At 39.8% G+C, this 234,386-nt stretch overlaps 1 protein-coding gene and 1 non-coding gene across 8 annotated transcripts; both read left to right on the top strand.

Annotated features, from left to right (window-relative positions):
- The first annotated feature begins 25,263 nt into the window (after positions 1-25,263).
- On the top strand, positions 25,264-210,186 carry Mrtfb (myocardin related transcription factor B). 7 transcript variants are annotated; one of them, XM_047532982.1, is made up of 17 exons: positions 25,264-25,347; positions 32,632-32,690; positions 86,109-86,324; positions 160,121-160,186; positions 162,154-162,209; positions 163,285-163,360; positions 165,170-165,331; positions 166,605-166,783; positions 186,888-187,025; positions 190,330-190,577; positions 194,506-194,629; positions 195,111-196,139; positions 198,085-198,240; positions 200,845-201,003; positions 201,361-201,459; positions 202,816-202,876; positions 204,922-210,186. In XM_047532982.1, exons 3-17 carry the CDS (start codon positions 86,171-86,173, stop codon positions 205,455-205,457), a joined length of 3,243 nt encoding a protein of 1,080 aa, XP_047388938.1. In that variant the 5' UTR covers positions 25,264-25,347; positions 32,632-32,690; positions 86,109-86,170; the 3' UTR covers positions 205,458-210,186. The 7 variants fall into 7 exon arrangements, with proteins under 7 accessions (XP_047388938.1, XP_047388932.1, XP_047388933.1 ...); XM_047532976.1 differs by having other exon boundaries at positions 201,322-201,459; XM_047532977.1 differs by lacking the exon at positions 25,264-25,347 and adding an exon at positions 25,350-25,390 and having other exon boundaries at positions 201,322-201,459.
- Positions 210,187-230,377: 20,191 nt separating this feature from the next.
- Positions 230,378-230,449, top strand: Trnat-cgu (transfer RNA threonine (anticodon CGU)). The gene has a single exon. It is a non-coding gene; the product is annotated as a tRNA-Thr (tRNA).
- Positions 230,450-234,386: the final 3,937 nt, after the last annotated feature.

The following is a 234,386-nucleotide window of genomic DNA, read 5'->3' as shown; positions in this document are numbered from 1 at the left end:
AAAAAAAAAAAAAAACATATCAGGGATGTGAGTGGTTTAGAAAAAAGAAAAACCACTTGTGGGGGACCAACAATGGGGGGCAAAGAGGAAGGTACCCCATTTCCCACCTCCCTGTCCTGTGACTCTGAATAGGTGGTCCTCTCAATCCTCTTAGCCTTGACCCACCTGGGGCCTGGGGCAGACAGAGCCCAGGCCCACGGCCTTAATGCTGGTTTTCAGTCCTTGGGCCTGTGCTATTTTGCAAATACACAAATGCTGTAACAAAGTACAGCTGGGTGACTTCAACAACAGAAATTTATCGTATCACCTTCTGGGAAGCCAGAATCTGAAAATCAATATGTTGGCCGGATTGGTTCCTTCGGAGGACTGTGAGGGAGCGTGTTCCATGCCTCTCTCCCAGCTTCTGGTAGCCTCACGTGTCTCTTGGCTTCTCCCCGGGTCTTCACAAGGTCCCCCTTCATGTATGTCTGTCTCTGTAGCCACACTTCCCCTTGTCCTAGGGACACCAGGCCCACTGGATTAGGACTCACTCAGGTCAAGTGTGGCTCCATCTTAACTTGATCATCTGCAAAGCTTCTATTTCACAGTCACAGGTACTAGGAGTTGGGACTTCAACATCTTTTGGGAGATGCAATCCAACCCCTAGCAGACCTGATTCTGCAAGCAGGAAGAGGGCCTTTCTCTGAGGGGTTAATCCCACCTTTGGTTCGTGTCTTTCTCTAAGCTAAGGCAGAAATACAGTTCTGAAGTACTTGACCTTGGGCAATTTCGCTCTGGGTTGGCTTAACTCCAAAATGTTCTCCAATCCCTGTAGTGATTGAAGTCCCATTATCCTGACAACAGCAGATCAGACCTACAGAGAGTGAGTGCATTTGAGTGTCATCTCCCCAAGTCCATGTGATGGTCCCCTTCCCATCAAGCAGGGCGCAGAGGTGCAAAAGAGTTGTGTGACTACCAGGGGACAAAATCGGCAGGTGGCAGATTAGTCAGGTAGAATCTTCCGCTCCCAAATCTGCTTTCATTCCAACTGGTCTGCACCAAGCTCCCTTTGTGCATTTTCTCTTGGATATTGATGAATAGGCAATTTATATGGCCTTAGTGCCAAATGGAGAGCTGTATCTTGCCTTTCTATAGTGGTAGAGTATTAGTAAACCTACTACCATTATAATAAAACTCAAATTATGCTTACTAAGGTGTGCCAAATACTTTCCAAATGGGGTAGGTAACACCATTTCCCTACTTTCCTGATGGCCCATGGTGACTTGCTCAAAGCCATGCTATGAATAAGAGGCAGGGCTGGGCCTCAGAGTCCGTGTTCTCTACTGACCATGCCACTCACTCTCCCATGTAAGAGTGTTTGCTGGACAGAGGGGCCTACATGTATTTGACCATCATCCGATCTTCTGTTCTGACTATGCTGCAATGAATTTCCTCGCCTGTGTGCCAGTCCTGCATGCATGCCCCTTTATCTTTGGATAGTGTCTCAGAATGGAATTGCTGGGTCAAAGGGTATATGCATGTACTATGATTTGAAAATTTTTCCCCTCCAAAACTCCCACTAAAATTTAATTGTCATGATAATAGTATTAAGGGTTAGGATCTTTAAGAGGTGATTGGGTTATAACAGCTTAATGCCATTATAAAAGGGTGATTTTGTCCCCTTTGGTGGAAATAGTTTTCAAGGCACCTAGAATCAGAATCCCCAAAGCTATCAGTGTCTTGATATTGGACTTTCCAGTCTCTAGAAATTTATAATTTCCATTTATAAATTACCCATTTCATGGTATTCTATTCTCACAGCAGGAAGTGAACTAAGACGATATGTGTTATGATTTTATTTTTTCCATGATTTTTTGCTTCTCCTATTAGTAAGTGGAAAAGAAACCAGGCTATGAACTAGCCATGCCTGACCAATTCCTATTCAATGTGACTTAACAAACATGTCTTGGACTGCTCCTGGGAAGCCAAATAAACGAGTGAGCCCTGAATGCTATCCTCACAATCGGTACCCTAAGGAATTATCTAGGCACCAGGAAGCTGGTAACTGTGCCACCTAAGCCCATAAGCATCCAGGGTTCACAGGCCTTGAGTTTCAGCATCTGAGCTGGGAAAATCTCCTGACTCTACCATATGTTCTTTTGATCCATTATGAGTGTACAGTAAATGTTAGCCATTACTGCTGTTTGAATATGTTCCCAAAGTTCATGTGTTGGAAATTTAACCCCCACCAACACTAGCAGGGGGATTAGGTTCTGAGGGCTCTGCCCTCGTGGATGGATATGGGGAGTGGCTTAGTGATCTAGGCAGTGAGATCCTAATGAAAGAATGAGTTTGGTCTCCTTCCCTCTCCCTGCCACACACACTCTTTTGCCCTTCTGCCCTTCGCCATGAGATGATGCAACAAGAAGGTCTTTGCAAGAAGTGATCCCTCCATCTTGGACATCCTCGCTTCCAGAACTGTAAGCCAAATAAATTTCTGTTCCTTATAAGTTACCCTGTCTCAAGTATTCTGATATAGTAGCATAAAACAGACTAGGACAATTACCATCATCTGGCACCCTGACCCAGCCCCTGGCATATCCCAAAACACTACCTAGAATTCAGGAGCAACTGCCCCCTTTTATTATTCCTACTGAGTCCTGAGATGCTAATTGTCTTGTAAGGTTACACTGCTAGGTCATCTCTCTCTCTCTCTCTCTCTCTCTCTCTCTCTCTCTCTCTCTCTCTCTCTCTCTCTTTGTCTCTCTCTCTCTCTCTAATCTCTCTTTTTCCTGGAGACTCCAGAAACCTGGCTTTTTATGGGAAGTATTCTTACTTTTTAATGTTAGCAACTAATTAGGATTTTTTAAAAAGCAACAGAAAAAAAAATCCCACTATTGAGACCAAACAAAACCCATCTGCAGAACAGATGTAGCTAGTGGGCTACCAATTTGCCTTGGAGTCAAACACACTTGGATTTGTGTCCCAGCTCTGCCACTTACAAGATTGGTGACCATGACATGGTTAGAAACCTCGGTGTCCTCATGTACAGAGGGACAATGATAATCCCCACTTTATGTGACTGAATTTGATTGATTGGTGATTCATGCAGAGCACCTAGCATACTGCTGGCACTTCATGGGTGGTAAATTATGGTTGTTATTATTATGGCAATGACATTCAACGAAATCAGGACTCTGGTAGGCAGCGATGTTTGAGGGAAACTGATTATTTTGAGCTTGTTAAGTTTTAAGTGTTGAGCAGACACCCAGATGGAGATGTCCAGAGGCAGTTGGACATGTGGGTGGGGACTGGAGATTTTCATATGGGGGAGTGATGTCTTACATGGAGAGTCTTTTTACATAGAAGTGACACTTTTTCTTCATTCACTTTTCGTGTACCTTTGTGAGTTCTGAAAGTTCATGGGTTCCAGGCCACCACTTTCCATGTTGGATGCTTGTCATTGCTTCCTGGAAAATAGTACAATTCCACAAACTGGTTGCTGTTCTGTTGGGAGATAATCCAGAAAGAAAAAGTCAAATGAGGGCTGGTTCTTGAGAAACTAGCATGTGAGACAGAAGAGACAGTGGAGGCTGCAGGCAAAGGCCATTTTTGCCATCAAGAATAGGAACAAGGAGCTCAATTGACTCTGACCAGTGTTTCCTGAGACATCTTCTCCACCTTCGGGGCCTTGGGCTCACATAGTGGAGGAACCACCCTTGAGGCAGGAAATAAAGGCTCTCTGTGCTTCTGCTTTCTGTTTTCTCTCTATCTGTAGCTGAGTCACTTCTACCTTTGGACCACAGGTCATTATGTGTAAAGCAAGTACGTTGGATTGTACGTTCATTGTCTAGGGCTGTCATAATGAAGGACTAAAGACTGGGTGGCTTAAACAGGGAAATTTGTTTCCTCACTGTTCTGAAAACCAAAAGTCCAAGGCCAACGGATCAGCAGTGTTGGTTTCTCCTGAGGCCTCCCTCCTTGACTTACAGATGGTGTAAGCATCTGCCCTGACTTCACATGGTTTTCCCCTTGAGTATACCTGTGTACTAATCTTTTCTTATACAGATACCATTCCTATCGGAGTAAGGCCCACCCTGACGACCTCATTTCACTTTAATTATCTCTTTAAAGACCCTATCTCCAAATTCTGAGATACTGGGGTCATGACTTCAACATCTGAATGTTGAGGGGACACAATTCAGACCATAACAGACCAGGTCAGCATTTCCCAAAATACAGGCTCCTGCTCCTGGTGAGGTTGACTTCATGTCAAATCAGAAATAGGACTTGAAGAACAATCCACCTTTCTGAGTACTTGAAGAAGGAAGTATTCCATTTTGTACTAATGGGTCTTCAACATCTTTTTGACACCTGCTAATACAAATGGAAAGCAGGCCTCAGGCACTGAGCCTTAGAAGGCAACCAGATATGTAATAGTTACCTATTGCTGTGTAACAAATCACCCTCAAACTCTAAGACTTAAAAAATACACCTGGGGCTGGGGTTGAGGCTCAATGGCAGAGCACTTTTATCTTGCATGCACGAGGCACTGGGTTCAATCCTCAGCACCACATAAAAATAAGTGAATCAAAAACAAAGGTATTGTATCCATCTACGACTGAAAAAAAATATTTCAAAAGAATACACCTATATTACACCACAGTTTCTACAGGTCAGGAACTCAAGAGAGACGTAGATGAGTGTTTCTGGTTCTGGATCTCTCATGAGATTGCAGTCATCTGAAGGCTTGACTAGGACATAGGGATCCACCTCTAAGGTGGCTCAAGGTGATGCTGGCAGTTGACCTGAATATCTTTACAACATGGTGGTGGGCTTCCTCCAGAAAGCAATGGGGAAAACCAGGGAGCAAGGAGGAAGTACCATTTCTTTTATGTTTAGCCTTGGGAGCCACTTTCATAGAACCCTATTAGAACACCATGGAATGAACAGGACACAGCTGAGCCCCGTTCAGTGTAGAAGGATCTGTACAAAGGCTTATGTACCAGGGATCACTGGGGACCATCTCCAGACTGGTATACTAGAAATTCATACTTTTTTTTCTGATTAACTATTTTGCTTGTTGCCTCATTTATACTTCTATATACAGAAAATATTTATTAGCATTTTGTGCTTTTTTAATTTGAGTGTTGTGCTATCTGCCTTATCATATTGCTTTCTTTTTCACTCAAGAATGTTTTTGAGATCAGTGTTGGTATAGATCTGATTCATTACCTTAAATGGTAAGTATATGCCATTTTTCTTAATCCATTCCCTAGTAACTGCCCTTTAGATTGTTTTCAACTTTTGCTCTTATAATAATGAAAATCTTTGTACATGCCTTAGGATAAATAATGAGAAGAGAAATTGCTGGGTTATAGAATCTGTGTATCTTATGTTTTGATAGATGGGACCAATTGCCCCTTAGAATAGTCACATTGATTACACTGCCACCCACAGAGTAGGAACATCCCGTTTCTCCTCAATATAACCAACTCTCCCTGTTGCCAGGCATTTCAATTTTTGCTAATCTGACAGATAAACAAATGTTTTCCTTATTTTTAATGGTGGTAAAAACCACATAAAATTTCCCAACGTAGCCATTTTTAAAGTGACCACTTCAGTGTTGTTAACTATATTTACATTGTTGTGTAACAGATCTCTAGAACTTCTTCCTCTTGTAAAGGTGAAACCTACATCCATTCGACAGCTCTCCATTTGGCTTCTCCCCCAGTTCCTGGCTACTACAGTCCTTTCCATTGTAGGAGTTTGGCTACTTGAGATCATAAAGATGTCTATATAGCACATATTTGTATTTTTGCATTGGGCTTTATTCTCTCTGAATAATAACCTACGTGTACATCCATATTGTGGTCTGTGATAGGATTTCCTTATTTTTTGAGTTTGCATAACATTTCATTGTATGTATATACCACATTTTCATTACTTATTTATCTACGGATGGAAATTTGGGTTGTTTCCGTACCACGACTATTGTGGAAAATGATGCTATAAACACAGGTGTACAATCATCTTTCCATTCTTCCTAACATATATCCAGAAGTGAGATCACTGGATAATATGGCAGTTCTATTTTTAATTCCTGGATGACCCGACATGCTCTTTTCAAGTGCACTCCACCTTTCTACATTCCCCCCAACAGGGGACAAAAGTTCCAGTTTCTCCACATCCTCACCAGTACTTGTCATTGTTGTGCTGACAGCAACCACACCACATTTTAATTTTATACCTCACGGACCACCAGTAGGGTTGGGCATCTGCACACAATCCCTCTTGAACAATGGGAAAGGACACTTCTGGGAAGTTAAATCACTTGTCCCAGGAGTACAGGGCTCATCAGTGATAGAGCTAAAGTGAAAGTCAGGATGGTGGTCCTAAAAGCCATATGGACCAACATGTCACCCTGCCCTCAAATTTGCAGTGATTCTTTAAGAAAAGAAAGGAGGAGGAAAGAGCTGTTCCATGCTTCTGAATTCCTGGGTTTTGCACTCCAGACGAGTTGAGGAATCTACAGAGTATTGTTGTTCTTGGACACACAGGCTAAGTGGCCTTTGCCTCCACCTAGAAGGAAGCAGCGTCCAAGCTGATACCCCGGACGGGAAATGTGTGCCCAGAAGATTAGCTCCATTGTGTGGGACTGGACGCTTTCCACTGGCTTTGTTTATGGGACAGATTGTTTTTGCAAAGTTATTTGCTCCGGTAAGTCTCCAAGCTCTTGAGGCCCCCTTGCCATGGAGAGGGTCAGATTTACGGGTAGCTGGGAGTGTGGGCAGGAAAGGTCCACAAAAGAACAGATCCCCTGGGAGCCTTCTGGAGCTCCCTTGAAAAGCAAGACTGTGGCCCCATTTTATTTTAGTTTTGAAACTGGATGTGCCACGTGAACTTTTCTTCCCTCTTGGTGTGGGTGTCGATATTTTTGTGTTACCGTCTCCATTCAGTGTCAGCTCACCTCTGCACACTCCCATATGTGTTGCTGGGGTGTTGAGCCGTTTTCTTGGTTTTGTTTTCCTGGCTCTTCCTGCCAGAAATGTCACGCACCTAACAGCACAAGCATTCATGTGCTCATTTGTTCTGAATCAACCAGCAGCTGGTTCCTGCAGTGCCCAAGGTGAACACTCCCCACTCAGAGACCATGAGGCCTTTCTCCTCGGGTGGTCTCCGTGCTGTGGTTCTGTGGCGGAGAAGGCATTGTGTCTGGCATGCAGCATGGATGCCAGCTGCTAACATGTGCTGTCTCTTCATTGTTCTCTCTTCCTATCCACCCACCCAGCCAGACAGACAGACTGCCCCATCACCAGGAGTTTCATACTGATCCCAAACCTCAAGAATTAGGCCAGGCTGTCTGGTAAAGAGGGATGCAGAAAGCAGGAAGAAACATCAGGCTTCTTACCTTCTCCAAGCCTCGGTTTTCTTACCTGCACAATGGCATGATAATGTCACCCTGGCACCTGGCATCCAGGTGGTCAAGCATCATGGTAGCTAGAGCATTAGCACAGCACCTGGTACCTGGGAAACACTCCATAAATGGTTCCTATTATTTCCTTGGTCCAGACCCAGTGCTAGGAATGCAGGAAGATTAAATGAGATGTAATCTTGTCTCTAAGAACTCAAGGTCAAGTGAGAGCCACAATGGACAGACTAGTATATAGGCAGCGGGCAATAGAGAAGAGCACAGAGCAGCACTTAAGCCTGCCAGGGGTAACAGGGAAGCCCTCCTGTAGAAGGTGACATCCAAACTGAGACTGAAATATGACTCCCTTTGCTACTTAGGTGATCCTATCAAAAGCATGTCGAAGCCTCACTTGATGCAATTCATGTCCATGACCAAGGTCTTAATCATTCATCCATTCAATCAATCAACTAAGTATCCACCAACTCCTCCTGGCAACATGATGAGCCATGAGCATTAAAATGAGGCTTGTCTGTCTCTTTCCAGTCACTGAGCCACCACCCTGGTCCCAGCTGGTTCCAGGTACGACTGTGACAGTGTCCATGGGAAGCCAGCGGGATGGAAGGGAAGGTGAGCATGGAGTTCCCCTGTCTAGCATGTGACCTTCTCCAGCCTCCTTCATGGCTCTGCCCCTCATCCATCCTGTAACAGTGGGAGGTGACCTTTGTTCCCATTGGAAAAGTGAGGATACCGAGGCTCAGGGACAGTGTGCATTTCCATGGCGCCTTCCACTTCGCCTGTCAGGGAGATCTGGAGGAAGGCAGTGTCTGCCATGGCAGGACCCACCGTGAGCAGCTCTCCCTGCAGCTCAGGTGTGTGGGGCCACACTGCTTCTGGAGGTTCTGTGACTCCCTCAGTCTTCCTCCCAGGCTCAACGCTCTGTTGAGAGCAACTAGAACTTCCTGCGAACGACAGCTCAAGTCTCACATCCCCTTGGTTCGAGAGGTCTTTTCACCAAGACTCCATTGTTTCAGAGTTCCTTCCCCTCGGTGTCACCAAGGTGGAGTGGGGTTGTGGAGGGGAATCCATTGCCTCAAGACACTGCTCTGTGAGCCCTTGCCAGCCTCTGGGACTGTGGGGTCCTTGCCCTCAGTCACAGCCCCAGCAGGCTGCTAGATTCCTGGACAGCTGGCAGTCAGCTCGGTCCACTCCAGGCACTTCCCAGTTGACCAGCCCTACCTTTCTGGTGCTGAATTTTCTGCTGGGAAGCTTGTTGCCCCACCCATTTTGCTCCTGGTCCTCTTTGGTCAGCTCCTAGCTCAATCTCAGTGCCACTTCACCCTGCCCACAGCACTCCCTTTGTTCTCACTACTATAATCAGTTCCTTTTTGTATCCCTCTGCAGACACATGGAACCTTCTAGAACCTTCTGGATGCAAAATCCAAATCCTCCTTCTGCCTAATCATATTGTATGCTGATTTTATTTTGACATTGTCCCTACCCAGAATCTCACGTAGGCAAAGATGCCAAATCTCCTCTGTTTCTGACTTTTCCACACCTTATCTGCAATCTTCTGCTAGGAGTTCTGCCAAGATGGACATCTAAAGACTGACCACTTCCCTACCTCTCTCTCCTTCTTCCACCCTCTGCATGCCACTGGACTGGAAAGGGGCTAGCCTTAGAAGTGGGCAGCGAGGTGATCTGAGGGAAGAAGCCAGCAGATCAGATGACATATGGTGGCAGATATCTGAAAACTTTACCTATTACCTTGCCCTTCGAGGTTCTTCAGAGGACTAAATGGCAGAATGCATATATGTGCTATCCATGAAGATGGGGATAGACCAAAAGAACAGAAAGAGGAAGGCCTTGGAATCAGATTGCTTGGATTCACATCTGACCTCCACCAGCAGGAAGCTGCACGATCTTTGACATTTCGTTTAAACTCTCCAAACCTCAGTTTGCTCAGCTGTAAAATGTGGATAATATTAACTCCCACCTCACTGACTCCTGAGATGAAATAATGCCTCTGAGTCCACTGCACATGTGTTTGGATGCTAGTGATAAAGTTTGAGTGCTGGTTTTGGAGGGATATGTGTTCTTTGGTGCCACCCTGAATAAAAGTGAAATTTTTTGCTAGTAAGGAAGAAGGAAATAGATGTGAGGTAGGTTCCTAGCAAGTGGCCATGACCATGGTTGCTAAAGAGGTTTCAGCATAGTGCCTCGTACAGAGTAAGTCTGGAAATATTAGTTGGTGGTAGTAATATTGATCATGAACTGAGTCCCATGGGATCTGAAATTTTGGATTAGCATCTATTCAGTGGCAAGCAACTATGAAAGAAAGACTTCAGAGTCTGTGGGAATCCCCCAATTTTAATCATCTCTATCAAGCAATCATTGTTTCCCTGCCAGATCCCTGTCCACACTGCACACAGTAGGCACTTAATAAATATTCTGTTGAGTGAATGAACATATACATCTCTTGGGTTCAGGTGGGCTTCAACCTCCCCTGGTGCATGTTGAATTTCGGTCCCTTCATTTGACCCCCCCAGTGGCTTTCTACGGACACTGTTCACAGAGTTCATTTCTAACCTTCCCACGGTGCACAACAGCAAAATCACATATTGGATTTCATTCCCAGCCTTTCTTGGCCTGGGCCATATGCACCCTGTCCTTTTGTATGCAATGTCTCTCCCTCCTCCACCTCCTGAAGGTGCTAATCCAGCAGCTCACAGTAAACAGTGTGAATTTCTTCTGTGTGGTCATGTTTCTTAATCAATAGCCTGACTTGTCAGCACCAAGTAAACACAGCTTTGATTTGAAGAGAAGGAGGGAGCCAAGGACATGGCCACAAAAGGAAGCAGAGAAAGAGCCCTTTCTTCCATACATAAATTAGTTCATTAAATCAACAAATAATAGCAATTCTTTGAGCAATGATTACGTGCTATATGCATATTAACTCATTTAATCCTCACAGTATTTCAAGGTGCTGTGATGGTTCTTATCTTGTACGTGAAGGAACTAGAGAACACATAGGTCGGTAGCTGTGGAATTCTATCCTGGGTCAGCTCTGTGTCTGGGGCCAAAGATACAGCAGTGGATAAGTAAGACAGGCCTTCCTAGTCCTGCCTAGGGGTGGGATCTGGGCAAAAGACAGACAACTGGGGGCAACTGGTTAATGGGTACAGGCATGCAGGTGGATATTAGCAGTCACTTCTAATGTTTTATGACACGGTAGGGTAACTATGCTTCAAAACATTCAATTCTATATTTCAAAATAGCCACTAGAGAGGATCTTCAATGCTCCCAACACAAAGAAATGATAAATGTGTGAGGGGATGGGTATGCCAATTGCCCTGAGCTGATCATCATGCATTGCACACCTGTATCGAAATGTCCCATTGGACCCCAAAAATATATACAATTATATGCCAATTAAAATTCATGTACACACGTTTATTAAATACATACACATGTATTAGAGCAAGCCATAAAATTGACAGTAATTTTAAACAGTATTTCAGATAGGCATGCTTTTGGAGGCAAGTACCAGATAAGCTGATTACTGTGGCTCAAACCCTAGGCCCTTGATTTTCTCCCTGGAACAGAAGGTAGGTTAGGATGCTGGTGCTGGCTGGGTGTGCTCAAGGGTTTGACATTTGCATCCTCCCTGTGGTCCTGGAATGGTCCCTTCCTGTCCTCATCCCTGTAGTTCAGCAGGAGGTAAAGAGGCAGAGATAGTATCTGTATCAGACAGAACCAGCAGATTTCTGCATCTCTCATGGGACAAATCTGGGTCAGATGGCCACCTCTGCCCAGCAGTCCACTAAGGGGAAGGGCAAAGACAGTGGAGGTTAGGTCCACTGGCCAACAGTGCCTGCTGCAGAAAGTACTTCAGAAGAAATTACTCCAGTAAAGAAGGTGGTCAGGGGCAGTGACATTTGGACAGAGACCTGGTGACAAGGAGCCAGCCCTGCAAATGCCTGGGACAGTTTTCCACACAGAGAGATCTTAGGAGAGAGAAGCTCAGTGTGGCTGCAAACCGAGACCAATAGGGAACAAACAAAAATTTTTAAAAAAAAATTTTTTTTAGTTGTTGATGGACCTTTTAGTTTTTTTAATCTTTTATTTATATGAGGTGCTGAGAATTGAACCCAGTGCCTCACACATGCTAGGCAAGTGCTCTATCACTGAGCCACAACCCCAGCCTACAAACAAAATTAAGGTCAAGGGGAGATAGGAGCTAGATGGTGCAGGTCCTACAAGGAGTCTGAATGTGAGAATTGGTTCTAAGTGTGGTGGGAAGAAAGGTACTGGAGGCTTCCGATCAGAGGAATGGCAAGATCTGATTCATGTTTTAAAAAGAATTACTGGGGCAGAAGAGCCGTTTTGAGAGTCATGAGGCTTAATCGGAGACCAAATCCCAGGGTATGGTATAGTTTTTCACAGCTCCTTCCTCTTGGTTTATTTTCTCTGCCTCTTGCTTATTTCAGGGCAGCTCCTGAAGAACTAGACTGTGTCCCTGCCCCTCTGTCTCTCCAGGGCTTCCCAAAGGGCCAGACATGTGGCAGAGCTGGGTCAACAGGGCTTGAGAACTGGACAGAAGTGAGTGCTTTTCTCCAAGATCGGCGAGTGCTGCCCCTTCCCCTCCACTCACAGCTCCTGGCTAGATCAGTGGCTCTCAGTTGGGTGAGTACGCCTCCAAGGGGGTGTTTGGCAATATCTGCAGGCACATTTGACTGTTGTGACTAGAGAGAGTGGCGGATGCTACTGGCATCTAGTAGGTAAGGCCAGGGAGGCTGAGGAATACGCTATGTTGTAAAGGACACCATGCAACACAGAATTCTGTGGCCTCAAATGCTAATAGTGCTGAGGCTGAGAATTGTAGGCTGATTTACATGTCTGCTTTTTTATTTCTCTAATATTTTCCTTTAAATTAATTTACTTTAAAAATGAAATTTATAAAAAGATACCATACATTACTCCTCTAAATAAGAAACCAATGCCTCTTGCTATGAATAGAAGATAATTGGAAGATAAAAACTCAGAAAACTAAAACCTATTGCATTCTAGCTGGTTATTATTACTAGCCCAAGACTCCAAACCTGAAGCTTGCTTTCTCGTTGTTAAAAACAGCGTGTGATCAATGTCCTAAGGACTAAGAAAGACTGAGGAACCATTTCAGGTTAAACGAAAGTTACACGTAGTAGGATTCTGAATTGATTGTGGATCAGAAAAAAATAAAATTATTGAAATGACTTCATTGGGACAAGCAGCAGACTTTGAATATAGATTGTATATTGGATAATGACATGGTCTCAATATTACATTTCCTGAAGTTGGTAACCATATTGTGGTTACGCAAAGGAAACTTGGTCTGAGGAAATACATGAAATATTTAGAACTAAAAGATCATGATTTTGGAAACTCAAATGCTTTTTTTTAAAAGTATGCATGTGCATAAACACATATAAAAACACAGAGAAAGAGAGGCATGAACACACAAGAGCTAATAGAAATACAAGTTGTCAAATGTAGTGAACAAAAGATTATTGTACTGTTCTTGTAATTCCTCCGTAGCCTTGAATTTTTCCCCAAATAAAAATTAAACAAGCAAATAAAAACTCTCTCGAATTTACCTCTCACATCACAAGTCTCAAAAACTTCTTAGGAGCTCAGGAAGGCTTCGGATGTTAAATGGTTTCTAATGAATTAAATGCTTTATATTTTATTCCCAAAATGATTAACAAAATTTAAATGTCTCCTAAATGGGGGGAAAAAATAGTATCTCCCATGTCATTGTGTTCATGTAGATAAGACAGTCAAGTTATCTAAGAATCCAACCAGACTTGTTCTTTTGTGGGGGGGCGGTTGTGGATTGTAACATCACATGTCTGCAGAGCTGTCATTGTGCACATTCATGGGAGAATATGTTCTGTTTGTAGCCTGACGTTGTGATGCTCCACCAGGTGTTGACTGATAATAACGAGACACCCCAGCCGTGAGAGAGAGGGGTTAAGGACGGACTACCCCACAAGAGCCCTTCCCATTGGAAGGACTGAAAATAAACAGAGCGGTGATTTTCCTCACGGCAATTCACTGTGCTCAGTTCACCCAGAGGCCTCTGCTGGCTCAGCAGCTGGCTGCTTCTCTTCAGTCTCATGAAAGAAAGCGCTGGCTATGAGACTCAGTTTCCCCAGTTGCAAAATGGAGATAACACAGTGTAAGCTGACTTGGGGGGAAGGTCTTCCTGTCCTCAGGTCTCTCGACACTACAGACTTGAAACTCCACCCCCACCAGCATTCCAAGTGCCAGGGAAATTCCAAGGTCTGTGCAAAGATGTCATTGAATTCCTAAGACCTTACATTCTCATGACACCTAGGGCTCAGTTTCCTCCTGTCTAGGTTGACTTCTCGTTCGTCCTCTGAGTCTTGTGGCTTTTCATGTGTCTTTGCTGTCACAAGAAATCAGTCCTTTGCTGGGATTTCCAACACACACACACACACACACACACACACACACACACACACAAACATACACACACACAGAAGACATACAGGCTCAGACACACACACAGAATCACTCCTATAGATGGACCCAAACACATAGAGATGAAGACACACAGATGCACACAGACACAGACTGCCTCACAGACACACAGAAACATATAGAAATATACAGACTCAAATACACATACACTCAGACGTGCATGCACACATTCAGACTGATAGACATACAGAGACACATGGACACACACCAGGCCTATGTGTGTAGCAGACTTTACAAGGGTCTGGGGATCTGGAAGGAGTTTTCAATGCAAACAACTTAGAGCTGAATGTTAGCAACCTTCCTTCCAAGCTCCCTGAACATCCATTCCCTCCCACCTTTTATATTCCTTTCCTCACCCCAATATTCTCCTCCACTTTTTTCCTCATCAGAACTATTCATTTCTTTCCAGCTCTCTAATTTCAAACACTGTTCTAGACTCCCCTTTGCATGCCTCTCCTCTGATGATCATGCTCTGCTGAGAAACACCCTCTCAGCTAGTCTCTTGCCCTCACATCAGGTTTTGCAAGGAAAAAGGAGCAGCAGAGCAACTGATTTCCCCACTGCTGTGAAGTATGTTTCATGCCCTCACACAGACCTAAAATGCTGGTGTGGGGCTCCCCACTTGGTCACTACCATTAACCAAGGGCTATGTCTTGGTGCTGTTGGAATTTTCCTTCCCCCTCTACAGGTGGGCTTGTTGGGAGGACAACCTGAAAAGTGGCAGAAGCAGTAGTTGTGGGTAGGTATGTGGATTTAGGATTCTATCCTAAGTCTAGTTAGTGCCTAGTGTTCATGGTGATTGGTGCCACATCGCCTTGAAACACACTGCTATGGTTTCGATGGGGTTTGAGTGCGTCCCCCAATGTTCACATCCTGGGAGCTTGGTCTACAGTGTGGCAGTGTTGAGACAGAAAACTTTAAGAGGTAGGGTCTAGTGGGAGACTTAGTCTTTCAGAAAAAAATGCAAAACCACAGATTATTCCCATAGACACTTCACCCAGTTTCCTCTACTATTGACACTTAAAGAAAAAAACAAACAAACAAAAACTATAGGCTGGGCACAGTGGTTCATGCCTGTAATGCCAGCGATTTAGGAGGCTGAGACAGGAGGATCACAAACTTGAGGCCAGTCTCAGAAAGTAAGCAAGGATCTAAGCAGATTAGCAAGAAACTATCTCAAAATAAATAAATAAATAAATAAAAAGGGCTGGGGATGTAGCTCAGTGGGAAAGTGCCCCTGGATTCAATCCCCTATATGAATACATAAATAAATAAGTATAGTATAATGATCAAAACAAAGACATTCACATGGGTACAAAACTATCAACTAACCTATAGACTTTATTTGAATTTCATCAGTTTTCCTCTACGTATCTCACATTGCATCGAGTCATAATGACTCCTTGATCTCTTCTAATCTGTGATAATGCCTCAGTCTCTCCTTGTCTTTTATGACCTTGACACTTTTGAAAGATGCTGGTCAGATGTTTTGTACAATGTCTCTCCTCTTAGGTTTGGTGTTTGCTTATTATTGGGTTGGGGTTTTTTTGGGGGGTGTGGTATCATCCAGGTGAAGGGTCCTTATGGGATTATTTGCAGGGGAGGGGAATTCTTCAACTGGACTTGTTAGGAGTGATGTTTATTTCAATCACTTGATGAATGTGGTGCCTCTTGGACTTCTTCACTGGATTCAATTCCCAGTACTGGGGAAAAAAAAAACTTTGTTTTTGTTCACTTAAAGTTTGGCCTCCATTCATAGATCTTACCCACAGCAATTATTACTATGGACTTCTAATGGTGATTTTGTTTTTATTCCCCTCATTCTTTCTTAGTTTATTAATTGTAATTCTCCTTAAGGAAACAAACTCTTCCTCTATTCCTTCCTTCTTTTCTTTTTCTTCTTACTCATATGGACTCATGGGTATCTATTTAGTTCTGTGACGTATAATCCAATACCATCATCATTTAGTTGCTCAAACTGTTTCAACTTTGTCTGTTGGGAACTCTTTCAATAAACCCCTATCAAATTGACCAAGTTATGTTACATACATTATAAATATATCACAATGAATTGTCCTAATATATGTAATTATAATGTACCAATTAAAAAATTTTTAACTGTCCCATCCCTTTTTAAGCAACTCCCAATTTTCTGGCACCACAAGGTGTTCCAAAGTTATTTTACATTCTCCCTGTCCCAGTTCTGGGAGCAACCATTTCTCCAAGGAGCCCTGGTCTCTTTTATTGGAGAATAGTATTTAGAAGCCAAGATCTGGGTGGAGATCTGTCCTGCTCATTGCTATGGAACAAGGGTTCTAAGCGCTCTTAATGTTCAGAATTCGGAACTAGATTATGTATATAAATACACATACCATACATCTTTTTTCTTCCTTTCTTTTCATTTTTCTTTCATCAAGATCCTTAATTCATAATGATACTACTGATTTCAATTCATCATTGCAGCGTTCAACCTTACATCTTTCTTTCTTTCTTTCTTTCTTTTTCTTTTCTGTTACTGGGGATTGAACTCAGGGGCACTCTACAACTGAGAAACATCCCCAGTCCTTTTACTAGTTTTGATTTTGAGACAGGGTCTCACTCAATTGCTGAGGCTGGCCTCAAACTTGTGATCCTCCTGCTCAGCCTCCTGAGTAGCTGGAATCACAGGCGTGGGCCGCCACACGGCTGATGACCTCTTCCTTACTTAGAACTGTGGTATTCTTTCTTCCTTTTCTTTTGGTTTTAACTGAAGGGCTGCTGCTTAAATCTTGTTAGATTGTGATTCCTCTATCGTACTTCCCAGACTTTTTTTTCCCCTAGAAATGGCTGACAGGAGAACCCAATATTGGATGCTAGACGTTGTTGTTCTACACAAAAGAGAACCCGGCTGATTTCATGGCCCTTCTTCATGCAGAAAGCACTAATCACCCTGTTCATGCTTTATCGGCAGTGGGGTGCAGGAGGGTCAGCCCAGGCTGTGGAATGCAAGCTCATTGTTCCAGCCAAATGAGTCAGATGAGATGGGAATGAAAATTTATTTAAGCAGTTGTGTGTCAACATGGTTCTGGAAAAAAAAAAAAAAAAAAAAAAAAAGACTATTTTCCGCTCCAGCCCTCTGGGGAAAACTCCCTCTCCGTGGCCATCTCACTTTGGCCACTGGCCTCCCTGGAGGCAACTTGCCTCTTGGGCCACCTCTTTATCTCTTCATTGATGTCTGTTCCCTCCTCGTCCCAACCATCCCAACCTACCTGCTGCTCCCTTTCCGTTTTCACAGTCCTGTGAATGTTCGTCTCGGTGTGGGTCTTAGCAAACACGGCTCAACGCCTGGGTCTTCCGAATCTTTTCAATCAGAAAAGCCAAGCTTACGTTTTTCTTCACTGTGTGGCCTGAGTTTTGGTTTCCCTCTTAGGTTCCCTGTTCTTATGACACTTGGGGTGTGGGGAAGGGATCTGTTTTACTATCCTTTCATAACAGCCCAGACTTGTTCAGCAAGCAGCCTCAAGGAATGCCTCACCAAAACCCAAACTGTGCCTACTGCGCTCCAGATATGTGAAGAATAAGGAGGGAGGGGGGACAAGGTTTGCTCACTCTGATGGCCTGGGGAGCAATATGATTTCAAACTCAAATCCCCATTCTTTAAGTTCCTCCTGGGAAGAAAGAAAATAAGCTTATTGCAGGTATTATTCCCTTTTGCGTTATCAATGATTCCAAAAGCCATTCTGACCTTCCCATAGGGAGAGGTGGGGGCCACCTTCACAGTGGCCTGGGCTGATCATAAATGAACCAGAAATATTCATAGCAGGGAGAATGTCAGTGAAAGTGGGAGACAAGGAGAACCTTAGCCATATCCAGAAAACCTAAATGGAATTGTCTGGCAGACACAGACTTCCCGAGGAGCCACTAGGCAGCTTCCTGGGTACAGGGGTGATAATTCATGATTAGGACACCAAACCATTACAAGACAGTGAAGAACTCATTTTGAGGATTCTGAGAATACTAAGCATTCAGGAAGGAATATTTAGCAAAGTCCTTAGTGTTTTGGTGAGCTTTTTTGCTGCTGCGCCTGAAAGACCCAACCAGAACAATTACAGAAGAGAAGAGGTTTATTTGGGAGCTCACGGTTTCAGAGGTCTTAGTCCAAAGAAGGCCAGCTCCATTGCTCGGGGCTCCAGGTGAGGCAGGACATCATGGTGGAAGATGTGGCAGAGGGAAGCAGCTCACATGATGATCAGAAAGCAGAGAGAGACTCCACTTGCCAGATACAAATATATAACCAAAGCCACGCCCCCAATTCCCACATCCTCCAGCCACACCCTCCACTTAGTTACCACTCAGTTAATCCCTATCAGGGGATTAATTCACTGATTGGGTTAAGACTCTTAAAACCCAAACATTTCTCCTCTGAACCCTCTTGAATTGTCTCACACGTGAGCTTTTGGGGGACACCTCACCTCCAAACCGTAACACTTAGACTTGGTGGGACGTATGAACAATAACATCAATGACGACATCTATGGGGGCATGCTGAGTAGGGACAATAGCAGCAGTTGTAACGAGAAGACACTCATAACAATGAGGTGGTTGGAATTTAATTCATTTCTCCTTATGAACCAGGCAGTGCACTTAAGTTTACATCTTAATGAATTCTCACAACTGTGCGGTAGGTGCTCTCATGAGTCCCATTTTACATCTGAGACACTGAGATTCACAGAGGTGGAGAATTGTACAGAGGTCACAAAATTATAAGACGACAAAGGCCTTTCATAGAAATAGTTTGCCGTGTGGTCTTATTGGAAGGATCTGGTTTTGCTGAGTTAAGTGTACATGCGGCCATGGCTGGTGCTTTAGCACAGTGTCCCCAGTGCTAGTCACATGACTCAGAGAAATGAAGCCCAGACCCCACTCTGTATGTGATGGGGGCCCTCAGTAAGCAAGTGAAGGACTGTGCTAGGGCAGGGGACCAGAGGTAGGTGTGTGCAGCAGTCAGAACACCAGGGACCGGTCCTGGCCAGGGTTTGGAAACAAGGTGGTGAGGATGGAGGGAAGGCAAGCCAGACAGGCACAGGAGCAGGAGCCAAAGTTATGAAGTGTGAGATAGCATGGGCTGGGCCTGCAGTGACAGGCAATTTGATGTGGCTAGGAGACAGAGTTCAAGGTAAAGGGGAAGACAAGAGAGAAAGCTGGAGAGAGAAGCAAGGGCCTTTTGTGAACCAGTGAAGGCCTTGGGTTCCAGATAGAGAAAAACCTGTATCTGGATTCCAATTCAGCCATGTGCTAGCTATTTTGACCCTGGGTTATATCTTTAGAGCTTTTCTAAGCTTTATTTTTCATACCTGGAAAACAGAGTGGCAGATGATATAGTCTATATATTAAGCTGACAGTTTGGGTACCTGGTCTTGGGTCACAGAGTTGACAAGTGGATTTGCCAAGAAGCATATCTACTTTATATTACATGTAAAGCTTTATCATTCATAAAATGCCCATATATTCTCACTTACTTTTCATATTTCAGATCACTTACCCATTAGTATTGTAATTTTTCTGGCTCTGAGCGTGTCCTCCCAGTCTAGGTAGCCCTCCAGGGTAGACACCATAGTACACTCTACCATCATGAGATGTAGCCAGGCAGGAATCTCAGGCTTGCCGGAGCATCAGAATCACTTGGGAGCATCAGACAACTGCAGAGGTCTGAGCTCCATCCCTGAGGTATTAAACTAAGACCTTCAGGACTGCAACTTGAGCCTTAAGTCTTATCCGGCTGGGCAGAAAAATGTTTGAATCAATGAGTAAACGATCATACTGTATGTACAGTTGTCCCTTGATATCCTTGAGGGATTGGTTCCAGGACCTCTTCTGGACTCCAAAACCCATGGACACATAGTATTTGCATAACCCTATACATATTTTTCTGTATATTTTCAATCATCTCTAAATTATTTATAAACCTAGTACAACATAAATACTATAAAAATAGTTGCTGTACTGTATTGTTTAGGGAATAATGACAAGAAAAATGTCTCCACGTGTTCAGTATAGATGCAGGTTTTTTAAAATTTCTTTTTATTTTTGTAGTTGTAGATGGACAGTATGTCTTTATTTTTTTTATTTTTCAAACCCAGTGCCTCACACATGCTAGGCAAGCGCTCTGCCACTGAGCTACAACCCCAGCCCTAGTTGCAGTTTTTTTTAAAAGAAGTTTTGATCCTTAGCTGGTTGAACCTGTGGATATGGAGGGCCAGCTGAATCAGTCAAGATAGGATAGAATATGAGATGACAGTCATTAACCCCCAAACCCAAATGACTTCAAACCAAAAAGATCTGTGTTTTGCTCATATTATGTGACTGTGATAGATTGATTGGAGGCTCCGATCAATGGAGAAACTACCCTCATGAGCATTGTGGTTTGTCTTGCCAGAAAGACAGATCTCTCACTAGCATTAAATGCTTTGGCCCAGAAATGGCACAAACTTCTTTCGTGCACACTCTTTGGTCAGGACTAGTCACATGACCAGGAAGTGCAATCCTGCATGTGCCCAGAAGGTGGAGAGCCAGAAATCACTGGTGAGCAGTGCAAATGACTACCAGACACTACAAAGTTGGCATTATAAACTTCATTTCACAGCAATACTTACGAGGTGTGTTCAAGGACAGATAGCAAATATGGAGCTGGATTTGAATTTTTTTTTTTTTTTTTTTTTTTTTTTTGGTCTGGCTCAGGGCCATACTTTTTTTTTTTTAACTTAGCAAGGCTGGATGATACATGGCATTAAACTTAGTGGTTAGAAGCCTGGAATCTGGATGGCCTCCAGACCTTCAGCTCTGCCACTTCTCAGATGTGTGAGCTGGGCAAGTAAAAGACCACTTTATACCCATCAAAGATATAATTAAAGGATGTGAGGGGCCAAGGAAGGAGGTGCTTTCTCAAGTGCAGTGGTTGGAACCAGATAGGGCTTATCTGAGTAGGATTGATGGGCAGAGAGGGCTAGATTGGGAGGTTGCACAGGAATTGGGGTTGCTCCAGGTACAGGCAGGGAGGATGCATGTTTATTCCCCATAAATTGCTGCCTTCCTGCCTATCCCAGAGTGAATGTTTGGGCTGTAAGGAACAGAGAAGCCAAGTGGAGTTGGTTTAACCACATGCATTAGCTCAGGAAAGGGGAAGTCCAGGGCCCTGTGGGTCTGAAGTCAGTCCAGCAACACAGTGATGTCACCAAGGACCCAGAATCTTTTAGTTTCTCTGCTCTGTTCTCCACCATGCAAGCCTGTCTTAAGGCCAGTTCCCATGGACAAAGCCATTGATAACAATGGAAGTTCTGTGTAAGTTAGGAAAGTATGCTGGCTTCCTGCAGTTCCTTCCTTTCTCTCTCTCTCTCTTTCATTTTTCTGTACTGGGATTGACCAGGGTCTTGCACATGCTAGGCAAGCACTCTACCACTTAGCTACATCTCCAGATCTCCAGCCCAGCCCTTTTTAAAAAATTTTATTTGTGAAGTGGTCTCACTGAGTGGTATAGGCCGGCTTCAAACTTGCCATCCTCCTGCCCCAGCCTTCTAAGCAGCTGGGAATACTGGCATGTGCCACTACATCTGCCTGGGGTTCTTTCTTAAAGCAGATAAAGTTTCCCTTTCCACTGTTTCTAGTAAACTTCCCCCAAGTATCCTGGGCTCTAATGGGCTTTGGTTTATGAGAGGTCAGTGTTCTTGGGTAGAAATACTAGCTGCCTTAAGTAGAAAGGGTAGTGCTCTAGAGGATGTTAGGCATGCCACAGAATCATTGGGAGGGCTGAAGGAAAGAACTTGAGGCTAAACTTCTAGGAAAAATGCCCCAAACCACACTGCAGGTTTGGCCAGATGAACTAACCACTGCTCCGCCCTTGCTGCCCTGAAGCGCCAGGTGCCAGGAGCCTGCCCTTGCTTTTAACCGCTGCTGCCACAGGCCCAATTCTGCTTCTCCTTCAGGATCTCGAGCCTGCAAATACCATCCTCAAAACTGGCCGTCTTTGCTACCAACATTTATTATTTCCTGCGGATCATGCCGTCCTCGACGCTAGAATGCGGTCCTTTCTCCCCCATGCCTAGTTTGCTCCTCTGCATCCTCCAGAACTCATTTCAGTCAGTTTTTTCTACTCTTTCATGCTGGCTTTCTTGTGGGGAGGGCAGTTATTAGTGCTTTTTTTTTTCCATCCTATTTATCACATTGTATTTCAACAGCTTTTGGTTCAGTTATTTCACTACTACCTCTCTCTCCCTCTAGGTCATACACGTGATGAGACCATGAACTACGGTTGCCTTGTTCACAGCCACTAACACTGTAACCAGCACTTAAGTGCTTAACATGTTTTATTAAACGAATGAGCATTAAGCAAACCCCATTAGAGGCATTTATAAAATCTCTCTTGGATCAAACGATGTGTTAATACCTTATACCTTTAAACTATACCACATACCATGTAGTATACCTACAGGGGTGTGCAGATTACAATCACCCATAATGTCCCTGTGGAACTTCCTATGCCCACTACTTCCCTGTGAGGATCTGTCCCACTAGAAGATTTTGCCATTGACAGGAGCATGTGGCATGCTTTGGGTCAGGATAGAAACCTGAATCTGGAGTACCAATGCCAGAGAGTGGTGGCAGGATTGTTCCTTTAAAAACCTTCCCTCTAATCATGATGTCACTGTGGTATTCATCCCCAACCTTGCCAAAATTCTCTTAAAAACATTCATTTTAGGTTTTTTTTTTTTTTTTTTTTGGCCTATGGAGTTATTTCTTCTAGAGTCAGATCTTTAAAAATATTTGGGTGGTTTTTCTTATACAAGGGGAGCTCTTTATAAAACAGGCTGCCACTCTCCCAGGAAACTGGGAAGAGAGAGCCATGGAGGATTGGTCTCCTTCCATGATTAGGAGGAAGTACTGGGGTCACTTGGTCCATTTATCATTGTTTTCAGTGTACTAGAAACTACTTTCATCCCTACACCTAAGCATATCCACCAATGTGATTTGGAGTTTATATTGGAAGATGAGGAATAAATAAAACATTACAGAAGACTCACCTGTGGTCATAGTAGCTATAATTTACTGAACATATACTTTGCATATATTAACTCAGTTAATCTTCCCAACTTCTGTTGATATTCTTATTTTAGACGAGAGTACTGAAACACAATCTTTCTTACAGAGAATACACAGTAAGTAGCTCAGGGTAGAGTTTTGACTTGAGATGATTTTCAGGCATTCCATTTCATAAAACTATATGCTTTCCTGGTAGGGAAGAACCTGTTGGTCACTAAGGACAAAGTTTGTAGGTTTGGGGCCAGACTGACACGGATTTATTCCAACTCTACCTCTTACCCACTGTGGGCCCTTAGGCAAGTCCTCTTACCTTTAAGTTCTTGGTTTCTTCATCTATAAAATGGGGACCATGATAACTTCCATATGTGATGGTTAATTTTAGATGTCAACTTGACTGGGCTAAGGGATACCCAGATAGCTGGTAACACATTATTTATGGGTATACCTGTGACGGTGTTTCTAAGAAAGACTGCAGTTTGAATTAGTGGTCTTCACCTCAATTGGTTAAAGGCCTAAATAAAACAGAAAAGCAGAAAGGCTCACTTCTGGAGCCAGGACACCAATCTTATTCTGCCCTTTGACATCAGAACTCCAGATACTCTGGTCTTCAGGTCTTGGGTCTTGTACCTTCAGGCCTTGAGTCTTGGACTAAGAGTTACATCAGCTCCCCTGGTTCTAAGGTCTTTATACTGGGACCGAGCTATGTCACAGACTTCCCTGGTTCTCCAGCTTGCAGACAGCATCTTTCAGAACTTCCTAGCTTCCATAATAAATCCCCTCTTACAGATCTACATCTATATCCTATTGGTTCTGTTTCTCTGGGGGGCACTGATTGATACAGGATTGTCAGGCTAAATGAGTTAGGGAGTGGACAGCATTTGGAGCAGAGCTGGGCACCTTGTAGTTGCCCCTTTGATGTGATTTTGCCTCCTTACCCACTCCTCCAGCTGGTGGATTAGGTCATGCTGACACATAAGAGGGGCACCCATGTGCTCTGGCTTATGTAGCAGAATTATTTCCTGGGAGAGTGGACAATCTTGGAGGGTGAGTGGACCTACATTTGCTAACAGATATAACTATCAGGTAGGCTGGGTTAGCCCAGGAAGACCCTGACAAAAGGATAAACTGAAACTTCAAGGCTCATGATTTTATATGAGCTGGCCCAGAAGAGGTAGCTTATGCTGTCCTGTGGAACAGGACCAAACTCAGACTCAGGCTCAAATTCTGACTCACTATGAACACTTAGCCTAGCTTTTTCATCTCCAGGATTGGAAGAAAATGAGTAGCCACCTCTATATGTCTTCAATAAAGATTAACCCCTCTTCTTTAGAAACAATTATTATATTAAGATTTCTCCTGGGAAGAAGTTCCATGTGTCTTCTCCCTAACGTCATGTATGTTCTGATTCTATGCCCTGTGTACCATTCCATTGTACTTTGTATCAGCGAAATGTCACCCATCTAAGGAGCTACAGAATTCATTACAGATACAGTCACATCGCTTTCTAGCCCTACCCAATAAACAGAACAGGGAGGCCTTAGGAAATTCTTGCAATGAAGCTGAAACATTTTATTGATAACAATTTCATATTGTTATTTGTATTGTTGCAAATGAACTCCTAAGCTTGTCTCTTTTAACCTTGGTGAACATTGGGGGCAGGATGGGGTGGGGAGTGGAGACTGGGGCTGAGAGGCAGCACCCTTGGTGCAAGGAGGGACAGGGCCTGGGGGTTGTCATGGAGGGCACTGGTTTCGGCACCAGACGACCCCGGATTCCAGCGTGTGCTCTTGCCACTTCCTAGCTGTGTGACTTGGAGCCCATGACTTAACCTTGATAAGCCTCCAATTTTTCCTCTCTGGAACAGGAAGGATGGTAATACCCACTTCTTGAGGCAGTTGTGAGAACCCAAGGGGAGTTGGTAAAGTTCTCGGTTCGGGGAAGGCGGAGCACCCAATAAGCGGCCGCTATGATTACTGTGGTCCCTATGGTCCAAGCCCGGGCTGAGTGAGGTTCTCGGGTCCTGGGCTTGGACACGCGCATGCGCACGCGCACCCGGTCGGCCAGGTGAGACGGAGGCGGCGGCCTCGCACCTGGGTTTTAACCCTTCGGGATCGCAGGGGTGGGCGGAGTGGATTCAGGGGCGGGGATGCAGATAGAAGGTCGCGAGAACGGCCAGGCCTGACCCCGGGGCGCGGTGGGCGGCGTAAAGGGAGCGCGCCGAGCTGGTTGCAGACCGGGGTCCGCGCGCGCCGCGGGGAGGGCGGGGGAGTGCGGAGGGGAGCGAAGTCTCGCGAGATCTCACGGCGGCGGCGGTAGCGGCGGCGGCGGCGGCCCGAGAGGTGAGCAGCGGGCGGCGGCGGCGGCCGTTGGGGGCTGAGGCGGGTGAGAGCGGCAGAGACGGAGGCCTGGGAGACGGGAGCGGGGCGGGCGGGCGGCCCGGGTCCTCGGAGGCCGCCCAGCACGCCCCGCGGCTGCAGCGGCGCCGCCCGGTCCGCGCCGTCCCGGGACCCGCGCGGGGCGGGGCGGCCGGGGCCGCGGGCCGCCTGGCCAGTGCCCCCGGCTAGTCAGTCCTCGCGCTCGGGTGCGACCCCGGAGCCCGCCTCAGTTTCCCAAGGCGGCGGGGTTGGCGCTGCTGGCCGTGGCAGCTCCACTTTGCTGTGTGCCAAGCACTTAACTTGTGCGCTTCCACGCTCGGGCTGCACAGAGAGGTGCAGCGCCCTGCCCAAAGTCACACTGCTGAGACGTGGTGGGATGGGGCTTCCAACACCCGCGCAGGCCTGCGCCCCTTCCTTGCCTCCGGTTCTTCTCCCCAGCGGTGCCCGCAGCTGATTCCCTGGGGTCCTGGTGGGGCTGCAGAGGGTGTGTCTGGGACCCCCTCTGAGATTGGATGCAGCGTGGTATGTGAGTTTCTTGGAAGAGGCTTTTTCCACGCCTTTTGTCCGATTCCCGGAAGGTCTCCGACCCCCAAACTGTCGTTTGGCCCAGTGTGAGAGAGAGCAGAGGTGGGCTGAGAGAGACCCGTGTACGCCAGGGGTGGGGTGTCTAGCCCAATAAAAGTGAAATATTGGAACCGAGGGCTTGCCTTAGGCTAGGGAAAGTTTGATTCCCGTAGAAGCACGTGATTCCACTCTGGAACAGTGGTTGTCAACTACAGAATCAAGGTCCCGCTCCTTGCTGGCGAACAGTTGTAAAGCCCACTTCACTACTGTGCAGTGAAGTTCCTAAATGATAGAGCCTACCTACACACGTAATGATGATGCTTTCACTTAAATATAAAGGAGAAATAAAGGGAGAACAGTATATGACATCTGTTGCTGTATCACTTATAAGCAGAACTTTGAACCGTGCTGGAGGACAGCATGCTCTAGAGTGCTTGCACCTGCTTCCAATGAAGAAGTTTGAATTGGTAAAACGAATCAGGATCTATTTTAAAAAAGAAAAATCAAAGAGCGAGATGAAGATGGAAACTGGGGGGAAAAACACTTAGTGTTGGGATAACCTTATTTATGCTAATAAAAAAGGCTTGATTGAGATGCCAAGGTCAATTACAGACTGCCTCAGTCAACCCACAGATCATATTATGACCTTTCCATGGATGTCTTCTTTTCACATCATGTCCTAGCACATCTTCGTGTCCTATGCTTTGAGGTACTGCTACTTGAAGGAACAGTAATGAATTCCTTCTGTTGCTAGTAATAACAAGTAAAATATTAACAAGATTGAAATTTTGGATTCATTAGGGTGAAATATATGTACCATCTCATACTGTTAGCATATATATACACTAGTCTGTGTATGCTCACTATTATTGAAATTTATGTTGAGTTAATGTGTAGTGTGAGGAAATGAGCACTAATTTTTAGGCAGTTTCCTTATTCTCCCGAAGCTTCCCTTACTACTTTCTCCTACATCATTAGAGACAAGGGATGTGTGTGGATTTTCCTGTAAAAACTTCTCAATATTGTGTCCTAAAGTATTGCTAATTTATAGTGGCTTTAATTTTACCATTTTAAGATCAAAATTCTTGTGACCAGGATGAATCTTGATGATACAGATCCATCCCACCCAAGCACTGTGTGAAGCCTAGATCCTGGTCCCTAAACAGGGGTGTCCCCCAATCTCTTTGATAACTAAAAGTATCCCTTAAGGACAGTTCTGCCCCTTTGAGAAATACTATAAAGAACATTCTCCATTATCTACTCAATTATAAAAGGAAAGGGGGCAGATTTTAACAAACTTTTTTTTTTTCTGGGAAAATTATTCTTTCTGAAGCGTCTGACATAAAAAAAGACAGTCTTGGTTAGCATCTTGGGAGGCAAGGTTAATACCTGTCAGAAAATTTGTCTGTGTTTAATGGGAATTCACATTGGAAATGTTGACAACTAAACACTAGAATTATTTTAGCAGTTTGATGTGAGAACAGTTGGGAAGTGACAGCAGTATGTGCAACAGTGGGTCTGAGTTAAGTAAAACACATGTTGGTATAATCACTTTGGGACAGGTACTTACTAGGGATTGAACCCAGAGGTGCTCCAGCCTTTTCTCCCCTTCTCAAAACAGGGTCTTCTGAAATTGCTGAAGCAGCCTCAAACTTGGGATCCTCTTGCCTCAGCCTCCCAGGTTGCTGGGATTACAAGCGTGCACCACCACGCCTAGCTGTGATCACTTTTAAAATAACCTTTTCTACTTATTGGTGTTCATGTTCGCAAATTTGGAAAATGCGGACATACATATACCAGTCCTCATGGTATGACTTTTTAAAAGTTGTCTTTTCATTTGAAACACTGCTCGTTTGGGTAGAGAAAAATTAAAATCAAGAGAGTTTAGCTCAGATCATTTTATAGCTACAGTGTGACAGAAAATTTCTTCAACTTGTCTAAAAATGTTTATTTTGATTTTTAAAAACTCTTGTAAGGTGTTTGTTTATTACTATTGAAAGGTACTGTGGAAACAAACGTAATTACTTGTTAGAAGAGGATATATGTTAAATTGTGTAGAGATACATTGAGTCCTTTTGAGCTGAAAAGTCATCCAAATTAAAATAATAAAATAATTTTTATTATTTTGAGCACATAATATGTTCCAGGGTAAAAGAGGTAATGCTGTTTTTAAAAAAAAAAAAAATTTTCATATTACATGTTCTTAAGTAAATCAAATAACGAATTACAAAGACATTGAAAATGTTCCACTTTCTAAGCACGGGGGATATGTTGTCAAATGGACAAAACATGCATGTCTTTACGGAGTTTTACGTTTGAGAGACATAAGAGTTAGTTAGAATGAAAACAAATAATTTATCATATACTGCTGTGGTTTATAATTAAGGCATTTCATTGATTTTTAAGATGAACATCTGAGATGGATGGAATCTTAAAATTGGCATGTTATAACCACATGGTAATTTTTCTTCTTTCTGAGTGGTACCAAGAATAAGAAGGTTCTAAGAATTTCTTAAAGATGGTGGCATCCCAGAGACTCTGAAATAGGAAATACATAAAAATGTCAGCACATTTGTTAATTTTTAGCACCAAAAACTTTATTCAAAAGTGACTTTCAAAATAAAGATACACATTTCTAGATCCTTCTATCTAAACTAGAATTCTTTACTCGGAAGATTCCTGTAGAGATCTTTCTCCCCATGTAAAACAAATGGAAGATTAGTGTTCATAAACATGAGGACCGTTTTTTTGAAAAGGGTTTGAGGGAAACAGACTTCTTGGTGCTTTTTCATGGAGAGCACATGGGGGGTTAATGCATTTGAGGTTAAGTTATTTAGACAGCATGAGCAGAATTTGTGAGATACGGATTATTTTTGTTCTATTTCTGAAGGTTCATAGGTCCACTTACAGTTTTTTCCAATGAGATATCCTTAAGTTGAATTTCCATGATTCCTAGTTGTTATTTTTTTTATAAGAAGGTATTTGAAAACATTTACTCTGGTGTACACAGTTTATATGGGAAACTAGGTCCATGTTAGATCTTGGCCAGGAAACCTGTGTAAGGGCTTTACCATCTGATATTGAGGACAGGTTTCATAGGAAACTCAGCCGTATGAAGGCTACATACCTTTTTCCCCAGAAGGACTTCATCTTTGCTTACCAGGTGTGGTCCTAGACCAGTGGCGTATCTGAAGCATCCTGGAGCTTGTTTGAAACACACACTGGTGGTGCATGTGAACCTGTGGAAGCACCAGACAAGATGCGTGACTCAGACTGGAGGGTGTATTACCAGGATTGCTGGACTAGGACTTAAAAGTTTCTGATTTCGTAGTCTGGGTGGAAGCCTGAGAATTTTAATTTTAACAAGTTATCACATGATGTTGATGCTGCTGATTCAGGGACCATACTTGAGAACCATTAGACTAGAGTATCCTACTCATTGTACATTTCTATCCTCTCTTCTAATTCCTTACCCCTTCAAATAGCTTTTTAAAAACATAGATGATCGAAGGGGGGAAAAGTATGTTTTTTGTGATGACCACACTAAGATTGCTTTTCAGCATCTAATTTTAGAAAGCTTGATTTTAAGTCTGATTTATAGGTAGCTCTCTTTTATTTCTGTGAGTATTCTTTTAAGGTTTAAAAATTCTTTTAATATAATATGTTCTTATGGGTCAGAAATTTAAATGACACAGGCATGCTTGGGAAAGTCTGATTTCTAACTGCTTTGACCCCCCTCCACTCCCTTTCTTAGATAACCTCCTTAAATTGGTTTCCTATAGATGCCCATTGTTTCTTTTTATATTATGAGAAATATCCTATACTATATGCATTCTTTTTATATAAAATGTACCACACTATGTAACTAATTCTGCCCCTTGGCTTTTTTTTTTTTTAATATGCTCTTGAGAGCTTTTCCTATTAGTATTTATTTAGAAAGAATGTAGTATTTGTTTATAGAAAACACTTTTTTTCCCCCACAGCTTCAGAATATCTATTAAGTGCCATGTTTATTTAACCAGCCCCCTGGTGGATATTTGGGTTGTCTCTAGGTTTATCACAGACTACACAGTGGTGAAACAGCTTGCATACATATCATTTTATACATGTGCAGGTATATCTGTGGGATGGCTGCCATGGGTAGTGCATAATTTTGTTAGATACTTCCCTTCTTTGAACTCCTACAAGTATAGTTGCTCCTCATTATCCATGGAGGATTGGTTTGAGGACACCTTTGTGGATACTGAAATTCAGGGATGCTTGACTTTCTTATATAAAATGGCATAATAGTATTTACACATAACCTTTGCACATCCTTCATACACTTTAAATCTTTAGATTGCTTATAAGACCTAATACAATATAAATGCCTTGTAAATAGTTGTTAAACTGTATTGTTTAGAGACTAATAACAAGGAAAAAGTTGATATGTGTTCAGTACAGTTTTTAAAAAAATATTTTCAACTTATGGTTGTTGAATCCAGTCTGAACACCACAGATATGAGGGCTGATTAGAATGTATGAGAGTACCTGTTTTTCTGGGGCCTTTCCAACATACTGGGTTTACAACCTTTGAATTTGTAACAGTTTGATAGACAAGAATTGCCAATATAGTGTAGTTTTAATGTGCATGACTTTCATTATTAATGAGCCTGAGCATCTTTTCATATAGCTTAAAGGCTAATTCTATCTTTTATTTCCTGTGAATTCTGTTTATGTCTTTTGTACATTTTCCTTTTGGATTGCTTTTTTTCCTTTATCAATTTTTTTTCTTCTACTAATTTTATTCTGGTCATCCTAATATGAGTACAGTGGTGCATCACTGAGTTCAACATCTATTTCCTAATGTTTAACATTGTGGAACATCTTTCTAGTGCTTATTTGCCCTCTGTACTTTTTGTTCACATCTCTTGCCCATTCCCCTATCAATTTCCAGAAATTTATAAATTGGAGAGATTAGAACTGTGATATAAACTGCATTTTCCCCAGTTTGTCACTTATTTTTCATTTACCTTCACATATTTTTATATACAGAAATCTTACATTTTTTTCTTTGAATTTTATAGTTTATATTACTCATTTATGGTATCTGGATTTGAAGTCACTGAAAGGCCTCCAAAGTTTTTAGACTTTTCCTCCAAAGTTTTTAGTACCTTTGTGGTATCGCTTTTACATTCAAATCTTTAATCTAGAGGTTATTCTGGTGTTCAGAGTGACGTGTAGATTCGACTTTATCTTTTTCTGTGTGGCTGTTACTTTCACGTGTTGGTTTTAGAGCCCTCGTTGTATTGTTACCTTTTGGAGGTATTGGGGTGTCTCTGGAGTTTGTATTCTATTAGTCTTTTTCTTGTATACCAATATCACATTGTTGGTTTTAGAAAAAGTTTTAATATCTTTTAGAACTAGTTTCCCCTTGTTGTTTTTCATATTCCTGGCAATTCTTGCTTATTTATTTTTCCATGAGTACTTTAGAACTGTTTTTTCTAGTTCCAGAAAAACAAAAACCTTAAAAAAAAATCATATTAAATATATACATTTAAAATCTGTTTGACTTCTTCAAGCCTCAGTTTCCTAATCTGTGGAAGGAACAATATTGTCTTTGTAAGGATGTTGGGAAAATTAGAGGAGAAAATGTGTGGAACTCTTCCACCACCACCATATGTGGGGGGAGGGGGTTCTTTTTCCTACTCGTACTTCTCTCCCTTTTAAACAGAAAGAAAGAAAAGAAAAACGATAAAAAGATATTAGAGTTGAAATTAAAGCTAAAATCTTCCTCAGTTTTCAGTGGAGGATAATCAGTGCATTTCAGAACAGGGAGCAAACAGCCTGCCTTCAGCCCTCCTGCCTGTTCCTCTCTGGGGTGCACCCTAATAACAGTGCTACTCAGCATTCCCAAAGGCCCCATGTGTCCTGTGACGCCATCCCTTCCATCCAGTGTTCCACACCTAATTCTGCCACTTAAGGTAGGTTCTGCCCCCAACCCAGTAAAAACCAGTGTCTGTCACTTGAAGCAGCTTTCTTGTGTTGTGGTGTGAGCCTTGGCAGTCAGAAGCTCTGTGAGGGGAGAAACCAGGTCTGTCCTGTACAGTAAAGAATGCCCAGAATCCAGCCAAAATCCCTGAGCAAGTTCACACTGAGATGTTTGTTAAACAAGTGAATTAAGCATTTCCTTTGGACTTTCACCTTATATGTCTGGGTAGCCCATTACACATTAGCCTCTAGAATGCAAAGACTATGCCCCTTTTCACTAATAGTATTAAGTATAATAAGTAATAGGGGTGGAGGTGGTGAGAGGCTAAAACAATGAAAACACTGAACATTCATTATGTTCTAAGAGCAAGAGCCTCTGATGTGGCTTATCCCTCGTATTCCTCAGCATCTTATTAGTTGGGCACTGTTACACATACGGGGAGCAGGCCCACAGAGTGGGGCGCCGCGACTGTGCCCTGGCTCCAGGTGCTGGTGCTCCGCCTGCTGCGCGCCCCGACGTGCACTGAGTGCACTCGTTTGTATGGGTTAAGCTTTTCCTTCCCGTAGTCCCGTTTGGGTAACTTCTGTTTTGTTCTGATTTATCTCAGACGTTCACATCCTCCAGGAGTCTTTCTCTGATCACCTTTACTGCTGGCATGTAAGTTTTCAATGAAAAATAATCTTTACTTTGCTGTTCTTGTTTTTTTTTTTCAGGTTCATAATAAAGGTGCTAAGAAAGAATGTAAGACAGGAAAATAAATATTTTTACTGAGGTAAGTCTTTTATGATTTAATATTTTAAAAATTCTTTATTATTCTTTTAGTCTGCTTCCTTAAGGTGTAAAAGGGATATTGTTTTAGGGGTGTTTGAGTTCATGGAACCTATGGGTGGTAAGGTGGATGCCAGGAATGTGCACTGTTTGAATACAGTCATTTGTCTTTCCCTACCTCTTCGAATCTTTTAATTTCCATTATCTCATCATTTTAAAGTGTGGTACTGAGAAGGAGATCCTGTATTACATCTACTTGCAACATTCAGTGAATTCTTTCCTCTTAAAAGAGGAAGTTGAAAAGATTTGAAGCCATTTTGGTTTTTTATCTTCAATAAAAGTTTGTTGTGACTTTTTATTATAATAATTAGAAAAATTCCCATCCATATAAAACAACATAATGACAGAAGTAAGCCCTCAACTCCTGCACAAAGAAATGGCCACCATTAACACACTTTTGGAAACTTATTGATGGGTATGAAAGTATATCTAAGACCTTAAATAAACAGCAGTCTCTGAATATTTATGAAGCTGTGTGGTCTTTTTAAATGTATATTTTGCATATCTCTGTTTTTGAGTTGAAACTGATGTGCATAATCATGGGTGATCATTTTACTGACTAATATTCCATCATGTAGCAGCATCATTATTTAGCCACTCCTTTGATAACTATTTAGATTGTTATTTTTCTTTCTGGTGGATAATGGTATGTTGATTATAGTATAATCATTCATTTATTCTCTTAAAGGTATAACTGTTGAAAAATATGGCTAACCTGTTATCTGTAAAAACTATCCCCACTCAATGTCCACGAGAGTTCTATTTTCAAAACCCTTGCCCACACCAAGTTTTGTTAATCTTTTTAATTTTAATTTTTGTTAATTTTAATTTTTAATTTTTGTTAATCCAGTAGAAAAAAAGAGCACCTTTTTGAGATAATGTGTTTTTTATTGGTACTGGGGAATGACCCCAGGGGTGCTTTACCACTGAGTTAGATATCCAGCACTTTTTATTTTTTTGTTTTGAGACAGGATCTCACTAAGTTGCTTAGGGCCTTGCTAAGTTGCTGAGACTGTTTTTGAACTTGCAATCCTCCTGCCTCAGTCTCCTGAGTTGCTGGGATTACAGGTGTGTGCCACTATACCCAACTATTGAAGGAAACCTTATATTTTCAAAGACTTCTTTCATTTGGTCTTATTGACATAAAGAATTCATTGAGGGGCTGGGGAGGTAGCTCAGTTGGTAGAGCGCTTGCCTTGCAAGCACGAAGTCCTGGGTTCAATCCCCAGCACCGCAAAAAAAAAAAAAGAATTCATTGAGAACATACCTGTGATCCTTATGTGTGAGATACTCTTAAGCATTAAATGTAATGAAAATATTTAAATATATTTTGTTTTTAGGTCTTGTGTCTTGATTTTAACTCATTAATATTTGAAAACTATTGATCAGCCGCTATAATTGTTTTGAATACAGAACGTTCTCCTCTAAAGAGCAGTACTTTTGTGTTTTATTCACATGTAGGGAAGCCTAAAGAAGCTTTAAAAATAAATTTCTTAACATTTTTCAAACGTGGATACTAATTGCTGAATAGCATACAGAATATGATTTCTAAACTTAGGCATATGATACAGTGTTTTTGAGTTATGTAAATTATGTGATTGTGTGTTCATGTGTAAACCTCTGTCTCTTCTGTCCAAAAGATTTTATCACTTCCTGATGTAAATGTGATTTTTAATTTTATGTTTGCTTTAGATTTTATTTCAGTCAAGTAAGACTTACATAAGGATGATCTCACATGAAGCAGATACCAACTTTGTCATTAAACTACCATTTGTTCTTTGGCTTAATAAAAAAACAAAATTAAACTTTTTTCTATATATAAAATGCATCTTGTATAATATAGATTGCCTTTCCTGAGAGTACTTTTCTTTTCACTTCAATTAACATTGTTCACGAATACTCCTTGACAGGGACCATATGGTCCAACTGGTGTTTTCTTTACCAGTTTTCCTTCAGCACTGAAACCAACCTACCTGGTAGGCACCTGTAGACCCCCAAATCATTTTATATTTATTTTAGTTTTTGGTACTGGGGATTGAATCTAGGGCACTTTACCACTGAGCCACGTCCCCAGCCCTTTTATTTGTTTATTTATTTTGGAGACAGTGTCTTGCTAAGTTTCTTAGGGCCTCACTAAGTTGCTGAGGCTGGCCTTGAACTTGTGATCCTCCTGCCTTAGCCTCCCAATGGCTGATGTGTATTGTCATTATTAGGTTGAAGATGCAAAAGAGAAGGGCCATATATTTTAATTTGGAGAAGACTAGCATGTGGTTTCATTTAAATCTAGACATGTATAACTTTATGGCACTTGCTGCCATAACATTTGTTTGGAATTTTGATTTGAACTATATTCCATTTAATTTTAGTTTCCCATAGGCCCCATTTTTTTTTTTTTTTTTTTTGCAGTGCTGGGAATTGAACCCAGGGCCTTGTGCTTGCAAGGCAAGCACTCTACCAACTGAGCTATATCCCCAAACCCCCATATTTTAAACCTCTTTTTAAAACGTCTTTTTTTCCCCCTTTCTTTCCTTCCTTCCTTCCTTGCCTTCTTCCCTCCCTCCCTTCCCTTCCTTCCTTCCTCCCTTCCTCCCTCCCTTCATTCCTTCCTCCCTTCCTTTCTCATAAAAGGCAGACTAAGTATCTAAACTAGGTAGAGTGCTAGATCTTGTTTAGGAATTTTATTTATGTTTCCCAGTACAGACATGGCAACATTTGTCACAATTCTTTTGTTTGAAAATAAGGATAAAGCAAATGTCCCCCAGAATAAAGTAGATATAATTGTATGGTTCACATTTTTTAAAATGAAAGTAGAGAATTAGATTGCCAAACCCTGAATAGAGTGAATCAATTTTTGTCTGGTACCTGCCTATGAATCTTTTCTGACTCCTAAACCAGTTTTTCACAGCCAAAGTAAACAGAGATGGAACAATTAATTATCTAATAGATTTAAGCAGTGTTTCAGTCTCTATTTAATACCCATTGTTTCCATTAGAATATGGGATTCTAAAAAAATGTACTAGTTTTAATTAGTATTTTTGCAACAGTTATTTGCATGTGAAATTTTAGAAATAGATTAATCCTTTAGCAATTTTTATTTGTACTTTAATTTGCCTAGCAACCCTTTCTTAATACATAGTCCAAAATTAAATCAAGGCACACTTGAAAGAAAATTACTGAGTCTTCATTTTCAGGCCAAATTAATGAGGTTTTCCTGGACTTTTCCTTCTAGTGTCTTATTGTGGCTAATGGTGTAATCTTATTTGTTTTCTAAAATATTGAAGTTCTGGGTTTTTGAATCTCTTTTCAGCAGAGTAAAGGAATTTGTTTATACCGTACCTTTCACTTACCTGATGAGTTAATTTCTTTAATTGTGTGCCCTAAAATTTACTAAAAGTATTCCTGGAAAATGAGGAATTAAACAGAAGTCATAATTAAAATGAAGGCTTTATCTTTTATTTCTCCTGTTAGCTGCATTTTTTTTTTTTTTTTTTTTGTGGTGCTCGGTATTGAACCCAGGGCATTGTGCTTGCAAGGCAAGCACTCTACCAACTGAACTATATCCCCAGCCCCCAAAATTTTATATTATGTTTAAACAGATATTAAGACTTTATTACAGGGACTGGGGTTGTGGCTCACTGGGTTCGATTCTCAGCACCACATAAAAAATATAAAATAAACAAATGTTTAAAAAAAACCTGATATAACCTCTAAAAAGACTTTATTACATATTTAATGGGTTGGATTTTGTGCATTTGAAACAGTTTCTTCCTATATTAGCATAAAGCTTAGCTTAGACTGGCAGAGTAAGTGATCACTTGATTGGAAAGTTGAGTGGAGGAGAGAAGTTCAGTATTCCACTACAGAATTTTTGACTTTGGATTCTGCAGATGAAACTACTTGCATTCCGGTGGTAGTACTGAACTGCAGTGGGGGTATGTGGCGTGTGGTGTGCGGTGTAGAGGAAGGATGCTCAGGGCTTCCTTCTGCGAACTCTGCCACTAACTGTGTCTCCCCCAGGGGCACTGTTAACTCAAAGTCTTGTGGGTGGAGTTTTAGAACAGTAGCTTTGGGACACAAGGTCCTTAATGAGCTCAGAGCTTAGAGAAACTCCTCAGGGATATCATGAAGTTCTGAACGTCCCATCCCCCGGAGAAGTTTCCTCCCTTCCTAACCCTGGAAGTGTGTTTGACCAGTGTGTGGCATGATGAAAATTTGTGTGGAGCTAGGCAGAGAGAGTCTGTTACTGCAGAGTGTAAATGCTGTCTTCAATAGACATCGAGCAAGGGAAGATGGCTGAAAACCGCTGCCCGCCCCACACCACCTTATCATAGCAGTGCAATTGGAATTTCACACAAACTTTTCCTTCTTTGGTTTGTTTGGAGAGGACACCTAGGTGAAGGTTAAGTGTGTGTGTATGTTAAACCTGGTGTGTTTTGTTTTAGATGTATTTCAGTCTATTCCAACGTAACAAAGTTTTTCAGTCTGAACATTCTAGCAGCCATCACTCAAATATTAATTGCTGTCAGTGGGAAAGGATATCCTCCCACATCTTTTCTTAGGTGCTTGAAACCATCCCACTTCCTTTTTCTTTTACCTTAAGAACCGATTACTGACACTTGGGAATTATAATCAGATTGCATCAATCTTTATGGAAAGGTTACCAATTATTGCACTGCAAAATATGCATTTCTAATAGTGAGTGTTTCTCTCCATGTCTCTCTCTCTCAGTTCAGTGCTTTTAAATAACCTCTTGGGTGAATGAATGCTTTGTGTCATACCCTGATTAATACATTTAAGAGAGACTTTATTGATGGCTTTTTTTTAACCACCTATGTGGTAGGGGAATGAAGGAGGAAGATTATTCATTCAGTATGAAATCTTTGCAGATCTTTTGGATGTCCACGAGGTAGAAGGATGGCTGATGTTAATTACCCCTACTCTGATATAAGTTCTGAAATGAGTCTTTGCTGTGAAGAGTTGTGAGCTGTGAGGATTTTTGTGGTGGGGATTTAGATTGAGCATTGCACTGTGCTCTTTATGTGCATTACTTCATTTTGTTCTCACAACTAACATTGGCTCAGTAAAATTGTGAAATTTGTCTTTGGGCGTATAGCTAGCAGGCTTAAAAAACAAAAACAAACTACCATTTGAATCCAGATCTCTCTAGCTTCAAGGTCCAGTGTTTTTTTATGTATACAGAGAAGGGTGTGGGTAGACTCTTAGACAGTTGTGTGCACTGAGGCTAGTGCAAGGCCAGCCTCCGCCACTTAGTGAGACCCTGTATGAAAGTGAAAAGGTCTGGGGATGTAGCTCAGTGGTAGAGCACCCCGGGTGGTTCAATCCCCAGTTCTGCAAAAAGAGAAAGAAAGAAAGACAGTTGTTAGAATGTTTCCATCGTTGTATTGTAGATAATGAAAATTTTGAAAAGACTGACAATAAAGCTATTTTGTCACCACCACTGCCCTCATTCACACTATCCTCTTTATTTCTAATGTTCTTCAGCATCAACTGATGAAGCCTAGGAGCATCCCAGAGTGTCTGGCTCATTGTGTTCAATACAACATAGGCTTGTTTAATTTAGCAGCACTCTGAAATGAAAGGTTCATGCTGCCAAGTACAAACAGACCTTCTGCGGGATGTTAATTTGGTTATAGGAGAGAATGCTTGTTTTTCCTTGCTATGTGCTAATAAAGAAGCTGGCAGATTTTCTTAGGAGTGTAAAGGATTTTGACTTGTTTAAATCTGTGTAATCGAAGTGGGCAGTCCTGATAAACATGTTTCTTTTTGTAGTCTTTGGTTAGTTTCATTCTGTAACCTGCCAGCTAATTGCGAATTGCATGCTCTTTTGTTCTTTGCTCTTTTTACTTTGGATTTGGTTTTATGGTTGGTTGCAATTGGGATTTATTGGTAGGAATAAAGTTATTTCCCCATTTGAACAGATTGTGTGTTTTTATGACAGATTATCCTGTCACAGGCAGAGTGATTCAACCAGACCCTTGTGTAGGGGTGTTACTATATGACTTTGTGCAGCTATTTTCAAAAATAATAGCTTTATTAATATATAATTCACTTTGCCATCAAGGTCACTCCTGAAAGTGTGCAGTTCACTTGTTTTTAGCATATTCATGCAGTTGCATGCCTGTCCTGGTGTCTAATTCTGAAACACTTTCGTCGTCTCCAAAGAAGACCCGTGCCCTTTAGCAGTCACTCTTGCACCCTCCCTTGCTCCACGTAACTGCGAACCTCCTTTCTCTTTGTGAATTTACCTGTTCTGGACTTGTCATGTAAATGCAATCATTCAGTATATGGCCCTTTGTGTCTGGCTTATTTTGTGTCTAGCATGTTTTTGAAGTTCATCTTTATTGTAGCACATATCAAAACTTTATTCCTTTTTATTGCTGAGTAGTGTTCTATTGTATGGATACACTGCAGTTTGTTTATCCATTTATCAACTGGTGGATATTTGAGTAGCTTGCACTTTGTGGTTCTTGTGATCATGCTGCTGTGAATGTTTGTGTACAAGTTTTTGAGTTGACTTACGTTTTCTTTTGGGTATATACCTAGGAGTGAAATTTATGGGACATAAGTAACTCTGTGTTTAACTTTTTATAAAGTTGCCAGACTGTTATATAAAGTGACTCTGCCATTTTACACTCCCATCAGCAGTGTTTGAAGGTTCCATTTCTCCACATCCTTGCCAACACTTTGCCGTGTTATTTTTCCACAGTAGTCATGCTAATGGGTATGAAGTGGCATCTCACTGTGGTTTTGTTTTGCATTTCCCTGATAACTAATGATACTGAATATCTTCATGTACTTGTTAGCCACTGTATATCTGTTAGACAAATGCCTATTCAAATTCTTTGCCCATTTTAAAATTGAGCTGTCCTTTTATTGTTGAGTTGTAATAGTCCTTATATATTCTGAATACACACAAATACACCCTTAACAGTATGAAGTATAAAATTTTTCATCCATTCTATAGATTGTCGTTTCACTTTCTTATGAAGCAGTTTTTAATTTTGTTGTAGTCCAATTTACCAGTTTTTTGATTGCTTATGCAGTTTTCTGTGTTTGAAATTTTCTTCTATAAGTTAAAAAAAGATCTTATTTCTCAACATCTCCCATTCAAAAAATTTCTACAGAAACAAATGATCAGTTGGTTAACCACACAATGGGTTAGAGGTATTAAAAAATCTTTCGTGTTTTCAAATATTTTCACCACATTTAATGGGAGAAGACCAGTCTTCCTAACCTGACATCCAGTGCAGTTTTTTTTTTTTTTTTTTTTTTTTTTTTTAATTCAGAAAGCTCTCTCTCAGCGTTCGCCTAGCTCAGAATGCACACGTTGTTCTGTAAACATTTAAGTGTCTAATGTATACTGAGGATTTGATGGCTTGGAGATCCAGGGGTATTTGGAACATGGGTCTGTCCTTAAGGAACGAGGTCGTGTGCCAGGCTGCAGACTTCCACAGAGGGTAGTGGAGGGCACCAGGGGAGGAGGAGGGGCACTGTCTGGGTGAGAAAGCCTCATAGGGAGTCACTGCTGCTGCTGCGTCTGCAGAGACGCGTGGGTGGTCAGAACCTTTTGTTATAGGCTGTGATTCTTCCTTCAGACACTCGCTGCTGTGTGTTGTGTACACTGGCACCAGTTACCTATAACAGTGATATTTAGGGATATCGATGTAATGAAATGTAGACATCCATGCGATTGATGACTTTGAGGCCTAGAAGCAAGCCTAAAGAAAACCACTTTTCTTTGATTTCTTCAGGATTTCAAAGTTTTCGGGAAAGGAAACATCCTACTTACTAATTAATTCAGTGTGGTGGGTGTGTGTATCTGAGCCTCAGCCCAAACCCAAGCAGTTCTGGGTAGTCAGAGCATAAAATATGAGTCAAGGAGGAACAGCTGTTTGGCTGGAGATGAAGCTTGTGTATAGAGAATTGGGTGAGTCCTGTTAAGGAATTTAGATTTTTTCTTAGTAAGGGGAGCCACTGATGAGTTTGGGTGTGTGGGGGGAACATGGTCCCTCCTGTTACTGTACCACAGATGCTGGGCATGAGGGCTAGAGACAGGAGACTTGTAGACATGAGAGCCGATGAGGACCTGAGCTAGGGCATTGATGGTAGAGGTGGAGAAGACACAGACTGGAAATGTTTAGGAGGTGCAAGTCAGGAGGCTTGGCTGTGATCAAACCATTGTAAATTAAAAGGAGGATTACTTGGAAGATTTCTGAAGTTTGCAAAGGAATGAAATGCCACAGAAGCCAGGATGACTTCAGGCACCTTCGGGGATAAAAGTGACAGGGCAGGGGCCATCCTCAGACTTTCGCACAAGAGGGAGGAAAGAGGGTCTCCTCCCAGCTGTGCTTTTTAAAATCTCAAGAGCACTCTTCTTTTAAATATATATATTTATATTTTTTTAGTTGTTGGTGGACCTTTATTTATATGTGGTGTTGAGAATTGAACCCAGTGCCTCACACATGCTAGGCAAGTGCTCTACCACTGAGCCACCAAGCCCAACCCCCAAGAGCACCGTTGTCCTTGGGTTTTGTGCCCCCTACTCAGGCAGAAGCTTTGCTGGGAGCTCCCTGCCACCATCACTTGCATTCCCAGAAGTGGGGAAGGATTGTGGAAAAGAGCCATCTGTTCCTCTTTGGTAATTCAAGCTGGTCTGGGCAGTTGTTAAGGCCTGAAGAGGAAGGTTGAAAATGCCTCACACGTTTGTGGCCTGGGTAGCCCATGATGACATTTCTGTGCAAGAACAAGGTTCACAAGTCAGCAGAGTAGAATGCAGGAGAGTTCACTTTTAGACCAGCTTAGTTTGGGATGTGATTGTCCAGATGTTACAATTCTGCGGCTATTTGATTCATTTGGCTTCCTTCACTAAGCTCCTCTAGGATAGGGACTGGTTATTTTCTTTGCTGTGACCCTCCAGAGCCTAGCATTACTGTACTTGGCACATCTGTGAATGAATGCATACAGGTGACCATGCACAGCAAGCACTGGATGGATCATTTGATTAGGAAATACAGACTTAGGAGCCACATGAAGGGCTTCATGGTTGACAAGTCTTGAGATTTATTCTTATTGGCTAAGAGACTTTTATAAAAGTTCAGATAGGGGCTGGGGCTGTATGTAGCTCAGTGGTAGAACGTTTGCTTCACATGTGTGAGGCACTGGGTTCAATCCTCAGCACCACATAAAATTAAATGAAGATATTGTGTCCACATAAAACTAAAAAAATTAAAAAAAATAAAGTTCAGATATTGTGTGGACCTGTAGTTTTCATGTCTAAGTAATGACATTGTACCTGTTTTCTTTTTTCCTCTACTTCAAATTTAATACCAGTAATTATCTGATGATAACCTTGCCTGTGATTTTGTGTGTGTGAGAGACAGAATCAGACTTGTGATAGATAGGGAAACGAAGGTGATAAAGACAGAGAAACTCTATTTCCTTTTAAGAATAACTGACTCATAGGATGAAACCTTGGAAGTGATTTCAGATCACTCCTGTAAACTCTCACAAGAGATGTTTATAAAACACTTGGAACAATACAGATTGTACTAAGAAAATGTGCTTTGATCAACTCTAGAGATACAAAACAGGGAACTTAATAAATCAGGTCTTATTTGTGAATGGAAAGGACTGAAATTTCACCTTAAAAGAATTCAGTTGAGATCAAGATTTCATATTCAAGGATTTTGTATTCTGAATAGCAGAAGTTAATATAGTTCCATTTTTTATTCAAAAATAAAATGATTGCAGATTTCAGATCTTGTCATCTTGAAATTTGACTCCTGATTCCTATCTCTTAATAACTATTGGAATACCAGTCTAGAATGGAATTTGACTTTGGTTTTTTACCCTTTAATTTTGAGATGACTGTGCTTCCAACTTTGTCTTTGCTCCATATTCAGTAAAGCCAAACAAACTATTGGTAGCTTGGATATGCCATAATTTTTATCATCAAGTTTTAGAAAAACATAATTGTGTTTATATAAAGTAGTAGTATTACTCTTTTACTTGGGGGAGCTGTTTGTGTTTTTAAAAATTTTAAGGCATAAATACAATTATGTTAATTTATAGGCTAAATATTTTTGTCCTACCCCTTGCTGTATAACACAGTATCATAGTAAGTTGCATACTCATTTGTCCCTTGGTATGCCTACATGGGAAATTGACTTCAGAACACCCTGTAGACACCAAAATCTGCAAATGCTAAACTCCCTTATATAAAATGATGTAATATTTGCATATAACTTATGCCCATTGTCCCAAATACCTTGAATCATCTCTAGATTACTTATAATAACTAATATAGTGTAAATACTGTGTAAATAATTATTACATTTTATTATTTAGGGAATAATGATCCTCCAAAAGGTCTGTATGTATTCAGAGCAAAAGCACGTTTTTTTCCAAATATTTTCTACCTGCAGTTGTTCGAATCCATGGATGTAGAACCCATGGACATGGAAGACCAATTGTATTTTTAACATTTATATTTATTGTCTAGAATCCCCTCCCCCACCTCCTGCAGTAGAGATGTGAGCCTTTTAAAAATTTTTACTTAAATTTTTTTTTTTTGGCCTAAGAACTTTCAAATGTAGTAGTGTCTTTAGCAAGTTGTAATAGACATTTCTAAGAATTCAAATTGTTATAGCATCTCAGCTTTTTAAATTACTGTGAGATATATTGCTATAACTGATTATTTAAAAATAACCAGATTAATTTGAATTGTAGATTAATGTAGATTATTCTTTCAGATAGAGTTTGAATAAATATCAAATAGACACTAAGACTGTGTGATCTAAATTTTAACAAAGCTACTCAGTCTGGGAAACAGTACATTTCAAATTTTAATGATGAGATCAAAATCATGAGTTTGAATCCTATTTATATGTCAGTTAAGTAATTACATGGAAATTTTCTGTACCAAGGTCCTAGACCCCTACAAATTTTATCACTTTTAAAATCTGTTACAGAGCTGAAATTAGAGAGTATTGATTTCCGGAGGTACCCTTATGAACTTCTAGAAAAAGTAAATGCATTTTATATGGTGTAGCTTATTATGTTTTCTGATTTTTTTTTTTTTTTTGTACCAGGGATTGAGCCCAAGGGTGCTCAACCACTGAGCCACATCCCCAACACCCCCGCCCCCGCCCTTTTGTTGTTGTTGAGACAGGATTTCACTAAGTTCTTTAGAGCCTCACTAAATAGCTCTGAGACTGGGTTCGAACTTGCAATCCTCCTACTGTAACCTCTTGAGCCACTGGGATTATAGGCATGTGCCACCAGCCCAGCTGAATAATCTTTTTTAATGGACAAAGAACAGTAATGCTGTTTGACTGGTTCTTGCTCCTATGTTAGTGAAGTCTTAATTTAAGTTTTACTGTGCATCTCAGAGAGAGCAAAATAGTGTGTAGCAGTTCTAAAAGGGTGGAAGTTATGTGGTTTCTGTAAACTTCTTTTCTGGATGTTATCCAGTTTTGGTCAGAGGTCAGTGGAAGTCTGGACTGGCACTGCTCTGTACTCCAAGAGCATCATTCAAAAACCAGCATTCTGGGTGGGGGATGTGGCTTACCTCGCTTGTGTGAGGCCCTGGGTTTGATTCCCAGTGCCACAAACAAACCACTACTTTGGTTTTCATTAATGAAATATAAAATCGTTTTTGGAGGAATGAAGGATAAATTATTTATATATCTTATTTGTTATAACTTCACACGAATTATTTGCTTATGTGATAAACACTGCTACATTTAAGAACAGAATTGTTTTGAATATTTCAAGTCACTTTAAACATGGTCAGGGTTAATAATACACTGCTAGTAAAGCCACTCCATAGATGTATTTTACTAAAGAGATCTTGATCTTACCTGACTATGCAAGATTATAATAAAGGCTAGCTAAAAGCCAGAGCTTGGAAGGTAAATTGTTGCTCATGCCCAGCCCTGCCACTGAATTATTTCTCTCCCATGCTGAGGCAAATGGTCAGATTAAGGTAGATTAGAGAAAAATAACCATACTGAGGTGGTGAGACAAATCCACATTCTCAGGCAGGTCCCACTTGGGACCTCCTTGCTAAGAGGTTCAAGATATCCTCTGTGCTGTTAGTAACGGGAAGTAGCTCTGTGACCTTGGACAAGTTATTCAAGGTCAGTAACACTCCACCTGTCTGTAATATTCTCCATCATAGCATTGTTGTGAGGATGAGCAGGACTGCTGCGTGTAAAGTGGTAAGCACAGTACTAAGCACATTATAAATCACCGGTAGCTCTTAGGCCATGAAACAGTGTTTTTCTTCAAAGTAAAATGCAACAGGAAGGCAGTAATTGACAGTGAAGGGTCATGAAGAACCGTAAATTGGTTCTGAACTTCAATGGGACTCAAGCTGAAGCAGTTGTTATTTCATAATTTTAATTAAAGTCAGTATTGGAGGTGAGATGTAAAGTTTCATACCTTTAACTATTAGCTGTTAAATGTCTGCTTTTGGGATTTTTTTTTCACCAATTTACCTAAAGCAGATCATTTTTTTTAAATATATAATTTTTTAGTTGTAGGTGAACACAGTATCTTTATTCTTTTTATTTTTATGTAGTGCTGAGGATCAAACCCAGTGCCTCACCAGGCTAACAGTCTACCTCTGAGCCCCAACTTCAGCCCCCTTTTCATTTTTAAAAAATCCAAAAAATCAATAAATGGATGATGCAGTAACCGAATACTGTGGTTGGTTTCATCTTTTTTTTTTAGTGGATTTTGCTTCTCAATGAGAATGAGAATATTTGGAGATTGTGCTTACAGAACCCGTGGTCTGGATTCCATGGTTACTGAACACTCAGGATTAGTGGTGTTTAATGTAGATACGAATTTGGGTATGGTGTGTTTGGAACATGTGACAAGGAATCATTATGTCAGTCAAAATTCACTAAAAGCTTATTGTTTAGCAAAATTGTACCTTTGAGAACACAAAACATGACAGTTCTGAGCAACCTGAAAAAATTTAGAAGAAGAATAACTATTTCTAAGGGAATCTAAAGCTCATGTCATCCACAGTTATCTCTAACAAGGGATTTTTACTGATTTTGTGTGCCTGGCATGAGTTCATTGGATTCTTTTAGAGAAACAACCTTTTTCCTTTGTACTATCTTTGCAAGGGAAAAAGATAGAAGGTTTTCGAATGGATGCCCTTGCTAAGCTATAAAATATCTTATATATTGTGGCAGAGATACAGATGAATTTGTGATGAGTAATTAAGCTTACATCCTCTATAAGATTTAGTCATTTCCAAACTTGGTCTAGTTAGCTTAGAATTCTCCAAAATCAGTAATAAAGAATATGTTGTTACAGAATGTTATCTTTGATACCAACCCTTAGAGAATTTACTCAAAACTTCCTATTTGTTATTGTTACTTTTTTAAAAAAAATCATTTTGGGTCTGTCTTTTTATATTCTTTTATATTTCCAAGCCAGAAGGACCTCTTGGAGCCTACAGACTCTATTCTTGCTGTGTGTGGAAGTAATTTTTAATCTTTGTTCTGAGTTCACTTAAGCTTTGAGAGGCACTTCTCGTTTTGGAATTCTAAGCTGTCAGGATATAGTTCTTTAGTCATCTTACCATGGACATTCTTTTAACCTTGAATTAGAAGAGTCACTGTTCTAAGTTGTCTGCAGCCTGTTTTCATTGTTATTCTTTCATCATGTGATTTAAGTGTTGCTAAAACCTTACAAATTATTCCAAAAGAAGACCTGGAATAACTTTGTAATTTAGTACTGTTCATTCTGCATGAAATCCAACACTTAAAACAATGCCATATACAGAGCACATGTGCAGTAAATGTTTATTCGAATTAATGAAGTGCTTTAGGGCAGCTTGCGGAAGTAATGTTTTCAGTATTCAATGACTAAGCCTTCAGTACTGGTTCTGCTAAACATTAAGACTTCATTTGAAGCCAGTAAACAGACCACTGTGCAATCCAGGGAGACCAGTTTGTTCACTTTTCCATCCAATAGTAATTTACTTTTACGGTTTTGTTTATATAGAGTAAAGGTCAAAGGAAAAGGTGTATTTGAAGCACTTACATCAGTAAGTTTGCTAGAGTGAAAGATTTTCAGTATGCTGATGGAAAAAGTACAATTTAAAATAGATACTATAAAATCCAGGTAGTTCTTTTTAAAGACAGTTTTATTGAGGTATTGACATCCAATAAACTGCATGTTTAAAGTGTATGGTTTAATCAGTTCTAACACATGTGTACACTCATGAACCATCACTACAGTAAAGAGAATGAACAGATCCATCACAACCTTAAATTTCTTTGTACTCCTATCCTCTGTCCTCTGTCCCTATCTCCAGGCAACCACTGATCTACTGATCTGCTTTCTGACGCTGTAGGTTAGCTTGCTTATTCTAGGGTTTTATGTAAATGGAATTATATCACATGTACTTTTTTTTTTTCTTTTTTGGTTTCTTTCACTCAGTGTAATTATTTTGAGAATTCGCTCTGTTTCTGATTACATCAGTACTTTATTCCTTTTGAGTGCTGAAAGTACTCCATTGTATGGATGTGCTGCAATCCTTCTGTCTGTTCAGGGCTGATAGCCATTTGGGCAGTTCTTGCTTTTGGCTCTTACAAGTAAAACCAATCTGAACACCTATATATAGGCCTTTGTATGGACTTATGCTCTCTTTTCTCTTTGGCAAATACCCACAAGTGAGATGGGTAGATCATATGGTACGTATATTTTTAATTTTTAAAACTGCCAAACTGTTTTTCAAGTTGTCATTTCCTTTTACATTCCTACCAGTAATGAATGAGAATTCAATTGCTCCAAGTCTCTTATCAGTACTTAGTATGGCAGTCTTTTAAAATTTTAGTTCTTCTAATAGGTACATAGTATTACCTCATTGTGATTTTAATTTGCATTTTCCTAGTGGCTGATAGTGTTGAGCATATTTTCATGTGCTTATTTGCCATTTCTTGGTAAAGTATCAAATCCCGTATGTTATTTATTAAGTTGTTTGTTTGCTTATTTATTAAGTTTTAAGAGTTCTTTATATATTCTGGATACAGAATCTTTATCAGATTTATGATTTGTAATATTTTGTCCCAGTATGTGATTTGTTTTACATTCCCCTAACAGTGTCAAGAACAGATGTTCTTAATTTTGATGAAATTCAATTTATCGAGTTGTTCTTCTATATATTATACTTTTGGTGTCATATCTAAGAACTCTTTGCCTAACCCCAGGTCACAGAGGTTAGTTCATGTTTCCTTGTCAGAGTTTTATTGTTTTAGGTTTTACACTTAGGTATATGACCCATTTTGAGTTAATTTCTGCATGTGGTACAAGGTAGGGGTCAAAGTTCAGATTTTTTGCATATGGCTACTTAGTTCCAGCACCATTTGTTAAAAATGAAAAATCTCTCTTTGCTGAATTGCCTTTGCACATTGTCAAAATCAGTTTTCCATACACATTGGTCTTTTTTGGCCACTATTTTGTACCATTGATCTATTTGGTTTAGACCAGTACCACACTGTCTGAATTACTATACCTTTGTAATAGGTTTGCCTTCCAGCTTTTTTCTCTTGCCAAATTCTTTGGACTCTTCTGGGTCCTTTGCACATCCATTAGAAGTTTATAATCAGCTTATCCATTTATATAAAACATCCTACGGGGATTCTGAAATATTGAATCTATGGATCAATTTGAGAGAATTGACTTCTTAACAACATTGAGTCTTCCAACCGATGAACATGTTATTTCTCATTTGTTTAGATTTTTTTAAATTTCAGCATTCTTTTAGAGAGCTTGCACATCTCTTCCAAATTTGTCCTAAATATTTGACATTTTTGGTGATTTTATAGTATTTTTTAAAATTTCAATATAGAATTGTTCATTACTAGCATAGAACTACAGTTCATTTTGGTGTCTAGCTCTTATATTATGCAGCTTTGCCATACTCACCTTCTAGCTGTAGCTTTTTGGGGTAGATTTCATTAGATTTTCTAAATAATCACATCACATTTTAAGATAAAGACATTTGAACTCTTCTAACTTGAATGTCACTTTTTTTCTTGCTTTATTAAACTAAGCAGAACCTCTGATATATTGGTGGATAGAAATGATGGGAGTGGACATTCTTGTCTTGTTCCTTATATTAAAGGAAAAAATTCAGTCTTATTATTAGATGTGGTGTTAACGTAGGGGTTTTTTGTGGATTCCTTTTATCAGCATGATAATGTTCTGTTCCTAAGAGGCTTTTTGTTTGTTTGTTTTTGTTTTTTAACTAAGAATGGGTATTGGATTATTAGAGATTTTTATAAATCTATAAATCTATTGATGGTTTAATTTTTGTTTGCTAATATAGTGATATACATTGTGTTTTGAATGGCAATCCAGCTTTTTGCAGTCTTAGCATAAATCTAATTTAGACATGAGGTGTTATTCTTTTTAGATATTGTATTTAATTTGTTAAAATTTTGTTTAGGAGCTGGATGTGGTGGCACATGCTTGTAATCCCAGCTACTCTGAGGCAGGAGGATCACAAGTTCACAGCTAGGCTGGGTAACTTAGTGAGACCCTGTCTCAAAATAAAAAATAAAAAAAAAAGGGCTGAGGATGTGGCCTTAGCCTCAGCACATTAGAGCCTTAGCCTAGTATGTGTGAAGCGCTGGGCTACCTCCCACCCTTCCCCACTGCACAGTTTTGTATAGGATTTTTCATTTGTGTTCATGATGTCCATCACACCCTCTTGTAGTGTCTTTGTCTGGCTTTGATAGCAGGTTAATGCTGCCCTCAGAATAACTTGGGAAGTATTTTCTCCTCATCAGTTTTCTGATAGAATTAGTATTTTTTTTCCTACACGTTTGTTTTTTTTTCCTACATGTTTGTTAGAATTTAGCAGCGAAACTCTCTGGATCTAAAAATTTTTTTTAAGGGAAGATTTTTCAAACTACAAATTCGATTTAAAAAATAAACCTGTGACTGTTCAATTTAGGTTTTCTTTGTGAGTAAGTTTGGTGGTGTATTTTTAGAAATTTGTCCTTTTCGTTTAGGTTGATGAGTTTATTGGCATAAAGTTTTTCATAATATTCCCTTATTATGCTTTTCATATCTCTAGAAACTATGATGATATCACCTTTTCTTTCCTGATATTGGTAATATGTGTCTTCTCTGTTTTTTCTTTCATCAGTCCAACCGGAGGTTTATCACTTTTATTTATCTCCTCAAAGAACCAGTGTTTTTCTTTTTCTTTTGGTGCTGGGGATCAGGCCAGGGCCTTACACATGTTAAGCATATACTCTATCACTGAGCTGTACCCCCAGCCCAAGAATCAACTTTTAATTAATTAATTTTTCTCTATTTTTACCTGTTTTCTATTTATTGATCTTTCTGCTCTTTCTTCATTACTTTCTTTTCTCATTTACTCTCTGCATGTGATTTTAATAATTTCCTTTGCCATATTTCTTTAATTTTATACATAAAGTGTGGTTCTTTAAACAGTTTCCTCCCTAAGACATATAAAGATATTGAGGCACAGAGAGGTTAAGATAAACAGTTAAGATGCATAGCCTGTGTTCTTTTTCTTCCAGTATAGTAAATGCAGTAGAGGAAATAGAGGTCATTGGGAATACACAGAGCCAGTGCTTAGCTTGTGAGGAGTGGGATAAGAGGGCCTAGGAGAAACTGATGTCTGACATACCTTACTTTGTTGAAGTCTGTGGAAAAATCTTTTTGAGAGCAAATCCTAAGTGTTCTTTTTTGCAGTGCCAGGGATTGAACCCAGGGTTGCTCTGCCACTGAGCTACATCCCCAGCCCTTTTTATTTTTTATTTTGAGGCAGGGTATCAGTTGCTGAAGTTGGCCTTGAACTTATGATCCTCCTGCCTCTGCCTCCTGAGCAGCTGGAATTATAGTCATGCACCTGTGTACCCAGCTTGTGGTTGTTTGTCCTTTTTATTTTTAATTAAAAAAATTTTTTTTTAGTTGTAGATGGACACAATATCTTTATTTTTATGTGGTGCTGAGGATGGAACACAGTGCCTCACACATGCTAGGCAAGTGCTCTACCACTGAACCCCAGCCCCAGGTGTTAGTTCTTAAAGTTCATTGTTTTGTTTTGTTTGTTTTTTACATTGGTTGCAGATACCTCTCTCCATTGCTGTCTTGTGAAAAATGAACTAGAATAAACCAGGAGTAATTCTGCAAACAGCTAATGTTTCCTTGGGTTTAATGAGCAAATACATCTACTTTTTATTTCTATTAACAAATTACTTTTTATTTCTGTCTGTGGTGGTTATGGTGACTATAACTGTAACAGTATTGGCAGGTGTCTTGACATGATATTGAATAGGAGGAAAATCATGGGGGTGGAAAAGGGAAGATCTACAAAGATTTATATCAGTATGTCACTGAAAACAGTCTCAGTAATAGGTATGTATCTAATAAGCAATACCTTGTTTAGCACAGATTATAAGTTTGAAAAAAGTATTATCATTAACAAGGCTTAATTCTGACTATTTTATAGATGAAGTGTAACCAGAATAATGTAATAGCATAAATGTCCATATTAGACAGTTGATTTCCTCTCCAATTTAAATCAAGGTACTATATTTAGGGATTTAAAAAAATATGTAACAGTTGTTGCTGAGAGGCACTACTGTGGCCAGTGGTCAATTTTAGGCAAGAAACTAAAGGAAAAATAAAGGAATTATTTTCTCTGGCCATTAAGGCAGTGAGTTGTTTATTATGTTATTTTTTCTTTAAAAAAAATGTGGTTGAAACAACAAGCTAGTCCTTTGAAAGCTTGATCCTCAATATTAAAAAAAATCTAATTCCTTAATTTTGAAGAGGAAAAAAGAACAATGTGGGGTGGCAAGCAGCTAGTTTGTGGTCAGGGCAGCTGGGACCCAAACTCTGGAGTTAGGAAACTGATTCTAACAACCTGCCTCAACCATGGGTTTACCCTTATATCTTTCATCTATGAGAGGTGGTGGTACTGGTACTTTTCTTCTGGTTGTAGGTTAGAGAGAAACTATGAGTTATTATTCAATATATGTTTAAAAATATTTTGGGTAGGAAGTCATTTTCTCCATTTCAAGGACTTAAGGAAATAATTAAGGGTCAAATGCAGATAAGAAGCTACTTAGAGTTTTTGCATTTTCTAAAGAGAATCTAACTTACCCACTCCATCTGCTTTGAGAATTACAAATAATTTTTTTCTCATTAGACAAATTCAAGTGAATTTCCATGTATTCATAATTCTTTTAAAGCTGTTAGCTCTTCAGTGTTAAAGATTGGCTCTTCAGTTTTGTTTGGTCTTAAACTTTCTAATGATGTGTTCAGTAAACAATATATGCTAGAATAAATATTACTATCTCTTGTTAAATACCTTGAAATTTTTAGCGTTTGCATGGTGTGTGTGCACACTACTCCCTGTTATGACAGGTTCCTTGGAATGTGCCGTTTCCTCTTGGTGGAGGCTTCGTGTTGCTTTAGCTTTAAGGTTACAGGGGGATAGTGAGGTAGAGAATGTTGAGTGGTACAAAGTTCTGGAGTAGAGACCACTGGCATATCAGCTTCCTCCTCCTGGAGTACCCTCTCTTCTCACCAGCCTCTCCATCCATTATCTACCTTATTCATTAGGACTTTGCTCCAGCACTTATGTCCTCCGGAATCCAGCACCGTTGTCCTCATCCAGTTTAACATCCATATCCTACACCCCTTGCTTTCACAACATTTTGCTCTCCTGATATGCTTTATATGCTATGTTGTGGTTGTCATGTCTTTTCTGTCTTCCTGACAAATTGTAGAGTGAGGAAATGTGTCCTTCTCATCGCCATATCCAGCCCCCAGCAAAACTCCCAGTTGAAGGTGCTCAGGGAAATTGTATTGGATAGGAAGGCTTGAATTCAATGCATTAAGTTCAGAGAATGATACTATATGGTTTATCCTAACAGATATTTTTCTTCCATATTCCAGTCTCTTCCAGGGTTGGTTAGTTGGTTTTGTTTTTTTTTTCTTTTGTGTGTATGTGTGTGTGTGTGTGAATGTGTGTGTGTTTCCACTAAAGGAACATTTTGAAGCACAAGAATGAGTTCAGGGGTTTCTTAGCGCTCTTGACACCCTTTGCAGCATTGCTTGGTGCTAGACTTAGGTCCAGAACTTTTGTGGAATCCTGGAATACACCATAGATTCCCATTTCTACTGCCAACATCAGGAGAAATAAAAACTTACACTTTTGTGTTAGTGGCTAAGTGGCCAAATGGCTACACAGAGTTCACTGAGCCAATCCAGCAAAACTGCAATAAATTAGACATTAAAGTTGGAATAGCAGTTTTTCAAAATTAAAAGAGTAGCATTTTTAAAGGGGTGACTGACTCCTTCCCTTATCTTTACTATAGAACAGCATGGAGAATTTAGGCTCTGCTGCCATGTCTTGGGCAGCTATGTGACTTCCTGCTTTCTAGCTACTGTATTTGGACACCATGAGTTAGTATTGGCTCATATTGAGGGGAGAAATAATGAAATCACATGAGGAGACATACATATCAAAGTATAATCTACCTGATAAATAGATAACATTTTCTTTTCAAGGAGTACTCTTATCTGATCAATAGATGACAATTTCTTTTCAAGGAGTACTCTTGAACCAGAATGTAAAAACTTACAGAAGACAAATCACAAATGTATATCGGTGTTGAGTAGAGAGTGCATTTAGGTGTGGGACTCAGAGCTGAAGCTTAGCTATAAAGACCAGATGCTGTGCATTTATTTATTTAGGAAAGACCTACAAAGGTCTGGATTATTTGAATGTCTGGACTGGGCATGTTTGCTCATTCTCCCTGTCCTCATTTCTTAGTCTCTGATAGAGCCATCAGAAAGCAAGATGACATAGCCCATTTCCTCATCGATTGCTGAAATTCAAGTGCATCAGATGCTGCTGCTCCAAAACAGCAGAAGTGCTGATGAGTAAACTTGACAATGGAAACTCCTGGAGTAGGTTGATGTTTGCAGTTGGGCAGGATTACAGTGAAGATGTGTTCCTCTATTCGTCTAGCTGAATCTCAGCTTTAAAATATATTGTCTGGTTTTTTAACCCTCTTTATCCAAATTGCTACGTTTCTACCTTGGAAGCCAAAAGATGTCCCATTTGTCACAAAGAATCAAATCTTTTTCACTGCTGTACACAATGTAGAATCATACCATTTGTACAATCATACAAGTACCTAGGGTAATGATGTCCATCTCATTCCACTATCTTTTCTACCCACCCCAAGCCTCCATGCCCCTCATTCCCCTCTGCCCAATCCAAAGTTCCTCCATTTTTCCGTCCCCCCCTCATTATGGATGACCAGAACAGTTTTAGAGAAGGAAAAGTTTATCTGTGGGCTCATGGTTTCAGAGGTCTCAGTTCATAGGCAGCTGGCTCCATTTCTTGGGGCTCAAGGTAAGGCCGAACATCATGATGGAAGAGTGTGGCAGAGGGAAGCAACTCACATGATAATCAGAAAACAGAGAGAGAGTTCACTCACCAAATGCAAAATATATACCCCAAAGGCACGCCCCCAATGACCCACCTCCTCCAATCACACTCTACCTGCCTTCAGTTACCACTTAGTTAATCCAAGGGGATTAATTCGCTGTTTGAGTTAAGGCTCTCATAACCCAATCATTTCTCCTGTAAACTTTCTTGCATTGTCTGGCACATGTGCTTTTGGGGAACACCTCACATCCAAACTATAACATCTCCTTTGTTGTAAGAACTTGGGGCCTTAGATGCCATTAGGGTCCTTTTAGGGCTGACAATTAGGGGTGGAAGGAGTGGATGGAAGGAAAGAGGCTGTTTCATTTTTTTTTTTTCCCTAAAGTGAACTTATGTCCAGTGATAGAAAATTTAATAATGGAAATCAGTAAGCATTCATAAAGTGAATGGTCTAATTAAGAATGAAAACTTGAACCCTGTTTTCTTTTCCTTTGTGTTAAAATTACTGAACTGTGACATTGACCAAATTATATTATATTGTGTTCATATGCAAATATGTAACAACAGATTCCATCATGTACTACTAATATACCAATAAAAATATGGAAAGAAAAAAAATAATTTTTAAAAATTACTGACTTGGTTGAGGTCTTGGGGAGTTGTCTCATTTCATACCACCATCCCATCTTGTATAATTTGCTTCAAATTAACCCAGAGAAATTTCTCCTTAGATCTTTTCCTTACAGAATTGCTGATGACATATTTTATAAAAGATTACTTGTCAAAAAGGAATGATGTTTGCTTTAAAAATAAAGTGTCACAATTTGTATCTTTTGGTCTTATAGGGTCTAAAATATAGCTGTGGCTCACTTAGATGTAGTCTCATAGATATTTTTGATTTGTGAAGTAATAAGATACTATGTTAGTGGAAATTCTAGTTTAATTATATTTGAAAATATAAGTTTTATTATTATTAATAGTGTCTTAGAGAGGTAGAAAAAGTTAAATGCTGTCATTCTGTCTCTTCTCACTAAGAACAAAAGCAAATGATTGTGAAGGAGTTCAGTGGGTTGAACCTTAAGGTAGAGCTTACCTTCCCCAGTATTATAAAGAACATTTTGCCTAGTTGCTATGGAAACACATTTAAATCATTGAAAGTTATGGTGTAGATCTGGATACTGATCTGTGAAAGATATTACAAACTGAGAACCCTTTTTTATTTATATATATATATATATATATATATATATATATTTATTTATTTATTTCTTAGTTGTAGGTGGACACAGTGCCTTTATTTTTATGTGGTGCTGAGAATCAAACCCAGGGCCTCATGCATGCTAGGTGGGCATTGTACCACTGAGCCACAACCCCAGCCCCCCTTTTAATTTTTTGAGACAGCGTCTTACTAAGTTCTGTGAGTTTCACAATTGCTGAGGCTGTCCTCGAACTTGTGGTCCTTCTACCTCAGCTTCCAAAGTTGCTGGGCTTATAGCTGTGCACCACCATCTGGGCCAAGCTGATAATCTACTCCAACTGCTTCAAGGACAGATGCTTCCTGTGCTTTTGCTCTGCAGTAGATACTGTGCTGAGACTTGAGTACACAGGTGCAAAACAAGGAGCATGGGTTCTCTTGCGGCGGGGGGTACCCAGCAAACACAGGGACTCGGCACGACAGTGGTGAAGTGGCAGTGTGTTGCCAACCACAGGGCGATATTGGAGAAGAGAGTCAGGGAACATGTTGGGTAACTTCAAGGGTGTGTAGCAATTGCTAGGCAGGCAGGGAGATGGATGAAGTTGTTGTTTCCACAAAAGTAAGTGCCTGGGTATGGGCTAAGGTGAAGAGTTAATTTTAATCAGTTCTTTTAAATCTCTGTACTTCTTAGCCATACTGCTAGGAAGTATTTGGGGGAATCAATTTTTTAATTCCTGGAATGGTTGAATGTAAATTCTAAAATCAGCCTGCCAGCTGCTGCACCTGACTGTAACTGTGAGTGGTTTTACCTCTGCTTGCTCTGCAGATTAGAGACTACCCGTAAAGGGCGTGGCTCAAGGTTTTGTTTATACTATCATTGTTCATTCTAGCTTTCTGGTAATTTTGATTGCTTTTGTGGGAGTAAGTATGTTTGTTTTGAGGGTACTGTGTTTTTAAAACATTTCCCATGCTTGCTATATTACAAATCCTTCTGAATGCCTATCATATGCTTAACATGGCACTAGGACTCAGGATGGGGAAGTATATGCGGCCCTTATCCTTGTGCATCTTCCTTCTGAGTTGAGAATGTAAAAGGATAAACACAAAATAAAGTAAAATAGTATGTCAGACTATATTAGATGACTGTGAATTCAAGTGTTCAACATGTTAATTAAAGTCATATAATTGTGGCCCATTGACCGTTTTCAGGGAGGTGTAGGCCTAGTTTACCAGAGAATAGAACACAGATGGCAGTTAGACTCGGGGGGAAAAAGGTTGAAAGCTCGTTGGACCTGCCAGCCATAGCGGGGAGTAATCATGCCTGTGGTGTGGTTCTGGGGCTGCTGCTGGAACCTCTTATCTAGGTCATTGAAATTCCCTCACTTTACAGTACCACTGAGAAAAGTCAACCACATATCTAACATCTTCCTTTTAGAATAAAACGGTTTAGCGCATCCTTTCCTATCAGTAGTTTTGGATCAGACATAAGGGAGGAGAGCACAGTCGGAGCAGGAGTTGAGAACTTACTGGAAGGTAGACTTCATGTTGGTCTCCAGCAGAGTTCAAGAACCAATACTGAGTGACTGCCTCCTGCCAATTGCTGTGCTGGAACTGGGAAGAGACACAGGCGAAAAGATGACTTCTTCCACTTCAGTGGGCTGAGAATTCTGTGGGCAGAGGGAAGGTAAAGATGAACAGGTAAGTGTTGTACACATTGGGTGGAGTTGCTGGAGAGGAGGCTGCAGATAGGGGTTGAGTGCGAGGTACATTGGGGACAGTGTTGTCAAGAACGCCAGAAGACATGCTTACCTTTAGTCTAACAGCGCTGTTGTCTTCTGAAGTATCTGGTCCCAAGGAGGAATAGGAGTCTCAGAGTTCTTTCTAGGTACTGCCAGCACCGCCTCTGATCCTGCCATTGCCTCTCCTCCAAGGATCCCTTTGTTTCTGTTGGCCTGAGGACTATGGTTGTCCTGGGGCTGGAACTTAGTGAGTTGAGCTGCCTTCTACCTGGCCTCATTTTAGACTTCTCAGAGCTCTGACTTTGAACCCACTGCTGGGCTTGATGCTGGGTACCATGAAGGAATAAGAACAGGCTGGGCTAAAAACATCCTGGAGGCTTAGCATTATTTATAATTTTTGCATGTCTAAATCGTTCTTTCCTGAATGAAACAAGGCATGGTGTTCTCCACCACATGTGAATCTTGTGTATTTGAATAAAATGGAACTTGTAGCACAGGAAATAATACTTGAGAACTCAAGGTTGAATTTCATTATAAGCCTAAGTTCATTTAACAACCCTTGATAGAAAATTTCTAAGAGATAGTGGTAACTGAATTATGCAGGGAGAGAATTTAGAGCCAGTAGACAACATGGTCATCTTTCTGACTGGGTATTTGCTAGCTGAGAGAGGCGTGGAAGCAGACTGTAGGGAACTTGGCCACTGTGTAGGAGTGTGGGGGGACATTTACACCTTGAACCCCAAGGAGGTCATTTCTCTTTCCACTCAGATTCAAGATTCTGTATGCATTTCATATCATTTTTAAAGAGAATTTTTGAGAAACAGTTGAATTTTATGACTCTAAAAAGCTGTTTATAATAATGAATTTGGTATATGTATGTGTTTATGTCTTAACCAAAACAGTTTCATGGTGACAATAAAAGCAACTATATCAACAAAGAAAATCTTTCCCCTTGCAGTAGCTTGGTATTTGGGGCTTTTTTTTTTTTTTTTTTTTTTTTTAAATAAGAAAGGCAACACATCATGGGACTTTTAAAGTCACAAGTGTTAATGACTCTCATTTTCTACAAGAAAATATGAACCTCTTTATAATAATCTGAAAATTGTATGATCCATTTTAAGTTTCGTCCCACTTTTCTATTTTATTAGTCTGTTTTTCTATTCCTGGCTTGATTTAAATATCAAAATTTTTGAAGAACTTGTTTGCTATTTAAAGAATTCGAAGCTTAATTGTTTAAAGGCTTACATATCATTTCTTTGTTGTTTCTTAGCAATCCCTATAAACATACAATATTTGTCATACAGGAAGCTGGAAAAGCAGCTTGTTCTAAAGGAAATTGTTGTGTAGTTCCTTCCTTTCTAAACTCTAAGCCAAATGCTTTCCTCACCCTCAAGTTCAAGGGCTTAGTTTACATGCATGAAAATAAACTGAACAACACCTGCCACTTAGTCACAAAGAGAATATCTTGAGACTGCTGAGCAAACAGATGTACTCAGTTTAAGTTTTTGAAATGCTCAAAGCATGTAGTAAAAAAAGTAATCTTCAAAATGAATAGTATGAGGAAATAGATAAGAGGAAAATATAAATGAAAGGATCAAATTTCGTACCTGAACTGAGGTATGAAATGAGGGACATTTTAAGTGCAGTATTGTCATCACTGTAGGGACTAGTACTTTGAAAATTTGTTCTTGAAAGCACAGAAGTGTCAATATTTTCTCAAAGAAGCATTTTTGCATATTTTATAGGCTGAGCAGAACCCACATTAAAGGGCAAGTTAGGCTTTTCTTCTGGAAGGTCTTGGGGTAGAGCCAGGCCAGCAGTTTCAAAGCCCTGATGGCCAAGCGCTAACTCTTCTGGACTGGATATTTGCAGAGGCCAAGTATGCAAGGTGGCTGGTCCCACGGAGTCATATTTGTCAGTGGAGGAATGGTACCTGAGGGCCCCGGTGGGCAGTGGGGAAGTGGCCATCAGTGCAGTGGAAGGAGTGTGGAGAGCAGTCAGGAGGCCGCGGCTCATCCCAGCTCTGCCAGCGGCTAGTTTTGCAATGTGGAACAGTTCCCTCCTCTGGTCTGAGTCCCAGCCCCTCTCTGCCTCAAAAGCACTGTGACTCCAAGAACAATGCAGCGCAATGCCTTCACCTAGCAGTTGTGGAATGTAAAACTCACCCATGGTATGTTGCCAGTCACCAGATTCTGTTGTTTTCCTCTTCGAAATGTCTTTTGTCTTTTCCTTTCTTTCCTCTCACTATCCCGCATCTGACCAGACTCACATCTTTGTCAGGGTGATCACCCTATCCCCTTGCCTTCACCCTTCACTGCCCCAGGCCTTGTCCACCCATTCCCAGCTTGAAGCCCTCCAGTCCCTTCCTATCATCCTCCTTATGCCTTCAGCCCCGCCCCCCCCATGCTGAGTTTCATGTCCCTTGAACACTGCCTTGCATGGACATGGTCACCCTGCTCCCTGGGGTTCTCAAGGACAATCTTGTGCCACCCTGTTCATTCTCAGTCACCTTCCACACACTGCAGAGTAACAAGATCAGTCTCTTCACTATTTGCTTTCCATGGTTTTTTTTTTTTTTTCCCCTATTTCTGTAACTTGTTTCATCTTTCACCTAAAATGCCTTTTTTCCTTGAAGCCTATAAAGTAAAGAAGTCAAGAGGCAGGAGGGATAGGAAAACTGAATAAAACTTTGCAGATTGATGGTGGGAGTGGTAGAAGGAGAGGGAGATTTACCTTAGAAGAACATTTGGAAGCTAGGAGGGAAAGACAGGTAAATGTTAACCATATGGGATTTGAGTCATAGAAAAGAAGTTTTAAGAAGCTCACTCACATCAAGTGGTTTTTGTCTTTAGTAAAGTAGAAACCAAGTTCACATACTCAGAAGGGTGATGTGTGGTGCTTGGGATGGTCACGGGGCAGGATCAACCAGAAGTGAAGAAAGGATTTATGAGAAGCATCAAGAACTAAGTTGAAATTAATTGACATGGATTTGTGATTGACTCATTTTAAGTTTTCTAGATTCATTCAGCAGTTTAGGGATGTGGATTGGGAAAGCCAGAGTTGGGTATTGGTATTGCCCAGCCACTTCTGCCAGGGTCTAGACTGAGTAATGAGGCAAGTGAGTGTGGGAACGGGCTGTTTAACTTGAGCAGGGAGGTGCTGAAGCCTCAGAGAGGTTCCACCTGCATTCGGTCTTCACTTTTTCTTCTTCCTTTCTCTGTTTTCTAGCATTTCTGTTCTCATCTTATACCCACTTGATAACTCCACTTCTGTACACTTTGAACATAAAAGCTACTAGAAGAGATCATCTGTGAGCTTCTGCCCACACCCCCACCTATCCAGAAGTGTGCCTGTGTACGCAGCTCTCCCCTTGCTGGTGTAAATGACTGTGTGGCTGCTGTCTCCTTTCCTCCTCAAGAGCATTGCTCCACCAACTTGTGTCCTTCCTTCCATCAGTTTTTACCTGTTCAGGTTGGGAGTGGAGCCTGGTGGAGAGTGATTCTGTCAGCAGTGAGGTTCTGCAAATCGGGTTCAGAGAGGCAATGGAGATTAAATGAGTGACCATGAAGCGAAGGAGAGACAAAGTGAAGGGAGGAAGGAACATAGAAAGGTGCAGGATCAGTGGCACGGGCACCCCAGTACAGTTATAGAGTTGTTGGTGTCAAAATTTGAGAGAAGGGGAGCTGGAAGGCTAGTCTGCGTGGTTGGAGGGCAGGTATGTGGAATTAGGGAGATGAAGAGTGGTCTTGTTGAGGGGCTGACTGGGTGGAGTAGCTGGGGCAGGGGAAAGGGCTGTTGGAGACCTGCCACAGGGAGGAGGGGAAGGCTGTCACCTGATGATGATTTTAGGAGGGAGAGAATGTTGGGAAACAATGATAAAGAGGTTCATGCCTGTTCCACGTCTAAGCCCAGCAGGGTGAGGGATGTGAAAGGAAAATCACCACCACCCAGAAGGGCTGCCAGGTCTTCCTGCCTCTGCTGTTATTCTGCTACCATGGTCTGTTCTTAACTTACAGCCAGAGTGGTTGCTTTGCAGAGAAGTCCAGTGTCTTCCTTCTTGTCTCGGCTCAAAAGCCTGTAGGGTCCAGCCTTGCTGCGTGCCTGCTGCTCTCATTTCCTTCACCGCTTTTGCTCTGGGCACTTGACTTTTTGGTGTGCCTGGAATGCACCAGGAGTGTTCCTGCCATGGGACTTGTGCAGTCGCTGTTGCCTCAGCCTGGAATTCTGTTCTTCTAGATATCTGTCGAGCTTGTGCCCTCTCCTCACTCACATCTTCACTCAAGTGCCTCTTTGGACCCAAGTGTCAGCGCTTCTTTGGCCACCCTGTATGAAACGGCACTCATTTGCCAAACATTCACAGCCACCTTTTCTGCCTTATTTTTCTCCTTAGAACTTGTCTTTATTTGACAGTACATATTTTACCTGTTATTGGTGCATAGCATGAGGGGAGAAGTTTCTGAGTTATGATCTTTATTTTTTAATAGTGCATTTCCCTGTATCTAGAATTTGGCAAATACTGGGTGTGTATAAATATTAGTTGACTGTAGCGTAAATGAATGACCAACAGAATGAATGGAAGAAGGGATGGTTGGATCAGCAAACAGATACAGAAGGTGTAAAGGAGGAAAGGATGTATTCACATTAGAAGTTTCAAAACTCAGGATCCAGGCGGGGCATAGGATGTGACTATTATTGTGGGAGGTTGAAGTGCAGAGAATGAGAAGGTTCCTGTTGTTGAGGAAGTCGAGTTACTGGGGCACTGGATAATGAGAAGGAATTCCCACTTTGGTAGCCAAAGCCACTGAATAATGTAGGAGGAGTCTGGGTGGCACATAGATGACGCTGACAAAAATCAGGGGAGGGGATGGTTTTTAAGAAAAGCATGTTTACCAAGAAACAAAGTAGCAGTTGTGAGGTGCTGCCCTCCCCCACATCAAACTTATTCCCCTCCCAAAGTACACTTAGTTCAATGTGAGCTCTTTTGGCCTACTAGGTCTCTTGATTTTTATTAGAATAAGAAATATTACAGATCTGGGGACATAGCTCAGTTGGTAGAATGCTGGCCTTGCATGCACAAGGCCCTGGGTTCAATCCCCAGCACAAAAAAAAAAAAAAAAAAAAAAATCACACATACAGAACTAAAATGTGTTAAAACACCAGTTTTTAGAAGTGTGTTGCTCTATCATGGGATGTCAAGAATCTGTCAGTAAAAATAGTTGGTAAGAGTTGCTAGTTCCTTTGGATCTTTAGGGTAGAGTACTAGCATTTGCTTTTTAAACTGTCACAAGTTCAAAATGCAAAGTATGATTTATACTGATTTGTTTGTGGTTGGAAACCTTCATGTTGCCAAAGTCTTCCCAATTGACATCTGAATGTCTCAAATAATGCTTCTGGTAAACATACTATTTTAAAGTGCCCTGCCAGACCATAGTACTTTACAGAGTTGGCAGAATACTGCTCACAATCTAATTTATTATTCACACTCATTGTAAGTGTTCTAAATGTTTCAATATACAGCATTCACTATACCCACTGGAAGTTCATTTTAGGTACATTTTATTACATGGAGGAATTATTTTACCCTAACCCAAATAAGCAAAGCATAAAGCATTCAAAATTCCAGTTCCTATATTTATTCTATTTTTTAGGTATGAAGTGCCTTCCAGAATACCAGAAGGAGTAGTCCATTTTTAAATAGGATTTCTTCTGGACTGTAGCTCTTTTCCTGCCTACTCGAAGTCTACACTCTACCATGCTTGGACTGGCTCTGAGCTTCAGAGGTGTCCTCCCACCCCACCCCCATATGTTTTTCATTGGTGATTGTAATTATACATAATAGTGGGCTTTGTCGTTATGTATTTGTGTGTGCACATGATGTAACAATGTAACTTGGCCAGTATCATTCCTCAGTATTTTCCCTTTTCTTTCCCTCTCCCTAGTTTCTTCAGTTTTCGTGAAGAAAAGCTTTCTTTTCCTTTTTCTTTTTTAACTTCCACATATGAGAGAGAACATATGACCCTTGGCCTTCTGAGTTTGGCTTATTTTGCTTAACATAATGCTCTCAGGTTCCATCCATTTTGCTGTAAATGGCATAATTTCATTCTTCTTTTGGCAGAATAAAGCTTCATTGTATACATATACCTCATTTTCTTTATCCATTCACTTGTTGGACACCTAGGTTGGTTCTGTAGTTTGGCTATTGTGAATTGTGTTGCTGTAAACATGAGTATACTTATATGACTATAGTATGTTGACTTTAATTCTTTAAGATAAATACCAAGGAGCAGAATATCAGGGTCATATAGTGGTTTCATTCCTGTCTTTTGAGAAACGTCCACACTAATTTCCATAGTGTTGGTTCTAATTTACAGTCTCACCAACAGTGTAAAAGTGCTCCTTTTCTCAGTGTCCTCTCCAGCATTTATTGTAGTTTGCATTCTTGATGACTATCATCCTAACTGGAGAGAGATGAAATTTCAGTGTAGATTTGATTTGCATTTGCTAAAGCTATTGAACATTTTTTCATATGTTGGCCATTTGTATTTCTTCTTTTGAGAAATGTCTTGTTAGCCAGGTGTGGTATTGTTTCCTGAGTTTTAGGAGTTCTATTGAGCAAGTCATTACCTGTGCATGCCTGTTAATCCCAGCAACTCAGGAGGCTGAGGCAGAAGGATTGCAAGTTTGAGGCCAGCCTCAGCAATTTAACAAGACCCTATTTCAAAATAAAAAGGGCCAGGGATGTAGCTCAGTAGCAGAGCAACCCTGGGTACAAAAAAAAAAAAAAAAATGCTTAATTCAATTGCCCATTTATTAATTGGGATTATTTGTGTGTGTGTGTGTGTGTGTGTGTGTGTGTGTGTTGGTGTTTTTTTGAGTTCTTTATATATTCTGGATATTAATATAACCGTCAGAAGAGCTAACAAAGATATTCTCTCATTCTGTAGGTTCTCTTTTTACATTCTTAGTTGTTTCCTTTGTTGTGCAGAAGCTTTTTAATTTGATCCCATCCTGTTTATTAATTTTTGGTATTTTTTACTGAGCTTTAAGAGTCCTGTTGAGGAAGTTGTTGCCTATCTCTGTATGTCGTGTAAGTGGTAACCCTATGTTTTCTTCTAGAGTTGCAGAGTTTCTGGTCTGATTCCTATTTGATCTATTTTGAATTGATTTTTGTGCAGGGCAAGAGCTTCACTGAGTTTTGCCTGAGCTTTCAGCCATTATTCCCTTCTATTTAGTTTTTTTCCAGTTTCTTCTTTTCTTTCTAGTCCACATGGACTAATAAATTCTAAGTACACTTTGTATCTCAGTATAAATATCGCCTTCTTAGGGAGGTTGTATGGATTCTCCCCTTCTGTTGCATTGGGTCCCTCTACTGTGGACTGTGTTCATTATGCTTTCTCATCATAATTTATTACACTCTATTGTGACTATATGTTTTATATGTTTGCATCCCTTCAAAATCCATAACCTCCAAGGAAATATTTTGTTTTCTTGTTAATCACTGCATTTTCAGCACCTAGAATAAATAGTGCCTGGCACATGGAAAGCCCTTCACAGGAGCTTTTTGAATGAGTGAGTGAAGTCCTAGGTTCTTCCTCCTCACTGTACAGTCATGGCTGGTGACCACTGTTATGTACAGCACCTCTTGATAGGAGTGTTTGTAATACTTGACACAAGTACAGAAAGGATCAGTTCTCTACTGAGGAAGAGTCAAGTCACTGTGCTCGAGGCTGTACTAACAGCGATTGGGAGGGTGACCTCAAACCTCTTTCAGCTCCCAGCTGGCTTTCCTTGCAGTTACTCTGAGAGGAAGATCTGGTACTTGTTGCTGATTTACCAAATCGACCTTCTGTGTAGCCGCCTGAAGAGGAAGAATTATGAAGTAAATAGGTAAATTTCCGTGAAAGTGAAAAAGGTTTTTTTTGTTTGTTTTTTTGTTTGTTTTAGTTCTTCCCCAAATTGCTAATACTGTAAGTCTGCTGGGATCACATTGCCAAATTTCTAAGATGTTAAGGCAAAGAGCCATAAATTTACTCATGTGGTGTCTGAAAGTTTCATACTATTGTAAGGGTAGTAATATATATAAACATTTTGAACAAATAATCAGTAACTTATTTTCCCAATTTAATTGATTTAACAAAAGTTTATTTTTCATATTGTGTAGAACCATTATCCCTTTTCTTAAACCTGAGACCCAACTGCATACTTAGAATATAGACCTTTTTGAATTTTAAAGATATAATATGCTACCCACTGTGGTGTGATTGGGGCAATTTCCCATAGTCAAACATGAAATAAAATAAATACCATGAATAGCCTCAAGTCAGTTCAGGTTCTCATTTTGCTGCCACGTAATTCTGACCAGGTTAGGCCGCAGATGAATTAGGAAAAACTTTTAGGTTTTGGAGTTTGGGAGTTTGGGGATTGATGTGCAGGTGAAGCACACACTTGGGTGTGATGATTCTACTGTCTCAGGATCCCTTGAGTGCTCCTGACCCTCCTCAGTGCCACCGTGAGCTCATGCCAGCACTCAGTCACCTGGTCATGGGCACCACTGCCCGCTCCTCCTCAGTCTCCTTGCCTCCTGTTCTTTAGCAATCCGTTCTCCACGGGGATTGTTCTAACTCAGGTTTTGTTCACATCTGGTCTCTGTATCCATCCTTTCAGTAGCCTCTTGTTGTCCTGAAGATGAAGGCCATGCTTCTTATTTCTTACTCTCTCATGCAATTCTCATTATGATTTAGGCCCCCCCCAGTTTACCTCTCAAGCCCTTCAGCCGCCACTCCCCCTTGGCCTTCATAAAACACATTTCTTCTGTATCATAGCTCTGCTCGCCTGCTCGCTTCACCTTCTGTCTGGGATAGCCCCTTAGCCCTGCCTCCACCCTCACCTCACTTTGCTAACTCATTCATCTTGTCTCAAATTAGACATCACTTCTAAGGACATTTTTCTACCCCTAGTTCTAGATGAGGTACCTTTCCTTTATATTTGGGCAACATCTTATACTGTTGTTGCTTTGTGAGGTAATTATTGCTGATTCTTCAACCAGACCTTTCCGTCTCAGCTTTGTTATTGTTTTAACATGCTCATTTTATTATGGGGTGTGTAATCCTCTTAGGTGGCTGACACTTGACCTGCTGGGCCCCTTACTCTTGCTCGCTGTGTTTGCCTCGCTTTGGCAGTCAGTTTCTAGAGGTGGTTCTAAATAACCTACACAGGCTTCTCCCCTTGGCACCATTGACATTTTGAGCCTAGTGAATATTTGTTGTAGAGAGCTGTCATTGTAAGATCATTGTAGGATGTTCAGCTGCTCAGTACATGCTGTCCCCCTTCCCTATTTGTGACAAGCAAAACTGGCTTCAAGCATTGTCACTTATGTCCTGGAGGCACAGCTATCCCCATTGAGGTCTGTTATTCTAAAAGGAAATCTCTCTGAGGCAGGAACTAAGCTTCTGTGTGTCTTTATATCCCTACCTTAGCACATATAGTTCCCCTAAAGTGACTTGTACTAGGTTAATGAATAAGGTGGGGAGGAGAATACCAGGCAAGGAAGGGGACAGATGGAAAAATAGGTGGAGATGCTGGCTGTGCTCTCTCACAGCCTGGCAAGTGGTTTTCAGGGGATCGACGTACCGCACACCATGGGCTGATAGTTTTGCCTATTTGGCCATCACCACAAGGAATTCTTCCCAGCTCTAGAGTCACAGGCCACAGATCTCCCTGAGTTGCTCAGAGGCTGCCTTAGAATCAACCAGAAAACATTTGTTAATGCACTGTGTATATAATGTTAAAAACAGTTCCTCACAATTTCACCTTTATATTTCTTTTTTATATTTATGTAATGTTTCTGTTCCCTAAGACTGGAAGAAGACAAAGTATCTGTTTTGTTCATTTATGTTTCTCTAGCAGCTGGCACAATAACTGGCCCATGTGGGTCTTCAATACACAATTTACATAAAAATGAGAATGCTTGTGTTAGTTCCTCTAAGAGCCCAAGTTCCTGCAGAAGAGAGAGTGCTGATGGCAATGTCATGTTCTGTACCAGAAGGGCAAGGAAGTACAGTGATGGGTTTAGATGTAAGGATGTTCAGAATAATCTGGATTAGAAGCATCTGGAATGACTTTATGAAAAAAAGTTAAAGGTACAGAAGACCATAAAGGAGAAAATAAAAGCTATTAATAGGCTTAATATCAGGAGACATCATTTTGGCCTCTTCTCTCTCTTTTTCTTAAAATACAAGTTACTTCATACTTTGAAATATTTCATGAATGCAGAAAAAATTTAGAGAATTCTATAATCTCTTCCCAGTTTAGTCAAATGTAAACATTAAAAGATGATACAAAATGTAACACATAACGTGTACGTGCACATGTAGTTGGTACCCCTATGGACCCCTCCAGCTGCCATGTCCCCATCTTCCTTCTGCAGAAGAGCCATTGTCCTGAAGTGGCTGCTTATTGTCCCCGTGCATGGCCTTGTACTTATGCTGCATGTACCCGCTGCTATGAGCAAATATATTTAGGTTATGGATCTTGAAGTTTGTATAGCATCATACTGTGTACATATTCCTGACTTTTTTTTTTTTCATTACGTGTAAAATGTATCTATGTAGATGTATAGCAATGTACTTTATTTTTGCTATATGGTATCCTAGGATTATATCACAATTTATTCATTTTGTCAATGGAAATTGCTTTGTGATTGAACAGTATTGCTATGAATATGTAAAGGTAGTATACCTCCTTGTGAATATCTTTGATAGTTTCTCCAGGGTTTGTCTGTTTGTTTACCTGGTTTTGTGGTGCTGAGGATGGAACGTGGGGCCTCGTGCATGCTAGACAAGTGTTCTGCCACTGGAGCTACCCCTCTAGCCCTTCTGGGGTTTGTACCTACATGTAGAATTGCTGATGCATATAAGGTTTGCATGTCCTCAGCTTAACTAGATACTAAGAGATCACAGTAGCTGTTGAAATTTCAACCCCTAACAGCACTTTCTGAGAATCCTATTGCTTCATATTCTAGCCAAGCATTGGTATTGTCAGACTTCTGAATTTTTGCCAAATTTGAAATAATGTATTTCCTTGATTTCTAGTGAGTTTGAGCGTCATTTCTTATGTTTATTTAACTGTTTGTTTCCTCTTTTGTGATGTCTGTTTTCTTGTTTTTTTTTCTTACATAGTTTTAGATTTTTATGTATCATAGATTCATCTTTTGTTGATATTTTGCATTTCAGATGTGTTTCCCATATTTCAGATATGTTCTCCATGGTTGCTTATTGTTCTGCTTTGCTGTATGCTTTGCTGTATAGCAGTTTTACCTTTTTAAAAAATATATTTTTTTAGTTGTTTAAGGACTTTTATTTTATTTATTTATATGCAATGCTGAGGATCGAACTCAGTGCTCACACTTGCTGGGCAAGCACTCTATCACTGAGCCCCAGCCTCAACCACACAATTTTACCTTTTAATTGAGTCATATCAGTGTCTTTATTTGTTATGGGTGCTTTTTTGCATGATATTTAGTGCCTCTGAGTTCTAAATATTTTAGGCTCATAAAGAGATCCTATTGTGTTTTTCCTCTAAAAGCTTCTTCTGTTTTTTTTTTAGTGTAATTCTAATCCAGATGGAATTTATTTATGTGGATATGAAATACGGAATCACTTTCCATATAGATAAACTGGTTGCACAAGCCACTGTCACTGATTGTGTGGTTCATCTTTGCCCCCACTGATTTGTAATGCCACCTTGCCATGTATCTGGATTGATGAGTATACATGGGTTCTGTCTCATTGCGTTGTGATAAATTTTTGGTCCCTTCTGTGCTCTCTTAATTGTGGTGGCTTTATATATTATGCAAGGCCCTGCTGTAAAAGTCTTAAGCAGATGGTTATGATTGGAACTCAGGGTCTGGGGATTCAACAGTAAGCGGTTACACTAGGAAAGTAGGTGAACCTGATATTGTTGGAAGGCTTTGAAGACTAGGGCACATACTAAATCGGCCTGTGGGACCCAGTGGGTTACTGGGTGCTGGTGAATATAGCAGTAGGATCTGGGGCTGTGATCTTTTGGCAAGTCAGCAGTATTTTCAGAGAGAACTAAGAGTCTTAAGATGTTGTTTTTTGTTCATTCCCCACAAACTTGCATGTATTTTTTCCCCCTTAGAGATCTTTCAGTTAAATCTTTTTTAAAAGGTTGCCCTCCTAAAACCTCACCAGATGCCTCAAACTTGTATTACATCAGAAGCCTTAGAACTGGTTATTATGAACATTCTTTGCTTTGGTGTTTTGGTCTTCCTTTGAAAAGTGGTTCTTAGCCTTGTCATTTTCTTTTTTCGTTTACGTGACTTTTTCTCTCCCCCTTAAGCTTTAGGCTTACTTTTCCCACCTCTACTTTATACTGAATTGAATAAGAAAAAATTGAATGCTATTTTTAAATGCCATTATTCCTTTGAAGAAAAGCTTCAATTTAAAATGTTTGTCTAAACTGCAAGAGGTTTCTATCACCTGCTCCTGCTTCTACTAAGAATGAGTAACATGACCTTTTTCAGATGTCAGAGAACAAGAGCAGTGTCATGGTGCTCCATATATATGTTGTTGGATTTTTTATTTTGTAGCATTTGAACTCTTCTCTTCTTGAGTAGAACTGAGTAAGAATCAAAAAACTCAGAGAAAATTGGCTAGTATACAGTTTATTAAGGCCTGTGAAACCTCTGGTGCTTCTATGGTGTTTGAAAAAAGAAGTATTAAAAGAGATACAGAATGAGAAAAGAAAAATCCGAAACCATTTTTTTTTTTTCAGATTGGAAATGTCTTTATTATGTTTGCAGACTCTGAAAGTACTGCACACTCATTATAAAAATTCTGTGCAATACCAAAGAATATAGAATAGCCCTACCCACAAGATTGTTATGCAGTGAAGGAAATGTTCTAGACTGTGCTCTATGGTAGTCATTAATCACTTGTGGCTGTTGAGCACTTGAAGTGTGAGTCGTGTGACTGTGGAACTGAATTTTAAATTTTATTTAAATTAATTTATACTTGAATAAACACATGTGGCAAATAGCTACTGTATGGGAACACCTGAGATAGCCAGGTTGTGCCTGCATTTCCATGTCTGTCTGTCTCCTGCCTTACCGTGTTTCTCCCCCTTTTTTTTTTTTTTTTTTTTTTAAGATATTCACCCTGCTGCACACTCTCCCTGCCTGCCCACCTCCTCTCTCCCTGCCTGCCCCGTTCTTTTGCTCTCTCTGTGTTATATTTGTACATGGTACATTCTATTCAGTGACCAGGTTTTTCTTCTTAATTATCATGGACATTTTGCCTTTTCAGTACGTATAGATCCATCTCATTTTTGTCAATTATAGCATAACTTCAGTGGAATGAATGTACCCACATTTATTTAACCTACTGATGTGCAATAGGTTGTTTTTAGTTTTTCTCTGTTAATATAGTTTTTAACAACTACATTCTCCCTGTTACATTTTTTCTTGTGTGTTGAGTACCTCATAGCTGTGTAGTGGGTTGGGTTGTTCAGAACTATGAAATCTGCCTTTTCATTTGTACTTTGGAATCTATAGGAATTTCCTAAGAGCTTCAGATAAAGACTCCACGAGAATCTGCCTGAAACCTTTTCTCATGCAGTGACATGGTTCTGACTGCTTGTCCAGCGTGCACAGGAGCGAGAGACGGGAATGCTGTGCTAACATCAATATTAGCCTTCTACAGGCTGTTTCAGAGAGGTGGGCCAGATGCATCTGCCTCTACATTTCATGAGGCGATCATGACAAGGGTGTATGTAATGGCAGCACCAGGAGTACCTGCTGCCCAGCGCTTCCAGAATGCCATCCCTTTTCATAGTCAGGGTTCCAGTGGGAGTAAATATGTTGGTCTTCAGGTCTCCTCTAGACTTGAAAGGAAATTGAATTCTAGCCCACGGCTTAACCCATTCTGTTCCATCATCCCAGGTGTAGAACATCTAAAAAGCTTGAATTTAATATGGACTACAGAATATAATTATGTAATAGTTATATAATAATATAGCGACTATAATTAAAATTAATTAAATTCCAGATTATGATTTTCAACCTATTTTAATGCACCAGTGTCAATTTTGTTAAAATATTTGCAGAATGGAAAACTTGGGACTTAACAGGTTAATGGAAATCTTGGCCTAGTAGAGTATGGTCATGCCAGAGAAAGAGGGCACCCTCAGTTGTTAAGGGCACCAGTAGCAATGAGTGAGGGTAAGCAGATTTCTCCAGTCAACACCTCAGTTTTGTCCAGTTTTTCTTTTTTTTTAAACAATATCTTCCAGAAATTTTCTGGAAGTACTCTGTTGCACTCATGGTAAAAACCCTTTTTGGAATAACTCGTTAATGAAATTCTTTGTAATAGTTGCTTTTCATATTTGACAAGAAGGTTTTCATGCCTAAAGTCTGTTTTAGAAAGTTAATAATATGCTAAGGTCACTTTCCAGTGATAATTAAAGATTTTTAATCTTATCTGAAAATATTTTTCTTAAGGATAGTTATGTGTATAGAAAATAGTGAAAATAATGCTTGAAAAGCAAAGTCTTTGCAAAATACAAAAATCAAAACTGCATTCCCTTTCATGAGTTCAGTCATTTTTAGCACAGAAATTACAACCCTCAATAATTGCTTTCAAGGACTAAATTCAAGATCCTGAGCTTCTCTAGCTACTTTAAGGAAAAATCAAATGTAATAAGGAATTAAAAAGTACATGGAAATATTTTGTTTTGCTGACTGAACTTAAAAAATAAACTTTCGGAAACTTTTATAATCCTCTGAGATTAGTTGGGGTTCCTGGTTTTACGAGGTAACTTTAGGAGCCGTACGTGGTAGCACATGCCTGTAATCCCAACTGCTCAGGAGGCTGAGGCAGGAGGATTGTGTAGCACCTCAGCAACAGGGAGGTGCTAAGCAACTCAGTGAGACCCTGTCTCTAAATAAAATACAAAATTGGGCTGGGGATGTGGCTCAGGGGTCAGGTGCCCCTGAGTTCAATTCCTGGTACCAAAAAAAAAAAAAGAGATAACTTTAGGAACAATACCTTTTCTTTAAAATCTACAAGTTGTTTTTCTTTTTTTTTTATTGTCTAAAAAAATCTTAGTTTATATATATAGCCATGTAATGTAGCCAAATATCTCAAAATTCAAATGCCTTTTAAATCCTAAATATTGGAAAAAACAGTGCAAAGTATAAATATTAATTTCAACCTCGATTACTTTTAGAACTAACCTATATTATGCTTGTACTAGGAAATTTAAAAATCCTATTATCGTTATTCGTCAGAATATTTTTGTGTATGTGTCAGAACAGTTGGTAGGAATAAACTTTTCCATTTGGAAGTTTGAAGTATAATTAGAAAGTCAAGACAAGCTAGAAACGAAGTTTGATGTGCAGTTGGAAATTATATAAAATGATTATTCTTTTTGTTATTCCATATAATAGATTCAGGAAACCAAGAATGTAGTAGGCAAAATAATAACACTAATTGCTCACGTCATTGACATTTACTGAGTTGTTCACATCTCTGCTCTGTACTTCATGTGTTTCTCCAGTTCTCCCATCAGTCCCATGAATTGAGTACCTTTGCTGCCCTTGTCTTTAACTAAAAATCCTGTGACTTTGAAGGTGTAAGTGGCTGTCCACCAACTGGAAGATTTCAGGGCTGAAATTTGAATCCAGGATGGCTGGAAGCCCTCACCTACACAGCTCTAACGTGCCAAGGTCTGTCACGAAACAGGGCTGCACCCTGCCATAACAGTGAGGTGAACACATCAGCCAGAAAGGGCCTGGCCACATGAAGCCAGGAGCACTTGCTAGATGCTTCTCAGTGCCGAGCATTTTTTGAGCATTTAGCATGTGTCTTCTCACTTAATTTGCAAGGAACGTATTATTTACACCCATTTTACAAAGAGGTGTAGGGAGGTTAACTAACTTGCCCACAGCCATGCTTCTTCTAACTTGTGAAGTTGAAATAGTGTGGAGTGGTGGATTAACATCAGTTTAAGAAATTAGTTTATTGCAAGAATTTCCCTAGTTCCATTCAGTTCAGTATTGTAATCGAGGACTAAGACACACACACACCCACACACCACACACCCACACACACACACACACACACACACACACACCCATTGAACCCAGGGATACTTTACTGCTAAGCTACATCCTCTGCCCTTTTCTCTTTTGAATTCTTCAAAATGTTAAAATATAATGTTTTACTTTGCATTCAATCATAAAGATTTTATGATTCTTTGTTACATTAATTTTTAAGTATTTTGTTTGTTCTTTTTGTTTAATGGGATTTCCCTCCCCCACCGCCTAGCATCTTCTACTAATGGTTATTAAGAAGATCAGAAGCAAATGGAGCAAGGACTGTACATAACAAATCTAATTTATTAGAGACAAATGTGAGGCCCTGATCTTAGATTAAAACAAACAAAAATGGTTTCAACAGGAAGAGAATGAGAAGCATTTAATTAGAGAAGCCACTATAATACAGCTACTTATATGCTTAAAGATAGTTTTTATAGTAATCCCTTGATGTTAGGTATTATGATCCCAATTTATATATGAGAGATTAAGCTTTATTGAGGTTATGTGTCTTACTCAAGTTCATTCAGCTTATTAGTGATAATGCAGACTTCTGCCTCCATAGCCAACTAATTCCAGAACTTCAGCTCTGAACTAATACCTTCTACTATACCATTTTTCTTGCAGAAAAGGATTTTGTACAAATTTAATATAAATTCAAATCAAATGAATAAAAGCCTCACCAGTGGGTAAGACAGTCTTCCTGAACTTCTCAACTGTTTACATATACCCCAATTAGAGTACTGGATTCAGTTTTTTAGATTTCATAATTAAGAAAATTTAGATAAACTCTTTTTAACTAATTCAGGGTGGCATAACCAGAATGGTAAAAAAAAAAAAAAAAAAAAAAAGTTTTAAAATAAATTGTTAAATGAATTTGTAATACTCACAGAAGACTGAGAATCAACTATATCTATTTACTTTCAGTATGAGAAAATTCAATTCTTTATGATCCCAAGGCTTCAAGTTACATAGTGAGAATGTTCCATTTGCTATTGTTGTATAACATATCCCCCCAAAATTTAGTGTCCGAAACTGACAATTATTTTATTATCTTCTATGATTTCTGTAGGATTTGGGAAGGGCTTCTCTGGGTAGTTTTGACATAGTTACAGTCAGACAGTGGATGGAACTACAAGAGCAAAGGGAAGGTGAGCTGAAGAAACTGCGGTTGGCTGGGCATCTGTTTCTCTCTCTTCATGTCATCTCAAGACCTCCCCACGTGGTCCCTCCATGGGCTAATTTTGGCTTCCTCATGGTGTGGCAGCCTCAAGGCAATCAGATAACCGTATGGCATCTCAGCAGCTCCAAAGACGAGTGTTCTAAAGAGAACCAAGCACACCTATTATGACGGAGTCCTGAAAGGCATGTGTAGTGTCCTTTTCCTGCAGAACAGACTAGCTCAGATTCAAGCAAAGCAAGCTTACACTTCATCTTTTAATGGGAAGAAAGTTCTAGTCACACTGTAGGAATAATATGTGGGATGAGAGATGATGTCATGTTCTTCTTTGGAAAATAAAATCTGCCACAGTGATTGTTTCCTTCCAGTAATGGAAGGAGCCTTCTGGTGGAACTCTCTGAGAGGCAAAGGACAGCCTCTAGAAGGATGAGGAATTTTCACATTAGGTTCACTCAGAAGAACGTTAGCTAGCCAGAGGGTACATGGTTCTAATATCTGAAGTGATTTTGGTCTCCTTGCACTCCAGCATGGTTCAGAAAACATTTTGGCTTAACTAATTTAAACATAATAATAATTGATTTTTAAAATTTATGAATACCACATAAGAAATAATATGAATAACATATTCAAATGTAATATCACTTTGTGAAAATTTTGGCACTTTATCCAGTGATCTCAAATCCATAATCTAACCTCTGACCTTAAAAAAAAAAAAAACCAAACTAAACCCAAGACAAATGGAATAGAGGAAATAATAAAGATTAGAGTAGAAATAAACAATATCGAAAATAGAAAAATAATAGTGTAAATTGGTGAAACCAAAGGTTGGTGGTTTGAATAGATCAACAAAATGGGCAAACCATTAGCTGGATTGACTAAGAAAAAGAGAAGACTAAAATTACCACAATCAGGAATGAATATGGAAAGAGAACTCCTGACCTATTCAGCATCATACAAAATGTCTAGCCAGAGAGATTAGGCAGAAAATGAAATAAAAGGCATCCAGATTGGAAAGGAAGAATGAAACTATTTGCAGATAGCACTATCTTATATATAGGAAATCCTTGAAGAATCTAGGAAAAATGAAGTAGTTAAGCAGGGTTGCAGGATACAAGATTAATATACAAAATGAGTTATATTTCTGTATACTAGCAAAGAAAAATTCAAAAAGAAATTAAGACAGCAATTTTACTTACAACAGCATCCAAAAATAATAATACATAAGACTGAATTTACTAAGGAAGTATAAGATTTACACACTGAACATCACTGTTGAATGAAATTTAAGATGATGTAAATGAATGGAAAGACATCCCATGTTTATGCGTTGCAAGACTTAATATTATGAAGATACCAATATTGCCAAATTGATACAGATTCAACATAATACCCATCAAAACCCTAATTTCTATTCTTGACAGAATGGGCAAGCTAAATTTCATATGGAAATTTAAGGACCCAGATTAACCAAAAAATCTTTGAGAGGGGGGAAAAAACAGTTGGAAGACCCACATTTTCTAATTTCACAGCTTACTAGGAAGCTTCAGGAAGCAAGACATTGTGGTACTGGCATATGGATAGGCATATGGGTTAATGGAATAGAATTGACAGTCCAGAAATGGGTCCATACAGTTATGGTGAATTAAATTAAAACAAGAGTTCCAAAACCATTCAGAGGGAGAAGGGTGATCTTTTCAACAAGTGGTGCTGATAACAACTGGGTATCCCCAAACAAAATAATGAAGTTTCTTCCCTACCTCACATCATATACAAAAAGTAATTAAAAATATAATAAAAGACCTAAATGTGAAAGCTGAAACTATGACTCTTTAAAGAAAGCACAGGCACACAAGTTTATGAATGTGGATTCTTAAATATGACATCAAGAACACAAATAAAACCAAAGAAAAAAATAGATCAGTTGGACTCAGTCAGAAAAACTTACGTGTCAAAGACACATGAAGAAAGTAAAGTCAACTCACAGAGTGGAAGTAGATGTTTGCAAATCAATAAGATTGAGTACTCATTTTATATATATTTATATTTATTCCATATACTTAAATAGCAAGAACTGTGCCAAGTCAACCGAAAAAGACAAGCATTTAAAATTAATATTTCTGCAAAGAAGATACATAAATGTCCAATAAGCACATAAAAAGATACTTAACACCTTTAGTCATTAGGAAACTGCCAATCCAAACCACATGTTTCATATCTACTAGGATAGCTATAATTTTTTTTAAATGTGTGGAAATCTGAACCCTATTAACTTGCTCTTGGGAATGTAAAATGGTGTGGTCATTGCAGGTATTTGGGTGTTTCTTCAAATAGTTAAACACAGAATTACCCAATAATTCCACTCTTCTGTATAGACCCAAGAGAATTGAAAGCCTATGTTCATCCAAAAACTTGTACCCTGATGTTGACAGCAGCATTCTTCATAAAAGCCAAAAGGTAGAAACAATCCAAAGTTCATCCTGTGATGAATGAACAAAATGTGGTAAATCTATACAATGAATTATTATTCAACAATGTAAAGGAGTGAAATACTGCTCCTTGGGACAACATGGATGAGTCTTGAAAACATGTTGAGTGAAAGGAGCTACACATCAAAAAGCACTTGTTCTTTGATTCTGTTTATACGAAATGGCTGGAGCAGGCAAATCCATGGAGGCAGAAAGTGGATTCATGGTCAGCAGGGGCTGAGGGAAGAAAAGATTAGGAAGTGATTGCTCATGGGTTCAGAATTTCTTTTATATGTGATGAAATGCTCTAAAATTAGATAGTGATGGTTGTACACCTTGTGAATGTACTAAAACCCAGTGAATTGTACAAAATGATCAATTTTATGGCAAGTGAATTCTATCTCAACAAACAAAGAATACCTTATTCACAACTACAGTACAAATCATAAAAATTTTGCAACTGATTACAATTGCTATTTTATATATGAGAATATGTTTAATACAGGGAAGAATACAAAAGCATTTTGAAAGAATCTGATAAAAATTAAGATAATCTCATTTAACCAGTGGTGTCAGGAGTAGCAAAATAATATCTAAGTAATAATTTGTATTAACAGGTATCAGAAAACTTAAAATGACCCACATTTCTAATTTGAGATGCCCTTGGCCTCTGCATAAATCTTTTTATGTGAAGGGGGGAGCAGGAGTACAGGGAAATGAACTTGGGGCACTCAACCACCAAGCCACATCCCCAGCCCTGTTCGTATTTTTTTTTTTTAGAGACAGGGTCTCACTGAGTTACTTAGTGCCTCATTTTGCTGAAGCTGGATTTGAACTCACAACCCTCTTGCCTCAGCCTCTGAGCTGCTGGGATTACAGGTGGTCACCACCTCACCCGGCTCAACATAAATCGTTAAAATACTTTGTGGTAGAGCTTCACTTATCCATTCTCCACTTGACCCATGCGCTGGATTACCAACCTCCTCCATTTCCCTTGTCCTAGGACATAAAGGTTATAGCCAGAAGGTAATGCCAAAATCTGGATAGGTTTTCTCTTCTCACTAGTGGCGTCATATGCTAGCCAAAAATCAGCTGTTTGTTCCTATATCTGTTTATGCCAGTTGTAATAGTTTAAATACTATATAAACTGATGAGATACAAGTGCAAAAAGCTTAAATGTTTGGAACTAAAAAGCCATGTTGCTTAAATAATACTTTCAAACCAGGTGCAGGTGAGGAAAGAATGGGTTAAAATTTGTAAAAATGTAGGTGTGTTCTGTACTAAAAGTCCTTCCCGTTTTTGTTCCACTTTACAAAAAACAAAAACTGGAAATCATAGACATTAATGATTTATGCCAGAGAGCTAGTGCTACCACAAAAAGACAAGAGCCTTTTTGACCCAATATTTGAAGACTGGCAGAGGAATCAACATTTGTGCACTCCAATTTAAAAGCAAGTGTTTTAAGATCTAGGTATATTGTTTTTAATTACTTTTTTAAACTCAGATTTTCAGTTTAACAACCAATTAACTGGTATGGTTGCATCAGACAAGGGGTCCTCCCCTTGTTAAATAAGTGCTAAAGAACTGAATTGCAAAGTAGGAGATATGTGGTTCCAGTCCTGGTACTTAACTAGTTACAGTCTCTTGGACAGATATATTAGGCAGTCTACATTAGTTTTTGTATTTTAGATGTAAAAAAGTAAATTCTTTTGATTGCTAATATCAAGAAGAGTAGAAAGCTAGAAAACAAAAAGGAAAAACTTCCCTCTTTTTAATTTCCATTTCACTTTTCTCTTTCTCTTTTTTTCTCTTCTTTCCTTCTTCCTTTCCCCCTGCCTGAAAGAACTTGGAAATAGGAATAAAATGTATTTTTTATCTGTTCAATAAAATATTTGTTTAATCTGTTTACAAATATTTACTTCTGAGTATGTAAATCAAATTCTAATTATGGTTTAACAAAATTAGAGTTTGTTTTTAACCCAATATTTCTGGAGATTATTCCATCTAAAAATAATCCTCTAATCAATTCTTATTCTCTGAGACTCATTCTTTATGAATAAATTTGGAAAACACAGTTGTTTAAGGTAAAAAATCATGGGATTTGGTCATTTATCTTAGAGAACAAATAACATTTTAAATCTTTGTCTTTTTATATAGTAATTTAAAAGTTTTAAACTTTTGCTAATTCAAATCTTTATGGATGGATCATAATGAATATTTCAAAAGTACTTAGGTTATTATAGTACTTATTAAGAGTGCATCATTTGGGAGGATAAGTATGCAGTTTGCGCCATGTTTATGTTTATTTGAAACTTATTCTTCAGTAAACAAGTTTAAAAAATCAATCCTCATATTCCCCATTCTTTGCTCCAGTTCTTGGAACAGCAGCCACTTGGAGCACAGGAAGACTGTAACTTTCCTATACAGTGTATTGTCAGCTTTTGGTATATTTACAGCACATTTTTGCCGTGCATTTAATGGTTACATATAAAATTCAACTGTTAACAAATAAATACACTACTTAGAATTTGTTTATTTGAAAGAATTGTAACCTACTGTCAAAAAGACATCCCGTTTATACGAAGTACGTCATCACTGCAGATTTCATTTTCTTCCCACCTCAAGTGTGATTGTCACAGTTTCAGCGTTTTGCCAGAATGGAACAACAGAAGAGCATTTCCTTCATCTGCCACGACGCTTCTGCTCAGCACTGGTGGGACATAGCTGCCTGTTTAATGAGGTCTTGACTCCTTAACACAGGGCTTGTGGTGGTTTCGTCATTGGAACCCCAGAGCTCAGTGCAGTGCCTGATAGTGTGAACCTTCAATCCGTGTATTAAAGGTTTGCACAAATTGATCTTTTCACAGCTTAATCCCCCTCACCTTCACCTCCTTCCCCAGGAACCTCTATCTTTCCCCATGCTTTGCTCCAGTTCATTTGCATTTTGGTATATCCATGTTTTGTTATGTGGAAGGAATACGGGTCCTGAAGGTGGAAACCTGGCTTTGGTACTAATGTCTCAAATTTATTTAATCTTTCTAAGCCTTGATTTTCTCATCTATAAAATGGGAATAATGATCCCATAGAAAAGTCACCAGGGCAAAATTAGGGAAAGCCTATATCAAATACAATGTTGAGCAGAATAGAAATACAGTAAATACTCTTCCCTTTCCTTCTTTTTGTTGTCTTTCCAATTTTTTGAAGTTAGAAAACTGGATCCTAAGAGGTAAGTGATCTGCCTGAAGTGGAACAGCTGTCACTCTAGGTATCCCCCCCCCCCCGCCCCCAGTTTCTGCATTGGAGGTCTTCGGTTTCTCAAAGTGATCACTCTGCCCACCACTCCTCTTCTTGCCTTGGTGCAGTGATGCCACCAGCCATTCCAGCTGCCCATCGGAAATCTCATCCACTCTCTGTTCTTTAATCTCCTTTACCTTTCAAATGGGTTAGTCATCAAGCTTTGAAACTTCGCCTCTTAAATAGTATTTGAATTTATTTGCTTTTCTGCATCTCCTCCTCTCTTAGTTTTAGCATTTTGACCTGAGACTTAGTCACTGGTCTCTGCCAGAATTATCTTTTAAAACTCCTACTCGTGTCACACTCTGAGAGTGCACACGCTGCTCCATTTTGTCTTACTGGACCTCACTGGCCTTGTTTCTACCACTCCCTGCCAGCCTCCCCACCTGGCCCCATCAGACCTCTTATGTTTGTGCCTCTTACTTATACTGAAGAGAAAATTTCCATACCTGCAGACTTCCTCTCATCCTTATGACTTTCCTAACTACATTAATACAACTGCACATTTAATTCTCTAGGTTCCCAGATAAGTTTATATCTACTTATATTCTACTCTTTATATGCTTTAATAATTTCTCACCTCTAACTACTCTGGGCAATGATTGTCAAAACTAGCTACAAATTATAGTCCCTCTATCCCAGACCAGATGTAGCAGACTCTCTGGAGATCCTTCTCTCCCTCTTCTCTCCTTTCTGGGATTTTTGTTTTGTTTTGTTTTCAAACTTCTGAAGTATCATATTGTGAGGAGAGTTCAGAAGCACTTCTACTGAATATCGGTTCTAAGAAAACTTTCAGCTAAAAATATCCTGTTATTCTATGAATCTGCAGTCTTTTAAGTAAGAGAATGCAAGTAATCAAGCCAGGAGTTAAAATGGGAAAAAAATTGAAGAAGGAAAACACTTTTCATAAGAGTTTTAATAAAGTTGTATGCCCAGGTGATAAAATGTTTGTGTAGAAACGTGTAGCTTTAAACCAGTTACCTGATTTTATTTTATTTGTTAGGGTAAACAGTCTGAACAAAGTGTTCCTTTCTGTGATTTCCCCCCCCAATTATAAAATTGGGAGGTAAATTTTATTCATATAAATATATAAACAGATTCAATAATGAATTCTCGATACACTTAAAAATTTTCATTTAAAAGAGAATAATACATGAAATTGCAGTATTGCTAAGAAAATATTTTCATACATACTGTTGACATGATTTTATAGTTAGATATCTAATAAATTGCCACCAGGAGTTTTGGGGGGAAGAACAGATAATGTGAAATAACCCTGCGTTGACATCATTAATTTACCTTTGTTTATTTGGATCACAGATTTGTTTTGTGTATGTGGTTAACTTTGTCTTTGAACTTCTTTATCCAAATCTGTTTCATGTTGTTTGTATTTCCCTAACATTTGTAATTCAGGGGAGCTTTAAAGGGTAGGGGCAACAGCTCTGTTATTGCTAAAACTTTAAGTGTATATGGATAATATACCTTGTGGGGGGTCTCTCAGCCATGTCCCATGCGGATGAGAAAAGGGTTAACTGCCGGAGGATGGTGTTGACTGTTTATCAATCAATTACCCATAAACTTATCTACTCAATAAACACACAAGAGCCAATACTCTTTTTAAAATGAGAGGGGATGTGACGGGTCTGGCCATACCAGCTCTGGCCTCTAACAATAACATGGAGTCACCCAACTCTCTTTTATTTATAGACAGACACACAGGTAAAGGGGCCAAGACCAGGAGGAGCTTCTTCTGTGATGGATAGGATAGGGTGGAGTTAGGGAAGCCATTCTCTGAGGGGGAATATTCCAGAAGGAGACAGGGAACCACTCCCACACAGCATCATGTGTTTCCTGGTAATCTGGGACAGAATTCTGTGGCTATTGATTCCTGGAAGCCAGGCCTCTGCATCCCATGGCTCAACCTAGTCTGATTCTGCTAAATAAGGATGGCTTTCCACACTACCTCTCTTCATTTGATTGATTATGTATTAAATTTTGAAGTTCACTATTGATATCCTGTGAACTTCTTCATTATTTAGCATTTCTTGTATATAGCAGTGATTTTTTTACCATATTATTTACTAGTATGTCATATAAATTAGTCACTACAAGCAATAAGGTACAATGGAAAGAATGTTGACTTTGGATTCACACAGTTCAAGACAAATGTTGTTGCTGATTTAGGACTCACCTTATTCTAATAGCCCAACATTTTAAAAAATATGATCTCATTAGTGTTATCTGACTCCATTTAGATAAAAAGAATTGAGTGACTGAATAGATGAAAACAATGAAAGTGTACTGTCTTTTTTTTCTGTATTTTTTCCTATCACTACAGGAGTGTCTAACAATGAAGTGGCTTTGTGTGAAGGTTTTTTAGTTTTTTTGGGTTTTTTTTGTACTGCTGAGGATTGAACCCAGGGCCTCACATATGCTAGATGGGTCTCTACCACTAAACTGTACCCCAGCCCAGTGGTTCCTTTCTTGAGAACAGAAATTGTATTCCAGGTTAATCTTATTAGTAGTATTGTACTGTGCTTTTACTTAGTGCCAGATAAATGTTGGATTTAGTTCATTTTGAAATGCAGTTATGTTATTGAGATTTGAATGTATTAACTCTCCATTCATTCTGTCAGTTCTAGACAAATTATCATTTTATCACTGTTTGTCCATTTAAATCTACTTTCCTGACTAAATTATGACCCTGTGAAAGGATCCATTCTGATGCTGTTTAACATCTCAATTTCCTACTATTAGACAGAGAGTGCTTTTTATATTTGATGTTGGATTTCATTTTCAAAGGAAAATTATCAAGAAGTTAAGTAGACTTTAAGATGACAGCTTACAAATTTTCAGAATATGTAGTCTGTACTCCATCAAAAATGTTCATGAATATTAAGTTAAAATTTTTTGAAAATTTATTCTTTTCCCTTTGCAAGATTTTGTTGAGAGTTGCTTAACTTATAATTTTCTTAATTTGGAGGAATGTGTAGGAGTTTAAGGTGAACACAGTGTCAAGGTATAATAGGTTGAAAAAAATTCTTCAATATTAAGAACAGATAATTCTTCCATGAAAATATTTTAAAATCTGTGACTAAATGATCTTCCAAATCATTAGTACTAATGTTCAAAGTTTGTACATTTTGCCATTATAAGAGCATTATGGTATTTGTATCTAAGAAATAATTTTGGTGTCAACAGATATTGCCATTATAAGAGAATTATGAGACTTGTGTCTGATAGTCATTACAACTTTCTTGGCTTCTTGCTTATATGACCTGTCTTCTTATAGCCATTTTCCGCATCCCCATTTGTATCTTCTTTTTTAAAGTATATCACTTATAAACATATACTTTGAGACTTTCTATAAAATCTGTTCTGTTAGTCTCTTATCTTTTGGTTGGAATGGTTTGCCCATTAATGTTTAATGTAATTATTGTTAAGGTAGGATTGAAGCCAATTATTTTGTTTGTCCCATTTTAGTTTTATTTTCAGTTTGCTTTGGTGGTGGTTACAATTGAGAGTTTTTAGAATGTTATTTTAATTCCCTGACTGGTATATTAGCTAAAGATATTTGTATCTTTTCAAATGGTTTTTTAAGAATTATGTACAACCTTCATTTCTCAAGTCTTTCTAAAGTTATGCTACTTTATAATATGTAGAAATGCAAAATATTAAATATATTTGCCCTCTCATCCTTTCTACCATAGTTATTTGAGTGATATCTTCATGTATTACAAACTCCACAACAAAGCATTATACTTTTTGCATTGAATATGGTAAGATTAAAGAAATTAAGAAAAAAAGTTAGTCTTTGTTTTATTTATATGTCTACCATTTCTGATGCTTTTCATTCCTGAAATCTAAATTTTATCTGGTGTCACTTTTCTTCATCTCGAATAGTTTCTTTTCACCTTCCTTATAGTATGTATTCATTGGTGACGTGTTTGCCTTCATGGTTAAAGGGTATTTTCATTGGATATGAAATTCTGGTTGACAGTTGTAGCAACTCCAGATTTTATTAGGCTCCCTCTTAAGAGCATTGTTTTGTTTTAACTTTGCTGAACTCACTTTTGCAGACCCTGTCTCTCCTGTGGTGGGCAGTCCCTGAAATCTTAGTTAAGTTCTTTTTGCCTTAGCCAGGCTTCATGGAGTCTACCCTGAACATGTCAATAGTTTAGGGATCACACAAAAGGAGTTGAGGCCCTCACTCCTTTTTTTTTTTTTTTTAACCTTTTTGAAACTAAATAAAAAAGTCACAAAATAAGATTCACATATACATGGTTAATTGCCTTTCAACCAAGGTGCAAAGGAAATTTAGTAGAAAAAGGTAATCTTTTGACAGGTGGTGCTGTTCAGACATCCATATGCCCCCCTGAAAGAACTCTGATTCATATCTCACTGTATATGTAAAAATTAACTCAAAATGGACTATAGATTTAAATGTAAAACATAAATCTATATCTAGAAGAAAACATTGGAGATAATCTTTGTGACCTTGGGCTAATCAAAGATTTATTAACAACTACAAAAATGTGTTTCATTAAAAAATGTTGATAAATTTGACTTTATCCAATCAAAATATCTACACAAAACACTGTTAAGAGCATGAAAATGTAAGCCTTTGGGGAAAAAAGTCACAAATCACATATCTGATAAAGAACTGTGTCTAGAATATGTGAAAAACTCTTCAAATTCAATTATAACAAGAAAACTAATATTAAAAATGAACAAAAACATATCAGATACTTACCAAATAAATAAAGGAATGGCAAAGAAGTTCATTAAAACAGCATTAGTCACTAGGGAAATACAAATTAAAACCGCATTGAAATACCATGTGCTCACTAAATGACCAAAAGGAAAAAGAATGACCAAATGAAGGATTGGCAAGGATGTGGAACAACTGGATTCTTGCACTCTGCCAGTAAGAATGCAAAATGGTCCAACGACTTCAGAAAATTTTGTGAATTTCTTAAAAATTTCAATATATAGCTACAGTCATCCCACTCATAGGCATTTACTGAAGAAAAATAAAAGTGCGTAACTATAAAAAATACCTGTGCAGGAGTTTTCATAGAATGCTTATTTGTAATAGTTAAAAACTAGGAACAGCTCAGATGTTCATCAGTGAGTAAATAAATGGCAATCTGTGTATGAAGTGCTAATAAATAAGTCAACAACAGTCTTCCAAATGCATTGCCACTGAATAACATAGACAATCATCCTTATAGCTTCCAGTAACGGTTTTTGTTGTGTCATTTGTACTACTATTATCCATTTCTGTGTCAGCATTGTCCAGGGTGTGCTTTAGTAACAAATAATCTCAAATCTTTGTGATTTAAAATAAAGGTTTGTGTCTTTGTCATGAACAATATGTCCATTGTGGGTTAGCCGAAAGTTCTGTTTCCTTCTGGTTTCACACTGAGACCCAGGCTGGCAGAGGAGTTTTCATCTGAAACATTGCTGGTTATTGTGAATGTTCACTAAAGTTGTTTGATGTGTAGGAGTTAACATGTATTTTCAAGCCAGGCTGCTGATTTATTTTCATTGGCATTAGTTTACTTTCTTCTCATTTTAGCATGCATTGAAATCTTTAAGTAATAACATCAGTAGCAATAGCTTTCTTTAGTCCTTGCTACAAAAGAAGTCTACAAAAAAGCTTTTAACTTTTCTTTACCATGTAGGTGCTTTTATGGATGGAAAGTAGATTATTCCTGTGTGTTGGACAAGGAGCCTGAGGTCCAGAGAGGGTTAAATGAATTGGTAATGACCACACAGCAATAAAACCAGACTAGTACCCAGGGATCCTATATTAATACTTTTGTGCAAGTTGGAGAAAAACAAGTGTACCATGTATTTACACCTTATTTATTTGGTAGTCTCTTCAACAGGCCACGTTAAGAGGTGTCTTGTATTCCCTGTTGCCAGTGGCTGGAACACAATGGATCACGCGGGGGCCTTAGACACCGAGGACGAGTTGGGACCTCTAGCCCATCTTGCTCCAAGTCCTCAAAGTGAGGCCGTGGCTCACGAATTCCAGGAACTCTCCTTGCAGTCCAGTCAGCACTTACCGCCTCTGAACGAAAGGAAGAATGGTGAGTTCATTAGCATGTGCAGTGGGAACTTTGTTTGAAGAGTCATCCTCTTGGTGAGCCCAGTTTATTCCTTTCCAGTAAAGCTTTTGTCAGTTCAGTTCAGCAGTCTGTCACGGAGGACTGTGTCATAGAGACACAAGATGGTTTTGAATAACGGGCAGTATTTCACCTTTCTTCCAGATCTTCATTATTTCCCCAGTATCTTTGGTAGCAATATTACCTCTAGAAATCAGTTTTAGCTTTGACCCATTTCACATAGGTTCCAGCAGATTTTGTGCTGGAATGTCATTGGAGAGTGCCTCCCTATGCTGGTGCCAGGGAAGCAGCATGTGGCTCTGAGCCCATTCTCCCCCTTTCCTATCTCTGCATCCTTTGGCAGTGGTGAGATTTACACTCAGTGATGACTAAGGCAAGAATTTCATATGTGAGTATTTTTATATTAATGGGTATAGGATGTGACCAAGATTCTGTCTTTAGCTAACTCATCATTATATACAAAACAAGTGTTTTCCATTAATTCCTTACCTTTTTTGCAAATTTTTATTGATCAGAGTCATCCCAGAGTCTCCAGAAAACAAATCTGTCAAATTTTAACATAAATAAATGAAGATAAATGATATACTTTTACTGTTAATAAAGTATAAATAAAAAGCAATATTACTATTTATAAACACAGTAAGCATGCATATTTTTAAAGGCAGAATTAAGCATTTCAAGTGGGTTCACTATACTTTCCACAGTTCTGATCAGTCTTGCCTTTACAAATACATATTTTTAATTTTAGTATAAAAGCTGGAAAAATAAAACTCTTTCTTCAGAATGCTTCCTTATGTACCTGGTTGGTTACTTTTCTGTGTCCTGAGTGGTTTCCTGTCTTACTTTACTTAGGAAAGTGGATAAAGGGCATCTATTACTGTGTTTAGTTCCTTAGTACAGGTCTTTGATGTGAATTTGTTCTCCCTTCAAATCAGCTGTTTTACTTTGTTTCTGAATCTCATTCAGAAATGAGGCACAGCCTTTGGCTGTTTTGGTTGGCATCATCTTGGCCAAATTGCTGCCAAAGCCACTGGATGCTGTGATTTATGGTGATGGCTTTGGAACACTGTCATTAGGAACCTTACTTTATCTGAAACAGTGAGAGACGATCACATTTTTGCACACTACACTTGGAAGAATATGATGTGCAAATCATTACCCTAAGACAAAATAGGAGTTGTACTGATATAAAATTAGAATGTAGTCAGGTGCAGTGACCCATGCCTGTAATCCTAGTGGCTTGGGAGTCTAATGCAGGAGGATCAGCAACTTAGTGAGACCCTGTCTCTAAAAAATATATATGTATGTGTGTGTGCGCGCACATGTGTGTGTGTGTGTGTGTGTGTGTGTGTGTGTGTGTGTGTACATGGACTGGGGATGTGACTCGGTGATTAAACTCCTCTGGGTTCAATTCCTAATACACTACCCCGCCAAAAAAAATTAGAATGTAAGCTGTTCACAAAACTGGTCATCTATAGCAGGGGAGGGAATGTATGAGGAAAGTTTACATTTTATGGTTATTCACCATGTTCTCTTTCAGAAGTTAATATAGATGCCTCAGTGTGTACTGAGCCCAAATATAGTTTAGTCTCCCTTATAAACTCTTAAGACAGTATATGAAAAGGTAAAATTTTATTTTATGAAGCAATGCAATAATATAGAAGGATTGCTTTTTCTACTCTCATGGTTGATACAACCATCCTGCCCAAACCCTGTACTGAATCTTTGTTTTCAGTGTGTTTTATCATCAGATAGCTCATCTATCATCTATCTAGCTCTAGTTTCCAGTACATGTCTTCATTTTGTCTCTCTTGTTTGAGGTACAGCATGCATACTAAGACTTTTTAAAGTTGTCTTATAGTTACACATTCATCATCTCTACAACATAATCACTTATGTTTGATTTGTCATTTATTGCAACGTTTTATGGGGGTGGTGTTTCTGTTTTAGAATTTAACCTTTTGTGTTTTGTGCTTTTATTTTTATAGGTAATACATTCCCATGGTTTAAAATTTTATGGGACCCTAAAGAAAATGAGGTTGCCCTCCCAGTCCTTCCTTTGCCTTTCCAGTTAGTTCACAGAATTAAGTACTATCACATGTGTCCTTTCTGAAAGAATATTCGAGTACTTAAAAAAACAAACAAACAAAAAACAGTTTTAAAGGCTTCTTTGTAACAATGTACAATGTTTTTAATTTTAAGGTTATAACAGGAATAGTTAAGGTATTGATTTTTTCCTTTTTCTGATTCTCATTAATATTTCTATAAACCTAAAGCTGTCTTCGAATGCAGTTGCTTTTTAAACTAGTTTTTTCCCCAAGAATACTACTTTGTTCAGTAGTAAGCAAATGAAAGAACTTTTCAAAATGGAATACTGTATAAGAACTCGCGGAGGAGAGAATTCCCTTCTCTAAGAAATGACTTCAAGAAATTATAAGACTTACCTTATATTCAGGCATATATTGTAATTTTAGGCTTATAACAAGTTAGCCTTACATGTATATACATTGCAAGATGTAAAAGCAGTCTTTGTACAGCTATCAGAAATCTAGTTTTTTAGGGATGTGTTGATCAGTTAGACAGGAAGAATCAATTTAAGGGATCTAGTGACATAGAACTAGTGACATATAGCATGGTTAGTGTACTGTATTCTTGAAAATTGCTGGAGGGGTAGATTTTTTTAAGTGTCCTCACCTCAAAATAAATGAAAAGTACGTAAGGTAATGGATATGTTGTTAACTCAATTTTAACCACCCCATAGTCTTTGCATAATTCAAATCATCATGTTGTACATTATAAATACATACCATTTTGTTAATTAAAAAAACAAATGAATAAAAATGTTAAAAGAAAAATCTAGTTTTTGACGGTTATGTGAGTATATTCTCATGGATTAACATAAAAAAAACACAACTTTCTTACCTTTAATGATTTTTTAAATTTATGTTGTTTAATTTTATATCATCTTAATGTCATATTTAAATCATATCAAAATGTAAATGTGGCTTAAAAATTAATCACTGCTAAGTACCATTTAGGTATTATTAAATAATCAAATTCAGTTTTTTTGGTTATTGCATTTGATTGTTATTCTTGAACCTTTGAATATCATTTAATAGAATGATGTTCTTTTCTGTTGGGGAGAAATGGAGGTATTTTAAGTTGTCATTAGTGAGTGGGAGGATTATATCATACAGCTGTTTACAAATTAACTTTTTAAGGAAAATAAATTTTAAGCAATGATTCCAGGGTCTTCCCTCATTTTTTTCATAAATATTTATGTTATTAATAATAGTGGAGTGGCAAGATATTCCCACCACTAGAGTAAATGTGGAAGATGTTAAAGATAAACGAAGTTTTCTTTATGCCTGAATGTGGCCAAAGTAATTCTATGGCGAGTAGCCCTGTGAAATAAGGCAACCATTTAGGTAATTAGCTTTTCCCAGGTTAACCCCTCATAAAGGAAAGTGAATATAAAACACTGGGACCTTTACTAAAACAGTACATACCCAGGGACCTTGAGTTTCGTGTTGACATTTTATACACATAACAGATCCCTCTTCACACATCAGTAATAACATTCATTCAGATGGACAGCACTGGGAATGAAAGATAAACCAAAAGAATGGGTCATTTGGTGAAAACTCAGGTACTATAAGTGGAATACCACTTCTCAAAGGCAGGGGAAGACAGAGCAGGTGGGAACAACACCCCCAGGAGCTGCAGCTCTTTGCCTGTGCCCATACTGAGGATGGGTAAGCTGGCAGGCAGAGCAACTCCAGAGGATGCTGGTGGTATATTTAAGCTTTTAAATCATTGCTAGTATTATTGCAGAGGAAGAAGAGACGTTAACATGAATTTCCATTTTTAAAAGCTGTTTGGTGTTTTAATACTTTTTGGTACCTCTCTGAGTATTAAGTTGGGGATCAACCACCTCAAACACAATGACGGACCACATGCCAGCTGTCCATACCAAGTAGAAGTAAAATCAGTATGTTCTACCTTCTTCCTGTTCTAAAAGGCTCTTTGAAACTCTTTACTATTAAATAGCATGTTTTAGGCCTCAGTAAAGAGGAAAAATTAATTTGTTATTCTGTTTTAAACTTTGGTATTACTAGTTACTGAAGTTGTCATGGGTTTGAGCTATGGTCCCATCTTGAAATTTTTTTCTAAGACTTTCCATCCATTAAATGTATCACAATGAGCAGTTTTAAATCATCTGAATGATCACTTACTAGAAAGAAAATAATTTATTCAAAAGTTGGTTGCACATAAAGAAACGCAAGGTGGCCCTTTGCTTTGGATTCAACACACGTGTTTTGTATTTGCAAAAAGTTAGATGAACTTTGCCTGGCTGTGGCACCCAGCCAAAGAAAACTGCTTGCTTTACACCTTAGAAAATAAATGGCAGATATTCATAGCTGGTCTTTTCTTTGGATTTTACTCCGAAAACATTTCCCCACTCCTCATCAACATTTAAGATTATCTTACGTTGACTTTGATGTTAACATTTAGGATCTGGAATAGTTAAATGTAATTCTCAAGAGCTTTAATAAACATTAATGCTTTTTGATAATCTCTTTTCCTGCTTTCAGTCTGAGAAATACAAATATATACTCTTCAGTATAATTTTCCTGAGTCAAGTTTTCAATATATTTTAAAAAAAAATTTTTTTTTTTTTTTTAGTTGTAGATGGACACAATACCTTTTATTTTATTTATGTGGTGCTGAGGATCAAACCCAGGACCCTTACACATGCTAGGCAGGCATTCTACCGCTGAGCTACAACCCCAGCCCCCAATATTTTTTTAAAATCAGGCTTTAGGAGGCAACGCTAAACCAATTATAAAGTTCAAAAGCAAACCGTAAGCCTCCTGACAACTGCAAATGAAGTTCTTAGTTAATTGCTGCAGTTCTCCTATGCTTTTTGTTTTTGACACTCTCTGGGACTCTTTAGAGTGAAAAAGAAGCCTTATAAGCACCTTAAAGGGGAAGTACATTCTTTCATAATGACCTTCATAAAATCTTCTATTAAATAGCATGTTTTGTTTCACAATGTAAATAATAAATAAGCACTTGTCACCCATCCACCTTTTTTCTACTGTTTCTTATTTAGATAGTTTTGTCATTACTGAGGATTTAGTTTGCTTCATTGTACTACTGAAACACCCACACAGTTGTGATGTGGAGGCAAGGAGAGCAGCACAGGGAGAATTTTCTTTCTCAAATTTATAGGTGGCATTGAGACAGATCTGTGCAATAGTGTACCAGTGTCAGAATGCTAATGCGAGCATGCTTTAGTTACCACTGGGGTGGGAGCAGATGAAGCTTACAGTATAAAAGGTGAACCAGCAAGACCATAGCACCTCTGAAGACCCCTCCCCAAGCTATAGTACCTCTGAAGGCTCATCTTGAGCAATTTAACCAGCCTTTAAATTGTGTCTCTTATAGAAATGCCATTGGGGCATCAATAACAAACATTTATTAAAAGGAAGACTTGGAACATAATAATACTTAGCATTTTAAACCAGCAGTGAGACCACATTGTCTTAAATTTACAAAGGTGTGTACCAAAAATATAAGAATTTTCTAGAATTATCATAGTACATTGTGTTAAGAAATAGATTATTTGAGATAATTTTCTTGAAATTAGGGTCTACCATATGATTTATATTAGATACTGGACCAGTGAATAAGCAAGTTTATCAAGTTGTCTTTGCTGTGCCTCAGAAAGCAATTATAAAAGCTAACCTAACCTAACCTAACCACAAAAACCTCTTCTAGCCAAAGGAAAAGATAGGTATTAGACACCCATTCTCTACCATAACTTTTTAAAGAGCGTGTTAAATATAGGGAGTATATATGGTCCATGGTTATTTTTATTCCTTTGTTATTTAGCTTATAGTTTAAGATGTCAATAATGTAGTATTATTGTGACAGAAAGCAGCAAGACAAATATGTTGGAGTAACAAATGTATTGAAATTTTCTCTTTGGTTTATAATTAATAATCACCTACCTGATGAGCAAATATCATTCCCAGTGTTCTGCTAACTCCTTTAAATTGATCTGTACTGTTGACCCTCCTACTCCCACTGTCATTAACAGGAAGTGTAGTCTTTTGGGCGTTGGGACACCAGCTGCCTCTGCTTGACACAGTCTTGTGAGCTGGTCTGAGAAGCTCTCTGGTCACAGCATGCCCTTTGCAGCCCAGTTGTCTTCCTTGACCGCCCTTCCTTCTTACAGCACATGTTCCTATATCTCATTGTCACTTTTGCCCTGTGCTCGTCATTAGGCAAACAGAAAGAATGGAAAATAACTTCCGCCTCATTTAGCTGATGGAATTTTCCATAGATCAGATCAACCATGTTGCTGTTTAATAAGTTCCTTACAGCAGTATTATTGAACATATGGGCCAGCTCTCAGTCAGACTTCCCTTCATTTTTACAAGGAATAAAAATTTTACCTAATTTGTTATTCTCAGAAATAATAATAAATAATGTCTAATTTAGAATATGCAATATTTTCTTATTTCTGTGATTTCCAAGGATTGGCAGGTATGTGTTAATATTTTTGTAGTAGCATAAGGCTGTCAGTTGAAAGATAGTATTTCAGCTTTTTTCAAAACCCAAATGATTTGTGAATTTTTTTCATGGTCATTAAGAAAAATGCAAGTATCTGTTTTCACCAACTTATAATTTTGACATATGACTTCTATGTTTAATAAAGACATAGCAAGAAAAGCAGTCTGATTTCACCACTTACAAGGTCTTATATACTAAGTTTAAAAACTGACAAGTGGTAGGATGGACATTATTCTGCAGATTTGAGATTCATAGCTACAAAATAGAAGACCTTCTTTGACAGAAACCTTGTTCCTGGCATAGTAGTTAAGAAGAATATTGATGGAACTGCTTGATCAAACCACCATTGACTGTTGTGTGAAAGAAAATTTTGCCCTATCAGAATAATTAGCTCTCAGAGTTTTAAGAAATTGATATTTCAGAGATGGAAACAGGATAATTTTAAAAGTTATTGTTAGCAAACATTTTTTGAATGACCATTGCATCTCTTACCCTAAAATAATCTCTAAATTTTAAGCCTCCAGTATAATATAGTATATTCTCATAAAATTGATGAATACATAGATCTCTAAAAATAGTTAAATACATTATATAAGTTAAATATTTAAAATAAATTTAGAGATGATTCTTGCAGATAACTGAGAGGAAGAAGCACCTAGTTTTAAAGAAAGAGGGTTGTGGAGCCAGGCCTCGGAGGAGCCCTCTCCATTATCCCAGGGACATGGCATCAGGCCACTCAAAGCTAGTGTTTCACTGACGAATACAAATAATGTTAGATACACCCTTAAGCTGTTGGGAAGAGCAGATGGAATAAAGCATATAAAGTGCTTAGCACACATCTGGCACGTCTTCAGCGCTCAACCTTGTCACAGTTACCCAGCATTGCTTGCCTGAAGTAAAAGTGCCCTGAAGGAGGCAGCAAGCACAGTAGCCGAGAGCACCGGCTCTGAAGCCACCCTGTCTGAGTCTACGCCCTGGCTACACCGTTATTAGCTATGCACTTTCCTCTCTCTGCCTCAGTTTCTTCATCTGCAAATTGAGGATCATACTAGTACCTCCTTCATATGATCACTATGATGATTGGGCCAATTCACCTCAGTCCGGTTTAGAGCAGGGTGGGCACAGAATTAGCTTTTGAATTATTTGTTACTAATATATGTATTTTGAGAGTGCAGTATTTCAAGTCATACTAAATGGTATTCTTCCCCATGGTATTTTATAACTTAGTGTTTCTTTCAGTAGTTCCAATAATTTTCGCTTCCACTTTCCACAAGTGTGTATTTCTAAAGAAGGCAAAATGACATACATATTCTCCATGTCTCGCCATGTACCTTCATAATGTTTGAAGAGAGCTTAGCTGATGAGCTCTCTAGAGGGCAAGTGCAGCAGGCATAGGTTTCCCATGAAGTTCTTCTCTCGTTGGTACTGCCAGTTCCCACAATCCTAGCATTCCCTGGGCATCAGTCAGTGTCTACAAGGAAGGATTTTCAAATGGTAAAGCATGTGAAAAGACAAACAGGCCCAAACTCAGAGCTCTCTAGGGACTGTGACCTCTAAAACGGACTGTGTTCTGACATTTTCACAGGCTTCTTGAAGGAATTCCAACAGGGTCATTCCATTTGGTAAACTCCTAAACAGACCCTCTGTCATCGGGGGCTGATTTATAGGTTTTTCTCCCTCTATGTACTAGTTCTGAAGAGATTAAGAGAGTAGATATGATTTCTGAGACTCTTAAGGCATTTGATGTATACGATAAGTACTGTACAGAAGACTTTTGGTATTTTGAAGTAGTAAAACAGTTATTTGTAATGTTTTACAAAAGAGATTTCTTGTTCTGGGTCATCTTCTAAGTTCTCTTCCATTTTGATTCCAGGAAATCTGTCATAATCACATCACTATATTAAGTTTTTGTCATTAAGCCTCATTTTAAAAAAGAAATGGATTAAATCCAGAAATCGTGTCTTAAAAACCAAATATGTGTATAAAAAATGTTTGTTTATGATTATTTGTTTCACAGTGACCTTTGAAATGCATAAAAGCAGACACAGTTCCAGTGACTTAGAGGATTCTCCTGAGAGATCTTGAGGTGACAGCATCTGTTTACATGACACTTTCAGGTCACTGGCAGAGGCGGGTCTACAAATTGTTTTTCAGTTAATCTGGGTCCCCTCAGAAATATTTTATTGTGTATTATTATCCACTTTTTTTATAAAAAGAATACAGTGCTAAAAATAAATGAGAAGAGCAGAACCCAAGAGAGTTGGAGCCTGGAAAGCTTAAGGAAATGGGTAATTAGGATTTATTTGGTTTGTTGCTAGTCCTAACTGCTAATAGTCTCATGATCATCCCATTGGAAGCCTGAGTGGCATGTATGAAATTCCAGAGGTAAACAATTTGCCACAGTGGAAAGGTCAGGTTTGTTGGAAGATTTTGTATGGTTTGTTTCCTTGTTTGCATGTTTCTTTTCAATGAATTAATCCTTTAGATGAATCCACAAAGTTCTAACTATTAAAGAGAGTCCTATACAATCAAAAATTTTCTACAGTTTGATATATGATTCAGTAGTAGGAATATAGTTTTAATGAGTTTTTAAAATGGAGCAAGCAAGTAAATTGGTTTATGAGCTCAACCAAGCCTCTTAAGAATAGTAAAAAATAAAACATTTAATCATATTCTAAAATCCTGTCAGAAACCCAGGATATTTTAGATCTCCTTAGTTTAAAAAAAAAAATTAAATAATAAATTGGTCACAAGTAGTTATTGAATGTGTACTAGAGAATTATGGAGCTCTTGATTGATGTTTAAAATAGAAATAAATCCATATGCTGACAGAGATACATGTGGGTGCATGTCAAGAAGAGCCATACTTAACCATACACTCAAAACGAGAACGTGTGACTTTGCTAATGTGTTTTCTAGCAGCTTTTTCTATACTCGATCTTTGTTATTTCTTCCCCTTTTTCCCTGCAAAGAAATGGACTTGGGTTCATTCAGGCTTTGCTGATGAGGCAGTGAGGCCTCTGGTTCTCCTTCTGCTGTTGCATACTTGTCTGCTCACACACGGGAGCAGAGCAGTGACTACCCACGTGGCTGCTGAGCACTGGGAGCCCTCCACAGACAGAGGGTTCTGAAGAAGCTGCAGGAAACTGAAGATTTTATTTGGATATCCAAATATTATCATTTGGAGGATTTTCAAGATAAAGGAATTTAAACTGTAACAGCAGTCAAACCAAGTTAGGACTAAAAAAAATGAAAACTTAAAGAAATCCAAGAACTTGATCTTAAAATTTGGCTTAGAGCCCTAGTGGTTTTAGAAAGTACTTTGATTTTTGTTTTCTTCAATTGTTACACTGAAACTATTAACTTTTTTTTTTTAGTTGTCAGTGGACCTTTATTTTATTTATTATTTTTTTATTTATCTGTGGTGCTGAGAATCAAACCTAGTGCCTCACATGTGCTAGGCAAGTGCTCTACCACTGAGCCACAACCCAGCTCTGAAACTATTACTTTTATTTAAGGTTTACTTCTCATGAAAATACATACCTTTTATAAATGACCATGGATGCTTTTTGTGCCCATAAGGGTGGAACTTTATGTCAGTTAGATCCAGTTGGTTGATAAGGTTGTTCAAGTCTTCTGTGTTCTTACTGATTTTCTTTTTACTTGTTCCACCACGTATTTTGGAATACTACAAACTCCAATTTATTTCTCCTTCAGTATGTTTTTTTGCTCCATATATTTGAGGCCACTTGTGTATTCTTGATGAATTTGTCCTTTCACATTATGAAATGTCCCTCCATTCTTGTTAATGATCCTTCCCCTAAAGTCTACTTTGATGATATTAATGAAACCCCTCTGGGTTTCTTATGCTTAGCATTTCATGATGTGTCTTTCCCCCGGGCTTTTATCTTCAACCTATGTGTTTATATTTAAAGTGGGTTTCTTAAAAAAAATAGAACCGAGTCTTTTTAAAATCTAGTCTGATAGTCTCTCTTTTAATTGCAGTGTTTAGAACATTTACATTTAAGGTAATTGTTGATATGTCTGGTGTATTGGTTATCTATTACTCTGTAAAAAAAAAAATTATTTGAAACTTCAGCAGCTTAACACAATACCCATTTACTATCTCATAGTTTCTGTGGGTTAGGAATTCAGGTATGGCTTAGCAGGGTGCCTCTGCCTTAGGATCTTGCAGAAGCCTGTAGTCAGATGGGTATCAACCACAACTAGGGTTTCATCTGAAGGCCCAGCTGGGGAAGGATCCACTTCTAAACTTGCTTGTACTGCTCTTAGAATAATTCTTTTCCTTGAACACTATAGAACTCCAGTTCCTTGCTGGCTGTTGACTGTAGGCCAGCCACCTCCAGTACCCTACTACCTCGCCTCTCCATCACGGAAGCTTACTTCATTCAAGCCAGAAGGGAGACGACTTCTAGCAAGACAAATTATGGTCTTTAGTAACATTCCCTCCACATTTATAATGTCTTATTTGCTATATCTTTTTTTCAAGTATTCCCTGCCTTTTCCAGTGTAGGTCTGATATGCTGTGTATCTCACCCAGTAGAATGCTTATCTTAGAGCTTTTATCTCTGGAGGTTCCATTTTGTTCTTTTTTGCATTGTCTGCTCCTCCTCTCATTATAGTCATGTTTTCTCTTAAAAACTTTTGCATCATTATATAGCTACTAATAGTTCTTTTATGTCATTTTGTGTGTTTTTATTGATGAATTTGTCTCCTATAAAGTCTTCTTTTCCTGCTTTATGGCAAGTAGGCTAGTAATTTTTATTTAATATAACATTGTGGATATTGCATTGCTGGGTGTCTGGATTTTATTTTTGTTGTCTACTTTTAAAGAATGTTGGGCTTTGGTTTGGTAGCCAGTTAAGTTACTTTTGGATCACCCCCAGGGCCTTTCTTAAATATTGTTAGGAAAGATCTAGGGTAGCATTCATGCCAGGGAGGGTGCTTTAAAGACCAAGGCTGACCCCCTTTGGCGTCTCTGCTGAATGCTGTGCTAAATGCCTCAGGGAGGACTTTTCACTCAGACTGTTGGAGCTTGAACATTTCCCAGCCTGTGTGTACTCTGTAACTAGTTTACAGCCCCTGGTCATGTCTTACCCAGCCTTGTGAAATTCAACCCAGGTACATGAAGCCTAGTACTCAGCGAAGACTCGAGGGCACCTTTAACTGGATTTCTGCCACTCTCTTTCAGGATAGGTCTTCCTTTTCAGAAATCCACCTTGCAACTTCTAGCCGCCTTCCCCTCCCTGAGCTCTCATCTCTGTCTCCTCAGTCTAATGGCAGCACTAGCTCTTACTTATCCCTCCTCCTACCCGCAGTCTGGAAGTTGCCTCCATGCAGAAAGCTAGGCAGTTGTGGACTCATCTCATGGTTTCCCTCCTCTTAAGGGCCACAGTCTTGTGTTACCTATTTCCCTGCCTGTGAGAGCAGTGGGTTCACACATTTTGACCTTTTCTAGTTTCTTGGGCAGGAGGTTAAGACTAGTGCTTGTTATTCCATATAGCCAAAACCAGAGTCTGAACTTGGGATTTTAACACAGTCTGTTCCTATTGACTGAAATACAGCTGGATACATGTAATTCAGCTCTCTGACTAGACTGCAGCAGCAATGTCATTTTATTTTTAGGTTGACCCAAACAGCCCTTCCTAGGCATGCCAAATTGTTCTGTGCTTTTTGATCAGTGAATGAATGAAACCAAATTGTTGGTTAAAGACTGAGGCAAATAGCTTTGCGGTTGATACGCAGGGTCAGTGGTATAGTCATAAAAGATATTCTGCTAGATGGAGCCTCTTGGATCACTTGGAACCAATGACATAGTTATTCAGATGGTTGAAGCCATTTTTATTTAAACATCAAGGAGGATATGAAGAACTGATTGTATATTGTTTTCTCCTTAAAGGAATATTGAAATTTAAAAATTTTCTTTTTAATTTGATTCAACTCCGCAAAGAGTCAGCCATTAGAAGAGGTAACTAAGGAGTAATTTTTCTTCTCATGTGGGTATTAAGTGGGCATTTTCATAATGCGCATTTCAAGAACATCTAGGTCATGTACAAAAATTAACTCATGGGATGAATGACCTAGGTATAAAACCAGAAACTTTGCAACTGCTAGAAGAAAACATAGGGAAGCACAGACAATGACTTCCTGAATAAGACTATGCTCAGGAAATAATACCAAGACTCAATAAATGAGATGGCATCAAATGTAAAAGCTTCTGCACAGCAAAGGGAACACTTAACAGTGTGAAGAAAAAGCCTACAGAATGGGAAAAAAATCTTTGCCAGCTGCTCTTCTGACAGGGTTAATATCCAGAATATAAAAAGAACTAAAAAAATCAATAAATAGGCAAATGAATTGAATGAACACTTCTCAGAAGAAGTAAAAAATGGCCAACAATTTTGTGAATAAATGTTTGACATCTAGCTATCAGGAAAATGCAAATCAAAACTACATTGAGATTCTATCTCACTCCAGTCAAAATGGCAGTCATCAAAAATACAAAAGACAGTCTGGTACAGTGGCATGAACCTGTAGTCCCAACAGCCTAGGAGACTGAGACAGAAGGATCACAAATTTGAGGCCAACCTCAGCAACTTAGTGAGACCCCCCCCCCCTTAAAAAATAAAAAGGACTAGGGATGTGGCTCAGTGGCGTCCCTAGATTCAACTCCCAGTACTACCAACAACCAAAAAAAAAAGGAAAAAGAAGAATACAAATAACAATAAATGCTGGTGAGGATGCAGGGGGAAAATTAAGACTTATACACTATTGAATGTAAATTAGTACAGCCTCTGTGGAAGTCAGTATAGAGGTTCCTCAAAGACTAAAACTATAACACTTCTCAGTGTTTATACAAAGGATTGAAGTCCCCAGACTTCAGAGATACAGGCATTTCCCTGTTAATCACAGCACAATTCACAATTACCAAATTATGATATTAGCCTAGGTATCTATCAATCAATACATGGATAAAGAAAATGTGGTACAAATACACAATGGAGTTTTATTGAGCCATAAAGAACAAAAATTGTGGTATTTTTGGGAATGGATCTAAAGAGTTGGTGTTAAATGAAACAAATCAGGCCCAGAAAGTATTGAGTGTTTTCTCTCATATGTGAAATTAGATGGGGAAAGGGTGTCATGAAGGCAGAAGAGAGACTAGTAGGCTTGAGGAAGGGGACTAAGGGGAGGGAGGAAAGATGCCAAGTGGGAAGTATTGGGGAGTGAAATTGATCATATTGTGTTACATGCATGTACAAATGTGCTACGATGAAAACCACTGTCCTGTACAATTGTGTACCAATAAAAAAGAACATCTTAGTTATATTAAATTATAGATTCATCATGAGTGTAATTAACCACCCTCATTACACCACCCACATTTTATTTTCTACTTTCCCCAATAATGTCCCCTATACTTTTTTAAATTAAAAAAATCCAAGATCTGAGCATTACTCTGTAATGTCATTTAGCCATCATATACATTTACTCTCTAGTACCATTCTCCCATTCTTTTTTTCAGTCTTTCATAACTTGGAACTTTTGCAGAGTCGAAGGCAGTTATTTTGCACAATGACTCTAATTTGGATTTGTCCGATTGGGTTGTTATGATCAGTTCAGGGTAAACATTTTTGGTGAGAATTCTACTCAGTAATTCCTTTATTGAGGATTAGTATTTAGAAAGCAAGACCTGAGAGCTAGACATATTCATTGTTAGTTGAGTGTCATTGCTCAGAGCTAGGAAAATTTTAAAGTCGTGTGTGTTAGCCAACTTTCCATTACTGTGACAGAATTCCTGAGGGGGGAAGAAAAAGGAGAGGCTTATTTGATTACGGTTCAGAGGTTTCAGTCCATGGTCACTTAGCTCTGTTGGACCTGTGGAGAGGCAGAATGTCATGGTGGAGCAAACTGCTCACCTCATGATGGCCAAGGAGCAGAGGGAGGGCCAAAGAAAGGTACTGTAGAGAGAACCTCTCTGGCATGCCCGGTGACTGTTTCCTCCAACTAGTCCCACCTCCTAAAATTTCTCCCACCTCCCAATAGCCCATTAAGCTGTCATTCAGTGCATCGACCTGTTGATGAGGCCAGAGCCTTATGAACCAATCACCTTCCAAAGGCTCCACCTCTGAACACTGCTGTCTTTGGAACCAAGCCTTCAACACCTGAGCTTTTAGAGTACATTTCAAATCCAAACCATAACATAATGAGTACAGGCCAATAGCCATACAGACTTCAAGGAGGTAAACAAAATCAGAGGATTTACTTTTCCAGGTGTGAACACCTGTTATAACACTACAGTACTTTACACAGATAAACACACTGATCAATAAAACAGAAATCAAAAATGGACAATACTCAGTCACCTAATTCATTACAAAATGACGTATGTGCAGGGGGAAAGGGTGGTCTTTTAGATTATATGGTTCTAGATTAGTTAATTATCTAGTAGAAGAAATTTATCTGGAACTCACACTATGCACAAAAAATCCAATTGAAAGGTAAAACAATACTAAAACTTTTAGGAGGAAATATCTCCATGACCTTGGAATAGACAAAAATTTCTGCACTAGGATACAAATAGCACTATTCATAATATATTTATATACATATATATATACATATTATATATATATATGAAGATTGTACCATATTTAAATTTCTCTTGTGCACTAAAAGGCATTGTTGAGAACACAAAGGTTATACACAGAGAGGGAAGAGATATTCTTAATACACTTTACAAACGTCTCCACCAGAATATATAAAGGAGTTCAACAAACCAGTATATCAATATAACAAAAGTTATATTTCATGAACTGGGGTTGTGGCTCAGTAGAGTACTTGCCTAGCATGTGTAAGGCACTGGGTTCAATTCTCAGCACCACAGGTAAATAAATAAAAATAAAAGTTCATCAACAACTAAAATTTTTCAAAAAAGTTATATTTTATAATAGAGTGTATTTCACAAGAGTATATCCAAATTATACGTATACTATTATACATACATATGGATACAGATATGTATTTATTAGTCATTAGAACAGTACAATTGAAAACCTCAACAGAAATTTCCATATACCCTTAAGAATGGCTAAAATTGAAAACACCAGATATGTCAAGGATATAGAGCAATTAGTGGTTATGTAAAGTGGTACAACCAGTTTTGAAAAGTCTTAATTATTCTACCCAGATATCAGAATTCCACTTTCAGATTTACACTCAACAGAAATGTACATGAGATACGTATTCATCAAAAGTTGATGTTATCCCTGTGTTGTTAGACACCATCGTATATTAAATTTCCACCTTCACTTGGGTCTATCTCTAGGCACACTAGTCCACTCCGATGCTATATTTGTTTATTCATTTATGAGTTTCATGCTGCTTTAATTGTTGAGGAATTATAGCCTATTTTAACATTTTGTGAGACTAGTCCCTTTTCTTGGCATTTCTTTTCTGTATTATCCTAGTTATTCTTAGGCACTTTATTTTCCATATGAACTTGTGTTTCAGTTCTGATGCCAGCAAAAAAAAAAAAAAGTTTGTTGGCATTTTTATTTAAATAAAAGATTTTAATTTGAATTATATGACATTGCCATTTTTGTAAGTACTATCAGCAGTTTTATATGATTCAATCTGCTAGACTGTTCGTAGCAATACTGTTTGTAACTGGTAGAGACTAGAATCTACTCAAACGCCCATCTACAATGGGATGGGTAAATACATTACGATACATCATACAGTGCAATATAGCATTAAGAATCAACAAACTACAACTGTAGGCAAGAATATGCATGAGTCTTCCCAAGTTAACATTGAGCAAAGGCAGGTAGGTAGTCATCAAAAGGAAAACACTGGTAGGAGTCATGTACATAAAGTACAAAAAGAGGCCAAACTACTCTGTTGTTTGAAACCAGAATGTTGGTTACCCTTGGAGGAAGGGAAGCCTTGGCAGGAACTCTTTGCATACAGGAAGTGTTTGGTTTCCTGATGCTAGTTGTGTGGATGTATTCCATTGGTAAAAAAATCAGTGAATTGTACTTATGAGATTATATATATACATATATATATATATATATATATACATATATATATATAACATTTGTTTTACTGTTATGATATATATATATGTATCATAACAGTAAAACAAATGTTAAAAAATGAAAATCCTGATTCTAATTTCAGTCCAACATCATAGACTTTTTTCTCTTTCCTCCAATTCTTCCTTGTATAACTTTGTCCCACAAAGAAAAACCTTGGTTTCTGAAAACATCAATAGATTTTTTCTCTTGCTTAGTCCTATCACATAAAGTAATTTCAGAATTACAATATCAGTACTGCTACTAAAAACAAATCTTTTGCTTGAAATTTCTTAACAGTTCTTTTCGTCCTTAGAATATACCACGGGGGATCTACAGCCAAGACTTCAAAAGTTTCTTGGATTAATTCTTGTCTTTCTGTCGGCCTGCCTGCTTGCTTTTCTTTCTTGAAATAGGTAATAGATTTCATTGTTTTCTGTTTTTATATTTCTATATCTTTTGGATAGATTTTCTTGGGGCCCAGTTGGAAACAAATAAGGTATGACCATAAGACTTTTTAAAGAAGTGGTTCATTTTCTTGCAAATTAAAATATTTCTCATTTAATTTACAGGAAAAACAATAGTCAGCATAGCCTAAACTTCTATCATCTATAATACATTTCCTGATATTTTGGCATTCTCTATCAATTTATCCTATATCTAAGACCAAGCTATATTTTTATTTAATAAATGTTTACTGTTCAATAATGTTATTTGTTGAAATACCGAGTCCATGTGAAATATATGTTAAAATATGTTAAAATAGTTCACATACATTTACATTGCTCTTTAAAGAACAAACCTTTATTCCCTTTCCCTCTAGTTATTCTCACTAGAAACAGCTGTCAGGAGAAATGGGAAGGTTACCATCTTTAATGATGGCTTCATACATGCCAGCCACTGTGCTTGGTGCTTTCCTTACATTGTCCCACTTAAGTCTCCCAGCAGTCTTAAAAAATGGGTCAGAGTTATCTTTCATGTTTTACAAGTAAGGAACTAATAGGAACTGAAGTTTTGAGAGATTTAGAAACTTACCCAAAGTCACATGGCTGAATGTGCCAGATTGGACTTTGCCTAAGTCCAGATCTTTAGACTCCAAGGCAGATGTTCAGCTATGAGCATTTTCTCCTTCTTAGAGTAAAATCATTTTTATTGAAGTTCAGGGTTGGTTCTGAAAAAAGAGAAAAACTGAAGACAAAAGTTGATATTCACATTTGAAATTTAAGTGCTTCTTTCCAGGCCGGAAAGGGTCAGTCAGTCTGTTGCTGCTCTCTCCATTCCTGGGAACAGTATTTACATGATGAATCTTTAGTCCCTGTACTGCACTTCCTCTCATCTGGGAATGTATCTAGTATTTGTAGGTTGTAAATTTAGATCATTTAATGCTTGATGTTATCTGTTGCTCCAAAGTGTGGTCTATACTGTCAGCTTAGGATTGATGAGGTGCTGATTGCCTCAGCAGCCATGGGAAGATAGCTTCCGGCCTGCTGCCCCTCCTTTGTCTTTGCCAGCCTGGAGAGCTGCAGCAGCTGCTCATTGGTCTGATGCACCTCCACTGCACACAGCTGCCAAGGGAACTTGCTAGTGTGAGTGCTTAGGCATGCCACCCTTGTCCACAGTGCCTTGGGGATTCCATTTTGCCTCTAAGGTAAAGTCCTGTTGCATCCTGAACTTTGCCCAGCTCTCCAGTCTTCCTTTGTGCCTTCCTGCACCCTGCATTCAAGCTTGCTCAGCTGCTAGCTGTTTCCATAGGTTCTTCACTCTTGTATTTTTGTACATGTTGTTCTTTGCATGTGCTCTCTGTTCTTCTCTTTCCTGCCTTCTCACCCTCACAACCTCGTTTGTGAGGCTCCATCCTCCCAATGCGCCTGCTCTTTCCCCTTTCATCCAACCAGATGATTCAGAGTAAATAGTTGTTAGTCTGTCATTTGAAACCATAAAATGCTTAACCTTTGCCTTCAGTGTTAAACCTGAATTTGTGATTACCGTTATGTGTATCTTTTTAGTGCTGGTACATTTTGTTATAGCAAATATTTAGCCTTCCCTGTTTTTCCGATACTATTTAGTAATTTAGCCTTCCCTGATTGCTTTACTTAAAAATGACAAGGAATAGTTTTTCTGCAGTTAGATCTCGTGTTTCTATTTCTCCTTCCCCGTAGTTGAAAATAAAAAGTAGGACATAATGACTTTAAAGAAAGAAATGAATAATATTTGCTTTCTTTGAAAAATAGAGCATTCACTTCCAAGTGTGCGTGTCCATATCATCACTTAACAAGAATAGGATGTGTTACTCTAGCATCACAGACACTAAAGGATACCTGAGAAGGGGACTGCCAGTGTCTTGAAAAATTCACCTATATGGAAAAAGTTTTTAAATTATTCAATTAATATCTGCATAATAAATGCCTAGAATGTATAACATTTTCTTGATTTATTGCATATATATCCTTCTATATCAATCCATCAGATTTTTCAATGTACCTTAAAAAAGTGGCCAACAATAGTAAGCCAGTAATCTCAGTAAACATCACCTTCTGAACACTTCAAAGTGGGCATCATTATGTAAAATTCAACAGTGGTTAACAGTTCTGGTCTCATTCTCCATCTGTTAGGCTGATTTTTCTTTTTAAGGTCTTATGTAAACAGAATCATACAATATATATTCTTTTTGTTTAAGGCTTCTTGCACTCAGCATGTTTTTGAGATTCATTAGTTATATGTATTTGTTCTTCATTCTTTGTTATTGCTTAGTTGTGTTCCACTGTATGAATACATTACGATTTGTTTATCTATTTTCCTTTTAGTAGAAACCTGGACTATTTCTAACTTGGCTCTATTATGAATAAAGCTACTATAGTTTTTGCAAATATTTATTTTGGTATACATGTAGGAAAGGCATTGCTGGGTATATGTTTAGTTTTGTAAATCTATATGCCTATATCTAGTGATATCACTTTTTAATGTGCTTACTAGCTATTCATTTGAGAGGTTTCTTTCAAACCTTCTTCCAACTTTTTATTATAGTCATTTTTAAACATACTACAATGTGAAAAGAACTTTACAGTGTGCCCCACCTGGGTTCTGCCATCAATGTTTTACCATGTTTGTTTTATGTATGTGCTCACCTATCTACCCACCTCCAATCATCAGACTTTTTTTTTTAATGTTTTCAAAATAAATTGCAGGCAACTCTACATATCTCCCCTAAAGACTTTGGCATGTATGGCAACATCTGTTTAAAATGTCCTTATTTTAAAATCAAATCGTTGCCATTTGCACCTGTAATCCCAGTGGCTTGGGAGGCTGAGGCAGAAGGATCCTTAGTTCAAAGATGGACTAACCAACTCAACGAGGCCCTAAACAACTTAGCAAGACCCTGCCTCTAAAATATTAAAAAGGGCTGGGGATAGATGTAGCTCAGCAGTTAAGGTTCACTGGGTTCAATCCCCATACCCAAAAAGAGAAAAGTTATCCGTGCTTCTTCTTCTCACATTCTTCTCCCCAGTTCTTTGCCTACCTTTCCTGTCTTTAGTCAGCCCCATTCAGTCTGATTCCAAATATTTCATATGGATATGAAAGAAGTTTGAGCACTATTAGTTTAAAGTTCCATTGGTGCACTAGTAGTTTAAAAGTCTTCCGTTTCTGCACTGGATTTCTCTCACACTTTTGTCTAAAACCTGGTGCTCATTTAAGTGTATGTCTGTGTCTGGACTCTTCATTCTGTTCTGGTGATCCAGTTTTCAGTCTTTGTGCCAGCACTACTCCACTGCTATAGGTAGGGTAAGTCCTCCAGCTTTGTTCTCCCCTTTAAATTATTTTTTAAATATGTTCTGATTCATTATACATGACAGCAGAATGCACTTTGATACATCATATATTGATGGAGTAAAATTTCTCATTTTTCTGGTTGTACATGATATAGATCCCACCAGTCATATAGTTATATATGCACAAAGGGTAATAATGTCTCATTCATCCTACTGTCTTTCCTACCCTTATACCCCCTCCCCTCCCTTCACTCCCCTCTACCTAATATAAATTAACTGTATTCATTCCTAGAACCACACCCCCTTATAGTGAATTAGCATCCACATATCAGAGAGAGCATTCAGTCTTTGGTTTTTGGGGATTGGCCTGTTTCACTTAGCATGATATTCTCTAGCTCCATCCCTTTACTGTCAAATGCCATCATTTCATTCTTCTTTAAGGCTGAGTAATATTCCATTTTATATATATATAATCCATTATACACACACACACACACACACATATATACATATAGAGAAATATATATATCACTTTTTAAAAATTCATTCATCTGTTGAAGGGCACCTAAACTGGTTCCATAGTTAGCTATTGTGAGTTGAGCTGCTATAAACATTGATGTGGCTGCATCACTGTAGTATGCTGATTTAAAATCCTTTGGGTATAAACAAAGGAGTGGGATAGCTGGTTCAAATGGTGGTTGCATCCCAAGTTTTCTGAGGAATCTCCATACTGCTTTCCAGAGTGGTTGCACCAGTTTGTACTCCCACCACCATGTTTGAATGTACCTTCCCTTTTATTTTTTTGTACTGGAACTTGAACGCAGGGACACTTAACTACTGAACCACATCCCCAGCCTTTTTTTATATTTTGTAGACCCAGGGTCCTACTAAGTTGCTTAGGGTGTTGCTAAGTTGTTGAGGGTGACTCTGAATTCATGATCCTCCTGCCTTAGCCTCCTGCCAAGCCACTGGGATTACAGGCATGCACCACCACACTCAGCTTATTTTCCTTTTATAAAAATGCTCTGGGCATTCATGGTCCTTTTGCATTTTCAATTCTGTTGCAGAATCATCTTATTAAAATCAGAATTCTTGCAGAAACATGATTGAGCTTATTTTGAATATGTGGATTAACTTGGGGTGAACTGATATCTTAATTTCAGCTTGTCAGTATCTCTCCATCCATTCATATATGCCTGCCTTAATTTCTCTCAGCAATGTTTTTTAGCGTCTATTGTTAGGATTTTACCCAGAAAGTTAATTTTGACAACTTTGTTAATGACATTGTTTTTAAATTTTATTTTGGTTACTCTGATTATATGACCTAAACATTGTTTTCTACTCTGTTTAGCTGATGATTTGGTAGATTCATAATAGCCCTTTCTTAACTGATGGTTATCCATACAGGAAGTCATGTATTATGTGAAGCATAGAGCTTTGAAAGACATGTCATTCTGTAGTCTGTTCAGGTGAGGATTTATTTCTGACAAAGCTGCCAGAAACCTCCCAGAGAGTTTATTTGTGCCTATTTGTTGTGGTCATGTCTACATGTATGTGCAGATATACAGAAAACAGTCAATAACTGTTATATTACTATTATTAGTAGTAGATGTCAGAAGATGCATTTTGACCTAACTGGTTATATGACTGTTGTTTGTTGATATCACAAATATCTATTAAGTTTTGGAGTTTTATGTAAATGTTAGGGCTGTGAAGGAGACTATAATTTCTTCTCTTAAGGGACAGTCCAACGGTTCGGCTTATTCCATAACCCCAGTGCTACTGGTGAAGTTGCTATAGAGACACAATAACCAAGCATAAAGAAATCCCCCAAAAGTTGGTTTGTCTTTGTTTGTTTTTTGGTTTTGTTTTTGGTACTAGGGATTAATCCACAGGCACTTAACCATTAAGCCACATCCCCAACTGTTTTTATATTTTATTTTGAGACAGGGCCTTGCTGAGTTACTGAGGCTGGCTTTGAACTTGGGATCCTCCTGCCTCAGACTGTCGAGTTGCTAGGATTACAGCTGTGTGCCCCCACCTTCCCCCGCCCCTTGATACTGGGATTGAACCTAGGGGTGCTTAACTTCTGAGCCATATCCTCAGCTCTTTTTATTTTATTTAGAGACAGGGTCTCACTGAGTTGCTTAGGGCCTAGCTAGGTTGCTAAGGCTAGTTTTGAAGAGATCCTCCTGCCTCAGCCTCCTGAGCCCCTAGGATCACAGGTGTGCACTACTGTGCCTGGCTACCATATGTTTTTGAGTGAATTTTTATCGGTTAAAAATAGGACTTCTCGGGGTTTTCAAGATGGCGGACTAGAGGGCGGCTGCATTTCATGTTGCTCCAGGACTCAGGATTCAAAAGAGGAGATAGTGAGTGACTTGGGACCAACTCAAAGCCGCCGGGTGAGTCTCTCCCATCGGGGAGGTGTCCCGGATGGGGCGGTAGCCCCGGAACGCAGGGAACTTTGTGAAGTAGAGTTGCCCGGCGAGACACCCCTCCCCCGCTGGAGCGGTAAACACGGACAGCGGGGAACTTTGCAGAGGAGGCCACACAGCACAACGCTTGGTTTCAGAGCAACCTGCCGGGGCTCCGGTGGCTGCCAGAGGAAGAGCTGGGCGGTGAGCTATTTGGACTCAGCAACCTCCTGAACAACAGGGGGGGGCTGTCATGAGGAGGTGGAGGTGCGCAGTGAGTTGCTTGGTCTCCAAGCGCCCACACAGAATACCGGGTGGCTGCCTGGAGGAAGAGACGAGCGGTGGGTCACTGGGGCTCGGAACATATGTACAAGGCTCCAAGTGGCTGCTCAGAGGAGGGGTCGCATAGCCAGGCGATTAGGTGCAAAGCACGGTCCAGTCCGGGGACCTAGGCGCCCTTTGTTGAAAGAGCTACACAGAGACAAGCTGAGGGGCGGAGCGAAGGTTCCAGGACTGCGGGCAGCTTCTCTAAGGAGGGGCAACCTAAGGAGACTCGTCTGCGAAGGGTAGGCTCCCAGGCCCAGGAGGTAGGTCCGGGCCCCTGGCAACGTTGCCTGGGAAGGCTGCCTTGCCCAGGTGGCAAGATACCCTTCTCCCTGCTGGAGCAGTGAACACGGAAAGCGGGGAACTTTGCAGAGGAGGCTGCGCAGCACAACGCTTGGTTTCAGAGCAACCTGCCGGGGCTCCGGTGGCTGCCAGAGGAAGAGCTGGGTGGTGAGCTATTTGGACTCAACAACCTCCTGAACAACGGGGAGGGGGCTGTCCGGAGGAGGTGGAGGTGCGCAGTAAGTTGCTTGGTCTCCAAGCGCCCACACAGAACACCGGGTGGCTGCCTGGAGGAAGAGGTGAGCGGCGGGTCACTGGGGCTTGGAGCATATGTACGAGGCTCCAAGTGGCTGCTCAGAGGAGGGGTCGCATAGCCAGGCAACTAGTTGCAAAGCACGGTCCGGTCCGGGGACCTAGGCGCCTTTTATTGAAAGAGCTACACAGAGACAAGCTGAGGGGCGGAGCAAAGGTTCCAGGACTGAGGGCAGCTTCTCTGAGGAGGGGCTACCTAAGGAGACTCGTCTGCGAAGGGCAGGGCTCCCAAGCCCAGGAGGTAGGTCCGGGTCCCTGGGAACATTGCCTGGGAAGGCTGCCCTGCCCAGGCGGTAGTTGTGGACTGAGGGGAACCTCTAGGAGGGGAACTGACCAGCGAGACCTCCCCATCGGGTGAGTCTTCCCTACCGGGTGAGTTTTTCCCACAAGGACGGTAAAACCAGAGACACAGGCCCAAACAGGCCTTGCCTCAGCCCACAGCCTAGTTCCCCTTTGGATGACCATTGGTCAACAAGTAGAGGCACCTCTGCCCACTAGCAGGGAATATACCCCACCTGAAGACCACCCACCCCTAGAGAGGCAGCTTCCTTGGGGAGCACTGCAGTATCAACTTCCTCTAAGAATTCAGGCTACTGAAGGATAAGAGGGGATACACTAGCAATCTTCAGGGACATTATAAGTCAATAGAGGAAATCTGCAACATCTCAGCAGTCCACTGATACCTGAACGACATGAGAAGACAAGGAAAGAAAATGCCTCAAACAAATCTGGATCTTACATCAATAAAATCCAATGACAGCATGGCAGAAGAAATGTCACAAAGGGAGTTCAGAATGTACATAATTAACATGATAAGGGAAGCAAACGATGAAATGAAAGAGCAAATGCAGGCATTGAATGAACGCACCAATCGACAGTTAAAAGAGCAAATACAGGAAGCAAAAGATCATTTCAATAAAGAGTTAGAGATATTGAAAAAAAACCAAACAGAAATCCTTGAAATGAAGGAAACAATAAACCAAATTAAGAACTCCATAGAAAGCACAACCAATAGGATAGAACACCTGGAAGTCAGAACCTCAGATATTGAAGACAAAATATTTAACCTCGAAAACAAAGTCGAACAAACAGAGAAGATGGTAAGAAATCATGAACAGAATCTGCAAGAACTATGGGATATCATGAAAAGGCCAAATTTGAGAATTATTGGGATTGAGGAAGGCTTAGAGAAACAAACCAAAGGAATGAACAATCTATTCAATGAGATAATTTCAGAAAATTTCCCAAATCTGAAGAATGAAATGGAAAACCAAGTTCAAGAGGCTTATAGGACTCCAAATACACAAAATTACAACAGACCCACACCAAGGCACATTATAATGAAAATACCTAACATACAAAATAAAGACAGAATCTTAAAGGCTGTGAGAGAAAAGAACCAAATTACATTCAGGGGGAAACCAATACGGATAGCAGCAGATTTTTCAATCCGGACCTTAAAAGCTAGAAGGGCCTGGAATAACATTTTTCAAGCCCTAAAAGAAAATGGATGCCAAACAAGAATCTTGTACCCAGCAAAACTTACCTTCAGATTTGACGATGAAATAAAATCCTTCCATGATAAACAAAAGCTAAAAGAATATACAAAAAGAAAGCCAGCATTACAGAACATTCTCAGCAAAATATTCCATGAAGAAGAGATGAAAAACAAAGAAGCAAATCAGCAAAGGGAGGAGCTATCCTAAAGGAACTCTCAAATAAAGAGGAACCAAGTCATGTCAAAAATAAACAAATAAATGAATAAAATGAGTCAAATGACCGGGAATACAAATCATATCTCAATAATAACCCTGAATATTAATGGCTTGAATTCATCAATCAAAAGACATAGACTGGCAGATTGGATAAAAAAGAAAGATCCAATAATATGTTGCCTGCAAGAGACTCATCTCATAGAAAGAGATACCCATAGACTAAAGGTGAAAGGATGGGAAAAAACATACCATGCACATGGACCCAGCAAAAAAGCTGGGGTATCCATCCTCATTTCAGATAATGTGGACTTCAAGCCAAAATTGGAAGGGATAAAGAAGGACATTTCATACTGCTTAAGGGAAACAAAAATCAGCAAGACATAACAATCATAAATATCTATGCCCCAAACAGTGGCTCACCCATGTATGTCAAACAAATCCTTCTCAATCTCAGAAACCAAATAGACCATAATACAATAATACTAGGTGATTTTAACACGCCTCTCTCACCACTGGACAGATCTTCCAAACAAAAATTGAACAAAGAAACCATAGAACTCAATAACACAATCAATAATTTAGACTTAACAGACATTTATAGAATATACCATCCAACGAAGAGTGAATACACTTTCTTCTCAGCAGCACATGGATCCTTCTCTAAAATAGACCATATATTATGCCACAAAGCTAATGTTAGCAAATACAAGAAGATAGAGACACTTCCTTGTATTTTATCAGATCATAATGGATTGAAATTAGAAATAAATGAAAGAGTAAAAAACAGAAATTATTCCAACACCTGGAGATTAAACAATATGCTATTATATGATGAATGGATAACAGAAGATATTAGGAAGGAAATTAAGAAATTCTTAGAGGTAAATGAGAACAAAGAAACATCATATCAAAATCTCTGGGACACTATGAAAGCAGTACTTAGAGGAAGATTTATTTCATGGAGCGCATTCAATAAAAGAAGTAAAACTCAACAAATAAACGACCTAACACTACAGCTCAAAGCCCTAGAAAAAGAAGAACAGACCAACACCAAAAGTAGTAGAAGACAGGAAATAGTTAAACTCAGAGCTGAAATCAACGAAATTGAAACAAAAGAAACAATACAAAAAATTGACAAAATAAATAGTTGGTTCTTCGAAAAAATAAACAAAATTGATAAGCTTTAGCCACACTAACAAAGAGAAGACGAGAGAAAACCCAAATCACCAAAATTCAGAATGAACAAGGAAATATCACAACAGACACGATTGAAATACAAAACATAATTAGAAGCTATTTTGAAAATCTATACTCCAACAAAATAGAAAATTTCGAAGATATCACCAAGTTTCTAGAGACGTATGAATTGCCTAAACTAAACGAGGAGGACATATACAATTTAAATAGACCAATTTCAAGTAATGGAATAGAAGAAGTCATCAAAAGCCTACCAACAAAGAAAAGTCCAGGACCTGATGGTTTCTCAGCCGAGTTCTACAAAACCTTTAAAGAAGAGCTTATTCCAATACTTTTCAAAGTATTCCATGAAATAGAAGAGGAGGGAACTCTCCCAAACTCATTCTACGAAGCCAATATCACCCTGATACCTAAACTAGACAGAGACACATCGAGGAAAGAAAATTTTAGACCAATATCCTTAATGAACATCGATGCAAAATTCTTAACAAAATTTTAGCAAATCGCATACAAAAACATATTAAAAAGATAGTTCACCATGATCAAGTGGGTTTCATCCCAGGGATGCAAGGTTGGTTCAACATCAGGAAATCAATAAATGTAATTCACCATATCAACAGACTTAAAGTCAAGAATCACATGATTATTTCAATAGATGCAGAAAAAGCATTTGATAAAATACAGCACCCCTTCATGCTCAAAACACTAGAAAAAATAGGAATAGTGGGAACGTTCCTTAACATTGTAAAGGCCATCTACGCTAAGCCCATGGCTAATACCATTCTTAATGGTGAAAGACTGAAAGCATTCCCCCTAAAATCTGGAACAAGGCAGGGATGCCCTCTCTCACCACTCCTATTCAATATCGTCCTTGAAACTCTAGCCAGAGCAATTAGACAGACCAAAGAAATTAAAGGGATACGAATAGGAAAAGAAGAACTCAAACTATCCCTATTTGCTGATGATATGATTATATACTTAGAGGAACCAGGAAATTTCACCAGAAAACTCTTAGAACTCATAAGCGAATTTAGTAAAGTAGCGGGATATAAGATCAATGCTCATAAATCTAATGCATTTTTATACATAAGTGATGAATCTTCAGAAAGAGAAGTTAGGAAAACTACCCCATTCACAATAGCTTCAAAAAAAAATAAATACTTGGGAATCAATCTCACAAAAGAGGTGAAAGACCTCTACAATGAGAACTACAGAACACTAAAGAAAGAAATTAAAGAACACCTTAGAAGATGGAAAGATCTCCCATGTTCCTGGATAGGCAGAATTAATATTGTCAAAATGGCCATACTACCAAAAGTGCTATACAGATTCAATGCAATTCCAATTAAAATCCCAACGACGTACCTTACAGAAATAGAGCAAGCAATCATGAAATTCATCTGGAAGAATAAGAAACCCAGAATAGCTAAAGCAATCCTTCACCGGAAAAATGAAGCAGGGGGTATTGCAATACCAGAACTTCAACTATACTACAAAGCAATAGTAACAAAAACGGCATGGTATTGGTACCAAAATAGACAGGTAGATCAATGGTACAGAATAGAGGACACGGACACAAACCCAAATAAATATAATTTTCTCATACTAGACAAAGGTGCCAAAAATATGCAATGAAGAAAAGATAGCCTCTTCAACAAATGGTGCTGGGAAAATTAGAAATCCATATGCAACAGAATGAAACTAAACCCATATCTCTCACCATGCACGAAACTAAACTCAAAATGGATTAAGGACCTCGGAATCAGACCAGAGACCCTGCATCTTATAGAAGAAAAAGTAGGTCCAGATCTTCAACATGTCGGCTTAGGACCAGACTTCCTCAACAGGACTCCATAGTACAAGAAATAAAAGCAAGAATCAACAACTGGGATAGATTCAAACTAAAAAGCTTTCTCTCAGCAAAGGAAACTATCAGCAATGCGAAGAAAGAGCCTACAGAGTGGGAGAAAATCTTTGCCAATCATACTTCAGATAGAGCACTAATCTCCAGAATCTATAAAGAACTCAAAAAACTCAACACCAAGACTACAAATAACCCAATCGACAAATGGTCTAAGGAAATGAACAGACACTTCACAGAAGACTTACAAACAATCAACAAACATATGGGAAAATGTTCAACATCTCTAGTAATAAGAGAAATGCAAATCAAAACCACACTAAGATTCCATCTCACCCCAATCAGAATGGTGATTATCAAGAATACAAGCAACAACAGGTGTTGGCGAGGATGTGGGGAAAAAGGTACACTCATACATTGCTGGTGGGGTTGCAAATTAGTGCAGCCACTCTGGAAGGCAGTATGGAGATTCCTTAGAAAACTTGGAATGGAACTACCATTTGACCCAGCTATCCCACTCCTTGGCCTATACCCAAAGGACTTACAATCAGCATACTACAGAGATACAGCCACATCAATGTTCATTGCTGCTCAATTCACCATAGCCAGATTGTGGAACCAACCCAGGTACCCTTCAGTTGATGAATGGATAAAGAAACTGTGGCATATATATACAATGGAATATTACTCAGCCATAAAGAATAATAAAATTATGGCATTTGTAGGCAAATGGATGAAATTGGAGAATATCATGCTAAGTGAGATAAGCCAATCTCAAAAAACCAAAGGAACAATGATCTCGCTGATAAGTGGATGATGATACATAATGGGGCGTGGGAGGGGTTAGTTTTAGGGTTAGAGTGAGGGTTAGGGAGTGGGGCAAGAATGGGGGAAGGAAGGACTGTATAGAGGGAAAAGAGGGATGGGAGGGTTGGGGGGAAGGGGAAAAATAACAGAATGAATCAACCAACATCACCCTATGTAAATTTAAGATTACACAAATGGTATGCCTTTACTCTATGTACAAACAGAGAAACAACATGTATCCCATTTGTCTACAATAAAAAAATAAATAAAAATTTAAAAAAAATAGGACTTCTCTATTATTGCTGAATGGTATTGTATTTTCTTTTGTTTAAGCCGTAGAGGGTGCATCCAGCTATTTAGGCTTTATAATTTCTTTGCATTACAATGCTCATGAAGTCCCCTGCTATAACGAATGCTCTGAAACAGTAACAAACCACAGACTTTTTTCCTGTCATTAGTCCCTAAACAATACAGTATAACATCTGCTTACAAAACATTTATATTGTATTAGATTTTCTAAATATTCTAGAGATGATTTAAAAGTATACTGGAAGATATACAGAGGTTATGTGCAAATACTACACCACTTTACATAAGGAGTTCATGCTACCGTTCATGGATGTGGACATCTAGAGGGTGTCCTGGAACCAGTCGCCCATAGATAGAGAGGGACAACTCCACAATTTAATGCTTACATGTCTCTATATTCAAGTATTTGCCCTGTTATTTTAAGTCTTATCTCCAGGGTCTTCTAGTTTGGGGGCATTTTTTTCCTTAGTTCATTTTAAAATTGTATGTAACCTCCTAAACACAATAGACGTGTCCTTTGCTGTGTTAGTTCTCAGGGTTTTGAATCCCTCTTTATAAAATATTGTTTGCTTGTATGTGTACATATAAAATCTTAGTGCATTGAAGTCCTTAATTTTTTGTTTTTCTTTGCAGTGTACTAGGTAAATTTGTGCTCCTGTGCTCCTTTCCTCTTTTCTCTGTTTCTCGTTCCCTCATCCTCCCTGTAATTCCTGACTCCCAAGTTAAGAGATAAGTCATGCTCTCTTGTGCTCAGAACCACAGCATGATACTTGGGAAGAGAATCATTGTAACCATATGTAAATAGCCCACGGTGGTTTTTATGAAAAATATTTCACCATCAGTGATCATTTGTGTCTCATTCTTAGTTCTGCTTTTCCTTTTGTTTTTTTGTTTTTGTTTTTGTTTTTGTTTTTTGGGTTTTGGGGGGTTTTTTTGTGCTACTTCAATACTTAACCTATTAGTCTTCTTAAAATTCTTTGATTTTTTTCATTACAGAGTGGCAGTAATTTATACTTAAGGCAAATTTGTGTGAAAAAAAGAGACAAAAAGGCTCTTAGTTAGTCCCATCACACATACCACTAGTTAACTCTATAGTGTCTCTCCAGGTTTTTCTCTGTGTAGGCATTTTAGTTTTAGGATGTTATTTACATAAATTGTTTCCTGATTGTTTACATTTTATAATTTATATTACATTTTTTGGTAAGTTTTAAGTTTTTGTTTTATTTTTGCTTTATAAACAGCAATTTAATTGTAGAACAGTAAGTTAAGTATGTACGTCAGATAATAGTTCAGCTAATCAAATCCTTACTCATGAATACTTAAATTGTTCTTTGCTATTGATTAAAATCTTACCATTTGCAAAACTAATAAAATACATTAGCTTATCTACATAGTACCTCAACATTTGTTTAAATCAGTTACACATGCAGTTTACTATGAAGAGACAGTTTGGACTACTGCTTCAAGAAATCTTAATATAGAGATTTTTGTATTTGAAATCTTTTTAAAGTTTGACTTTTTTTCTTCATAGATATAATGCATGCTCATTATAGACTATGAAATTTAGAAAAATAAAAGAAAGAATTCAAAAGTAAACTATCAGTCCTACTGTTCAGAGATAGCTAATACAGCATTTTGGAATATTCTTTCCTGATCTTTTAATTCTTTTTTTTTTTTTTTTTTTTTTGATGCGGGGAATTGAACTCCAGGACTCTTGACCACTGAGCCACATCCCCAGCCCTATTTTTTTTTTATTTCATTTATAGACAAGATCTCGCTGAGTTGTTCAGCACCTCACTTTTACTGAGTTCAAAGACTGGCTTTGAACTCTCAATCCTCCTGCCTTAACCTCCTGAGCCTCTGGGATTACAGGTGTGTTCCTCTGCACCCAGCCTAATTCATATAATTTTTTTTTTTTTTTTTTTACAAATCATCTTAGGTTTAACCAGTGGCAACTCCTTCAAGGTGGCTTCTGTGTCACTGTGATTAGCCCATCATTCTTTGCTTTCTGGCACGGGATGTTCCAAGCTCATCTTATACTTTTCCTGCCCCCGCCCTGAAATCACTCATTTCTTCAAAAAAGTCTAAGTCCCTTTATTGGAGTATTTATAAACCAAGATCTGAGAACTAGATATGTTCATTGCTAGTGTGCATCCATTGCTTCTGGGTCCTCTCTGTTGGCAGAAGTAGAAAATTCATGTGTAGCCATCTCTGTGTCTGTCTCGGTCACTCTATATTATAACCCAGGCATCCTTTCTGATACCTCAGTTCAGTTGAACAGAGTTCAAGTTGGCCTGCCCGCATTCATATTTGTAACTCCCTTCTCTGACCGTGAGAACCTGGCTCCCATTATGCACAATATATTTTCTTATGTGCTTAATTCTAGAATAAACATAAAATTGTTTCAAAATTCCTAGCCTATACCACTGCAGAAATAAATCGATACTTAAAGCAGATAAACTTTATGGTTTAGGAATTATATTCCAATAAAGCTGTTTTATACACACACACACACACACACACACACACACACTAGAGTTCACAATTTTATGTTCTTTTTATCTTTACCCAAAGTTATACAGTCAAAATCTTGTATTCAGAGTTGGTTCTGGCCTTTTCAGTATGTCCATGTTATTTGAAATGCATTTGAGTTCTTTTTATTTTGCTTATATTCAGATTGGGGTTGTCCCCCATTCTTGTAATTGCTAAATACATTTGTGTTTTGGTGGGATTTTTTTTTGTTTTTGTTTTTGTTTTTGCTACCACAGAACCCAAAGGTGCTTAACCACTGAGCCACATCTCCAGTCCTTTATTTTATTTTATTTTAAATTTTGAGACAATGTCTCACTCACTAGGTTGCTTACAGCCTCACTAAGTTCCTGAGGCTGGCCTCAAACCTCCTGCCTCATCCTCTGAGGCTGCTGGGATTACAGGCATGCACCACCTCACCCAGCCATACATTTATTCTTGTACTCCAACCAGGAGTGTATGAGAATAATGGTTTTCTCCTGCAGCCTAACCAATAGAATGTGTTTTCATTTTGACCAAATCTCTAATTATGAGTAAGCTCGAACATCTTTTCACATGTTAAAGGGCCATTTTTTAATCTTTTTTGGAGGGAAGTGAATTATCTTTCCATTTTTCTGTCAAGCTTTTGAGCTTTTCAGTTTTAAAAGTTATTTATGTACTGGGGATATTAACCCTTCCTTTTTTGAAATGTTTGGGGTGTTTTTGTTTTGTTTTTATTAATGTTGCCAAAGTCTAGTCTGTCTTTGCCTTTGGATTTTGGGTCATAATTTGAAAACATTTCCTTATGCTCAGGCAATAGAAGAATGCTGTCAGTTATTAAGAGTACTCATTTTTTGAAATTGTGTGTGTGTGTGTGTCTTTGTGTGTGCGAGCGCGCGTACGCATACTGAGAGCCCTGATCCTCTCAAAGTTTGTCTATTAAGGCTCTTTCCCCCTCTAATTCATGGCGGTCTTTATGTGTTTTTCTGGCTTCCCTGGGATATTTTAATTTTATTTTTTATATATCAACTTATCTGACTCTATTTAAAAATTTGTTGGTTGGTATCTTTATTAAGTTTACATTAAATTTGTAAATAAACTTGAAGAAAACAAACATCTCTAGCTCATTTTTGTATTTTTCAAGTTTTATGCATTTCTTATTTAGCTTATTCCTCAGGGTTTTTGGCTTTCGGTTTTTGTTTTTTGCTTTTTGTTGTCATGAATGGAGTGTTCTCTACTATTATGTTCTTTATTTGCTTATTATTTGTGCATCTGAAGGCTGTTCATTTCTGTGTTTGAATTTATCCTACTTGGAGTTTGCCAAACTTCTTAAATACATAAATTTATGTTTTCCATCCAGTTTGGGGAATTTTCAGGCATTATTCTTAAAAATATGTTTTTTGTCCCATTCTCTTTATGCCATCCTTCTGGGACTCCAAATGCACTTAAGGTAAACTTTTTGCTTACCATCCGATGAATCACCAAGGTGTATTACTTTTTTAAAAAAATCCCTTTATCTCTGTCTTATAATTTACTTTCATTCCTTCATTGTTTGTTTGTTTTTTGTTTTTTTTGTAGTTGCAGATGGACAGCATACCTTTATTTTACTTGTTTTTATGTGATACTAAGGATCAAACCCAGTGCCTCACATGTGCTAGGCAAGTGTTCTGCCACTGAGCTAGAGCCCCAACCCCCTTCATTGTTATTGGTACGATAGTTAATGTATTTGCGTTTTTCTCTGATCACCACTTAAATATATGCCACAAATTCTGTTATATGAAATTACTAACAATTTTTTAATTTCGTTGATAATTTATAGTTGTATTACATTGAGATCAAGGTTTTTTTAATGGAACTTGTTGAAATTTCTTTGTGACTTTAATAAGTGGCTTTTTTGTATTTCATGTATATTTGAGAAGATATATTCTATATTATCAGGATGTAAAGTTACATATACACCAATAACACATTTTTATTAACACATTGTTTTGGTTTTAGATGTCCCTTATTTTATGTCTCCAGCTGTCTTACATTTAGAGTGGCAGATTTCTCTGTTATTTGTGAGTTCTGTCTGTTGCATTGAATCTCCAGTGCTTTAGATTTTCCAGCAGTGGTTGCTGTGCTGTTTGTGCAGGGTTGTAGCTGTCTTATCTTTGTTACTGGTGATGGCTTTTAGCATTAAAACATATGCTCTTAGTCACGCGTGTTTTTTTTTTTTTTTTACTTGAATGGTATGTTTTCAGTTTTTAGGATCCCTGCCCTGTCGCCATCTTGATCTATAACACACACTAGTCTATCAGAATGTACAGGGCTGTCAGTCATAGCTCCCTAAGTTATGCCATCCACATACTCTTTAGAAATCATTCTTTAGTTACAGATGGGATTTAATTTAATAGGTGACTAGGTTTGTCGGTTTGGATTTTTGGTTGTTGTTTTAAGATCCTTTAGAACAGTTCTGCTGCTCATTCGTTTTCATGGTTTAGACAACCAGGTAAATAACCTTCTATTGCATTAAACTTCTGTAAATAGTAGAGACTATCTCAGGGTTATTATATCATGTAAAGGAATTTCTCTGTTCCCACAAATATCATTGTGGGTTTTAAAAAAAAAAAACCTAATTCATGAAGCATAATTGCCATACGGTAAACTCTCATTTAAAGTATTCAGGGTGAGGAATTTGTGCATATGTATACACCTGTGAAACCATCACCACAAACAAGATAATGAACATTTTCATCAACTTTAGAAATTTCCTCACACCCTTTTATAATCTATTCCTCTTTCTATTGCAGTCTGTAGGCAACCTGTGACCTCTTAGAGTCACCATAAACTAATTTACATTTTCTAGAAATTTGTAAAAATGGAACCATATATAGTTAGTATATGCTGTTTTTGTCTGACTTCTTTCATTCAGCATCATTGTTTTGAGATTCATTCATGTGACTGTAATTCTTTTTTATTGCTGAGTAGTGTTCCCCCTCTACGGATATGCCAAAAGTCAGTTATTCATTTATGGATGGATGGTTGTTGGAGATTTTGGCTGTCACAAATAAAGCTGCCAGTAAAGTTCTATAAAAGGAACAACTATTTCTTCAAAAGCTAAACCTGGGCCTTCTATATGACCAAGCCTTTATGCAAATGAAATGAATGTAAATATCAACCCAAAGATTTTTCATAAATATGCATAACTGATTTATTCATAATAACTCAGAACTGGAAACTTCCCACATATCTATCAACAGATGACTGTGTAAACAAAATGCAGTGTATCCATACAATGGGGTACTACTTAGAAATAGAAAGGAACCAACTCTTCATATATGCAGTAACACACATGGGTCAATCTCAGAATTGGTGTACTGAGTGAGAGAATTCATACACAAAAGATGACATGCTGTGTGTTCTCATTTACTTGAAATTTTAGAAAAGGCACACGACCAGCACCTCAATCACAGATATGCTTTCTTCCCCTATTATTTGATAGAAAGCAGATTGGTGATTACATGGAACTGGGTGTGGCAGAAGGAAGTACTTCCAAGGGAAACATGGAAACCTTTGGGAATGTTGAAAGTGTCCTGAGTCTCAGGTGTGACTGTGGCTTCACAGGTGTATGCCTCCATCAGAACTCACCAATTTGCACACTTCAGTGGGATGCACCTTATCGTCTTTGAATTAGACCTCAATAAAGTTGATTTTGAATGCCTCTCAGAGAAAACCCCCCAAAATATAACAGGTTGTTTTAGTGATTAGCTTATTACCAAAAAAAAAAAAAAAAAAAAAAAAAAGATATTGATTATCTAGCCTGGACTAGTGAATAATATAAGAATTTACTTAATTACGGGCTGAGGAGATAGCTCAGTTGGTAGAGTACTTGCCTTGCAAGCACAAAGCCCTGGGTTCGATCCCCAGCACCGCCAAAAAAAAAAAAGAATTTACTTAATTAAAAAAAAAAACTTGAACATGTAAAAATTATTAAAATAGAAAAAATTTCATAGGATTAAAAAGATGAATGAGATGCAGTTCCAGCTCTTGAAGATTATAAAATTTACCAAGATAGGGAAGGGATATCAGGAATATGCAAAGTGTACAGACAAGTGTTGAGGGAAAGAATAGAGTAATAGCTGAAAGCATCCAGCCTCCCTCATTCCAGGCACCAAGAGAGAATTAAACCCTACAGATGTGATTTGAATATCTCTTTTTTCAATTATCCCAAGGATGACTTAGCATGTACCATTTTAGATACTTGGGAAAGACATTAACTCATGTATAAGGGATACCTTTGGACCTTAGGGTTTAATTCTTTCACAGAACCTATTGAGAAAAACTAGTAGACAGCAGCCTTACTACCTAGGTTTTAAAAATCTCTTTTCTGGGATGGGATGTAACTCAGTGGTAGAGCACTTGCATAGCAAGCATGAGGCCCCGAGTTCAGTCCCCAGCACCACAAAACAAAACAACAAATCTATTCTACTTACAAACTGTGTAACTGGACAAATTAAAAATTAACCCCTTGGTGCTTCATTATAAAATGGAAAGAATAGTAGGTAGATGTATTGGGCGACGTGTGTTAACATGCACAGAGCACTTAACACCAGGCGTAAATACACACTGGTGAACAGAAAGTGCTTCAGCAATGTGCGTTGTCATCTTCGCCACCCTCTGAGGCAGATTGCTGAGTCCTCTGATGAGTGTGTGATATATACAGAGAAAGAAGATCTCTCAGTCTTTGGGGCAAAATTAGACATCCTGGAAAGCTGCTGAAAGAAATTGATGCTGGCTAGTCCTTGAAGTCTGTTTGGGTAGTTTATATGGGCAGAGATCAGAAGTAGGGAATTCTAGGCAGAAGAAAAAGCTTGAGCTAAAATGAGGACAACCCAGTGTACTAGGGAGTGCTAAGCAGTTGGATTTCACAGAAACCCAAGGGACATGTAGGGGGTCAATAACGCCACTCAGGAAGACAGGAGACAAAACACTGGCATGTCTGAATGCCAACCTAGAAAATGTGGGCAGAATCGAGTGGATGGGAAAGAGACAGGGAGGAATTGTCATCAGTAGTGTGACGTGTGTTTATTCCTGGGGGCAACATTAATTGAGCAGTGATAGTGTCCCAGACATTTCACTGCAGTGGTGAGTAAGACGGCATGCCGTGGTGTCTACACGCACTCACTGTCCCGAACGGAGCAGCCCTGGTCAAGGCTTGCCCTTTACTTAACCTTTTTCTTTTCTTTCTTTCTTTCTTTTTTTTTTTGGATTTTGCTTTTTAATTTTCTTTGCTTTTCCAATAAAGTCAAGAAAAGCCTGTCTTATAAAATTGGTGACATAGTCCTGAGTATAGCATATAATTTTAAAATTCAGAAGTATCTTAATTCCAAAAAGAGAATTCATTTGGAAACTACCATTTCGAAAGCAAGAAGTTCTTGACCCAAATTGAGAATGGATTTATTGGGATGGATGTTGGTATCTCAGTGGGTGTGGAGAGTTCACAGTTAAGTCTAGTGCATAGAATGAGCTTTAAGGAGTCACAATCTTAGAAAATTAGAAGAGAGAGAGGACAAGCAAAAGATGCTGGTGGAGAGGTATGATTCATCAATCACAGTTTTTGTCAAGAGACAATAGGAACTGTGGTCATAAACAAGGGATCCAAATGCCCTGTGGCAAGAAACGCGTTTCTTCCTTAAAAATGGGTAGACGGTTGGAGTAGAAAGGAGGAGTAGAGTTTATGTCTGAAGACCTCAATATCGTTAGTGAATCCGCGGGCCGCAGGTACTTGCAGAGAAAGGAAGGAAGGTAGTAGCATAGTGCCACCTTGAGAAAATAAAAGTGCTTTAGAACAGCTGTGCAGGTAATTCAGAGAAAGTCAGTACCAGCAAAGGAGACATTTTGGAGCTTATGTGAGGGCAGAGCATGATTTTGCTTTGGATTTGGATAGTCATCTTTTTATCTCTACCTTTGTATGTCATGACTCCCAAGATGGTAAAATGAGACAGCCAGATTAGATAAACAAAGGCAAATGTTTAATTCCCACCTTGAGATAACACTGTGGAAGCTAAGCCTTAGAATAAATGGATCCCTTCGCTCTATTTGAGTTACACAGTGAAGTAGAGTTTCACAAACTTAAGTAATATGCAGGCCTTTAAAAGTGGTTAGTAGATGACTTAATTTTTATTACTGTAATATTGGTGAATTATGTGCAATCATAAATGAAGTATAAAACCCCTTTTGTTTAGCAGCACTTACACAACTACAGAACAAATGCTTTGCATATTAGTTATAGAAATCCACCACACTAGTGAAATACAGTCAGTGTCCACTTACAGTGACACGATGCATTTTTGCTTAAGCATGATTGCTGCTTGATGCCTTATGGGGACACTCAGTGCTCCAGCCAGACTCAGTCTGTACAGCCACATGCCGTGGGGACGCATCTCTCCCACCCCTTTTCTCTATTGAAACTGCTGCAGGCTGGATATCATTTTGCCTTCTGGGCTTGACCGTCACCATTACAACATCTGGCTCTCTGGTTTTTGTTACTGTATGACAACATTTGATTATAAAATAGCTATCTAGGCAGTCAAAGTCATGCCCCTTCCACAAAAACAAATCCTGCCTCTACACTTTGTCATTTTATCTTTGATGTTATTGTGCCCCCTAAAATTAAATAGTGCAAGCTTCTGAAAATCACATGTAGAATTAGAAGACAGGAAAAAATACAGGTGTTAGTTTTTATTGAAAAGAATATTAGAGTCACAAGAACGGGGTTAAGGATTTGTATTCGCCAGCAGTGACTTAAAAACAACATTTCATATTTGAACTTTAAAAAAAAAAAAAAAGGTAAAACATAAATATCAATACTTATCTCCTGTACATCAGCTTCCGAGGATGAAAAGATACTTAGGATCCTCAAAAGTATGCTAAATTGTGATCTAAAAGTCATTATTACAAATGGCAAACATTCATTATTTTCTCACTGAGGATTCCCTATATACAGTTTACTCCCATTAACTTAGTGTTTTTCTCCACAAAATAAGAAATATTGACTTCCTCTTGTGATTAAGCATACTCAAAGGAGTGAGTAAAAATTGATTCTTGTGGGATAAGTGAAAAACTTTTATTCTGTTTTTGTATGTGTAAAGCACAGCTGTACATACAGTATATAACTTTGTGGTATAAAAATTTCATGAGAGAGATCCAAGATGGCAGACTAGAGAGAGGCTGCATTCCTTGTCGCTCTATACTCCAGCTTCAAGCGAGGAAATTCTGTTTCTCTGAGAGGCAGTTGTCACTGCCCACCAGCCCCCTGCTGTTTACCCCATTCATCCGCTTTGGTCACCCACCGTCTGCCAGCATATCGCCTGGCTTTTGAGTGAGGATTGCCACTGAACACTGCCTATCATCTGCCATTTGCCTGTTGGCCCACCTCTTGCCTGCTCATCACCCACCGACCAACATCCACCTGCTGATCATCCACAGTTAATGTGCAGACCACCAGTGGATTGCCTGCTGCACACTGTTGCCTGGAAGTCCATTGTCACAGTACCTGCAGGTTTGGTTACACGTGGCTGCTGCCATCTTGGGACAACAGCCAAGGCCTGCAGGTTTCCTGCCACCGCCATCACCTTCTCGTGGTGTGACAACCTGTTTGGGGACTCAGGCCAGGGACTGGGTATATATTGGGGTACCTGCAGAACTGGTTGCCCCTGAGGTGTTTCTGCTCAGTGTGGTATCTGGTTGCCTCTTTGCAGGGACACTCGTTTGTGTGAGCACATCCCTGGTGGTCTCTCTGCAAGTTGAAAGGACATTGAGATCTTAGGACAGCAGCAAGGCAGGGCCTGGGAAAAGTGAAGCCCAGGTCCATCAGATTGCAACTGGGTGTGCATAGGCCAGTCTGGGTCTGGCAAGCCTGTGGAAAGCCAGGGCCTGGGGGCAGTTCCCTGGCTCAGGTTGAAGAAACTAAAGAAAACTGGGCTCTCTCCAGCTCAGTGAGTCCTGAAGTGTGCAGGGACAATTGTGGGAAGACTGGAAGAGGGTGTGAGGGCATCTTGCTGTCAGCTCACCCACCCAACACATCTGGTACCCACTGGACTGGAGCTAACATCAAATTTCAGACCAGCCCACCTATCAGCACAGAAGGGAAGCTGAGAAAATGTTTGAGAGCCAACGGAAGCAATCATTCAGTTTTTCTTCTTCCTTTTTTTTTTCTTTTTTGCCCTCTGTCTCACACCTCTACTGTCTTTCATGCATCAATTTATTGAGGAATCAGATATCGGAATAGTATATGCCAGATTAGTTATATATTCTTACATTTTACTTTTTTAAAAAACCTCTACATATTTTTATTCTCACCTCCCTGTCTCCCTGGATTCTCTTTCTCACTTATTTCATACTAACAGCCAACCTCTATTAATTCCTCCCTCACTTCTGCTATAAATTTTTACCTCTGTGTTCTCTCTTCCTCCCTCATAAACATCACATGTTACACTACTTCCGTTCCCTCATTGTCCATCATTTGAAAGGGCATAAACCCTTTTAGCAAACTTACTATTTATATTGAGGACAATAATCGAATGCTTCATTTCTGTCCATTGTGACAAAATTGTAAATGCCTTAATAGGAGCCATTTGGTTTAAGATGGTATATAGTTTGCATTGGGTACTGCTAATATTGGTCTCCCCCTTAAAGATGAGGTACTGGCCTTCAGGGACACTAAAAGACTACAGGGTAGAAACTCTGCTGCCTCAGCTCCATACCACTAGATGGGATGACACACAAACAACATGAAAAAACAAGGGAACAAAGCACCTCAAACAAATCAAGTTGTTCCACCAATAGAATCCATAGACAGCACAGCAGAAGAAATGTCAAAGAGTAGGAGTTTAGAAAATACATAGATTAATCTTTGAAATAAAGGATGGTATCAGAGAGCAAATACAGGAAGTAAAAGATCACTTCAATAAAAAGGCAGAGATTATAAAAAGGAATCAAGCAGAAATCCTTAAAATGAAGGAAACAGTAAACCAAATTAAAAATTCAATGGAAAGTATCACCAACAGACTAGACCACTTTGAAGACAGAACCTCAGAAAATGAAGAAAAAATATATACTCTTGAAAATAAAGTCAACCACACAGAGATGGTAAGAAACCATGAACAGAACTTCCAAGAAATATGGGAAAACGTGAAAAGACCACATTTAAGATTTATCAGAATAGACAAAGGTATGGAGCTACAAACCAAAGGAATGTACAATATTTCCAATGACATAATATCAGAAAACCTCCCAAATCTAAAGAATGAAATGAAAAAATGAACTACAAGAGGCTTACAGTACCCCAAATGTACAAAATCACAGCAGACCCATACCGAGGCACATTATAAAAAGAATGACTAACATACAGAATAAGGATAGAATTTTAAAGACTGTGAGAGAAAAAAATCAAATTGTATATAGAGTGAAACCAATATGGATTTTAGCTGATTTCTCAACCCAGACCCTTAATACCAGGACATAATATATATCAAACTCTGAAAGAAAATGGATGCCAACCAAGAATTTTATACCCAGCAAAATTAAATTTCAGATTTGAAGATGAAATAAAAACCTTCCATGACAAACAAAAGTTAAAAGAATACACCACTAGAAAGCCTGCACTACAGAACATTCTCAGAAAAATATCCCATGAGGAGGAAATGGGGGGAAAAAATGAAAACCAGCAAAGGGAGGAACTACACTAAAGGAAAGGTTAATTAAAGAAGAAACAAAGTCAAGTTAAAAACCAAAAATAAACCAAAATGCCTGGGAATACAAATCATATCTCAGTAATAACCCTGAATGTTAATGGCCTAAACTCATCAATCAAAAGACATAGAATGGCAGATTGGAGTTTTAAAAAAGACCCAACAATATGCTGTCTTCAAGAGACTTACCTCCTAGGAAAAGACATGCACAGACTGAAGGTGAAAGGTTGGGAAAAAACATATTACTCACATGGACTGAATAAACATGCAGGGATTTCCATCCTCATATCAGAAAAAGTGGGCTTCAAACCAAAGTTAGTCAGAAGGAATAAAGAAGGACATTTCATACTGCTTAAGGGAAATCATATGCCAACAAGACATAGCAATCGTAAATATATATGCCCCACACAATGGAACATCTACATACATCAGAAAAACCCTTCTCAATTTCAAGAATCAAATAGACCACAACATAATAATACTGGGTGACTTCAACACACTTCTCTCACCACTGGTTAGGTCTTCCAAACAAAAACAGTCAAATAATACAATCAATGATTTAGACTTAACAGACATATAGACATCATCAAGTGAATACACTTTCTTCTTAGCAACACATGGATCCTCCTCTAATAAATCATATTATGCCACAAAGCAACTCTCAGCAAATTTAAAAAAAAAAAATACTACCCTACATTCTATCAGATTATAATGGAATGAAACTAGAAATCAATGATGAAATAAAAAAATAGAAGCTACTCCAACACCTGGAGACTACATAGCATGCTACTGAATGATGAATGGATAAAAGAAGAAATCAAGGAGGAAATAAAAAAATTCTTAGAGGTAAATGAGAACACCAGTACAACATATCAAAATCTCTTGGACACTATGAAGGCAGTGCTAAGAGGAAAGTTCATTGCGTTGAGCCCATACATTAAAAGAATAAAAAGTCAACAAATAAATAACCTAACATTACATCTCAAAGCCCTAGAAAAATAAAAACAAATCAATACCAACAGCAGCAGAAGACAGGAAATAATTAAAATCAGAGCTGAAATCAATGAAATTTAAATAAAAGAAACAATTGAAAAATTGACAAAAAGTTGGTTCTTTGAAAAAATTGATAAATCCTCAGCCACAGTAACAGAGAGAGAAAACTCAAATTACTAAAATTCATGATGAAAAAGGAAATGTCACAGCAGATACTACTGAAATACAGATGATAATTAGAAATTATTTTGAAAATTTATATTCAAATAAAATGGAAAAACTTGAAGATATCAACAAATGTCTAGAGACATATGATCTACCCAAACTGATGCCAGAGGACATACACAATTTAAACAGATCAATTTCAAGCAGTGAAATAGAAGATGCCATCAGAAGCCTACCAACCAAAAGAGACCCAGGACCAGATGGTTTCTCAGCCAAGTTCTACAAGACCTTCAAAGGAGAATTAACCCCAGTACTCCTCAAATTATTCCATGAAGTAGAATAGGAGAGAACTCTTTCAAACTCATTCTATGAGGCTAGTATTACCCTGATACCAAAACCAGATACATTAAGGACAGAAAACTTCAGACCAATATCCCTGATGATCATAGATGCAAAAATTCTCAATAAAATTCTGGCAAACTGCATACAAAAACATATTAAAAAGCTAGTGCCCCGTGATCAAGTGGAGTTCATCCCTGGGATGCAAGGTTGGTTCAACATACAGAAATCAATAAACATAATACATCACATCAATAGACTAAAAGACAAGAATCATACGGTTATTTCAATAGACACAGAAAAAGCATTTGACAAAATACAGCACTCTTCATGTTCAAAACACTAGAAAAAACTAGGGATAGTAGGAACATACCTCAACATTTTAAAAGCTATGTTAAGCCCATGGCCAACATCATTCTAAATGGAGAAAAGTTAAAAGTATTCCCCCTAAAAACTGGAACAAGACAGGGATGCCCTCTTTCACCACTTCTATTCAACATCAGTCTTGAAACTCTAGTCAGAGCAATCAGAAGAAAGACATTAAAGGGATTCAAATAGGAAAGAAGAATTCAAACTATCACTATTTGCCGACAACATGATTCTATATTTAGAAGATCCAAAAAAAATCCACCAGAAGACTTCTAATACTCATAAATGAATTCAACAAAGTAGCAGGATATAAAATCAGTACCCATAAATCAATGCATTTCTATACATAAGCAATGAATCTACTGCAAGAGAAATTAGGAAAACTATCCCATTCACAATAGCCTCAAAAAAATAAAATACTTGGGAATCAATCTAACAAAAGAGGTGAAAGACCTCTTTAATGAAAACTACAGAACACTAAAGAAAGAAATTGAAGAATACCTTAGAAGATGGAAAGATTTCCCATACTCCTGGATAGGCAGAGTTAATATTGTCAAAATGTCCATACTACCAAAAGTGTTACACAGATTTAATGCAATTCCTATTAAAATCCCAATGGCATTCTTCACAGAAATAGAAAAAGCAATCATGAAATTCATTTAGAAAAATAAGAGACCCAGAATAGCCAAGACGATTCTTAGCAAGAAGAGTGAAGCAGGAAGCATCACAATATCAGACCTCAAACTGTACTACAGAGCTATAGTAGCAAAAATGACATAGTATTGGCACCAAAATATACATGGAGAGCAATGGTACAAAATAGAAGACACAGAGACAAACCCATCTAAATATGATTAACTTATACTAGACAAAGGTGCCAAAAATACACATTGGAGAAAAGATAGCCTATTCCACAAAGAAAACTGGAAATCTATATGTAACAAAATGAAATTAAACCTCTCTCTCTCACCCTGTACAAATATCAACTCAAAGTGGATCAAAGACTTAGGCACTAAAACAGAGATCCTGAGCCTAATAGAAGAAAACATAAGCCCAAATCTTCATGTCAACTTAGGACCTGACTTCCTCACAAGACTCCTAATGTGCAAGAAGTAAAATTAGGAATCAATAAATTGGATGAATTCAAACTAAAAAGCTTCTTGGCAAAGGAAACAATAAGAGCCTGCAGATTGGGAGAAAATCTTTTACCACATACACCTCAGATAGAGCACTAGTCTCCAGGATATATAAAGAACTCAAAAAACTTAACACCAAAAAGCTAATAACCCAGTCAATAAATGGGCTAAGGAACTGAACAGATACTTCACAGAAGAAAAATGCAATTGATCAAAAAACATGTTCATCATCTCTTGCAGTTAGAGAAATGCAAATCAAAACTACTCCAAGATTTCAATTCACACCAGTCAGAATGGCAGTTATCAAGAATACAAGCAATAATAAGTGTTGGCAAGTTTGTGGGGAAAAAGGTACACTCATATATTGTTGGTGGAGCTAAAGATTGGTGTACCACTTTGGAAAGCAGTATAGAGATTCCTAAGAAAACTTGGAGTGGAACCACAGCATGCTGTTGTGGGGTGCAACTTAAGAACAATCCGATCACCACTGAGAAGTCCAAATTTGAGAGTCTTTATTAAGCTAGCTGGCTGACTGTCCCACACAATGCCCCAAAAATGGCTATTGAGAAAACAGCACCGACCACAGGATTGCAGGGGTTCTTATACCATAAATCAGTACATCAACCTTAAATGTCTGTTGCTCTGATTCAGAATTGCAAACTAATATCATGAAATCATCAGCAGAGGGGGAAGTGGGTCAAAACGACCCTACCTAGGTACAAACTAAAGAATGGTTACTAATATCCAAACAATCATTGTTGGCATCACTGTTCACATGGTGCATTGTTTAGGAGAAATAGGAATCAAAAAAAGAACAATTTTTCATCATGTAAGAGTTGTCATTTTGTCATTTTGTATTGCTAAACATGTCATGCTAAGTAACTGATGATGAGTACAGAGGCAGGGTGTTCCCATGGGAGAAGCTAAGCAACTGTTGATGGGTACAGAGGTGGGGCATTCCCATGGGAAAAACATTTCCTACGTGACATGGAGTCTCAGAGCAAAATGGAGTCTATTTAGTCATTGCCCAAATAGCCTGGCCTGTAACATTTTCATAACCCAAATCTGTCAGCCCATCACAATACTACAGTGATGTAGCCAAATCAAGGTTTATAGCAGCTCAATTCACAATAGCTAAACTATGGAACCAACATAGATGGCCTTCAACAGATGAATGGATAAAGAAAATGTGGTACATACACACAATGGAATATTATTCAGCTTTAAAGAAGAGTGAAATTATGACATTTGCAGATAAATGGATGGAACTAGAGAATATCATGCTAAGTGAAATAAGTCAATCCCAAAAAACCTAAGACTGAATGTTTCCTCTTATAAGTGCATGCTGATCCACAGTTGGGGGTGGGTAGGGAAGAATGAAGGAACTTGGTATTATGCAGAGGGCATATTATGAGGGGAGGGGTGGAAATGGGAAGGATGGTAGAATGAGACAGACATTATTACCCTGTATACGTGTATGAAAAAAATTTTTTAAATAAAAATAGATGGGAAAAAAAACCAAAACAAAAAATTTCATGAAAAGTGATTTGGAAAAAATTATATTTAAAAGGGTCAAGGAGCAATAATGTAAAAATGTTAGAGAAACATGATTGTAGATGGTTTCGTGTTACCACATGGCTAATCCCAAACATTGCACTGGTCATAACTTAGTGTTATGCCTTTTGTCTTTGGTGAGATTTTAGTCTTCTTAACTTTTTGTTCATCCCTCTTTGCTGACCGTTCAAAGCCCTAGTCATTTCATTCTCCCTTATGTTCTGTGACTCAGGAAGTCATCTCAGAATTTAAGGAAGACTGACCTGAAGGTAAATCTTTCATCTAGCTTGTTCTATTTATCTAACTATGAAGTTTAGAAATAGAGAAAGGATTTGAATGACTTTTTTAAGCCAAACGTGTATTCTGTCATTTCTTGATTACTCACCCTGATGAGTCCAGCAGGAGGAGACAGTCACCCTCAGGTCGACAGAACATTTCCATTAAGTGGTGCTGCTGGCCCCACAGAGTACATGCCTGTAAAATGTGTTCCTCTGCCCCATGCTGCTGTTGGCCCCATCCCATACAGTGTTCTCACCTTTCGGTCTGAGCAGAGGTCAATCAGCAAGCTATTAATTATAAAATTCTAATCCGAGAAAACCTTGCCATCATTGTGGTTCACATTTCCAGATAATAAAGCAAACCCAGGAGGGTGGAGCCACTGTGCCAGATGCATTGCATGTTCCGGGATGAGAGCTCATACGCACAGACCACAGGCCAGCCACGGAGCTTCTGCCCTCTCATAGTGTGTGGTTGTGCTATGATACTTAGCTGCAGAAATCACCAGTATCTTCGTTCAAAACCTCATTAGCTTGGAAATGTCAGAAAATTTTATCCCTTCATGAAACAGTGGTTTAAATGGGGGCTGATTTGTTAATCTGTTTACATCTAAAATATTGTATGTCCAATACATATTTTTAAAGTGAAGAAATACGTGTGTATATATATGTGTGTATGTGAATTTTTTTTTTAAGGGTCTCAGTAAGTTGCCTAGACGGGCCTCATACTTGAACTCCTCCTTCCTCAGACTCCTGAGTAGCTGGGATTACAGGCATGCCACTGCACAGTTTTATTGTTTTGTTTTGTTATTTTTAACTTGTAGGTGGACACAACACCCTTTATTTATTTATTAATTATTTTATGTGGTGCTGAGGATCAAACCCAGGGCCTCATACATGCTAGGCGAGTGTGCAACCACTGAGCCACAGCCACAGCCCTGCACACACGTTTAAACCATAAAAATGGAGGCCATTTAAGGCACAGACTTGATTTCAGCAATAGCACTGTTTAATTTCCTTTTAAAAATAATATTTTAAATTAACTAAAGGGTTTTATCATGCCCATTTAGTGATGATCTAAAGATATAGTATTTCACTGTAGTGTTTATGTTAAAAAGGAGAAAAATAAGGATCAAAAATATACATTTTCCTAAAAACAGTGTACCTTTAGAAGAAATTTTCAGGTATTGGCTTCACTAAGATTTTTCTCCCTAAACGCCATCCATCCTGTGAGGATTTTAAATATTTGGTTCAACCTGTGTGAAGAAAGCCATGGAGTTCACCTTCATTCACTCCAGCAAGTAGCTACTGAGGATCTGTGACAGAGCAACACAAGGTGGAAGTCGAAAGGAAAGGTCATCTTCTCTCAGTCTTGAGTCAGAAAAGCTGCGAGAGAAGTTTGCCTTGGTTCTTAGCCGTTCCTTTACATTCGTTTCTTTCAAATGCTTTGCTTTGGTAAAGCCTCAGTAATATACCCAGGTTCTTCCTTATTGGAGTGCAGCAACATCACAGCGAGAATCTTCTCATCAGTAGTTTTGTGAGCATACAGTAGCTCTGCCAAGTTTTTGTGTCGGTCCCTTGAGCCATGTTTGTTTGTGTTCTAATTCCCTGAAGCCTTTCTTGGATTGTTCCTACTCTGAGCCATAGTTTTCTCACGCTTATTAAATATCTGTGCTTGGGATGGTGGGAAAATTGACTTGATTTATGGCAATCTCTTTCGTATTAAATTAGCTCTTTGGAGTGTGCGTATACACACTGTAGAAGCAAGTTCATCATAGCAGAAGTGACTGTAACCACACATCTTGTGAAGTTCTCTTGGCAGTAGAGCCCGACGATAGTGAAGGTGCTGTAGCATACACAATAAGGAGCAAGGGCAAGCCTACTGGAAAGCAGTGTGTGTGACAGCTGTGGACTTCTCTTACTTAGAGGTAGTGCACAACTCCTTTCCTCCCTCATCCAAAACAAAAGACTGGGACTGAGCACGGCTGCTGCCCTGGGCGGATGGGAGGGTGGGCCAGGGAGAGGAGGCCCATGGCTGGCTACAGCAGTGGCAGGGGTGGGTGATGCAGGGCATCCATAAGTTGGGTGGCAGAGACCATGGGAGAGAAAATTCTCCCTGCAGGAAAAGACAGCCATGAATATAGAAATGAGAATGAGCTCATTTGGAATTGGAAGCACCAGAGTGAATTGTGGTTTTTGATATATATAAAAAGTCTGAATGTATATATTTAAATATGGGTGTATTTTATGTCTCCTAATATACAGAAATGTAAGCGTGTGTGTATATGTGTATACACACATATCAACTCACAGATACATTCCCCAGCTCCCTCTACAGAGGTGACCTGGGAACATTGACAGCCCTAATAGCAGCGAGCACACCTAGTCTTCAGACCTGTTTAAATGGGGCAGAAGTACAAGATAAGCCTGGAACATCTTGTGCCATAAAGTAAGAAAGTGCTCAAAGAATGATAGGGCCACGACAGTAAGAAACTGAGAGAGTCTCCACTGGCAAGATCTGGGATAATCTGAACATCTGAATAAATCATAATAGTAACAGTATAACACAGTGCATGAAGTAGGAAACCGTGAATGTATACTGATGTAAGTATGCAATTATAAACCAGGTATTCTTTTCTTACAGTTGAATGTGCCACTAATATAGATGGTGTATCCCAAGTTTACAATGGTGCCGATTCTTTAACTTTACAAAGGTACAGAAGTGATACACATTCAGCAGAAACCATTCTTGGAATTTGCATCCTTTCCTGGGCTAGCAGTGTGCAGTCTGATTCTCTCTTGTGATGCTGGGTGGTGGCAGCAGCGAGCCACTGCTCCCAGTCAACCCCAGGATCACCAGGGGAAACAGCCAGATCTCCACAGGGTGCTGTGTTGCTGACATATTTTACATTTATGTGTATTGTTAAATGCATGTTCGACTTAACAGTAAATTTTAGTTTCCAGTGGGTTATCAGGATGTAAGTTGAGGAGCATCTGTAAATGTGGAATGAATGGTAGCATTTTTGCTAGAGTACATCTCCTGACCCTAACATGAGAAGACACTAGGCAAACCCAAATTGTGGGTGATTCTATTAAACAACTGACTTGTAATCTTCAAAATGCAGGGAAAGATTGAGAAAACGAAATGGAAACAAACAGGGGGCTTGATAACTTGGTGCCCTTTGTGATCTTGGGTTGGATCCTTCTGCTGTAAAAGATGTTGTTGGGACAGTGGGAATTTGAATGGAGTTTTGGATCATTGGCAGTGATATATCCATTTTAGTTTCTTGATACCAGTGGTTATATTGTATCTCTGAAGGAGAATATCCTTGTTTTAGGATTTAAGTGCTGGCATTCCTTAAAGAGGTATCGTGTCAGAACCTAGTAACAGAATGTTCATAGGGAAAAGACTCTGTGATATTGAAATTACTTCAATTTTTTTCTGGAAAATGGTAAAGTAAATGTTCTTCCAGGCACCTTTACCATAGAGAATTTATTTCCTTTTGAAACTACAAAGACAAGACTTTAAGTATAAACCTACCATAGTTCAGTGTTTCCTTATTGGGATTATTGGGATTTTGGTACTTCTCAGATATAAAACAGTAAGCTTACAGGGGATCCATAAAAGAGAGAAAAATTTTTGAACACACTGAATACACACCTATACTACAGAACCAGTAAAAGTTTTAAAGTGGCACATGTAGTTGTGTATCTACTCAGGTTCATAGATTTGTGCCCTAAAGTCATTTGAGCATTTTTCAGGATTTAAGAGCAACATCCTGGAAAAGGGAATGTTTGAGCTTATTGTTTTTATTTTTCTTTTGCAAAGTAAGAATGTAGGCCCTGGAACCAAGCTGCCTGCTTTGGAATTCTGGCTACAACTTATAAGATATCTACCTCTGACAAAATATTTTATTTTTTTTCCCTCAGTTTTGAGGAAAATTGCAATAATAATGTTGAACTCACAAGTCTGTCAACAGGATAAATGAGAATAATATATAAAAGTACTTAGATTGTGACACATAGTAAACACTCTATAAAGTTAGTTATTATTTCATAAAAAGTTAAAATACTTTTGTTAAGTCATTCTGGTATGATTATGTTGGTTTTCTTTTCTCTTATCCTTAGGAAACCTTAAAGTTGTGGCTTCTGCTCAGAAATCTGTCCTAAAGATCAAACTGAAGTCTAGAAATGGAGCATAGTCTAAAAGTCAATAGGCAAGCTATAAGTGGTGGCACATGACTTCATCCCATTGACTCAGGAGGCTGAGGCAGGAGGATCACAAGTTTAAGGCCAGCCTCACCAACTTAGCAAGGTCCTCAGCAACTTAGCAAAACCCTGTCTCAAAAGTTTTTTTAAAAAACTAAAGGTTTGGGAGTATAGCTCAGTGGCAAAGTGCCCCTGGGTTAAATCCTCAGTACCAAAACAAACAAAAGAATAATAGATAATGCAATACAGTACAATGGACTTGGGCTTTGGAGAACTGAGACTGGTTAAATTCCAAGCCTGCCATTTACAGCCTTTATGGCATTGAACTTGGTCTGTAAATTGTCTACTATGTATACACAATCATGGTGATCATAAGGATTATTGGTAGTTAATTGAGATGATCTTCACAGAACATCTAATTGAGTGACCAACCTAAAGAATGTCCTCAAGCCGGGCATGTTAACACACATTTGTAATCCTGGCTTGGGAGGCCAAGCCAGCAGGAATCCAAGTTCAAAGCCAACCTCAGCAATTTAGCAAGACCCTGTCTCAAAATAAAATTAAAAAAAAAAAAATTTAAGAGGTTAGGGATGTAGCTCAGTGGTAAAGCACCCCTGAATTCAACCCCCAAAATAAATAAATAAATAAAGCCTGATGCTTCTGACTATCATAGGTCATAAGAAATTTAAGAGAGAAAAAAAAAAAAAGAATGTCCTTAAAAAGTGATTTAATACTGAAGGAGTAATTTCATTAGAAGAATACAAGCCTTAGGATCAGAGATATCAGCAGAAGGCTTGAGGGCGTGATTGAAGTGTGTGATAAGCTCCTTACTGTTCCTGTAGAAGTTCAGGCTTCCCTGGATGGGTTTAAGTTGCTTCAGAGGGAGTTTGCATTGACAAGAAGCATGTCATGTTGCGTAATGCCATTCGAAAGAGATGCAGGAGAAGGATAGACAGCAATCTTTCTAGAACAGTGTGGGTTTAACACACTAGCCTTGGAGCGAGAGACAAAGGACAGCCCCATCTGTGTGAAAACTGTATTGATTTTCTTGGCTTTATAGATGTGACGCTTTATCCCACAGGAGGGTCATGTCAGCTTCATAATTAAAATGTATTTGAACATTTTCTTTTAAAGAGAAAATGTGCTTCCTATAGAGAATATTTGTTCGTCTCACATTAGTGGCTTTTGTCCATTGGTCTAGGACATCTTTAGGACTCCAGTTTTATTATCTGTTTTCCTGTCACACTTCCTCTGCCTTAATTCACTCACTTAGTTATGCCATGAGTCGAAGACTCCTGATAGTTCAAGGCATTCTACTGAATACTAGTTCTAAAAAATTGAACAAAAAGAACCCCTCATGGAACAGGATTCAGAGTATGCTGCTGTTCTGACCTCTGGTGGGTTTTATGGGAGCTCTCTGAAAAGGTGCATACTTTGAACCATTTTTAAAAACCATATCATTTTGGCTACAGATACATGCGTGGTGTATATGGAAACAGGCTTGTCTCCACATTCCCTGGACTTTCTATACATAGAGATTTCTTCCAGCAGCAGTCCTTATACTCCGTGCACAGAAGCGTGTGACTTGCGGGAAAGGTACCCGATGTCCATAGTTCCCATGAAATTAAACTTGGACTGAAGGCTGACTGAATCTGTTATGAAATAGAAGCTGTTCGCTGTCGTTGCTTTTAATACACAGGAGGAGATTTTTCCTTTTAAAAAAAACTCATGGCAATGTTAACTCTCTCAGCCGACTAGTGGCACAAAGCAAAACTGCTACTCGGATCTGAATCACGAAAGGAAGAAAACTGCAATTACAGAACGTTTCCCTTTTACAAAGAGCAGTGGCTCTGCCAGGGAGAGCCCTGTGTAGCGAACAGCACACCACAAAAGAACTTCAGTAGCGAAATGACTGACTTTCCATCCAGCTATGTTAGTAGCATGTTTACTCAGTGTGTGCCTCTGCTGAGATAAGACCTGCCTTTTCAGATGTCTCGGCCTGCCGTTTGTTTAGCTAGAGAACTTAATGAGCAATGAATGTGCTCGGCTGGCCGCTATAAAGTATTTCCACAGCCTGCGGCTGTGTTTATGAAGAGACCAAGAAAGACCACAGGCAGCAATTTGTCTTCTTAGGTATCAGCATAGTCTTCTCTTTTAACAACTAGAGGATTTATTTTTAACTGCTTGACTCAGTGTTTGTCAGATGATTCGGACCATCAAACTGCAGATTGAAGCACCCAGCGCGGGGGAAGCTGGAATGGCAAGGGGAAGGGGGCTGGCTGGGAAAAGGGGTGGGATTTCAGAATCGTGCCTCACAGGCTCTGCCTCCCGACGTGGGAGAGAGTTAAGGGCTTCCAGCAGCATGAGTGTGTTTGCAGGTCAAGCTGGGAACTTGAGGGTAATGGCTGCCTTCAGCTACTTAAAGACATAGTTGCCCAGCCATTGGGGTATTGTGAAGAGCAACCAAGGACTAGGGGCCAGAGTATTCTGAGCACCACTCTGCTATCCTGCAAACCGAGCCTTTCTCCTGCTGGATGTTGCCTGTCTTCGGAAGCCTCTCACCATGATCGATAGCTCCAAGAAGCAGCAACAGGGTTTCCCAGAGATTTTAACTGCCGGGGATTTCGAACCTTTAAAAGAAAAGGAATGCCTTGAGGGGAGCAACCAGAAAAGTCTCAAGGAAGGTCAGTCTGTTTGTGGACAGGGGCAGGATGGCCAGATTTCCATTCCCATCTACAGACGAGCTTGTCTGTCTGCTTGCTATCCGTGTGCCTGCTCTCTGTTCACCGGTAGCCTTACGTGGTCCAAGTTCTGTGCAGTGAAAGCTTAATGCTCTTACTAAAGATTCATTAGCTGATAGTACTCTAGGGATTTTGCAGTGATTGATAGTAAGGGTACTTACTTAATTTCAGCAAAATCTTTGCAGGTTCTTTTGCATATTTTCTGATTTTTTTTTCCCATTTCCTCCCCCACCCTCGTGGTTTTTTGGAGAGGACATTTCCTTTTCAGTATTAGGCAAAACACTGCTTGTTTTAGGTTTACAAACACATAATTCCAAGAAAATTCATTTTCCCCAATTAACATGATGCTTTATTGTCTGAAGCCAATAAGGTAGCTAGCTCTTTCTGAATTTAAATCCTAAAACGATGAATTATTTGATTATGATGTGCATTGCATCATTTTGTTTTAGGAAGCACATTGCATAGTTTTGGGGTTTGTTTATTTTAACAAAGCAATCAAAGAATAAGCTTGAGAGTACTGTCAGTTATTCTTGTTAGTGACCACTGCTAACACAGGTACCTCACTGACTGATTTTTTAAAATGGCCAAAGGTTTGGCTTTGCTGTTCCCTGTCCTGATTATACTGAAGTGTGGCAAGCCCAGTGCAGTCTGCTTTACTGTAGCATCCAGAGATCTAGGGCTATGGTTTAAGAAATTTGAGGTCTGCAGAAAGTAAGTTCTTCCTAAATTTGAGATATGAGGGCCACCCCTCCCAATTTAATATGAAAATTGGTTTTCTCATCCTCTCTGGGAGAAAAACCTCCATGCTAACCCTTTTTTATGCTTCCAGCTCCAACAGCCACCCTTTGCCTCCCCTCTGTCTCCTGCTCATCTTATATAGAGACACAGAGTACAAATGTAGTTTGTCAGCCTAAGTCGCTCTTTGAGCTTCTTCCAAAAGCTTATATCTCCTTTTATTTCTCTGAGACATTTACAGTATGTGAATGTGATGACAGAGTATTACAGACTTAAAAGATAAGAAGAAACAATAGCTGGACTTGCGGGGGGTTGAACTACTTACGGGTATGGGTAGAAAAAACACCTAGATCGAAACAAATGACACACGATAAAGTATAAATAGCTGTTGTAAAAACTGAACAATGGGTTGCCTCTGCTTGCGCACAGCATGCAGTTATTGTACATTCTTATAAAACTCAATGCTGGTCAGATTTTTAGGACACATTTCAGGAGATTCATGGAAAGGAACTTAAAAATTTTAAAACATTAAAAAGTTTAAGGATTATCTATGTATCACTTAAGTCAAGTTTAAGCACTGAGCTCCTATTAATAGTTTTTGTGCCACTTGAAAATTCAACAAAGTAGAGGAAAATGGAATAGGAGCAATAAAAAGATATCACAAAGCCAAGTGTGATTAAGGAGCTTAGAAAACAAGGATTAAAAGTAAAAAGACAGGGAATGGGGGTGTAGCTCAGTGGTAGGGTGTGTACAACGCCCTAGGTTCGGTCCCTAGAGTGATGATGGATGGATGGATGGATGGATGGATGGATGGATGGATGGATGGATAGATGGATAGATGGATAAAAACAAAGTAGGAGTCAATAGCCAAGTAGAGTCACGATGGTTACATAATGTATGGAGTCTTCCTGACAATTCTGGGATTTATACAGGAGCAGTAGTATAATGTTGACTGAGTAAAAGAACATGGACTGAGGGAGAGGTCCTCAGGTTCAGATCTCAACACATTGCTTACTAGTTTTGTGGCCCTGAACAGGTTCACTGCTCTGAACCTTAGTTTCCTCAATTTTACAATGAGGATAAACAATACAACTTTCTACTGTTTTTATGAGATATCAGGTGTAATGTCAGTTTCTCATGCCCCTTCTTACTTTATTTTAATCCTTTGTTACTCCTTTCTTCTATTTAAAATTTAAAATCTGGCATAGATCTTTAAAGTAGAAAAGTAGTCTGTATATATTACTGTCTGGTAAATTCATAGGTGTAAAGAGGTAGAAGAAGAACTTCCATGTTTAAAACACTCCACAGAAATGATGGGATCGTAAAATTAATCTATCTCCCAGTTTTCACTGAATGGGATTTTGATTACTTACTATCTTAACGATCATATTTCTGCTTATTTTCTGCAAAATAATAGTAAAATAATACAAATTCATATCAAGGGTTATCTGCTAACTCAGAAATTTTGTGGAAAGCTTCTTTTTTATTGGGAGTCATTTGAAAATGACTTTGTTCCCCCTGAAAAACTGAACTTCTGAAATTCAATGTGTCACAGTTACTGCCTGCAAATTGACAACCAATGGTCAGTTTAGCAAATTGGCAGACAATAATCAGGAGAAGCACCTGGGCAGCTTTGTCTACTTTTAGGTATTGGGTTATACATCAGTTGTATTAATCTCTGAAAGGTGATTGATATGATATGACAACAGTTGTTCAAAGACCTCTAATTGGTTTCAAAATGCCCTGGAGTTTAATTATGCTGTTTTGTCAAATGAGACAAATATACAAGCGACTATTAATACTGCCTCATAGTTTATGCCTTGTTTGTTAAGGGACACTTATTAAAAGTGTTAGATTTCACATTAGTACTCTTCTGTTTTCCACTCATTGTTAACAAGCTGGTTTTTGTTTGAAAACAACCTCTAGAATTTTTTTAAATGTTTGAATTTTAAGTTTCTCAATAATAAAGGAAGAATAAATGTTAGTTTGATTCTAATCACATAGACACCAGTTTGGTCTCTGGTGTTGTCAACTTATGACTCTAAGGGACTGGAAGTCCCTTAAGTGCTTGCTGATGTTGATATATTTTCAAATTCCATAACTGTTGACAGTGCTAATTGAGATTATTATGGGGTGGGGGACAGAAACGGACTTTGTAAGAAATAATCATAGGAGTCAAGAATTTATGTAATATCTTAACAAGAAAATGTAGTAACACATTTTGAAATATTAAAAGGAAAGAAGGGTTTTGTTTGCCTTTGTGGTGCTGAGAATCGAACACAGGGCCTCTGGCATGCTGGGCCAGCGCTCTGCCACCGAGACACACCATCAGCCTGAAGGCGAGGTCCTAAGGGCACCACCTAGGAACAAAGTGTTGTCATCACAAGCCAGGGAATCCTTTGGACAGTCAAGCACCTCACCTCACAGTTTTGTTAATGTGTACGTGGCCTTCTCGGTAAATATCAACCACTTGTGTAGTTGGAAAACTTTAATTTTTCTTCCACGTGAGAATAGCAAGAACAGTCATACATTCCCCTGAACAAATTCAAAATAGCACAGTCTCTTTAAACTAGTTTCTTTTGTCAAAAGCAGCAATAGGAAATCTCAACTTCTAACTTGTCTACAAAACACTATGAACATTTTTTAATTATGCTGAACACATGAGATTTAAATTTAATTTCTAGATCTACAACCAAGAAGGATATTACAAATCACTCTGACTTAACAACAAAAATTGAAAATTATGAAATAAATTATGAAATAAATCAAATAAATCGAGATGTTTGATTCAGATAAACATTTTAATATGTCATTTTGGGGAGAAATAAATTGTAATTCCATTGCTACGAGTTAGTTACATTCCATGTTTATCAAAGGCAAATGAATATAAAAAGGAAAAATTGATATTCCATATAAAGAGCTCTCTGTCATTGAAAATAAGTTACCACAGAAGGAAAATTGGCTTGTGTATTAATTACTTGGGCTTAAAGGGCTCTAACAACCCCAGAATGCAATGTTTTAACCACTCAAACTGCAGTTCTTGCTCAGAACACACTCATGTGGGTTAAATACTGTGTCTTAGGCAACTGTCCTCCAAGAAGTGACTCGGAGGTCTGGGCTCCTTTGATCGTATGCCTCAGCCACAGCACTGGGTGGCAAGGAAGAGGTATAGATTTGGGGAACCACTTTCTTGATTTTGCCAGAATGGTTAAGAATAGCTGAGATGAAGCATTTAAAAGTTTGTGGTAGGTTGCCCAGGAAACATGAAGTAATTCAACATGTTGTACTGGGACATATCTATAGTAGATTTATTTAGAAGCAAATGAACATTTGTCTGACATGTTTTGCATGATCCTAGTAGTATAAGTTATAGTAGTCGTATAGGAATATAGATTAAATATCTTTGCCAAAGAACCAAAACTTTGAAGTGATGGAAATGAACTTATACACAATTCTACCTTTGATGTCCATTAACCACAGAAAGGTATTTAAATTTAAAATAATTGAAATGAAACCAGGTATGGTGGCATGCACCTGTAGTCCTAGCTGCTCCTCTGAAGCAAGAGGATCGTTTGAGACCACCCTGGGAAACTTAATGAGACCTGTCTCAAAAAACAAAACAAATGAATTAAATAATTAAAATTAGAAAAAAAAAAAAATGTAAATCCTGCCCCCTCAGTCCATTTGCCAGCCGGTAGCTCCATGAGCTGCTGCCGTCGAAGGCTTCTGTCACCGAGTGTTCCCCTGAATAAGGCTGCTCTAGGCTTTTCTCCTGTCACCTAGCTTTGCAGGCCCAAAGTCTTAAAACTCAGTTCCTGTGCCATTTCCTAAGACTGTTACTTGATCTCATCATCTGAAAATACTTTATTCTCCCCTTTATGTCCCCGCAAATTTTATCAGAGTCTTTTTCTAGCGTTTCCTCGTAGTCCGTTGTGATACATGTCTCTACTGTCTTCACTACTGAACCATAATGTTTCTTGGGGATGCAATTTTTATTCCTCATTCCCAAGGTCTTGCCTCTCACAAACATGTTGTTGTTATAATGCAACAAATATTTAAAGAGTATTATGCCTCTCACTGCCTTCTTAAACTGGATATAATGATTTGAGCTATTACCTTCCAGTATATTAATTCGATTGTAAGTTAATGGCTTAGCCAGAATGTCAGGCATTGCTGAGATGTGTAAGATGGCTCACCTGCTCGCAGACTGAGCCCGAGACCATTGCTGGACTGCTAGATAGAACTGATACTTGGTGTTTGATTTTTGTCATCTCCCACTTCCTGCTGCTCTCCTTTTCCTAATATGCTGCTTCTGACATCTTTAAAATCGACGACCAAAATATAATAAAGGAATTGATTCCACTAAAATTTATTAGACCACAGTGGAGAAGCAGACAAACAGGCAACAATAACAAAATAGTGTTACAAAGTCTTCTATAAGTAAAGGATGTGAATTTTGCAACATCTGTTTAAATTTTTCTGGGGATTTTTACTTCTTTTTTTCTGCCAGTATTCTACAAGTACCATACAGTGGGTTACCACTAAATTAGTGTTTTAAAAAAGAAAATTTGGAAAGACAGGAGATGTGGTGTTTATATATATATATATATATATATATTTTTTTTTTTTTGAGGTGTTGGTGTTGGGGATTGAACCCGGGGCCTTGTGCTTGCAAGGCAAGCACTCTACCAACTGAACTACTTCCCCAGCCCCCTGTGGTGTTTATATTCAGATAATATACAGGTAGAATGAAGAAGTGAAAGAGCCCCCCTCCCCAGACTTGATTACCTTTGACACGAAATCGTATAGTTTAATTTTTATTGGGAATAATTTCATTGAGCAGAAATGTTTCACATAGCCCCATGATGGATGTTGTGAGCTACTACTGCATTCCAGGAGCTCAGAGCCCAAAGAGAGAAACTACATAGAAGTTACACATGCACGCACGCATGCATGCACGCACATGCACAGGAAAGAAACAACAGAAGAAAGCTGTATGCTTTGGTACAGATGAGCAAAGGATGGACCTCTCTCCTTTCCTGCACAGTTGTCTACCACCCTAATGTCACCCGTTGCCCTCTTATTTCTTCCCAGCAAACATACTTGTCGGGGCTTTCCCATCTCTGTCCAACCAACACTCATGCTGGTACCCTTGGCACTTTTCTTAGCCTGTTCCTCGTGGCCTGTCACCAGACCTGTCTGATCTTCCTCAGCGGTACTTCACCTCTCCACTCACAGCTTCACTGGGCAACACCTGGTCCAGCCCCCTTCCTCAAACAGGCCCTTGGCAGGAATCTGCTGATTTCTCTCCCCCATCCCTGCAGTCCTGCCGCTTTGGTCCAGCACCCTCCAGGGATACAAGGCAGTCATCCTGAAATGTAGGCTTGCTCTGTCGTTGCCATTTGTTTGGAATAAAATCTGAAACCCGGGGGTGAAAGACCCTGCTGGTCTCCAGGACTTCCCTCCACTTTCCCTCTGGCACTGGTCTTTCAGAACGACTCTCCTGCAGCGCTGCAGCTCAACCTTCATTTCACTGCAGGCGCCACCTCCTCACAGAGGCCTCTCTACCAGCGCCCTTCCTCAAACTCACATGGATCCTCTTAGTCCTCGTAAGCATCCATCACGATCATTTTATAAGGTCTTCACCTCTCTTCCAGACTGCAGGGTCTCTGAGGAAAGAGCTGAGTGTGTTTTGTTCTCTGTGTTCAGAGCTCATAGCCCAGTGCCTGTGGTTCTCCCTCAGTGAATTCTGTTTCAGAGGAGTGCACTGTCCCCAGTGGTGGCTTATCAGGAACATGCTCATGGGTTGCTGTAGTTACCCTGATTCCATCTTTCAAAGGAGAGGGGTGCTTCAGAATTGCCACTTAACCCCCCGTTAAAGTCTGTGAGCAGTATTGGGATAGGCATTAAGTGCTACTTTATCATATTTGTCCCTCCACGGTAATGTGGTACACTATCATGACACTATTCTACTTTCATGACAAAAGCTTTCAGAAAAATACAGATGAAGCTTGAAGCATTCCATTTTCAATTATTTCCTAATGATAGCTTTATCAGGGCTTTTTTAAAATAGCCTTTTTACGTGGTGAAGAGTATACGCTTAGAACTTCCTAGTTATCTTAGTCTGCTCAGGCTGCCATAAGAGAATACCATAGACTATGTGGCTTAAATGACAGGACTTAGCTTTTTTCCACATTTCAGAAGCCTGGAAAATGGGGTAGGGTTCATTTTCTTGTGAGGGCCCTCCTCTTGGCCTATAGCTTTGCTGTGTGTTCAGGTGGCATTTCCATGGTGAGTGCACAGGGAGAGAAAGGAAGAAAGCAAGCTCTGTTTCTTTTCACAAGGATGCTAATCCTATGGACTAGGGTTCTGCCCTCATGACCTCATTTAACTTTATATGTAAAGGCCCTGTTTCCAAATAAAGTTACACTGGGGTCAGGGCTTCAACATATGAATTTGAGAGGGACACAGTTGAGTATGTAACACCAGTGAATTTTTATTGGCACATACAACTTTTTCTATTGGAATTGTAATGTGTAGGATTTATTTTTATATAGGGTCAGTATGATTAAAAGCACTCTTGAGGTTGTTTGATACCATGGCCAAGACTTAATAGAGTAGTGGGACATATTTCTTTTTGTTTACTAAAATTAATTTTGTAGGAAAAAATGCCTTATTGAAGCAGTGCACTTTCCTAATTCTGGTTCTGCTTCTCACTAATTGTGTAGTGTTGAATGAGTGCTTAATTTCTTTGTAAAAATAAATATGGGTACCAACCTTGCGAGGTTTCTAGAAAGGTGAGATGAGGGCTTACACATAAAGTTCCTGGGATGATGCCTGACACGGGTAGGCCCTCCTACATGTGAAGACTCTGTTTGCTTTACCTAGCCGTCCTTTCCAGGCTGGGGCAAAGTTGGACCGATTTCTAGGATGCTGAAGCAGAACACAGAGAGGGCCATTTCTGAGGAGGTGCAGTGTCCAGTCTCTGCCTGTTGGTTACTATGAATCATTGCTTGTCTACAAGCATAGAAGCTGTGAGTTCCGACGTGCATCTTCACTGCCTAGAGTTATACTTTTTCTTATTTATTTGAACAGAAAAAGTGAAGTCAATAGATTGTCTATGTTGGAGTCTAAACACCAAAACCACGCAAACAGCAGTCTTTTTGCACATACTACTTTACAAAACATGCTATTGCAATACCTGAACAACGATTGACTGTTGTGTGTGGCAAGGGATAACTGGGTGACCCTCTAGGCTCTGCATAACTGCTTGGTTCATTGTCATCTGGATCATCATGCGCAGTTGCTGTGATGTTAAGATCACACAAACTGTGATAGATTTCAGATGTCTTTATGTTTGGTGTGCACCTTGCTCTTATGTATATAGATATGTATATATGAATGCATATATGTGAAAGTGTGTTACCCACATGAAAAGAGAGAGAGTATGCATGTATGAGCCTGTCACTTAAAAGAAAAACCAAAATACTGAGCCTGTATCAAGTGGCCTCAGTACAGCAGTAGGTACTTACTTTTCTGGGGGGAAACAATACTCCCCTGTTTTTTCTCTTTCTTTGTTAATTGTTCTTTTGTTCTTAGAACCCACCTTAGGAATTTCCATTAAGAAATTACAGGATCTTTTAGACATGTACATTTCGCCATTACAGAATGATTAGGAAACAGCTTTAACCCCAGGCACCTCTGCCTAGAGCTCTGCACTGATTCTAATGCAGTGATAGAATGTAGAATTTTTATTGCCTCCCAAATAAGAAAAATAAGCATTAACTTCTTTTGGAACAATATAGTTAAGAAATCTAGAGGTTCTGATATGGAACACATGATTCTTCATGTTTAATATTATTTTAAAAAAATAATAATTTTAACCTCTTAGCATTGCCATAGATCAGGCAGTTAAGTGGATGCTTTTGCTCTTGTAGTGTGTTATTTGTGTTGCATTTCCATCGATGCCACTGTGCACTTTATTTTTACTACTTCTGAACCAAATGAGATTTTTTTTTTTATACTTGGCCATTCTATACCAGGCCCCAGGCTTAATATCACATTGTCATACCACGAGAAGCATATTTTAAATTCATTACAACTTTTGACAGAAAGGAGAAGGAAATCTGTGTGAAGGTATGATCAGTTTAGAGAAACATGCCCCATTTTTAGCAGTCTGTTTCCATGGCAACAGAAGCAACAGCCAACCAGAGAGTTATCAGAGCTCCTGTAAATTTCCAAGCTGAGTGTTGAAAACATTGTCTTCCTAAGCTCATGCTGCAAAGTAATGCAGGAAACCTACAGTGGGGTCGCCTGGAATAACGGCAGCTCTGTTAGCATTTTAGTTTTTCCTTCAGTTTTGTTCTTTAATTTCTAACAGAGGTAAATGCTGCATTCTGGATTGTAGGACCTCCTCACAGACAAGGGACTATGGTTTAGAATTCTGCAGTCATCCCACCTTCATGTGCTTCTTGAGGATGTAGTAGATATGGTCTTACATTGAAATGAGAGCCAGTATTTCCTACTTAGTCTAAGGACCAACTTTTTTCAAACAGTACTCAGCACAGTATTTTTAGTTAACTTAAATGTTTTTCCTTTTTAATCAGAAAATAGTCATAATATAAAAATTCCTGATACAAGGGCTGAGGATATAGTTCATGGCAGAGTGCTTGCCTAGCATGCCTGAGGCCCTGAGTTCAAACCCCAGCACTGCAAAAAAAAAAAAAAAATTCTGATTCAATTGCTGTCTGCTCTTTATAGTGTCTGAGCTTTAGACTTACGTGCACACTGTGTACTTCTACTGCTGTTTCAGACAGGAAGTGGCGACAGAAGTCTGCTTAATCAGTGCAGATGGCACAGCTCTTACAGGACACCCCACTGTTTTATTTCTGGCCTCTTGGCATTCCATTTTTAAAAATTACTTGAAGAACCTTATTTTATAGTAGGCAAATTAGTCCCCTGAAAATATAACCAAAAATCTATGGTCTTTGGTTGCTCCTTTTTAGCATCATTAGAGTGCTTAACTCTGTCTTTAATGTAGCATGAATTACACATTAATTTTAAGTGATGATGAAAAGAAGTTAGTATCGACCACCTTTTCATGTTCGTCTTCTTTACCCATAGCTTCTCCTATATAGTCTTCTTTTACCCTTCAAAACTGCATAATTATATTTTGTCTTCAGTTCCTATTATTAACATTAATTCAAAAGTAGCCTCAGACCCCAAATTCACACAGTGAAATAAAAGAAACAGTGTTGGTTTGTCCCGTGATAATTACTTGCCCGTGGAAAATCCTTTTGGTAATTTGTTCCAAAATGTGGACCAGTATTCTCTTAGAAAACTGTAACTCTGTAATGTATACTCTAACTATACCATGTGAAATGAAGTAAAGCATGTATTTTAAAACTTCTGTATGTAGTGAGCACTGTGAAAGATGCTAGAAAAGTAAAGATAGGTTCTATTTCTAGGGAAGACGAGGGGAAAAGTATAACCTAGATGGGGAATATAGACTAGCTGTAACTCTAATTGTCAAATCATTAAAAGATCAAGTCACCGTTGATCATTAATGGAATTGTGTTGATAAGAGGGGGCCTGCTGTAGGTGGGTAGAAAATCGATGATTTTATTATTGAAAAAGTAGTTTGTTAAAGTCTGTTCCCCTGTTTTCTTTCTTTTTTTTTTTTTAATTTACTGAGGTGAAATTCATATAAAATTAACCATTTTAAAGTGAACAATTTAGTAGCGTTTTGTACATTTCACAACGTTGTGCAATGGCCACCACTGTGTAGTTCTAAAACATTTTCTTCATCCTAAAAGAAAACCCCATAGCCATTAAGCAGTCCCTTTGCCCCTCCTGTGTCCCCTCTGCCAAGTCCCTGGCAACCACCATCTGTACTCTGTCTGGATTTGCCTATTCTAGATATTTCATATGAATGAAATTTTATGTGATCTTTTGTGTCTGGCATCTTTCACTTAGTGTAATGTCTTCCAGGTTCATTAACATTTAGTATGCTTAAATACTTAATTCCTTTTTGTGGCTGCATAATATTCCATTGTATCCATAGACCACAATTTGCCCATTTATGTGTGGATGACATTTGCGCTTCTTCTACCAGCTGTCCATTAAGGATAGTGATGCTGTGAACATGTATATATTACATGTATTTGATTACTTGCTTTCAATTCTTTGTATTTCACCTAGGAATGGAATCTCTGGGCTGCAGTTGTTCTTAACTAAAATTTTATGTAATGAGCCTTAGCACGTCCTGCCAAATATTCTAATTTTGAATCTTGTGATCTTTTTCTCTGATAAAGATGGTGTAGTTTAGAGCCAGCAAATGCCTTGTTAGTTTCCTAACAGACATCTCTTCCCTGGGCTGTTGCCTGATTAGTTGGAGCATTTAGGTATTAAATTATGATGCTTCTCTTTCACCTTGCTTTTCACCATCTGCTAGGATTATTTCAAACTGGCTTTGCTGGCCTCAAAACTAACCTTCCTTCATCCATCTTACTTTCAGCAGATGACCTTTTTCTTCTTTCTTCTCTAAGAAAATAAAAGCTATCATCTGGGAACTCCCAGAGCAAAGCTTGAGACTTCCTGCAGTGGTGTCCTCACTCCCGATGTTGTGACAGTGCCTCTTAGTAAAGACCACCCTGCCTGTTCTGGATCTCCTCCCCAGAGCCTGAAGGAACCGCTGTCTTATCCTCTTGCCCTTCCTCTTGCTCATGTGCATTCCTTCCCTCCCTGCCGCCCCTCTCTCTGGCTCTTTATCAGCCATAACTTGCTCAAGACTCTTCCCACTTGAATTCCACACCCTCAAGCTTCCTTCTCTCCTCCTCCACCGCGCATCTTGAAGCACGCTTTCGTTAAATGCCCTCCTGCAGGAGAAGGAACCTCCTTCACTCCCTAACCTCCTCCAGTCCGACTTGCACCTGTCACTTATGAAGCAGCTCCTGTGTTGAAGGAGCAGCATTTGACTATTATTCATGCTCTCTTCTAGAAATACTTTTACCTGGTTCTTTCACCTTCTTATATGGCTTCCTCTGACTTCCTTTGTTGGATCATTCTTCCATATCTGACCCATAAATAGGCTTTTAATTATTGACTTTCTTAGGACCTCGATCCTGAGCTTCTTCTGCCCTCTCTGTTTAAATCCTCTTCCTCAGCAAACTCTAGTGGCTTTAAATACTGCAAAGGTGACAACTCCCAGATTCCTTCCAGTCTTTGAAATCTGGACCCACAAAATCCAATCACTGTTTTGATATCTCCACTTCCTATTCAAACAGGTCCAGTACTGAGCTTCCAAATGGCAAATCTATGTCCCTTATCTCAAAAATGGTGTACCAGGTGCTTAAACCTACAACCCAGGAATCATCTATGTGACTTTTGCTCTCTATGGTCCCTACTGCTCATTAGTTAAATGAAATTCTACTATTAGACATGATATCATGCCTAATAGTAGATGTTGTTGTTTTTTTGTTTTTTGTTTTTTGTTTTTAGACTGGTTCTTATCTGTTGCAGCTGGACTCAGAACTCCTGGGCTCAAGTGATCCTCTGACCTCAGGCCTCCAAGTAGCTGAGACTACAGTCCAGTTTATTTCTAAATTCAAAGTTACCTTAAAGCATAATGATGTATAATGCAGGGAAGGATAGGAACAAAAAGGTACTCTTACCTTGTTAAGTGTTTATGATCATTTGGATAGCAGAATGATTCTATCAGGATCTGAAGTACATGCTCCATTTTTGGAAATTTAACCTATAGATAGAGCATCAAAGGATGCCTGAATGAGCCTATTCATTGTACCATTGTTTATAGTAGGAAAAAAAAAAAAAAAAACCTGGTAAATGTGTACTATACAATTAATACATGTTTGAAGAGGAAAGGGTAGATTCCCTGTTCCCTGTTTGAAGCAAATTCCCAAACTGCATGAATAATATAATGCCACACATGTATTTCCTTTGCATATTTTGTATGTAATATTGATGGAATATTCACAAAACATTTTTAGGACCCATAGAAATTTAACTGGTTGTTTTGGAAAAAGAACAGGAGGTCTTGGTAGGATGGATTGACTTTCACTTTTCCTTTTAATACCTTTTTAATACCCCAGCCCACTTAATCCTATTTCAACAATGCATAATACATTTTCTCCAAAGTCCAATTACCTCGCACTCTTAACTACTCAAGTGTCTGTTGGGGCGGGGAACAAGATCTGTTCATTGCCTTGCACTGACTCCAGAGTCAATCCACCGCTGATTCTAGCATAGTCTTTAGTTTTTCATCTTTCTTCTTGCCTCTGGTTCACTTAGCCTTTACTTGACTGCTAAGGTTTTTGGTGGTGGTGGTTCTTTTTCACCCCTTATGATTCTGTGGTTTATTCTGTGTCCCATAATTAAATAATATATTTTAGATCATCCCTCTAACTTGCAGAGAGCTGCTCATTCCCCTCCCCCACCCCAGCTTGCCCTCCTCAGACCCCATCTCTGAAATCTGGATGTTCAGAGAGCATTTCCTAGACTGTGCTGCCAGCCATTCTGTTTCCCTCAAAGTGGCCTTTCCGCCTTTTTGTTGTAGTACAATCTTCGGGCAGACTTCCTGGTCAAAGCCATGCTTCTTTTTGGCTTGCTCAGCTCACACTAAACTGCCCTCTGGTTATTAATACATAATTGTATAATTATTTTTAGAGTGAAAATTACTTAGATTACATCATGTTAAGGAAATATTTCAAACATTCTACTTACAGAAACAAAAGAGAATGAACATACCATTTTGGTTCAAAATGCTGCTGAAGTTTTAAATTTTTTTGAACATAAAGTCGTTTTTTATTCACTTATTCATATGCAGTGCTGAGAATCGAACATAGTGCCTCACACATGTGAGGCAAGTGCTCTACTGCCGAGCTACAACCCCAGCCCTGAAGTTTTTTAATTGGGGTATAAGCATAATGAGGTCGAAATTATTGTATTTTGTGACACACTCCTACAATCCCAGTGACTTGGAAGACTGAAGCAGCAGCATCACAAGTTCGAGACCAGTCTCAAGAACTTAAAGACCCTCTTAAAATAAAAAATAAAAAAGAGCTGGGAATGTAGCTCAGTGGTACAGCACACCAGGTTCAATCCCTAGTACTGAAAAGAAAAAATATATATATTTTAAGATACCTTATGTTGAAAACTAATTTTAAATTTTTGTCACTTTAAATCACTAAGGAACAGGGGAAGTAACTAAATGAAGACAACTTTTTTTATCTAAAATATTTGTGGTACTAAGAAGCACACAAGAAGCATTTCCAGTTTATCACTGGATGAACTGACTTTTGGAGTGGTGATTAAAACCTTTTATAAAAATAGAGCAAGTTCAAAGCACTTCTGTTGACCTAACTTTGTTTTTATCTGTTGTGACAAGAAATAAGGATTAAGTAAAATTTTCAAAATTATATGCAGTTTTCTCCTTGTTGACATGTAATAGGAAACCATGAATGTAAGGTATAAGACATAAATAAGACACATCTCCTTGGAAAAATTTAGTACTTAAGATTTTTTCACTAAATGAGATGGATATAAAGCCATCTGTATCCGTGTTCTCACATATCTACTATAATTTCAACAGTTTTACAGGAAGAAAATAGTCTCATTACTTAATGATCATGGATTTAAATTTAGGAAATAACTAGAAATGAGAAATAAACTTTATAAAAATTCCTCTACAGCATTATTTATAGCTGCAAAAATTGGAAAGAATCTAAGTGGTAAATGGAGGATATGCTCACAATGGCATATCCACCCAACAGGATATTTTATATATCCATTAAAATAATGTTTATTGTTGCGTTTAGAATATGACTGCAGTATGTTGAAGCCGAAAATCAAAAATATACCACTATGGTAACGGCAGTTGCGTCTCTGGGGGATATAATCAGCAATTTTCTTTTTCAGTTTCTCCTATCGTTTTCTATTTTCTTAGTTTGTATAATGAATATGTCTCTTATAATGTGCGTAACATTTTTTAATTAAAAAATGTTTTGAATTTGGGCTGTTTAAGAAAGATGCAGTACTTACAAGAGGCAAATGGATTGCGCCCTCATCTCCCCTCATTGACAGGGTGCCTCATGTGCCTCTTCTGAGCTTTGCCATCTGGAAACACAGCTGGTGTCAGATTCTCACCTTGGGGTAAATGTGTTGCACCAAGAATACAGTGCTGCCTGTAGGAAGAGTGCTTTCTTGTATCACCCCTATTTTTCTTTCTAACTTCCTTTCCTCCTTAGACAATCAAACAGGTTTAAACTGTGTTCTAAACCTTTATTTTAAACCTAAGAACCTCTTAAGACAATGTGTTTCTAGATTTTCCAAAGATAAAGATAAAATGACATTCTTTGAAGGTGTTCTAATGTGAGCAGTTTAACACAAATTCTGTTTCACTCTGTTACTTATATCTTTTGTTTTCTCTAAGATGTAGACAGTCACTGAGTGTCTTGACCTGTTTTTTCCACTGAGAATCGTAGAGCTTCACATGTATGGTTTTCTTGCATGCAGGTAATTTGCACGATGGCCCTGGAAGGTGCTCAGTGTGAGTCGACTTAGTAACAGCATGCAGGCTGATGTCATTGGCTGGCTCGCACTTTCACCTCCCAGAGAGGGACTCTCAGGTGCAGTTCACAGACATAAGGCTATCACCAAGGAGACTGGCTTCTTAGGAAGCTGTGCTGCCACCACAGGACAGGGTGCAAGACCAGTGTCTAGTCTTCAGTTGGGCTACGGGAATGAAATCTTGGCAGCACGCGGCCTCAAGATATCCGTAGACCGACTAGCACACCAGCTTATATGATACTCTTAAGAACTACAGCTGTGTGAGAGGGCTGAGTGACTTCCAGCAGCTTGGACTTTCTCCACATAAACGGGAACACTCCTGAGTATGCCGGCTGCAAAGGGAGGAAGAGGTTTTACTTGGTCAAACATCTTGAGCCCACAACCACAAATGCCTCTTTGATCTTTGGAAGTGTCAGGTCCTCTATATGCAGGTCTCTTATCCCTTTACAGTCCTGGAGGAGCACCAACAAATTCTACCCAACTTCTGCCTTTGGTGTTGCATGAGCATTAAGCTGTATACAGCATTCCGGCTGTGTTCTTCCTGGCCTTGAACGTTTTGCCTCTAAGGGCCTGTTGCCACTTATACTTTTTGTGACACTTATGAGTGGGAGGTACTGAAAGGAAGTTTGATATTTTCTAAAATAATGAACTTGTACCTGTTTGGTACTTTTCATAACTAGTAGTTGTTTTCAGAATAGCCTTTGTCAGGGCTGGGGATGTGGTTTAGTGGTAGAGCACTTGCCAAGCATGCATGAGGCCCTGGGTCCAATCCCTAGCACTGCAAGAAAAGGAAGGGTTGCAGTTTAAAGCGAATCAGAAGTGTCAGTGTACCTGAGGATTTGTTTGTTTGTTTGTTTGTTTTGGTTTGGTTTGGGGGTCTGCCAGGGCTTCATGCGTGCTAGGCAAGCTCTACCTCTTAGCTGTACTCCTAGCATACATGCGTCTCTTGGTAGGCCATTATGCCTCATATTCAACATATTTATTTGCCAGTTGGTGTAGATGAATATAATGTATCCACAGTATTATTCACCTATTGGTACAGGTGAAAAATAAAAAGGGTGGATAATCGGCAGACTTAAAAACATTACCAGTTACTTCAAGTCTGCCTCCCCTCCAAATTCTTGTTCTTCCTAATGTTCTGTTGTTTTGGGGGGGGCTGGGGAAACTTACCAGGAATTGAACTCAGCGGCACTCGACCACTGAGCCACATTCACAGCCCTATTTTGTATTTTATTTAGAGACAGGACTTTGCTTTTACTGAGTCTGGCTTTGAACTCTTGATCCTCCTGCTCCCAAGCTGCTGAGAGTATAGGTGTGCGCCACTGCACCCAGCTCCTAATGTCTTTGATTAAAAATGGATCTTCCAGTCACAGATACTGCTGCTTTTTCCCATAGGTTTGCATCCCGTAAAGCACCCTGCATACAGTTACCTGCAGACACCTGACAGGTGTGCAGTAAATAAATGAAGGTGCCTGGGGGAGTTGAGAGCCTCAACTACTTTGAGTAATGTATGATGCCCTCGCTTCTTGAGAAAATTAAAGACAATTTTTTTAGAACATTATTTGGAAAGATCATTATGTTTATCATTAGGCAGTACAACCTAGGTGGGGTGGTTTGTTGGTTTGTCCAGACATACAGGAAATTGGATGGAAAATGTAAATGATCTGTTTTATGCTTTATTTTAACAACTAGTGAATGGTGTCTATGATATATTGATATAAGAAGAAATGTTTCTGGTCTTCATTTCTGGTTTCTGGCACAGAACTCCTAAAACTTGTGATTTCCTGAGTAATGGGTGATAGGAACATCTTTTGTTATAATATTTTATCGTGGTACTCAGCTTCTGACACAAGAACTTCTTTCTAAGATCCTTGGAATCTCCAAAGTGATGAGTGATTTGGTATGCTAACAAGAGGACAGGTAGCTGGAGGCCTGAGGTAACTTTAGGATACAGACTCAGTCCCAAGAGACCAAGGCCTGGTGAGAGAGGAAGGGTGATATGCCTGGAGAGGGCATGCCCCTGGCACGCCCCTTGCCCTGTGCATCACTTCCATTTGGCTGTTTCTGAGTTGTATACTTTATAATTAAACAGCAAAGTACCCTCTTTAATTCTGTGAGCCATTCTAGTAAATTCTCAAAGCTGAATAGGGTATTATGGGAGCACCCCAAGTTTGTAGTATGAGTGGCCTGCAGTGGAGGCGTTTTTGTCAGTCTGATCCTAACTCCGTGCATATAGTGTCAGAATTGAACTGAATCGTTGGACATCCAGGTGATGAATTGGTTGATATGGGGAAAGGCCCATCCGTTTGGTGTCAAAAGTGTTGGAATTAGAAATCGTTCACAGGGGCATGCATTCGTTTTGTGTGCTACCCTCACGGTAGAGGATACATGTCAACCTGAAAGTGATTTCTGGTCTTCAGTGATAGAGCCACCAGACTGCCCTCCTGCTGCATGAGGGCTCCTGAAATGACCCATGCACAATCAAGACTAACAAGCTGTCATCAATAGTGTTTGTTTGCAAATCAGGTTGTTGCAAATATGTGTATCATTCAAAAATGCCATTTACCTGCCCCCCACAAAGTATACTGTGTTTGATATATTTGACTAGCAAGTACATCTATTGCTTTTTAAGTTTTTTTTTTTTTTTTTTTTTTAGTTTTTTGCTTTAAAACAAGATCTTTTGATGTTTTCATTACACTTCCTTTTTGACAGTTTTGTGGATCCCCTTGGGGATAAAGGAAAGATAGTCTTGATGGAGCTTCTCCCACAGACAGACTCCACTCTCCTCAGCACCCACTTCTGAGCTGGAAATTGCCTCCACCTTCTTTTCCTCTCAGTCTCTTGCATATTAACACCCTACATGCCATCAAGCATTAACTTTAGCATTCATAGGGTTTTGGAGAGTGCAGGCATTGGGCGTTTTGAGATTCACAGGTCTGCTCCTTGGTTATTTTTGTTCCTAGTAAAATACAGTGGGAACATATTATCCTCATTAAACTATTGGAAAATGCATCTATATTTTTAAACTTGTTTAATTTTTCTTTGACCGTGTAACAGAATCTTATGTCAGTTGCTTCAGTTCTAAATAGAATGTCAGCAAAACTTTCGATCCTGTGGCCCCCAAACAAAACCAAAAACCACATTTATATATTCAGTAGAAAACAGCATTCATATCTAGCAAGGATAAGAGACTGTTTTTTAAAAAAGCATTTTATAATTTAGGCTCTTTTTGAGGTGTTCCTAAGACTTGGTTCTGCTCTGCAGTCAGCACCAGGCCAAGCAACAGCCAGGACTGTCGTCACATCTTCAGGCTTACTGCCTTCCAAACCAGCCTCTTGCTCCAGTCTCCCTCACTAGAAAATTGTCTTCTCTCCTGTAATGGTTTAGGTATGAGGTCGTCCCCAAAAGCTCATGCATAGAGGTGAAATGATTGGGTTATGAGAACCTTGACCTAATCAGTGGCTTAATCTGCTAATATGGATGGACTAGGCCGTAACTGGGCAGGTAGGGTGTGACTGCCCAGGGCTGGAGGAGGGGGTCACTAAGGGTGGCCTTTGGGTTTCATATTTTGTCCTTCGTGAGTGGAGTTCTCTCTGCTTTCTGATTGCCATGTTCTGAGCTGCTTTCCTCTTCCGCTTACCTGTGGCCCAGAGACGTGCAGATACAGAGACAACTGTCTAAGCTGAGACCCCTGAAACCTGGAGGGCTAAATAAACTTTTCGTCTTCTAGAATTATTCTTGTCTGTTTTGGTCACAACAGCAAAAAAAAAAAAAAACTAAAACATCTCCCCACCATTCAAGAAACACACATAAAGCTTTTAAAAAGAATATTAACAATCATTAAGCAGACCCTTAATCATCCTAACCTTGGTTTTTATCCATAGTTTGCCACAAAAAAACAATATGGAAGCTTAAAATTGACTGTATGTCTAACCAAGAAAAATATTTTTCAAAGTCACTTCATGTCTTCCTCTTTTTTGAAATGGGCTCACTTCACAGATAAAAATGTATAGATGCTGTAAAAGGAATCTGCTTGAGAAACCTAAGAAGAAATCAATTTTTTTATTAAATTTGGCAAACTGTCCATATTTCACAATGCATATTTTGTTCTACCACTTATAATGGTTTATTCTTCATTAAAATGATTTGGAGTTAATTGATTTATGCTTTTCTGAGAACTTGTAAAATGAGATATGGTATTACGTTTGTGCAAATATTAAATTCCTAATTTAAAAATTTCACCTTAGGTCATTAGTAATGTTTCATAGATCTAGTTTTTATGTACTTTGTCATCATTGAAACTACTTAAAATCTATTCCTGATGGGGTAAGTTTCTTCCTTAAGATATATTTTTTGCAATTAACTTATTATTTAAAAACAAAGGAAATGTCAAGAAATCTCACATTTCTGTTTCTATGAATAAGATTTCTTTATGAACAAGTCTTCATGTATAAGCCACCTACTTTTATTTGCTAGGTACCATATGAATGTATTTAAATAGGAAATACTTAGCTTTAGTTATCAAATTAAGATTAACTAAACAAAAATTAAGTTGTGTAAACTTCAGTATACATGCACCAAAATTACCAAAAAGTAATTTTGTCAGTTGGAGTGTATCAGATAACATCCTTATTCAATTAGGAAATAGACGTTTAGTAAAGCTTAAAAGTACCCCTCTGGAAAGGCATGAGTTAGACCCTGTGGTTGCAGTAAACTCCAGTGGTGATTATTTCCTCTTCACAGTGCTCCAGCTGAGGCTGCAACAGAGGAGGACAAGAGAACAACTAGTGGACCAGGGCATCATGCCACGTAAGACCATGTTATTTTCATCTCTGGTGTATTCGGACAAGATGGGCATGCCTGAGGAGAACCTGTATCCCACCCACACTTCAGTCACATAGACTGAACCAGTGCACAACTGCCAGTCAACTGATTGTGAAAACCAGGCACCAGCATAATCAACCTAAGAAAACCATGTGGAATACATTTTAAAAACCAGGTGCAGGTTAGGAGATGAACTTGAATTTTATGTAAAGAACACCTTTAAGACACTATAAAGTTCTTCCTTTGAATGTTAAAACTGGTTTTAGTTTTTAAACGATTGAAGTAATCTCTCTAATGGGTCTGAGATTAGACTTGCAAAAGTAATGTGATAAAATTCACAACTTTGTTCTAAACTAATTCAGATTATCTTTGATACTATACTGTGGTCAATATAACTAAATGTATCCCAGTTACAAGACTGATAAACATGCTGTAATAAAATCTTTTCTGTCCCAAGGACAGATACTCCTGAAGTATCCCTAAAGAGACCGTTGAGAGTTGATTAATTTTAGAATAGTTGTCTTCTTTACCTTTACTTACCAACTTTAGAGGTGATTTTATATTTTAGAGGGGAAGAGTGGTTATTTTATAGATGCAGTATTATTTGAATTTTGTCTAAAAGTTAATTCTTCCAGAAGTTAACTCTTTCAGCTTTAAAACACTAGAAATTACAAAATGAATTTATGCTTCCAGTCTTCTAAATCATTGCTAGCCCATAAATCATGTATTAATTTATGATAAGGTATATTTCCCTGATTTTTTTTTTCCCAGTGAAATTTTTTTCCAGACCACTATTGAGTATCTAAATATTTTTTTAAATCTAGTGCTGTAAGAGTCAAAAGCTGCTATGATGATCTGCCAGATTCCTCCACAATCACATTCCTCTCTTTGAGCCAATCAATCAAACAGGATCCAATTCTTATGTTTAAGACAACACCACTGGTAGGCCAGCTCTAGACTGCTTCTGGGCGTTGGTCCTAGCCGGGTCTGCCTGGGCTAGGATCCTGGGTGTCTCTGCAGCGTTTTAAAAGGACCAGGGCTGAGTACAGTGCTTACAAGCTAATTGGTCAAGTCTCAACAGACCAAGGATCCTAGTCCTATATCTCATCCACTTGCCTGACTGCCATAGTTGTATGTACAGGATGTTATTAGGCAATAGTGGACACATACAAAAATATACGTGTGATAGGTGATGTTTTAGTAAACACTATCTTCACACTAAGATTCTAGCATATTTAATATGCTGGCAGTTAGCATAGTAACTCTTATTAATACAACTCTTTAGAGAGTTACATTGTGGTATGGTAGAAAGAACATGTCATTTTTCAAATTCAGAATCCTAGTTTCAAATCCCCTTTTGATAGTCATCTAGCTATATGATCTCAAGAATTCAATTAACCTCTTTTAGCCTTTCATCTGTGCTGGGTCTCATACCTACTTTGCAGTGTTGCTCTGAAGACCCAACAGCAATGTAACTAATTGGCCACAAGCTAATCTCAGTATGTGTTCTAAATAAATGGACCTGAAATCTGTTGAATTTGCAGTCCCATGCATCCTCATGTTCAATTTCCCATTACTTCCAAGGACATGTGGGCTCTTTCCAATAGCAAATATGGCCAATAAGAGCAAAGACCTATTAGGGAATCATCAAACAGTCCCCTGGGCAATAGAAATTTGCCCCAGTAGTTGGAAGTAGTCTGACTTGATATCTTCATTGTCCTTATTTATACAACTCCATTTTAATTGTTCACTGGTTTTATTTGTGAAATACATTATTTTAATTTTTTTACACTTAAGGTTTCAAGTTTAGTGAATCTCCTAAAAGGAACTAGTAAATAAATGGAACTATAGCTGTGCACTAATTAGATTATCAGTATGATATACTATGAGATTGGACTGAAGTATGAACTCCTCTATTTATACTGTGTAAACTATTTATTTTCCTCTCACAGCTTTGAAGAGCCCAGCAGCATTCCATGAACAGATAAAAAGCTTGGAACGAGCCAGAGTAAGAAAGTTCACTTTAAAAGTTTCTGCTTCTCTGCTTTATTTTAAAATACCTGTAGACAAGTAGCAATCTTACTCCTGAATATATCAATAGAGAAAATATAGTGTGTCTTCAGGGTACATGGTGTAGACAGCATGTGTTATGGGATAGCTTGATCTTGGAGGTTTGTAGAAAAAATTATTTTGTTAAACCAACAAATACTTTTGTACATAGAAGACAAATCATACTTCTTCACTTCCTTGCTTTCAGGGCATAACAACAGTTTTTAGAGACGTAATAGAGAATTCTGCCATTTGTTGCCAAGGGGGACAGCCAAGCGATATGCTGACACCAGATGCTTAGGTGATTTCCCCTCTCAGTCTCTGTTGGCCATAAATTCCACCCAGGGTAGGAGAATTTAGCTAAATCCGAGAACACTGCTGAACTCAACTCTGCTTTATTCTTTGATATGACTCCATCACAGTGTCACAGCACATTGGTGTTTATTTATTTATTTTCCTCTGAAAGTACCATTATACACATTCTTTTTTTGTGTGTGGGGGAAGTGGATAATATCTATCATGCAATCAGAAAATAAGCATATTCCAAAAATTCCCTAAGAATTCCCCAGAATGATCTCTAAGAGTGTTATAGTTTATTTTAAAGCCCTATTGTTCGAGTTAAGTACAATCCTGATTAAGAAAATACATTACTATTTTTAAGAAATTTGTTTTCTAAATGAATTTCTACTTGACCTAACATGCAGATTTTGTTGATTTTAGATATTAAAATAATTAAATCCTGTGTCTGTCCAGATATCACCTTCAAAATCATGAGCTTTTGACTTTACCAAGTTTAAAGTATGTGAAGTCCTTGCTTTATGCCAGTATGTACTTCAAGTCCCTGTAAGATTTTGAAGGCTGCAGTTTAAATCATGTGTTGGGTAATAGTTTCTGTAGGTATTAATTTCTAGTCTTCCTCTCAAAGACTTGACAAAAAAAAGGCATATAATTTACTTAAATGGAGTACTTTGAAGAAAAATTAAAATTACAGTATATCAAATAATTTATAAGAATTTTACTTTCCCCTCCCAAAGACTGAGAACTTTTTGAAACACAAGATTCGGAGTCGACCAGATCGTTCTGAACTTGTCAGGATGCACATTTTAGAAGGTAAAGGATTATTTCTGCTTATTTTGTTGTGTTTTCTCAAGAAGTAGGAAATCCTCCATAGCTATTTTTTCCCATTGTAATAACTTCTTCCCCCGCCCCAGGCTGACATTCTCCAAATTGGATAACACAAAAACTCAAAGCTAAAATGTTGTGTTAAATACAGGGCAAGGTTTGATTCTCCAAGTGAACAATTGATGAATGGCTTTCCCACCAGCTGGTGCCACAGGTGCCTCCCCCCTTCTGTTTTTGTTTTGTTTGGAGGGGGGTGGGGGAAGTACCAGGGATTGAACTTGGGGGCGCTCGATCACTGAGCCACATCCCCAACTCTATTTTTTGTATTTTATTTAGCGACAGGGTTTCACTGAGTTGCTTAGTACCTCGCTTTTGCTGAGGCTGGCTTTGAACTCATGTTCCTCCTGTCTCAGCCTCTGGAGCCACTGGAGTTACAGGCATGCGCCACCACCGGTGCCCAGCTTAGGCAGACATTTTTGATCCAGAGAATTTCTTCATCATTGAGGGACATGTTTTCTGTCGAGGACATAAATCGAGGACATAAATAGCCACAGGTCTAACCCTAGACTCTCAACTAGGGCCTTGTTTATGTTCACCTGGCTCACCTCCTCACCTCCCTCATGCTCTTCATGGCCACATTCCTACAGCAATCTAGCCTGCTAAGCACCCCTACCCACTCCCAGAAAGTCCGTGCTCTAACCTCATCACCTAGGGCCCTGGGAGGAACAGTTGCATTCCATTCTTGCTAAACACATGGCTTGGGCCTGGGTGTTCTTCTCTCTAAAGACAGAGCATTCTTGAAAGCTGGCACCTCTGTCAAAAAGTCCCAAGTTACATTTTCTTTCATTGTTTTGCTTCTCTATTAAGACTAGGGACTTGATCCTCTGATAGTTGTGAGTGTGCTAAGACTTCTCAAACATCTAGAACCAGTTGTCAGGTAGAAGGAAGATCTGTTCTGTATAGGCCTGATGATAGGATTAGGTTGCTTTTACAGAGTATTGGATTGTAGCTTAACATGAGGAATAACCATAATAAAGGCCAGAAGCATGTCCAAAAATGAAATATTAGAGGTATTCATCCACTGGCTAGCATAGACATCAGAGACCAGGAGGGGGGGCAAGGTAGATGGATGCCTGCCTTCCTGGAGCTTGTGTTCACAGTGGCAGAGAGAGAATGAACAAACAGCATAGAAAATGACAAGCTTTGAATAAACAGGCTGCTGTGAGAGAACACATCCAGACTGACACTACATAGGATGCTATGAAGAAGTTCCAAGTATGCTGGGCATGGTGGCACACACCTGTAATCCCAGTGACTCAGGAGGCTGAGGCAGGAGGATCACAAGTTCAAAGCCAGCCTCAGCAACTTAGTGAGGCCCTGAGCAACTCAGCCAGACCCTATCTCAAAATCAATTATACCAAGGGCTGGGGATGTGACTCAATATTAGGTGCCCCTGGGAACAATCACCAGTACCAAAAATAAGTTCCAAGTAGGTCTCTACCACTCCAAGTATCTCCTTCAGCCTAAAGCTGCTACCATTAAGTGAACAATAGCAGTATTCTATTTTTCCCTAATGGCCATGTTAATTCAAGTCTGTGGGCGTCCATTTTGTATAGATAGGTAAATCTGTCCAGAGCTAACAGACTGTGTACTGGGGCATTCTTAAATAGCTTTTTCTCTTTCCACAAAGATGTTGAGAACACCTAAATGATTAAACCTGTTTAATTAGTTGGCCTGAAATAACATCATGAAATAGAAATAATAATTCAAATAATGGTTAAAACTTCCCTCTTTTAGAAACATTTGCAGAGCCGTCCCTGCAGGCTACTCAGATGAAGTTGAAAAGAGCTCGACTAGCTGATGATCTGAATGAAAAGATTGCTCAAAGGCCGGGGCCCATGGAGCTGGTGGAGAAGAACATTCTTGCTGTGGACTCCGGTGTCAAGGAGGCGATGATAGGCAAGAGCAGATTTCAGCATCTTCTGAGAGAGGCGTGGAGCTCTAGAGGAAAGGCCAGCACTTAACTAGAATTAACACTTGCAGTGATTCTTGTTACTGTTATTTTACTACTTACTAGGTTAGCATCTGCTACCAGTTAACTCAGAAATTCCCCTTTTATGATTGAGGTTTAGATCTGCTCTTAAGATTTCATTATCACATTTTCTAGGTTAAATTACTATATTGTACTCTTTAGTATGTTTAATATTTTTACAAACTTTCATTGTTTTAGTTCTGTTTTCTTCTGGAAAAGATAAATAGCTTCTTCAGTGTTAGTTCAGGAAGGAGAATAGCAGATGAATATGGATGTATTCTTTCAATAGTCTTATCTGTCCATTTTATCCTGGTCTTATCATATTTATTGCCATTTTTGTTTTGTTTTCCCTGTGATGCTGGGGATCGAGCACAGGGCCTGCACTTGCTAAGCGTGTGCTCTACTACTGAGTTACACCCCCAACCCCAATGTTATTCTTTTTCTGGTATAAGCTGTAACAGGGAAAAAAATCCTTTCAAAGAATGACTGTACTTATTCAGTAAACAATTTTGAAAAGTCACTGTCCTATCTTAAAAACTATTATAGCTTCCCTTAGACCTGGGGCTTCATATTTTACATTGGTAAGTTTGACATGTAGGCAGTTTGTACTCAGGAACTCTAATCAGACAAGTATGATTCCATTCAGTTTTGGAAATAGGCCCTCCAGAAAAGTAAGATGCGAATCTAGCTGGGCTGTTCCTTGAAATGGGAACTTAACAACAGGTACCCAGCAATAACCCCATTTTCCCCATTGCCTTGAAGTCCAGGCAAGGTTCACTCATTGCCTGGGGCTGATAGGTCTCTTAATCTTCATCTACTAAGTGGTCTTTTTCCTTCCCTTTTTTGTCCACTGCTTATTTGTGGACAGGACAGGCTTGTGTTGTCCTCAAGCATGGCTCACTTCTGAATTTTCCTGATTGCATTTGCATTCCCAGATGCCATTGAACTTATTCCTGTCCCTGTGTTTCCTGCAACTGGTAGTTGGATCCAAGGGCTTGCTTGGACTCCACTTGGTTTTTTTCGCCTTTCCCAAAGAGTACATTACAGTAGTAGTGTGCACTTCCATTGGGAAGTTTATTATGTTCAGTTGTATTTTTTTTAAGAGCTTCTTGAATTCTTCTGGGAAATAGTATTCCTCCTTTTTCATATTAAGCTTGATATTCAAGGGCCTTTGTGAGTTAACCGTCATTTCTTCCTCAGGCGTTGGGAAGGAGGACTATCCCCACACTCAGGGTGATTTCTCATTTGACGAAGACAGCAGCGATGCTTTATCTCCAGACCAGCCAGCGAGCCAGGAGTCGCAGGGCTCAGCCGCGTCCCCAAGTGAGCCAAAAGTTAGTGAATCCCCATCTCCTGTGACTACAAACACTCCAGCCCAGGTATTATTTTTCTGGTTTTGATCCCTATAAAAGTTTTCTGTTTTTTATATAGTGTATAAAGCAATACATTTTTATCAGAAGAAATATGAAAGTGCTGAAAAATAAGGATTTTACTATAAATGCTGTTTTCAATAGATTCTTACAATTATATCTGCTCTAATATACATTTTGCAATTTGTTTTTAAAAAATCTCCACATAACATTTCCCGATGTATATTTTCACGTATCATAAGATTTATCTTGCTTCTACCACTTTAATCACACATTTTAAGTGTACTGTTCAGTAGTGTTAAGTATGTTCATATTGCTGTGCAACAGATTTCAACTTTTTTTATAGCAAAACTAAAATTTTATACCCAATAAACAACTCTTCCATTCCTGTCTAGCTTCTGGATAATCATTGTTCTAGTTTCTGCTCTGTGAACCAGGACTGCTCTACATACCTTATAAAAGTGGGATCATCTAGTACTTGTCTTTCTGTGACTGGCTTATTTCACTTCCATAATGTCCTCAGCGTTCACTTATGTTGTAGCATGTGACAGGATTGCTTCCTTTTAAAAACTGAATAATATCCATCTTTGGAGAAATATCTATTAATTAAAGTCCTATGCCCATTTTTAAATCAGGTTACTTGTGTCTGAATTGAAGTTCTTTATATATTTTCTATATTAACCCTCTGCCAGCTATGTGGTTTCATGTGCTCAGAAACATTTCTTCCCATTCTGTGGATTGCTTTTTCACTCCATTGCTTTTGTCCTTTGGTGCAGTTTTAGATCTGGTTTAGTCCCATTGTCTATTTTTATTTTGTTGCCTTTGCTTTGGTGTCACATCCAAAACATCATTGCCAAATCCAATGTCATTAAGCTTTCCTGGTTTCTCCAAGGAGTTTTGCTGGTTTAGATATTTAATCCACTTTTTAAGTTAATTCTTGTGTTATTAGGCAAAGGTTCAGCCTCATGCATTTGCCTGTGGATATCCAGTTTTCACAGCACCATTTGTGGAAGAGGCTGTCCTTTCCTCATTGGATGGTATTGACACCCTTTTGAAGGTCATTTGACTGTGTACGTGAAGTTATCTTCTGGGCTCTGTACTGTTCCATTGATCTCCTTTGTCTGTCTTCATGTCAGTATCACTGTCTTTTAATTAACTTTGTACTAAGTTTTGAAATCAGGAAGTGTGAGTGTTCTACCTTTGTTCCTCGAGATTCCATATGAATCTCAGTATAGATTTTGTGGGAAAGTTCACCTTTTTGAAGAGTCAGTTGAGTGAGTTTTAATATATTAGAGTTGTGCAACTACCACACTAATTCTAGAACATGTTTATCGCCCCAAAAATCCAAACCCAGGAGTAGTGCTGTGCCTTTATCCCTCCACCCAAGCCTGGGCAACCATCAGTCTACTTTCCCTGATGTGCCTGTTCTGGGCAGTGTGTATAAACAGTTGTACACTGTGACCTTTATGACTGGTTACTTTCACTTAGTACAGTGTTGTGAAGATCCATCCATGATATGGCATGTGTATCAGTGCATCATTTTTTGAAATGACTGATGAATATTCCATTATATTGATTCACCTGTTTTTATTTATGGACATTTGGCTATTTTAAATAATGCTGCTCTGGACAAGTATATTTTTATTTCTCTTTAAATTAATTGCTGGATCATATTGTAGTTCTTGCTTTCCTACTTAATATTTAAGTATCTTTCCTTATCAACACACGTATTATTTTTAATTGAACTGATAGAGCATCTCATTTAATCACTTCCCTATTATTAGTTTTCTAGAGCTGTTTCCTGTTTTTTACCCTTTTATATACATACAGCAAGACCACTAAGTTGTTCTCACAAATCCACTACAAGTACATTTTTATACATATATTGCTGGGCACTTGTCTGATTATTTCTTTTAAAAGATTACCAGATATTGAAATGAACTTAACTGTCTTCCAGGAAAGTAATAGTTTTTCACAGTCATTGTCTTTACCACAAATAGGTAATCACATTCTTTAAACCTTGGAGATTTGAACGTTTAGTGTTTGTTATTTTGCAATGCTGGGGATCGAACCCAGGTCTTTACACATGTTAGGCAAGTGCTTTATCACTGAGCTACACCCCTGGCTCTGAGATTTGAATGTTTTAATTGGATTGTTGTTGTTAATGAGATTGAATTAATTTGTTTAGAAAATATTTGAGCACCTGTGTCAGATCATATTTTAGTGCTTGGAGAGGAATCTAATGAATATTTTGATAATTATATTGGAAATTAGCATTCTTATTTTTCTAATGGGTATTCATGTTTGTTGGTTTGATAAGAATTCCTTCACTGCACATCAGTTGTTTTCCACCTCTCCTTATGGTATTGGGCCTTACTGAAATTTTAAAATCAAAACTATTGAACTGCTTAATGGAAGTAGTCACATTCTAAGCCTGGCCCCATAGAATTAAGTTGTAAAGGAATTTACCAATTATCTGCTTTAACCCTTGTATAAGAGGCAGCCTGCGTTCACAGAGGTGTGAGATTCTTTGGAGATTAAAATTGCTTATTTTCTTTTATTTCTTCTCACTCATGAGCATCTTATTTGTCAGAACAGTGTCTTTCAGCATTAGCTTATCACTTCCATACTATGACCTGAAATATATAATTCATTTATTGTCTTTATGCCTCCTATTAAGAGAGGGACCTTGACTCTCAGAGGCCTACCACTCCTAAGAGGAAAGTGTGTGTGTGTGTGTGTTTTCAACAGTTAGCAGAAAGGTGCTCAAAAAACTCCAAACTGAACCATGCAGCATGAGTGCAGACTGACAGTACTTGTAGAATACTGTAGAAGCTTCTGTTCTTCTTCCATATGAGTGAAGCCTCTGCACTGTGGCCTCATCAGAGATAGTGTTCAAATCCTCCTTCCTACCAAAGCTTACAGGCAAAAGAGACTGTAGGCCCGCAATGTTCCTGGAACCTGGCCTGGAAGAAGGATGAGGGTCAGCAACCAACCCACTATTTGTGAGACCAGCCCCTGATGGGTTTTCACATATTTTCTGCACCCTGGTTTGAGCTATAAAAATAGGGCTAAAAAGAATGTCAAGTATGCAAGTAAATACCATAAAAACAAAAATTCTTCTCATCTATTTGGGTTGTCTGTTCTTCGAGTAGGTCAGGATGTCAGATGGCTATTAGAATGGGCTTAGCTTTTAGTAACAAAATTTTTTATTATTTTGTTGTTTTATTATTTTGCTATTGGTGTCTTTATTACAGTTCTGCCTGCATACAATATTATCATTCTCCTTTTCTACATATTGCTTATATCATTGCATTTTTTTACTTTGCTTTTGCAACCTGGTCTTCAGCCAAATTTATAAGTGACAGGCTTTAACCAGAGGGAGTCACACCCAGTGCTGACATTCCAGAATTTCAAGAAAAACAGAAATGGCTTTGTTTTTTTGAAGAATAAATATGAAAAGCTGGGCATGGTGGTGCATACCTGTAATCCCAGCGACTCAGGAGGCTGAGGCAGGAAGATCGCACATTCAAACCCAGCAAGACCCTGTCTGTAATATAGTTTTTTAAAAAGGCGGGGGGTGGGGGGGTGACTGGGGATGTGGCTCAATGGTTAAGCACCCCTGGGTTCAATTCCTGGTACAAAAAAAAAGAAAAATATGAATTGTTCACTGCTAGTGAGGCACACACTAAGCCTTGGGTTATTCCTGAACAGAGGCTTTGGGCTTTAGCATACCGTTAGTGTTGCTACAGCACCATTTCCACCTGCTACATGCAGAACATCCATTAACCTAGGCCAAGGGCAAGAGACCCACTTTAGAACATGTAAAGTCAAAGAAGATCCTAGAATCAGAAATTGCACCAGTGTAGCTCCACTTGCCAGATGAGTCCCATCTTACCTGCTTTAGAACTCAGTAGCTTATGTATCCCTGTAACTGCCATCTTAATTTTGGAAAAAGATAACTCTTACACAGGATTGTAAGTGGGCAATAGGGTTATAGTCTTTGTTCTGTTTTATGATGCCAGTGAAGGTTCAGAAATGATAGATTTAATTTTGGTAATTTTTGTGCTTTTACTGTTGTCCAGACATTTCACTTCATGTAAAATATTTATGTACCTAAATATAATTACTTTCACATTATTTCTTATTAGACATCAAGTTCCTAGACACCCAGGATTTTCCCTTATTTCAGTAATCTCACAGTAAGTACACGAATCCAACACACAGCAAGTACTTATCATTTAATGAATCAGATCCTAGGAAATTATCTGTGATTTATTTTCTCTTGCTTTAGAATTATATCCCCCAAAGATCAGTCTCATCACTGATTATTAAAATAGTTCCTATAAAGCAAAATAATAAAACAGCAACATAAACATCTTGCCTTTTGGGTATTCTTTGAAATTAATTTTTAGTCTTTACAGTAGAAACTCAGTATGTTCCTACAGCCCACTCCTCACACTGGCTGATGTGTGAATGGTTTTGAATTTCAATGCATGAAGACTGATCCTCTTGTGAAGTACAATAAAAGTAGCAGGGCATTCCTATACCACACTTCCACATGACCTCCTGTACTCAGAGATGGGTAACAAAGGTCCCAGCCATAATTCCTATAGCTTTGCATAGATTTCATTATGCTTGTTTACTTGAGACAGGGCTTTTCTTATGTTGATTAAATGTGTAGCACAAGATGATTAATCATGACTTAAACATTTTTCCAAATTCCCTTTTCAACTTTTTTTTAATACTTGTCCTAATGTAAAGCTCAAGCCCAATGCAAGGAATTTCTTTTTGGTTCTTTAAAAGTTATACGTACAGGGGCTGGGGATATAGCTCTGGTGGTAGAGTGATTGCCTCGCATGCATAAGACCCTGGTTCAATCCCCAGCACCACCACCAAAAAAAAAAAATTAGATAATTAAGAGAAAAATTAGGCTCAAGATTTCTTTATGCCTTGCATTATTCCAGATTACAGGGACTGCAGATGATGGTGCAGTTGGTAGAGTCCCTAGCCCCACAAGGCCCTGGGTTCAGTACCCCAAAACACACAAATTATTTTGTGTAGTCTCAATTCTTTTTTAATAAGCAGAGACTCTTAATTTGTTCTACATAGTTGTATATGACACTAGAATACATTTATATATTTTGATAGATCATAAATGGAGTATAATTTCTCATTTCTCTGTACATATTACAGGATCACATCAATCATGCAGTCATACATGTACATGAGGTAATAATACCTGTTTCACTCTACTATCCTCCCTTCCCCTCCCTTCATTCCCCTCTACCTAATATAAAGTAACTCTATTCTTCCCTAGCATCCCCCCTTATGGTGAATTAGCATCCACATATTAGAGAAAACATTTGGCCTTTGGTTTTCAGGGTTTGGCTTAGTTCACTTAGCATGATATTCTCCAACTCTATTCATTTACCAGCAAATGCCATAGTTTCATTCTCCTTTAAAGATGAGTAGTATTCCATCATATGTACCACATTTTCTTTATCCATTCATCTGTTGAAGGGCACCTAGGTTGGTTCCATAGTTGAGCTATTGTAAATTTAGTTGCTATAAACATCGATGTGGCTGCGTCACTGTAGTATTCTAAGTCCTTTGGGTATAAACCGGGGAGTGGGATAACTGGATCAGATGGTGGTTCCATTCCAAGTTTTCATAGTCTCCTTAATTCTTTTTCAGAACACAGGGATAGCTGCCAGAGAATTAAGTTCCACAGAACAGTATCCAAATATAAAAACAGCCTCTACCAAAAAGATTAACATTGTAACATTTAGGTAAAGAACCAGTTTTTCAAGCACTTCTCTTGCATTCCCACAACTAAAATGCTAATGATTTATCAACAATACAAAAAAAAAATTTTTTTTTTGAAATAGGCATTTCTGTGTGATAACACCAAAATTGGCCCTGGATTAGTCTCTTGTCATTTACATTCTTATCAAACTACAGCTAGAAAAGAATTTATCAAAATATTAATGGAATACATATCACAAATTGGAGCTCAAGTTATGTTATGCTTAAGCAACTTTGAACAATGGAAAGCTGTAGAAAATTAAGAACGATAGCTACATATGAAGTGGTCACATGGGTCCTTTCAGTACAAAGATTCTTCTCTCAGCAATTTCTTAAGTCCTTCAATCATTTTCTTATAAACACCCTAATGTTTAACCATATGTATTATCTAATGGAATTCATGTGAAGTTTCAAACCCTAGTAGTGCTAAAAGAAACTTGGTTGCTCAGATATTCTGTGCATTTTCAGGAACATACACTTAGAAGACTTTCATAAACTACTCTTTTTCAATTGTTCCAAGTAACTTTCAGGTATATGACCTTTTGCCAAATGTGGAAATCTTAGGTTTAAGCCTAGAAGGAAAGTAAGCAGGGTCTCCAGCAAGCCATGTACACATATTAAATAATCAAGGTTAGATTAACTTTGATCACAAGTACTTATAAGGGCCTGACTAGGACATCAAAGACAGACTGTCTAACTTAGGTCAAGAGGTCTCTGCCACTATGACTTTGACTTGATTTCCAGCCTCTGTGAAATTGTATCTCATCTCAATTTTTAATTCAATTTTCCTCCAACTAAATAGTGCACAATTTAGTGCACTAACAGTGCATTATGCAGAATAGATCACCTATTTATAATGATGTTTATTGAATGTAATTGAAATAAAACATGCTGAGCGCTCACTGTTGGGTAGGCACTAAGCTGCTTGCTTTACATGTATTACCTAGAGCAAATGTCATGCAAAAGGGGCATCTGTCTCATTCACCTAGGGCTCAAACTAATGACCCTGTTCTCATTAGACCAACAGTTTGAGATTTTTCTTAAAATTATTTTCCAACACTGCTATAGTTTGAATCTAAAATGTCCCCCAAAGCAAAGTCTTGGTCATCTGCCTGTGGAACTATTGAAACATGGAAGTTAGGTCATTGGACGTATGTCCTTGAAAAGAATTTTGAGACCCTAGGTCCTCTCCTCCCCACCATTATGAACTGTGCAGCCACAGGCCCAAAGCAATAAAGCCAAGCAATCACAAATCCTGAGCCAAACTAAAATAAACCAACTAAAAGGAAGAAAGGCTTATTTCATCTGTATCATGCAGGTAGGACTTATAGTGACAAAATCATTATATGTGTTACTTAAAAGAATATTTGTCCTTCTCATACCAAGTCCTCAAGACTTTGGTAACAATTACTAAAAATAAATACTAATTTTTTGTTGAGGAAGGTACTGGGAATTGAATCCAGGAATATTTTACCACTGAACTACATCCCCAGTCCTTTATTTTGGGACAGGATCTACTAAGTTACCAAGGCTATCCTTGAACGTACAATCCTCCTGCCTCAGCCTCTTGAGTTGCTGGAATTACAGGGATGTGCCACCATGCCCAGCAAATACTACCAATTCTAATACTTGTTTTTCTCCCACGTTTTGACCGATAATGGTTGCTTTTTTTTTTTTAATACCATGTTTATAACCAACATTCTGCATGATTTTAGAGACCTACACCAACACACATTATAATCAAACTGTCTAAAGTCAAAAGAATCTCAAAAGCAGTGACTTGTCATATACAAGGGATTTTCTTCCAAATGAAGTTGAGATTAAAATATGTCCAGACAGACAAAAACAAGGGAAGTCATTAGCAGTAGATCTGTCATATAAGAAATGCTAGAGTCTCCTTCAATTTTAAATGAAAAGATACTAGACTAAGGACAAAAACCTGTGTGTTGAAGGTTTGGTCTTCAGTCTGTGGTGGTGGACCCTTTAGGAGGTACAGCCTAGTGAAAGGAAATTAGGCCACTGTTAGGTCAGTATCCTTGAAGGGGATATTGAGACTCTGGCCTCCTCCTCTTTCTGTAGCTGCCTACCTGCCATGAGGTGAACAAGCCTCTGCCATGCACTCTCAACATGACATAATGTGCCAAATGACCATGGATTGCAGTCTCTGAAACCGTGAACTGAAGTAAACCTTTTCCTCCTAAGTGTTTATCTCAGATACTTTATCACCATAACAGCTAATTATACAATATATGGACAAATATTAAAACCAGTATTATAATTTTGGTTTATAACCTTTTTCCTGCAGGCTTTAAAAGAATGCTTAAAATATAAATCTAATAGTGAATAATAATTTATGATTTCAGTAATTCACAGGGGATGGAACTATAAAGTAGCATCTTTAAAAATATATTTAGTTGTAGATGGACATAACTATTTTTTATGTGGTGCCGAGGATCAAACCCTGTGCCTCACACATGCTAGGTAAGCACTCTACCACTGAGCCACAACCCCAGCCTAAAGTAGCACTTTTTTTTTTTTTTAATGGTACTAAAGTTAGAATTAAGATAGAATGTCATGCCAGGCTGTGGCAGCACACTCCTGTATTCCAGCCACTCCAGAGACTCAGACAAAAGGATCACAAGTTCAAGGCCAGCCTGGGCAACTTAGCAAGACCCTGTCTCAAAATAATAAGGACTGGGAGTGTGGCTTAGTGATAGAACACCCCAGTACGGTGGGGCAGGAAGTTGGGAGGAAATGTCTAATTCCCATGGTAACTGCAAAGAAAATATCTATAGAATTTATGTAGAACAGGAGAAGGGAATCAAAACAAGTCACTACAAAAAAGTCAACCAAACACAGAAAGACGTTTCATATTTGTGAAACACTAAATATTAAGATACTAATACTATCCAAAGCAATCTATAGATTCAATATAATCCCTATAAAAATCCCAATTATAGTTTTTTACAGAAATAATTTTAAAAAGTCAAGGGACCCTGAAAAAAATTTGATGTTGACAGTTTCATCTTTTTTGATTTTAGAACTCACTGCAGAGCTACAGTAATCAAAATAATGTTGTATTGGCATAAACACTAATGTACAGACCAGTGGAATAAAGCAGAAAACTAAGAAACATTGACATACGTGGTCAAATGATCTTTTACAAAAGATTCCAAGACCATCCAATAGGGAAAGGACTTTCTCTTCAACAAATGGTACTAGGAAAACTGGCTATCCACAGGCAAAGGAATGAAATTATGCTTTATTTACCCTAGCATCATTCACAAAAATTAACTCAAAATTTAAGTGCTTAAACTATAAAATCTCAGAGGAAAACATACAGAGAATCTTCATAATACTGGATTTGACAGTGGTTTCTTGAATTTTATACTACGTCAACAAAAGTAAAGATAGGTTTTATCAAAATTAAAAATTTTTGTGCAAAGGGTATTATCAGCAACATGAAAAGCCAACCCAAGAATGGGAAAAAAATATTTCAGAACCATATAGCCTAAAGGACTAATATGAGTATATATATAGAATCCTCCCCCCCCCAAAAAAAAAAAAAAACAGGAAATAACCAACCCTGTTCAAAAATGGGCAAAGGACTTGAATAGATGTTTTTTTCAAAGATATACAAATGTCCAATAAACATGGACAAGACACCCAACAAATACAGTGTTTATATGAACATTGAAAAATAAACACATAACGTATGATGTAATCATTACAGAAATGCTAATCAGAAAACTACAAGATACCACCTCACATCTGTTACCATTGCTACCCTCAAAAGAGCAGAAAATAAGGTTTTGCAAGGTTGGAGAAATTGGAAATTTTTTTAACTTTTTATTTTGAAATTATAGATGTACACAAAGTTGTACAAATATAGGAAAATCTCATGTACTGTTCATTAACTTCCCCCAAGAGATACATCATAGTAACCATAGCTACTTAAAACCAGGAAATCCTTTTTTTCATACATGTATATAGGGTAGTAATGTCTCATTCTACTATCCTTCCCGTACCCACCTCCCCACCACTCCCCTCTGCATAATCCAGAGTTCCTTCATTCTTCCCTACCCACCCCCCACTATGAATCGGCATTGGCTTTTCAAAACATTCGACCTTTAGTTTTGGGGGATTGGCTTATTTCGTTTAGCGTGATATTCTCCAGTTCCATCCATTTGCCTGCAAATGCCAGAATTTCATTCTTCTTTAGGTTGAGTAATATTTCATGTATTCATGTACCACATGAGAAATTGGAATTCTTGCACCTTGTTAATGGGAAAATCAAATGGTGTAGCCGCTATAGAAATGGTGTTGGCTCCTTTTAAATTTTAAGATAGAATTTACTGTATGATCCAGCAATTCCACTTCTGGGTATATGTCCAAAAGAAGTTGAAAACAGGACCCCTGCACCTAGGTCAGTGCCATCACTGGTTGGTCACAGTCGTGGAGCGAGCTGGTGGGCGAGTCAGGCCGCTTGCATCACGGAGGTAGCAGGCGGTCACCCAACCCGCCTGCCTTGCGGAGCTGGGCAGCGGGTAGCCAACCTGCCCAACCAACAGGCCAAAGACAGACGCCATCACTGAACAACCCCACCCGACCACCATGCCAAGGTTTGTCACCATCACAGAGTTAGCCAGAGGCTTCTTTATAGGCTGGTGCAGGCATTTTGAATTACTCCTGAGGGCGTGGACATCATCATTGGAAGGGCAGCTCCCTTCCTGAGACACCTACAGAAGGCTAGAGAACCCTTCACAAGACCCAGGAGCCAAGAAGAGGAGGTATTGAGAGACTCGGGACCAACTCAGAGCCACTGGGGAATATACCCCACCTAAAGGCCTCCACCCCAAGAAGGCCAGCTTCCTAGTAGAGCACCGCATTATCAAGTTCCTCCAAGACTTCAGGCTACTGAAGGCTAAGAGGTGAGTAATTGGAAATCTACAGAGACAATATTAGTCAATAGAGGAAATCTGCAATATCCCAGAGTTTCACTATTAGAGGGGTAGATACCTGAACAATATGAGAAAACAAGGGAAGAAAATAAACCTAGGTGGTATAGCAATAAAATCCAATGACAGCATGGCAGAAGAAATGTCAGAAAGGGAGTTCAATCAGGGAAGCAAATGAGGAGATGAAAGAGCAAATGCAGGCATTGAATGATTACACCAATCGACAGTTAAAAGAACAAATACAGAAAGCAAAAGATCATTTCGATAAAGAGATATTGGGGAAAAAAATAAATCCTTGAAATGAAGGAAACAATAAACCAAATTAAAAACTCCATAGAAAGCATAACCAGTAGGATAGAACACCTGGAAGACAGAACCTCAGATATCAAAGACAAAATATTTAATCTTGAAAACAAAGTTGACCAAACAGAGAAGATGGTAAGAAATCATGAACAGAATCTACAAGAACTATGGGATATCATGAAAAGGCCAAATTTAAGAATTATCGGGATTGAGGCAGGCTTAGAGAAACAAACCAAAGGAATGAACAATCTATTCAATGAAATAATATCAGAAAATTTCCCAAATCTGAAGAATGAAATGGAAAATCAAGTACAAGAGGCTTACAAGACTTCAAATATACAAAATTACAATAGACCCACACCAAAGGCACATTATAATGAAAATACCTAACATACAAAATAAAGACAGAATTTTAAAGGCTGCAAGAGAAAAGAATCAAATTACATTCAGGGGGAAACCAATACAGATGTCAGCAGATTTTTCAATCCAGACCCTAAAAGCTAGAAGGGCCTGGAACAACATTTTTCAAGCTCTGAAAGAAAATGGATGCCAACCAAGAATCTTATACCCAGCAAAACTTACCTTCAGATTTGACAACGAAATAAAATCCTTCCATGATAAACAAAAGCTAAAAGAATTTACAAAAAGAAAGCCGCCATTACAGAACATTCTCAGCAAAATATTCCTTGAGGAAGAGATGAAAAACAACCATGTAAATCAGCAAAGAGAGGAACTACCCTAAAGGAACAGCCAAATAAAGGAGAAATCAAGTCGTGTCAAAAAAAAAAAAAATGAGCCAAATGACCGGGAATACAAATCATATCTCAATAATAACCCTGAATGTTAATAGCCTGAACTCATCAATCAAAAGACATAGACTGGCAGATTGGATTAAAAAGAATGATCCAACAATTTGCTGCCTGCAAGAGACTCATCTTATAGAAAGAGATACCCACAGACTAAAGGTGAAAGGATGGGGAAAAACATAACATGCACATGGACACAGCAAAAAAGCCGGAGTATCCATCCTCATATCAGATAATGTGGACTTCAAGCCAAAGTTAGTCAGAAGGGATAAAGAAGGACATTTCATACTGCTTAAGGGAAGCATAAATCAGCAAGACATAACAATCAAATATCTATGCCCCGAACAATGGCTCGTCCATATATATCAAACAAATCCTTCTCAATGCCAGAAAACAAATAGACCACAACACAGTAATACTAGGTGATTTTAACACACCTCTCTCACCACTGGACAGATCCTCCAAACAAAAATTGAACAAAGAAACCATAGATCTCAAAAACACAATAATTTAGACTTAACGGACATTTATAGACTGTACCATCCAACAAAGAGCGAATACACTTTCTTCTCAGCAGCACATGAATCCTTCTCTAAAATAGAACATATATTATTCCACAAAGCTACTGTTAGCAAATACAAGAAGATAGAGATAATACCCTGTATTCTATCAGATTATAATGGATTGAAATTAGAAATAAAGAGTAAAAAACAAACTACTCCAACACCTGGAGATTAAATAGTACGCTGTTGTATGATGAATGGATAACAGAAGATATCAGGAAGGAAATTTAAAAATTCTCAGAGGTAAATGAGAACAAAGAAACAACATATCAAAATCTCTGGGACACTATGAAAGCAGTTCTTAGAGGAAAATTTATTTTATAGTACGCATTCAAGAAAAAAGAAAAAAATCAACAAGTAAACAACCTAACACTACAGCTCAAAGCCCTAGAAAAAGAACAGAGCAACACCAAAAGTAGTAGAAGACAGGAAATAGTTAAAATAAGAGCTGAACTCAATGAAATTGAAACAAAAGAAACAATCGAAAAAATTGACAAAATAGTTGGTTCTTTGAAAAAATAAACAAAATTGATAAATCCTTAGCCACACTAACAAAAAGGAGAGAAAACCCAAATTACTAAAATTCGGAATGAACAAGGAAATATCACAAGAGACATGATTGAAATACAAAACATAATTAGAGGCTATTTTGAAAATGTATACTGCAACAAAATAGAAAATCTCGAAGACATCAACAGGTTTCTAGAGACATGAATTACCTAAACTGAACGAGGAGGACATACACGATTTAAATAGATCAATTTCAAGTAATGAAATAGAAGAAGTCATCAAAAGTGTACCAACAAAGAAAAGTACGGGACCAGATGGGTTCTCAGCTGAGTTCTACCAAACCTTTAAAGAAGAGCTCATTCCAGTACTTCTCAAAGTATTTCATGAAATAGAAGAGGAAGGAACCCTCCCAAACTCATTCTATGAAGCCAATATCACCCTGATACCTAAACCAGACAGAGACACATCGAGGAAAGAAAATTTCAGACCAATATCCTTAATGAACATTGATGCAAAAATTCAACAAAATCTTAGCAAATCGCATACAAAAATATATTAAAAAGATAGTGCACCATGATCAGGTGGGTTTTATCCCAGGGATGCAAGGTTGGTTCAACATCAGGAAATCAATAAATGTCATTCACCATATCAATAGACTTAAAGTTAAGAATCACATGATTATTTCGATAGATGCAGAAAAAGCATTTGATAAAATACAGCATCCCTTCATGCTTAAAACACTAGAAAAAATAGGGATAGTGGGAACATTCCTTAACATTGTAAAGGCCATCTATGCTAAACCCATGGCCAATATCATTCTAAATGGTGAAAAACAAAGCATTCCCCCTAAAAACTGGAACAAGGCAGGGATGCCCTCTTTCACCACTTCTATTCAACAGTGTCCTTGAAACTCTAGCCGAGCAATTAGACAGACCAAGGAAACTAAAGGGATACAAATAGGAAAAGAAGAACTCAAACTATTCCTATTTGCTGATGACATGATTATATATTTAGAAGAACCAGAAAATTCCACCAGAAAACTTTTAGATCTCATAAGTGAATTCAGTAAAGTAGCGGGATATAAGATTAATGCTCATAAATCCAATGCATTTTTATACATAAGTAATGAATCTTCAGAAAGAAGTTAGGAAAACTACCCCATTCACAATAGCTTCAAAAAAAAATAAAATAAAATACTGGGGAATCAATCTAAAAAAAGAGGTGAAAGACCTCTATAATGAGAACTACAGAACACTAAAGAAAGAAATTAAAGAAAACCTTAGAAGATGGAAAGATCTCCCATGTTCTTGGATAGGCAGAACTAATATTGTCAAAATGGCCATACTACCAAAAGTGCTATACAGATTCAATGCAATTCCAATTAAAATCCCAAGGATGTACCTTAAGAAATAGAGCAAGCAATCATGAAATTCATCTGGAAGAATAAGAAACCCAGAATAGCTAAAGCAATCCTTAGCAGGAAGAGTGAAGCAGGGGGTATTGCAATACCAGAACTTCAACTATACTACAAAGCAATAGTAATAAAAACGGCATGGTACTGGCACCAAAATAGACAGGTAGATCAATGGTACAGAATAGAGGACACAGACACAAACCCAAATAAATACAATTTTCTCATACTAGACAAAGGTGCCAAAAATATGCAATGGAGAAAAGATAGCCTCTTCAACAAATGGTGCTGGGAAAACTGGAAATCCTTAGCAACAGAATGAAACTAAACCCCTATCTCTCACCCTACACAAAAATCAACTCACAATGGATCAAGGGCCTTGAAATCAGACCAGAAACCACCCTGCATCTTATCAAAGAAAAAGTAGGTCCAAATCTTCAACTTGTTGGCTTAGGATCAGACTTCCTTAACAGGACTCCCATAGCACAAGAAATAAAAGCAAGAATCAGTAACTGGAATAGATTCAAACTAAATAGCTTTCTCTCAGCAAAGGAAACTATCAGCAATGCGAAGAGAGAGCCTACAGAGTGGGAGAAAATCTTTGCCACTCATACTTCAGATAGAGCACTAATTTCCAGAATCTATAAAAAACTCAACTCTACACCAAGAATACAGATAACTCAATCAACAAATTGAGGATATGAACAGACACTTCACAGAAGAAGATCTACAAGTAATCAAACATATGAAAAAATGTTCAACATCTTTAGTAATAAGAGAAATGCAAATCAAAACTACACTAAGATTCCATCTCACCCCAATTAGAATGGCAATTATCAAGAATACAAGCAACAATAGGTATTGGAGAGGATGTGGGGAAAAAGGTACACTCATACATTGCTGGTGGGGCTGCAAATTAGTGCAGCCACTCTGGAAAGCAGTGTGGAGATTCCTTAGAAAACTTGGAATGGAACCACCATTTGACCCAGCCATCCCACTCCTCGGCCTATACCCAAAGGACTTAAAATCAGCATATTACAGAGATACAGCCACAACAATGTTCATAGCTGCTCAATTCACAATAGTCAGATTGTGGAACCAACCTAGATGCCCCTCAATTGATGAATGGTTAAAGAAACTGTGGTATATATATACACCATGGAATATTACTCAGCCATAAAGAATAATAAAATTATGGCATTTGCAGGCAAATGGATGCAGTTGGAAAATATCATGCTAAGTGAGATAAGCCAATCTCAATAAACCAAAGGACGAATGATCTCACTGATAAGCAGATGACACATATAGCGGGTGGGAAGGGGGCAAGAATGGAGGAAGGAGGGACTCTATAGAGGGATAACAAGGGTGGGAGGGGAGAAAAAAATAGAATGAATCAAACACTATTACCCTAGGTAAATGTATGATTATACAAATGGTATGCCTCTACTTCATGTACAAACAGAAACAAGATGTATCCCATTTGTTTACAATAAAAAAAAAATTTTTTTAAGTTGAAAACAAATTACATTTGTACACCCACATTCTTAGCAGCAGCATCTATGAGAGCCAAAAGGTGAAAGCCACCTAACTCCACTGATGAATGTATGGGTAAAAAAATGGTCTACAAACCCACAATTGAATATTCAGCTTTAAAAAGGAAGAAGATTCCTTCATGGATGAATCTTAAACTTTTTACTATGTGAAACAAGTCAATTAAAAAGTAACAAATAGTCTATGATTTTGCTTATGAGATCCTTAGAGACTGGAGGAATAGGGGTCTGGCAGCTGTTGTTCATGGGTTTTGGGTTTGAGAACTTGAAAGTCTGGAGATGATGGTTGCTGAAGAATGTAAATGTACCTAATGTTGTGCACTCAAAATGATCAAATGGTAAATTTTATGGTGTATCTTACAATAAAAATTATGCCTTTTTTTTTTTTTTTTTTTTGGTCGTGGTAGGGATTGAACCCAGGGCTTTGTGCATGCAAGGCAATCACTCTGCCAACTGAGCTATATGCCCAGCCCAAAATTATGCTTTTTAAAGCAGTCATGTATGCAAATCCTAATTACTAATCAGGTGGTCAGGTACTAACCAAATGTCTGCTAGATGTTATGCCAATACACGTTGGGGTTTCAGCCACATCCTGCATGGATAAGGGAAGGGTTAACTACCAGAGGACAGGGTGCTGGCAGTAAATCAATTACCCATAAACTTATCTAATCAATAAACATACAAGAGCCAATTCTCCTTTCCAAATGAGAGGGGACATGACAGATCAGGCCATACTAGATCTGGCCTCTAACAAGATGGAGTAGCCCACCACTCCTTTGTTGTAGTCACACAGGTAAGGGGGCCAAGACTGGGAGGGGCTTCTTCTGTGATAAGCAGGATGGGGTGGAGTTGGAGAGCCATTTGCTCCAGAAAACTATCACATAACCAGACGGTGAACCACGCCCACACAGGGCCACCTACTCTCAGTGATCTGGAACAGTCCCCCTTGACTGCCAGTTCCTGGGAGTCAGGCCTCTGTGTCCCATGGCTCAACCACATCTGGTTTTGCTGGATAAGGATGGCTTCCCACAAATAATTCACTTTTTGTTTTAAACATTTCTCTTACCTTTATTTTTATGTGAAGTGAGGACTGAACCCAGTGCCTCACATGTGCTAGGCAGGCACTCTACCTCTGAGCCACAACCCCAGCCCAATAAGTTCACTTTTAACGTTCACTTAGTTGTTCTAAAAATTAAATGCTTTAAACTTATACAGAAACAAATAAGTGCTAATTGATACATTTCAAGAAAGGTAGAATTTCCTAGAAAATATTCATTAAAATCACAAAACTTTTTGGTTTGTGTTCAACTTGTTCAACTTTATTTGTTCAGGGATTTGAATATGGAAGCAATGTTTAAATAATTGCATTTTTAATTTATTTGCATATTTACCATCTTAAGCACTCTCCTGCATCCTAAAACACATTGTACATTTAAAAGCTACAATATAAAAGAACTTTGTTTTTAAATATCTACTTTCATTCCTCAAGACTACATGAATTCTAATTAAAAAGACCCCCTAGGGAACGATGAGACCTTGGAAAGCTGCTGAGGTGTGCAGGAGCCAGTGCCAACCCTGCAGCCTCACAGAACTGTGATCAACTTACCTACACGTGTTCCTTTCTCTATGGCAGCAGAACTTCCTTAGAAGTGATTTCTAGTAAAAGTCAGCCTTTAAGGTTGAAAGGGGCCTCTTATGAGTCTTAAAGCATAAACATTCATCATTAAACATTTTTCAGACATGTTCTTTTATGGTGTGATGATGGAAATTAAAGATGATGAGACCTACAACCTGTGGTAGGAACAGTGATCAGATCCAACAAGACAGGTTGGCAGCTTTTTTGTTTCTTTAGGGAAATAGTGTTTGTACTACATAAGGTGAAGTCAGATCTTAATGGCACTGTACACATATTCATCTGGTACTCTTGTTAAGGCTTTAACTCACTGTTCAATTTACTGTGGAACAAAGTAAGTACCATTTACAAAGGACCTAGATACTCTTTTAATCCTTTTTGTCATTTCAGAATTATCAAGTATTTAGATGCTTTTAGTTACTTTTGCCAGTAGGAGCCTACCACCTAGGTGTGATCCAAGTGGGATTTCTGGGGTGGGAGTGTGTTGTTCTGTTGTGGTTTTCATCCTTTCTAGGGCACACCAAAAAGGCTAATAATATACAGAGGAGTTTAGATATTTCTCTCAACTAATTTATCTTCAAATTAGGTAAAGTTGATAATCACCATTTCAGTCTAGCTAATCTTGTGTTTCTAGGCTCTGTGATGTTCTGGGTAGCTGCAGTACACCAAAATACCAAAATAAGATGAGAATATCAGTAATCAAGGCTAAATTTACTCAGACATGGCCTAGAAGATAACCATACAATTGAAACCACACCCACACTTCTGAATAATAATCTGAATTTTTCAGATTATTAACACTTACTGCTCACTCTCAAATTCATCATTACTATCCAGTCAGCAGGGCTGGTGAAAGAGCTTAGGATAGAATTTATCTGCAAGGGAATATATAGAGATATGTGTAGTTTAAAATTCAAACACCTGGTTCTACTTCATGTACCAATTTTATAAAAGTCAAGGAATGGTTTTTCCCCTCTAGGAAAACTGACCCAGAGATAAGTATACTCATTTCCAAAAATTATGCACGGTGATAGGAAAACAACAAAAACAAGATCCTCTAACATGGTCAGCAAGACATCACCTTTTACCTGATGTATGAATTTGGTTGTTCAAAGGTTAGTTGAAGAACTGGACATCTCAAGGTTGTTTAGGGGCAGGAGTCTGCTGGAACATGAGGATGAAGTCTCTTAGATGAGTCCTTTCCCTTCTGAAATGAAATCGAATACAGCCACCTTTACAAAGTACAGTCATTCATATTGTCAACAACTTAAAAGCTGAAGTCAGTAGCAGATACCTCAAGGAGAAAACAGACATGAGCATGCGCTATTAATGGCCCTGACACACATGGTCTCAGCTGGGCTGGAGAATGTAACCTAGATGAGTAAAGCAAAAGGAATGTCCATTCATTAAATATTTGTTGAGTTACTGTATGCACCAAGCTTCATATTTCTTGCTGCTAATAATGCAATAGTTTTCAGGTAATTTTTTAAAAATATTTTTAGTTGTAGATAAACACAATCACTTTGTTTATTTTATGTGGTGCTGAGGATCAAACCTAGTGCCTCACACATGTGAGGCAAGTGCTCTTACCCCTGAGTTACAACCCCAGCTCCCAGGTCATTTATTTTTAAGGGAAAATATAGTTTACTATTTTAAAACCCATATACTTCAACAAGAGTGTGATTTTGACTGTTGGTATAATGAATTTGAGAGTTGTTCAGGGAAGTGAAAAAATGACATTTTTCCTTGAAACTGGTAATAAGTAAGTCCAAGTAATAATCAACTTTCAACATTCAGCTGACTTATTGTAAGGTAATCTAGTTAAAGTAGATTGCTAGTAAGGATTAATAGAGCCTATAGTTTCCTTCTGTGGCTTCCAGTGTTGATCTATGGCTGCAGATCGAGATTCAATAGCTGTTGCTTGGACCTAGGAAACAAAGCAGCTTCTCATTTCGAGATGGCATTATCAGCAAAATAAGTCAGCCTTGCAAGAAGATTTGCGCGACTCTTGTCTTGTTGGAAGACTCGGGAGAGGTGGTCCGTGAGTGCTAGTCAGGCTTGCAGGCAGGAGTTGGAGAGCAACCTAAGGACTCACAGGTGGAGTGGGCCTCTGTGAAGAGGTGCTGCCCAGCGTGGGGACGGGTGTGGATCCTTTGGGCTCTGAAACAAAGACAAAAATACCACTCTGGAATGGCCAGTGTTAATGGTTTATCTAGCAAGAAAACCTTCATGAACACCGTGTATCATTTTGATCATTTTTACCATCTTGAACTCTTTTTCCTGCCAAAAAAGGGTGACTCTAACTTTATTTCTGAGAAATACTAGAGTTTAGTCACTCTAACCTTATTTAGCTTCAGCCACTCAGTGTTACAGGAGCAGAGACTGAATAACTGGCTCCAGTGAGGTAAAGCATCTTGTTCCATCATCTGGTTATCAGACACAATACTACATTTCTGTTTCTTTCTGGTGAACTTTAACAAAAAAATGAGGTCATTCCCTTGTAATTCTGACTTTTCTATTTTTATGGTCACTGATTTCACAGATTTGTTCCTTTTCTGCTTTTTCCACCAGTTTACTTCAGTGTCCCCAGCAGTTCCTGAATTCTTGAAAACTCCTCCAGCCGTGGACCAGCCTCCCACAAGGTCCACAGCTCCTGTCCTCCCCACGAACACTGTGTCCTCAGCAAAGCCTAGCCCAGCACTGGTAAAGGTGGGTACTCTGGTGCACAGCATTGCACAGTTTTACTGCAACCCTGTCTGCAGCTGGGGACAGAAGATGGAGCCACCATCTGAGTTTCCCAGCCTGCCTTGAAAACTAAATCATGAAAAACTAACTAGACTGGGGCCTTCATTGGAAACTGCCACAGTTAACACATGACCTGTCATCCTGTAGTCACAGAAAAATGGCACAGAATTTGGCCTGGATAAAACTGCTAGGGCAGTGTGGCAAGGCGTTAGGAATCCCCTTATCAGCAGTTCCTAGTTCTGCTGCCACTCAAGCCACTGAGATGAAATGAGGGGCACAGTAAAATGGAGTTGCTTGAGCACAGCACTTGAGACTCACAGGCCTCACAAACAGATGTCTTTAAGGAAACATGGTTTGGGACTTCATGTACAAGGTCAATCTCAGTGGTATTTCAGATATATTACATGACAGATTAAAGGTTTTAGAGAAGCAAATATATTTTTTCATCTAACAGATTTGGCCAGATGAAGCTTGGTTTGTTCTCAGATAAGCTTCAGATTTGTGGTTCTGTTCCCTACATTTACTTGGTCAAAGTAATTCAGTTAGAATAAATTCTAAGAAAGAAAAAAACTTGACAGTACCTTTTTGAAGTTCTTAAAATTATATTTAGAACTTCTTAATGAAATAGATGGGGAGAGTAAACTGAGGAACAGTCTAATCATTTCAGAGGTAGCTTGTACCAAAACCAGCAAATGCACACCTCAAACCTTTGGGACTGGAAAAGACATTAGAGAGTTGGCTGACCTCGCCCTGGGGTCCAGAGGCGTGAGAAGTGACAAGACCAGGAAAAGGCCATCTCCTGTGCTGGGTCCAACCTTCTTCCTGCCTTTGCAGCTTACTCACCCAGAGGCAAGAGAGTAGCTTTCAGACTAGCATGGCACACATTTCTCCCTCCCATCTACCTACTTCCTGAAAGAGGCTCTCCGTCAGCAGGCCCAAGTGTTTGTAGCTTTAAGACATACGTCAGCATATTTTACCACCTTTGGAGAGTGACGAGTGGCAACCATACCAGTAAAAAAAATCAACCCCTGCTGCCTCTTGCAGCATCTCTACACATGCGCCACCGGTGGCAGAGAGATCTGAATACCAGCCCATCTTATCTACGAATACTGAAAATTATCTCTCTGCTTCCCTCTCTGATCATGTTTTCACTTGTGTCTTTAAGGTGGGCTTTGGTTCTAGAGGAAGAGTGCTTTTGGAGAATGTGAATTTCAGCACTTAGTAGAGAATCCGAAGACAGTGCAAGAGAGGAAGGACAGGTGCATATGAGGAAATGGACCATGGTCCTTTTGGCTCTGCTGTAAGGGAGACTGTCACCTACCCTCCCTGAAAGAACACACATGCTGCCCTTAGGTGATAGCAGACGTAGCCTGCAGTCCACAGGCCATTGTGTTTATGAATCCCCCAGACCCCAGGTACCTTCCAGGTTGTGGTTGGGTCATTGTAATAATTATACTTGACCCCCATTTTGAGTACAAATCATCCCAGACCTTGTCATTTTTATGATCAGTTTGAAAAGACTAAAAGTAAAATTATAACAAAAATAAGCTGCTTAGTAAATTAATATCACAAGGTTACAGGATGTGCTTAAGCAGGCAAGAATGTCTTCTGACAGTGAGAAGTACTTCAAGTGCCTGGTCATTAAGGATGTTTGCTTAGCCTGTACAGTCATCATTACTCCACTCAACACACACTGTTTGGTACCTTCACAGTGTCTGCCACCGTTCTGGGTACTAGCAGATGAAGCAACGAACAAACCATAGCAGCCCACCCTTGGATTGGACAATAGTGCGAACAAAGACTAACACAAGGATAGAGGGTGCTGGGGCAGTGGGGGTGCTTCTGTTTTAAATAGCGTAGACATGCAGTCTGGTGACCTTTGGGTGGAGCTCTGGCAGAGGTGAAGGTATAAGCCAAAAGCCCGAGAAATAAAACTTGACATCTCTGAACAAGGAAGCCAGTAAGGCTTGGCCAGGGACAGCCCAGGATAAAAAGCAAAACAACAAGCCAGGGAGCTGTCGAAGAACAGAAGTGTTGAGTCTGTGACTGACAGGAGAAGCCACTGGAAAGGTGAGAGCTGCAGCATCACACGCAGCGGAGGGACGACAGTAGAAGGAGAGACCAGGTGAAGATGTCGTCCATGTCAGGAAGCAGTGGTGCTCGTCAGGGAAGTCAGAAGCAGCTGGCTTCTGGGTGGAATTTGAAGGCTGAACTGGCAGGGTTTGCTGACATATTGTCTGTTCCCTGTGGGGAAGAGGGGTCCTGGACCAGTCACCATTTGTCTAAGCAGTGGGGAAGTTAGAGTCGCCATTCCTGTGAAGGGAGGGGACACACCCGAGTTCGAGGTGCTTAGCAGACACCTCAAGGGACTAAGGACAAAAACAAACGCAGAAACCAACACGGTATTCGTGTCCCAGAAGCCACAGGAGCCCAGAAAAACTGCTTAGGCTCAGTGTAGGGGAAGAGGTGGTGTAAGAACTTGGGCATGCCAGAACAGTCCCCACAGCTGGGATTACCTGGTTCGGAATGTCAGTGGAGCGCTGTTGAGAATCCCCAAAGCAGGGGGACGTGGGAAGGACAGGACAGGCAAAGGAGCCCGAGGAAAAGCAGTGAGGAAGTGACACAGGGACAAAACCAAGGGAAACATCAAGGAAGGAGGACGTGAACGTGTCAGATACTGCTGTGGGCCCGTCACAATGAGTGCTGCCAACCAACCTGAGGTTAGCAAAGCCAGTCACAGTGACCTTGCCAAGGAACAGTTTCTGTTGAGTACTACAGGCAAAAAACTTGGGTTGGGTGTAGGAGAGATTAAAAGGGAGAACTGGAGAGTGCCGTAGCCTTTTCTTGAGAACCTGTGCTGGAAAGGAGCCTACAGAAGGAGAATGTGGGGTTGAGAAAGTGTGCAAACCCACGGGGAGAACCAGGAGGAGGCCAGCATTGCTGGGGTGATCGCTGTGTGTGGGCAAGGGAACATGGCCTCAGTCAAAGAGCAGAGGTGCTGGCCCAAGGCAGCAGCACCCACTGCAGGTTCTCAGCCACAGGGAAGAAAGCTGCCTAGGGTATCAGGAATAGGTGGACACTGGGGACATGTCACTTCCTCAGTGTTTAGGAAATAAGGCCATCTGGTGACAGTGATGTTTTCATGGCTCTTGAAATGCATTTAATACACTAGGTTGTAAAGGTACACTGCTTTTTAATTATTAAGACTCACAGTAGAATCAGTTTTATGGGATGCCATGTCTTAAAAATATTTTTTTTCCTCAAATAGCAAAGCCATCCCAAGAATCCAAATGACAAACACCGTAGCAAAAAGTGCAAAGATCCCAAACCACGGGTAAAGAAGTTAAAGTACCACCAGTACATTCCACCCGATCAGAAAGGTGAGAAGAACGAGCCACAGATGGACTCCAACTACGCCCGCCTGCTCCAGCAGCAGCAGCTGTTCCTACAGCTGCAGATCCTGAGCCAGCAGCAGCAGCACTACAGCTACCAGACCATCCTGCCTGCACCAATCAAGTACGGGCAGGGTTGATGCACTTTGTAAAGTGGATTGTACAGTGGTTTTAATGAGGACCCCAAGTTACTAAAGTCCAGATGTGCTGACTTACTTGTGGGCAGTGATTCCTTTGTTATCAAAGCTCTCCTCACCTCACCATAGTGTCTGAAGTCACACAGCGAGAATGGCCTGCATTCCAGCCCAGATTTTGTCCTCCAAAATAGGGGCTGAGCTTTTACAAGTTAGAAATACCTTGTCACAATTACTCATGCAGAAAAGATTTGCCTGTTGTATACTCAGAAAGGTACTAGATACTATGAAAAAAGCCTAAGCAGTATAAACAGCTACAAAGAGAGAGAGATGGGTGTAAAATTGGGAGAGGTCAAGGAAGTTTGGTGGAAATGGCAAGATATTTCCACCTGGACAGCTCTGGAAGCACCTTCCAGGTGTACTGCTCCCTAGTACAGGAACAGGTAAGCAGAGCGTGTGTATTGGGTGGTAAGGAAAATGCCCAAATGAAGAATGTGATGAATGTGATTTTTAAGAAAAGGGGAGAGAGAATTCAGTAGAGTCAGTGTATGCAAGGCCTTGAAGTTGGGAGAAGACGTGATAGGCAGTGGAGTGGCTCAGGCCCCTGGTGGTGCACAGACTGAACTGAAAAACAGTGGGACACTGGTAGTGAAGGGAGTCTGAGGACAGACGTGGGAGGACAAAGGACACTGTTCACAGAATGAAAGGAGCAGGCCACAGGTGACTCACAGACCGTGAAGGTCTGAATGCCTCAGCTATGGAGAAGGAAGGGGAGTGATTCCTGAGTTTGATCCAACCGTGAGGGACCCCAGAGGGGAAAGGGAGTCTAACACCAATTCCACAGTCACAGCAAGATGCCCATAGCTTATTATGATGATGTAATATAGGAAATTTCCAGATGCACATCTCCAATATGCTTTTTCTGGTACTCACAAAATGCAAAAGGTTCTGTCCTCCTCTTCCCTCAACTTCTAGGAGGAAGTAATGTCAGCATTCAACTCTAGGAGAAAAAAAAAAAAGTGTTCTGTGATGGGCCATTTAATTTATGATCACATGAGCCATAGAAACTACTTCTGTTTCCTTCTTGTAACCTAAGCTTTCTTCCAGAGATAGCCCCCATTTTCTAGGGGAAGGATAAAAACCCACTAACTAGCTTCTCTGAAGAAATATCTCCTTCACATGTGAATGATTATCAATATTTTTTTCTCTGAAAATACAAATACCTTGAAGATTAGACCTATTAGTAATTGAGACCTTATTGTGCATCACTTATCTAAACCCCAGGGCATGGGGATGAAGACAATTTTTTGTAGCATATTATTTCAAGAGCTCCAGGCCTGAGGGAGCTGTTGACACTGGAAGAGAACCAGGGAAGGCTACAGAGAGTTGGAGCAGTATCCAGGACAACTGCTACTACTTTACAGCTCCGTCCAGGACCTGGGCAGGCACCCTGCAGCACTAACCTCCTCTGCAGTGGGCACCAGCAATAACAAGGACAGTAATGTGACTGGCGGTTGTTTACTACTCAGGCTGGTCTTAACACTGTGCTTCATGCTCTGCATACCACCCTCAAGTCCAGAAGGAATTGCTACCCGATTCCTGATGAGGAAACTTAAACTGAAAATTCCATAAAGGATTTTTTTCTGCAGTATATATGCAACCATTTTTTCTATAATGACAGTTTGGCTGCATGGACAGCTTTGTGGATGGGAAGCTGGGTGCAACTGAGCTCCTCCTGTCCTTCCCCGAGACTCCAGCTCCTCCTTACACACTCCCCCACTAAAGTAAACACCACCTGCCCAGGGAATACGATCCAAGAAAAAGAGGAGGAAAGGACTCTTGTTTTGTGTATTATTTCACCACATGAAGCCTGAATGTAAGTTCCATCTAGTTTCCAGATCCTAAAAATGGAGACTTAATTTTCTAACACATTATCTTTACCAAAATCCCATTACAGAAAAACTGAAGCCTTACAGTGCCCATAGCAGTGAATTTTACCTGTATTAGGTGGCCATTTACACAACAGGAGTAAGAAGCTGAGCATTAGTGAGGAGACAGGGGTTGCAGGTTTTAGAAAGCCGACTCCAGCCCTCAGAACTTCAGGTCTCTTGTCTGCATAGTAATCACATCTGTCAACCTCCTCCCTTCTTTTCCTCTGAATTGAGTAAAAATGGGTCGACTTATTTCTGTTAAAGGTTGAACCAAACACTGAATCATAGTCCCAGGTATCATAGAATCTAAATAAGACTCTACACATAAAATAATTAAATTGTGCATTCTCCTAGGGACAGCATCACTCACGAGGGAGCAAAAGGCGATCCGTGGATGAGGATGCTCTTTTTAAGTAATTAAGCACAGACATACATACAGCTCACAATGCATGAAGGACCTCTGTGATAGCAAGACATCCTGGGGAGCACACTAGAGGCCCCTTGGGGGAAGCAACAGGGAATGAGAACAAAACTGAAAAACACCAATTTAAAGAAGATGTTTTCATGACTGACAAGCAGCTTGACATCCGAAGGACTACAGGGACACGGGTATAGCCCCTGACCTCACAACTTGACAGTTGACACACTAGCTCCTTGCAAATAAAGTTGAAGCATAACTAAGTCACAAGTGAACACTGATGCCAAAGTAAATATCACCCAAACAAAAGTCACATCACCAGAACCTCAAAGACCCTCTTTGGGTTCTCTTGGTCCTAACTTGTATCCCCATAAATTAGTTTGTCTTGTTTTTGAACTTTATGTACATGCAATCTTAAACTTATGTGCCTAGCTTCTTTTGCTCGGCGTTGTTGGTGAGCTACATCCTTATTGATGCAAATAGCAGTAATGTTTATTTGTTTAGTGTTCTGTGTACAACCATACCATAATGTATCCACCTACCACACTCTTAGGTCAGGATGTCTTTCAGTCAGTTGTCTACCTAGGAATAGAATTGCAAGTGTCATAGGGTAGCCAGTTTTTAGAGCCGTTTTCACAGTTGTCTGAAGTGGTTGTACCAAGCCTCTGCTACCAGTGCTGAGAGATCCATTTGTCTCAGGCGCTTGGTATCGTCGTTATTATAGCAATTCTGCTAGACACGTGAGGCTATTTGATGTGCATTTTCATTTTCCTTACACCTAGTGAAGTTAGCACTTACCTATTTAGTGACTGTTTGGTTACACTTTGATATGTACCTGCCCAAGATTCCTTCCTGCTCCCCATATCTTTTATCCATTAGGTTTTGTATTTTCGTGAGTTTGTTTTCTTTTTCATATTGATTTATAAAGCTTTCTTCTATGTTCCGAGTCCCTTCTCAGGTATTACAAGCACCACCTTGTCCCATTCTGTGGCTTAAGTTGTCACCATATTAAAGATACTCCTTTCATTTACGCCTTTTCTGTCCTATTTGGAGAAATCTTTGTCCATCCAAAAGACATGAGGATATTATCCCAAGTTTTCTTAAAGCTTTATTGTTCTCATGATTCACATTTAGATTTTAGGGAATAATGTGTCCCCCCCACCCCACCCCCGTATAAAGATCCAGTCTGGCCAGCACCATTTATTGGAAGGGCAACCCTCTCCCACCTTCGTGGCAGGAGCACCTTTGGATAACTCAAGGGCCCTGTATGCAGAGATTTGTTTCAGGAGTCTCTGCTCTTCCCTGTCCGTCTGCTGTTCTGTCCCTGTATTTGCACCACACTGTTGTAATCATTGGATTTGTATCACTCTGATCACTGGTGGTGTGATCACATGGCCATTCTTGGTCCTCTCCACTCCCACGTAAAACTTAGAATCACCTAAATTTCTACCAAACAAGCAAATAAAACCTGTACAGATTTTAGTAGGATCTAGTTTATTTGATATATTAATAGAAGCAATAGAAAACCTGTGAGTTACTATAAGCTCTAATTTTCTTTTTCTTTTGAAGAAATGACAAAAATAACAGTGGGAATTCATCTTTGAACAATAGCATGCCCGGCACCCAAAGGCAGAATCCACCTGCTCCTGTGAGAAAGCCAGGACCTCTACCCTCCAGCTTGGATGACTTGAAGGTGAGGGTTCCAGGCAGACCTTACTCGCACATCAGTGCCCAGGAAATGGGAACAAATAGCCAGATTTGTCCTTCAGATGTACACGGTTTTCAGTGTCCATTCAACCTCAGCAGAATGACAAACCTTGTAGAGGTGCTTTCTCTCTACTTCCATTAGGCTTCTTTCAAGATGAATCATAGCAACTGATTTACTGAGCATGTACTCTGTACAAGCACCATAGAGACAGACCACATTCCCATAATTTTTATTAGTGTATTGACAGTTGTTCTATATTTTTAGTTATTGCTGTATCTTATCATACCTAATTTATAAATTAAACTTTCTTATCAGTGTTTGTGTATAGGAAAAACATTGCATATTAGGGTTTGGTACTCACCACAGTTTCAGATACTTTTATTCTCATGGATGAGGGGGCCACTGTGTACTCGTGATCTGCCAGAAAGTTATAAAACCAAGAGATCTGATTTGTCTGTACCTCCAGGTATCGGAACTGAAGACAGAACTAAAGTTGAGGGGTCTGCCAGTGTCGGGCACCAAACCGGACCTCATTGAGCGCCTGAAACCCTACCAGGAGGTGAACAGCAGCAGCCTTGCCACTGGCAGTATTGTGGCAGTGTCATCATCGGCCATCGCCACCAGTAACCCGGAAGTCACTGTGGCATTGCCAGTCACAACCCCACATAATGCTGTGACTAGTTCAGTCTCCACTTTCAAGGCAGAAGTGCCATCTGTTGCACCTAGCAACGTAACCCACGTTGAAAACATTCATTCCCCTCTGCCAATCTCCCCATCACCCTCCGAACAGTCCAGTCTGAGTACTGATGACACGAACATGGCAGACACCTTCACTGAGATCATGACCATGATGTCTCCCTCACAGTTCTTGTGCTCCTCTCCCTTGAGGGTGGTAAATCACGAGGACAGCCTGAGCCCCACCAGCAGCACTCTGTCAAACCTGGAACTGGATGCTGCCGAGAAGGATCGCAAGCTTCAGGAGAAGGAGAAGCAGATCGAAGAGCTAAAAAGGAAACTGGAACAAGAGCAGAAGCTCGTGGAGGTTCTGAAAATGCAACTTGAGGTGGAAAAACGAGGGCAGCAGCGGCCACCCGAACCACAGCCCGGTGCCCCTGCTCACCCCGTCACTGCAGATCAGAAACATGGCAACCTGGGTTCCTCCATCAAGGATGAGGCCTCGCTCCCTGACTGCTCCAGCCCCCGGCAGCCTGTGCCTGTGACCAGCCATGCTGTAGGCCAGCCCATCTCTACAGGTGGCCAGACCCTTGTTGCCAAAAAGGCTGTAGTCATCAAGCAAGAGGTCCCCGTGGCTCAGGCAGAACAGCAGAGTGTGGTCTCACAGTTTTATGTGAGTTCCCAGGGACAGCCTTCCGCCATTGTCGCTCAGCCCCAGGCTTTACTGACCACGCAGACTGCTCAGCTACTGCTCCCGGTGTCCATCCAGGGCTCGAATGTCACCTCAGTGCAGCTCCCAGTAGGCAGCCTCAAACTCCAGGTGGGAAGTGTGTCTCATGAATTTGCCTTACAGCACCCACAGAACAGAGACTGCCTGTGATGGAACCACCCAAGTCCTTTCAGAACGCAGCCACAGGAGTCACAGTTGTAGAAAATGTGTGGAATGGAGGGCCATTCAAAACAAAAGCAAGGGAATAGCTGGCACTGTTTTATACAGTAAACACAGACACGGGTGCTTCTGTTCCTCTTACCATTCCCTTAATGAATGCACTCATGTACAGATGCTTTCAACCCACTTTATCCCGTCATCTCAGACCATATTTGCTCAATGTCCTATTTGTAGGGCAGTTTATAAATGTAAAAGTTACTATACTATCTCAGTGCCTTACTTAGATAGGACAATTTATTCTTGATGAAAATAAAGGATTTATAAGCTCTAAATTATTTTTTCTATCCTACTTTAATGTACCCGTGTCAATTTTATCACAATAGTGGCAGAATTGGAAGCTGGGATTTTGTGGGTCAAGGTCAGGGTATTGTCATGACGGCAGCTGCTACCAAGGAGCTCTTCCCCACGCAAGGCATAGCATCGGGTACTTGGTGGTCTACCTCACTTAACCATCCCGCCCCAAAAACTGGGCACATGATGTAGCCCAGTTCTGGATGGGGAAACTGAGACCTGGGAGCAGTCAAGCTCAAGGACAGGGCTGATGTCTAAACTCAGATCTTCCAGACTTTCGAGCTCTTGTGCCATTTGTTTTATTCTGCCTCCCAAACTCAGTTCCTGTAAGGCACACATTAATATGAAGGTGCCTCAACCAAGAAGGCCATGACCATAGATGGAGGAGTGTGGATGTCATTAAAAGGGGGTAACACACCTGAGAGGACATTCCCTTTTCTGTCTACCGGAGGTGGGGTTTTGTGTATGTGAGTTCGATAGGTTTTCGCCAAATGTGGATCATGAGTAAACAAACCATTTGGACCAGTGCTTCCCAAACTTGACCCAAAAAATACTTCTAGCAGCAGAAAGAAATACCCTTGTCCCCCTGGGGTTAGGGGCTGTGTCCCAGAGCCCTGGGCATGTGCACAAAGTCTTTCTCCCCATTCTGTCTCTAGAGCATCTGTGCAATTAAAGATCTACTCCATGACATAGCTTTCAAAAAATTTTTGGTCCAAATGTTCTATTAGAGTTGATATTGTAGGAACAAAAACTCCTATCCCGTGCCTTAGAGCCCTGCAGGCCATCCCCTAAAAGCAGGAGTCTGGGCAGGTGGGCCTCACAGATTTCCTAGTTGCTATTAAAATGTATTTCAGTACCTGACCTATGAAGTGTAGAATGGCCATATTACTATTTTAGTTTTCTTATTTTCCCAAATTTTCAAATAAATTTCTTAGTCACATAAGAAATGATAAGGGCATGAAAATAACTGGTTTGGTGTTTGATACTGATTTAGAATTATTAAATTTCAATAAGGAAAGGTTGGTCAGTGGGTACTAAATTATAATCAAACAGCAGCAAGGAGTTCAAGCATGCTATTATAGCCAAGAGTGACAGTTATGCACTATATATTTCAAAAAGCCAGAAGAAGGGAGTTTGAATATTTGCACCATAAAGAAATGTTAGGGGACTGGGATGTAGCTTAGAGGTGGGGCACTTGTCTGGCATGCACAAGGCCCTGGGTTCCATCCCCAGCACCACAAAAAAAAAGGAAAAAAAGTTTGATAGATCTGCTTGACCCAATTTAAACATTACACAATGTGTATGTGCATCAAAACCTCAACTTATATGTAAGACATAGAACCTAGACTGAAGTTCAAACAATTTTAAATGGATTGTTAAGGTTTAGCTTTATGCAAATGAACTGATATCTGTAAACATTGTCTTATTTTATATTTGATTTCCAAGTGACCAGTTAATTTTACATCTAACATCTTGATTCCAACTCTGCTTCTGACAATTACATCGATTTTTCTTGACCTCCTAGACTCCACCACAAACAGGAATCCAGACTCAGCCTCAGACAGCAACTGCTACACAAATACCAACTGCGGCCCTGCCCTCAGGCCTGGCCCCGTCTGCACCTCAGAAACAGGAGGCTTTCCCACAGCACGTGCTCAGCCAGCCCCAGCAAGTCCGAAAGGTTGGTGATTACCCCCGCTGTCATCTCCTCACCCAGCCCGTGGGCTTCGTCCCCAACTGCTGCTTGGGAGACCCCGCTGCTCTTTTCTGTGGTCTGTCTGCCATAGACCTCGCCCTAGGTCAGATGTTGGGCAGATTTTCCAGTTGTTTGGAATTGAGAAAGTTCTTCAGTACTGAAAGACAGCTTTAAATCCCTTTTCCAAGTAAAGGGTTCAAAAGTGTGTTTTTAAATCCTTATATACCAAGTTTTAAAATAAATTTCTTTAAAAATTAAATTAGTTCCCTGGGGAAAGATATGTGAAGATTGAAAGGACACTCCTGACATTTGTCTCAAATTAAATCTTTATACTGTAGGTATTCAGAAGCCAGAGGCTTTACCATCACAGTTCCCGGTGCTGGGTGCTCGACTTCCCGCACAGTTCTCTCACTTCCTCATCCTAAAATGAGGGTGTTGGCCCAGGACCGAGACTGTGTGCAAGTGCCTACCCTAAACTCTGATCTTAAACAGTCCTCAGTGGGGCCGGGAGCACAGCTTAGAGGTGGAGCACTTGGTTAGCCTGTGCCAGGCTAGACCGTGGAGGGGGTGCACTAAGTGAACAGCACTCCCTCTTGTCCAGTAGGTGGAGCTGTGTGCACATCTCCTTGCCAGAAAAATCCAAAGGCCCCCAGAACAGGTGCCACTATCTTACCCTTGAGAACTGAGCCCCAGGGTTTAGGCAGGTCAGTATGCCTGTCAGTACACCTGGAGGTAGTCTGAACTGCCAGGTCCAGGACGATATGAAGGACTAACAGTGAAGACCACCTGTAGCAGTTAACAGTCACCGTGACGCGCGCTGGCTCAGGTCCCCTCAGACAGTGCTAACTGATCACAGCTGTGTGATACTGAGCTTCGGGAATGCTCACAATACCATTTTAGTATTTTTCTAAGTTCAGTAAGTGTTCACATGTTCAGACAGTTTTCTTTGATTTAGGGAAGAGGAAAATATAGACAGCATGGGCAAGTTTTTATTCACTAAGTCTTGATATACTAGAGGTAGGAATCATTACTTCTGGCTTACAGGAAGTGATATTTTACCGACGTAAGGAAATTCAACTTTTTCCAATGAGAGCATATTTATAGAGTGCTCTACTCACAGAGGTTATACTTTTTGGAGGGACACACTAAAGTTATTTATATATATATTTATATGTATATATATATTTATATTTGTATATTATATATAATATATTATATATTATATTATATATTGTATATTAATATATATTATATATTATCTATATAACATTATATATAAATATGTTATTTATATATATTTATATTTATATATATATTTATATATAAATAACTTTAGTGCTTAAGAAATACTCATGTGCCAGGTACAGTAGTGCACACCTGAAATCCCAGCGACTTGGGAGGCTGAGGCAGGAGGATTGCAAATTCAAAGCCAGCTTCAGCAACTCAGTGAGACCCTGTCACTAAATACCGTACAAGAGTGGGGGGTGGTTTTGGGGATGGGGCTTAGTGGTAAAGCACCCCGGGTTCAATCCTTGATACCAGAAAAAAATGAAATGCTCATGTAGAGTTGATAAAAAGGTTTTTCTCTTTCAGAATATTGAAGTATATTAAATATTTTTATGAGTAAACCAAGTTCTGTGAAATACAGTACTGTATCAGCAACATCCCCACAGTTCATAAAAAACTTTTGATAGAACAAAATGTTCTGCAGTCCCTTCCATGGGAGGAAATTCTCACCTCTGCCTAATAGAGCAGAAACAGCTTTTCAGACGGGGGCAAATTTTAAAGGCAAGAGAGCCAGTGGGTGTGGTATGGGCTGCATCAAGGTGTGCTTGCAGCACTAGGCAGCTCTGCAGCTTCCCCTCTGGAGTGAGGACCTAGGCCAGGACCGCAGGGCAGAGGCCTGAGCCCGGAGGCATCCCCAGGCAGCAGGTGCTGAGCTGGGAGTAGAGTGACCTGATGGCTCCGCTCACCTAGGTGTCAGGGAAAAACAGAACTGAAGCAGAACCAAGAGTTTTTGTCCCTCAGAGACTGGGGCAGTGGGAAGAGAGGAAAGAGTTCGATTTGGAACACATTAAATTTGAGGTGTCCAGGAAGGTGATGGGGATGAGGCTTAGAAATGCAGAGAGAGGCTTCTAGATAGGTCAGGATAATTGGCTCATCCTGACCCTAAAACCTAAGGAGAGAGGAGTTCACGTCGTAAGGAGGTCAGAAGTTCAGCTGTCCCTTTAGAGGGCAGCTAGGAGAAAACCCTCCCCTAGGGGCTGCTGCTCAGGAGAAGAGCCAAGCGTGCTCCAGCGGAAGGGCGGGCAGACTCGGACCAGGGCAGATCAAGCCCACCTGTTTCTGTAGATAGCACTTTGTTGGCCCGTAGCCACTCCCATTTATTTCATGTCGTCTGTGCTGCTCTCATGCTAGGATGGCAGAGGTGAGCACTTCCAAGAAGCCATGTGGCCCACACACCTTAAGCTCAGGACTTTGTGGCCCTTTACAGAAGTTTGCTGACCCCTTCTCTGAAACGTGGTTTTCTTTACTTCACTAGGAAAAGCAAAATAACAAACCAAATGAGAAATAATATATCCATTACAGGTTTTCACAAATTCAGCACCAAATACCATTCTTCCATATCAGAGACCACCTGTGCCCACGGTCCAGCAGCCCTTTACCAATAAGGCCTCCAATAGCGTTCTTCAGACCAGAAACACTCCGCTTCCATCCCTGCAAAACGGACCCAACGCTCCCAACAAGGTAACCCTGTAATGACCTCAGCCGACAGGGCTTGCTGGCATTGCTGGCACTCTGGCACCCCTGCTCTAGGCTGGGAATGACCGAGTGTCATTGTCAGTGGGATGATGGCACCTTGTTAAGGAGCCCAGCTGTGGTCACAGTGAAGATGAGCCTTCCATGCAAGGTGGCCCACCAGAGCCCTAGCCACCCAGGTGCCTAGAGAGCCTGCTCCTAAGTTCTTCGATTGGGAACTGTAGGAAGAACCGCGGAGCAGTCTAGCTGGGGCAGGAGCAAGAGCTTGCTGCCAAGAGCTAACTCATGCTCCTCTGTTCGATACAGCCTAGCTCACCCCCTCCACCCCAACAATTTGTCATCCAGCACTCTCTGTTTGGGACCTCAGTCACCAAGGCAAAAGACCCACCGCGCTATGAAGAGGCCATCAAGCAGACACGCAGTGCACAGTCATCCCTTCCAGAGGTGAGTGAGGACCGTCATGGTTCTCAAGGCTGATGTTTCTTATGCTCTCCCCACACCTTAAGCAGCCCCATACCAGATCCCTTGTCTGGTGATTTGCCTCGATGAAACAAAAATTATAGCCAGGAGCTTCATATTTTAACTGGTTATTTAAAATCTCGATCTCACTTATTATGAAGAAGCCGAAATGCGTTTCTGTAGGAGAAATTATCTGCAGTTACTGCTTATTCAGAAATCCAGGGTTCGTCTAACTTTTGCTTTGATACAGAGGGGTCAGTTATGTTAGGGGCTGATGTGCTTGTTAGCAGGGCACATCATTTTATCTAGCTTCCTCATTTCTAAAGCCACCATTTGTCAGGCCAGCCAAGTCTGCTTCATCCTGCCTCATCTCTCCTAGTCTCTAGGACCCCCTGCCCCTTCACGTGACTGCTTGTAGACGGAGCAAGCACACTGTGGATGTGACAGACCTGCAGTTCTCCAGACTTTGCAACACCGAGTGCCCAACAGTGACCTGTGGCCTCGGAGCCTGGTTTCATTGATGAAGTAGGAGCAGTTGCAGCTACCCCTGTGTATAAAACATGTGGCCATGGTAAAAGCCCAGACTTAGCAGTGCTTGTCATCCATTGTCATAAACACACCTCCACATCTCCCAACCTCTCCAAAGCTCTTTCAAAGCTTAAAACTAAACATTTTCCAGAAAGGACCCCAACCCCACAGAGCATGCACACTAGAGGGGTGGTGTACCTGCCTCACAGCCTAAGTGAGCATCCACAGAAACTGGCACTAGAGGACAGTGCACATTGGGGCACCCTCACAGAGGGGCACAGATGCTCAGGGCACAGTGAACGAATAGTGGTAAACCCAAATTTAACCACATCAATAATTACAGTAAACACAGGGTTAACAGTCCAATGAAGATGATCATCTTTAGACATTTAAAGTTTCACCTAAATGAAAATATGTAGGGCTGGGGTTGTGGCTCAGTGGTAGAGCACTTGCCTAGCATGTGTGAGGCACTGGGTTTGCTTCTCAGCACTGCATAAAAGTAAATTGACAACTAAAAAAATACTTAAAAAAAAGAAATACAGACACTGTGTACTAGAGGCTTCTTGAAATCCAATTCAGTGACAGAAAATAAAGGCAGTGTGAAAGTCAGCTGAGCTAACATCTTGCTCCATTCTTACTCAGCTTAGTTGACCCAGCCAATGTGACTCTTGGGGTAAATGGCTAAACTTCTTAGGCAACTTCAGTGTTTCCCAAATTATCAAAGTGGATGCTCTGTGAAGTCCCACAGTACCTCAGCACACAGCGGTTCCACCTTCATATGAGACTGCTAACGTGTTTTCTCCTTCGCCATAGATTTCCAACGCACACAGTCAGCAGATGGACGACCTCTTCGATATCCTCATAAAGAGTGGAGGTAGGTCAGAGGTCACGCCGGCCCCCACAGGAAGTAGTTTCTCCACACATCTGTGACAGTCTCCTCCAGAGCTCATGGCTTACCTTTGGATACTGAGAAATATCTCATTCTAACTACTGTGACTTTTAAGTCTGTAGAAACTTAAGCCATTACCTTACTATAAACAAGGAAAAGTCGTTGATTCAACTCCAACATAACATAATGGTAACATAACATTAGAGCTATCAATAGATATCTGCCTGCTAAAAAAGAATTGCCAAAGTAAAACTGGATTTAAATTCCATATTTAAAAGCTTCAAATTGTATCCCATGTGTATCAGTCATTTTCAAGGGATGAGAACATTCCAGTTCTGCTTTAATTCTGTGACAACCACATTACCCAGCTTAGGCAAAGGCAATACTAAAGGACTTTCTATATATGTAGCCTTAAAAGGGTATTTTTAACCACAAAATAGTCAAGGTTATCTGTACCTCAGCTTATATGTCTTTAAAAGGAAGAATAAAGTCATTTTAAGAAGTTCAAGGGCTGGGGGTGTAGCTCAATGGGGGAGTGCTTGCCCAGCATTCACAAGGTCCTGGTTTGATCCCCAGTACTACCACAGTTAAAAACAATTGCTATTTAGTATTTTAAAGTACTTTTAAATTATCCTGAAAGTAATTTTTATTTGAATTTTGAAACACTGATTGAAATTTCTCCATCCATAGCAAATATTTTTGATATCGAGGTTGTCCTGTTAGAATGCTGGGCATAGCAGAGAATTCTTGATATTTGCCTATAGATCTACATTTGTTTTTGTTGTTTTGGCTAAGAACTACATTGGCCTTGCAAAATAATTTAAGCTCATGGTATATCTAAACTATGGAAATTTTTGAATAGACATTCCATTTTCTGATTTTTAAGGTGAAAAAAAAGCTTTTGCTTAATCTGATAGTCTTTAAAAATTTGTTAATTTTTATAACCTAAACTTAGAAATTCAGATTTGACAAAGTCAATCAACAATTTTGAGTTATTTTCAAAAAGCATTTTTCTTATGAAAAAGTATCCAGTAAGTGCATTATTTCATCTTATATACTATCAGTAATAAGAACTAAAATTTAAATAATTGTTAGACTAGCTAAATTGCACTTAACGTTTTCAACATAAAAATGATCCAGAGCACACACCGTTGGCAGTTCATTAATGGGAATCAAATTTTAAGTTTTTTTTCCCTCTCACCTGTTTAAGAATCTGAGCTTTCATTAGTTAAATCTATTTTTCCTAATGTGCCTGCATAAAAATGAACCAATACATCTTCATGAAAGTTATTCAGACATGTGTAGCTAAGTGAGCACTGGTGTCTATAATAGATGGTCCACTAATTTGCCACTTGATCTGGCAAAGAGTAACAGTCAGCATTTATCAAGGCAGTACCAAATCCTCAAGAATTCATATAAACTCAGAAAAACAGGACCAAAAAGTGAGAGATGCAGGTGATCCTCATTTATCTTAAGAAAAACGAGGGAGCCATGTATTGGCTTTAATTCAGAACTTTAATAAAATGTCATTGTATGTTTTCAGAACTGTGTATGGCTAAACTGGGGGCACAGTCAACTATAATTTTTTTTTAAAAAAAGAAGATACTAGATCTTTCTTAATATTAAGAATATACTTCATGTCTCTGCACAACTCAGGAGACACATTTCCACATTCACTTTGAGGGTCTCATGCAGTTATCAGCAGATTCACAGTGTCAGATAAGGAACCCTAGCTTAAAACCTTACGTGACTGAGAATAAGTGCCCAATAATTAAATAATCCAAAGCCCTTGATTCCTGCCAAGTGGCGTATTAAAGCTTGCAATGCTTAACCTTACTAAGGATTGAAAACACATCAGAATGTAATGAGCTTTTATTTAACTAAAATGATCCATCATCCTAAAGATTACTGACCAATAACATTCCTTTATCTCTGAGATGAATGAAAATAAGAATCACAATAGCAAAATAACTGTCCTAGTAATAGAAATCTTAGAATAGTAGTTAATCTTTACTTTAATTACTTTCCAGAGATTTCCCTACCTATAAAAGAAGAGCCTTCCCCGATTTCCAAAATGAGGCCAGTGACAGCCAGCATCACCACCATGCCAGTCAACACAGTGGTGTCCCGACCACCACCCCAAGTCCAAATGGCACCACCTGTGTCCTTAGAACCTATGAGCAGTTTGTCCACCAGCTTAGAGAACCAACTAGAAGCCTTCTTGGACGGAACTTTACCTTCAGGCAGTGAAATTGCTCCACTACAAAACAGCAGTGAAGACAGGGAACCCTTTTCCCTGATTGAGGATCTCCAGAATGAGCTGCTGAGTCACTCTGGCATGCTGGGCCACGCACACTCACCCATGGAGACCTCCGAGGCCCAGTGTGCCGCAGGGGCTCCCTGTCTGTCTCTCGACCTCTCAGACTCCCACTTGGACAGCATGGAGTGGCTGGACATTACCATGCCCAACACATCCTCGGGGCTCACTCCTCTCAGCACCACTGCGCCAAGCGTGTTCTCTGCAGACTTTCTAGACCCACAGGACCTCCCGCTGCCATGGGACTAAGGTCACAGGCTGCTTGTCTCAGAATTCATGAGGTTTCAGAATATGAAGATTCTAAGAGGTCAGTTTTTAGAGATAGACCCACAGTTGCATTGTTGCAATTAAACCATGTTATAGAAAGAGTAGCTAAGAAGGTCAAGGCCTGGAAACCAAATTTGAAACATTTCACTGCCTTCAGCAGTGAATCCCTACAGTTTAACATGGCACAGGGCCTTCTGAACACACTAGTCCAACACAGCTCATCTGGTTCTCCAGACTGCAGTAAAGAATGAAAAACACCTTTAGATACAGACATAAGGAAGGGTAAGGCAGGCAGGAATACGGCACTAAGATTCTCTGGTAATCAGCTACATGTAAACCTCTGTGTCACTGTGACCCTAAGTAGAACGCAGACAGCTCCACTCACAAACCAAGGCTGCAGTGAGGGAGAGGAGTGGTCTCTGCAGGACGTACTTCCTAGCAGTGGCCTGAGCCAACCCCGGCACAGTGGGAGTGCTGCCTAGCTCCTGGCAGCTTCCAGAGGAAGACTTTTCTCCATACAGAAACCTATGTGATTTTTTTGTGTTGTAGCTTATTTTGCGATTTTTGGAATCTTACTTTAGAATTCCAAATTTAAATGGAAGCTCTTTCACCATAACCATATGTCTACAAAATATCATCATAGACAATCCACTGTAAAAAGTCCAGGTATATTGATAACACTGAAAATTCTATTAGCAACCCTCTCGGTTGATTAGATTGGTTTTAATGTGTATATTAGGCATTTATATGTACACTCCGACTTTGTGATTTGTATCGCTGACATTAGGGTAAGGAAATGGATATCCAATGGTCCTACTTTTAATAACTCAAATATTTCTAGAGTACTTGAGCCACATGTATTTTCATATTTAAAGAATTGCTGACTAACTTTCAGGTAACCAGACCCATCTCAGTGAACCAAGAAAAGGCTTTAGCATGAAATATCTTTCTGAGCTGGTGAATTAGAAGAATGGAAGGTAAGGGGGAAGTCTTTTGTGAATCCAGGACATTCCCACAAGTACAAGTTAGACTGTGTCATGAGCTCGGCCACCAGACCCCAGCTCTAGTCGTCCTTATCTGTCACTAATCCCTGGTTATCATCTTACAGGCTTGTAACTGGATGTCCTACCTGAGCTCTAACTGTATTATCAAGCCTAAAGATCAAAAAACTGGAGGTTTCATTAGTTTTTATATAGAAAAGCATTATCACATTTGTCAAGTAATTTAAGAATTTTCTAAAATGCCAACTATCACAAGAGTTCCCAAATTATTTTGATCTAGTAATTTTAGGTATATGTAAAATGTAAATAATGGAACAAAACTGAAATCTTCCAAACGAGGGCGGAGGTTTTTATTAAATAATGATGCTGTGCTCTCCCCTCACCCTGGGTAAGCCCCAGGGCCAGGTTGATTCCTAAGTCATTAGATGGTGGATGTTCCACACAGGGACACACAAGAGGCAGCCTGACCCGTTGTTTGGAAAGAATCTGTGAACATTTCTGGTCTGTGAATCGTACATCACCTAAGAAAAGTCCACTTTTCCAGCACCAGCTCCCTGGAGCCCTCTCGACTGCACTTCCTGGCTCGAAGGCACTGACAGTGCTCAGTGCAGCCGGTGATGAAGGGTGTGCTTAGAAACTGACCGCCCACCCACAGGGTACAGCAGCTGGCACAATGCCAGCCCCACCCAGGCAGAGGGGGCTGCCCAATGGGGCTGACAGGACCCCAGGTCAGCTCCCAGGGCAGGCATGGTCTCCAGAGCCAGGCTCTCGCTTGGGAAGCTACTGTTCCCTATGGAAGGTCTGGCCCCGGGTCTTCTCTGAGGGCTTTTGTCTGGGGTTTATCAGGTCCGCAGTCTCCAAGCACCTTCCTCAGATTTGAACAGCTTGTTAAGTTAGCACCAAATATCAGTGGCTGCAGGAGGCCACTGCACACCTGGAGCTGTGAACTCCCATTGGAGAACCTCGGTTCCGCAGCCCCGAGTTGCATGTAGCTCATGTTCCAGCCCCCGGGTCCCCTTGTCAGTAGGGGGGCTGGAAACGCACCACAGAAAGGTTGCTCTCCAGAAACACGTCACACAGTACGAAGACTGCCAGCTTGTTAGCAATCTGCAGTCGAAGAGCGGACCGAAGTGGCCACCTCACGTGTGCCAGCGTCATCCTCCAGAAGGCAGTGACCTGCAGCTCACCTGCTACCAGCCATCCCACTTGCACCATTCCACAGGCCTCAGCCCGGTGTCCAGGCAAGGCGAGCACCTGGGCAGTGCGCTTGTGTGCATGTGACATGACCAAAGACCGCTCTGTAACCCAGGCCTTTGACCTAGCAGCGGTAACGTGCGTGTACTAAAGATGGCTTCCTGCTGTCGGAAGCTAGTTTCATAGCCATTAAAGCACAGGTCAGAAGGACGGGTTGAATTCTCACTGTGCGTGTGTGGTTTAGACTAGGGACTGTTGTCCATCACAGTGCAGAGTATCCCATTGCCAAGAAAAACTCCTGGAAACACTCACCCCTCTTTTTCCCTATAGTCTCAAAACAGTAGTACAGACCCTCCCCTGCACTGTACGTAGTTGTCAGATCAACTTCTGGGGGCGGGTAGATAAGAATCACGCTGAAGCTTCTAGGGAGGCTCTGGAAGTGCAGGGGTGCGGTCATCCTGTGCTTCCCTGAAACGTGCGATCTCTTGTACAGGATTCGCCACATACCTACAGATTCTGAATTTGTGGAATTTTTTGTGAAGTTATGAATATTTTTGTAATACTAAGATATTTGAATTTCCTCTTTAAAAAGCCCAGGGTTCCGTGGCCCACGTACCCGACACTCGCTGCTTGCGAGTGCTGCTGAGGAGTAGTGGTAGAGGTGCTGCCCCAGCCGCTGCCTGCAGAAGGCACGGTCACAGAAATGAGATGGCGCCAGCAGGCCACGCAGGCCAGGCCCCAGTGGCGCACAGGAGCACCTTGCCCATTTCAGTGACCAGAGCCAACTCGGGCTTCCCCTGCCCTTGCCCCCAGTCATTCCAAGGCACCCAGCTGTCTTCAGAGTCCTTCCAGAATTCCCACACTGACCCAGCCACAGCAGCTGACAAAGTGGCTGTCCCGCAGATGATGGGATGGTCCCTACTGTCCTGAGACGGACCCGCTCTCAGGTGGCAGGGTTGGAAGTGTCTGCGAGGAACCCACACTGCAGCAGTCACCCTCCTGCCATTTCTGCAGGCCAGGTGGCCGAGCCCCGGAAGCACCATTTTTCACTGTACACGTGAATGCTGCGCACTGGCAACAGAATGCCAAACCAGTCGACCCACTGCCCCAGAGGATACAGAATTAGCCCAAATGATCTACGAACACAAACTGGAAGGTCAGGCTTATCGAGGAGCACAGCCTGCAAGTTCACAAATGTGAGTCTGGAGAGCGCCCTCGCTATACTTCTGCTGTTCTTTTAAGTGACTTCAACCAAAACTGGAAAACAACAATTAAAATATAGTCATTGTTTTTCCTGGTTCAGTCCTTTAATCACTTGCTCATTGAACAATCTTTCTGGGCTACTGTTATTTGTGAAGTTACCGTGTGGCAATAAGCAGGTCCATGTTTCTTCCCCACTCGCCCTTTCTTGCAGTATCTGAGAAAATGCATCGTTGCAAAGGTTTCTACGTGAAATCTTTTAAGGCCTGTAAATCAAAAAACTGCACATGTTTACAAAAGAGCTTCATCCTCCATGCACATACATTCTCTGTGAACCGTGATTGGAAGCACCGAGGTTTCGTGGCAGTAGGATGACGGGCAGGTCCACAGGTGCTACCTGGACTCCAGCAACACAGCCACAGGGTAACAGAGCTTCATGCCAACTGCTGAGACTAAGCTTTACCCAGGTGTATAGAATCCCCCAACAGAGCAATTACCTCTCTACGTTATGCTGTAAGGAATCTTGCTAAATTGGTAGGAAGAGGAAGCACTTAGGAAAGGGTTTAGTGTCTACCAAGAGTACTTGACCTCAAGCAACTTGTAGTGATGCAAAATGCTTTAAAAAGGAACCAAAGGCATTGCCAAGTATTTGCCAAAAGGAGGCACTTTTTATTTAAAATTTGAGACTAATGAGATCTCAAAATACCAGTCCCAAAAAGGTATTATCCATTTAAGGTTATAATTTTCACAGAGATGTAGATATTCTCTATTTTCATGTAAAATAGTTCAGAGTTGCTTTGTTGGTTTAAGAGTAGTACATATTCAATAGTAATACAGTTTTTTTCTTTTCCTTTCTCTGTAGGAATTAGGTTTCTTGCTTGCAATAGAAATGCAGCGTGATAGTGTTTCTCTTATTTTCATTGTCACGTAATGTCTTAGCATCTCACTTTGTGAAAAAAAAAAAAAAAAAGGAGAAAGATACCAATCTACAGAGCCCTGCCTATTAAAGCACTAGTTTAAAAAATAAAAAATTATGGCAGTCGGGGGTCCATTCATGTATTGCCTTTCTGTTTTTTTTTAAACCATGATGCCTTCGTATTTGCTGTTTGCACCCCTGAAACCAGTTCCACATCATGTCTGAATGCCATACATTTTGCACATGTACTGTACATAGATGATGCATACTGTATTTTTATATGTGTGCACATTTATCATCAGATCTTTTGTACATAGTGGCAGTATCGTAGCTGATCAGAAAATGTTTGATATCTCAGCGATTTTGCATTTTTGTGTCTCAAATAAAAAAAAATTTTTGATGTACTGTGATTTTTACTGTGCAGAGCAAAGACCACACCTTATGGGTCAGTGGGGCTGCTGCAGACTGAGGAATGAGTGGGCTTGGGAGGAAATGCCACCTTAAGAACACAGCTCACAACAGCAAAGCAAGGGCCCTGCCAGGACAGCTGTATAGACCATGACGTGCAGAGTAGCATCTCAGTGCCCACATTGATAAGGCCATGATTCACATCAGTCACGTTCTCTCCTCCACAGTCAAAGAAGCATCAACGAAAAGCAGCAGGTGATGTAGTCCTCACTAAGGGTCCACATGGATCCTACTGCACGAACATGCACACCAAAACCCCATTCCCACGCTGACGGTAACAAACACCAGCAAAGTTCCTGAAAGAACCAGACGCAGTGGTGCACACCTGTAAACCCAGAGGCTCCGGAGGTCGAGGCAGGAGGATGGCAAGTTCCAGGCCACCAGCCTCAGCAACTTAGTGAGACTCTACCTCACATTTTAAAAAGGGCTGGGAATGTGGCTCAGTGGTTAAGTGTCCCTAGGTCCAATCCCAGTACCAAAAAAAAAACCTAATGACTTGGTATTGGATCCTTCAATTTAACCAACTTTCAAAAGCAACCTAAGATGTTTTCATAAACTATAAAACATGGTCTTTACAATTCAGGTTTGTTTTTTTGGAAGATGACCCTTAATTCCAACCTGAGAGCCTAAGGTTAAAAAAAGAGTTTTGAGGAGAACAGTACCATATTTTCCTCTTAGAAGAGACAAGATAAGGAATAAACTTGGTTGACAATTAAAATTTTAACATTGCTGTCTGATTAAGAAAGCAGACAGACGATCAGTCCCATTCACTCAAACAGCGAAATGCTCACCGTCTGTGACATCAAGTGCAGGATGGCCACACACTACACATCACCAGCAATCTTATCCCATGTCCCACAGACCATTCCCTCACCCCTCCTTCAAACAGCGTCCGTTTCTGATGGAAAGTAATTTTAACTCCACTTAACTTTAAGAAGCTTCATCTTGATGTTCTTTTAACTTTCATGAAAGGTTAATAATGTTCAATCCTCACTGTGTACTTAGGCAAGAAACAAAAGATACGCATACACTTTTTGAACGCCCATGTGTTGGGTTTGATGGAGTCACAGATCATTCCTGTGGGAGATCTGTTGATGTCGGCCCTGCAGAGGACAGCTCCACAGTGTCCTCCTGCTGGTGGCACATGTAAAGAAGGGAAGGGCATCCAAAACCCGAAGGACACAGTGCTGGCACTGTCCAGCCCAAAGCTGAAGTCTCACGGTGATGAGTTTTCATTCAATTTGTCATTCAGAATTTAAAGTGTTTCCCATCAGAGACCCAAAGGTAGGTCTTTGAGAGCTTTGACGCTCTTTCTCACTTGTAGCTGGGTAGACAACTAAGGGCAGAGAAGGCAGGCGACTTGCCTGAAATCACAAAGGACACAATACCTCTGAGACCAAGCTTCGGAGACCCCAGAACTCAGATCATTCGTCTTAGTCTGTTCAGGCGGCCATAACAAAATATCTCAGATTGGAAAACTAGCAAATGTATCTGTCACAGTTCTAGAGGCTGGAATGTCCAAGCAGATTCAGTATCTGGTGAGGGTCCCACCTCTGCTTCCAAGAGGACACCCTCTTGCTGTACCCTCCCTGGATGATTGCCATCTTCACATGGCAGGAGGAACAGAAGGGCCAAATCGGTCCCCTTAACCCTTTTAAGAGGGCTGTGTCCTCCGACCTAACTACTTCCCCAAAGCCCACCTCATATTATTGCAGTAGGGATTAAGTCTCAACATGAATTTTGGAGACACTGAACACTGAAGCCATAGCAACATTCCTATAGACACAGGACACAGAACAGTCTTTGTCCAGATACTTGGCAAATACAATTGATTATAGCTGAATGAACTCATGTCAGTCATGAGGTTCACACACAACTACCTAAATTAGACTTCAGTGTCTCTCAGACCTCTTCAATCTCTCACATTTTATAAAGTAGTTACTCACATATGGTTAATGCATCCACTGTCTGGCTTTTACTAGGCTAACTCCAGCAAGAAGTTGGATTCCAAGACTGAGTCATCTTAAATGAACCCAACAGGGCCATGCAAAAATGTGTTACTAAACACTGTCTATTTATTTTGGGACTTCTGTAGCTACTTGAGCACACATAACTCAGAAGTGATAGAATGGTTTAAAAATATCTAACAGCCAGGCACAGTGGTGCACACCTGTAATCCCTGTGGCTCCAGAGAGGCTGAGGCAGGAGGATCGCCAAGTTCAAAGCCAGCCTCAGCAACTTAGCAAATCCCTAAGCAACTTAGTGAGGCCCTGTCTCAAAATAAAAAATAAATTAAAAGGGTTTGGGATGTGGCTCAGTGGTTGATTGCCCCTGGTCCCCCAAAATAAAAATAACAAAGTTGAGAATACACAAACTGTGACCCAGCAATTCAAATTTTTTGTAAGAGACTTGAGAATGTACACAGGAAATCATGTGCAAGAATGAACACTAAAGCATCCTTTACAATGCAAAAATTGTAAACAAACCCTATGCCATTCAATTGGAGAACCATTAAACAGTAATTTACGGGCTACAGAATTCCACCATTACAACCATATAGTATTTCTATATAGTAGTAATGAATAAGCCATGGACAAAACAATTTATTCTAACAAATCAAAAAGAATAAAATGCTTAGGAATGAAGCTAACAAGAAAATTTTAGACTTAGACTGTGAAAACTATAACGTGTTATTTAAAGACACAAATGGAAAGATATACCATGTCCATGGAGAAAATACTGTGAAGACAGCAATATTCCCCCATACTGATTAAACATACTTCCTACCAAAAGCCTGACTAGTTTCTTTCCTAAAATGGACAAATTAATCCTAAAACTCATAGGAAATTTCAGAGACCTAGAATAGCCAAAATAGTCTCAAAGAAAGAACAAGGTTGGTGGACTTAAGTGTAACAACTGAAGCACAAGCCATAAAAAAATAAAAATAAAAATAAATTGGACATGAAGGTTAAAACCTCAATACTTCAAAAAACACCATCCAGAAAACTGCAATGCAACTTATGAAATAGGAGAAAAAAATGCAAATCACATCTAACAGAGGATTTGACCTAATGGTCTATAAATGCACAAAGACGCTTTATATCAAAAACTCAAATTCATGTGATATTCCACTTTCCAGTCACTAGGAAGGTTATCAATCCAAGGATAGACGATGATTTGCAAGGATGTGGAGAAACTAACCAACACACACACTGCTAGTGGGAATGTGAAATGACGTGACCATTGTGGAAAACTGCGGTCCCTGAAGAGTTAAATGGAGTTGACACATGACTGGGTGTATCAGTCGCGGGTTCTGTAGAGGAACAGAATCAACAGGAAGCATGATTATAAAGGGGGATTTATTAGATTGGCTCACACGAGCAGAAGCTGGAGAGTCCACATGGTCGTCTGCAGCTGGAGAGTCAGAAGAACCAGTCCAAGAAGCAGAAGCCCTGAACAAGAAGGATCAGCAGTGCTACCCTCATCCCAGACCAAGGTTTCTGGAAACTACCTGGAGAATCACTGGCAGAGTCTGCTTTGGAAGAGTGAAGAAGGGAGAGTCCGATATGCTCAGAGGATGGAAGCAGCAACCAAGAACCCATTCAAGAGCTGAACTGCATCTCATCTATTTCCTTGTTCTTCCAGCTTCTATTCCATCCTGTTGGGCGGTGCTGCCCACGCCCAGGGAGGGGCTCCACTTCAGTTCCTATCCCATGTGTCAATCACTCCTAGACACGCCCTCACAACACACCCAGAGCCTCTTAATCATGGGCAGCTCTTAATCCAATCAAGTTAACAATTCAAATTAACCATGACACCCAGCAATTCCACTCCTGGGTGCACACCCAAGAGAATTAAAAACACATCCTCATGAAAACTCAAACGGTCACTGCAGCATTTTCCATAATAACCAAAAAGTAGACACAACCCAAATGTATGTCAATATGAAAAGATAAAATTATATCCGTTAAATGATGATTTGACAATAAGAAGAAATGAAGCGCTGACACACGGTACAACATGGACAAACCTTTAAGACCACACTAAGTGAAAAACCAGTCATGACAGAGCACAGCCTGGATGAGGCCATTCACACGAAGTGGCCATAACAGGCCAATCTACGGAAATAGGAAATAGGTTGGTGGTAGCAGAAGCCGAGAGCTCTGGAGGGAATAGGAATGCGGACGGGTCTGAATTTCATTTATGGTGATAAAAGTGGTGGTATTGTTTTTCCTGGTCCCACCTGCTTTCCATGCAGTACTGCTAGGAGTAGGCCACCTAATTCCTGAACTCCTCAGGATAAAGGAAAAGGCTACTTTGTGACACTGTGGCTTGTCTCGGGGCTGCCAGAGAGACTGGTGTCTCTCCTCTGACTCAGCACTGATGGGAACAGCAGCAAATCTTGGATACATCCTGAAGGTCACTGAAAGCATTCAAGTTTTAACCTTATTGGACAATTTTAAAACAACTGACTGAAATATGGTCAAATATCTATAGAAACAAATAGAGAACTAAAGGAAATCAAGAAAATGGTGTGTGGACAAAATGAAAATAAGCAGATTTTTAAGAAAGAACCCAATTCTGGAGCGAAAAGTTGCAACAATTGAATCAACAGTTTTAATACAGGAGTTTAATAGACTCAAGCTGAAGGAAGAATCAGTGAATTGGAAGACAGGTCTCTGAAAATACTTAATACAAAAATATTGAAGAAAAATGAACAGAGACTCAGGAACATAAAGAAACACCATCAAACCAACTAATATAAGCATTAGAGGAGTGCCAGAAGGAGAGACGTTCAGGGTTTCTTGTTGGGTTTTTTTTTTTTTTTTTTTTTTTTTAAAGAAATAACCAAAACCATCCAAAAACTTCAGGCAAGATGTAGATATACAAATTCAAGAGCTCTATAAGCTCTAAGGAGAGTAAATTCAAAGAGAGCTACATGAAGACATATTAGAATCAAACTGCCTAAACAGAAAATCTTGAAAGCAGGAAGGAAAAAAGAAAATGATTCATCGTATACGAGGGATCCTTAATGAGATCAGATTTTTCAGCAGAAATGTCGCAGTCCCAGGGCTGGGAGGGTAACTCAGTGGCATGGTGCATGCTTACCATGCTTACACTCGTGTTCAATTTCCAGCACCAAAAACAAAAAACAAATTTGCAGCCAGAAAGCCATGAGAAGATATACTAATTTAAAGTGCCAAAATAAAAAAAACAATTTTCACAGCTGGCAATGTGTCCTCCAGAAATAAGGGAAGCCGGGTGTAGTGGCACATACTTGTGTCTCAGGAGCCTAAAGCAGGAGGATCTCAAGTTTGAGGCCAGCCTCATCCAATTAGCAATGCCCTAAGCAAGTTATGAAAACCCCATCTCAAAATTTAAAAAAAAAATTTTTTTTAATGACTGGGGGCACAGCATCCTTGGGTTCAATCCCCAACACCATAAAAATAGAATAAGACATTCCCAGACAAGGGCAAAGGACTTCTTTACCACTGAAGGGCATTCTTCAAGCATCAATAGCTCATAGCCACGTGGAAATTTAAATTTTGTGGTAAAGGTGAGTACATGGATACATGGAATTTTGTTTCTTAACTCACATTTTTAACAGAATTTAAAAGAAAAGCATAAAATAGTTATGAATTTATATGAACAAGTTGCATAAGAAAATTAGTGACATCAGTTATAAAGTGGGGAGAATTGTAAAGGAATTTCTATGCAAGTAAAAAGTTAAATACAATGTTATAACCTTAGGATGTTATATGGAATATCCATGGCAACCACTAGAGAAAATAGTAATTAATGTGCTATAGAACATGTCTATAGAATATTCACAGAAAGAAATTAGAAACAATTCAAAACATGTCAAAAAATACTATCTAAACACAAAGAAGAGCAATAAATGAGGAAAAGAGGTTTTTTTTTAAAGTATAAGACATATGGAAAATAAAATGAAAATAGAAAATTCTTTCCTATCAGTAATTATTGTAAATGTAAATGGATTAAATGCCTCCAAAGATATATTCAGAATGCATAAAAATAAAAACTAGGATGCTTAATATCTCTAATCACTAGTAAAATGCTAATCAAAAGTCACAATGAGGTTCTATTTCATACCCATTAGAATGGTTATTAAAATATATATAGAGAGAGAGAGAGAATAAGAACCGAACCGTTAGTGAACATTTGGAAAAAATAGAACACTTGTGCGTTGCTGGTGGGAATGTAAAATAGTACAGTTACTAAGGAAACACATATGGTAGTTCCTTATAAAATTAAAAATAGAATTACCCTATGACCCCAATTCTATTTCTAATCATATGATACACCCTTAGTAATTAAAATCAGGGCTTCAAAAAACATTTGTAGCGCAATGTTCATAGCAGAAATTTTCACAACCACCAAAAGATAGAAGCAACTTAAGTGTCCACTAATGAATAATTTTTAATGTAATATTTTAAATTTTTAAAAAACATTCTATGCATTATGATGGACTATTACTCAGCCTTAAAAGAGGAAATTCTGATGTATGCTACTACATGGATGAAAGTTTGGGCTAAATGAAATAAGCAGCCTGTCACACACACACAAAAATACTGTATGAGTCTACTTATATGGGATTGCTAAAGTATTCAAATGTCATAGAAACGAAGTAGACTGGTGGTTTCTAGGGTCAAGGAGGGGGAAATAGGGAGTTATTGTTTAATGAATACAGTGTTTGATTTTGCAAGGTAAAATGTTCTGGAGAGGCATAGTGGTGATAGTTTCACAACAATATGAACGTACTTAATACCACTGAAACCATACATCTAAAAATCATTAAGATAGTAAATTTATATGTCACATGGTATTTTACCACAGTAAAAAAAATTGGAAAAAAAAAAACAGCCAGAGGAAAAACAAGGCGTTACATGTAATGGAGCAAAGATAAGGATGACAGCAGATGGCAGATTTTTTGTTGGAAAAAATGCAAGCTAGAAGGCAGTGGAATACCATCTTTACCCAAAGACAGCTTTCTTCTGTCCACCTGGAGTTCGTTCTATGCTTGGCAAAAATACCTTTCAAAAGTGAAAGCAAAAAAAAAAAAAAAAAAAAAAAAGAGGCAAGACTTTCTAAGTCACACAAATGCTAAAACAATTCATCATTCGTATTTCTTGTTATAAGAATCTACTAAAGAAAGTCCTTCAGAGAAGTAAAATGGCATCAGGTGTCTGTATCTACACAAAGAAATTAAAAACAAGAAGAAATGGTAACTATATAGGGTTCTTAGTGCTTAAATCTCAAAAAACAACAGTTGTGAGGTATTTGTAACATGTAAAACATCTGAGAATGAGAGCATATAGGCGGGGGAATGGGAGCAGGCTGAAGTTATTAAGTCTTTCCAAACTGGTATACAGACAACTGTAGTAAGTGACAGGTTATATAATAAATCCTACTGCTAGCATTAAACTAACAAAACAGTCATAGCTAGTGAGCCAAGCAAGCAGGCTCAAATAGAATCTCAAATGCAAAGGTGGTAGAAAAGAAGAGAAGGGAACAAAAAGTGAAAACTGGAAAATAGGGAGATGATAAATGTAAACCTAACTATATTGCTAGTTTCACTAAATGTAAATGGTATAAATAACCCAATTAATACGCTAAGACTTTCAAAATGCACACATGCATGTGCACACGCACACACACACACACACACACAAAACACCCAACTCTATGTTGCCTACAAAAACAACACTTCAAATATAAATACAGATGTAAGTTAAAAGTAAAAATACCTGAGGGCCTGGGGGAGAGCTCAGTAGTAGATGACTTACCTAGCATGCCCAAAACCCCAACTTTGACCTCCAGCACCATAAAAATTAAACAGGTAGAAAAAGGTATACAATGTTAACACTAATCCATTGGTGGAATATTTATGTCAGACAAAATTTGAGATTTCAGAGCAAAGAATACTATCAGGGTGTAGATGATAAATGTATTGCTATGAAATGACCAAAACAAAAGAATATTAAATGTTTATGTACCTCACAATTCAAACACGAAGGAAAAAAAAAATCATAGAATGTCAAAGAGAAAAATCTATAATTACAGTCAAAGGATTTCAATGCCTTTTCTGAGTCATTGGCAGAAATCAAGAAAAAAAAAAAAAAAAAAACATGAAGGATAAAAAGAAAATCCACGATACTAGTAACCAATTGGACCTGACATTTACAGGACACATTCCTCAACAGAGCATGCCTTTGTTTCAAAGGCACATGAAGCATTTATCAAGGAGATATCTCCTGGGCCATAAAACAAGTCTCGATACACTTGAAAGTATTTAAAGAAATCACACAAAATATGTTCTCTGACCACCGTGAAATTAGAGTAGGAAATTAGGAAAAAGATGATAAAGATTCCTGGGAAATCCCTACATATTTCAAAACTAAATAGAACCCATGGTTCAAGGAAAAAGCAAAAAGCAAAAAGTATTTTGGGGCTGGAGTTGTGACTCAGTGGTAGGTAGAGTGCTTGCCTGGCATGTGTGAGGCCCTGGGTTCGATACACAGCATTGCATATAAATAAAGGATCCATTGACAGCTAAAAGTATTTTGATCTGAATGGAAATAAAAACAGTATCAAAAGGTGTGATGTGTTACCAAGGTAGCAGGAGAGAGGAACAGATATAATAACCACCAGTGCAGAAACCACTGGAACAGAAGACACAGAGGAGAGACCCGGGGATGCAAAGCAGTTTCCTGTAGAAGATCAGATTGACCAACTTCTACCACAGAAGCCATGAAAAGAAAGTGAGGACAGTTGCCAGTGGATAACAGGGCCAAAGAGTTTTCTTGGGAAATGTCAATCAATTCATCAACTTAGATGAAACAAGAAATGTCCCTGGAAGATAGAACCAGGGAAGCTCACTTTTTCTAGTTTGTTAAAGGAGGAAACAGCATTGATTTAGGCCCCTTATTCTAATATAACCGCTGAGTGCTAGAAATTCCCTTCTACTGCCTGAGCAGCACATCACATCTTTTGATACTGTTTTTATTTTTATTCACTTCAAAATATTTTCTCTTTTGACTTATTCTTTGATTCACATACTGACTAGCGCAGTAAACATTAAATGACGTTAAAAGTGAGAAGTCTTTTTCACAAGGAAAAACCCAAGATGGGATGACTTTCCTAGCAAATGCTATCAACATTTTGAAAGAAACATTAGTCCTCCACAAACTCAGAAATATTGAAAAGGAAGGAATGCTTCCTAATTTAGACGAGGATGTCAACATCAAGATAATACCCAAAGCAAAGGCATTCCTAAAAAAAGTAAATTACTGACCAATTTTCCTCATGTCCACAAAGTTTCTAAACAAATTTTAAAAACAAGTTGTTAGGCATGGTGGTGCCCGCCTTACTCCCAGGGACTTGGGAGGCCGAGGCAGAAGAATCAAGTTTGAGGCCAACCTGACAATTTAAGATTATGTCTCAAAATAATTAGGTCGCTCAGTGGCAGAGCATCTCTGGGTTCAATACCCAGTACTGGAAAAAAAAAAAAAAAAATTAGCAAATTGAATCCAACAATAGAAAGTTTACTACATTCTAACCAACTAGGGTTTACCCACAAGAATGAAGGGTTGATTTAACATTTGGGGGAAAACACACACGCACGCACACACACACACACACACACACACACACACACAATGTAATTCTTCATATTAATAAGTTAAAATGTTAAAATCACAAGTGAGAGACATAAAAAGCATTTTCAAAAACAAATTATTTCCCAACTTCAAAAAAATCCACTACAAAAATAGGAAGAGGAGGAAACTTCCCAACGTCATCAAGGGCACGTCTAACAAACCGGCTGCCGACATCCCATTCCACAGGGAGACACCAAATGCTTCCTCCCTCGGGTCAGAAACGGGACAAGAGTGTCCCCTCAGCACTTCTGCTCAGCAGGATCCTGGAGGAGCTAGTCAACAGAGGGAGAGAAAGGAACAAAAGGCATCCGCACTGGCGAAGAGGACAGAGGAATTCACAGATCCCGGATTTCCTAGGCGGAAGTCCAAAGAATGTACCAGAACACTAATGGAGTTCAGCAAGACTGCAGAATCCTGGGTCAATGCTGTACGAGATGGAAAGTGACAAACCCCAAACAGGGTGGCCTGGGAGGAGGGAGAGCGGAAGAAGGCAACACTCTGACAACACTGATCCTTTCTGAGAGACAGGACAGTCCCTGGAAGGAAGCAAACGTCACCTGGGGACACGACAAGGCCTGGGAAAGACATCCATCAAGCCTAGTAGGGCGGCCTCTGGGAGGAAGCAGAGCACCCATCCTTCCCCAGATAAATCCCTTCTCAGCGACAGTTCGATGGGGCCCAGAAGGGAAAGAGATAAGCACTGGATGCTGACCCCAGACCCAGACCCTCCATTTTTCCCCAAGTAAAAATATTACCCACTAAAAACAAATTTCAATTTCTCACAAACCCGTTTCCTGAATGTCCAAACTGACACGCTCTGTCAACAATTAAGTCACCTCTCAGTGTGGCCTATATAAGCACAGACTCCACCTTTGGTCAGTGGCTCATTTTCCACCAGGAAGGTGGGTCCACCAGATGCATGATTTCATCACTGAATCACTGAATAAAGGCTGTGCTGATCTGTGAAGTTTGCGCCCAGCTCGGTCATTTTGTGCAAACAAACAATAAAAAACAAAAAATATCAGTCATGCCGGGTGCAGTGGCTATGATCCCAGGGGCTCAGGAGGCCGAGGCAGGAGGACCATGGGTTCAAAGCCAGCCTCAGCAAAATCAAGGCACTAAGCAACTCAGTGAGACCCTGTCTCTAAATAAAATACAAAAAAATAGGGCTGGGTATGTGGCTCAGTGGTTGAGTTCAATCCCGAGTACCAAAAAAAAAAAAAAAAAAAAAAAAAAAAAAAAAAAAAAAAAAGTCATATTTCTATTCACTAGCAGTGAATAATCAGGATTTTTAAAGTAGCATAATCTACAATAGCACCAAAAATGTGAAATAGGGCAGAGGGTGTGTGTAGCTCAGCAGGTAAGCATGTGCTTAGCCTGAGCAGGGGACCAGGGCTCAATCCCCAACACCACACACACTCACAAAATATATAAGAATAACTCAGGCAAACATAGGGAAGATAGGTACACTGGACGCTACAGAATACTGCTAAGAGGAATTAAAAGACCCAACTCAAGAACAGCATGTCCATGGATTGGAAGACAATGTGCTTAATATGTCAGTTCTTCCCAAATGGATCTACACATTTTTAAAAATTCCATCAATATCCCAGTAGGCTCTTTGTAGAAATCATTAGTATATTCTACTGTATGGAAGTCCTAAGGAACTTAGAAGGACAAGGTTGAAGACCAACACTACTCGATTTCAAGACTCTATGCAGTCAGTGAAGATAGATAAATAGGCCTATGGAACAAAAGTCTGAAAGAGACCCACAGGTATGTATGACCAATTTTCCACATTTTTTTTTTTTTTTTTTTTTTTTTTTTTTTTTTTGCAGTGCTGGGGATTTAACCCAGGGCCTTGTACTTGCAAGGCAAGCACTGTACCAACTGAGCTATCTCCCCAGCCCTGAAAATATGGTATTTTCAACAAAGAATGAAATAAATGGATTTCTATACATCAAAAAAGAGTTGAAATTCAATTCAGTACTCAAATCTTCATAAACAAAACTGACTCTAAATGGATCATAGACCTAAATATAAAATCTAAAGCAGACTTTCAGAGGAAAACACCTTTGTGACTTTGAGTTACACAAAGATTTTCTAGATATTACAAAAAACAATGATCCATAAAAGAACAAATCAACAGACTGGATTTTATCAAAATGTTAAACCGCTTTTCAAAGGACACAGTTAAGAGACAAAGGAGCAGAAACTGAGAGGTGAATATTTATAAATCACAACTGATAAAAGGATGCATATTTAAGATAGATCTAGAATTCTTGAAATTTAATAGAACAACCTCCTAAAATGCATAAGGGCTTTGAAGAGACTTCAAAGATGAGAAAATACACACATGAAAACACTGAGTTATCAGAAAAAGTAAAATTAACACAATGAAATACCACCCTGCGCTTGTAAGACAGAAAGCGGACAGACTGGCCAGGCGTGGACCAGGTCACAGAGGGGCGTGGAGCAGGTCGCAGAGGAGCTGGACAGCCCTCCGCCAAAGGCAGGAATGCACAATGGTACAACCACCTGGGAGGAGTGTGTGCTACCTACAAAGCCACACCTGTAACACGGGGATGACACGCCCGCCTGTCCACCTGAGGGCAAGGAAACGTGCACATGTCCAGTGTTTGCAAATACAAATAAAACTGCCGTGGCATGCAGCAGCCAGAAAGACCCAGGGAACAGCTTACACAGCCAGGCCACTCAGCACCAGCAAGAGACAGGTCCCGAGCACCCGACAACAGATGGGCCTCGAAATACTAATGCTAGATGCAGAGCGCAAGGAAGAGGAGGAATTCGCTGCTGGATTCCACATACATAAACCCTCAGTTGTGCAAAACAGACTCACAGCAACAGAAGGCAGACGGTGGCAGGTCATGGGGGGCAGGCAAGGAAAGGATTTCAAAAGCAGTGGAAGAGCTCGGGAGGCTGAGACAGGAGGATCACCAGTTCAAAGCCAGCCTCAGCAACTCAGCAAGGCCGGGTCTCTAAATAAAATATTAAAAAAGGACTGGGATGCAGTTCAATGGTTATGCGCCCCTGGGTTCAATCCCCAGTACCAATCCAAACAAAAGCTGTCAAAGAAGCAAGATGAAAAAATATCAAAAACCACCCCGATTTCTCCAGCTGCTTCTACCCAGATGGAATTAGTGGGGTTTGTTTGAGACAAGGTGAAGTTTGGCTGTAAGTATATGCAAATATTTTCCTTGTGTTATTTTTAAGGAGCACCGATACACTATGGGACTGGCAACACTAAACACCCAAGAAAAACCATTCCAGAGCAGGCAACCGGGCGTCCAGCAAGCTGTGGAGACCGTCCCAGGAGGACACAACCACCGCTCCTCAAGAGCCACGAGAGGCCGCAGGAAACGCTGCTGATGATCTCTTGGTCACAGTTCCAAGCGCTCCGATGCATTGGTATGGCAGGAGGAAAAGGGAAAAGTCGCATTTTCTGCTTGGTATTTTTGCACCCAGGTTTTACCTGTACATCTGTTTTACAATGAAGCAAAGCCACAAGGGGAAAATGCAAAATATGTATTCATATGTAGTGTGTTTTATGTGATATGCTTATCATATTTATATATAATATAGTCACGTGTACATACATGCACATATGTGTTGGGCTCTAAGTAAACTAATCAGCACATTTTGTTTTCATTTCCTTCCACCCATTTATCTTTTCAGATTGCCAAGAACAGCCCTGGGAATAATCACCTCCCACACCAAGAGCTGGGGAGATAATTGGTGCCTGATGACAGGAGATGACATTTTTAAATAGTCACTTAAAATTTCAGCACATATATTCCATCCTTAATTGTATCTATACTGCTTTGACTCCTAGATTTAAAAAGGCAAGGGTGGGGTGAGCAGGTATATGGAAAATGTCCCAATAACAAGCATAAATTCAGCAACATTTTATATCATTTTTTTAAAAAATGCAAACCAGATCTTGCAACCTGGAAGATCAAGTGTCATTTATGTAACAATGATCTTAAAATACAAGGTCTGGAAAAAGGTCTCTATCCATCTACCTACCTATCCATCAGAATAACTTCCTGGATAATATAAGTTTTGAGATTTTGAAATATTACATAATATTATTAAAGCTAAAGGAAAATAAATGATTCTTTCCTGGAAGAAAAACACATCATGTGAGATATTCATAGCAATTTATAGGAAGTGTCAATATAGATGAAGGAAGCCATTTTTAACATTTGTATATTGCTATAAGCTCATAATACTGAAAAGAACCAAAGGAATTTGTATGGCTTAATACCAATACACTAAGATTCATAACCATATCTCAGCCCGTTGGGAAGCCCCAGCCAGATAGTCACACAAATGTGGGGCTGATGATTTCTGCCTCCACCCACAACAAGCCAAAAATGAGACTCAAGCCAGATCAAACATGCCTCCCTAACCCACAGGGACTGACAGCCAGCTCGCTCACCAGTCAGCAATAGTTACAGAACTGTTGCTCAAGGCTGGTAAACCATGACAGAGGAGTTACCTCAGGAAAGCAATGGCCCGGCACCTGAACTCAGGAACTCTCCACACAGGTGATGGAGACACGTGCAGAAATAGCCGCTGCAATAAAGACACATCAGAAGCAACCTAGTAGCCAGCAATAGGGGAACGATCAGAACACAGCAGAGGAGGAATGAACTAGAGCCAGGGAATGCCCTGGCCTTCCAATGCTTTGTGAAATAAAAATGACTTGTTAAAAATACGTGCAGTACAATACCATCGGTGGGAAGAGTAATCCCATTTCTATAGATACACATCCACACAAAAGCAGAAACAAAAGATATGCAACTACACAAAATAAACTCATAATAGTTGTCATTTTGGAGGGGGGAGGAGGAGGGAAAGAGCTGAGAGGGAGAGAGTGCTCTACTACATGCAGGAATAATAAAATACCATTTTATTCTGTTACTGTCTACTGCTTATATACAGCAACCCGTTGCCAACACAGCTTGCTAATGCTGTACCTCAGGTAATCTGGTTGACCTTTCCAGAGCTTATCTGGGAAGAAGACAAAAAAAGAAAAGGGGGAAGAGAAAAAAAAGGTTATTCTGCATAGCTTCCAACTTGACCTTGTTCTGGTATGACCCAATTTAAACATTCTTGCCAAGGTGACAGTTTCAAGGACTGGCTGACTGGCTGGAAGTGGGGGCCCCAGGACACCCTGCACAGCTGCCACTTCTCTGCAGAAAATGGACTTTTTTGTCTCTTTTTGCGTATGGTCACCGTTACTTGCTAAGGGTGTTGAGCTGACGGTCATCGCCTCTTTCCCGGCTGGGAAGTCTCTGGCTACACAGGCAGCCGTCTTGATGCGCTATGCAGATGCCGGCACGGTACCACACACAGCAGGCATCTTTGCCTAGACAGAGCACCAAAAGGAATCGATTTTCCTTCACTGGGCGTGGGGGGGAGGGGTAAAAATCACAGGAAACCCACGTAATGCAATTCCAAAGAAATGAACTTCAAATCAAAGGCAAAAACAACCAAAGACTCAGCACCAGGAGCCGACAATTGGGAAATGAGATACTCATGAAGAGGAGGACAGTATTAAGTCACTGATTGCCCCCAAATTAACCCGCAGATTCAACACCGTCCCAGCCAAGATCCCAGCAGGCATTTCATTCACACTGATAAGTCGATTCCAAAACATGGAAATGCAGAAAGTGTAGAATAGACAAAACGATTTTGCAAAGGAAGAATAAAGTTGGAAGATTTCTAATACTTGATTTGGGTACTCAGGTACAGACACAATAATCAAGGCTGTAATTGGCATAAAAGGTGAACCTTCAGAGCAACAGAAAGGGATACCAAGTCCAGAAACAGACCACATGGTCAACTGAATGTTAACAAAGGCATCAAGGCAATTCAGTGGGAAGAGGACAGTCATTTCAACAAATGGAGCTGGAGCCAGTAGACATGCATATGGAGGAAAAAAATGACCATCAAGTCTTACCTCACGCCACACACAAAGATCTACTCAAAATGGATCAGTGATCTAAGGGTAAAAGCTACAATAAAAATTCTAGAGGAAAAATTCTAGGAGGAAAACTTTGCAACCTTGCATGCAGCATTAAAAAATGCAAATTAAAAAGCTAGGACTGTAGGTCAGTGGTAGAGTGCTTGCCTAACATGCACAAGGTCCCAGGTCCAATCTCGAGTACAGTAACTAGGAATTTATCAAAACTTAAATTTCCTCTGCTTCAAAAGACTACATTAATAAAATTAAAAAAGAAAAAATAAAGCTGGGCACAGTGGCACACACCTGTACTCCCAGCAGCTCAGGAGCCCGAGGCAGGAAGATCAAGAGTTCAAAGCCGGCCTCAGCAAAAGCACAGTACTGAGCAACTCAGTGAGACCCTGTCCCTAGATAAAAAATAAGAAGGGCTGGGGATATGGCTCCATGGCTAAGCATCCCTGAGTTCAATCCCCGGTACCAAAAAAAAGGAAAATACAAGCCACAGACTAGCAGAAAATACCCATAATACATACACCTGACAAACTTGTATCTGCAAAGTAAAAGAACACTTGTGATTCAATAGTGAATGACAGACTATAAACATGGGCAAGAGAAGTGAGCAGGAACATCACAAAAGACAGAACGAATGGCTGACAAGCACAAGAAAAGGTGCTTATCGTCACCAGTGCCAGGAAAGTGCAGAGGAACCGATGACACCTCCTGCCCCCTAGCGGTGGCCGGAATCGGAATGTGGGCCCTGGGAAGTGCGAGGGCCGCCTGTGCTCCTGGTAGGACTCTTAGCCAGGGCGGCCTCGCCAGCCCAGGCCCTGGCTCTCCCGGTCCGACGCCCACTCGGCCTCCAAGGTGTGCTAGCCAGCCCTGAATCACCATATTTATCAGGGAAGCCACGAGAAGGGGCCCTGTTCTTCGCCTCCCCTCCGCTGTGTCTGCGGTCTGAACTGTCTCCCGCTCACAAGGCAGGCCCGCCCCCAGGGCCTGGGATGCTGTGAGTAGCTGACTTTAAGCCTTAATTTAGTGGATTAGTTAAAAGCTGCTGTCGCTACCTCAGGTGACCTCGATCCAAGCCCGTGGGGTCCCCCCACACACACTTCATGAGCAAGTGAAACCGTTCTCAGAGGCTCTGTCAGAGAGGTCACAGAGAGCGGTAGCATTCCCGGGAGGTCAGATAGGCCAAACCTGGGGGCTGCCCAGACCCACGCATCCATCTGCGTTTAATGAGCTGTGTGGGGACCACATGCCCCACCCGCCAGACTCTCCAGCAAGCCTCGGGGCTGGACCCCCACGTGATTGAGAAACAGGTGCCACCATGGGGACTGGGGCGGCCCTTGTGGCTCATCCTTGCTCTGTGGAGGGTACAGCATAGGCCCAGGGAGCCAGGATAGAGGCTCTGTCCCTGAAAGGGGCGTCCTGGGGAACACTTGTTTGCAAACAAGTTTTCAAGCAGACCTGACTTGGCCAAACCACTTTAGATGGATTAATATCTCACCGGGATTTGGTGAATCACAAACCACCAGGAGGGAAGCAAGGGAGGAAGGGAAAGGGGCTTGGAGGGATCACGGACCTTCAGGAGGTCCTTTTGGAAACCAGATGGGGATGGGACTGTAGGTCAGTAACAGAGCGCTTGTCTGGAGTATCCCTGGTCCTAGGTTTCATCCCCAGCACCAAATTCCTACTTTGGACACAGGCACAGGAAAATACATGCAAGAAAAAGAGAGGAGAAAAAAAAAAATCACAAGCTATACATATGGGTTTTCTAAAATAGAAAAATAGTGCCTACCTTTCAACACCAAGGAAAGGTAGGTGCTTATAAAATTACTCAGCAGCAATTTGATTATACAAATGAAACAGATCAAAGGTATTCCATCATGTCACCCTGCTTTGCCACCAGATCAATTTTGACACTTTCTCTTTTAAAAGACCACGTGCTTCAGCTACCCCGAGATTCCCACCCCAGCGTCTGCAAGCATGAGATGAGGTCACTTTTATTCGGAGTCCTTGACACTCACCTACAGCACCAGCCGGTAAGGGGAAGGGAAGCGCTGGCTGGTTTTGTTCTTTCAGTAGGCTGAACCGGGTGGCTTTAGCTTGAGCATCGAGGGGTTTGCTGTAGGTTCATCACTGGGACAGGTGGAGGGTGCCAGCTAAGGGGCAGAGGAGGGGAAGGGCAGGACCACGTGGAAGAGAATCCCACAGGCTGCGTCCTTCACCATATTTATTGAGAACATATCTTGCGCAGACACCACTCTGGGAAGAGGGCGTGGGCCACGAGGACCTGCCACCCAGGTGTCCATGATCTGTGGCCTCTCAGGGCTTCTTTATAACCTCCACCTGGCACCCGTGTTCTGTAGTTTAGGGCTCATAGAAGGTCACAGGTACTTGCTGGACCTCTGTGAATCCAAGGTGTCCTGCCTGCCCGCCAGGTGCATACGCCCTTTCACGTGCCTGATGTCCCTGATCACTCGACCCCCTTTCCCTCAGAAGACAGTGTTGAAAAAATTACCTCTTAAAATCTGATTTTACAGGCTGGGGTTGTGGCTCAGTGGTGAAGCACTTACCCAGCAAGTGTGAGGCACTGGGTTCGATTCTCAGCACTGCATATAAATAAATGAATAAAATAAAGGTCCATCAACAACTGAAAATATTAAAGTAATTTTTTTACAAATCTGATTTTACCCTCCAGTTAGGTCTAGGCTCAGCTGCCCGTGATTGTCCCCTCATTTGCTAATTCCTTTTCACTCTTTATAAGCCCCGGTGGCTTCTGCACCATGATTCCAACAACCCAACGAACAACAACAAAAAAATGAGGACGATGGAACCAACGCTGTCATCAACTCCTCAGAAGCAGTGTCCCTTGTGTGGTTTGATCCTGAAACTTTTCTCCAATTTATTGATTTATTTATTGGTGCTGGAAGTTGGACCCCGGTCCTGGGGCATGTTAGGCAAGGGCTCTACCACTGAGATGCACCCCCGCCCTTTTCATTTTGCTTTTATGACAGTTTCCCTAAATCGCCGAGACTGGCATCAAATTTAAGATCCAGCCTCAGCTTCCCAGCTGCTCCGATTCCAAGCGTGGGCCTTCACATTGGGCTTTTTAAATTTATTTATTTATTTTAATTAAGGAGCTGCTTGGGGATCGGCACTTGGATCTCAAGTACTCCAGGTGGAAATTCTCAGGCTGTGTGTGGAGGGAGAATACCCCGCCTTTTCTCCCCACGAGCCCAAAAGCTGATACTTAAAGCCACTTGGGAACACAATCCTGGTTATTTTTAAGTTTCCTATTCCTGGTGGACTGGGGACATTCTTCATGTATGTCCCCATGAATCATACGGTGTCACTGGTACCAGCAAACAGAGACACATGTAGCAGAATACTCTTGCAGGGGGAAAAAAATAAGCCATAGGCAACCCAATGTTAGGTCCCAGAAACAGGTTAAATCCCTTGTGGTGCGACCACTCAGCGGAAAGCTATGCAGCTATTAAAGAGGATAAGGTCGCCCACCCGTGCATAGTGATCGCATGAACCACAGTGCATATTTCAGTGTGTATGACTTACTCTGTCGATATCATGCAACACGTTGAGTAACAGAACTCGTGTTTATTAAGTAGAACTCGTGTTTATTAAATAATACGTGCTTGCGTTAATGGGGATTATAATGTGTTACACATTACAAATCATCAGATTAGCACAGCACGCATTAATAATGAAAAATCACAAGTGCAGAGCACAGGGAAGTCAATCTGTAAGAACGAAAGGACACAGTCTGTGAACTCGAATATGCACATACATCGTGGAGCGCGGTGGGACTCAGACCGTGCACGCCAGCAGCACCAGAGGCGGGGGGCTGCACCCCGGAATGTTGCATTCCTCCGTCTGGCTGGACCCGAAAAGTGGCGTTGCTAAGAAGATCCCAGGTGCTGCTGCTGGTCCCGGACCGGGGACACCCGAAAGCTCAACAGCGGCTGTCACGGGGAGGAAGGAGTCTGGGGTTTATTTTATAAAATGCACGTACTCATTCACGACATCAGCAGGGCGACATGGTCACCCCGGGGTCCGGCTGATCACGACAACGGCCACCACGCTCCGCCTCCGGGGGCCATCTGGCTCCAGAGACCCGCCCCGCAAGGTCGCGCGCTCTGGCGGAGCCGGGATTCGAACCCTGGACTCCGGGACCCGACGGGCGCCCTGCTTGCTCGGTCTTTCAGATACGCGTCCTGGGCAACCGGCGCGGACTCCGGGGACGCCGCCTCAGCGCAGCCCGGGACCCCCACTCGCCGTAGGGACCCGAGCGCCCGGTGCGCCCGGCGCGCGCCCGCGGAGCTCCGCCCGGCCGGGACCAGGGGCGGGGCCGCGCTCGCGCCGCGCTCGTGCCCGCGGGAGGCTCGCGGGAGCAGCGCCAGGATAGAGGTTCGCGGGGCCGCCATTCTAACGCAGGCGCGGTGGCCAAGTGGTAAGGCGTCGGTCTCGTAAACCGAAGATCACGGGTTCGAACCCCGTCCGTGCCTGCTGTGATCCTTTATCCAGGGGGGAGAATTTTTAGGCGGGAGATCAGCTTCCAAAAGTGTTCATTAGGGACCTCTTCCTCCCTGATTCCGCACTTAATCCTTTCCCTGGACTCCCGAGCGGTGCGATTGTTTTTCTTCAGTTGGCTGACACACTTCTCCCTCCTTTGCAGAAGGCAAGTCTGGGTGGTCCAGCCTCAGCAGCGAACTTGGCAGACGGACCCCCTGCCTTCTTCCTCTGGGAGAAGGTGCAGAGCTGCGAAAGGGCGGGGCTTACCTGCAGATCCGGGCCCCAGCAAAGGCCCAGCGGGTCCACATAGCCCGTGGCACTCGGCGGGCTTATGGGACACTTCACATTTTTCTAAACATTAAAAGCCAATTTTATCCACCCTAATGAAAGAACTGCGGTTGCCTGACATGAAGCCCACACCCAGAGTCAGCTGCTGTCTGTCTGGCCTGCTATTTTTAAAAGGAAATTCACTGTAGGCATTGCATGTGAGAGGGCGGAAGCCCTGCCCAGACCTGAAGAAATTCTGACATGAACAAAGAAACCCCTTGCTCGGAGCCTCCATTTGCCCCTCTGTAAAACGGGTATGTGACTGGCGGTGTTGGTGACCAAGCTGCCAAGAGACTGGCCACAGGGGCGTCTCCATAAATGGAGCTACCATCACATCCCATCACACAGATGTCACCACGGCGTTGCACAAATGCCTTCGAAGATGTCATGCAATGACCTCAAAATTCAGGATGGGCCTCTTGTATACCCTGAAAAACAGCTTGACTGAATTAGGGGAAACCTATATCTGTCTGAGATTCCTAATTGGAGGAAGCATTAATGGAGTGCCTAGTGTGTGCTTGGTGGAACTGGACTCTGCATATCTTGATGAACCAGCCAGACCAGAGGAAGCTCTCCTAAGCCGCTAGGGAGGGGCTGGGAAAGTCGACTGAGGGTCCGATTCCCCCTGGACAGCAGTGGTTCTCACTTTTTGAGCATGTAGCAAGCTTGTTAAAACACAGGCTGCAGGCTGGCACCCCCAGATCTTCTGCATTCACTGGCTCTAGGGTGAAGCCTGGTCATTTGCATTTCTAATGAGTTCTGGAATGATGACGAAGTTGCTAAGTTCCCAGGTCACACTTTTAGAACCACTCCTCGCCAAGAGCCATATTCTAAAGCCACAGCCTCATCCCAGGAAGGAGCACATGTGTGTGTTCACATATAAACATGCAAGCTAACGCACATAAAAATCATGAGCAGCGTCTCACATTTCAACCTGGGGGTCACTTTAAAATGCAAGTTCTGGTCAAACAAGGTGGTACACGCTTGTTGTCCCAGCCACTCTGGAGGCTAAGGCAGGAGGATTGCCAGTCTGGAACCTTATTGAGACCAGTCTCGAATTTTAAAATAAAAAGAGCTGGGATGTAGCTCAGTGATAAAGTGCCCGTGGGTGCAATGCCCAATACCACACACACCCAAGCAGGTTCTGACTCTAGCTCTGTGGGGTGCCCGAGATGCTGCATTTCTAAGTGTGCCGGCTGCAGCCAGGGGATGGATAAAAGGAGATACACCAAAATAACAGTCGTTGCCTCATGGCGAGGGAGTAGAACACGGAAGCTGTCGAAAGGATTCCTTCCCTTGTTACCCTGGACGATGTGTGGATTTTCTTCAAGATGACAGTTTTACATGCGTAATTTGTCACCTACAAAGCCTCACCATCCAAGAAGGAAGAGGAAGTCCTTGGATGTGGTGGTGCACGCTGCAGGAGGATCTCAAGACTCAGTAACTTAGTGAGGCCCGAAGCAACTTAGGGAGACCCTGTCCCAAAATTTAAAAATAAAATAAAAAGGGCTGGGGATGTAGCTCAGTGGTTAAGCACCCCTGGTACCAAAAAAGAAAAGCACACACACACAAAGCCTATCAGACGGAATACAGGTAAATTAGAACGATCCAGAATTGAGACAGGTAAAAGACTGCTGTTTCCACTGGTGCATCCATTTGTTTTTGTTTTTTGTTTTTCTTGGAAAACAGCCACAAAAGAACATTTATATTCTTCATGCTCTTCACCATTAAAAATGCCCCCCAATATTTTTCCCCGCTACAAATGTAAAAGTGCCTCTGCTTCGGGGCAGGTGAGCTGGTATCTGCAAAGCATGCAGCTGTCGCCCACAGCCCACACTATCCACCTCCACCCCTCACTTCTCTGCCTTGGGTGAAGAATTTTTTTTAGCAAAAGGCAATTTTTATAATGTACTATGGACACCAGGCATGCAAAGAAAAAAAATCACACAAAATAACTCAGGGAATAAATTCACATATGGAGAAGTGCTTGCTGTTTGATTTGTTTTTCATTTTTAAACCTGGAAGTAATGCACACATCCCAAAGCTGTCACCTCTGGTTGAAATCTGGGGATGCCATGGAGCTATAAAACCAGTTTGGCAGGTGCTGTAGAATCAGACACTAGTGAGCAAAATCCTGAATTCAAGTTCCGTTTACACTTAGATGGATAAAGCTGATCATGTGACTGAATAAGCAAGATGTGTTATGTTTATTTAAACCACTTGTGTTCATGAATATATAAAGCCATGTTTGGATTTCTATAACTTGTGTATGGATCTCATGTCTGAAGGTCACCTTGCAGTCGGCTGCCTTTGTTCTGTGAAGACTCACTCCCAGGTAGGTAAGGAGAAGGTAAAGAAGGCCTCTGATGTTGGGGCGAGGGAGGGAAGAGAGGCAGGTGACACAGAACCTGGAGTGAACCAGGTCATGGGGAGAAGGTAGGTGTGCATAAGGAGCCCCTGGCTTTCTGGGAAAAGAGTTTAATGCTTCCAACCCACCTCCCTGTGAGTTAGGATCAATCCTTGGCAGACATCAACTCGAGTTTTGCTGAGCAAATCACCAGGCTGTGCCTTGAGAAACATTTCCTTTGGTGTCTGAGCGGGAGAGGGAGCCTAGGTTCCCACAGCATCCCGGGTCTGCAGGGGTGCACGGCTTGCCCGCAGAGGCTACGCTACAGCCACTTCAACAGCGACACCTTGTGGCGGCGTGAAGCAAGAGGAGTGCCAGACTGCTTTGGTGGGGCCACATCTCTGCAGAAACCGGGAGGAACCTCAGACTGGACACCGAACCTCTTTGTACCTTAATTTCTCCCCCTGTAAAATCAGAATGATACACTCATTCGCTTTCTATGTCATGCACTCCTGATGACAATTCTACGTTTATATCCATCGGCCAGGATGGTTGCGTAAATAGCCATTCACCTCATGGACCTACAGGTGGACATGGAAAGAGTGACTGATTCTTTTATCTGAAGGGATGACCATGAATACAGCTGAGTAAGAGAAATTAATGTTTTTGGTCTTGTCTCTAAAAAAATGCACTAAGGGAGTCGTGCACGGTGGTGCATGCCTGTAATCCCAGTGATTTGGGAGACTAAGGCAGGAGGATTACAAGTTCAAGGCCAGCCTCTGCCATTCAGCAAGGCCCTAAGTAACTCAGCAAGATCCTGTCTCAAAATAAAAAATAAAAAGCACTGGGGATGTAACTCAATCCCCAGTACCAAATAAATAAAGATGCATTAAGGGGCTGGGGATGTAGTTCAGTGGTAGAGCACTTGCCTACATGCAAGTGGCCCTGGGTTCCCTCCCCAGCACCCACCAGAGGAATAAGATATAATGATATGCATTAAAAGTGCACATATTTAATGTACACAATTTGATGACTTTGGACGTGTGCATACCCCCTTGATACCATCACCGTAGACAAGGTAATGAACACAGCCATCACTTCCAAGAGTTTCTGAGTCCCTTTGAACATATTTATTTATTTATTTTGGTATGATAAAAGTACTGAACATGGAATCTATTCTCTTAACGAATTTTTAACCGTTCACTATCACCCGATAGCTCTTCAGCATTATGTTAGCAACAGATTTCAGAATGCAT

This window comes from Sciurus carolinensis, chromosome 18 (genome assembly GCF_902686445.1).
Source record: "Sciurus carolinensis chromosome 18, mSciCar1.2, whole genome shotgun sequence".
NCBI lineage: Eukaryota > Metazoa > Chordata > Mammalia > Rodentia > Sciuridae > Sciurus > Sciurus carolinensis.
Note: the sequence above shows the minus strand (reverse complement) of the source record. Positions and strands in the feature narration are given on the sequence as shown.

Excerpts from the sequence above, each read along its gene's own strand:
- Mrtfb (XM_047532976.1), top strand. The coding sequence starts at position 86,171 with ATGGATCACGCGGGGGCCTTAGACACCGAGGACGAGTTGGGACCTCTA. Across the intron at positions 86,325-160,120 it reads TCTGAACGAAAGGAAGAATG|TGCTCCAGCTGAGGCTGCAA; the intron begins GTGAGTTCATTA and ends TCCTCTTCACAG. Across the intron at positions 198,241-200,844 it reads AGCCCCAGCAAGTCCGAAAG|GTTTTCACAAATTCAGCACC; the intron begins GTTGGTGATTAC and ends TATCCATTACAG.